The 233,361-nt window shown below is 44.0% G+C and overlaps 5 protein-coding genes, 3 non-coding genes and 1 pseudogene across 16 annotated transcripts; 4 read left to right on the forward strand and 5 right to left on the reverse strand.

Moving 5' to 3' along the window:
* The first annotated feature begins 30,419 nt into the window (after positions 1 to 30,419).
* On the forward strand, positions 30,420 to 95,701 carry VKORC1L1 (vitamin K epoxide reductase complex subunit 1 like 1). 4 transcript variants are annotated; one of them, XM_054714801.1, is made up of 4 exons: positions 30,420 to 30,814; positions 87,076 to 87,185; positions 91,649 to 91,753; positions 91,955 to 92,001. In XM_054714801.1, the coding sequence occupies exons 1-3, from the start codon at positions 30,459 to 30,461 to the stop codon at positions 91,744 to 91,746; spliced, it is 564 nt and encodes a 187-aa protein (XP_054570776.1). In that variant the 5' UTR covers positions 30,420 to 30,458; the 3' UTR covers positions 91,747 to 91,753; positions 91,955 to 92,001. The 4 variants fall into 4 exon arrangements, 3 of the variants coding, with proteins under 3 accessions (XP_054570776.1, XP_054570775.1, XP_008139739.2); XR_003617510.2 differs by lacking the exon at positions 91,649 to 91,753 and adding an exon at positions 93,918 to 95,701 and having other exon boundaries at positions 30,445 to 30,814; positions 91,955 to 93,042; XM_008141517.3 differs by lacking the exon at positions 91,649 to 91,753 and having other exon boundaries at positions 30,445 to 30,814; positions 91,955 to 95,701.
* On the reverse strand, positions 51,508 to 51,771 carry LOC103286065 (immediate early response 3-interacting protein 1-like). Its single transcript, XM_054714802.1, has one exon. The coding sequence runs from the start codon at positions 51,769 to 51,771 to the stop codon at positions 51,523 to 51,525; it is 249 nt and encodes an 82-aa protein (XP_054570777.1). The 3' UTR covers positions 51,508 to 51,522.
* A 468-nt stretch (positions 95,702 to 96,169) lies between the features above and the next one.
* Positions 96,170 to 113,715, reverse strand: GUSB (glucuronidase beta). Of its 2 annotated transcripts, XM_008141741.3 has the most exons (12): positions 113,471 to 113,715; positions 111,805 to 111,990; positions 111,317 to 111,498; positions 111,050 to 111,192; positions 110,413 to 110,600; positions 109,446 to 109,598; positions 109,046 to 109,224; positions 108,821 to 108,967; positions 103,986 to 104,070; positions 102,220 to 102,396; positions 99,578 to 99,713; positions 96,170 to 97,948 (listed from the first exon to the last, which is right to left on the reverse strand). In XM_008141741.3, the coding sequence occupies exons 1-12, from the start codon at positions 113,678 to 113,680 to the stop codon at positions 97,779 to 97,781; spliced, it is 1,956 nt and encodes a 651-aa protein (XP_008139963.3). In that variant the 5' UTR covers positions 113,681 to 113,715; the 3' UTR covers positions 96,170 to 97,778. The 2 variants fall into 2 exon arrangements, with proteins under 2 accessions (XP_008139963.3, XP_028001196.2); XM_028145395.2 differs by lacking the exons at positions 111,050 to 111,192; positions 111,317 to 111,498; positions 113,471 to 113,715 and having other exon boundaries at positions 97,581 to 97,948; positions 111,805 to 111,871.
* A 3,740-nt stretch (positions 113,716 to 117,455) lies between these two features.
* LOC114231637 (U4atac minor spliceosomal RNA) lies at positions 117,456 to 117,580 on the forward strand. Its single transcript, XR_003617619.2, has one exon. It is a non-coding gene; the product is annotated as a U4atac minor spliceosomal RNA (small nuclear RNA).
* Positions 117,581 to 119,647: 2,067 nt separating this feature from the next.
* Positions 119,648 to 120,261, reverse strand: LOC129148673 (60S ribosomal protein L37-like; annotated as a pseudogene).
* An 8,528-nt stretch (positions 120,262 to 128,789) lies between these two features.
* ASL (argininosuccinate lyase) lies at positions 128,790 to 137,693 on the reverse strand. Its single transcript, XM_008141514.3, has 17 exons — positions 137,605 to 137,693; positions 137,347 to 137,401; positions 134,366 to 134,560; positions 133,887 to 133,970; positions 133,541 to 133,597; positions 133,304 to 133,401; positions 132,183 to 132,260; positions 132,022 to 132,099; positions 131,559 to 131,611; positions 131,163 to 131,225; positions 130,866 to 130,980; positions 130,659 to 130,743; positions 130,490 to 130,549; positions 130,140 to 130,223; positions 129,294 to 129,374; positions 129,062 to 129,168; positions 128,790 to 128,973 (listed from the first exon to the last, which is right to left on the reverse strand). The coding sequence occupies exons 2-17, from the start codon at positions 137,356 to 137,358 to the stop codon at positions 128,829 to 128,831; spliced, it is 1,395 nt and encodes a 464-aa protein (XP_008139736.1). The 5' UTR covers positions 137,359 to 137,401; positions 137,605 to 137,693; the 3' UTR covers positions 128,790 to 128,828.
* CRCP (CGRP receptor component) lies at positions 136,854 to 187,463 on the forward strand. 5 transcript variants are annotated; one of them, XM_054714803.1, is made up of 9 exons: positions 136,854 to 137,087; positions 137,951 to 138,034; positions 138,572 to 138,734; positions 140,471 to 140,615; positions 163,322 to 163,358; positions 165,966 to 166,064; positions 170,563 to 170,657; positions 179,765 to 179,822; positions 184,690 to 187,463. In XM_054714803.1, the coding sequence occupies exons 4-9, from the start codon at positions 140,581 to 140,583 to the stop codon at positions 184,834 to 184,836; spliced, it is 471 nt and encodes a 156-aa protein (XP_054570778.1). In that variant the 5' UTR covers positions 136,854 to 137,087; positions 137,951 to 138,034; positions 138,572 to 138,734; positions 140,471 to 140,580; the 3' UTR covers positions 184,837 to 187,463. The 5 variants fall into 5 exon arrangements, with proteins under 5 accessions (XP_054570778.1, XP_054570779.1, XP_054570780.1 ...); XM_054714804.1 differs by lacking the exons at positions 137,951 to 138,034; positions 138,572 to 138,734; XM_054714805.1 differs by lacking the exons at positions 136,854 to 137,087; positions 137,951 to 138,034; positions 138,572 to 138,734 and adding an exon at positions 137,845 to 137,950.
* LOC114231625 (small nucleolar RNA SNORA65) lies at positions 179,099 to 179,228 on the forward strand. The gene has a single exon (XR_003617609.1). It is a non-coding gene; the product is annotated as a small nucleolar RNA SNORA65 (small nucleolar RNA).
* Positions 187,464 to 203,560: 16,097 nt separating the features above from the next.
* On the reverse strand, positions 203,561 to 203,724 carry LOC129148894 (U1 spliceosomal RNA). The gene has a single exon (XR_008555927.1). It is a non-coding gene; the product is annotated as a U1 spliceosomal RNA (small nuclear RNA).
* Positions 203,725 to 233,361: the final 29,637 nt, after the last annotated feature.

The following is a 233,361-nucleotide window of genomic DNA, read 5'->3' on the forward strand; positions in this document are numbered from 1 at the left end:
GCCAGTCATTCTATATTAATATTTTCAGGTATATAGTGTTCCCTTTGACTGCTGATTACATTCTTCTATATCTCTGTATACTTTTCCTGTTTCATTTCTTAGGTTCTCTGCCTCAGGGTCACCAGTTGACAACCTGGAGTTGGATCATCTCTTTTTAATTTCCATAATTATTTAATTTTTAGGTGATTTAATATAATTTTTAATCCTCTGACTTCACTATGATTATCTCAAGCATTTCCTCTGTTAATAATTTTAATTTTGATCATGGTAGTTCTCTTCCTTGTTTGTAATTGATTAGATTATAATGGTGGTGTTTTGGTCCTCTCTTTGCTTCCTTACTTCTATAATCTCCTTTTTCATCTCATTGGTGTCATTTTCTTGCTTTCGTGCTCTTATTTCCTGATTCATCTATAGTGCAAAGCACTTGTTAGGGACATTTTCTAGTTTTGGGCTACATTTTCTTACAAATATGGTTCTAATTGTTGTGGCATATCTAGGATTAGTCCTCTTCTCTGTCTACATCCTCTGGCTAGGTGATCTCTTATATCCTTTGAGTGCCAAGTATATGCTACTGACGGGGATATTCATACCTTTAACCCACACCTATCTTTTGGACTCAAATTAAATTTCTACTGATTCCTTGATATTTCCATTTATATATCTAATATGTATCTCAAAATCTAAATGTTCTATAGGAAACTCTGAGTTTTTATCTGTCACCTCCCAGTCACCTGTTCCTCTATCAGAGTAAGTGGCCCCAAGACAAAGGCCTCAGAATCATCCTTCTCCTCATGCCTTAAATATAATCCACTACCAAGTCCTGATATTTCTACCTTCCAAATGTCTTCTATAATTGTGCATGTCTTTCATCTCCACTCCACTGTCATTTCTTGCCTGGACACTGCACTGACTCCTAGCTGGCCTCCCCTCTAACACTGTTGCCCCCTATAACTTATTCTCTACTCAGAAAGCAGGATGTGGTGGTTTAAAACATGTCTGCAAATTCTTCAATACTTCTGTCATCAAGAGATGGAATCCAGTTCTCCTTCCTTTGAATATGGACTTAGTCACATGCTTCTAAGAATAGAATGCTTATGACTTCCAGGGCTAGGACATAAAAGCGATTGGCTTCCACCTGCTCTCTTTCCTGGGAGGGTTGTTCTTGGAACCCATTTGCCATTCCTTAAGAGAGCTCGGATCATGTGGAGAGGTTGCATGTAAGTGTTCCACCTGACATTCCCATCTCAGGTTCCAGTAGACAGTCCATAATAACCAGATATTTGAGAAAACCTTGAGATGACTCCAGTCCCAATCACTGTTTAAAGGCTATAGTTTAAAGCATAAGAGACCTTGAGCAAGAACCACCTAGTTGAGTGCAGTCAGCCTCCAGAACTGTGAGAATACGAGTGCTGTTATTTTACACCACTAAGCTTAGGGTGGTTTGTTACACAGCAATAATTGATACACAGAGTGATTTTCAAACATAAACTGTACTATGTCACCCCCTCATTGACAACATTTAATGTTTAGTATTAAGATTAAAATAACATAAAAACCAAATCCTAGCTAGAAGATGAACTTGCCTGGCATCTTCTAGCCTTTCCCTCTTGTTCATTGTACTCCAGACACAGGGACTTCTTTTTCTGCTTTGCACATGCTCTTCCCTGCATGAAATGGACTTCCCATTCCTCTTGCCATCGCTGGATCTTTCTCATCTTTTCGGCCTCAGCTCAAGCATTACCTCTGCAGAAGATTTCAGTCTCATTCAATCTAAAGGAAAAACTTATTCTCCTTCCCATGTCATTACCCTGCTTAGTTTCCCCAGAGAAGATACCACACTAAAAAATTAGCTTGTTATTTATGTTTAAAAATTGTTTTCTTCTCTCCAAATTGGAACATAAGCTTCATATGGCAGGAGTCTCATCTTGTTCATTCTCAGAACCTAGTATAGTGGTTGGTACAAAGTAGGTACGCAATAAATGTCTTTAGAATGAATGGGCATCAAGGAAGGCAGATTTTTTGATTTGCCATCTTTATATGGAAATCTTACCTAACATTGAAATGTTCTATCTGATGGCATCCCATATTATTGAATTTGAACTAATCAAGGTGAATAACCTTTTGTTGGTTATTACTCTTTATTCATTTATTTATTCACTCTTCAAGTACAAGATTTCTTCTAGATTGGTGAGGTAAACAAACAATAAACATTAAAGATATAATGTAATATTGGGGTGTCATAAATCTATGAAGAAAAATAAAGGACAGGGGATAGAGTGACAGGAGCACTAGCCAGTTTGGCTCATTGGATAGAGCATCGGCCCTGAGACTGAAGGGTCCTGGGTTCCATTCTGGTCAAGGGCATGTACCTCGGTTGTAGGCTCAATCCCTGGCCCTTGTTGGGGCATGTGCAGGAGGCAACCAATTGATATGTCTCTCTCACATTGATGTCTCTCTCTCTCTCCTCTCTCTCTCTCTCTCTCTCTCTCTTCCTCTCCCATTCCCTCCCTTTCACTGTCTCTAAAAAATCAATGCAAAAAAATCCTCTGGTGAAGATTAACAAAAAATAAAACAAACAAAAAAGAAACTAGACATGAAGGGGTAAGAGAGGGAAGAGGACAACTAGTAAGCAGCTATGACATCAACTTATTTTGATCACTGCAGGCCAAGTTTTGGGCAAATACAGCCCAGCCCCATTCTTTCATCCTCACGTTTAGGGCCTGTGGAGACTCAGTGGGGTTGGGTTATGGAGGCTTCTTGGAAATTGTTGGCTCCTCAAGATCAACATCTTGATTCATTCCTTTGATATTGGAGACAATGGTCTGTCTGTCCTCCTATGTGTGCTCCATTTGATTGCAAATGGAATGGAGTGTGTGTTGCTCAAGCATCATCTCAGGTTCCCAGTTTTAGTTGTGACTCAAAACAGCCCTTCAGCAGCAGTGGGCTTCTAAATAATGAAAATTCCCCAAACACCTTTCTCAAGTTTGAAAATGAAACCCACACTTAGAAAGGGAGAAAAAAAATGGGGAAGAGAGAAGGCCAAGAAACCAACCAGAGTTGCCTATGAAAACACAAAGTCCCTTAAAATTGGTTTTATTTCTACTAATACCTCTGACTGAGCTTTTTTATTTTTAGTTTCTTTGAATTTATGTACATTTTTTTACAGTTCTCAAATGGTATTTGTTTTCCTTCCCAGTAAATTTAAACATTGAGGGTTTGTTCTATCATTGAATGAAGCAAATACTTTATTCTTGTGAAACCATTTATTTATGACTGGATTATAGAAAGGAATGAACAAGACTGTTGGCACACAGTAGGCAGAAGAGGATGTCACCATGGCGATGTCCCTGTGACTTGCCCAACTCCTCAGTCCCCTCCTTTCCCAGGACTGCTCTCCCAGCCTGTTTGGTAAGTGGCACAATGTGTAGAAGGAGGGATTACCAAATGGAATATCCAAAAGGCATTAATTCTTGGCTTCATGGAGTTCACTTTTATCTAATTGCTTACTTATACAGTTCATTCAATTGTGCATTGTCTGAGGACCTTTGAATAGCTACATCAACTGTTAAACACAATGATGTTATTGGATTCTTAAAACAACTTCATTTTGTGATTGTTATGACAGGCAGTCAGGATGGGTGATTGCCTGATGGCCCACAATCAGGAAGTGGGCTGGAAGCACTGGCCCTCTGCTGACACTTGGAGAGTGTGTGTTGACTGGCTGCATGGCAGCATGCATTCATTCCTCCCCCTTCATCTACCAGCTCAATGACTCTCACGCCATGCGCCATACCTGGGGACTGGGGAGCCTTCTTTGGTTCACCCTTGCTACCACATCTGCTTGCTCTCCAAGTTCTATTTGGTTGTATCTTGGAACCATTTATCCTTTCTGCCTTCTCCCCTTCATTCCCACTGTCATTGTTTCCTTCTAGCTGTGATCATTTCCGGTCTAGAGCACTGCCATAGCTGTTAGTTGTAGTCTTTTAAACTCACTATTTGAATCAAAGATAGAGCTATCTTCAAAACAGCTAAATTTAAACACGTGCTAGTATTATCACACTGCCCTTCAAATGACCCAGGTAGCATTCTTATGTGTCTAAAATGTGTAAGCATTTGAGGAGAGAAACCAAGATGACAACATAGGTAAACACCTGAACTGCTGCCTCGCACAACAACTTCAAAACTACAACTAAAAGACAAAATGGACATCATCCAGAACCACAGGAAGGCTGGCTGAGTGGAAATTCTACAACTAGAAGGAAAGAGAAAAGCACACTGAGACGCAGAGGAGCTGTGGAAGTAAAGGCAGAGGTATGGAGGTGCACGCGTGCTAAGAGGGCTGGCAACTGAGTACGCAGCTGTCTTTTCCAAGTGGGAGGGAGACAAAAGTTCCCGACTGCTCTGAACTCCAGTTCCGTTCAAGACTCTGGGGACCCAGACTCATACAGGGAGAAACTGAACTGTCTGGTAGCGGGCAGAACTTGAGGGTGGCTTTCTCTCAGAGGTGCTTGCTGTGATTACCAAGGGACACTGAGATCCGGGGGCCTCTTAGGGCAGGGCTGATGGGAAGCCATTGCTGTTTGCTCCACCCTGAGACTCCGCCCCACCCCAGCTGTGTGCAGAGGCTTTTGCATATGAATGACCTGGTCCTTTGAAATCTAAACTTACCTAACAAACTGCAGCTGAGTCAGTGAGACCCAGAACATCCAAAAGAAGGCCTAAGGCCCTGCAGCAGCTTACATTGCTTCACAGCTGGGCCTCATCTGGGCACCTCCAAAACCCAAACAAAGAAGAGGAATCTGCAGATCTCTCTGTAGCTCCTGCTGGGTGGCCTCAGGCAGAGGCTAAATTAGTACCTCCTTGGAGATCCAAGAGCCAGTGTACCCAGGGGTCAGAGTAGGACCATCCAGATTACAACTCCTCAGATCCCTAAGGGACACACTCAGGGGGCAGACTCGGTGAGCACCAAAGCCCCACTGAAGCAAGTCTTGCCTCATAAGGGTGTCGCCAGCACACAAGTTCTGCCATTGTAGACACAGCTGACCCTCACAGCCAATTGGCCTGGAGGTCAGTTCCTCCCAGTGATAGCAATAACAATCAAGGCTTAACTACAACAAGACTATGCACACACCCCACAAAGAGGTGAACCAAGAGTGTCCACCTCGGGTAACTGGGGAGGCTGAGCCACTGGGCCCTATAGGACACCTAGCACACAAAGCTACCCTACCAACTCAGGGAAGCAGCGAAAGTGCGGAGACAAAGAAACAGGTCACAAATGAAAGAAATGGAGGAAAGCAAACTACTGGATATAGAATTCAAAACCACGGTTATAAGGTTTTTCAAGAATTTTCTAGAAAAGCCTGATAAATTTAGTGAAACCCTCGAGGATATGAAAAAGGATCAACTAGAAATTAAGCATACACTGACTGAAATAAAAAATACTATACAGAGATCCAACAGCAGACTAGAGGATCACAAGAATCAAGTCAAATATTTGAAATACAAAGAAGCAAAAAACACCCAACCAGAAAAGCAAAAAGCAAAAAGAATCCAAAAATATGAAGATAGTGTAAGGAGCCTCTGGGACAACTTCAAGTGTACCAACATCCGAATTATGGGGGTGCCAGAAGAAGAGAGAGAGCAAGATATTGAAAACTTATTTGAAGAAATAATGACAGAAAAATTTCCCCACCTGGTGAAAGAAACAGACTTACAAGTCCAGGAAGTGCAGAGAACCCCAAACAAAAGAATCCAAAGAGGACCAAACCAAGACACATCATAATTAAAATGCCAAGGGCAAAAGACAAAGAGAGAATCTTACAAGCAGCAAGAGAAAAACAGTTAATTACCTACCAGGGAGCACCCATACTATTGTCAGCTGATTTCTCAACAGAAACTATACAGGCCAGACGGGAGTGGCAAGAAAGTGATGAATAGTAAGAACCTACAACCAAGATTACTCTACTCAGCAAAGCTATCATTCAGAATTGAAGGGCAGATAAAGAGCTTCACAGATAAGAAAAAGCTAAAGGAGTTCATCACTGCCAAACCAGTATTATATGAAATTCTGAAAGGTATTCTTTAAGAAGAGGAGGAAGAAGAAAAAGGTAAAGATAAAAATTATGAACAACAAATACATATCTATCAACAAGTGAATCTAAAAATCAAGTGAATTAAAAATCTGATGAACAGAATAAATTGATGAATATAATAGAATCTGGGGCATAGAAAGGGAGTGGCCTGACAATTCTTCGGGGGGCGGGTAAGGGCAGAGGGTGGGGTGGGAACCGGGTGGAGGGGAGCTATGGGGGGAAAAAAGAGGAACAATTGTAATAATCTGAACAATAAAGATTTATTTAAAAAATAAAATAAAATAAAATATGTAAGCATTTAATTACCATATGATCCAAAAAGGACACAATTTTATCCAAAATGTATTGCATATTAAATGTATACAGTTTTTATCTGTCAGTCATGCTTTAAGAAAGTGGAGGAGAGGAGGACACAACTTAAAAAACAAAACAAAATAGGTAGGTACCTTTTTCATTACCTTTAATCATTATTCACGTACTTCAAGCATGATTTCACTAGACCGTAATGAAAATGATCCCTTGTTATTTACTGGATTTTCTTAGAGCCAAAGCTATTGCTAATACATTTGACTATATCTAGAAGTGGAAAATTATTTTTCATTTCCACTTTGCTTAAGTTGCTCCCTGGCACATCTAGTTAAGCCTTGTTCTGGTTCATCAGAACAAAGTCATCCTTGGCTGCCCTGGAGTGAATGTTTGCATTGTCTGACTTCATTGTGTTTATTCCCACAGGGAAAATTCCAGAAGTGATGGGGGAGCAGATTGTATTAGCTCACAGCCTTCCTCTCTAATTAATTACATGAGGAACAGGCATGGATTTAGAAATATGAGAGAGAGCCAAAATAGGGCTTGGAATCCTTTCTTATGCAAATTGGAATTGGAGGGGGAAACAGTGAAGCAAGGGCTTGCCCTGCCCTTAACTTTCATGGTGATTTCCCGTTTTTTGCTCAAATCCTCCTCCTTTTTCTCTCTCCTCCCCCTGTCTTTTTCTCCCCTCCTTTTTTGGTATTCTGGGAACCACAGGGAATAAATAGTGATCTTGTTTCCAGGGGTAATATTTTAATGGAGTAGAGGCCAATAAACACCATTTCTGAAAGAAATACCTGATCAACTCTCCAAATGTCTTCTCCACCCTCCACTTTTCCCTTTCCTTGTCTCTTAGTGTTGAATTTCATTGAATGCCTCTGGATACAACTTTCCTCCTTGTCACTCTTCGGTGTTTTCAATATGCTATCTTGCATTTCCATGTTTTTTATTTTATATCTGGGACTGAAAGTCAAGTTTCGTTTGGGCTGAAGGAAAATATACAGAAAAGCAGACAACTTGTTTCAATCTCTACTAGCACTAACATCAAATATGTTTTTGGGTTTATCCCCTGCCATTTGACCAGTTGTGAAGTGTTATACAGAATGTAATCAGGCAACGTTTTCCTCAAGTTTAAATGCCTTTATTTTTCTTTCTCCTTCCTTCCTTCCTTCCTCTTTCCTTCCCTCCTTCCTTCCTTCCTTCCTTCCTTCCTTCCTTCCTTCCTTCCTTCCTTCCTTCCTTCCTTCCTTCCCTCCCTCCCTCCCTCCCCTCCCTCCCTCCTTCCCTCCTTCCTTCCCTCCTTCCTTCCTTCCTTCCTTCCTTCCTTCCTTCCTTCCTTCCTTCCTTCCTTCCTTCCTTTCCTTCCTTCCTTCCTTCCTTCCTTCCTTCCTTCCTTCCTTCCTTCCTTCCTTCCTTCCTTCCTTCCTTCCTTCCTTCCCCTTCCTTCCTTCCTTCCTTCCTTCCTTCCTTCCTTCCTTCCTTCCTTCCTTCCTTCCTTCTTTTACTTCAAGAGTAAAGTAACTTTTACTCCTACTTGATGAGCCTGGTCTCTTCTCAACTAAAAAAAAAAAAAAAAAGAGGTCTTTTTTGTCACCTTAGGCATCTGGGAAAGTAGGGCCAAATCATCCCAGCCTTTGCCCTCAATTGCAAACAGTGGAGTGTCTCTTAGTTCAGGAGTTTGTGCTGCTCAAGAGTTTGCACAAACACAGAGTTAAGAAATACTGCTTACTGGAGCAGATGCAAAAGCAAAGGACGAACTGGTTCTTTCCCGAGGTAGAGACATTACTGTGTCGGCTTTAGCTGTTCCATATTGGATCCCTTGTGGGAATGCCTGACCTAAGAGTTGCACTTCTCTACTTGGTAAGTTATTAGCTCCTTTGGAACCCAGTTTCCTCATTTTTTTTTTTTTGAAAGAATGGTGATACTTTTTTAAAATATATTTTTTTATTGATTTCAGAGAGGAAGGGAGAGGGAGAGAGAGTTAGAAACATCAATGATGAGAGAGAATCATTGATTGGCTGCCTCCTGCATGCCCCCACTGGGAACCGAGCCCGAATCCTGGGCATGTGCCATTGACTGGAATCGAACCCGGGACCTTTCAGTATGAGGCTGACGCTCTATCCACTGAACCAAACCAGCTAGGCGAGTTTCCTTATTTTTAAAATTAGGGGTAAGAATACATGTTCCCTAAGATCCTTTCATCTTGGCTGTTATATGAGTTAAGATTCGTTTCCAAAAAAGCACACAACCAAAATAGTGCTGTAGTCCTCAAGGTAGACCTTACATATATTTCTATAGTCTTGTAATCACCCTATATGAGGGAGTATTTGAGGAATGGAGGGTCTTCCTTTCTTTTTCCCTCTTCCTTCCTTTCTACCTACCGTCATTGCTTTTTTATGACCTAAATTACCTTCTACAATCTTTGAGGGTAGCGTTGACTTTTATAAAAACAGCCATTTGAGCCAGGCCTGGTGAATAAGTGGGTGATCAAGCATGATACCACAGCTTTGATGCCAACAGTTTCCCAGAGAGTGTGCTGTGAACTCTAAAATGCTGGCTGCCAGTCACTGGGCCACAGTTCACACTTCTTGCCAAATTCAGAATTGCATATGAAAAACATCCTAATATTAAAGGAGTAAAGCACTAGGGCCTTCCCTTTCTTTTAAATTGTTTTTCTTAGTTCTGGAATTTTTAACTGCTGAACTTTTAAGTGATCTCGGGTTTTGGTTATACTAAACACTCCTACTCTTTCCTTTAGAACTTGCTGATTTGTCCAGCTCTTTAGGGAGATCATTGGTGTTTTATGTCAAAATATGTGGATGACTAATTGCAGAAACATTCTACATGTTCCAGGTTACTTTAAAAATTAGACCAATTTTTTATTTATAATTCGCTTTTCAGTTTTCATCAAAGCAGTTAACCATTATTTAAAGAGAATGGAATCTTCTGACTTTTTCACCATTTTCATAGGTCATAGGGTGCCTGCATGGGCATGGGTGAATGTTACAGGCTGATGTTTTCTAGCCCAGTATAACTAGGGTAACATTTATAACCATGTCATTGTGCAGATAGAATGAAAATCTCTTGGGAGGGGGCTATTTCAAGAACTCGGGCCTCATGTGGGTGGCTAGATTTACAGGGCCTTTTCAACCAGAAAATCCTACAATTTTATGATTCTGACCCTTTCCCTACCTTCTGCACACCATCTGTGATAAGCAACTGGTTGACATGGCTCCCAATAACCCTGCCTTCTGGTATTCACTCTCTTGTATAACACATTCCTCTTAAGTGTGGGTTGGACCTGGTGACTTGCTTCTAAGGAATAAAATACAGCCATATGTCCCTTAGCAACAGAAGTGCATCATTAGGTGATTTTTTTCATTGTGTGAACATCATGGAGTGTCTTTACACAAACCTAGACAGTATGGTCTACTACACACCTAGGCTATGTGGTACAGACTATTGCTCCTAAGCTACAAGCATGTACAGCATGTTACTGTAAAGACAACACACGAGAAGATGATGTAATCAAGAAATGAGGTAAACATGAGATGTATGAGGCTGTTGCTGGCATACTATTTTGTAGAAATCTTTTTTTTTTTAATCCTCACCCAAAGACATGCTTATATGGATTCTAAAGAGAGAAAGAGGAAGGGGGGGAGGGGGCAGAAACATCAATGTGAGAGAAAAACATGGATCGATTGCTTCTTGCACATGCCTGATTGGGGATTGCATTGCAACCTGGGCACCTGTCCTGATTGGGAATCAAACCCAAGACCCCTTGATGTACGGGAAGACACTCCAACCAAGTGAGCCACATCTGCCAGGGTAAACTTTTTTTTTTTTAACAAGTGGAAAGAGTACACTCTAAAATAATGATAAAGGCCTGGCCAGTGACTGCAGTTGATGGCACAAGACTGACTGGCTGGTTGTGCAGTGGGCTGCTGATGTAAGCAGACTCAGGGGCAGAGTGTGCAGCTGTGACCCCTACAAGCTCCCCAGCACCTCCACCCTCTGCCATTCTGGGTGAGCTCTGATTCAAATACAGTTTGTTCTTATTGTGGGACCTATCATGGAGCATTATTAAACTCCCATTCTGGGGTTACTTTTTTAAAAATTGATTTCAGAGAGGAAGGGAGAGGAAGAGAGAGAGATAGAAACATCAATGATGAGAGGGAACCATTGATTGGCTGCCTCCCGTACATTGGACCGAGCCCCCAACCCAGGCATGTGCCCTTGACCGGAATCAAACCTGGGACCCTTGGGTCTGCAGGCCGACACTCTATCCACTGAGCAAAACCAGTCAGGGCTGGGGTTACTTTCTTGTTTCTTTTTCAAGAACATTTGAATTTATGGTAAATAAATTCCATTTTTCTTTCAAGGGCATTGAGGCAAAGACAAGTTAAGTGGCCCACCCATGGCCAGACTCTGGACTTCTCCCTCGATATGCCAGGACATCCCTAACCTTGAAGTACCTTCACTGAGAAATGAACTTTAGGCCTCCCTTCGAATGGTGATGATGCTACCAGCACACGCCGAATCCCCTGACTTGGACATTTCATACTGCTGCTGAAATTCTTTAGAGCTGTATGAAAGTGAGACTGTCAGCTTTAAATGTTTTCTGTCTTTGTTTTTCTTTCTATTTTCCCTACTTTCTGTCCCTTCCTCTCTTCTTACCACCTTCTTATATCACCTGCTATAAGTAAGGGCATTAAAAGAGCTTCTTAAAAAAAGATTGATAGCCCTAACCGGTTTGGCTCAGTGGATAGAGTGTCAGCCTGCAGACTGAAAGGTCCCAGGTTCGATTCCGGTCAAGGGCATGTACCTTGGTTGTGGGCATATCCCCAGTAGGAGGTGTGCAGGAGGCAGCTAATTGATGTTTCTCTCTCATTGATGTTTCTAACTCTCTATCCTTCTCCCTTCCTCTCTATAAAAAATCAATAAAATATATTAAAAAAAGATTGATAGTCCTTAATTAAAAATTCAAACTACAAATTCCAGAATTCTTTCTCTCTCAGCTCCTGGCATTCTAGATACTGGTGTTCCTGCTGAAGGCACTGTGCTCTGAAGTTTCTGGAGTTAAAAAATGCTTCATGTCAGTATTAGTAAAGGTCCTATGGGCAAGCATCACAATCAACTCTGGCTAATTTAAAAAGAAGAAAAAAGTATTAAAAGGATATTGGATAGCCTTAGCTACTTTGGCTCAATCGATAGATCGTCGGCCTGCGGACTGAAGGGTCCCGGGTTCAATTCCGGCCAAGGGCACATGCCTGGGTTGCGGGCTCGATCCCCAGTAGAGGGCGTGCAGGAGGCAGCCAATCAATGATTCTCTCTCATTGATGTTTCTATTTCGCTCTCCCTCCCTCTTCCTTCCTCTCTAAAATCAATAAAATATATATTTTAAAAAAGGGTTATTGGAGCCCTGACCGGTTTGGCTCAGTGGATAGAGCGTCGGCCTTTGGACTGAAGGGTCCCAGGTTCGATTCCAGTCAAGGGCATGTACCTTGGTTGCGGGCACATCCCCAGTAGGGGGTGTGCAAGAGGCAGCTGATTGATGTTTCTCTCTCATTGATGTTTCTAACTCTCTATCCCTCTCCCTTCCTCTCTGTAAAAAATCAATAAAATATATATTTTTTAAAAAATGGTTATTGGATAGTCCTGGCTGAGTAGCTCAGTTGGTTAGAGCATTGACCTGACACACCAAATATGCCAAGGTTGTGGGTTCCATCCCTGGTCAGGGCACATATAAGAATCAACTAATGAATGCATAAATAAGTGGAACAACAAATCTCTCTCTCTCAAAATCAATTTAAAATATTTTTTAAAAAAGATATTGGATAGTTTGTAAAATTCCTAGATGGTCAGGGAAAAGATGGGAAGCTCTGTAGACAGCAATCAAGGCCCAGATCCCATCTGGAAGCTGCTCTGGTTGACACCTCCCCCTAATCCCCTGGTAGGACACCCGGCCTTCCCCCACAGGCACTGTCACCTTCAGAAACCAGACATAGATCCTGCCCTCCCTAACACAAGGCCTGTGGGTCTCCCCACATTCTACCTCCAGCATTGCTGGGAAAAGCAAGTGTCTGGTGTTTCCAGCTCTTTCAGTGGGAGGTGGGCTCTGCTCCTTAGGTAGAGATAAATCTACTGTAGGAGAGAACCAGATGTCCACTGCAGTGGGGCTGGATCTCCTGATGCCGTCCATACTCTGAGTCCCCACTCCCCTCTAAACCACACTGACACAATCAGCACGCATGGTGTGGGCCCCAGAGCCCACAGAAGTACTTGTGACATTGCTCCTTCAGCCTCCAGCTGTGGCCCCTCCTTCCCCAGGGCCGAATCTAACTCTGGGTGAGCTAGCTTTTCATGCCCCTCCTCACCTCCTTCAAAACACCTACTGAAATCTGTTCCTGGTGGGGCCATCTTATCCGTCCAGGGTAACAGTTCTCCCACCACATCAGAAGTCAAGGAAATCATGAAAACTCTCTCCCAAATACATGGCCACCTCCTGAACAGGGAAGTGATTACGGGGGTTCTGGTAGGGATAACAAGGTATCCTGGCAGGCAGGAGCTGGGACTTAAATGCATTCAGTGTCTGCGCCAAAATGGCTCCCTTTATCTTAAGTACCCATCAGCATCTACTGATCTAAATGGGGACTCTGGGGAGAAAACCAACTTCAACCCTGCCCACCATTTAGAACTATATGAATATGTAGGAAGGACTTGTTGGGACCCAGTGGAAACAGACTGTGGAATCTATCACATTCCTAATGGCACCTGCTGTGCTAGCCAGATATTCAACCAGGGCCAGGGCCAGGGCCAGGGCCAGGGCGAAGAGAGAGGAGTAGGAGTACAGAGGGAAAGGCACAGTTCTGATGTCAGAACCCATCTGGAAGTGTCTTTGCTTCAGAAGAGAGACAGTTGAGAAAATGATTTTACTACACAATTCTTTATTTTGGGGCCCAGACAACAGCCTCCACAACTGAGCATAATGCTGAGGGAGGGAGTTGTTTGCTTGTTTGCTTGTTTTACCTGCTTTTCATAGACATTCATGGTTGGGGGAACCAGCAGGACCTTTGCCCCTCAGGGGTGAGGTAACAGCAGGATATGGGGGGAGGTCAGTTCAGAGGTGGCTCCTCTGTGGAAATGTTAGCTTGCCTGCCAGAGTTTGGACTTGGTAGCAATAATTATGCTGAGGCAAATGGCAGCAGGGGATTGCAAATAGTCAGTGTGGGATTTACTCACTGGCATCTCAGAGGGGGACAAACAGCTGCAGCGTCTTGGCTCAGTCAGCAGGGACACCAACGATGGTAGATTTATAGACAGTGACTGTGATTCAGGGAAATAGAGGTCAGAGACAGTGGTGTACTTCAGCTCAGAGAGACATTTCTAAGGCCCTGTGGAGGCCGTGACTGCACAATCTTGGTTAAGTGAGCAATGAAAATATTGATGATGATAATCTATATATATAAAACCCTAATATGCAAATAGATTGAACTAGAGAACAACCGGTCACTATGACGTGCGCTAATCACGGGGGGGGGGGGGGGGGGGGGAGGGGCACGCGGAATATGGCAGGCATCAGCAGCAAGTGGCAGAGCATGGAACATAGCGGGCGTTGGCCACGGTGGGATGGTGGAGCAGGTGAGAGGGGGTGCCAGACCAAGGTGGGGTGCCAGTCGCTGTCATCGGGGCGAGCCTCTAGTGGTTACTGAAAATTCTTTGCTCCTGTGCACAGCAGTCCCACCCTGGTGCTCTCACAAGCTGCCAGCGCTGGCCGCGCTCACACCCACTGCTGGAGCCAGAGCTGCCGCTCACAGCCGTTGCCAGCGCACTCAGCGCTGGCCCTGATTGCTTGGCACCGTCAGTGGGTGTGAGCAGCGGCTGCCGGCCATGATTGCCCCTCAGGGCTTCTCCACCTCCTCCTGCTCCTGAGGGGCGATCGGGGCAGCAGCTGCCGCTCACACCTACTGATGTTGCTGGCCCCACTCATACCTGCTGCTGGCACCGGCCCCAATCACTCTGCACTGAGTGCCAGTGGGGTCAGCGCCATCAGCGCGTGGGAGTGGTGGTGGCAGTGGTAGTGGGGCTGCCAGCAGACAGGAGACTTGGGGCCATGGTGGGAGGGGCCAGACAGTGGCTCGGAGGATGGGCTGAGATCCACCCCTGTGCCCACCACAGCCTCGTGGCCCATAGTTCCTTTCAAGGTGCACAAATTCATGCACTGGGCCCCTAGTGGTGATAATAATAGCTAGTATTTATGGAGCATGCCAGGTACTATTCTAAGTGCTTTCCATGTATTTATTCACTTAGTTCTCACTATAACTCTATTAGGTAGATATTACTAACCACCTTTCACAGATGAGAAACTTAGGTTTGGATAAGTTGTTATGTGGCAGATTGCATTTTCCAGAGATGGCTGACATATCACTTAACGGTTAGGTCCTAACCCACATGGTATTCTGCACTGTAACCTTGATTCTTCTACCACTGAGAAATGGGTCTATTCCTTCCCATTTGAATCTGTGCAAGCTTCTGGCTCTTTTGTAACTTATAGAATGCACCATAAATAAGGCAGTATGACTTCCAAGGTAGGCCAGAAAAGGAAATTCACTCTTCACCTGTTTACTGGAATACTTATCCTGGAGCCCTGAGCTGCCATGGAAGAAGTCTGACTGCCCTGAGGCGGCCATGCTGTGAGGAAGCTCAAACTAACCCACATGGAGTGACCACACAGGGAGGTTCTGAAACTACATGAAGAGGGAGAAAGAGATGCCCAGCCAGCTCAGCTGCTCCCATTCCCATGTTCTTGTTCTAACCGCTGTCTGATTTCAGCCACATGAGAGATACTGAACCAGCCAAGCACTTCCAAAACTCCCAACCCACAGAAACCATGAGAAATAATAAAGTGACTTTTGCTGTTTTAAGCCACCAAGTTTTAGAATAATTTGTAATGCAGCAATAGATAAGTAACAGGTAACTTGCCCATAGCTTGTCCATGGAAGAGCTGAGATTTTAACCATCAGTCTAGTGAACCAAAAGACAAATACATGCACACATGAAGACACTTTTTTGTTGTTGTTGAGATCTCCAGATATACCTGGGGAGGGGAACTAAATTCTTGTATAATCATCTGGTGTTTAAAATTCTCAAGATTCAGTTATAACTTGAATGCGATCTTGCTTGTACCTATAAGTTGGTGTGGTCTACATTTTAAAATTAGTTGATAAATGTTCTTCTAATGTGTTTCATGGAGTTATTAGAATATAGATCCAAAATTAAATTTTGGATAGCATTTACTCAATATGATCATTTTAGTTTTCAAATAGCACTTACTGAAGCAGAGGGAGGTTAAGTACCTTCGTAGGCAAATGCATCTAGTGAAGAGGTAGAGCTGCTTTCCAACCCATGTTCTAAACCCACACAATACTCCTCTCTGCCCTTAGTCCAGACCAGTTCCTCTGATACCTTCATGTAATATGTTTTTGTGAAATGCGTTTCTTATATAAAAGATTAGGCTTAGCTTGTGCTGTGTACAACTCATGGCCAAGACGTTGCTAGATGATTCCTAACACACAGAAGCCTCTTCAACAAGATATTTTCTATGCCAGCAAGGCATAGAAATGGTTACTACTAAATTATGAAGGAAGGCAAAGCCTTTTGTTAATTATTTTTGAATAATTTATTCTTGGGTTTCCCGTGACTTGTTGAGGAGTTCATAGAGAGTCTTGGGAAGTCTCTAAGAAGTTTTAAAATAAAGAAAATGATACATTCATAGGAGTTATATTTGAAGACAACTGTTTTTAACACATAATCCCACTAGGAATTCAGCATTTTGGCAGGGGTTTATTTATTATATGTTTTTACTTTAAACAGAAAGCATGAACATTGATTAGCTCAAAAGCGTTCTTGTCTTACATAGTAAAGAAAATGCATGCAAGAAAATCAAGTGTGGCCCTGGTCGGGTATCTCAGTTGGTTAGAGCATCATCCTGATACACCAAGGTTGTAAATTTGATCCCCAGTCAGGGTACATACAAGAGTCAACTGATGGGTGGAGGAGCGGGTCGGTGTTTTTTTCTCTCTCACTCTCATTAATAAATTTAAAAATAACTAAGAAAGGAAAGTGTGATGTGCAGAGAAAGCAAGCATAGCTGGTATTTGGCCTCACTGCTTGCTGGAGTGTAAACTGTGAGCAAATTAACTCACCTCTTTATAGGTGACATATGAGCCTCTGCAGAGAATCTCAGAAATCATTAGGGAGTGAACCCCATAAAGTCAGGACTTGCTGCAGTCACATCAACTGAGTATTTAAAGTGATAGAATGCAGGAGATACAGAGACATTTAGGTTTACCCAAGCATGATGAAAAATAGTCTGGAAATAGCCGTGAAGAGCAGGGAGATGCCCTGGCCTGTCTCCTGTTGGGATATGCAGAAAACATTGATTAAGGCACAGCTGGCTTCCAGAGAGAGACTAGGTTTGGTGAGTAAGAAAACTAGAGAGCACCTTAGCCATTTTGGCTCAGTGGATAGAGTGTCGGCCTGCGGACCGAAGGGTCCTGGATTCAATTCCGGTCGAGGGCATATACCTCGGTTGCAAGCTCCTCCCAGGCCTGGGCCACATGCAGGAGGCAACCAATTAATTTGTTTTTCTCACATCGATATTTCTCTCTAAAAATCAATGGAAAAATACCCTGATAGCTAATATTCATATAGTAATAATAATAATAATAATAATAATGATAATGATAATAAATCCTCGGGTCCTAACTGGTTTGGCTCAGTGAATAGAGCGTCGGCCTGCGGACTGAATGGTCCCAGGTTTGATTCCGGTCAAGGGCATGTACTTTGGTTGCGGGCACATCCCCAGAAGGAGGAGTGCAGGAGGCAGCTGATCGATGTTTCTCTCTCATTGATGTTTCTAACTCTCTATCCCTCTCTGTAAAAAAAATCAATAAAATATATTTAAAAATAAAAAAAATCCTCGGGTGAGGATTAAAACAAAACAAAAAAACACAACTAGAGAACTAGAAGGAAAAAAGGGTATTTTAGTTACTCTTGCTGCATAATGTATAACCCCAAAATTTTAGAGGCTTAAAACAACAATCTATTTTTCCTCCCATGATTCTGGGAGTCGACTGGATTCAGCTAGGTGGTTTTCACCCAGGTCTCTCGTGCTGTTGCCAAGGCCGGGGCTGGAGTTACCTCAAAGGCTTCTTCAGTCCTATGACTGGCAACTGTTGTTGGCTGTCAGCTAAGACCTGGGGCTGTTGGCTGGAAGAGCTATATGCAGCCTCTCTGTGTGGTATGGGCTTCCTAGCAGCATGGCAGCTGGTTTCAAAGAGCAAGCATCCCAAGAAGACAACTTTCCAACCCATGTTCTAAACCCACACAATACTCCTCTCTGCCCTTAGACACAGAGAAGTGATATTATCTTTTATGATACAGTCTTGGAAAGTAGAGAGCATCATTTTTGCCACAGTCACAGACCCTTGTGGATTCAAGGGGAAGGAACATTGACCTGACCTCTACATACGAGCAGAGGCCAGCTTCACAATGCAGAAGCGCAGGTAGCTTGGGAGAGCTTGTTGGCAGCCACCTTGGAAAATGCAATCTTCCATAGAGGGTAAGTACAAAGAGCAGAAGATTAGAGTTTAAGATTTCAGAAATATGGCTCTTTAAAGAGGATCACAAGGGCCATTCCTGTGGGCAGCTTACGTGGAATGGAAGCAAAGGTCATCAGAGTTGAGGAAGATATGGGATGATGAGTCAGGGGAATTGCATGGCCATCGTATGGACACTGACATCCTCAGGAAAGCAGAAGACTTGAGAGGGGTGTAGTGAAGGTAGAGACGGCAACTGCTATTGTAAAACCTTTCTGAGTTTTTTGCTTTTTGTTCTGGGATGATGAAAAAACTAATCTCTGTGAGGACGACTTATCTTTTATTTGGGAAAAGATTTTGTTGTGGGCTTATTGTTTGTGTAAAGGTACTAATAGTTAACATTTTTTTTTAGTGCTCATTCATTAATTCACTTAAACTGTACTTACTGGATACTTACTCTGTGGTCAAGTCCTATTCTAAATGATGATATAGTAGTTAACAAAGCAGACAAAGATATCTGCCCTTGTGATGCTTATCTTCTGTGGGAAAGACAAACATAGATGTTTTTTTAAAAGTACTATAGCCGAAACCGGTTTGGCTCAGTGGATAGAGCGTTGGCCTGTGTACTCAAGGGTCCCAGGTTCGATTCCGGTCAAGGGCATGTACCTTGGTTGCGGGCATATCCCCAGTGGGGGGTGTGCAGGAGGCAGCTGATCGATGTTTCTCTCTCATCGATGTTTCTAACTCTCTGTCCCTCTCTCTTCCTCTGTAAAAAAAATCAATAAAATATATTTTTAAAAAAATAAAATAAAAGTACTATAATACATACTGTGTTTTTTGTTTTTTAAAAAATATATATCCTCAGGAAAAAAATATATATCCTCAGGAAATGCATTTTATTTTATTTTATTTTTTCAAATGGGAACTTTTTTTATTTCAAGAAAAATGATTTTAAATATAATAATGTTACATGCAATAAACATTAATATTTTAAGAAAAGCTATCTTAAATATAATAATACATGCAATAAACATTAATATCTCAAGAAAAACAATTTTAAATATAATAATGTTACATGCAGTAAACATCAATTATTTAAGAAAAACGATCTTAAATTTAATAGTATTACATGCAATAAACATTAATATTTTAAGAAAAAAAGGATTTTAAGTATAATAATATTACCAAAACTGTAACAACATAGTATGATATCGTAAAAGTTGTAGGAAATATTAAAAATCTGCAAATAACAGGATTACTTCTATTATATTCTAAAATATTATTTTTTCCCTCTGGCTCTATTATTGTTCCTCAGTTTATGTTATTCATTATATTCCACAAATGAGTGAGATCATGTGATATTTATCTTTCTCCAACTGGCTGATTTCACTGAGCATAATGCTCTCCAGGTCCATCCATGCTGTTGGAAATGGTATGAGTTCATTCCTTTTTACAGCAGCATAGTATTCCATTGTATAGATATACCACTGTTTTTAATCCACTCATCTGCTGATGGGCATTTAGGCTGTTTCCAAATCTTAGCTATGGTAAATTGTGCTGCTATGAACATAGGGGTGCATATGTCCTTTCTGATTGGTGTTTCTGATTTCTTTGGATATATTCCTAGAAGTGGGATTATTGGGTCAAATGGGAGTTCCATTTTTAGTTTTTTGAGGAAACTCCATACTGTTCTCCACAGTGGTTGCACCAGTCTGCATTGCCACCAGCAGTGCAAGAGGGTTCCTTTTTCTCTGCATCCTCACCAACACTTGTCGTTTGTTGATTTGTTGATGATAGCCATTCTGACAGGTGTGAGATGGTACCTCATTGTCGTTTTGATTTGCATCTCTCAGATGATTAGTGACTTTGAGCATGTTTTCATATATCTCTTGGCCTTCTTTATGTCCTCTTTTGAAAAGTGTCTATTTAGGTCCTATGCCCACTTTTGATTGGATTGTTTATCTTCCTTTTGTTAAATTGTATGAGTTCCCTGTAAATTTTGGAGATTAAACCCTTATCGGAGATAACATTGGCAAATATGTTCTCCCATGCAGTGGGCTTTCTTGTTGTTTTGTTGATGGTTTCTTTTGTTGTGCAGAAGCTTTTTATTTTGATGTAGTCCCATTTGTTTATTTTCTCTTTAGTTTCTATTGCCCTAGGACCGTGGTCAGCTAACTGCGGCTCGCGAGCCACATGCGGCTCTTTGGTCCCTTGAGTGTGGCTCTTCCACAAAATACCACAGCCTGGGCAAGTCTATTTTGAAGAAGTGGTGTTAGAAGAAGTTTAAGTTTAAAAAATTTGGCTCTCAAAAGAAATTTCAATCGTTGTACTGTTGATATTTGGCTCTGTTGACTAATGAGTTTGCCGACCACTGCCTTAGGAGCTGTATCGGTAAAGATATTGCTATGACATATGTCTGATATTTTGCTGCCTATGACTTCATCTAAGATTTTCATGGTTTCCCATCTTATGTTTAAATCCTTTATCCATTTTTAGTTTATTTTTGTGTATGGTGTAAGTTGGTGATCTAGTTTCATTTTTTTGTATGTATCTGTCCAATTTTCCCAACATCATTTATTGAAGTGACTGTCTTGTCTCCATCATATGTTCTTGCCTCCTTTGTCAAATATTAACTCAGCATAATGGCTTGGGTCAATTTCCAGGTTCTCTGTTGGTTCCATTGGTCTATATGTTTATTCTTGTGCCAGTACCAAGCAGTTTTGAGAACAGTGGCTTTGTAATATAGCTTGATATCTGGTATTGTGATCCCTCCAACTTTATTCTTGTTTATCAGGATTGCTGCAGCTATTCCAGGTCTTTTTTTATTCCAGATGAATTTTTGGAGAGTTTGTTCTAGGTCTGTGAAATATTCCTTTGGTATCTTAATTGGGATTGCACTGAATCTATAGATTGCTTTGGGTAGTACGGACATTTTAATGATTCTACCCATCCATGAACATGAGCTTTACTTCTTCTTTCCCAATTTGGATGCCTCTTATTTCTTCTTCTTGTCTGATCACTATGGCTAGCACTTCCAGTATTATGACGAACAGGAGTAGTGAAAGTGGGCATTCCTGTCTTGTTCCTGTTCTTAGGGGAAATGGTTTTAGTTTTTGCCCATTGAGTATGATGTTGGCTATAGGTTTGTCATAAATGACCTTTATCATGTTGGGATATGCTCCCTCTATTCCAACTTTGCTGAGAGTTTTTACCAAAAATGGGTGTTGGATTTTGTCGAATGCTTTTTCTGTGTCTATTGATATGATCATGGGATTTTTGTCTTGCAATTTGTTTATGTGATGTATCACATTTATTGATTTGCGAATATTGTACCAGCCTTGCATCCCTGGAATATATCCCACTTGATCACGGTATATGACCTTTTTAATATATTGCTGGATGCAATTTGCTAATATTTTATTGAGGATTTTAGCATCCATATTCATCAGGGATTTGGCCTGTAATTCTCTTTCTTTGTAGTGTCTTTATCTGGTTTTGGAATTAGGATAATGTCGGCCTCATAAAAAGAGTTTGGAATTGTTCATTCCTCTTGGATTTTCTGAAATAGTTTGAGGAGTATAGGTGTTAGTTCTCCTTTGAATGTTTGGAAAAACACCCCTGTGAAGCCGTCCAGACCTAGGTTTTTGTTTGGGGGGAGTTTTTTTAAATTACTGCTTCTATTTCATCAGTGGTTATTGGCCTATTCGGGTTTTTTTATTCTTCCTGATTCAGTTTTGGGAGATTGTATTTTTCTAGGAATTTGTCTATTTCATCCACATTGTCCAGCTTGTTGGCATATAGTTGTTCATAGTATTTTCTTACAATCCTTTGTATTTCGGTGGTGACAGTTGTTACTTCTCTGCTTTTGTTTCAGATTTTATTTATTTGGGTCTTCTCTCTTTGTTTCTTGATGAGTCTGGCTAATGGTTTATCAATTTTGTTTATCCTTTCAAAGAACCAGCTCTTGGTTTCATTGATTTATATATATATATTTATATTTTTTTTTTAGTCTCTTTGTTATTTGTTTCTGCTCTCATCTTTATTATTTCCTTCTTCTACTTACCCTGGGCTTTTCTTGTTGTTCTCTTCTAGTTCTTTAAGTTGTAGGGTTAAATAGTTTATTGCTGATTTTTCTTGTTTTTTTGAGGTATACCTGTAGTGCTATGAACTTCCCTCTCAGGACTGCTTTTGCTGTATCCCAGAGATTTTGGGTTGTTGTGTGTTCATTTTCATTTGTTTCCAGGAGTTTTTGATTTCTTTCTTGATCTCTTTGGTAACCCATTCATTGTTTAATAACATGCTACTTAGCCTCCATGTGTTTGAATGTTTTTGCTGTAGTTGATTTTTAATTTCATTCCATTGTGATCTAAGAAGATGCTTGATATGATTTCAATCTTCTTGAACTTGTAGAGACTTGTTTTGTGTCCTAACATGTGGTCTATCTTTGTGAATGATCCTTGTGCACTTGAGAAGAATGTATATTCTGCTGCATTGGGGTGAAATGTTCTATAAATCTCTATTAAATCCATCTGATCCAATGTGTCCTTTAGAGTCTCTGTTTCCTTGTTAAGTTTTTGCCTGGAAGATTTTTCCAGTGAAGTCAGAGGCATGTTAAAAGTCTTCTACTATGACTGTATTGTTGTCAATCTCTTCGTTAACCTTTTGCACTCGGATGTGAAGTGTGACTCGACATGGTTAACATCGGTAGCAGCTCGTATGTCGAATTGTATTGAATGTATCAATAATTTGAAATATAAAAAAATCCAAATAAATAAGTTTGTATGAAAAGAAACTCCAGTTTTTTATTCTACTGCCGTGCTTTGTAAAATCTGGGGTATTTAAAAAATTAAATCCCGAGTAGAATAAAGGAATCGAGAAAAAAGCAATCGAGTGCAAAGGGTTAAAGTCCTCTAGAAGTTTTTTTAAAATATATATATTTAGGTGCACTTATATTGGGTGCATATATGTTTACCAGGGTTAGATCCTCTTGTTGGATTGATCCCTTTAATATTATGTGGTGACCTTTGTCGTCTCTTGTGATGGCCTTCATTTTAAAGTCTATTTTGTCGGATATGAGTATTGCTACTCCAGCTTTTATTTCTTTTACATTTGCATGGAAAATTTTTTTCCATCTCTTCACTCTCATCCTGTGTGTGTATTTTGTTTTGAGGTGGGTATCTTATAGACAACATATAGTTGGGTCATGTTTTTGTATCCATTCAACTACCCTACACCTTTTGATTGGAGCCTTTAATCCATTTACATTTAGGGCTATTATTGAGAGGTACTTATTGATAGTCATTTTAATTCTGTATGGCTAGGTTTCTCTTTCTGTTTCTTCTTCTCAGCAATCCATTACAGCAGTCCCTTTAGCATTTCTTGTAATGCTGGCTTGGGGGTGGTGAACTCCTTTAGCCTTTTTTTTTTTTTTTTTTTTTTTTGTCTGGGAAGCTCTTTATTTGGCTGTCTATTTTTAATGATAGCCTTGCTGGATATAGTAATCCTGGTCTCAGATCCTTGCTTTCCATTACCCTGAGTACTTCATGCCATTCCTTTCTGGCCTGTAGAGTTTCTGATGAGAAATCAGATGTCAGACTTATGGGAACTCCTTTGTAGGTAACAGGTTTTTTTCTCTTGCTGCTTTTAAGATTCTCTCTTTGTCTTTAATTTTTGACATTTTAATTATGATGTGTCTGGGTGTGGGTCTGTTTGGGTTCTTCTTGTTTGGGGTTCTCTGTGCCTCCTGAACTTGTGTGATTTTTTTCCTTTACCAGGTTAGGAAAGTTTTCTGCCATTATTTCTTCAAACACCTTCTCTATTCCTTTCTCCCTTTCTGCCTTTTCTGGCACACCTGCTATTTGAATATTGTTATGTTTCATGTTGTCCCACAGCTCCCTTAAGCTGTCCTCCTGTTTTTTAATTGTATTTTCTTTTTGGTTCTCTGATTGATATTTTCAACTCTGTCTTCTAATTCATTGATTTGATCCTCAGCGTCCCATAATCTGCTGTGTATTCCTTCCAATATGTTCTTTATTTGTGTTATATCATTCTTTATCTCAGAGTGTTCTTTTTTCATAGTTACTATATCTTTTTTTCATACTGTTGAGCATTTTTACCATTATTACTCTGAACTCTGTTTCAGTTAAATTTCTTATCTCTGCTTCATTTATCTCTTCTTCTGAAAAATTTCTAGTTCTTTCATTTTGGGGTTGTTTCTTTGTCTCCTCATTTTGGTTGTCTGTTTGGGTTTGTGACTATGTTTTACGTAGATCCTCTACACCTCTCAATCTCTAGTGCAGGGCAGTGTTAAAGGCTGTTTCTGACAAATTGGATCAGGCAAAGACTCAAAGCCTCCAGAGACTGCCTCTGTCTACAGACTAATAGGATGCTGACTTGAATTGCCCCAGGTAATTGTCCTCAGATGTGGTGAGAGTTTTTTCAACAGGGTGGGATGATTGCTTCTGCCTAGAGGCTAATTGTTACTTTTAATCTTTTAAGTGGCCTCAGGGCAAGGTGTTTTCCAATAGGATGTGTCAACTGTCTTCCCCCCAGGCAAGGCAAATGTCTATGTGGGAAAGGTGTCCTCCGCTGCATGAGAGAATGACTCAGCCCAGGAAACTTGGGGTGTGTGACTTCTGAGCTTTATCCCCTCAGTCCCCAGACCTGGGTTCTCTCACAGCTCCAGTCCACTTTACCCTCCCCCTGCCAGAGTACAAGGTGAGTGGCTCCACAGGAAATTTTTGTGCATTAGCCCTTCAAGAGGGTGCCCAAACTTTCAGCTGCCACTCCCTCACTGCTTTTCACAGCTAGATGTTATGTGGGTACCCTTCTCAGGTTTGGTGCTCTCTGCTGGGGAGACCAGCTTGGGGATTAGATCCCAGAAATCTCAGTGACACCCCTCGCCCCCCAGCTGAGATATCTCTCTGGGGCTTCAGTTGCTGTCTGTGGGTGCCCAGCCAGCCCTTTCATGACTCCGCCTCTCCTACCAGTCTCTATGCTGTCTCCACCTTAGGTCCTCTGGTATCAGGATTCTCTCCTGTGAGTTTTCCATTGTTATTCAGGAAGCCTTTCCATATTTCAGTTGTAATTCCTGCTTGTTCCTGGGAGCATGTCCGTGCCCATATTATGTTTTATGGGGATAAATGCTAGGGGGAAAATCCACATTTCCTGTGCCTTTTATTTATTTTTGTTGTTGTTAATCCTCACCAGAGGATATTTTTCCATTGACTCTTTTTTTTTTTTTTTTTTTTTAGAGAAAGTGGAAGGGAGGGGGAGAGACACAGAACATTGACATTACATGAGAGGGACATATCCATTGGTTGACTTCTGCATGCGCCTCAATCAGGGCTGTGGGTTGAGCCTGCAACTGAGGTATTTGCCCTTGACTGGGATTGAACTTGGGACCTTTCAGTCCCCAGGCTGATACTCTGTCCACTGAGGAAAATGGCTAGGGCTTTTTCTTCTTCTTAAAGAAAGCTCTTTAGCCTGACCAGTTTGGCTCAGTGGTTGAGCATCGATCTATGAACCAGGAGATCATGGTTCAATTTCCAGTCAGGGCGCATGCCTGGATTGTGGACTTGATCTCCAGTGGGGGCATGCAGGAAGCAGCCAATCAGTGGTGCTTCTATCTCTTTCTTCCTCTCCCTTCCTCTCTGAAATCAATAAAAATATGTTTAAAAAAATAAAGAAAACTCTTTAACATTTCTTATAATACTGGTTTGATGGTGATGAACTCCTTTATTTTTTTTCTTGTGTGGGAAGCTATTTATCTGTCCTTCGATTCTAAATGATAGTCTTGCTGGGTAGAGTAATCTTGATTGTAGGTCCTTGCATTTCATTACTTTGAATACATATTTCTTGCCAATCCCTCTGGCCTGCAAAGTTTCTGTTGAGAAGTCAGCTGCCAGTCTTATAGGAACTCCATTGTAGGTAACCAATTGCTTTTCTTTTGCTGCTTATAAGATTCTTTATCTTTAATCTTTGGCATTTTAATTACAATATGTCTTGGTGTGGACCTCTTGGGATTCATCTTATTTGGTACCCTCTGTGCTTCTTGAATTTATATGTCTTTTTCTTTCACTAGGTTAGGAAAGCTTTCAGTCATTATTTGTTTAAATAGGTTTTTGAATCCCTTGCTCTCTCTCCTTTTGGTACCTCTATAATGTGGATGTTGTTACAGTTGATGTCCTATAGGTCCCTTAAACTATCCTCATTTTTAAAACTTCTCTTTCCTTTATGCTGCTCTGATTGGGCTTCTAGCTTGTCATCCATATTACCAATTCTATACTCTGCTTCATCTAATCTGATGTTGATTCTTTCAAGTGTATCCTTCGTTTATGACTGTTTTTTTTTTTTAATGGTTTCTATATAATTTTATATCCTGTTGAAATTCTTAGTAGGTAGATTGTCCTTATGTATTAGGTGTTCTGTAGGGCCCAGTGGTGCAGCCTCACTGGTCACCTGAGCCAGGTAGGCTGTGTGCATCTTCCTATTGTAGTTGAGCCTGGATTGCTGTTGGCAAGTCATCGGGAGTGATAAACAACAAGGACTGGCTGTCACTATAGCAAAGGAGCTGCTGTGTGGGCCAACACCACACAGCAGGACTCCCTTCAGCAGGGCTCTGGTGCCCCCTGTATCTTCCCCTGAGTGTGTCGCTCATGAAGGTTGTTGGGTGGTACTCCAGGCATGATCTGAAGCTGGCTAAAGGGTGGGCTGGCTCTGGGGCCTCCCAGGAGGTCAGTGGCCACCTATGACCTCCTCAGGGCCACACAGTATGAGCTACAAAGTTATCTGCAGATGGCTGTTAACTTGTGCTGGGTTTGGAGGTGCCCTGGAAAGGCCACACTGCAAACTGAGTCTGGAAGCCACTAGTGCCTGGCCTAGGGCCATTTTGAAAGAAGTATGGGGCATGCTCAGGCCAGATGCTGCTTATTTGTAGTTTGAGAACCTTTGAGAGAATTTAGGAAAGTCCACAGCATGGGCCAAGATAGGGATTTATTTGGAAAAGTTACTGGAAGGGATATGGCCCAAATGTTGGATGGGGTGGGGTCTCAGGGAAACATAAAGGCAGGTTGATGGAAACTCAGATATAGCACCTGCTCACTCTGTGGGAGGAGGGCTCAGCATAGGAACAATGGCTTCTGCCAGCACAGCTGTCTGGGAGAAAGCTGCCCCTTCAGCTCTCACCCCAAAGCCAGACAATTCGGTTCTTCTCCATATGTCCATGGTGACATTTGAGCTGGTGCCCCAGCACTGGAGCTCACAGTGAGTCAGTCCATCAGTGATTAAGTCTGTGCTTGGGCCCTTTAAGAGAACACCTGGGACTCCAGCAGCCCTTCATCTCACTCAGCCATGATCCCTGCTGGTTTTCACAGATAGAAATTATGGTGACTTCTCTTCCTGGCACTGGAACCCTGGGCTGGCAGGGTGTGTGTGTGTGGCTTGTGTGTGGCTGAGACTCTTTGCTCCTCAGTGGGTACCTCCCGATTTTTAACCACCAGATGTGGGTGTGAGACCAGCCTGTTTGTTACTCTTACCAGTCTCAAAGTGGCTTCTGTGTATCCATAGTTATAGGACTTCTGCTCAGCTAGATTTCAGGCAGTTCTCAGTGATGGTTGTTCTGTAGTTTGACTGTAATTTTAATGTGGTTGTGGGAGGATGCCAGCACTGCATTTATTTACTCTGTCATCTTGACCATAATTCTAATTCTATGTGCATTTTAGCTCATATCACAGGAGTTAAGAGCATGGATCTGGGAACCAGACTGCTGGAGCTTGGATCCCAGTTCTGCAACTTATTAGTTACTAGAGGCCCAGTGCATGAAATTTGTGCACTTGAGGGGGGGCGTGCTCCCTCAGCCCAGCCTGTGCCCTTTCACAGTCCAGGAGCCCTCAGGGAGTGGGCCTAAGCCAGCAGTCCGGACATCCTTAGCACTGCTGCGGAGGTGGGAGAGGCTCCCGCCACCGCCACTGCTCTTGCCAGCCGTGAGCCTGGCTTTTGGCTGAGCGTCATTCCCCCTGTGGCAGCACACTGACCACCAAGGGGCAGCTCTTGCGTTGAGTGTCTTCCCCCTGGTGGTCAGTGTGCATCATAGCAACCGGTTGTTCCGCTGTTTGGTCGATTTGCATATTAGCCTTTTATTATATAGGATGTGATTTTTGGCAAGTTACTTAGCCTCTCTGAACCTCAGTTTCCTCACCTGTAAAACATAGACAATAATGGCTCCTACAGCAAAAGTTATCAGGTTTAAATGAGTTAATACAGGTAAAGAAGTTAGGACTTGAGGCCTCGTGGGGGAAGGCATGGGCTTCAGGGTTCCTACTGGAGCTTTGGGACTAAGCTTAGTTTGGTGAGTAATTTATTCATTACGTTCTGGGAACAAATAGAACATCCATGTCAAATTGAGGGGAGGTTTCTCAGAGGGAAGCTACATAGGCTGGGGTAAATAGGAGTCACACTTGAATAGCACAGGCCTGGATAGTAAATGAAGCTCTACTTCTTATGGTAATTGGGCAAGTTACTTAATCCTCTGAGACTTACTTTTTTTCTCATGAAAACTGGGGGTAATGATACCTATCTTGTACAGATCTTATAAAATTTAAATATAACATATCAAGAGGCTGACAGTGTCTAGTATGTACATAGATGCTCATTGAAACACCTTTTTAGTGGGTAAGTCAGCAGCTCATCTCTGTACATAGAATGTTTACTGGTCCACTCCTCATGCAGTGTTTAAAAATGAGCATTTCCTCTGTACTCACAATAATGAAATAATATCAGAATCCATTATCCATTGAATGAGAAAATGAGACATCCATCCCCTCTTGATAAGACATTCACTTTGAGTGGTGTTTTCCTGAAGGGCCTTGGGAGGCCTGGGCTTTCACAGATTCTGCTATAGAAAAATTTCTGGCCAGCTACTGCCATACCTCAAGGATACTGCTGTATCTTGCTGTGACCTTTTCTAAAACTTTGGCAGAAAAATGTAGAGTACAGCATTCTAAGCAGGAAAGCAAGTCTAGGGTAATGAATGAGCTCATAGAAATCTTTTGTGTATGTTTCTGGCATAGTGGATTGAGCCAACACAGAAAATACAAATATAGAAATACCAGGTAAAATATTCTAAGGAAAAAAGCTTAAACACATAGTTGAGCTTGGCTGGAAGAAAGGCTATGTGAGTGAGCTTAGAAAAGGATTCTCCAATCTTGAAATGCCTTCAGGCTTGCCAACACCTTGACTGTAGTCTTGTGAGAGATCCTGAGCCAGAGCTACAGGGCACTCAAATTTCTGACCCACAGGAACTGTGAGAAAATAAGGGGTTTTGTTTTGTTTTGTTTTGTTTTGTGTTAAGATGCTAATATGGGGTAATCTGTTACCCAACAATAGATAATCAAAGGACCGTGATTACTCAAAATCACTATATAAAGCTTCTGAAATATCTTTGAGAGCTGTGACCAGGAAAAAACTAACCATCTCCAAGAATGGTTTATTTCTTCTTAGAGACAGTGAGAATAACATACATATGTTTTCCTTTTAGTTTTTGCCACCAGGACGCTCAGAGCCAAATTTATGGCTCAGTTGTAATAATCAAGCAAGACCTTATGGCCTATTTATGTGTCTTTTCTTTTATTCTGACTTGCTTAGTTCTTCATCCCAATTTGTTTTATTATTATTTTTAATCCTGATTTTTTAGTTCATTTTTATATCTACACTAATAAAAGAGAAATATGTACATTGACCATACCTCTACAATGCCCACCAGCCAATCAGGAGTGCGCTGGGTACCTGCATATGCAAGTTAACCTGACATTTTTTGTTGGGTTAATTTGCATACTCACTCCTGATTGGCTGGTGGGCATTGCCGAGGTACAATTTGCATATTTGTCTTTTATTAGTGTAGATGTTAAGCCACCTCAAATTCAGTTTACAGAGATGCAAGACATTCAAAAATACTTTTTAAAAAATAGTTAAGTTCACACCTGTTGAACAGGAGGTGTCTGGAGGCAGTGGTGGGGAAGACCAGGTAATGCAAGCGTGGCTCAAGAATGGGCAGGGTTAATTTGGATTGGGTCAGAAAATCGCAAGTGATTATGAAAAAAAAAAAAAGCATGGCAATTGATCACCACTCCCAGGGGCGGGGCCAAGGTTTTACCAAGTCACACAAGGTAATATCTTTGAAATTTATTAATTGCCCTGGGTCCCCAAGGCCCTCCTACGACACCCGCCCGTCCTCCCCTCCCGGGGCCCCGCCCCTCCCTTCCTCTGGCCCCTCCTCCGCCCTCGGCCCGCTCGCTGCGCGCGCGCCTTCAATCTCCGCCTGGTGGCCAGGCCTGCGGGACGGTTGCGCGCTCCGCTCCTCCCTCCGCCCGCGCGCGCCTTACCGCCTCGCTAGGCTCCCTCCTTTCGGGGCAGTTGGGCCGCGCGCCCGTGGGGGCGGGGCCTGGAGGAGTCGGTCGAGCCAATGGGGCGCGGCGGCGGTGGCGGTGGTGGCGGCGGCCGCGGAGGCGGTGGCGGTAGTGGCGGTGGCTGGGTCGGGCCCCGACGGGCGGCGGCTGCTGAGGTGGAGGCGGAGGGAGGCGGCGGCGGCGGCGAAGGAGGCGGCGGCGGCGGCGGAGGGGGGAAGATGGCGGCGCCCGTCCTGCTGAGAGTGTCTGTGCCGCGGTGGGAGCGGGCGGCCCGGTATGCAGTGTGCGCCGCCGGGATCCTGCTTTCCATCTACGCCTACCACGTGGAGCGGGAGAAGGAGCGGGACCCTGAGCACCGGGCCCTCTGCGACCTAGGGCCCTGGGTGAAGTGCTCCGCCGCCCTTGCCTCCAGGTAGCCTGGCTGAGGGGAGCGAGCCGGGAACGGCCGAGTGGGGTGAGGGCGGGGGCTGGGGGTGGGGAGCGCGTGGCGGGAGCTCGGGCCTGGGGGTTGGTGGGGTTGGGCCGCGGAGGAACCCACGGCGGGCCGGGGTGTGGGTGGGGGGCGGCGGCCTGGGGCTCCGGTCCTGGGGCGGCCCAAGAGCAGGCCGCCGGGGCGGAGGTGGCGGGGCCGCGAGACCGGCGGGGAGGGATGAGGTGGCAGAGTGCAGCCGGGAGGCCGGCGCGGACCGGGAGCAGTTGGGCAGGCGGGGGCCGGCTGGGAAGGAGCGAGAGGGGCTCGCGGAGAGTGGGTCCGGCCGGCTTGACAGATTTCCTCGTAGGCGCCGGGAGGCGGGTCGGGGGTGTAGGACCCTGCCGGGGGCGCCGTGAAGTCAGCCCACCGGGTGGGGGTCTGGGATCGCTGCAGTCCGAGGCTGTGCTGCAGGCACGGGCTCAGGGCTTGCATTTCCCACTGCCTTCCCGGTGCTAGGACAGGTGTTTCCGTGGTCAGGCCTCTTTGTACTCTGTAGCGCTAGTGAGAATTTGCACTTACTGAGCCGGTGACATTTGCGGGCAAACACGAATTTGACCCTACTCTGGAAGAAGATACCAGCACTTAACTTCCCTGATTTTTTGGATTCCCCCTCGTATATTTCAGTGTTCCAGGGATGGGGAAATGGTCCGAGTTTGGGTCTAGTTTAAGCTTAATTTGAGTGAAATATGAGCATGTCATGTGTAGTGATGTTTTGGGCACTGGGGTGACTTTTTAAGCCTTGTTGATTAGTATAATGGTTCACCACAGAAGATGAAAAGTACATGCATTGCCAAACTGGAGGTATTGGTCAGTTAATTGGTTTGTTTTTAAAAAATGATGCAGTTGATTTACCTATTACATTTTATTTTCTGCATTAGACTTACCTACACAGATTACTTAATAAAAGAGGAATTTATATCTTAAAAGTGGTTGGTTGCTTTTTTTTTTTTTTTTTAGGAAGATTCGTTTTAAAAAGCAGCAAAAGTGGAAAGAAATGATTTCAAAGTTGATAGGTTACAATTTTATTAGAGACATACTATGTCTAATATTTTGAATTTGTTAACTGTAGTCACCTTTGAACAGTTTCTTCCCCTCCTGTAAATTGCTAGGTAGACAATTGTATAAGCTTACCTGTTTTACTTTGACATACATATTAGTGATTACAGGGACAAGCTAGCATTGCAGCTTGTCTGGTCACTATTTACAAACTTCATCTATTTAATGGAGATACAGAAATTTGTAAATTAAAGTAATTCTTTTGGAATTACGTAGAATAAACATCATTAAAAGTTTTTATTTTGCTAAAGTAAAGAAGGCTTTAAGTAAAAGCAGGTTATTGGAGACTGAAAGTAGTTTTTAAAATTCTACTTAAGTATTGATTGCCATTTAGCAGAAGTAGTTAAAAACATGACTATTTTAGGAAAAGTAAGTTCGAGCTGAGGTTTGAATGAGTAGAACTGAATATAAAGGATGAGAAAAATTAACTGATGAAAGGAATCCAGCGTTAATTCATGTGACTTGTTGAAACTCATGTTATTCTCATTTCTGAATTAAGTGTCCTAATTTAAATAGAATGAAGTAGAGATTGATGAGAATCATGAGTGTCTGTGTGTGAGTGTGTATGTATGTGTGTGTGTGTGTGTGTGTGTGTGTGTGTAAAGTCCTGTAGTATTTTGGGAAGCAACACTAAGAGAATAGTTCCCAAACTTTTTGGATTTCAAAAGAAATATTTCCCCCCAAAATTGGGACACTGTAATAGAGTTGACAGTTTTTTGTCCTGCCAGGTATAGCCAATAAAAACAGCAATAATAACCCACACCAGTATTTACTTCCACCATAATTTCATTTAAAAAAAGGATATTTTGCCTGGACAGCGTGACTTAGTGGTTGAGCGTCGACTTAGGTCACAAATTCTGGTCAGGGCACATGCCTAGGGTGTAGGCTCGATCCCCAGTGTAGGGCATACTGGAGGCAGCCGATCAATCATCGTTGATGTTTCTATCTCATCATTGATGTTTCTATCTCTCTTTCCCTCTCCTTTCCTCTCTGAAATCAATAAAAAAAAATATTTTTTAAAAAAAATAAATAAAGGATATTTTAACTCAATTTGAAAGAATAGTATCTCAGAATAAAAGCCCTTTAAATAGAATCATTTAACTTTATTACAAAGTTTACTTTTCTTTATTTGTCCTCATTTTAATATAAATTAGTAAAAACTGTGGCAAACCTGCACCAGCCTGCCAGCTGAAATTAAGTAACTCCTGATGCGGTCTCAAGCTAGTCACTTATCTTCCTACAGCCTCCTTGTTTCATGTGTTAAATGGGAATATTAAAATTTGCTTTACCAGATGAATGGTAGGATTAAAGATGATACATGGTATCAGAACCTGGAATAAAGTATGTACTCAGTTATAGCTGCTAACTAGATTGGAGGTGTTTTTTTAGTGTCTGGTAATAAACACCTTTAAGTAGTGTAAGTTCTTGTTTAAGGTTTAGTCATTTATGTATTTTAAATGTCAATTGTTTTAGTGTTTATTGCTCATTCCATGGCAGACTATAAACACTTAAAATCTATTTAAAACTATTTTAAAAGTGTGGCAATAGACACAAAATAATGTGCAGACTATTATAGGTATTTCCTTTAAGTTACATTAGACCCATTCTAAGAAAGGTTTCTATGTAAAAATAGTACAGATGTCATCAAAAGATTAATAGACTTGACCATTCTACAGTTTTAAAAGATTTTTTTTCCAATATATTTTATTGATTTTTTACAGAGAGGAAGAGAGAGGGATAGAGAGTTAGAAACATCGATGACAGAGAAACATCGATCAGCTGCCTCTTGCACAACCCCAACTGGGGATGTGCCCGCAACCAAGGTACATGCCCTTGACCGGAATTGAACCTGGGACCCTTCAGTCCGCAGGCCGACGCTCTATCCACTGAGCCAAACCGGTCTCAGCCATTCTACAGTTTTAAAAATATATATATTTTATTGACTTTTTATAGAGAGGAAGGGAGAGGGACAGAGAATTAGAAACATCGATGAGAGAGAAACATCGATCAGCTGCCTCCTGCACACCCCCCACTGCGGATGTGCCCACAACCAAGGTACATGCCCCTGACCAGGATTGATCCTGGGACCTCTCAGTCCGCAAGCTGACGCTTTATCTGAGTCAAACCGCTTAGGGCTCTACAGTTTTTTTAAAAAAATATGGTTTTGTTGATTTCAGAGAGGAAGGGACAGGGAGAGAGAAAAACATCAGTAATGAGAGAGAATCATTGATTGGCTGCCTCCTGCACACCCCTCCACTAGTGGGGGAGCCATCAACCGGGCATGTGTCCTGACTGGGAATTGAACTGTGACCTCCTGGTTCATAAGTCGATGTTCAACCACTGAGCCACACTTGCTGGGCCATACTACAGTTTGTAAGTGGTAATAATAGTATTTGTCCTGCCTGGTTTGATTCAGTGGCTAGAGCGTTGTCCTGTGACCTGAAGGGTCGAGGGTTCTATTCCCGGTCAAGGGCACCTATATACCTTGGTTGCAGGTTCCTTCGATCCCTGGCCCTTCTGTGGGAGGCAACAAGTGTCTCTCTCACATTGCTGTTTGTTTTTTTTTCTCTCTTCCCCCTCCTCCCTCCTTTCTACTTGCTATAAAAGTCAATGGGAAAAATATCCTTGGGTGAGGGTTAAACATACACACACACACACACACACACACACAAACTCCCAACATTTAAATGTTAATAGTATTTGAAAACCATCAAGTCCTCAAAAAGCTGCCTTATTTTGAAAAATGTTGGATTAGTACCTCTCACCTGTCTTTTAAAAAAAATTAGTACCATATATTTACTATATTCCCTTCCCATTGAGATCATACATTTTTAGAATTTGTCCAGTTGCCCAAGGTAACACAGTTAATGCCAGATGGGGTCTAGAAGTCTGGCTTCCAGAGTCTTGTTTAGGGACTCCCCCTGCCTGCATTTTTTTCAGTTAAATTCTTGTATAAATAATACATTCATTGCTTCCAATTAAAAAAGATACTATACTGTATATAGGGAACAGACTCCTTCATACCCATTCTCCAAAAAATACAGTTCTCCCTCTTCATAAGCAACCATGAAACTTTCCAGAGCTGTTTTATGCCTATACAAGTATAAATATGGTCATATTCTCCCTATTTTATAAACATGAAATTATATATTCTGATCTGTACTTTATTTTTGCTAGCATTTCCATCACCACCATATTATTATTTTTCATATATTTCTATTGATTTCAGAGAGGAAAGGGAGAGGGAGAGAGAGATAGAAACATCAGTGATGAGAGAATTATTGATTGGCTGCCTCCTGCACGCCCCTGCACTGGGGATGGAGCCTGCAACCCCCCCGGCATGTGCCCTTGACCAGAATCGAACCCTGGACCCTTCAGTCCATAGGCCAATGCTCTATCCGCTGAGCCAACTGTCTAGGGCACCACCATATTATTAAGGGCTTATTACCTTCATATTTGGTGGAATGTTAAAAACTGCTAGTATGTAAAAGAAATTTTTTTCTAGTAGGCTTTTTGTTGTTGTTGTTAATCCTCACCTGAGGATGTTTTTCCATTGATTTTTAAAGTGGAAGGAAAAGGGAGAGACAGAGAGAAACATCGATGCGAGAGACACATTGATTGGTTGCCTCCCACATGCGCCCCAACCGGAGCTGGGGATTCAGCCTGCAACTGAGGTACATGCCCTTGACCAGGATCAAACCTGGGACCCTTTAGTCTGTGGGCTGATGCTCTATCCACTGAGCCAAACCATCTAGGGCTGTTCTAATAGTTTTTTAAATAAATTTTTAAAAAATTATAGTTGACCTGCAATATTATATTACTTTCAGGTATACAACATAGTTATTAGACATTTATATAACTTATGACCTGGTCACCCCATTAAGTCTAGTACTCATCTGACACCATGCATCTATATATATAAAAGCCTAAGCAACCAAATGACCAGAGTGACCAGTCGCTCTGACGTGCACTGACCACCAGGGGGCAGGCACTCAACGCAGGAGCTGCCCCCTGGTGGTCAGTGCTCTCCCACACAGCAGGAGTGCTGGTCAGCTGACCGATCGATCCTTCCTGGCAGCTCACCAGCCTGGCGGCAGCCACTCCCTCCCTCAGTAGTCCTGCAGGTCCAATCTCTGGGGAATGGGCCAGGCACCAACGGACCGCCGCCAGCATCACCGGCCTCTTAGAACTTGGCCTTGGCACCGCGATTGCTTCCCTTCCCTAGACACTCCGCAAGGAAGAAACAATATAAAAGCGGCTGCCTGGTGGCTACCGACAACCAGCGAGAATGTAAGCGGGACGGATCTGGATCCTGGGCCAGCCAGGGCATTTCACTGCCCCACCGATTGCATCCCGCCCCACCCCAGCCCACCCCACCCCACCCCACCCCACCCCACCCCCGGGATCCCACCTGTGCACGAATTTGTGCACCAGGCCTCTAGTAGCTATTATAATATTGTTGACTGACTATATTTTTATGCTGTACTTTACATCCCCATGTTTTTTTTGTAACTGGCAATTTGTACTTCTTAATCACTACCCTTTTTTCACTCAACCCTTCAATCCCCCTCCCTTCTGGCAACCATCAGCTTGTTCTCTGTATCTATGAGTCTGTTTCTGTTCTGCTTGTTCATTTCTTTTGTTTTTTAGACTCCACATATAAGTGAAATCATATGGTATTTGTCCTTCTCTGTCTGACATTTCACTAAGCCTAATTCCCTCTAGGTCCATTCATGTTGCAGATGGCAAGATTTCATTCTTTTTTATGGTTGAGTTATATTCCATTATACATACAAAGTGGGGCAAAAGGAGGTTTACAGTTGTTAGTATGCGAAACACAGTTTATTCTTTTATTATTACTTATTGATTATTGTATTATTTTCTATTTGAACAACTGTAAACCTCCTTTTGCCCCACCCTGTATATACCACATCTTTACCCATTTGTTTCTTAGTGGACACTTAGTTGCTTTCATATCTTGGCTATTGTAAATAATGTTATAGTGAACACAGGGAGTGGACACATCATTTTGGATTCGTGCTTTGGATTTCTTCAGATAAATACCCAGAAGGGGAATTTCTGGGTCATATGGTAGTTCAGTTTCTAATTTTTTTTTAAAGCTTTTTAAATAATATTTTTTTCACTAATTTCAGAGAGGAAAGGAGAGGGAGAGAGAGATGGAAACATCAATGATGTGAGAGAATCATTGATTGGCTACCTCCTGCACGCCCCCTACTGGGGATTGAGCCTGCAACCCAGGCATGTGCCCTTGACCGGAATCAAACCCAGGACTCTTCAGTCTGCAGGCTGATGCTCTAGCCACTGAGCCAAACCAGCTAGGGCTGTTGCTAATTTTTTGAGGAACTTTCATACTGCTTTCCATGGGGGTCACACCAGTTTACAATCCTACTAACAGTGCACAAGGGTTTCCTTTTCTCCACATCCTTGCCAACACTTTTTAAATTTATTTATTGACTAGAGGCTCGATGCACGAAATTCATGCAAGAGTTGGCCTTTCTTCCCCTGACTGCCAACACCGGTTTCCCTCTGGCACCTGGGACCCAGGCTTCCCTTGCAGCCCTGGTTTCGTCCGGAAGGGCATATTACGCTTTTATTATTATAGATGATAGCCATTCTGACAAGTGTGAGGTAATATCTCACTGTGGTTTTAATCTGCATTTTGATAATCTTTTCACATGTCTACTGGCTATCTGTACGTCGTCTTGGGAAAAATGTCTATTAAGGTTCTCTGCCCATTTTTAAATTGGATTATTTATTTATTTATTTTGGTGTTAAGTTGTATGAGTTGGCCCTGGCTGGTGTGGCTCAGTTGTTTGGGCATCATCCCAAACACCAAAAAGTTTTGGGTTCGCCCTAGCCAGTTTGGCTCAGTGGATAGAGCGTCAGCCTGCAGACTGAAGGGTCCCAGGTTCGATTCTGGTCAAGGGCATGTACCTTGGTTGCGGGCACATCCCCAGTAGGGGGTGTGCAGAAGGCAGCTGATCGATGTTTCTCTCTCATCGATGTTTCTGACTCTATATCCCTCTCCCTTTCCTCTCTGTAAAAAGATCAATAAAACATATTTTAAAAAAAAGTTTTGGGTTCGATTCCCAATCAGAGCATATGCTCGGGTTGCGGGTTTGGTCCCTGGTTGGTCAGGGTGTATACGGGAGGCAAGCAGTCGATGTTTCTCTCTCACATTGATGTTTCTCTCTCCCTCTCCCTCTCCCTCTCTCACTCTCCCTTCTTCTCTCTAAAATTAAAAAAAAAAAAAACAATTAAAAAAATTGTATGAGTTGCCTGTATGTTTGGAATATTAGCCCCATTATCAGATATATCATTGGCAAATGTCTTCTTCCATTCAGTAGGTTTTCTTTTTTGTTGGTGATGTTAATGCTTACTCGAGGATATTTTTCCACTGATTTCTAGAGAGAGTGGAAGGGAGGGGGAGGGACAGAGAGAGAGAAACATAAATTGGTTGCCTCCCACATGAATCCCAACCAGGGTGGGGGATCGAGCCTGCAACCGAGGTATGTACCCTTAACTGGAATTGAACCTGGGACCCTGCAGTCCACAGGCTGACACTCAATCCACTGAACCAAACCAGCTAGGGCAGTAGAATGTCTTCATTTTGTTGATGGTTTCCTTCACTGTGCAAAAACCCTTTAGTTAGATATAGTCCCATTTGTTTATATTTTCTTTTGTTTCCCATGCCTGAGGAAACATTCACAAAAATATTACTAAGGGTGATGTCAGAGAGTTCTGGTAGTTAGTTTTGACTAAGATGAATTGAATAAATAAAGTATGGATTCTTACGTTATCACTAGAGGCCCATTGCACAAAGATTCGTGCAATAGGCCTTCCTTCCCCTGGCTGCTGTCACCGGTTTTCCTCCGGCACCTGAGACCCAGGCCTTCTCTCCAGCCGCAGTGGAGAAGCCAAGCCTCTTCAGTCTTCAGTTGTCCTTAGTCTTCTTTCCACGTCTGCGAATGCAAATTAACCTGCCATGTTTGTTGGGTTAATTTGCATACTCAATCCTGATGGGCTGGTGGGTGTTGTGGAGGTACAGTCAATTTGCATATTTCTCTTTTATTAGTGTAGATTATTTCTTGGTATGGAAATTTCAGAAGCAGTATGAACTCAAAGAGTTCAGGAGGAATAGAGATCACAAAGAGGTGAATCTGGGCTGCCAGGTATTAAAGATAACAATTTTTAAATAATGCTTACTGTGTTCTAAATTCTTTACATATATTATTTTCCCCACAATGGTCCTTTTTATAACCATTTTACAGATGACAAAACAGAGTAACACAGAATGTAAATGAAATATACATTAGATAATATGTATAGGTAATCTGGCTTAAGGGTCCAAGCTCTATAAATTCTATTTAGGTCAAATATTGATACAGTGATACCCAAAATTTTAAAAATATACAAACACTGCCCTAGCTGGTGTTGCTGATGGTTAGAGCATAGGCTTGCTCACCGAAGGGTTGTGGGTTTGATTCCCTAAGGCAGATTCCTGGGTTGTAGGTTCGATCCCTGACCCTGGTCTGGGAGTCTGCGGGAGGCAACCAACCGATGTGTCTCACATCAATGCTGCTCCCTCCCTCCCTTCTTTCCACTCTCTAAAACTCAATGGAAAAAATATACCCTGATGAGGATTAACAAAAAATAAAATAAAAAATGCAAACATTGGTGCCATTTATTATTTTTGACCTCTGTTTGCCAAAACACCTAGTTTGTATTATAGTTTTTATGTTTTTAGAGCAATTTTATTTAATTTATATTTTTTAAAATGTATTTTTTATTGATTTCAGAGAAAGGGAGAGGTAGAGAAAGAGAAACATCCTATATAATAAAGAGGTAATATGCAAATTGACCATCACGCCAACACACAAGATGGCCACCACCATGTGGTCAAAGATGGCTGCCACAAGATGGCCAGCAAGGGAGGGCAGTTGGGAGGGACCAGGCCTGAAGGGGAGGGCAGTTGGGGGCAATCAGGCCTGTAGAGGAGGGCAGTTGGGAGGGACAAGGCGTACAGAAGAGGGCATTTGGGGGGGGATCAGGCCAGCAGGGGAGGGCAGTTGGGAGGGGCAAGGCCTACAGGAGAGGGCAGGTGGGGGGGGACCAGGCCAGCAGGGGAGAGAAGTTGGGGGTGACCAGGCCTATAGGGGAGGGCAGTTGGGGGGGACCAGGCCTGCAGGAGAGGGTAGTTAGGGGCGACCAGGCTGGCAAAGGGAGGACAGTGAGGGGCAATCGTGCCAGCAGGGGAGGGCAGTTGGGGGCGATCAGGCTGGCAAGGGAGGGAAGTTAGGGGTGACTGGGCCAGCAGGAGAGGGCAGTTGGGGGTGACCAGGCCTGCAGGGAAGGACAGTTAGGGGCAATTGGGCCAGCAGGGGAGCAGTTAGGTGTCGATCAGGCTGGCAGGGGAGTCGTTAGGGGGTGATCAGACTGGCAGGCAGAAGCGGTTAGGGGCAGTCAGGCAGGCAGGCAGATGAGTGATTGGGAGCCAGCAGTTCCTGATTGTGAGATGGTGCAGGCTGGGCTGAGGGACAAACCCCCCTCCCCATGCACGAATTTCGTGCACCGGGTCTCTAGTCAATGATGAAAGAGAATCACTGATCAGCTGCCTCCTGCATGCCCCACACCGAGGATCGAGCCTGCAACCCGGGCATGTGCCCTATCCGGAATTCGAATTGTGACCTCCTGGTTCTTAGGTTAATGCTCAAGCACCGAGCCACCCTAGCTGGGCTTTAGAGTGATTTTAAGGCAAGGACATTATTGTGAAGGCATGGTGTTCAGGAAGTAAGTTCCTGGAGTGTTTACCTTCTAAACCTTAACTTTGGGAGATATGGTATTTGTAACACCTAGTTAGAGAACAGATATGTAGTGGGGTGAGTTATCAGGAAGACTTAACAGAAAAGGCAAGGGAAGAAAAATAAAGTAGATCTAGGAATATGGAATAGAGGGGGAGGAAAAAATGAGTTAGTTTGAATTTGTAGTAGGGTGGGGTAGCCCTTTCTGAGAGAGGTGTTGAGTCATATGGATCTACTGCACCGAGATAGGAGAATTAGGCCTAGGGTGTGGTGCTGGCTACACATTATTCAGAACTAGGAATTTATGTGTAGTAAATTCATTTCCTTGATCATTCAGAAGAACTCAAGGGAACAACATGAGGAAAAGCAGAAAACAGTGGCCATTTGGGGGAATATGGTGGTCATATTTGAATGTAACAGATCCACCTGGTTGGGAAAGGACTGGAATCTATAGTTTGCCCAGAAAAATGCAGAACCAGCTATTTTTACAAATCACATGTTCTTTAAAACACAGGTGAGAGTTATAAGCTGAGCCTTGGGTTTCTCTTCTATATAGTATTTGTACTAGATTACACTAGACTTGTACTAAGTTACCAGTTTTTAAGGTTTGTTCCCCAAAGTTTTAGCTCTGTGGTGGTACAACAGGGATTTCATAAGCATTTGATTCACATTTTAACATTTTATTTTATTTATTTTTAAAGATATATTTTTATTGATTTCAGAGAGGAAGGGTGGCGAGAGAGAGAAACATCAGTGATGAGAGAGAATCACTGATTGGCTGCCTCCCGCACACCTCACACGGGACCGAGCCTGCAACTCAAGCATGTGCCCTGACAGAACTGAACCGTGACCTCCTGGTTCATAGGTCAACACTCAACCACTGAACCACGCTGGCCAGATGTGATTTACATTTTTAACATTTTAAACTTAAAACACTATAAGCACAGATTAGTAGTCACCAGGAGTTAGGAATGGGGGAAGAGGGAATGTGGTTATGGAGATAGTATGAGGAAACCTTGTGGGGAGGGAATAGTTGTGGTTACTCGAGGCTACAAAGATTTTGTAGAACTACATACATGCGCACATGGATGCACGAACACACACACATACATAGTGCATGTAAAATTGGTGAAATCTGAGTAAACTCTGGATTGTACACAGTCAGTTTTCTGGTTATGATATTATTGTACTAGACTTATGCAAGATGTTACCATTGGGGAAGGTTAGGTGAACGGTGCTTAGGTAATTATTTTACTTATTTATTTACATGTATATATTTTTTGTTAATCCTCACACGAGGATATTTTTCCATTGATTTTTAGAGAGTGAAAGGGAGAGGGAGAGATAGAGGGAAACATTGATGTGAGAGAGACATTGATTGGTTGCCTCCTGCTTGCTCCCTGACCAGGGCCCAGGCTGGGGAGGAGCTTGCAACCGAGATATGTGCCCTTGACTGAGATTGAACCCAGAACCCTTTGGTCTGCAGTTTGATGCTCTATCCACTGAGCCAAACCAACTAGGGCTGTGATTATTTTAAAGTAAAAAGGCAAAAGAAGACAAAACAAAACACAATGTAGTTAGAATATTGGAGGGAAATTGAACAAAACTAAAAGTTAAAATTATCCATAATGCCAACACCCAGGATGACAATCCTAATAGAGTTTCTTACTTCTTTTGTGCATGTACTTGAATTTTAAACAATTCTATTGATTAGAAAGATTGTAGCTTTATATTAGTACTAGAGGCCCAGTGCATGATTAAATCATGCACGTGTAGGGTCCCCTAGGCCTAACCTGCCATCCAGGCCATATCCACTGCCCCGCAAAGCCTAGCATGCTCCGCGGACACCTCTAGCAGCCTGCTCCCCGCTTTTGATGGCAGGGGGTCCACTGGTGCTGGAGCGGACACACAGCTCCCCGCTTTCAATCGCGGGGGAGCTGGCTGTCTGTCCGCTGGTGCACCAGGCCTTTCGAAAGCCTCTGGCGGGGCGGAGGCTTTCGAAAGGCCTGGTGCCGGAGCGGATAGACAGCTCCCCCGCTTTCACTCCCCGCTTTTGATGGTCCGCAGCAGGATATGGGCTCGCTGCCCCAGAGGCCCCTTCTGTGCCACAGCACAGCCATGGTGCAGACGCTGAGCTCGCACCGCCGCTGGTGATGCAAGCTCAGCGTTCTGCCGGCCCAATCGGCCAACCCGAGTCCCACCCCCTGTGCCTCCCGCTGGCCCAATCATGGGCGTAGTGGAGTGATAGTAATTTACATATTACCCTTTTATTATGTAGGATTTTAAAAATTCAGGTCAGTACTTGTTTGCCAATGTAAAAGTATATAAGCAAATTCACTGCTATAGAGCACACACTACATTAAGTAATAACATGTGATTGCCTTATGCATAATATCCTGATGTCATAGTGTCTTTAAGATTTTTATTATTATTAAAAAATATATTGTTATTTATTTCAGAGAGCAAGGGAGAGAGAGGGAGAGAGAGAGACAGAAACATCAGTGATGAGAGAGAATCATCTATTGGCTACCTCCTACATGCCCCCTAACTAGGAATCAAGCCCACAACCCAGACATGTGTCCTGATCAGGAATTGAACTGATGACCTCCTGGTTCATAAGTCAATACTCAATCACTGAGCCACACCGACTGGTCATGATTTTTCATTCTTTTCCAAAATATTTGTGTATTATCAAATACTCTCATTTCTTAATTTTATTAGAGATTTAACTTAGAATTGTTCTACTTTATTACACCTTGAGAGGTATAATAAAATTATTATCATTAATATACTACTTAAAAACAAAGAAACAAAAAACCCTCTTATTTGCAACTGCTAATATCTGTGAATCAGGTTTTTCTTGATATTGTGCAATCAAGATAAAACTAATTTGACTGCCCCAGTCTTCCATGATTTAAAGTTTGTGTTCATCAGAAGAGCTTCATTGTAAATGTTATGAATTTGAACTTTTAAAATACATTGATAGAATAAAATACTGCTTTAATCTGTTTCTCATATTGCAGATTTACATAAAGTTTCATTTAGAAAAATGTTCTTTTGCTAAAAAGTATTTTAAGCCATGTATTATGATCTATAACGTTTCTTTTGTTATAGAAATTCTTAATTTCCAATGCTGTCGTTTGACTATTGACCTGCGAGTTCCCCACGTTGGGCTGCCAGTTGCACGTGTACTTCCCCTCCCCTCCCCCCGCAATGTCCCTGGATGGGCGCCAGTTGCTAGTGTCCCATGTTGGGCTGCCAGTTGCGAGTGTAAACCCCCCACCCACGTCCCGCGTGGTTCAGGGTTCAGGTTCAGGGTTCGGGCTCTGAAGGAGGCTGCACACAAATGAAAGAGACTAGATAAGAGAATATTAATTTGGGAATTGGGGGCCAGGCGGAAGCCCAGGAGAGGACTCCGCTTTGCTCTGGCCTTGCCATCCCTTTTATTCAGGTTTGGGATCTACCCATAGCCCTTAGGCAGGCAATTCCAGTAATAGCTCGATGATAGCCCATCAGCAAGGATTTACATGAGACTAAAAGGTGGAAGTTGCTTCAGCTACCATTGTCTCAACTAAACAATGGGTGTATGGCTCTGACCCTTGCCAGAGCCTCAAGGTTGACCAGCCTTCCAGGTTCCTTGTCCACCTCTTTCTGCTAGTGAAGTCAATGGGCAGCTTCCAACAGACCTTTTTAAAAACAATCATTGTATTTGAGAAGTAAAATAATGGAAGATCCATTACAAAGTAGAAATTAATGAAGTTGAGTATATTCAACTCCACACTGTGTTTTAAGAGTTTTATTTATTTCTTCCTGTGCATTGTGCTAAGAGTTAAGATCTTGGCTCTATGACTTGATCTCTTTTGTTTCAGTTTGCTCCATAAAATGAGGAAAATAATAGTGTCTAACTTAGGATTACTGTGAATATAAAGTGCACCATTGTACCAGTTCCTGTAAACAATTTAGCACAGTGCCTGTCACAAAAGTAAGTGCTCATAAAACTTATTATTTTAAAACAAGGCTGAGCCCAGCTGTAGTGGCTTAATTGGTTGAGTGTTGTCCTGTGCACAGAAAGGGTGCCAGTAGGATTCTTGGTCAGGGCACGTATCTGGGTTGCGTGTTTGATCTTCAGTTGGAGTGCGTAAGGAAGGCAACCAATCAGTGTTTCTCACATCGATGTTTTTCTCTCTCCCTTCCTCTCTCTAAGCATGTTGTTCGTGAGGATTAAAACAAACAAACAATGGTTTAGATTATATCTTTTCCCCTCATCCTACCTAATAATGAACAAATATGCAAATTGACCGCACTTCGCTAAGCCCAAGCCACGCCCACCTACCAAGCCACACCCACCTACCAATCAGGAAGAGTATGCAAATTACCCCAACAACGATGGCGGCTAATTTGCATATCAAGACAGTGTAGAAAGAAGCCAAGAGCTGCAGAAGGGAGCAAAGCTGCGGAGAAGCAAGCAAGCCGGCGGGAGGAAAAGGAGGAGCGGAGGTGGGGCCGGGGGAGAAGGGAGAAAAGCAGGCTGGCTGGCGGAGAAGGCGGGGTGGGGGAGAAGGAAGGAGTGGAGGCGGGGCCGGGGGAGAAGGGAGGAGCGGAGGGGGGCCAGGGAAGAAGGCGGAGCGGGGGACAAGGGAGGAGAGCAGGCAGGGTGGGGTAGAGTGCAGCAGGAAACACTGTTGCAGGATTTTTTCTGCAACGGGAACGCTAGTTTAACATGTCACAACTGCCCAGGTGGCGTGGCTCAGTGATTGAGCGTTGACCTATGAAACAGGAGATCATGGTTCAATTCCTGGTCAGAGTACATGCCCAGGTGGCATGCCCAGTAGGGGGCTTGCAGGAGGCAGCTGATCAATGATTCTCATCATAGAAGTTTCTATCCCTCTCCCTCTTCCTTCCTCTCTGAAATCAATAAAAATATCTTAAAAAACACGTTAACTATTTTCTCATGTCATAACTCTACTATTAATGTAACAATGTCAAGTGTCCTGTGTCTTTGCCACTATTGGGCATGCTCTTTGTTTTAGACCTTTATCAATTTGATACATGAAAATGTCATCTCATTATTTTGTTTTGCATTTCCCCCCAACCATAAGCAAGGTATAATGGTTTTCACATTTTTAACTGTTTGCATTTCTTCTCTTGAGTTTTGCCTGTATATATCTTAGAGTTTTTTATGTTGATATAGACAAATGCTTTATATCTTTAAAGAATAGGAATATCTCCTTATACTTGATGCTAATATTTTTGCAATTTTAGTTCTGTTTTATTGATTTTTGTAGTGAATACATTTTTTAAGTGTATAAAAATTTATTTTCTTTGTAATTTTAAAATATGTTTTAAGTTTACAAGGGCATTTCTCATTCTGATATCAGATGAATGTGTATTTCTAATTTCTTTTTAGTTTTGAAAAAAATTCCTTAATCGTCTAGAATGTAGTGTATCTCTACATTAGATGAGTCTGTAACCTAATTTTTGTACAGATCTATGTTAATGAACATTTGTATTCTTTCTGGATATTACCTGCTTATACCTTCATGTTTTCTGCCTTCTGGGTTGTCTTTTTGTACCTTATTGGTAAGCAGGAGGATTTTATTTTATTTCAAAATCTTTATTGTTGAGAGTATTACAGATGTATAGTAAAGCAGCTTGGGTGGGGCAGGGTCTCAGAGACTCACTAGGGCCAGGCGAACAGTGTGAGCCAGGTTGATGGAAACTCAGATATGGCATCTATCAGTTGTTTTTTTTGGCGGGGAAGGTCTTTTGTCTGGAAAAAATCTGCCCTATCCCATACCCCAGTTCTTGTCCTGATTCTTTCTTCCTCCCATTGCACCCCTCCACACGGATCCTGCCCAACCCCAGACCTTCACCATTCTATTGTCTGTTTCCATGGGTTATGCATATATGCATATAAATTCTTTGGTTAATCTTCCTGCTCCCCCTACCCCCTTCCCTCTGAGATTCGTCGGTCTGCTCCATGTTTCCATGCCTCTGGTTTTATTTTTATTCAACAGTTTATTTTGTTCATTAGATTTGTTCATTTATTTTGATTTTTAGATTAAATTGTTGATAGATACGTATTGATTGCATTTTATTGTTTGGTCTTCTTACTTCTTAAAGAAGACCCTTTAACATTTCATGTATTACTAGTTTGGTGATAATGAACTCCTTTAGCTTTTGCTTGTCTGTGAAGCTCTTTATCTGACCTTCATTTCTAAATGATAGCTTTGCTGAGTAGAGCAATGTTGGTTGTAGGTCCTGCCTTTTCATCACTTTGAATATTTCTTGCCATCTTCTTTTTTGGCCTGCAAAGTTTCTGTTGAGAAATAAGTCGACAGTCCTATGGATGCCCTCCTGTAGGTAACTAACTGCTTTTCTCTTGCTACTTATAAGAGTCTCTCTTTGCTTTTAACCTTTTGCATTTTAATTATATGTTTTGGTGTGGGCCTCTTTGGGTTTCTCTTGTTTGGGACTCTCTGTGCTTCCTGGACTTGTATGTCTATTTCTTCCACCAGGTGAGGGAAGTTTTCTGTCATTATTTCTTCAAATAGGTTTTCAATTTCTTGCTCCCTGACTACTTCTTCTGGCACCCCTATGATGCAAATGTTGGTATGCTTGATGTTGTCCCAGAGGTTCCTTACACTATCTTTATATTTTTGGATTCTTTTTGCTGTTTGGGTGTTTTTTTTTGCTTCCTCATATTCCAAATCTTCATGTCCTCTACTCTACTGTTGATTCCCTGTAAATTACTCTTCATTTCAGATAGTGCCTACTTCATTTCTGACTGGTCCTTTTTTATGTCGTTGATGTTCTCTCTAAGTTCCTTGATGTTGTCACTAAGTTCCTTGAAAATGTTATTCCTTGAAGATCTCATCAAGTTTCTTGAGCATCCTTATAACTATTGTTTTAATCTCTGTATCTGGTAGTTTGCTTGTTTCCATTTCACATAGTTCTTTTTCTGGAGATTTCTTCTGTTTTTTCATTTGCCACATTTTTCTTTGTCTCCACATTTTGGCTGTTCCCTGTGTTTATTTCTATGTATTAGGTAGAGCTTCTATGTCTCCTGGAATTGGTAGTGTGGCCTGGTGTAATAGGTGTCCTGTAGGGCTTCCCAGTGGCTCAGCCTCCCCAGTCACCTGAGTTGGGCACTATAGGTGCACTCCTGTGTGGGCTATGTGTACTCTCCCATTGCAGTTGACCCTTGCTTGCTGTTGGCCTCACTGGAAGGGATTGACCCCCAGGCCAGTGGGCAGTGCGGACCAGCAGCTACTACAGTGGGAGAGTTGCTGTGCAGGAGACACCCCTATGGAGCAGGACTTGCTTCAATGGGGCTTTGGTGCTCTGCAAACCTGCCTCTTGAATGTGTGTTGGTAGTGGATGTGGTAGGGTTGTAATCAGGCATGGTCTGAAGTTGACTGAGGTGCACTGGCTTTGGGGCCTCCTGGAGGGTGCAAAGTCAGCTATTGCCTGAGCCCTGCCTGGGGCCACCTGGCATGTGGTACAGAGTGATCTGCAGATGGCTGCTACTTGTGTGGGGCTTGGAGGTGCCCAGGAGAGGCCAAGCTGTGAACCAAGGCAGGCTTCTGCTAGTGCTGGGCCTGGGCCTCTTATTGAGAGTTCTAGGACATGCTGAGGCCAGCTGCTAATTGTTTGAGAGGTTTTAGAAAAGTCTGAAGCCTGAGCCAGGACAAGCTATTCATATGGAAAGACCACTGCAAACAGCTTGGGTGGGGTGAGGTCTCAGGGAGTCACGAGGGCCAGGCGAACAGTGTGAGACAGGTTGATAGAAACTCAGATGTGGCACCTGTCAATCGGTTCTTTGTCAGGGGAGGTCTCAGCATAGGACAGTGACGTTTGCCAGCACTTTAGTCTAGGAGAAAGCTGCCCCTGAGTTCTTATTTTGATGCCAGACAAGGTGGTTACTCCCCCTGTGTCCCTGGATCCTTTCAAGCTGCTGCCTTAGCACTGGAGTTCGGAGGGAGTGGGTCTGAGGAAGTCCATGCACCAGCCCTTTAAGAGGAACACCTTGGACTCCCACAGCCTCTGTGTCCACTCAGCCACAATTCCTGCTGGTTTTTACAGCCTGAACCTAGGGAGAGCTCTCTTCCTGACACTGGCACCCTGGGCTGGTGGTTTTAGTGTGGGGCTGGGACCACACTTGCTCTTCACAGGAGGCGTACTCAGCCAAGGTGTCCTTCCCTTAAAAAAAACACCACATGTGGGTTTTGGACCAGCCTGTTCCGTGCCTCCACCCCTCCTACCATTCTCAATGTGGTTTCTTCTTGAATTCTCTAGTTGTAGGGCTTCCATTCAGCCAGATTTCAGACAGTTTTGAATGATGGTTGTTCTGTGGTTAGTTGTATTTTTTAATGTGGTTGTGGGAGGATGTTAGTGCCATGTTTAACTATGCCCCCATCTTGATTGAGTAGGAGGATTTTAGATACATTAGTTAATCCTTTGTTATATGTATTATACATATTTTCTCCTAGTATCTCACTTTTCTTTTAATTTTGTTTATCTTTATTCATATAGGTTAAACTTAAAAAAAACGTTTAAAATCCTTTTTTTAATTTTTCAATTACAGTTGACATACAATAAATAGTATATTAGTTTCATGTGTATACAACAGTGATTAGACATTGTATATCTTACTAAGTGATCATCCCGATAAACCTTGTACCCACCTGATAACATACATAGTTATGAGAATAGCATTCACTGTGTTGCCTGTGCTGTACTTTATATCCCTGTGATTATTCTGTAACAACAGTTTGTACTTCTTAATCCTTTTACCTTTTCCACCCATTCCCTCAAACCCCCACCCATCTGGCAACTGTCAAAATGTTCTCTGCATCCATGAGTCTGTTTCTGTTCTGCTTCCTCCTTTTTTTGTTGTTTTTTAGATTGAATTGTTGATAGGTATGCATTATAGATATGCATTTATTGCCATTTTATTCATATTTTTCATCTTTTTTTTCCTTCTTTTTAAAGAAGACCCTTTAACATTTCATGTAATACTTGTTTGGTGGTGATGAACTCCTTTAGCTTTTTCTTGTGTGGGAAGCTCTTTTTTTTTTTTACTTGGAAATTTTACTTTATTCACAAACGTTGTGCTATAAACAAAGATGCAATTCTACCCCTTTAAAATATTATAATCCATAATTTCCAGAAAAAAACACTTACATAGTTTTAATCTTTCTGCATAAAACTGTATTATGGGATGAGTAAAATACAGAATGGTTGAACAACAAATACATATCTATCAACAAGTGAATCTAAAAATCAAGTGAATAAAAAATCTGATGAACAGAATAAACTGGTGAATATAATAGAATCAGGGGCATAGTAAGGGAGTGGACTGACAATTCTCGGGGGGAAAGGGGTGTGGGGAGTGCGGGAAGAGACTGGACAAAAATCGTATACCTATGGATGAGGACAGTGGGGGGCGGTTAGGGCAGAGAGTGGGGTGGGAACTGGGTGGAGGGGAGCTATGGGGGGAAAAAAGAGGAACAATTGTAATAATCTGAACAATAAAGATTTATTTAAAAAAAATACAGAATGGTCTAAGACAGTGATGGCGAACCTATGACACGCGTGTCAGCACTGACACACGTAGCCATTTCTGATGACACGCGGCCCCTGAGGTGGCCGCATGCCGAGGATGAAACATTTGCTGCTCCTGAGGATGAAACATTTGCGAAATAATGTTTTTTCCTCAAAGTGACACACTACCCGAGTTATGCTCAGGTTTTTGGCGAAGTTTGACACACCAAGCTCAAAAGGTTGCCCATCACTGGTGTAAGACATAAAAACAAAACTTACTCATCATGAATGCCCTAGTGACAAATGGAAATAAAAATTGAGACTCACACTCCTTAATGTAATAATCCAAGAAATGGAAACATGGATAATTTTGGACAGGTAAATGCTTCACAATAAAGTCTTACATAGATAAGTCTTATTACATAGTATAGTTTATAATTGTGATTGTTTAGGATTGCTCTTAGAGGCTAATGTTTATGCTGATTTCAAAAAATAAGTCATCGTAAAAAGTCTTTAGACTTTTTTACCAATGAAAATGTGTAGATACTGATCTGGTCTTATCATTCAGACCAATTACTAAAATAGTAAATGCATGAAAATAATTTAAAATAAAAACACAATTGCCATGTGACTATCTGACTTACAAAATTATAATTCTCCCTAAAGTCAGACTGTATTGCTCCTCGATAGTTACTTTAAATTTGAGTTTTTCATAGCCAAGACAATATAGACAAAATATTTAACCAAAGAGTTCAAAATAAAATCATGCCAATTATCTATCACTTTATATGTAGTAATTACTTTTTTAAATCCTTTAAGTTTTATCTAGGAGGATAATCACTCTGCAAGCATCATAACTAAGTCACAAGGAACTTCAAAAGTTAAAAAAAATCCCTGAGAAGTGAGAAAAAATGTTCTAAAAAAAACAGAAGTGACAGTCCTGCACCCTTTGAATAATCTTTAACATAGCACAAGCTTTTATTAACAGTCAGCAATCAAATGTATTCCAATCCTGGATAATTGCTGCCTCTGATGATCTGATCTTTTTATAATGAAACTATAAGTGCAATATCTTTGAGAATCAGATAAATAGGGTCTCTGGTTTTATTATCATATTTACATTTTGTCAAGTCCAGGGACAGCCAGCTAAGATATGTATATTCCAATAAAGACCAAAGTAATAGCTGCCAGCAGAAGAAGAGTCTCCATTTCCTCCACTGATCTTCACCCAAATAGTAAAAGCAATACAGTTGCAACTGAGTTTACTATTATCAATGGCACTCTCATTACGGTTCTTACAGATTGAATAAGGTTTATTAGCTGAGATTTAATTCTTGGCTCCTCTCCAAATCTGCCAATTCCCTGGTCTGTTCCCCAGCCAGTGTTCTTGAGGAAACGCTCCTCGTGCCGCACGGCAATGGTGTTGACGCAGAGCAGGACCACCTGCAGCAGTGAGTACAGGGTGAATGCCATGGTCACCGGGAGCCACCCCAAGGCGTAGCAGACTCCTCTGCAGCCACCTCAGGGATCGTGGCGGTGTGTGGGAAGCTCTTTATCTGTCCTTCGATTCTAAATGATAGCTTTGCTGGGTAGAGCAGTGGTCAGCAAACTGTGGCTCGCGAGCCACATGCGGCTCTTTGGCCCCTTACGTGTGGCTCTTCCACAAAATACCATGTGCGGATGCGCATGTACAGTGCGATTGAAACTTCGTGGCCCATGCCCAGAAGTCGGTTTTCGGCCTGGGCGAGTCTATTTTGAAGAAGTGGCATTAGAACACTCAAGGGACCAAAGAGCCGCATGTGGCTCGTGAGCCGCGGTTTGCCGCCCACTGGGGTAGAGTAATATTGGTTGTAAGTCCTTGCTTTTCATCACTTTAAATAGTTTCTTTAAAATACATTTTTATTGATTTCAAAGAGGAAGGGGGAGAGAGAGAGAGAGAAACACCAGTGATGAGAGATAATCACTGATTGGCTGCCTTCACCCAATGGGGTTCAAGCCTGAAACCGGGGTGTGTGCCCTGACCGGAAACCGAAACCTGGTTCATAGGTCGATGCTCAATCACTGAGCCATTCTGATCGTATTCATCACTTTGAATATTTCTTTTTTTTTTTTTAATATATTTTATTGATTTTTCACAGAGAGGAAGAGAGAGGGACAGAGAGTTAGAAACATCGATGATAGAGAAACATCGATCAGCTGCCTCTTGCACACCCCCTACTGGGGATGTGCACATGCCCCTGACCGGAATCGAACCTGGGACCCTGCAGTCCGCAGGCCGATGCTCTATCCACTGAGCCAAACCGGTTTCGGCACTTTGAATATTTCTTGCCACACGCTTCTGGCCTGCAAAGTTTCTGTTGAGAAATCAGCTGACAGTCTTATGGGAGTTTCCTTGTAGGTAACTTTTTTTTCTCTTGCTACTTATAAGAGTCTCTCTTTGTCTTTAACCTTTTGCATTTTAATTACGATGGGCCTCTTTGTGTTTCTCTTGTTTGGGACGCTCTGTACTTTCTGGGCTTATATGTCTATTTTTTTCACCAGGTGAGGGAAGTTTTCTGTCATTATTTCTTCAAATAGATTTTTAGTTTTTTTCTTTCTCTCTTCTCCTTCTTGTACCCACATGATGCGAACATTGTATGCTTGAAGTTGTCCCAGAGGCTCCTTACACTGTCTTCATATTTTGGATACTTTTTTCTTTTTGCAGTTCTGATTGGGTGTTTTTTGCTTCCTTATATTCCAAATCACCAATTCGATTCTTAGCTTCATCTACTCTACTGTAAATTATTACAGTAATTTATTAATGTAAATTATTAATTTCTGTAATTTATTAAATTATTAATTTCCTGTAAATTATTAATTTCAATTAGTGTAACCTTCATTCTGACTGATTTTTTATGCTGTTGAAGTTCTCACTAAGTTCCTTGAGCATCCTTATAGCAATTGTTTTGAATTCTGTATCTGGTAGTTTGTGTGCTTCCATTTCATTTAGTTCTTTTCCTGGAAATTTCTCCTGTTCTTTCCTTTGAGACCTGTTTCTTTGTCTCCACATTTTCTGTGCTTCTATGTATTAGGTAGTGCTGCTGTGTTTCCCAGACGAGGTAGAGTGGCCTTGTGTAATAGGTCTCTTGTATGGCCCAGTGGTACAGTCTCCCCAGGCACCTAAGCTGGGCACTCCTGGTATACTCCTGTGTGGGCTGTGTGCCATGTCCTGTTGTAGTTAAGCTTTGATTGCTGTTGGTGTCACTGTGAGGGATTGTCCCCCAGGCCAGTTGGTTGCGAGAACCTGCTTCGACTACAGCAAAGGAGTTGCTGTACAGGGACTGACCCTACAGAGTAGGACTTGCTTCAGTGGGGCTTTGGTGCTCACCGAGCCCACCCCTTGAGTGTGTTGCTCTTATAGGTATTAGGGTTGTAATCAAGAATGGTCTGAAGCTGTGCTGGCTCTGGGGCCTCCTGGGAATTGCAAGGTCAGCCACCACTTGTGTCTCACCTGGGGCTACTGGGCATGAGCTACAGAGGTATCTGCAGATGGCTACTCCTTGTGCTGGGTTTGGAGGTGCCCAGGAGAGGCCATGCTACTAACCAAGTCTGGCTGCTGCTAGTGTCAGGCCTGGAGCCATTTAGCAAGAGGTACAGGGTATAAACAGAGATTTTAGGAAAGTTCAAGGCATGAGTAAAGAGAGGTCATTTGTATGGAAAAGTCACTGGAAACAGCTAGGGTGGGCCCCCAAGTTGGAGGGGCAGTTTCAGGGAATCACCAGGGTGGTGTGAACAGTGTGAGTCAGGTTGATGGAGACTCAGATATGGAGCCTGTCTGCCAGGGGGGATGGGGTCTCAGGAAAGGAATAATGGCCTCTGCCAGCACTTTTGTGTGGCTTAAAGCTGTGCCCCCAGCTCTCCAATGCCAGAAAATTCAGTTTCTTCCCATATGTTTCTGGTTCCTTTCAAGCTGCTGAGCCAGCGCTGGAGCTCCAAGGGAGAGAGTCTTAAGTACGTGCATGGGCTCTTTAAGAGGAACTGACTGGGACTCCAGGAGCCCTCAGGCTCAGCCAGAATTGCTGCGGGTTTTTGTAGTCAGAAGTTATGGGGACTTCTCTTACTGGTTCTAGAACTCCAGGCTGGGAGGCCTGGTATGGAGCTGGGAACTCTTGCTTCTCAGGAGGGACCTCCACAGCCGAGATATCTCTCCCAATTTTAAACTGCCACACGTGGGTGTGGGACCAGCTGGTTTCTATCTCAGACTATACCAGTCTTGATGTGGCTTCTTTAAATCCCTAGTTGTAGGACTTCCATTCAGTTAGATTTCAGGTGGTTCTGAATAATGGTTCTGTAGGTGTAATTTTGATGTGGTTGTGAGAAGACTCGAGTACCATACTTATCTACACCACCATTTTGACCCCATATAGTTTAAACATTATGTGGTTCTTTGATTTATTTGTAGCTTTTGGAAGTTTTTTTTTAATCTTGTGCAAAATCTACCATTCCAAATATTGTTTTAAAGATACTGAAATTTGTTTTCATATCTCTTTTAATTTGTGTGGAATTTACTTTTGTACCTATTGTGAGGTAGGGATCTTGTCTTTTTTTTCTTTTCTCTAAATTGATAGTTTTTTTGCCAATTTCCATTTGTTAAGTATTTCCTTATATACCTAAGGCCTCTTGCTGGATTCTCAGTTCTGTTCCACTGATAATTTGTTTATGTTTCCATACAATTCCATGACCACCGTCCCCTTCTCCCCTGTGGCTTTATATAATAAGTTTGATACCTGATAGGGCAAATATTCTCATTTTCAAAAACTTCCTGGCTGTTTTCATGTATTTACTGTTTCAGGAGAATTTTAAAATTCATTTTAATGAGTTCTGAAAAAACCCCATGAGATTTTCATTAGAATTGTACTGGATTTATAAATGAATTTTGGAAGGAGTTATTCTTCACTTAAATCTTCCCATTAAAGAACAAAAATATTGTATATTTCTATTTCTTTTGGAGTTGCTAATCTGATGTGATTTTAATCTATATGCCCATTGTGGTTTTATTTTGTATGTGATTTATGTAGTGCTAAAAGTTGAGAAATTTTATGATAGTATTTCAGTTGGGGATCCGAGGACTATTAGAATTCTCTTCAGTCAACAGCCACATATTTTCAATTCTGTAGGGTCCCTGAGAGAGATTTGTATTTAATATTGTACCGACAAATGAAAAACCCCAATACTTTGCATTTTATTCTTAATTAGGTCTTGGGTACCAAACTCTTTTAAGACGAAGGCTAGAATGAGCCCAGTTGCTCATGTGGAGATGCTCTTTTTAAAATGTAGTAAAGTAACAGGCTATGAGATGTAACCTCTACTCCTCCCCAATTCTCAAACAGCTAGATCTTTCCTTGTGATGTGAATAATGCCTGCTCTAATTAATTTCTATCAGTGCTCAGGGCCATGTAACCAGAGAGAACCCATTTGCTCTGGCTGACTGCTGATCTGACCTTGGCCACCTGCCTCAGGCCTTTTCTGCCCAAGTAGTAGGTTTGGCCCTCGCTCTCACTTGGAGAGGGAAAAGCCCTCTCTTAAAGGCTTCTCATACCACTTCAGTCACAGAAAGAAGCAGAAAAGTGAGCCTAGGCCTGTGTGCTAACCTTTTAGTGGTGATTCTACCCAGTAGCACACAGGTCCAATAAGTACTCTGAAATTTGTCCTCTTCTGGAGTTTTGATTGCTCACTTCTCAAGACTACAAAAAGTTTCAGCCATTCTCAGAAGCATTCTCTCTTGGGTTGTTGCTTGTCTCAAATTAACCAGAAAGAGGTGGAGTAAAAACTGGCTTGTTGAGTATTGCACATAACCCATATTTTTTTCTTAACTATGCATAACCCTGAAGTGAATAACTTATTACTTGTGAGACAATTCTTCCCTTGCTTAATGGTTCATGACAAGTTCTTAATTTTCCTCCTATCACTTTGTTCCTTCTCAGTTTTCTTTACTGGCTTATCCTCCAGTACCTGCCCATTAAATGTTGATGTACCCGGAATCAGCCGTACACTCTTGGCAGTCTTCTTTCCTAGTCACATCCATGTTGATGGATTCACTTATGGATGAATTAAAAATTTATATTCAAGCCTGGATGTCTTTTAGCTCTAGTTCTTTATTTTTTTCCGGTCCCAGCCCACAACTGCCCGCCTTAGCTCTAGTTCTGTATATTTAATTGCCACCTGGACATTTCTACTTGGGTGTCTCAGAAGTACTATAAATTTAACATATCCAAGATGTTTTCTATCTCAAGTGAAAAGCATAATCATCCAAGCAATTGTGCAAGTCAGACACTTGGGAGTTGTCCTTGGAAGTTTCTTAACCCTCCCCTACCTCACCAGTTCCAATGGATTTTTTTTAACCTTTTTTTGTTCTGATTTGTAACACACATACAGAAAAGTCATTGAGCTTTGTATATGTGTGCGTGTGTGTGTGTGTGTGTGTGTGTGTACACGTTTTTAAAAAAACTTTTGCTGAAATAATTACAAAGCATAACCCTTGCAACCGACATTCAGGTCATCAAACAGGTGATTGTCAGGACTCCAGAAAGCCCTCCTCAAATTCCCTTCTTTTGAAGAGTAACCTGTGTCTTGATTTTATGATAATTACTTTCTTATTTTTCTACCTAAGGTTGCATTCAAACTTGTTAATTTAATTTTGCCTACTTTTTCAACTTTATATAAATGGAACCATATAGTTTATTTATTTATTTTTGGAACCATATAGTTTATATCCTTTACTCTGGCTCCTTTCACTCAACATTATTTTGTGAAATTTATTGTTGTTTTATGGAGCTGTAGTTTGTCATTGCTGAATATTCTGTTATATGAGTATATCAATTCATTTATTCTTTTTTTGGGGATGGACATTTAAATTATTTTCACTTTGCAGCAATTATGAATACTACTGTGAACATTTTTGTGTATTTTCAATTTTTGTTGGTAATGCCAGACTGTTTTCCAAAGTGGTTGCACTAGTTTAGATTCCTGCTAATAATATACTATAAGAATTCCTGTTTTTCTGCCTCATTGCCAAGCATTAGAATTATCAATCTGTCAAATTTTCTTAATCTCCTGATATATATGTAATGGATTTTTATGTGTAATTGAGGTATATTTTTATAATACAGTACAGTGCAAAAATCTTAAAATATTGATGACTTTTTTACATATACATTACTGTTACCCAGATGAAGATAGAGAACATTTCCATCACCCCAGAAAGTTCACTCATGCTCCTTTCCAATCAGAAACTGTTATTCTGTCGTATTCTTTTGTTGTTGTTAATCCTCACCTGAGGATATTTTTTTCCATTGATTATTTATTTATTTATTTATTTAGAGTGGAAGGGAGGGAGGGAGGGGGAGAGAGAAAAACATCAATGTGAGATAGAGATATCAATTGTTTGCCTCCACACATGCCCGAGTGCCCCAGGAATGAACCTGCAACTCCGGTGTGCCTTGACTGGGAATCAAACCTGCAATCCTTTGGTGTGAGGGTCAATGATGTACCAACTGAGCCACACCAGTCAGGGCTTGACATACTGTTTTGACTTCTACCTCTATAAATTTGTTTTGCCTTTTCTTGGACTTCATGAAAATGGGTTCATAAGAACATGTGCTCTTTTGTGTTTGGCTTTTTTTGCTCAGCATACTGGTTTTGTTTGTTTTTGCAGTGCATCCAGGTTGTTGGTTTTATCAGTTATTCTTTTATTTATTTTTAAAAATTCGTGCAAAGGGGTCCCTCAGCCCAGCCTGCACCCTCTCCAATCTGGGAGCCCTCGGGGGATCTCTGAGTGCTGGATCGGGCCTAAACCGGCAGTGGGACATCCCTCTCACAATCCGGGACTGCTGGCTCCTAACCACTCGCCTGCCTGCCAGCCTGATCGCCCCCTAACTACTCCACTGCCAGCCTTATTAAATCCTAACTGCTCCTCTGCTGGCCTGATTGCCCCCAACGGCACTCCCCTGCCGGCCTGGTCGCCCAACTACCCTCCACTGCTGGCCTGTTCGCCCAAACTGCCCTCCCCTACCATCCATCTTGTGGCGACGTGAGGGTGTCGCGAAAGGGCGCGAGGGCCATCTAGGCTTTTATTAGTATAGATGTGGCGACGTGAGGGTGTCGCAAAAGGGCGCGAGGGCCATCTAGGCTTTTATTAGTATAGATTGCTTAGTTCCATTATGTGGTTGTCATTTTCTTTTGACTATTTCTAGGTTTTGGCTATTATGATTTAAGCTGCTATAAATAGTGTCATACAAATATGTGTGTGAATGTATATATACATATATGTGTGTGTGTGTATACTCGGTTCTCTTGTGTATATATTGAGGAGTGGATTTTTAGGTCATAGGGTAGGTGTTTAATTTTATTTGTAACTATAGAACAATTTCCCAAAAATGGTTTGGTTTTAATTTGCATTTCCTGTTTACTGGTGATGTTGAGCTGCATGTCATATATTTATTAGCCTTTGAAAGGTTTATTAAAGTCTCATGAAAGTCTTTTGCCCATTTTTCTACCTGGTGTTCTGTCTTGGTCTTATTCATTTGTATTATAGACATCCTTTTCCACTGTGGCTTGCCTTGCCTTTCATTTTCTTGAATGTATCTTTTGGTTAACAGAAATTCTTAATTTTAATGAAGGAAAATATGTCAAATTGTTTTCTTTATAATTAGAACATTTTGTATCCTGGTGATAAATATATATTCTATGTGGAATTTTAATGGTGTGAGACAGGGGTCAATTTAATTCTTTTCCTATAAGACTATCCAGTTATTTTAGCACCACCACTTATTGAAAAGACCATTCTCCCTTTTTCTGTAGAGTCACTTTAGTTATATATCGGCTGATTGTATATATACAAGGATTTGTCTGGGCTCCCTGTTCCATTCTTCTGTTTGACCATCCATGTGCTAATGTACCACTGTCTTAAATTCTCTATTCCAATAGTTCTCCGGAGACCCTTTTAGAGGGTCTTCGAGGTCAAAACTATTTTCATAATAGTAATAAGATGTTATTTGTCATACTTACTCTCATTCTTTCATGCACGTGCAATAGGTTTTCCAGAGGCTGCATGATATGTGATACTGAAACAGATTGACTCCAGAAGCAAATATGAGAATCCAGCTATCTATTATTAAGCCAGATCTTAAAAAGATTTACAAAAATGTAAAATAGTTCCTCTCTTCTAACTGCATTTTTTGTTTTGAAAAAGTTTTTTATAAGAAACTAGTGGCCCGGTGCATTAAATTCATGCACAGGGCGGGGGGTGACCTCAGCCCGCCTGCACCCTCTCCAATCTGGGACCCCTCAGGGCAGTTGGACATGCCCCTCACAATCTGGGACCGTTGGCTCCTAACCACTCACCTGCCTGCCTGCCTAATCACCCCCAACTGCCTCCCTTCTGGCCTGATCACCCCTAACTGCCCTCTCTTTCCAGCCTGGTCGCCCCTAACTGCCCTCCCCTTCCGGCCTGGTCACCCCCAACTGCCCTCCCTTGCAGGCCTGGTCCCCCGCAACTGCCCTCCCCTGCAGGCCTGGTCCCCTCCAATTGCCCTCCCCTGCAGGCCTGATCTGCCCTCCCCTGCCAGCCATCTTGTGGTGGCCATCTTGTGTCTACATGGGGGCAGCCATCTTTGACCACATGGGGGTGGCCATATTGTGTGTTGGAGTGATGGTCAATTTGCATATTACCTCTATTATATAGGATATCCACAAAGTATCTACCACATAGGTCATAGATATAGATTATCTCCATCACCCCCAAATTCCTCCTATCCTCTTCCCAGTGAATACCTTCTTCTCCAATGGTAACCACTTTTCTGATCTCTATGGATGAGTTTTAACTGTTTTTTTGTTTTTTAATCCTTGCCCAAATGATATTTTTTTCCATTGATTTTAACCCTTTGCACTCGCTTGCTTTTTTTCTCTATTCCTTTATTCTAATGCTAACCGTGTCGAGTCACACTTGACATCCGAGTGCAAAAGGTTAAGAGAGTGGAAGGGGAGAGAGGTGGGAAGGGAGAGAGAGAAGCTGAGAGACAGAGAGGGCAAGAGAGAGACATCAACATCGATGGACATGAAAGAGACACTCTAATTGGTTGCTGCAACTGAGGTACATGCCCCTGACCTGAATTGAACCTGAGACCCTTTGGTCCACTGGCCAATGCTCTAACCCTGAGCTGTATGTTACATCCCTGCAACTTTTTATAACTGGCAATTTGAACATCTTAATACCTTCCCCTTTCCCACCTGCCCAACTCCCTTCTCTTTGACAACCATCGAAATGTTTTCTAGCCCTAGCCAGTTTGGCTCAGTGGTTAGAGTGTTGGCCTGCAGACCAAAGGGTCCCAGGTTCAATTCCAGTCAAGGGCTTGTACCTTGAATGCAGGCTCCTCCCTGGCCCGGGCCCTGGTCGGGCTTGTGCAAGAGGCAACCAATTGATGTGTTTCTCTTACATGGATGTTTCTCTTTGTCTTTTCCTCTTCCACTTTCCCTAAAAATCAATGGAAAAATATACTTGGGTGAGGATTAACAACCAAAAATAAATAAATAAAAATAAATGTTTTCTGTATCTATGAGTTTGTTCTTGTTTTATTTGTTCATTTATTTTGTTTTTAGAATTTACATATAAGTGAAATCACTTGGCATTTGTTTTTCTCTGACCCATTTCACTTAGCATAATACCCTCTGGATCCATCTATGTTGCAGAAGGCAAGATATCATTCTTTTTTATGGTCGATTAATATCCCATTACATATATGTACCACATCTTTTTTATTCATTTGTCCATCATTGGATACTTAGGTTGCTTTCATATCTTGGCCATTGTAAATAATGCTGAAATGAACATAGGGATGCATATGTATTTTTGATTTAGTGTTTTGGGTTTCTTCAGATAAATACCCAGAAGTGGAATTGCTGGGTACTTCATTTTCTCTTTAAGTTATAGTCTTTGTTTTAAAGTCTGTTTTGTTTGATATAAGTATTGCTACTCCAGCTATTTTGTTTGTTTCCATTTTCCTGAAATATCTTTTTCCATCCCTTTACTTTAAATCTATTTGTTTCTGTTATCTGAAGTGGGTCTCTCGTAGGCAGCAGCATATGGATGAGTCTTGTTTTTTTATTCCTTCAGTTACCCTGTGTATTAGGATTGGAGTATTCATTTAAAGTAATTATTGATAGGTATGTAGTTATTACCATTTTACTTACACTTTTGGCCTTTTTCTTTTTAAAGAAGTCCCTTCAACATTTATTGTAATACTGGTTTGATGGTAATGAACTCCTTTAGCATTTTCTTGTGTGGGAAGCTCTTGGTTTGTCCTTCGATTCTAAATGATAGCTTTGCTGGTAGAGTAATCTTGGTTATAGGTGCTTTTTTTTTTTTTTTTATCACTTTGAATGTTTCATGCCAATCTCTTCTGGCCTGCAAAGTTTCTGTTGAGAAATCAGCTGATAGTTTTATGGGAACTCTCTTGTAGATAACTAATTGCTTTCCTCTTGCTGCTTATAAGATTCTCTCTTTGTCTTTAACCTTTTGCATTTTAATTATGATGTGTCTTGATGTGAGCCTCTTTGGGTTCATCTTGTTTGGGATTCTCTGTGCTTCCTGGGCTTGTATGTTTATTTTCTTTGCCAGATTAGGGTTAGGGTTAGTTTTTAGTCATTTTTTAGTAGGTTTTCAAATCCTTACTCTCTCTCTTCTCCTTCTGGTACCCCTATGATCCACATGTTGGTATGCTTGATGTTGTCCCAGAGGCCCTTTAAACTATCCTTTTTTTTTTCTTTTTTCTTTTTGCTGTTCTGATTGGGTGTTTTCAACCCTCTTGTCCAGGCGTCCTCAAACTACAGCCCGCGGGCCACATGCAGGTGTTTTTGTCATTTTGTTTTTTTACTTCAAAATAAGATATGTGCAGTGTGCATAGGAATTGGTTCATATATTTTTTTTAAACTATAGTCCGGCCCTCCAACGTCTGAGGGACAGTGAACTGGCCCCCTGTTTAAAAAGTTTGAGGACCCCTGCGTCTTTCAAATCAGTGATTTGATCCTCTGCCTTGTAGAAACTACTGTTAATTCCCTGCATTGTATTCTTCATTTCAGTTATTGTATTCTTCACTTTTTATTGGTTCTTTTTTTATGTTTTCTATCTCCATTTTTCTGTTATTTTCTGTCTCTGTATTTCTCACTGGGTTGATCTACTCTTCCCCTAAGTTCATTGAACATCCTTATGGTATAACCAGTGTTTTGAACTCTGCATCTGATAGATTGCTTGTCTCCATTTTGCTTAAATATTTTTCTGGAGTTTCGTTCTGTTCTTTTATTTGGGACATATTTCTTTATCTCTGCACGATGTCTGCCTCTCTGTTTTTGTTTGTTTGTTTGTTTGTTTGTTTTTAATATTAGGTAGAGCTGCTATGTCGCCAGTCTTAGTAGAGTGGCCTTATATAAGTTGTCCTGTCGGGCCCAGTGGCACTGTCTTCTTGGTGACCTGATCCAGGTTCTCCAGGTGTGTCCCTTGTGTATGTTCTGTGAGCCCTCCTGTTGTAGTTGAGCCTTAATTGCTATTGGGGCATCAATGGGAGGGATTGACTCTCAGGCTGATTGGCTTTGATTACAGCCAAAATGCTGTTGTGCAGGGGCTGACCCAGGAACAGGATTTGCTGAAGCAGGGCTCTGGTGCCTGCTGAGTCTGCCCTATGGATGTGTCATTTGTGGAGTTGGTTGGGTAGTGTTTGGTGTAATCTGAAGCTGACCTTTGGGTGTGTTGGTTCTGGGGCTTCTTGGCAGGAGTTCTGGTGTAAGTCAGGGTCAGCTGCTGTTTGTGCCCTGCCAAGGGCCAACTGTTAATGAGCTACAAAGGGATTTGCAGATGGTTGCCTTTTCTGCTGGGGTTGGGTGTGCCTGATAGAGGGCTGAACTGTAAACCAAGGCTGGCTGCCCCTGGTGCTGGGCTTGGGGCTGCTTATGAAGAGGTACGGGCACGCCAAGGGTAGGCGCTGCTCTTTTGGGGTTTGTGGACCTTTGAGAGATATTAGTAAAGTCTGCAGCATGAGCCAAGACAGGCCATTTATATGAAAAAGCCCCTGGAAGTGGCTTGGGTGAGCCAGCAAGTTGGTTGGGATAGGTCCTCAGAATCACTAGAGCTAGGGGAATGGTGTTAGACAAGTTGATGAAGACTCAGACCTGATACCTGCCTGTGCCTGCAGGCTAGGTAGGGGGAGGAGCAATGGCTTCTGCCAGTCTGGGAGAAAGCTGCCCCTCTAACCCTCGCCCTAAAGCCAGACAGTTCAGTTCCTCCCTATGTGTCCCAGCTGTGCTTCCCCAGGACTGGAGCTTAGAGCAAGTGAGTCTATTAGTGAGGAAGTCCATGTGTTGGTCCTCTAACAGGAATGCCTGGGTCCCCAGAAGCCCCCCCATCTCACTCAGCCACAATTTTCACTAGTTTTGACAGCCAGAAGTTATGGGGATTTCTCTTTTGGGCCTGGAGCCCTGGGCTGGGGAGCCTGGTGAAGGTCTGGGACCCCTCGTTCCTCAGGGGTCCCCTGCGGCGGAGATATCCCTCCCAATTTTTAACCACCATACATGGGTGAGGTATCAGCCTGTTTCATGTCTCCGCCCCTCCTACCAGCACTGATTACTGTCTTGAAAAAGAGTGACTTAGAATTGCTTTCACATTCCAAAATTACCCACAGTAGACCTCTCAGAGTTGTGTTTTGATTGGTAATATATGCTACTGTGAATATGGCTTTGTTTTGTTATTTTTTTAGCCATGGAATAAAGATCTAATATTTCATTGATATTAGCTAGGCTAATCTCTGAGCCATGTGTTTAGTAACTTTTCAAGTTTAAATTTACTTGAACATCAGTAAGTCTGAGGTTGTAATCAGAACTTTTTGATATTCCAAAGATAATATTTTTGTTCAGTTTGTTAATCGAAAGCTAGATAGCTTTTTAAAATTTATTGTTGACAGTATTACAGATGTCCCCCATTTTTCCCCTGTTTGCCCCCACCAAACAGCCTCTGCCCCACCTCAGGCCTTCACCATACTATTGTCTGTGTCATTGGAGTATGCATATATTCTTTGGTTAATCCTTTCATATACCCTCCACTCTCCCTCCCTTCTCCCTCCCTTCTGAGATCTGTCATTTGTTCCATGCATCCATGCCTCTGGAGCTAATTTGTTCATGACTTTATTTTCATCAGATTCCACATACAGGTGAGATCATGTGATATTCATCTTTCTCTAACTGACTTATTTTGCTTAGAATAATAATTTTCAGGTCCATACTTGTTGCAAAGGGTAAGAGCTCCTTTTTTACAGGCATATAGTATTCCATTATGTAAATGTACCACAGCTTTTTTTATTCACTTACCTTCTGATGGGCACTTGGGCTGTTTCCACAACTTAGCTATTATAGTAACACTGCTGTGAACGTAGGGGTGCATATATTCTTTCTGATGGGTGTTTCAGGATTCTTCAGATATATTCCCAGAAGTGGGATTGTTGGGTGAAATGGCAGTCATGTTTTTAATTTTTTGAGGACTCCATACTGTATTCCACAATGGCTGCACCAATCTGCAGTGTGCTAGGGTTCCCTTTTCTCTATATCCTTGCCAGCACTTGTTGTTTGTTGATTTATAGATGGTAGCCATTTTGGCAGGTGTGAGGTGGTACCTCATTATAGTTTTAATTTGAATCTCTCTGATGATAAGTGACATTGAGCATGTTTTCATGTCTATTGGCCATCTGTATGTCCTCTTTGGAGAACTATCTATTTAGGTCCTCTGTTTATTTTTTTAATTGGATTGTTTGGTGTGGGGTTTTTTTATGTTAAGTTGTATGACTTTTTATAAAATTTGGATAGTAACCTCTTATCAGATGTACCATTAGCGAATATCTCCCCTTGAGGAGGATTGTCTTTTCATTTTGTTGATTTCCTTTGCTATGCAAAAACTTTTCAGTTTGATGTAGTCCCATTTGTTTATTTTTTTTCTTTTGTTTCTCTTGCCTGAAGAGGTATATAAAAATATATATAACTTTTATTTGTTATAAAATAAAAGCAATGTCAGAGAGTTCACTGCCTATGTTTTTTCCTAGGAGTCTTATGGTCTTGGGCTTTCATTTAAGTCTTCAATCTATTTTTAGTTTTTTCTTGTATCCTAGAGACCTGGTGCATGGATATGTGCACCGGTAGGGTCCCTTGGCCTGGTCTGTGCCCTCTCACAATCTGGGAACCCTTGGGGGATGTTGGACTGCTGGTTTCGCCCAATCCCCACAGGCCAGGCCAAGGGACCCCACTGGAGCATGAATCCGTGCACTGGGCCTCTAGTATGCATATAAGATCTTTGGTTAATCACTTCCTGCCCTTCCCTTCCTTTCCCCTCCCTGTAAGATTCATCAGTCTGTTCCATGTTTCCATGCCTGTGCATTGAGCATCTGCCCCCTGGTGGTCAGTGCGCATCATAGCTACTGGTTGAATGGTTGCTTAGGCTTTTATATATACAGATATACAGGTTGTGTGTGTGTGTATGTATGTGTGTGTGTGTATATATATATATATATATATATATATATATATATGGTGTAAGAAGGTGGTCTAGTTTCATTATTTTTGCATGTATATGTTCAGTTTTCCCAGCACCATTTATTGAATAGACTCTTTTTACCCCATTGTATATTCTTGCCTCCTTCATCATATATATATTTTTTTGTTTTTGTTTTTTTTAATTTCTTTATTGATTAAGGTGTCACATATTTGTCCTCATCCCCCCATTCCCATCCCACACCCTCTCCCCATGGATGCCCCAACCCCCTGTTGAACTTAACCGTTGGATAGGCTCATATGCATGCAAACAAGTCCTTTGGTTGATCTCTCCCCCCTCCCCCAATCCTCCCCTATCCTCCCTCTGAGGCCCGATAGTCCGATCGATGCCTCCTTGTTTCTGGTTCTGTTCTTGTTCATCAGTCTATGTTGTTCATCATTTCCCCTAGATGAGCGAGATCATGTGTCACTAGAGATATACTTATAAGAACTGAATGTGAGACGAGCAATAATAGTTATGCTGACAGGCAAATGAATCAGTCTGTAGTGAGTTTCTTTCTGGACCAACAGTTCTTTAGAGACCCAATTTCAATGTCCACCAGTTCCTTATGTGTACATGTCAGCACTGACCCCTCAGCTCTGGATGGTGGACAAATGGTGGTAACGGAGGTCCGACTCCCTCTGGTTTGGTCTCGGCCAGACCCAGGGGCACGGCTTCACCCGGACTCAGGGGCACGTGGCCTCACCCAGACCCAGGGGCGCGTGGCCTCTCCCAGACCCAGGGGCGCGTGGCCTCACCCGGACCTAGGTGCGCGAGACCTCACCCGGATCCAGGGACACATGGCCTCACCCGGACCCGGGGGCGCGTGGCCTCTCCCAGACCCAGGGGCGCGTGGCCTCACCCGGACTTAGGTGCGCGAGGCCTAGGGACACATGGCCTCTCCCAGACCCAGGGGCGTGTGGCCTCACCCGGACCCGGGACCCAGCCTCACCCGGATCCAGGGACACATGGCCTCATCTGGACCCGGGGGCGTGTGGCCTCTCTCAGACCCAGGGGCGCGTGGCCTCACCCGGACCTAGGTGCGCGAGGCCTCACCCGGATCCAGGGACACATGGCCTCACCCGGACCCAGGGGCGCGTGGCCTCTCCCAGACCCAGGGGCGCGTGGCCTCACCCGGACCCGGGACCCAGCCCCTTCATCATGTATTAATTGGCCATATAGACAAAGGTTTACTTCTGGGCTCTCTATTCTTTTTCATTGACCTATATGTCTGTTTTTATGCTAATATCATGCCGCTTTGATTACTAGACCCTTGTAGTATAGTTTTATATCTGGTAGCCTGAAACCTCTTTGTTCTTTTTTAAGATTGATGTCACTATTCAGGGTCTTTTGTGGTTCTATATACATTTTAGGATTATTTATTCTAGTTCTGTGAAATACACCATTGGTATTTTGAGAGAGATTGTTTTGGGTAGTATGGACATTTTAATGATGTTAAATTCTTCCTATTCATGAGCACCATATATGCTTCTATATATTTGTATCTTCAGTTTCTTTTTTTAGTATCATATAATTTTCCAAGTACAGTGTTTTACCTCTTTGGCTAAATTTCTTTACTTATAATTTTTTATGCAATTGTAAATAGGATTGTTTCCTTAATTTTTCTTTCTGATAATTCATTAGTATAAAAAAATCCAACTCACTTCTGAATATTTATTTTGTATCCTGCTACTTTACTGAATTCATTTATCAGTTCTAGCAGTTTTTTGGTGAAATCTTTAGGGTTCTTTATATATCATATCATGTCATCTGTAAATAATGGACAGTTTTACTTATATATTTCCAATTTGGATGCCTTTTATTTCTTCTTGTCCTGTTGTTGTGGCTAGAATTTCCAATACAATGTTGAATAAAAGCGGTGAAAGTGTACATCTCTGTCCTGTTCCTGATCTTAAGGGAAATGCTTTAGTTTTTCCCAATGAGTATGATGTTAATTTGGGTTTCTTAGATATTGCCTTTATTTTATTGACATATGTTTCCTCTATTCCCACGTTGCTGAGAGTTTTTATTGTAAACTAGAGGCCCAATGCACGAAGATTTGTGCAAGAATGGGCCTTCCTTCCCCTGGCTGTGGCACCGCCTTTGCTCTGGCTGGAGCCGCCTTTCTGCTCCGGCCTAGGGCCACCTTTCAGCCTTCCTACACTGCCCAGAGGCCCAGAGCGGCTGGGGTGTTGCGGAACACCTGTGTTGTCGCCAGGGTAATGATGCAAACATCCCACCCAGCCCCTGGCCGCTCAGCACCTGCATATGCAAATTAACCCGCCATGTTTGGTGGATTAATTTGCATGCTCACTCCTGATTGGCTGGTGGGTGTCACGAAGGTACGGTCAATTAGCATGTTACTCTTTTATTAGATCAGTGATGGGCAACCTTTTGAGCTTGGTGTGTCAAATTTCGCCAAAAAACTGAGCATAACTTGGGTAGTGTGTCACTTTGAGGAAAAAAACATTATTTCGCAAATGTTTCATCCTCAGCATGTGGCCACCTCAGCGGCCGCGTGTCATCAGAAATGGCTACGCGTGTCAGTGCTGACACGCGTGTCATAGGTTCGCCATCACTGTATTAGATGGATGTATGATTTTTTGAAGTGCTTTTTTTCACATTGATGTGAAAATCTATTGATACGATCATATGATTTTTATCCTTGATTTTGTTTAAGTGATGTATCATATTAATTGATTTCTGGATATTGCACCAATCTTGCATACCAGGAATAATTTCCATTTGGTCATGGTATATGATGTTTTTAAAGTATTGCTGAATGTGGTTTGCCGATGTTTTGTGTGTGTGTGTGTGTGTGTGTGTGTGTGTGTGTGTGCGTGTGTGTGTGTGTGAGAAGAGAGAGAGAGAGAGAGAGAGAGAGAGAGAGAGAGAGAGAGAAAGGTTTATTTGCATGAAATTATATCCCTTGGTTTCCAAAGACCCATTTCCTGGAAATCAATCCTGGAAAATGTGCAGCTGGGGCTTCAGCAGAACTAAAAGCAAAGCCAGTGTCCAGAGTTTCCATTCTATGGTGGAATTGAGTACAGCAGAGCATCAGGCTAATGGTAGATTTTGCTGATATTTTGTTGAGAATTTTTGTATCTCTGTTCATCAGGGATATCGGTCTATAATTTTCTTTCTTTGTAGTGTCTTTATCTGCTTTTGGAATTAGGATAAAGTTGGTCTCATAAGATGAGTTTGGGAGTCTTCCCTTCTTTTGAGTTTTGTGGAGTAGTTTGAGAAGCATAGGTGTTAATTTTTCTTTGAATGTTTGGTAAAATTGACCTGTGAAGTCATCTTGTCTAGGACTTGTTTGTTGGGAGTTTTTTTATTTGCTGCTTCGATTTTGTTCATTTGTAATCAGTATGTTCAGATTTTGTTTCTTCTTGATTCAGTTTTAAAAGATTGTATGTTTCCAGGAATTTATCCATTTCTTCTAGGTTGTCCAATTTGTTGGCATATACAGGCAGTCCTCGGGTTACGTCGAACTCGACATATGTCATTTCGTGGTTACGTTGCCATCTCCCACTTATTTACATAAAAAAAAGTTCCATCATATCAACGTATGTATGTATGTTCTTTATGTTTTTTATTATTTATTTACCACAAGTAAAGGCCAGGAATTGTTATCTTTTAAATTTTTTTTACCATTTCCCTTCATTACTGCTGTGTATGTGCTCCATGCGAGTCACGTAGGTGCTTATGTAGGCGAGTTCCGACTTACAGCGAAAATCGCGGTATGTTGTGCCATAGGAACGGATCTCTGACGTAACCTGAGGACCTTCTGTAGTTATTTGTAATATTTTATTGTAACCCTTTGTATTTCTATGGTATCAGTTATTTCTCCTTTTTCACATCTTATTTATTTTGAGTCCTCTCTCTCTTTATGAGTCGGTTAAATGTTTATCAATCCTGTTTATCTTTTTAAAGAACCAACTCTTGGTTTCATTGATCTTTTGTTTTGTTATTTTATTTTATTACTAGAGGCCCAGTACATGAAGTTTGTGCACTGCGGGGGAAAGGGTCCCACAGCCTGGCCGTTGCCCTCTCACAATCTGGGATCCCTTACTCCTTACTGCCCGCCTGCTCGCTTCTTACCGCTCGGCTCGCTGCTCCTTAGGGGCAGGCTCCTTACCCCTCAGTTTGCTTGCTGTTCCTTAGCACTGCCACAGAGGTGGGGGAGGTTCCTGCCACCGCCGCTGCACTCAACAGCCGTGAGCCCAGCTTCTAGCTGAGCGGCGCTCCCCCTGTGGGAGCGCATTGATTACCATGGGGCAGCTCCTGAGTTGAACGTCTGTCCAGGTGGTCAGTGTGCATCATAGCGACAGACGGGTTGTTCTGGTCATTCCGCCATAACGGTTGCTTAGGCTTTTATTATATAGATTTTTTAAAATTGATTTCAGAGAGGAAGGGAGAGGGAGAGGGGGGTGGGAACATCAATGAGGAGAGAGAATCATTGATCAGCTGCCTCCTGCACACCCCCTACTGGGGATCAAGCCCACAACCCAGGCATGTGCCCTGGACCGGAATCCAACTAGGGACCCTTCAGTCTGCAGGTAGACACTCTATCCACTGAGCAAAACTGACTAAGGCTTTTTTTTTTTAAGACTCTATTTTGTTTAGTTCCACTCTGATCTTTATTTCCTTCCTTCTACGGTAAAACCTTGATATAACAGACTAATTCGGGTGAGAGGTTGTCCGTTAAAGCCAAAAGTCCATTATAGAATAAAGTAGATTTTCTGAATGTCTATGTTAAAAATTTGATAAATTAGTTAACCTGTTTTTGTAGACACACTTGTGTAATTAAAATTAAGTATATATGAAAAGTTTAATTTCACAGAAATGTTTTCTATATGTATTACTGTAGTTTTTAATTCATACTGAATAGATCGAAATGTGTGCCTTCACCAGTCACCATGAGTAAACAAATGCACACGGGTGGAGCGTGACTTAGCACTCATTGAAACATCAGCCACTACAGAGCCCTGGCTGGTTTGGGCAGGGGTCCTCAAACTTTTTAAACAGGGGGCCAGTTCACTGTCCCTCAGAGAGAAGGAGTGGAGTCGGAGAGTGCGGCGCACATTCCACACATGCGCACTGCGGGCCCAGGACATGTCGGCTGCTAAGCAGGACAGGCAGCGGCGGCAAAAACACCCGGCTGGATAAATGTCCTCGGCAGGCCGTAGTTTGAGGACCCCTGGCTTAGGGTGTTGGCCTGTGGACTGAAGGGTCTCAGTTTTGTTCCTGTCAAAGGCGGTTGCAGGCTCCATCCTGAGCCCCGGTGGTCAGCATGTATGTGGGAGGCAACCAATTCATGTGTCTCTCTCACATCGATCTTCCTCTCTCTCTGTCTCTTCCCCTCTCTTCCACTCTCTCTAAAAGAACAAAACAAAACAGCAACAACAACAAAAAAATTGCTGCAGAAAGTTACATCATGGGACAACAGAACTAATTACCACGCATGATACAGTGTGATCACATGATAATCATTCGCCAAACATTATTTATGAACAGCGACTCTTGGATTTAATTATGTAGACTGTAGTTGTAGATTTGTAATATTTATTTATGTCGACGAAACAACTACAGTGTTTTTTCCAGCATATAGCTTATTTGCTAAAGTTTAAAATTAAAATAACAGTGAATCAATACCAAAAAATAACCTGTTCATTTAATTGTAAACAAATCTTGGTTAAAATCATTTAAAAATTAACTGGGTGTTATTTTTCACATATGACATACAGACTAGAAATTTTGTCCATTAAATCTGAAATCTGTTAAATCAGGGTATGTAAAATCTAGGATTTACTGTACTCACTTTGGTCTTTGTTCTTTTTCTCATTACTTTAAGTGTAAGGTTAAATTGTTTATTTGAGATTTTTCTTGTTTCTTAAGGTAGGCCTGTAAGGCTATGAATTTTCCTCTTAGGACTACTTTTGTTATGTCCCATAGACTTTCTGTTGTGTTTTTATTAAAGTTTTGAGATTTTATAGCTCAATGCTAGACCATGGTAAGTGCACCAAGCTAAAATTGGGGGCGGGTATGTGGCTTGGGGCTTAGTCTTTATCCTCTGTTAATCTGGACACTCTGTCTTTATATCCTGTAACTGCATACTCTTTATCAATAGTGTTGTTGTTCTGGTCAGATACAGGGGTTGGCTGACTTTTTCTTAAAGGACCAGATACCAAATATTTTCGTTTTGCAGGCCATATGATCTCTGTCCCAACTAACTTGGCAATACTATTATAGTATGGCAGCAGCCAGAAACAATATGAATGAGAGTGGCCATGCTCCAATTAAACTTTATTTATAGAAACAGACAGTGAGTGGAATTTGGCTCATGGATTGTAGTTTACCAACCTCTGGACAAATAAAACCTCCAGAGTATTTTTCACTGGAATTGCCAGACTTTCACAGTGTTCTTCATAGTAAATTTTTGGTATGCCACATAATCTTCACATTTTGTGTAAATCTGTCTAGGAATTTTTTCAAATGTTATAACAGACAAATATTCAGATGTTTAGTTTTATTTATATGAATTTTGTAGGTGGTTAATGACAGCTATGCCTACCTATTCTTTTAAGTCATAGTTTATTGCTAGCATAATTGCCAAATTTAGGAAGTACTTTTTACTCTGTATTTTAGTAACCTATTCCTTAGGATTTGATATTGAATATTGTCTTTTTCCTTAAATTCTCTTCATGTCTTCCTATTATTATACTCTCTCCTAGTTCTCCTACTGCTCTAGGTCATTTTTTAGTCACTTCATGGAATCCTTTTCTATAATCATTTTTCAGAATACTTGCCCTGAATTTTTATTCATGACCATAGTTTTTAGAACCATACTTCTAAATTCACATTATAGACCCATTTATAAACCTTCAGATTTTAATTTTTGGCTGCTTATTAAACTCTAGAGGCCTGGTGCACGAAATTCATGCATGGGGGGAGGGGGTCCCCTCAGCCCAGCCTGCACCCTCTCCAATCCGGGATCCCTCTCACAATCCTGGACCACTGGCTCTTAATCACTCACCTGCCTGCCTGCCTGATCACCCCTAACTGCCCCCTCTGCCAGCCTAATCACCCCTCACTGCCTCTGCGTGCTGGCCTGATCTCCCCTAACTGCCCACCCCCTGCCGGCCTGGTTGTCCCCAACTGTCTCCCTTCCCACCCCCTGCCGCTGGCCTAGTCACCCCTCACTGCCCTCACTGCCCTCACTGCCAACCTAATCGCCCCCAACTGCCCCCCTGCTGGCCTGGTTGCCCTCAACTGCACCCCCCCCCCCGCCGGCCTGGTCGCCCCTAACTGCCCCCCTGCCATCCTGGTCACTCCCAACTTCCCCGCCTGCTGGTCTGGTCACCCCCAACTGCCCCCCCTGCCGGCCTGGTCACCCCTCATGGCCCCCCTGCCAGCCTGGTTGCCCCACGCAGCCTGCTTCAGTTGTTTGGTCATCCCTCACTAACCCCCCTGCCGTCCTGGTTGTAGGGAGCCATCTTGTGAGGGTGTGAGTGTTAATTTGCATATAACCTCTTTATTATGTAGGATAATTACCTGGGTCTCTTGGCAATGAAATGGGGCACCTGTCATTTAATAAGGCTTGCTACCATGTCTGTTGCATTATAGGATTCAAACAACATGAGCAATTCCCTGGGAATAGACTCACCCCAGTCCCCAAACCCCAGCAACCTCATCCTGGCAGTCTGAAAAGGAGCTGGGTCTGATGGTGATCAAAGAGGTCCCTGTGAATGAGGCACCTGCAGTGGCTTCCCACAGCCCAGTCTTCCTTCCAGTCATGTTCCCACAACAAACTTGGGGTCCAACGAAACCTCACACTTAGAGCAGGAGCCGCTAAGCTGTGTATGGGCTGAAGGTTGTCTCTTCCAGGCCTAAGAATGTCATCCCTCAGAGCCCTTTCCTTGATCTCTTATGGACTGCAGATAGCAGAGGGTGGCCTCCTGGTAGGTAGAGATGACCTGTCCCTCCTGCCCTCCTCCCTGCCCTAGTAACAGACTGGCCCCTGACATTTACACTTCCCTGAGCCTCTCTTAGCCTCCCAGAGGTTTTGCTCAGGGGTCTCAGCTTTTTCAGAGGGAACTTGGCTACTCAGCTCTCATGAGTCTTTTATGGATCCTAAGGACGTCTCTTCAAGATTAAGGTCATGGCCCTAACTGGTTTGGCTCAGTGGAGAGAGCATCGGCCTGTGGACTGAAGAGTCCCAGGTTCAATTCCAGTCAAGAGCATGTACCTTGGTTGAGGACACGTCCCCAGTAGAAGGTGTGCAGGAGGCAGCTGATCGATGATTCTCTCTCATCGATGTTTCTGGCTCTCTATCCCTCTCTGTAAAAAAAAAAAATATATATATATATATATATATATATATTTTTAAAGATGAAAAAGAATTTCTTTTGTATAATCACTTCATTGATGTTTCTATACTGAAGCAAAATGAACATCTGTATAAATGTCAATAATTTTAAGAAAACATTTCTTTTTGCTCAATTGGTTAATTAATATAAATGGGACAAGAAGAAAATGGTTAGGAACTAAGATAAAGCCAGGAATAAAGGTAACACATAAAATCTATAATAATAAAAGCGTAATATGCTAATTAGACCGGACGTCCTTCCATATGACCTTCTGGACAAAGCGGGGCTGCCAGGGCCGAGGCAAGCCACCACGGTTGTGAGGGCCAAGCCCCTTCCATGAATTTCATGCATCGGGCCTCTAGTATATTTCATATAGTTCCATATAGATTTTAGAAACGAGAGAAAACTACAGTGTTTTCAAATGTTCCAGTGTGGAAAAAAATTTACTGAAATGTTTTTAAACTAGAGGCTGGGTGCACAAATTCATGAGCAGGTCGGGTCCGGCTGGCCCGCCCAGATTGGGGCTGATTGGCCGGGCCGGCCAGCGGGGAAGGGTCGTGGGGGGGCCAATTGGGGGCGGGGCCTGGAGAAGACCCACTGAGCTGGAGCTAAGCATGGGCCCCAGGCTTCCCAGAGAGGATGACCTCAGCAAGGATACAGAAACCACCAGAAGGCTCTGCAAACAGGCCCTGAGCTCCCTTTGGCCAGGCCGACTCAGCTGGTGTCTGTGTGTACATTAGACACAGCCCGGCACTTGCCTTTGTCTGTTGGTCAAATCCATTGCATCGAAAAATGTGTTCCCCTTCTTCTCTTTGGACCCTTACAACAAAGACCGGCCAATTGGAAGATGCGGGCCCTAGTTGCAGAATCAGGATACACAATTTAGGCCTAAGACAACTGGGTAGCAACCTCCACGGAACAGAACACACTGTTTTAGAGTCTTAATTCTCCCCTAAAACGTGCCTAGTGCTCCTCTTTAGCTGGGAGAGACTGAACTAAGGAACCAAAGACCAAGTTTTCTTTGAGGTGGAATCCACTGGAAGCTGGCTGATGGCAAGACCCCTCACAGGAGGCTGCCTTCCCCCCAAGCTCAGTGTGCTCTGAGCTGGTCCATTTCTGGCGGTGCCAGGTCCGGGGCTGCTAGTTGGGCAGCAGGTCCACAGGGTTCCTCTCCACTGTCTTCCTGGAATCCCGAGCAGTATGCTCCGGCCCTGCGTGCCAGGTGGCTGTTGCTAGAGCTTGGTCTCGGAGAGTGAAGGAGCTGGCCTGCGCCAAGAGGGACACGCAGGTGGCCAGGCCACGCCCCCCCACCCCGCTTCTCAGTCTTGCTCGTGTGGATCAGGCCAAAGCCCGCTGCCCGAGACTGGCGCCATGTGGGGAGGGTCGCAGCAGGGAGAGAGATTTCCTGACCTGCCAGCCTTGGTAACGGTGATCTTGGTGCCCAGCTGATTGAATTCGTCCCACAGAACCTTCATCTCAAGCTGCATGCTCACGCTGGCCACTTTCGCATTTTTTACCAGTGCCTTGGTGGCAGTGGCCCCCCTGCAACTGGTCCTTGGGCCCTTGGCTCAGCAGCGGCACTGGTGGCGGCCCCTACGGCCAGAGTGTCCACTGTAATGGTTGCTGGGCTTTTATTATATAGACTAGAGGCCCGATGCACGAAATTCGTGCACGGAGGGGGGTTGTCCCTCCAGCCCAGCCTGTACCCTCTCCAATCTGGGACCCCTGGAGGGATGTCTGACTGCCCGTTTAGGATCAGGCCTAAACGGGCAGTCGGACATCCCTCTTACAATCCAGGACTGCTGGCTCCCAACTGCTTGCCTGCCTGCCTCCCTTATTGCCCCTAACCGCTTCTGCCTGCCAGCCTGATCACCCCCTAACCACTCTGCTGCCAGCCTGTTTGCCCCCAACTTCCCTCCTCTGCCGGCCTGGTCACCCCTAACTGTCCTCTTCTGCAGGGTTGATCACCTCCAACTGCCCTCCCTTGCAGGCCTGGTCCCTCTCAACTGCCCTCCCTTGCAGGCCGGGTGCCTCCCAACTGCCCTCTCGTGCTGGCCATCTTGTGGTGGCCATCTTGTGTCCACATGGGGGCAGGATCTTTGACCACATGGGGGCAGCTATATTGTGTGTTGCAGTGATGATCAATCTGCATAGTACTCTTTTATTAGATAGGATAGAGGCCTGGTACAGGGGTGGGGGCCAGCTGGGTTGCCCTGAAGGGTGTCCCTGATCAGGGTGGGGTTCCCTTGGGGCGTGGGACGGCCTGAGCGAGGGGCCTGCAGTGGTTTGCAGGCCGGCCACGCCCCCTGGCAACGCAAGCGGAGGCCCTGGTATCTGGAATTTATTTTCCTTCTACAATTGAAACTTTGTAGCCTGGAGTGGAGCCAAACCTGCGGCTCCCACCGCGGCCGGTAGCCATTTCTGTTGGGGTTATAATTGAAACTTTGTAGCCTTAAGCGGAGGCCTGGGCCCGGCCAGGGTGTGCGGAAAGCTTTGCTTCCCCTGTTGCCTGGGACAACCCTGGCCTGCTCTTTCAAGCTCCATTCTGCTGCCATTTCTGTTTGAATTTGTTTACCTTCTGTAATTGAAACTTTATAGCTTGAGTGGAGGCTTACGCCTGGCAAGGGCAGGCAGAAAGCTTGGCTTCCTCTGTTACCTAGGAAACCTTACTCTCTGTGGCTGTAGCCATCTTGGTTGAGTTAATTTGCATACTTGCTCTGATTGGATGGTGGGCGTGGCTTGTTGGTGTGTCGGAGGTATGGTCAATTTGCATATTTGTCTATTATTAGGTAGGATTGGCAGCCCAGTACACGAAAATTCGTGCTCTGAAGGGGGTCCCTCAGCCCAGCCTGTCCCCTTTCACAGTCTGCGAACCTTCAGGGGATGTCCTACTGACAGCTTAGGCCCGCTCCCCGGGGAGCAGGCCTAAGCCACAGTCTGGCCTCCCTCTGCGGGAGGTGACCGGGCCAATCGGGAAGGTGCCACCCACATCACCCTGCCGCTGCTGCTGCTGCCTCTGGCCTCCCTCTGTGGGAGGCAACTGGGCCCATTAGGGGAAGGCGCTGTCCCCATCACCCCGCTGCTCCTGCTGCCACTGCCAGCCCTTGCAGCCACCCCTCCTTGGCCCTCGCAGCCGCTACAGCTTTGTTCAGGAGAATGTCTGGAAGATGTCCGGTCTGTCCGTCTAATTAGCATATTACCCTTTTATTAGTATAGATTACCCCATCCTTAGCAATTTTAACCCTTTGCACTCGCTTGCTTTTTTCTCAATTCCTTTATTCTGATGCTAACCATGTCGAGTCACACTCGACATCCGAATGCAAAAGGTTAAAGTACAGTGCTATATTTGAAAATCTGCTTATTCACCTTTCCAAGGAAAATAATCTTGTATGTGTAATACCAGTTCACTTTACTTGTGAATTGACTTGCTAAAACTTATTACATCAACTTTATCAAAGTTTATTAGACTTTTAATACTTCATTATATTTATCAAGAATTAAGTGATTATTCTGATGGTTGAAAATGCTAGAATTTGCATTTTATAACTTAATGTGACATAAAGGAAAGAGTGTAGCACTGCCACCCAGGAGACCAGAGAGATCTAGCTTTGGTTCTGGGGCTGGATTCCTACAGGCTTGGCCAGCCACGCACTTCTTGCTCCTGGGTGGAGAGGAGTGTGGACTGGTGAGAAGTGATTAACAGAATTTAACTTGAGAGATAGAAGCACTCTAATCTGGTGTTGGAGTGGGTTCGTTTGTGAAAGGTACTTAAATTCTACTTTCACACTGTTGGTAAGTATTCCAGAATTAGTATATCTAGATCATAATTACTATATCTACTTTTATTGCGCTTCACAGATAATGCTTGTTTTTAATAAATTGAAGGTTTGTGGCAATCCAGCTTCGAGTAAGTCAGCGCCATTTTTCCAACAGATGATGGTTAGCATCTTTTTAGCAATTAAGTAGTTTTAAATTAAGGTATGTACATTGCTTTTTTTTAGACAATGCTGTGCATACTTAATAGACTACATAGTGAAATCACTTACATGTACTAGAAAACCAAAAATTTTGTGTGCTTCACTTTATTGCGATATTTGTTTTATTTTGGTAGACCGGAATCAGACCTACAGTGGCTCCAAGGTATGCCTGTATTAGGATTACTCAGGTATTCCAGTTGTCAAAAAATATATGGTTAAGATTTGTGCATTAAATGTATGTACATTTTACCTTAGAAAATAAAAATAATTGAGTGGTGAGTGGACAGAGGTGGAGATGAAACAAGAAAGGCATAGTTTTTTCAGCTAAGTAATAGGTACATAAGATTATTAACATTGTTCAAAACAGTACCATACTGTTTTTAAAATTTATTTTTATTTTTATTGATTTCAGAGAGGAAGAGGAAGAGAGAGAGAGAGAGAGAGAGAGAGAGAGAGAGAGAGAAGAGAGAGAAACATCAATGATTGGCTGCTTCCTGCATGTCCCACACTGGGGATTGAGCCTGCAACCCAGGCATGTGCTCTTACTGGAATCGAACCGTGACCTCCTGGTTTATAGGTTGATGCTCAACCACTGAGCCACATCAACTGGGCAGTACCATACTGTTTTGATTGTTACAGCTTTGTAGTATAGTTTGAAATCAGGGCATGTGATACCTCCAACTTCATATATGTACATTTGAAGCCTTCCATAATAAAATGTGGTGTGTTGTTTTTTTTAAAGTAACATTCTGGTCTACCATATTAGAGAGACAAAATGTAATATTTAGAAATAATAAATCAATAACTAGCAATGCAAGCGTATTTAGAAATGAAGTAAGTAGGAGGCAAATACAGTGTGCCTCTGGCGATTAGAGCTGTGTGGAGTAGGGATATCTGTTTTGTTTTATAAGGCTTTCAGTGTTACTTGATTTTTAAACGTTATGCATGTATTTCTTTGATAAATGATGTATTCATTCTGTGGATCACTGCATTGTTTTCAAGGAAAATATCCACATGATCCTATGTGAATAATTAGTCATAGACCAGTGCTTGGAATATGTAAATATTCTGTTTATCCATGATAATTTTGGCAGTATGCCAAGTTATATTTTCATTATCAAAGGTGGTGATTTACATTTGAATTCCTACTTCAGATGATTAAGGCTAAGCAGTTTGATTTCATAATTTCATTCTGTCTGTAACCTTGCCCTTGTGCAGTTTGTTCTTTACACAGTAGTCAAGAGTGATCATAGATTAGCTTATATTACTCTCCTATTTAAAAGCCACTTAATCTCTTCCCATTACAATTAGAATAAATTTCTAACTCTTCATCATGGCCTACAAATAAGGCCATAAATAATGTAAATAATTGGGCTCCTGCCCAGTCTTTTGAAACTGTCTCCTCATCATTGTGGTAGCCTTAATGGTCTTCTTTTGCACACTCATAGTTCAATGCTGCCTCAACTTGCCATTCCTCCTGAGACTGGCTGCTTTTCATCATTTAGGACTTAATTCCTTTAAAAGTCCTTACCTGACCACCTCGCTAGAGTAGCCCCCTCCACTCCTTCTCCATCCAGAGCAGTAGTGCTGCAAGTGGTCCTCAGGCCAGAAGCATGTGCATCACCTGGGAGCATTTTGCATATCTGCTAATAGACTCCTCGGTTACCGAGTCATTTGTTTACCTGTTTATTCTCCCTAAATGAAACAAGCTCTGCAGGAGCACCATCTTGTCTGACTTGTACACTCCTAGACCCCAGCACCTGACTCTATCTGCACCTAGAACATGCTCAATAACTATTCGATGTGCAAAAGAATATCCAAATATGGTGGAGATACTCTGTGTTACTTGAAATGTATGACTCTGTACAATAAAAATATTCACGGCTCTCACTTGCTTATAAAATTGAGTTTATTCTGATCTCTCAATATCATATTTATGAAGAGGTATCACTCTATTTCTTGGATACAGAGTACTATTAAAATAGTGTGACTGCCGAAACCGGTTTGGCTCAGTGGATAGAGCGTCAGCCTGCAGGACTGAAGGGTCCCAGGTTCGATTCCGGTCAAGGGCATGTACTTTGGTTGCGGGCACATCCCCAGTGGGGGGTGTCAGGAGGCAGCTGATTGATGTTTCTCTCTCATCGATGTTTCTAACTCTCTATCTCTCTCCCTTCCTCTCTGTAAAAAATCAATAAAATATATTTTTTAAAAAATAGTGTGACTAATAATCATTTATCCTTGTTCTTAGATAGTTTATCTTCAGAAGCAAAGTTTGGGTTTTATTGAGTGCTTTGTAATGGACTTAAAACTATGACTGGTTTTCTTTTGATTATTTTAAAGAGCACACTCATTCAGCTGGCCAGCATGGCTCAGTGGTTGAGCATCTGCAACCTAGTGCAGCTACTATGGAAAACAATATGGAGATTCCTCCAAAAATTAAAAATAGGTTCTATACATCACTAATTATCAGGGAAATGCAAATCACAAACACAATGAGATACCACCCACACCAGTTAGAATGGCTATTATCAAAATGTCAACAAATAACATGTATAGCATCTTTTCATATGTTCGTTGTTCAACTGTATGTCTTCTGCTTATTTTTTATAGGATTCTTTATATATTTTTTGTTATTCTCTTAAATGAGTTTCTTATGTATTTGGATATCAACTCCTTATTGGATATATCATTTGCAAATATAGTCTCCCATTCAGTAGATTTTTGTTTTGTTTTCTTGAAGCTTCCCTTTATCGTATTCCCTTTTTAATTTGATGAAGTTCTATTTGTTTAATTTTGCTTTTGTTTCCCTTGCTCAAGGGGACATATTCACAAAGGTGTTACTCAGACTTATTACCTATGTTTTCTTCTAGGAGTTTTATGGTTTTAATTTTTACATTTAAATATTTAATCCATTTTGAGTTTATTATTGTATGTGATATAAGAAAGTGCTCCAATTTCATTTTTTGACATGTGTTTGTTTAATTTTCCCAGCACCACTTGTTGAAGAGACTGGCATTTCTCTTTTGTATATTGGTCACGTTTGTCATCAATTGATTGATTCTATAAACAAGGTTTTATTTCAGAGTTCTCTATTCTGTTTCATTGATCTATGTATATGTGCCACTGCCATACTGTTTTGATTGTCATAGCTTTGTAGTATAGTTTGAAATCAGGGAGTGTGATGCCTCTAACTTTGTTTTTACCCCCTCAAGATTGTTTTAGCTATTTGTGGACTTTTGTGATTTCATAAATTTTAGGATTATTTTGTTCTAGTTCTGAGAAGAATGCCATTGGTATTTTAATAAAGACTGCATTAAGTTTATAGATAGCTTTGGATATTATGGTCATTTTAACAATGTTAATCCTTCCAGTCCTCCCATTTATTTGTATTCTCTTCTAGTTTTTTTTTTTTTTTTTTTTGTCAATGTCTCTTAGTTTTCAGAGTACAGGTCTTTTTACCTATTTTGTTCAATTTAATCCTAATTGTTTTCTTCTTGATGCAATTATAAATTGGATTATTTTCTTATTTCTCTTTCTGATCATTGTTAGTGTATAGAAACACGGTGGATTTCTGTATATTTTGTGTTCTGCAACTTTACTGAATTCATTTATTCTATTAAATTTTTAATGTATTCTTCAGGGGGTTTTATATAGCGTATCATGTTATCTGCACATAGTGACAGTTTTGCTTCTTCCTTTCGTAGTGGATGCCTTTTATTTCTTTATTGAATAATTGTTGTTATTGAATAATTGTCATTAGTATGGACAGCTTGGCTTGTTCCTACTCTTAGAGTGTGAGTATGACGCTGTCATATATAGCCTTTATTATGTTGAGGTAAGTACCTTCTACCCACTTTATTGAGAGTTTTTATCATAAATGGATGTTGAATTGTATGATTTTTTATCCTTGGTTTTGTGGATGAGATAACATTAATTATTTTGTGGATGTTGAACCATCCTTGTATATCTGGTATAAATCACACTTGATCGTGTTATGTAATCCTTTTCATGCATTGTTGAATTCAGTTTAATAGTATTTTATTGAGAAATTTTGCCTCTATGTTCATCAGGAATATTGGCCTGTAATTCTCCTTTTTTGTAGTGTCTTTGATTTTAGTGTTAGATAATGCTGACATTGTAAAGTGAGTTTAGAAGCATTCCTTTCTCTTCAGTTTTTTTGAATAGTTTGAGAAGGATAAAGTATTAATTTTTAAAATATTTCATAGAATTTACCCGTGAAGCCATCTGGGCTTTTGACTGCTGGGAGTTTTTTGTTTTTTAAATATATTTTTATTGATTTCAGAGAGGAAGGGGGAGAGAGAGAGAGAGAGAGAGAAACATTAATGATGAGAGAGAATCACTGATTACTGCCTCCTGCACACCCCCACCGGGGATTGAGCCCGTATCCCTTACTTTTTATTTGTCTGGGAAACTCTATCTTTCCTTCAATTCTGAATGATAAACTGTGGGATATAGTATTCTAGGTTTTAGGTTCCTCTCTCTCAACACTTTATTTCCTGCTACTTCCTTCTGGCTTATAGAGTTGCTGCTGAGAAATCAGTTAATAGCCTATGGGGTTTCCATTGTATGTGTCTTGTTCACTTTTGCTGCCTTTAAGATTGACTCTTTATCCTTAACTTTTACCATTTTAATTATAATGTGTTTTGGTGTGGGCCTCCTTGGCTTCATCTTGTTTGGAACTCTGCTTCCTGGACCAGGATGTCTATTTCCTTCCTCAGATTAGGAAAGTTTTTCAGCCATTATTTCTTCAAATATACTTTCTGCCTCTTTCTGACTCTTCTCCTGGGATTGCTGTAATGTGAACTTTAGACTGTTTGATATATGTTATCACAGAGGTCCCTTATACTCTAATTTAAAAAATTATATTTTTTCACTTTGCTGTTGTATTTGGGTAATTTCCACTATTCTGTCTTCCAGGTCCCAAATCTTTTCATTTGTATTAACCATATTGCTGTTGATTCCTTCTAATGTATTATTTATTTCAGTTATTCCTTCTAATGTATTATTTTATTCTTTGTCTCTAATTATACTTTGTTACATTTTCTAACTTTTTGAAAAGCTCTCTAGTTCCTCTAGTCTATTCTCAAGATTTTTTTTTAATATGATAAATCTTTATTGTTCAGATTATTACAATAGTTTCTCCTTTTTCCCCCCATAGCTCCCCTCTACCCGGTTCCCACCCCATCCTCTGCCCTTATTTCCCCCCTACTGTCCTCATCCATAGGTGTACAATTTTTGTCCATTCTCTTCCTGCACCCTCCCATACCCCTTTCCCCCTGAGAATTATCAGTCCACTCCCTTTCTATGCCACTGATTCTATTACATTCACCAGTTTATTCTGTTCCTCAGATTTTTAATTCACTTGATTTTTGGGTTCACTTGTTGATAGATATGTATTTATTGTTCATAATTTTTATCTTTACTTTTTTCTTCTTCCTGTTCTTAAAGAATACCTTTCAGCATTTCATATAATACTGGTTTGGTGGTGATGAACTCCTTTAGCTTTTTCTTATCTGTGAAGCTCTTTATCTGACCTTCCATTATGAATGATAACTTTGCTGGGTAGAGTAATCTTGGTTGTAGGTTCTTGCTATTCATCACTTTGAATATTTCTTGCCACTCCCTTCTGACTTGCATAGTTTCTGTTGAGAAAACAGCTGACCATCGTATGGGTGCTCCCTTATAGGTAACTAACTGTTTTTCTCTTGCTGCTTTTAATATTCTCTCTTTGTCTTTTGCTCTTGGCATTGTAATTATGATGTGTCTTGGTGTGGTCCTCTTTAGATTCCTTTTGTTTGGGGTTCTGTGTGCTTCCTGGACTTATAAGTCTATTTCTTTCACCAGGTGGGAGAAGTTTTCAGTCATTATTTCTTCAAATAGGTTTTCAGTATCTTGCTCTATCTCTTCTTCTGGCACCCCCAAAATTCTGATGTTGGTACACTTGAAGTTGTCCCAGAGGCTTCTTACACTATCTTCAACTTTTTTGATTCTTTTTTCTTTTTTCTTTTCCGGTTGAGTGTTTTTTGCTTCTTTGTATTTCAAATCTTTGACTTGATTCTTGCGCTCCTCTAGTCTGCTGTTGGGTCTCTGTATAATATTTTTTATTTCAGTCAGTGTATGTTTAATTTTTAGTTGGTCCTTTTTCATATCCTCGAGGGTCTCGTTAAATATATCGGCTTTTTCTAGGAAATTCTTGAAAAGCCTTATAACCGTGGTTTTGAACTCTATATCCAGTCGTTTGTTTTCCTCCCATTTCTTTCGTTTGTGATCTGTTACTTTGTCTCTGCATTTTCGCTGCTTCCCTGAGTTGGTAGGGTAGCTTTGTGTGCTAGATTTCCTATATGGCCCAGTGGGTCAGCCTCCCCAGTTATCTGAGGTGGACACTCTTGGTGCACCCCTTTGTGGTATGTGTGTACAGCCTTGTTGTAGTTAAGTCTTGATTGTTGTTGGTATCACTGGGAGGAATTGACCTCCAGGCCAATTGGCTATGTGTATCAGCTGTGTTGACTCTGGGAGACCTGTGCTGGAGACAGCCTTTAGGACCAGACTTGCAAAATTGCAAAAGCCTCTGTGCTCAGCTTGGATGGGGCGGAGTCTCCGGGCTGAGCAGACAGTCTTGGCTTTCCGTCAGCCCTGCCCTTGCGCGCGCGCCTCCAGACTTCTGCCTTCCACAGCTCCCCTGAGTTTCCGCCTGACAGTCCAGATTCCCCCAAGCTCGCCTGGAACTGGAGTTCAGTGGTCGGAACTGGGGTTCAGTGCAGTCAGGAGCTTCCAACTCCCTTCCACTAGGGAGAGCTAGTGGCAACCTCAGCAGTCAGTCTTCTCTGCGCACACTCGCAAGCGCGCACGCCTCCAGACCCCTCCCCGCTGCGGCTTCCCTGAGTCTCCTAGTGCCTTGCTCTCTACCCGACAGTCCAGACTCCCCTCGTATGAGCCTGATTCCACAGTGTTTTGCCCGGAACTGGGGTTCAGTGCAGTCGGAACTGGGCTTCACTGCAGTCGTGGGCTTCCTTCCCTCTCCCGCCAGAGAATGCCAGCCAGGCACTCGGCCGCCCTTCCTCTCTGCGTGTGTGTCTCCGTCCCTCAATCCTTTGCAGCTCCTTTGATTCTCCGTGTGCTTTCCCCTTTCCTTCTAGTTGTAGGATTTCCACTCAGCCAGCTTTCCTGTGGTTCTGGTTGATGTCTGTTCTGTCTTTTAGTTGTAGTTTTGAAATTGTTGTGCGTGGCAGCAGTTTAGGTATTTACCTATGCCGCCATCTTGGTTTCTCTCTATTCTCCAGATTGTTGAGCATTCTTGTGACCATTTCTTTCAATTCTATATCAGGCAAATTACTTATCTCTGTTTCATTAGTGTTTTGTTAAATGGGTTTTTTCCCTGTTCATTCGGGGCATGTTCTACGTCTCCCCGTTTATTTTACTTTCTGTGCGTATTCCTATGAATTAGATAAAATAGCTTTCTCTCTCAATCTTGAAACGTAGCCTTTGTGTAGACTGCATACCAGATGGTTTTGGCAGGCTGGTTGTAGTGTGTGTGTGTGGTGCCTCATGTGCTGCCTGACCAGGAGTGGGTTTAGGGCGGGCTGCCTGGTATATGGGCCTGTATCCTGTTGTTTCTTCTATAGCCCGATGAGGTCTGGGCAGGGCTGCTCTGAGTGAGTGCATCACATTGTCCTTCACATTTCTCTGGATGGAGCAGTGCCACTCGTACCATAACGCTTTGCTAACTCCACACTTTCTCCCAGTGGGGCAGCTCCATATGCATGAGCAGCAGCACCCCACTGTCTCTGCAGTTTCTTTGGACAGGCAGCAGGTACCACAGCATTTTGCTAGCTCTGCACTCTTTCTGCCATACCCACTGGCTCAGTCTGGGTGGAGGGGCCCCTTGTATGAATGCTCTGTTGCCTTCCTGTTGTGCTGGAGCTAGCTCTTGGGAGAGTTGGCTGGGTACATGCCAAGGCAGCACTGCAGGTTGGCCAGAGAACCTGGATAGAGTTCCTCCTTCTGTCCAAGTGCAAGGGAAAGCAAACAATGGCTCTCACGGCTCCTCTGTTCCTGGACGGTTCCCGCAACTTCTGGAGAGCTCTTGTGTTTCCCCAACCTTCTCCATGTGGTCTCTCTCTATTGTTTGTTGTGCAGAAGCTGTTCAGTTGTCTCTCAGGAGGAATTGCTCTAAATATAAGTGTACATTGGATGTGTTCTTGGGAGGGGCAAGCTCAGCATCCTCCTGTGCCATTTTGGATCTGCCTCTCTGTCTGCATACTTTGAATGAACAAATAGGACAACTTACGTTAATGGCTTTCAGTTGGGGGTGTTTTTGCTCCAGAGGACATTTGGCCATGGTTGCTAAGCACCCTGTGATGCACTGAACTGCCTCTACCACAAAGAATTAGCCCAAAATGTCAATGGTGTCACTGCTAAGAAACCCTAGCTGAAATTCAGAGAGCTGGGCCCTGGCCAAGTAGCTCAGTTGGTTAGAGTGTCGTCCCGAAATGCCAAGGTTGTGGGGTTCCATCCCTGCTCATGACACATACAAGAATCAACCAATGTGCATAAATAAGTGAACATCAAATCAATGTGTTGCTCTCTCTCAAATCAATAAATAAAAACAATTTTTTGAGAGAGTCCTTCTGTAAATACATTAGTAGCCATCAGAAAAAGAATACTTTGTCCTACCTTTTAGAAAAGAGGCTATATAGAAATTGGCAATTTAGAGATACGGATGGGTATATTGGCATAACATTCTCAGATAATTTTACATTTTTCAAAATAGGAAAACTCAAATATAGGGTTACTAGTTTTCCTTATTTTACAGATGGGGCCGAGGATTTGGTCTTTTGGGTTCCATTTTTGGAAAGGATGGTGCATTAAACCAGCCAAACAGTGTCTTTGGACTTATATTTTATATACTACAGTTATTACTTGGTAAGTATTATACAGCAATACAAAAATAAGTTTTTTGTTATATTCCACTTAGTACTTTGTGTCTTTGCTCTGATGCGTGTCTCTTTATCTTAAATAAAAGCATATGTTAATGATAGAACCAATAGTTTGTTTTACATTTTGTGTTGTGAGACTTGGTTCACTTTGATTTTGATGAAGGTAATGCTGAACTTGGTATCTGTTGGTATTTAGTCAGGGATAGTGGCATCCCATGATGTCTATAAAAACCAGTCCTATTTAGAGAAATTATTACTCCAGTCTTCCCTATAAACCTTTCTCCTTACTATTTTATATACTTGTTAGCTATTTTTAAATATATGCTTTGGGAAAACATTGATGGTTAATGATATTCATAATTCCACCACCTTTACCTTACCCACTATTTTCCATTGTCTTCTGAATTTTTTCACTTCTTTTTATACAAACTCTTATATTTTCTACCCTCTTAAATGTTTTGTTATTGTTAACATCAGGTTTCAAAGTTTTTTATGTCTAGATAATACAGATCAACTTTAAGTCCCGTCCCCGGCCCCTCCCCTCCCCCCCCACACACACACAACCTTCCTTCTTTGAATTATTTCCATGGAATAAATTTCCAAATGTGGGATGAATGAGACAAAAACAAGATTTTTAAATGGAGTTTAATAGGTATTAACAAACTGCTTTTCCCTCAATTGTCAGGTTTCCCAGAAGCTCCATCATCTTCATTTTAAGGAACTGTTTTCTGTAAAATACCTAATATAAGTTACATATTAGTAGCTTTTATTTTTATTTTACTATATTTTAACTTTCTTTTATTTTCAATTTAGTTATGGGATCCCGATTATAGTCCATTTTCATATTTTTTACAAACATTTAACCTGTTCTTTATCCTTTTATTATGTTAGTTTTGTGGATTTTGAATGTATAAAAGTTTTCATACTTTTAAAGTTAAATTCATTTATTTTTGCCCTTGCATTTCAATTGTTATTATTTCATCCTATTATCTGCCAGCTCTTCTGTGCTCTTCTAACTGAAGTTGATTTGTTATGAGGCAAATTGTGAATCTAAAGTTTTCTCAATGTCCTAGTAAGTTTTTCAATTCCATACTTATATATCCTGTAGAAATAGAAAAACATGCACAAGATTATTCATTGCAGTATAGTTTAAAATAGCAAAGAATTAGAAGCAGCTTAGCAAAACATAATGGTTGAATAAATTAAGTTACATCCATACGAGAAAACAGTGTAACCATTAAAGGAGAAAGTAGGTGAAAAGATAAAGGCATAGTTTAGTGAAAAAAGCAAATTGTGGTATAATGTTTATATATATATATATATATATATATATATATGTGTGTGTGTGTGTGTGTGTGTGTGTGTTATATATATGTGCATGTAAATGTATAAGGGTGTGGTGGTTGGGGGTCAGGGGCGAGACTCTCACTTTTTATTCCATTTATTGGTTTTGTTTGGATTTCTAAGCCCAAATTAAAATAGCCTAAGAAATGTTTTTTGGAGATAGAAGTGGTACACATTTCTATTTATTATATTTAATATCATTATGTATAGATATTTCAAATCATGTATTATATGTATTTTTTCTATTCATATTTTACTAGTAGCCCATTTGCAGGAAGAATCCTGCAAGCGGCCGCTGCGGCTGCTGCGACCGTGTGCACTGCTGCTGCGGCCGCCGCGACTGCACCCGCGTGCCGCTGCCGCCCACCCAGCTCCGTCCCGCCTGGGCTTTCCCTCTGGCAGCCACCTCACCTTGCTTTCCGCTTTTCCTCCCTCTTCCTTCTAAGTTGTCTTCAGTCTTCACTCCTCCCTCCCTCCGCGTATGCAAATTAACCGCCATCTTTGTTGGGTGATTTGCATACTCGCCCTGATTGGCTGGTGGGTGTGGCTTGGGCGTAGCGAAGGTGCGGTCAATTTGCATATTACTATTTTATTAGGTAGGGGGATGCTTGTTTGTATAATCCTCACCCAAGGATATTTTTCCCATTGATTTTTAGAGAGAGTGGAAGAGGAGGGATGGAGGGGGAGGAGGGAAAGATAGGGGAAGGGAGGGAGACATCGATGTAAAAGACATATTGATTTGTTGCCTCTCGCACACACCCCAACCAGGGCCTGGGAACAAACCTGTAACACAGGTAAATGCCCTTGACCAGGAATCAAACCTGCCACACTTCGGTGCTGGGCTGACACTCTAACCATTTAGCACCACTGGCCAGGACAACATTTTATGCATTTTTAATGTCAGGGTCTTTACCATTGAAGGCACATTTGAACTCATCTACAGTTTTCAGAGCACATCATCTTCACTTCTAAGTTATTTGAGATACAGCATTTTAAATTTAATTTATTCATTGGTACTTCACATGGTTCAAAAGTTTTTTTTTAAATGTATAAAATTCTACACAGTGAAAAGTCTGTCCCACCCTTGTCCCCCTCTGCCCACTTCCCACTGCCTCTCATCCCTGACTGGTAGCTTCTTGTTGCGGTTGTTAGGGAATTTCTTTAGGCATATAGTACAAGAAAATACAGACACATAATCTTAATTTTCTTTTTTTTTAAAAAAGCAAATGCTATACACACTGTTTTACATCCTTTTTGTTTTGCTTGACTGACATATCATGGTGATCTTTCCATAGCAGAACATTAAGTCTTCATTCTTTTTCACAGCTACAGAATATTCCATTGCTTGATTGTACAATCCTCTATTTAGAGTTACAGCACATTTTAATTCCACTGGGAGTTTATCCCAAACCACCATTACATTACATTACATTACATTACATTACATTACATTACATTAGAACAAGTTTGGTACAATAGTATTTAACTAATAGCTAGTGTTTATAAAGCATTCTAAGTATCTATACCTATTAGCTCTTTTAATCTGCACAATGGTGTTAGGATGTAGTCATGATTATTATCCCTCTCCCTTCCTTTCTCTAAAATAAATAAAAACATTAAAAAATAATTGAGGCTTTGCTAACTGTCATAACTACTCAACTCAGCCACTGTAGTGTGAAAGCAGCAATAGACATTACATAAGTCAATTAGTATAGTTGGGTTCCAGTAAATCTTTATTTACAAAATCAAGTGGCCAGTCAGATTTGCTAGTCCCTGGCATAAATAATCCAACAGCATCTTAGTTCTGAAAGCTTCCCTTATTTTATTTTATAAAAATATATTTTTATTGATTTCAGAGAGGAAAGGAGAGGGAGAGAGAGCGAGCGAGCGAAACATCAATGATGAGAGGGAATCATTGATTGGCTGTCTCCTGCACACCCGAGCATGTGCCCTTGACCAGAATCGAACTGGGGACTCTTCAGTCTGCAGGCCGACACTCTATCCACTGAGCCAAACCAGCAAGGGCAAGCTTCCCTTTTTAAAAAAATGCTTACCCAAGGATTGTTGATTTTAGAGAGAAACAAACATTGAACTGTTGCCTCCCATACATGCTCTGACCAGAGATTGAACTCACAACCTTTTTGGTATATGGGACGATGCTCCAAGACTTTTTTTTTGCCATTAAAAAATATATATATAATTGATTTTAGAGAAACATTGATTGGCTGCTTCTCGTGTCCCCACCACTTCCGGGGATTGAGCTTGCAACCTGGGCATGTACCCTGACCAGGAATCTACTCGGCGACCTTTCAGTGCACAGGACAATGCTCAACCAACTGAGCCACCCCAGCTAGGGCTTGAAGAGCCTTCTTAAAGCATCATACTTTAGTACTGACAGGTGGCATGGGCAAGTCAGGCCCCTGTGGCTGGGCTGTGTTCCACAGGCCACTTCTCTTTAACAGGCAGCATGGATTTTAGCTCCTTAACTAACTTCTTCAAACCTACCACCACTTTTTTTATTTTTTCTGTTTCTGTTATTCTGACTTACTAGTTGTTGGGTAAGAGGGTAGCTTAATATTCTGTGCTATTTCTTTAAAAATAAATGCACGTGTTCTCAGTACTGCTGGATACAGGAAATTACAAAACAGTACATGTAAAGATGTCTGATGGCATCAAGAATTCAGGCAAGGTTTTGTCAGGAGGGCCCAGCCTAGCACATGTAACTGCCTTTTTTCTTGATCTGGTTTGACCCACATGTGGTCAACTGGTCAAATGTGGTTTCCTTATCCTCCAGGGTGAGCCTTTCTGCATGTTTTTTTTTTTCTTCCTTCTTCAGCATGCTGGTGTAATCATCTCCCATTATGGATTTTTTATAAATTTGGTCTAAACATGGGAAAGCAAATTTTATTTCCCACATATGAGGAGCCTGTCATGAGAAGGACAGGGAAAATGTGTCCTGCTAGGAAGAAAGGTTACTTTATTCATTAAGAAAGGTGGCACTGTAGTTTCACAGATCAGCTTCATTGCATGTGATTGCAAGATTGCATATTTTCTTTGTGTGCCAAAGCTAAGGCTAGTTTATGAAATAAGTAACATGTCATCTAGAACAGCAGTCACCATCCGGCGGTCCGCTTGTAGTCCGTGAGGTCCAAAAGGTTGGCAACCGCTGGTTTAAGGAAACCTTTGGTCGACCGCTGATCTAGAATATTGGTAAGTCAAAAACATTGCCTTGTTATGCAAAGTCAACCTGCATAATCTTAACAAAATATGTTGGTAGTGTTCTCAAATTTCATAGTGTTTTTCTGTAAGATCAATATTTTCAACAGTAGCAAATCACAAAAGGTTACCTTTGAACTCAGAAACTTTCCATTGTCAAGGTCTGACTGAGCCAAGTGTCTCTTTCTCTTGCAGGCATGACAGCAAGTGCAGTTGCAGCTTTAATCCTCATGACATCCTCCATCGTGTCTGTAGTAGGATCTTTGTACCTGGCCTACATTCTGTACTTTGTGCTGAAGGAGTTTTGCATCATCTGTGTCATCACATACGTGCTGAACTTCATTCTTCTTATCATCAACTACAAACGACTAGTTTACTTGAACGAGGCCTGGAAACGGCAACTGCAGCCCAAGCAGGACTGACAGCCCGATGAACTCTTACCTGACAGTCCCAAGTCCCTTTTTCCATTAAGTTAATTTCGCATTTTTTTTATTCTTCACAACAGACACTTTCCCTAAGAATCTTAAACTGATTTTTTAAAATCTTGTAAATTAGAAGGGTATTTTTTGTGTCAATCTTCATTTTAAATATGGATACAAAAAAAAAAAAGCATACGCCGAGCCAATCAAAGACAAGCTTTAACTTTACTTTGAAGATGTTTCTGAAATAATTAAATGTAGCCCTCCGTTGTAAAGTGAGCAACCATTGCTAATAACTCTCCAATATGTATAAATTCAATTTCAGGTATAACAAATGTGATCATGACATGAAAATATTTTAGAATAGATACTGTATTAAGTATTGCCATGTTTACAATATGTAATATGTTTTTAGCCAATGGATTTAAACATGTAGATTCAACTAGAATTCATTTCTGTGATATTTGTAAATAAAGGTAGAAATATTGGATCCATCCCTGCAGAACTTGCTGTACAGTTGAGTTGAAGTGTAGCAATGAAGAATTGTCAGCTCAACACTGACTGAAGAAAAAGTGAAAATAGTTAAGTGCATAGAGAGTCTTGTGAAAAGTACTGACAGCGGTGGGTCCAGCATTGACAGCAAAAATAATAGGGTAGTTGGTTCCCTTTCATCTCCTTCCTCCGCAAGGAAGAAACTCTTTGGACATTCAAGTCAAACTTATGTCTAGTCATAAAACTGGATCAGTTCTACCTTACAGAGTGAGTCATGTGACCAAACCACCAAGTCCAAGGCCTTCAGGACACTAAAGATGGGGAAATGGGTACATTTCTTTGGAGAAAAGCTGGAAATATATGAATTTTAAGGTAAAGTCTCTTACAACAGTTGAATTTTATTTAGATACTTTTCCTTAACATTGGTGCCAACCAAACAGTATTATGGCTTTGAAATAATCAGTATAAGCCCAGTCGCTCCAGAGTAGGATTGCTCTTGGATAGCTCTGTGTTTCCCGTTTCTTTCTGCACTAACTAATCAGATTTCTAACTTAATTGTTTTAGAGTAAAATATTGGCTATGTAAACTTTAGGGCTGATATGCTGCTCAGTTAGCTTAATCTGGAGTACTTTAGGTAGAAATACCTGAAGGTGAAATACTAATGTTGTCACTATTTCTATAACTATACAAGTGCAGAATTTTTTAAAGTGATTTGAATTAACCCAAATAAAATTGTGACAGTATGCTTCTAAGGTTAACATATCAAAATGTTAAAAGTGCCTTCTGTCTTAAATCTCAAACCAAATATTTTCTGTTGAACTTGGGCAGAAGTGTCCTTCCTTCCTTTCTTAGCATGAAGTAGATAACTTGCATTCTATATAAAGGTTCTGTGTAATCATTTTATTCCTTAGATTGAGAAGTAGTAGCAATAACTTTGCTTTCAATTTGATTAATCATTATATTAAAAATAGACCGGTAATTTAAGTGCGTATTTGCCTTTTTGAAGGAGGGGACAGGCTCTGCTCTGTAAACGTATATGTAGAGTCAGCAACTAACTGTCATAATTGATGCAATGTATTATTCTGGTCCAAGGCAGTATAAAATCTGAATTGTAATGAACTATTGAGTTTAAACCAGTTTTGTAAAAAGAGAGCTTAATTCAGATTTCATCCAGCCTGATGTTTTCCCATGAATGTGAATATTTCAATGCCTGTTTTATTATGTATGTATTGTTCTTATTTCTATAGTTAAAGAACTCTAGAAAGCATTGATTAGATGCCTCGTGTGGATGGAGAAACGAGTCCTGATATTGAAGTGAACTGTACAATGAGGTCACGTCGCCGTGCTTCCAGTCCTACGAGCCGTTTACTGCTTCTCTTTTCCCAGCTACAGTGGCAACGGCTCAACGGTTAAGACTTCTGTGGTATATGTAACACTGGTCGTGCTAAAGTTCCTCGTGTCCCAATTTAAAATGTGGTGTTTTGTGGTTTTGTTTTTGTTTTTTATCATATTTTGTATCAATCAGCAGAGTATAGTTAAAGCTTGTCTTGATATTGCCCTCTTGAAAATATTTGTCTTCAGCTCAAAGAGAAAATGTAAAAATGTTCAGCCAGACCCTTCAAGTTTTTCCTTTGTTTTCCTAAGCCTGGGGGGAAACACCACTGTTTCAGTTGTATTAAAAAATGGCCACATTCCTATGATCCAGAACTACTAATCACCTTTTTCTCACTGAGCGATGAACATGTGCTGCCTGCACTGCAGCTCGTAATGCCGACGTCTCAGTAAGCAACAGGGCCCTGCTGGGTGCTATTGGGTACTTGTGCCCTGGAAGAGTGTGGGCTCCCTCTACATCCTCTACGTCACCCCGGAAGAGGGGGAAGAAAGATACCATGTTTTAAAATTCCAGTATTGTTAGGACTATTTTAAAATTACTAGCCACTGACATTGAAGAACAGATTAGGGAAAAAACTGAATTTCTGTTTTTGGCAGTAATTCCATGCTTCTTGATTTTTGAAATGATTTGTAAATGAAGTCTCTTATTAACTTGACAGTCACATCATTTGAAGAAATAAGAGAAGTTGTGGTTATATGATAGGGAAGCTAGGTGGTTTGGAGAACCTCATTGTTGTTTCATTACAGCTAGTTGCTGTCAGTAAGGGTAAACTAAGTGAAATTACTCAGGTTTAACTAGCTGTGTGCCAGGAATTACTTTTACTTGATGTAAGTAGCCTCTCCTTAAACCCATCACTTTTAAAGAGGTGAAAGCAGTGACTATTTGCATTCTAAGCGACAAAGATCTTTTGGTACAAGAGATCTTTGGACCAACAAGGTAGGATAGAGGACCAAGACTATAGTGAAATTAAAATGATTTGTTGCCTTTAGTTTTCTTATATTTCCTTTTAAGACGATCAGCAAAAGTGCAAGGTTACCTTCAACAATTACTTCGTAACTTAGATTGGTATCTCTGCCTGACACCAGGGAATGCTGACAGATCTTGAAAATCAGTATTAAACAGATGCCAACAAGAAACCCACTACCTTTTTTGGTAACCTATTTGGGAAGGAGCACCTAATATGCAAACACTGGGAAAATCTCTCGCTACTCAGACATGTTAGGCAGCACTTAGGACTCCTCATGTATGAGAACTACCCTTCAGTAAAACAAAAGGGGTGTAGTGTGGTGAGAGCCCAGGCCAATTGGTTAAACATGTTTTTAACGAATTATCCCAGAAAAGATAAAATGTTTTCTTATAGAACTATTAAGCATGGCCGAAGTATGAGGTATATGATCTGTATAGTATGCCCCATCAAAAATATTACTAGTGCTTTAAACTCCAGAGTAAACATTCATTTAAAATGGAGTTCACTGGGCAGATATCCCCTTTAATATTAGATAGGAATATTCTTTATCAGAGATTTAGGACACAGTTTTGTTAACTGGTAAAAAAAAAACAAATGTAAATATGTAAGAATGTTTATTTGTTGCACATAACTTTTTTGGTATAAAATAAATGTAGAAGTTACCTGTGGAAGTTGTGCTGCCATCATTCTTATACTGCAGTATTACAGGTCAAAAAGAAGAGGAAACAAATCCACTCAAACTATTCTTAAAGTAACCTCATAACTGGAACCTCACATCTACAGGTATACTGAGTTGGTTTTTTTCTCTTAAATCATATGTAACTTACAGAATACACAAGCAGAATTCTCAGAGATTCTCGTTCCTGGAATTTCTGTAGGTTTATAATTTATGTGGTTAAGAATGAAAAAGGTGTTACAGCCAAGTGGTAGTTCTTACTTTACCAAGTAAACGGGCTCTTTCCCAGATACTGTGGCTTCTCAGCTGGCGAGTGGTACCCTGACTCATTGGCAAGTTCCAAAAGCACAAAGAATGTATGAACCAACTTTTTTTCCACTGCTCTACTTTAGCTCACCTTGAATACTCCATTTTTACAGGTTTATAAAAGTCACATCTGCAAGAAAGATGAATCAATTTGGAATACAGTTTAGCCATATTTTATTGACTAGAACAAATGTGTTCTGTGCTAGACCCTTAGGACTTAAGAAATGGGCCTGACAGACACATCATTTGTGTTGATCATTGAAATGTTCTTTGTGAGGATACGTTCCCTCTACATGAAAGGCAGTGTGTGAATTATAGTCTGAAAACCAGAACCATCTTTTCAAAACTTACCCGTTTCCTTTGATCCAATTTGGATATTCATTTCAGAAAACAGAAAATAAAGGATGACTAAAAGCCTCAAATGAGCCTTAAAACTGATTAGAAGTGATGGGGATAAGGCATCAAAAGTGAATGGGACACCTAGATTGGGAAAGATAAAAATACTTTGGTCCAAGAATTGAAGTATATTAAGAATTTACCTAAATGTAATGATTTGCCTGCAGGAAAACAAAAAATGGCATACCCTATCTGTAATTTGGAGGCATCCCTCGAATGAAAATAATGTTCTACCAGGTGTATGAGAAAGTGGACAATCTAAACAATAGGAATAACATGGGGAGAATTTGCAGTGAATGGCAGTGCTAAAGAGCAAAAGTAAAAGGGTAATGGTCTGCTTTGGCTTTTAGAAAACAAAAAGACTTGAAGATTAATTCATTATTTTGCCTTCATTTTTGTTAAGGACAGAAAAATCCCTGATAGGCAACAAATACCAGGTTTGCAATTTTATTCCTTTGGTACAAGAAGTGGAATACCAGGCTAGCAAAGCAGCCAGGCGTTCATTTATGATTAAACGATTTTTACTGAGAAGGCACTGTGCTGGGTACCATAACCCTACCATAACTAGGTGGGTATTTCTTCCACTGTAAATGATTGGGGAATTGGTACAAAGCTGTTTTATGTGTTAGCCTCTTGCCCCCATCTGAGCAGTCCTGGGGGAGGTCACCCCTGAAATTCCAGAGCCATATTTTCCACAGGGTGTTATATTTTGGGGGAAGAAAGATGGAGATCAAAGTTAGCTACCTTGCTAGTGTTCTTAAAAATAAAGCTACGACAGGATGGAGCAATGTCCTGGAAGAGCTGGTTTACCTCTGAGCTCCCTTCCAATTCTGACATTCCTCAACTCTAACCTGTGGCAACTAGTATGAGTTTCATTATTTTAGCATATCACTTTCTGTAAATGTGTGAGGATTGCAGCTCATCTGTGGAGTTTTACAGGCTGGCCTGGTTTGGTACGTGAGCAGGGCGGCCCTAAGGCAGGGGAGCTACTCCTACGAAGCAGTCTGTAACCAGCAACTCTGAACTTGTGAGTGTTGAAGCAAAAGTTTCTAAAAGTCTATACCCAGTTAAGGCTATGTAAACAGCTTGACACAAAAATAACTTCAGATGCTTTTCAGTGGTACAGATCATCATTCAATTTATGGAATGGTCACTTATGAGCCAACTCTTAATTCCCATACTACAAAATCCTTTATTTTCACTTCTAATGTTCCCTTCTAGCAAATGACTACAAAATCCAGATCAGAAACTCCTTTCTGCCACACATAGGCCAGGAAGGAGGCACTTTCTCTGTCGGCTGTAGCCACAGCCCTCACCTGGGAAGGAGGGAGGGGCTGACAGCTGGTGTCAGCCAAGAGGTAGTTCTTGCTTTACCAAGTAAAGGGGCTCTTTCCCAGATACTGTGGCTTCTCAGCTGTCGGGTGGTACCCAGTCTCGTTGGCAAGTTTCCAGTATCTCTCTCGTAACAGGAACGCTGCACCTTTTGGTTGTCTCTGGCGAGTGAAGATCCCCTTTTTATTTCCTAGTACTCTCACCGGTGCTGAAAACAAGCGAGAGATGTTTCAGATGACTCCAGTGGGCCAAGCTGGAGCCCAGCTGGGCACTAAGAAATAGCCTTATAGTTTAGGGTTTGGTCTGATGTGGCCACTTAATGGGTTAAAGACTTACTACTGTTCCCCCAAAATACCTTAGCTCCCTGGTGTCAATTTTTCATCCGTTAGGGGAAACTATCCAAAATGGTTTATCTTTTACTTGCAAACTAAGGTCTAAAACATTAAGGTACCCAGATGCCTGGTAACTGCAGGGAGCGAGATGAAAAGTGGGAGCCAGAGTCCTGACCAGCCTAAGTGCCTAGGTGGGACCTCCTAGCAGATGTCCACGTCCTCCCGGCGCCTTCCAGTGGGGCTGCCCCTCCTGGTGGCTGGTCTGCCAGAGCTGAAGCTGGGTAGGGAGCGGAGCTGGCTACAGCCAGTCGGGGCTGCGCTCTCAGCGCACCTCCTCTCCACCCCTTGTGAAACCTCAGTTTCCATAAAACCAAAGTAGATCTTTCCCACCAAGAAGTTCAGACAACAGGGATTTCTTCCACAGTAAGCAAATGGCAGGCACTGTACCAAGTACTTCATCAAATGAATCTCTACATCAACCTGCAAGGTGGTGGACTCTGTCCCACTGTACAGGTTCATGAAACTAGGTAACTTGTCCAAGGTCACAAAGCTAACTCGCACCACACAAGGCCGGGGCACCTGCTCAGGAAACCAGACTGCCATGCAGGGTATTTCCAGAAGCCGTTCTTCTCATTAGCCAAGCAGAGTAGAGGCTCACGTTCTCATTCTTCTGTTTAACTCTTTCCATTCTAACTTTTAATTAAACTTTAACCTTCCAAAGACTTGTTTTTCCCCTTAAGTAATGCACTGTTAATTCCTACTACTACTAAATCCTTCCCCACCCCCCCAAATTGCCATCCTAAGTTTATGGTCTAGAGTAGCCCTAGCTATCCCACTTGAGAAAGGAATATGTATTCTCCTGGAAGACGTTTGAACACTCCCACACTCAAAATGCTTGGACATGCCCAGCCAGCATGGCTCAATGGTTGAGCATTGACCTATGAACCAGGAGGTCACAGTTCAATTCCCAGTCAGGGCACATGCCAGTTGTGGGCTCAATCCCAGAGTGGGGTGTGCAGGAGGCAGCTGACTGATGATTCACTTTTATCATTGATGTTCCTATCCCTCTCTCTCTCCCTTCCTCTCTGAAATCAATAAAAATACATATTTTTTAAAAATGCGTGGACCCTTCCCTGTGTTTGGCAAACCTGCCTCGTATAAGTGAGTATCTTACATTTCTCAGGCTTTGTACCGCACTCCGGAATAATGAGTGTATTCCACAATGCCCACTTTTTCCTCAGACTGTTATGAAACAGACATGGCAAGTTAGCCATTCTGCCTCAAGAGAGGAGGCTCTCCCATGTGCTTTTTCACTGTAAAATGGGGAAGCAAGCAAGCGATTATTGCTTGCTAAAGGCAACTTCCTTTTCCCACGAGACCTACATTGATTGGATCCACTTTCCCCCTCTCCTTCTCAGTGCTCCTACCACCAAAAGGCCTGAACTGAGAGGCAGACCAGGAAAAATTCAGAATCAGTACATTCCATAAACCAAGTTATCACTTACATTGGTCAGTCATAAAATCGGCAAAATTCCAGATGAGCTCTCCAACCACATATTCTTTGCGTTTTTGATCCAGAACCAAATGATACTGCTGGAGCAGACTTTTCTGGTACTCCTCGCTGAACATCAGAGGTGGATCCTGGAATTCAAGGCAAAGAGAGAACTTAAGAATCAGAACTGGCAGAATTGTAAATGTCAGATAAAAATAAAGATCCATGTGATAAGGACCAAAATATCTGTCCTCAGGGTGGGCCGCTGGCAGTGTAGACAGCCAGGGTATGACAAGCCCAGAGTAAAAAAAGATTAAAAAAAAACACCTTAATCAGTAATCACTTTATTTATCAATATGATTTGATACTTGCTTTATCTTTTCTATCTCTATTCACCAGCTGAACTACACTGGAAGTAAAAATGTCTGACTAATTTAAAGCTCAAGTCTTCAGCAGCTGCCACTGTATAACTAGTGTGACTCAGATTTACTCACCTCAGACTCACCTTTATCTGGTCTGAGTAAGTAGTTGCTGTTTAGCACATTCATCCATTCAACAAATAATCATTTAGTATGTGCTTATATGGCAGGTGTTGGAGATGAAGTGATAAGCAAGAAAGATAAGTGGCCCCGCCCTCACAGGCTTTCCAATCCAGCAAGAAAGACACAGGGAAATGTAACCAGGTGAGCAGGGAGAGCAAAGGAGCCGGGGATGTTCGGCTGAAGGAGCTAAAGGACTCAGGGGCCACAGAAAACTCCCCTGAGGAACATTAAGCCAGACCTGCCAGGTGAGTAGGCCACGTCACCAACCCATCCAACCTTGGTGAAGAGCTGTGTGTCCTGTACTAAGACAGATCTTTCAGATGTTCCTGGGTCTAAGCTTTCATCTCATGGGAACCTGGGGCGGTGGGGGGTCAGGGAAGGGCTCTAGCGTTAGATGCTGAGGGATGCGGAATCCAGTCATTTGTGAGAGAACAAAGCCCTGTCGGCTTTGCTTTTCTTTTCCAGTGAGAAGGATTAAAATGCTGTATAAGCAGCACTGAAAATACAACTGTACAATTGAGGCACAGTTTTGTGTCAGGTCTGAAGTTGAATTTGAGGGCAGGGCAAGATGTAGATTTTCTTACTTTGCTTTAATGGAAATAACCTTGCATTGTCTACTACTAGTCACACGTGGCTATTTAAATTTAAAACTAAATTAAACCAAATCAACTCGGGCAAACTAGTCACATTTCAGGTCCTCAAAGGCCAGGTGTGGCTATGGCTGCCCTTGGGGGCAGTGCAGATACAGAACACTTCCATCGCTGCGAAGGTTCTAGCAGACAGTGCTAACCTAGGCTTTCTCAGAGTTTCCTAAAAATTCAGAGTTGGCACCTTTTCAGAGAGGGAGAACAAATATGCATAGACACTGTCTTCATGAGCTACTTCCCTCCTTTGCCAGTTTGCAGAAGTGGCATTCTGTGTAAGCAAGATGAATTTAAGAGTGTGAACAGAATAATACAGTTCATATGGGTAGCTGTTTGACATACCAAGAATCAGCCTACTAAGGATTGTGTGGCAACGAAGAATCCCAATAGCTGTGATGGGAGTGTGAGGTGGGTGGAGAGGAAGGGTTGGCTGTGGTTCAAGAATCCCCATGAAAAAAAGTCCCCACAAGATGCCAGAAGCCAATTCCAGCATGTCAGCAGGGCTCAATCATCTGGGAATGGCTAAAGGCATTTCCCCAAACCTAAAAAGGATACATAAATTGATTGCTTGCTACCAGACAACTCAGGGCATCTTAATCTGCATGTTATTGCCTCCTCCTGGCCAAACACCTGAACAGCCAAAGGCAATTCCCCAAGCTGACAATGGATTCTGTACCTAACCCTACCCTTTGATGTGTATATCTCCACCTTGCCTTAGGACAAATTGTGTTAACAAATAGCAAGGGGTCCTGAGACAAGGAGAACTAAGACTCATCTGGCACACCAAATGCCTTCCAAAATTGTGTTTCATCTCTGTACTCTAATTTATGCACAGCGCCTTCTCCAGATTACAGAACCCTTCTAGATGCTGGATCAAGACCACTGGCAACAAGACAAAGCAGCATATCTCTGGTGAGGAAATGGACAAAACAATGAGAAAAGAGCTAGTGATTAAAACTTGCTCCAAGATTTCATGCATTCCCTTAACAAACATTGTTTAGCACCCATGGTGTGCTGACCACTGCTTAGTGCTGGCAAAGCAACAATTAATAGGGTTCAGTCTCCCTCCTAGAACTCACAGTCTGGTCAAGGCAGAGCCAGAGAAATAATGATAGTGCACAGTGAGAGACAGCAAGATGGAAACCAGAGGGGAGTTTCCTCTGCCTGGCAGATGGGGTAAAGGTCACCAAAGAGGGACCACTGGTTGATGATTGTGATGCTAACAAGGGCATTCCAGGCAGGAGGAGGCCAATAGCTTTAAAGAGGCTTCCTCTGAGGACCAAGTAAGGGGAGGCCTTCATGATAGGCAGCGTGCATGTGGAGGGGCAGGCTGGGTGAAACTGAAGAACTGTAGGAAGGTTGTCAGGACAGGTGAGGGCGGGGAAGGAGGTAAATTTCTAACCTGGGGTAATGAGTGACATCACTGCCCAAGATAGAGAAGAAGGAACAGAATGTTGTGCATTACTTACGTGGTGAAACCCTGTGATGGCGTCCGCCCCATACTCGCTCTGAATAATCGGCTTCTGATAGGTATCGTACCAGTTCTCAAACTGGGTGGCCAGCTGCAGCTGAATCACCTCCAGGTGCCCGAAGTCATGATACCAGGAGAAGTAGCTGTTCACACAGATGACATCCACGTATGGTGCCTAGGACAAGAGCATGAAAGCTTGTCCCCGCACCAGAAGATGGTGGAAGTCAGGACTCTTCTACTCAGGGGCCATTTTGACAGAGCAGGTAAAAAGGGGACACGGAAAATGATCTAGATGGTTACAGGTGTAGTCAAGGAGTGACCCGAATGGACAAGTCTACACTCCTGGACGGACGCTCTTGACCTGGCTAAGGTTCTGGTGAGGGCTGAGGCTGAGGGAGGTGCCCTCAGTGGAAGCCCAGGGCCCACCCAACCAGATTCTGTTCCTCTCTAGCTAGTGAACTGGATTCTGTTCCTCTCTAGCTATGCTCCTGTCACTAGTCCTCCCCCATCTGGCCCTGGAGAAATATTCCCAACTGAGATGCAGTTTTCCCCATACTGTTTCTGAGCTTGTACTGTGGGCCCTAAAGTGGTTGGAAGATTCCCTCCTAGCAGGGTAGCCAAGATGATGGAGCGAAACAGCCTGGAGTCTAACCAACATAGAGCTCAGGAGTTGGCAGCAAAGACTAGACAGCCCAACGTTGAGTCTCTAATGCCAGGCTCACCTCCAGACCCTGCACCGGGACTGGTATGGCCTGTCTTTCCCAAGTGACCACAGCCTCTTTCCAAACTGTGGTGGGAAATGCAGAGGAAGATGAAGTTGGGGGCACCTCTGGGTGGACACGTGTACATGATCACACATCCTGCCAGGTGAGTCTGGCAGCCTGAGGAGGCCCTGCTGGTGCTTCACCAGCTTTATGCTTCTCTGAAGGGGGTTGTCTCGACAGATGGCAGAGGAGCGCCAGGGCTACGAGCTTCTTTCCATTTGGTGATCACAATTTATGTTTCTATAGTGTTTTCTCATCCATTCTTTCTTTAGACGATTTCTCTTTCTGTGGCACTTCCCTCCTAAGTACTGCCTTCAGTTCTCCAGGGGAGCATTTCTTTGTGCCCCTGTTTTTCAGCTTCCAGTGCAATTGAATGCATTGTTTCTGAGGGGCTGCTGTGCCCGGGCACGGGAGGGGGGCCCAGTGAGGGAGGCTGTTGGGCCAGCCAGCTTTGGGATCCTGCACTTCGATCCTCAATCTCAATGGTTCCCAAAGCTGGCTGATGACCGGAGTCACTGCAGAGCTTTTTACAACTCAGATTCCCACCCTGGACTGACTCAATCAGAATCTCAACATCCAGACACCTTAGTGGTTCTGATGATCAGCCAGGTTTGAGAAACAATGGACAATGATGACTTTAGGCTCCCTTAAAACTTTGTCATTGTATGAGCACAGTAAACTGAGGTGCATAGAATTAAACTGAGGCACCTAGAATCTGAAATGAGAACAAATTAAATCTCCGTGTGCCCAGCCTCTTTGGACTTAGGAAGCCACACTGCCCAGTGAATGGCAGGTGGTTATCTTTGACCTACAGCCCGTCTATGAAAATGCTGGACTGGCGGTTCATGGTTCTTCCCCTCACGTGGCCCAGGAGCCCCTTTCCCATCTCGAGGATTCTGCTGTACAAGGTGTTCCCCTAATGACCTGGGCCCACATCAGGAGGAAGGACTAGAGCACAGGACAGAAGAAATGAGAGGTGTGGGGAACCCCCCAGGCTCACCCCGAGGTCTGCGTCATACTTGGAGTTGGTCACAAAGGTCACGGGCCGGGAGGGGTCCAAGGCTTTGGTGTGAGCAATCAGTGTCCTGTCGTGGAGGGCAGAAGACAGGGCTGCTGTCAACTGGGAAGGGCTGTCAGCCACCTCTCAACCCCTTCCTCTCATTCCCTCCCCCACCCCCACCCCCCCACAAATCCACTGCTCCCCTCCTTCCTCTAAGTGTATTTTAGGTATGCAAACATGTTCCTCTAGTCCGAGATCATGTTCCCTGACATCATTCCTTCTCCCTCCCCAAATCCGAGCTTCCCCTCCTCCAAAGAGGCCACCTTGCAGGCAGAGTTGGGTCCTTGGGCTGGGCACTGCCAAAAACTTGGTTCTGAATCTCTGAAAAAGCTCTTGACAAGAGGATTGAATGGGGTGTTGATTACAATGGCTGTTAATTTAACAAATAATTAGGGAGTGGTGCTAGGTAGCAGGGTGTGTGCTGTGTGCAGGGCACTCACTACACACTTCACAGCTGTGCCATAGCTTTGTGGAGCAGCGGGAGCAGAGGCACTTGCAGGTGTGAGAAATTGCAACGACAAGTGGTAAGAGGGTTCTAGGAGACGATCCCAGGGCACATAACTGACAGGGGGAGTCAGTGTGGGCCTCTCTGACTCCTGAAGAAATGGCATCAATGCTGAATCGCATTAACCGAGGAGGGATGGCAAGAAGAGGCTTCCCAACAGAGGAACCTGTCAGAGGTCTCCCAGCGCAGGTCACCTGCACTCACTGTTTAAGCCTGTGTTCCTCTGCTCCTTCCTCACAGCTTTTCTTTCCTTTACACCCTCTCCCCATAATTGCTTTTCTCATTCGAAGGCTGTGGTTTCCACAGGCCAGAACTGTACCCCTTACCCTCAAGCCTCTGATCCACACTCTGAAAAGGCCTGTTTGTCACCTGGAAAGGTTCAAAGCCTAGCTGAGCTCCTCCAGCCCAGGCAGCTCTACCCATACCCTGCCCCATCCTTCATCCTCCAAAAATCATGCATCTCCCTCTTCTCACCTCCCAAAAAAGCCCATCTGGAACTTCAGGCACCCGTTCCTGGGAGCCTATCTTTTCACCCTCACAAGAAAAATTCTGTCCACCAGCCCTGGCTCCACACACTACAGGACCCCATGCACTCTGGGGCTGTGTATTCAGAGCTGTGGGTCATTTTGCCCAGGTGGGTCACTCCTCAGAGCCTTTTACAGATGTGGCTCAGCTGAGAGCACTCCAGGAAACTGGCATGCAGTGTGCCTCAGGGAGTGTTTTGCTAGCCTCTTGCAGCAAGTGAAATGATTTTCCTCTGCAGGCAAAGTTATAACGGGCAGGACTGTAAGAAAGAGAAGGAACCCAAGTCCCGGCACTAGCACCAGCCTGCCTTGCTTCACAGCTGGGCCTTGCCTAGGCACTTCACAAGCCCAATATAAGTAGCAACCATCTACAGATCTCTTTGTAGCTCCTGCCAGGTGGCCCCAGGCAGTGGCTGACTTTGCACCTCCTGGGAGACTCCAGAGCCAGTACACCAGGTGAACAGCTTCAGGTTATACCAGATTACAATTCTACACATCCACAAGTGACACACTCAAGGGGCAGACTCAGTGAGCACCAAAGCCCCACTGAAGCAAGTCCTGCTTCATAGGGAAATCTGCACAGCTGCTCTTCCACTGTAGTCATAGCTGGTCTTCACAGCCAATTGGGCTGGAGGTCAAGTCCTCCCAGTGATACCAATAGCAATCAGGGCACACCCAGAGTGCCCAGCTCAGGTGACCCTACAGGACACCTACTACACAAGGCCACCCTACAAATTCCAGGAGACATACCAGCTCTACCTAATATATAGAAACAAACACAGGGAAGCAGCCAAATAAACATGTCACAAATGAAAGAAATGGAAGCAAGCAAACTACTGGATAGAGAGTTCAAAACCATGGTTTTAAGGTTACTCAAGGATCTTAATGAGATCTTCAAGGGACTTAGTGAGACTTTTAAGTACCTTAGTGAGAACGTTGAAGATATGAAAAAGGACCGGTCAGAAGTTAAGCCTACACTACTGAAGGGATTCAACAGTAGAGGATTCTGAGAATCAAATCAATGATTTGGAATATGAGGAAGCAAAAAACATCCAATCAAAGGAACAGAAGAAAAAAATCCAAAAATATAAAAATAGTGTAAGGAGCCTCTGGGATGATGTCAAGCATACCAACATTTGCATTATGGGAGGGCCAGGAGAAGAGAGAGAGGAAGATATTGAAAACCTATTTGAAGAAATAAGGACAAAACGTTCCCCCACCTGGTGAAAGAAATAGACTTACAAGTCCAGGAAGCACAGAGAACCCCAAATAAGAGCAACCCAGAGGCCCACACCAAGACACATCATAATTAAAATGCTAAAGACAAAGAGAGAACCTTAAAAGCAGCAAGAGAAAAGCAGTTACCTACCTACAAGGGAGCACCCATACAAATGTCAACTGATTTCTCAACAGAAACTTTGCAGGCCAGAAGGGAGTGGCAAGAAATATTCAAAGCGATGAATAGCTACAACCAAGTGATGAATAGCAAGGAGCTACTCTATACAGCAAAGCTATCCTATATAATAAAAGCCTAATATGCTAAGTGTCCAGTCATCCATCCGTCCAACCAATCAAAGTGTAATATGCTAATGATATGCTAAGGCTGCTCAACCGCTCACTATGATCTGCACTGACCACCAGGGGGCAGACACTCGGACTGGTAGGTTAGCTTGCTGCTGGGGTCCAGCTGATAGAGACTGAGCGAGACAGGTCGGACATGCCCTGGAGCCCTCCCGTGGTCCCTCCCCTGCTGGCCAACTTCCTGTGTCCCTCCTCGGCTTTGATCGTGCACCGGTGGGGGTCCCTCGGCCCGGCCTGCACTCTCTTGCAATCTGGGACTCCTTGGGGGATGTCGGAGAGCCAGTTTCGGCCTGATCCCGCAGGCCAGGCCAAGGGACCCCCTGGTGCACAAATTCATGCACCAGGACTCTAGTCATTTAGAACTGAAGGTCAGATAAAGAGCTTCACATACAAGAAAAAGGTAAATGAGTTCATCATCCACCAAACCAGTTTTACGTGAAATGTTGAAGGGTATTCTTTATGAAAAGGAAGAAGAGATAAAAAATATGAACAATCAAATGGCAATAAATACATAATCTATCAACAATTTAATCTAAAAGTAAAAATAAATGAACAAGAAATCTAATGAACAAAATAAACTGGTGAATAAAACAGAATCAGAGGCATGGAAACATGGAACAAACTGACAAGTCTCAGAGGGAAGCTGGGGGGACACGGGAGAGGAAATTAGCCAAAGATCTTACTTTACCTATGGACACGGGACAATAGGGCGGTGAAGGTCTGGGGTGGGGTGGGAACCGGGTGGAAGGTGACAATGGGAAAAACGGGGGACATCTATAATACCCTCAACAATAAAGATTAAAAAAAAGAGAGACAGAACCAAGGATCACAGGGAAAGGGGGATCCCTCCTACTGTGGAAACACTGCCCCCAAGTGGTGTTTCTTTCCACTGCAATGCAGGGAGAGGGGAGCAGGGAGGGAAGAGCTACTGGAACCATGAACTTTAGATGGCCTGGTCCTATCCAAATGTAACTTTAGAATACTTAGACGTTGAAAAGCCTGTTTATAATTATGTGGGCAGATAAGCTGGTTTTATGAAGCCTAGTTCCACTTTACAGATGAACCCAAGCATCACAAAGTTTTTTTATGGAGTTTTTTTTTAAATATATTTTTATTGATTTTTTACAGAGAGGAAGGGAGATAAGAGTTAGAAACATTGATGAGAAACATTGATCAGCTGCCTTTTGCACGCCCCCCACTGGGGATGTGCCCGCAACCAAGGTACGTGCCCTTGACCGGAATCGAACCTGGGACCTTTCAGTTCACAGGCTGATGCTCTATCCACTGAGCCAAACCAGTTTCAGCTTTTTTTGGAGTTTTAACACATACTAAGATTCCCAGGAATGGACACACCATTAAAGGTGAGGGTACATTAGCCCTAGCCTCTTTGGCTCAGTGGACAGCATTGGCCTGTGAACTGAAGGGTCCGCGGTTCGATTCCGGTCAAGGTCACATGCCCGGGGTTGCGGGCTCGATCCCCAGTGTGGGGCGTGCAGGAGGCAGCCAATCAGTGATTCTCTCTCATCATTGATGTTTCTATTTCTCCCTTCCTCTCAGAAATCAATAAAAATATATATATTTTTTTAAAGTGAGAGAAGATTATACTTGGTTTCGTGTGGAACTTTACCTAGAGTGGTTCACCATTTTGGAAATGCATGGCACTGAGGGAACTGCTCGGGGTACCAGTGCCAACATGGCACCACTGCTGTGAGCTTTTGGAGTTTGCTTGCAGGGGATTCTGCATCTAGGAGTAAGCATCTGACCCCTTCACTGGTCTTCTGGGGAGTCAGTTCCAGGTATTCATGTATTGTTTTATAAATGACTCTCCTTGATATCACAGTTAGCCATGCCACTATTTTTTTATTTTAACTTAGAGTTATATGTATAAGTAGGTGAAGTTACCTCTGGATTTCATTTCAGGTGTGAAAAGCAGACTCTGAGTCTCACTGGGTTGAAATTACAACAGGTGGGTAGGGATCTGGTCCCCTGAACTGAGCAAGTCTAGATGCACTCAAGTCTGGGCTGGGAGCTGGATGCTGGCTCCCCTACAGCACACACCCACCTCAGGGAGACCTCAGCTCTCCAATGGCCGGCGGCCAAGGCTGAGCGGGGCCGAAGGCAGGGTCACTGCCCTGACCCAGGCCAGGGCAGAAGAGGGCACTCACTTGAAGTAGTAACCTGCAGGTTCCAGGGAGGAAGCGGGCTCGTTGGCCACAGACCACATCACGACCGCTGGGTGATTCTTGTCCCTGCGCACCAGCTCCTCCATCACCTCAAGGTGGTGCTGCAGAGACTGGTTGTTGTAGCTCTGGCTACGGGTGGGGAGAAAAGGGAGTGTGTCATCACCTGCCACGGTGGCAGGCTGGGCAGCATGGGCAGTGGGCACTCACCTCAGCACGATGCCCACGCCAGGGCTCTCATCAATGACCACGATCCCATACTGGTCACAGAGCTGCATCACCTCCTCTGCATAGGGGTAGTGGCTGGTACGGAAGGCGTTGGCACCAAGCCAGAGAAGCAAGTTGAAGTCCTTCATCAGCAGTGGCCAGTCGAAGCCCTTCCCTCGGATCTAGAGGACAGCAACCTAGAGTGACCCCTGCCTCCTGTCCCTGATGCACTTCCTTCTAGAGCTGGACCCATCAGCCCTCCACCCAGCCAAGCACGGACCCCATCAGGCAGCAGTTTTGAGCAGTTTGCTTAACTGCTCTGAGCTGCCCTCAACCACTGCGGGGGCATGGGGAAGGTAAAGATGAGGAACAGCCCCACAGGGACCCAGGAGCCCCAACTCACGTCTGCATCCTCATGCTTGTTGACCCCATGGAAATAGAAAGGTTTCCCGTTAATGAGGAACTGGTTCTTTGTGACAGCCACAGTGCGAATCCCCACGGGGAGCGAGTAGAAGTCAGACATGTACCCAGCTGCCGTCTGTACAGTCAGCCTCACCTGTGAAAGCCAAGCACTGGAGTGAGGCATCCTTAATGGCCTGAGTCCCACACAGCCGCCCAGCAGAACGGCCCCGTGAAAACCACAGCAGCCCACCTCTGGGACACAAGCAGAGAGATTGAGAAATTACAGGCTTCTGCCATTAGCAAGGAAGAACCATTCCCCACCCTTCCTGCCGGAAGCCAATTCCAGCATGTCAGCAGGGCTGAATCATCTGGAGATGGCTGAGGGCATTTCCCCAAACCTGAAAAGGATGACTGCTTGCTGCCAGACAGCTCAGGGCACCTTAATCTACATATTATTGCCCCCTACTGGCCAAACACCTGAACAACCGGAGGTAGGAGATAGTTTCACCAATCTGACAATGAATTCTGCGAACTAAAACCCTGGCCTTTGATGTGTATATCTACCTTGCCTTAGGACAAATTGTGTTAATAAATAGCAAGGGGTCCTGAGACAAAGAGAACTTGGTTTCTTTAGCTGAGCTCCTCTGACTCCTCATGATGCCTTTCAAAATTATGTTTTGTCTCTGAACTCTTATTTAATTTACGCACAGCACCTTCTCCAGATTTCTGAACCCTTCTAGATTCTGGATCAAGACCACCGGCACCTGCCCCTCGAGCCTGCTCTTCAAATCTGGGCTGTCCCACCAAGGGTTGAAAAAACTCGGGCTGAGAATGCTTCAGTCCAATTGACTAGGAATCTCAGAGGCCCATGCCTGCCTGTTCATCTATCCAATCACCTGCTAAAGCCAGGTAAGGTTGCTGAAAGGGGGCAAAAGGCCTCCCACAGCCCCAGTCTTAACCACCATTACCTCCAATGAGTACAGGTAGGCAGGGTGCTCATGCATCAGGTATGGCCACCAGAGGTGGGCATTGGGCACCTGCAGCTGGCCGTGGCCTCCAGTCCCCCGGGCCACAATATTGCCTTCCTCATCCTGAAGATATACTTCCAGCTGGAAGTGGTCACTGCCCTGGATGGAAATCTGATAATGCACCAGCCCTGTGGGAGACAAGAGATCAGAAAAGAGAGAAGGAAGGATGTGACCTGGGTCACACAGATGAGAGGACCCTGAGGCCACCACTGAGGAGTCCACCAAGGCCCTGAGACCCCAGCCAACAATTGTTTATTTTTTGAGCTTGACCTGCAGTGAGGAGACTGAGGGCAGCACAGTGGGGAAGGGACATGGGATCCCCATGTAGCCTGAGTGATGTGATTTTAGGCAAGCCCATGTCTCACTGCGCTTTATTTCCTCATAAAATGAGGTCAGGCCAGATGGTATTTCAGAAGCCCTTCCCGGCTTACACAGGCTGGATTTTAGCTCCTTAGGTAAACGGGGCCCTGTGAGTGTTAAGAAATGCTGGAAGAGCCTTTCTCCTGCAGCATCTTTCAACACTGGGAACAGAGCCACTTTGGGCCTGGGGGAGGGAAGATCCTGCCGGAGCCCTCACCAGTGCTTTGGTCCACGCTGGTGGTGACGTCGATGTCATCAATGTAGATGGTGGGCGTGGTATAGAGGATCACAGGCCGGTGCAGTCCCGCGTAGTTGAAGAAGTCAAAGTTTGTGTTCTGGACAAAGTAACTGTTGGGGTACCTAGAGAGGGAGGACAGTGGCCAACTGGGGTCTTGCCCTGAGGCCTTCACCTCACTTCTGCTAAGGCAGGTGGGAAGACCATGGGCAGGGTGGGGACCAGAATGGGGGAGCAGGTTCTGCTCACTTGGAGGTATCCGTCTTGTAGACGATGGTCCCTGGCGGCAGGGTGTGGGGGGTGAGTGTGTTGTTGATGGCGATGGTAATGCGGCAGGAGGACAGGGGCCCACTCTGGACCAGCTTGCTGATGTCAACCTCGAACGGAAGATGGCCCCCCTCATGCTCTGCCACATGGACCCCATTCACCCACTGCAGACACAGGAAAATACGGGGAGGGGGCCAGAGCATGAGGAAGGGCCACTGCCACCTCAGGTACCCCCTCACACAGAGGTGCCCTGCCAGCTTCTACCCGCCTCACCCGCCTGATGGGAGGAATGGAGTTCCAATGGAGATTGAGACAATCCTCCCTAGTGTAGGGCATGAGCATTTCCCCCAACCCACCCCAGAAGGCAGGCTGTCGGGCGACAGCTGGGAGCCAGGCACCCCAAGGAAGACCCATGCGTGCTCAGCAGCCGCACCTGCCCACCCGCCCTGCCTGCTGCTCGCTGTACTGACCACAATGGCATAGTAGTGGGCGCTGCCAATTCTCAGCACCACTCTTGTGTTCAGGTCCTGGGTCCATCGCTGGGGCAGCGTTGCCTCTCGTTCATACCACACCCAGCCGACAAAGCCACGCAGCTGCCCATCCTGGCCCACATCATTGAAGCTGGAGGGAACAGGCATGTCCAGGGTGGGACCCGACTGGGGAAAGAAGGGCCAGGATCAGGTCCAGACCACCTGGAATGGCGATGGTAATGCGGCAGAAGGACAGGGGCCCACTCTGGACTAAGACCAAGTCCCAAGCAGGCCCCTTCCCTAGAGGCCAGGTTCCCCTGAAACCTTGTCTTCAGGAAGGCTTCGCCAGACCCTGGAAGTCTAGGCCACCTCGCCATTGTGATTCTTTGCCAGCAACTGACCAATGTCTTTTATGGAGCTCATTTAATTCTCACAACTCCATGATGTAGACACGAGTCACTCACTCACTCAAAGGACAGTGTAGGGAACACCTGCAATATTGTTCTGGGCACCAGGAATAAAACGGTGAGCAGGCCTCTGCCGGCAGGTGGTCAGCTCTATGAAGAGCATGCTGGCAGGGGCAGGGGACTATCTTAGGAGTCAGAGAAGGCCTTTTGGGGCCAGGGCCAAGGGATACTGCCTCAGGACAACCTGGCAGAATTGGGTGAGCCTGAGCCCGCCCAGCAGGGAATCCTGTGAACACCTCGGGTCCAAGGCAAGGCAGGAGTGAGGCAGAGAGCTCAGTGAGCCCGGACACAGCCTGGCTTTCCTAAGGACAGCTTGAATGTGGGAGGTGGGACCTCTAAGGAGGGGATTTCCTCAGTCCTTCACAGCTCTATCCCCAGGGTTTGACACAAGCTCTGGAACCGGATAAATCCTGGCTGCATGGATGGATAACTGGCAGATGAGGGATCGCCTGCTAGGATGGTTTATGTCCAAGGACTGCGGGGGCCAGTTCTTTCTCAAGGCAACCAGCACCAGGGTCTCCAGCACCAGGGGAAGAGGTGGCCCCGGACCACAACGCGGCCTGAATGAAAGGAGGATCGGCAGAGCCCAGGGACTAAGAGGAAGATAATCGACTGGCGGCCCCAGGAGGAAGGCTGGACATGCAGAGGCTGCTTTGCTGGGGAAACTGTGAGTGGGGCACATGCCTGGCACCCAGCACCCCTCCACCGCCACTTCCTTTTTTCCTCTCCTGCTGAATGCTGGGCAGCAACCCCCCAAATAGGATCTGGGAGAGGCTAGCGGTGCATGGCACACAGGCCCGTCCCAGACCAGTGGTGGCCGACCCGACTCCAGGCAGAGGGGAGACCTGGGTGGGGTCCCTGGCTGGACGTCTACCTGAACCTGGGACCCACGGTCCTGCCTGCCAGGGCAGAGCTGGTCCCGAGGTGTCCAACGCCCGCCCTCCTCGGCCCACCCCTCTGACCGGGCTCGACCGGGGCCCTTCCCCCGCCCCGGGAGGGTGGGCGCCCGCCCCACAGACTTTCGGTTCCGGTCCGCCCTCCGCTGGTCAGCTCCTTCCGCGACCGCAGAGCCCCCCCCACCCCCCGACGCCTCCAAGCCGGTTACACTGAACCCCTCCGGGCCCGCACCCAGGCCCCCACCGGGCGCCCAGGGACCCCCCGCCCAGCCCCAGCCCGCCCCCCCCCCCCCGGTCCCGCACCTCCCGCAGCGGCGTCCGGTACCACTGCTGCTCGAAGCCCTGGCGCCGATTTTCGGAGAAGTCGGCGCGGAACTTCCAGAGGCCGCCGAGCTCCTTGCGCTCCCGCGACGCGCTCTCCCGGGGGTACAGCATCCCGCCCCGCAGCGCCAGCGCGCAGCCCCAGAGCAGCGGCCCGAGCACGGCCCAGGCCCCCGCCGCCCGCCGCGCCATGGCTTCCGCGCGCCCGCCAGCCGCTCTCTGGTCGCTGGGGGGCCGCCGCGTGGGAGGCGGGACCGGGCGGGGGCGGGGCCGGGGCCGGGGGCGGGACCGGGGCGGGACCGGGGCCACGGGTCCCGCCTGAAGCCTCCGGTGCGATTTTGGCTTCAGGCGGTGCCCGGCCGGGAGGAGACCGGCTCGGCGGGCCGCTGCGGTGGACACGCCCCGTCTGCCCGAGGGCTGCGGGGACCCCGAGGCTGGACTACAGGGAAGAGGGACCCCGAGCTTCCAACCCCGAAGGGTGCCCGCCCTGCACCCCCCAGCCCTCCCCACCTTCCCGGGGACACTGCCTGCTCCCCGCCCTCCCGGACTGCTCCGCCCCGGGGGGCCGGTCCAGGGCCGCAAGCCAGAGTGATACCCCCCCCCCCCAAAAAGGCCGAGTTGCCCCAACTCCCACCCGGACCTGTTTCTTCAGAGGCCGCCCTGAGACTCCATTGCTTTTGCCTGCCAGACCCCAGGGAGCCCAGACGAGGTCCTCACTGTGCCCGGTGGGGTCCCTCCGCGGGGACACCAGACCCAGGAGCTAGGCCATAGCCTTGACCCTCGGCCGCCGGGACCCCAAACCCCTGCCCTGGGGGCCGAGAATGCCAGGATAGGGGACTATGGCCCCAGTAACCCAGTCTGGATATCATTGTTCGTACAATACCTGACTTTTAAAAAAATTATTTTTCATTTTTGCTCTGGTTTCATGCTTACCTAAGCAAGTTTCTGATAGTGGCCCTTGATACTAGAAATGGAATCCCAGGGAAGTAAAAATAAAATATAGTCTAGGAATTGCCAAGATTTAAAGGCTTTCCCCCAAATGCTTACAATATAAAAATAAGAGAAAGTAGGATGCAAAAGTATATCCAGCATGATCCCCACACAAATACAGATGTAAAGTGTTATTATCTGTTATTATTTTTTAAAATATATTTTATTGATTTTTCACAGAGAGGAAGAGAGAGGGATAGAGAGTTAGAAACATCGATCAGCTGCCTCCTGCACACCCCCCACTGGGGATGTGCCTGCAACCGAGGCACATGCCCTTGACCGGAATCGAACCTGGGACTCTTAAGTCCGCAGGCTGACGCTCTATCCACTGAGCCAAACCGAACTCAAAAAGAGTTATTATTGAAGTTGTATAGGTTATTTCCATGTTGTTCTTCATACTTTCCTGATTTCTTAAAATCTGTAATGAACATGCATCACCATCATCATCATTGATTTCAGAGAAAGGAAGGAAGAGAGGGAGAGAGGGACAGAAACATCAATGATGACAGAATCATTGGCTGCTTCCTGCATGCACCACACTGGGGTTCGAGCCCGCAACCTGGGCATGTGCCCTGACTGGGAATCGAACCCTGACCTCCTGGTTCATAGGTCGATGCTCAACCACTGAGCCCTGCCAGCTGGGCTATTATTATTTTGAGAGAACGTTTATTAAAGCTGAGGACAGTGAAACAAGGAAGGGCGTAGGACAGGAGAAGCAACAGGAGCGAGCCTGGGGGCTGCTTTGGCTCACTGAGAGCCGCCACAGTGAAAGAAGTGAGCCTAGGCTGGGCTGCTGTCAGCTCCCTGGAAAGCCAGAGAAAAGGGGGCCTTGAAGACAGGTTCAGGGGGTTAGTCCTGGAGAGCTGCCACTTCCCATTGCTCCCCTGGTGGCAAGTCTCGTGGGGTCCCTTGGAGTTTAGGGGATCCACGCCTGTGGGGGAAGAGAAGCTGGGAGGGAAAAGTGAGGGCATGCTCCCAGGAGGGAGAGTGCGCCTGAACACGCATTATTTTTATAATCAGAATCAAGCCAATAGGTCTTTAAAAACCACAAATAGACAAAATAAAGAAATCAATAAAGGTCAATCAGTCCCTATATATGAATAAATTAATTTTTCATTTACCCACAAGCCTTTATAGATTTAGTTTGTACAACCTGATTTTCTTTCGTTGTTGTTGATCTTTTAGAGAGAGTAGAAGGGAGGGGGAGAAACAGAGAGAGAGAGAGAGAAGCATAGATTGGTTGCATCCTGCACACACCTCAACTGGGGCCAGGGAAAGAGCCTGCAACTGAGGTACATGCCCTTGATCAGAATAGAACCCGGGACGACCCTCCAGTCCGCGGGCCAGCACTCCACCCACTCAGCCAAACCAGCTAGGGCTGTACAAGATGATTTTCTACTGAGGCAAGATTGAAGAAACAAAATGGAGTCATTCTAGTCAAGCTGCTAAAAATTACTAAAATTAAGTAGGTTGAGGCGTGAGGAAATTATTCTATTCTTGCTTTAACTAGCCTGGGAACTTAAACTTTTGAACTTTCCAGTCCTGTCAATGCCTGGATGTACAGAAGACCTCCAGGTAAGTCTCTGATTACCCCCTGGACTAAGGAACGAATATTCACATATGCAGACCACCTGATACCCAGGATCCAGACCAATCCGGAGGCTAAGAATGCAGGACTGATTCTTCTCAAGAATGTACTTTTTATTGTAAGAACGCTTGACTTTTCTTCTTCAAAGCACTCTGGGTATTGACAAATCGTTATCATTTATTTCAAGCCAAAGCCTCCAGACTCTTTTTGAGTTCCTTCCACACTCCTGCCTAATGGGGAGGAGGAGAACAGAGCACTGATATAATAGTTTCCAAAATTATGAACCCGAAAACCAGACCCTGGTGGGTAAAGTCCAACAGCCAGTTCCCTTCCCGCCCTGAGTCTGCAGCTGTGCACGAATACGTGAGTCTGGAGATGTGATTGTGGGAGGTGTCAGCATTGAGAATGGATGAAAGAAGGAAGGCAAGTAGAGGACGGATGAAAATGTCACCGGCGAAGGGGTTCTCACTCCTCCTCAAGATAGAAATCAAGAGAGGAGGTGAAACAGATTCAAAAGAAGAGGTTTCCTGAAAACAAGGTGGAGAGAAAGGTGAAAGGGAGGGAGCGTGCTGCATCAAGAGAGCACACATTAACGAGGAATGTGGCTCCCGGACTCTGCCAGGGCCGGCTAGCTGGGCTGGGCTCTTCACGCAGGCGCAGAGCGGAGCTCTGCTTTCCAGGTCCCACCGGGACAGGGACAGAGGAGCTCTTCGGGGAGTGCCTGAAGAGAAACTTGAAACTTATGTAGGAGAGGCATTAAAAATAACTGGAGAGCATCTCCATCTGTTTGAGAGGCTCAGCCTGCCTCAGAAAGATATCTCTGAGACACCCCAACACTGTGAGTGCAGGATGGAGAGGAGGCATGAGCAGTCAGTCCTCTTCTTGAGGATAGAGCCACACTCCCAGCACGCATGGTTTGTCCTGATCTGACGCCCGCCACCTGCATGCCTTTGTGCCTTTTCCTCCCCTGGAAGCCCTTCCTCCTTGGCTAGTTCACTCTTCCTCAAGACTCTCATTCTTCAAACTCAGCTCAGACATCTCTGTCTTCCCCTTCCTAGGCCTCCAGGGCACTGCCAACACACACACACACACACACACACACACACACACACACGCACACACACACGCACATGCACTCTAAGTTCACTGAGGAATTTGGCACTTGGCTCAGGCCCCTTCTCCATCCCACTTCATGGCCTGTGAGTGGCCTTCCCATACTGAGTCTTGACCTCTGCGACCTCCTTGACCTTAGTCCTTTCCCTTCCTCTGTTTGCTCATTTCCTGGGCCACACTGTAGACTTTCATTTTCTGAACCCCCACTACTTCTGAGATTTCTCCCAGCTACAATCCTCTTTTCACCATCCCCATTTACCCTAAACTTGCTCCTTAACGATCCTTTCCTTGGGGCTGCATTACTGTCCGATGAGCGTGTAGTGAGGACAGTGCTGCTGACGCCTAAACAACACACGTGGCTCCCTGGCTCTCTGCTTTCCCGGGGTGCAATATTTGGAAAAAATCAACAATAAACTTGCTCCTTTACCAGACGGAGCTGCATTTCTCCCCTCCCTATTTTTTTCTGAACAGAGCTGTCCTCTCCTGGTTTTTCAGCCTGGAAGCCACTCTTCCACCCATGCCCTGCAGCTCCCTGGGTCACCCGCCTCCCCATAGCTTTTCTTCCGGAGCAAGTCCACCTCTGCCTCCCCTTTTCTCTTCCCCACTGGCCAGCACCCGCCTATCCTGGGGAATCTTCTCCTCCCCGGCCCCAAGCCTGCCCTGGGAATGAGATCGATGTCCTCTTTGTTGCTCCCAAATACAGGTACACAAACTCTGTCTCTTCTCAGGGCTCACCTGCCAGTAACCCTGCGGGAGAAAAGGAAACCAGGCTAACAGATATGGGGAAGTTACAAAGTTCCGACTCTCACAGGCACTGGCCTATAGCTCGGCCTTTATTTTGAGCCTTTCCTCCAAGTATCTGTCAGGGGCCTTGCCTGAGCTAGCCCCTACCACCTCCAGTGAACAGTTTGAAAATCTGAGGTGGCCTGGGGGGACTAATTCCTCCCTGACCTGGGATAAGCCCCCCAGGGCATTTCCTCCTGTCTGCATAGTGCGAACTCCAGCCTTTTTCATCTTTATTTTAGTTTATCTCACTGAGGCAATTGACACAGGATCTCTTAAAACTCAGCAACATCCCAGTAAAGCCCATGAGGAGACCTATGCTTCCTGACTGCCCTGCACCCCACCCGTGGGATTCCCGAGGGCTGGGAAGAGGACCACGCAGGAAGTACCTGAGAGAGACCCTGAGACTCCATCCAGAGTGGCAGGCAGGGGACTAGGGGAGGAGAGCAAACTCTTGTGTGTAGAGCTGACTTGAGTGAAGCATTCTTCCTCAATCATTCCCTCCAGGACCAATGTGAGTTCCCTGCAGAGGTAGATTAAGCCTAAAGCTAAAAGTTTAAGCGTTAAGGGCCCCTCACTCACCAGAGCTTCTTCTAAGGCCCTAGGAGAGGTGCCAGGAAATGTTCACATGGTGTCGTGGGTACCTCTGGCGTCCTACGCCCCACGTCCCCAGCAACCTCTGATTTCAGCCAGAGCTGAGCTCCCTGGAAGCTCAGGCTCAGCCCCTGCTAACAGCATCCCATCCCAGCAGGCTCTAAATGGCTAAATCCCGCTTCTCCAGTGGAGGTGAGAAGTGGGGGGTGAAATGGGTACTAATAACCTGGATATACCTCATCCAAAGGGACACAGGAACCATCAGAGGAATGGCAACTCTGGGAAGACATGTACGGTCAAGGTGTGACCTTGATAATGCACTTTGATATTGGCTATTCCTTCTCCGTTTTACTCTTCCTGCTACCATACTCCTGGGATCACTTCCTGTGTCTAGAGGGTCTTTGTCTTAGGCTCTGCATTCGGGAGAACCCAACTGGAAGCATCTCTAGAAAGTCACCCCTCAGAATGAGATTCTGGAACTAGTCGACCTTCCAGTTAGTCACCAACAAGGACCTGATTGTCGGGTTAGTAAGTACATGTATGGGGTGATGGTTCCTGGGGTGCTGTCGAATTATAATTACTAAGACTGCTTATTACCTGTTGTGAATTGAGATAAGATACAGGTGCAAGGGGAAACACTAGGTTGTGCAATATAACTTGAATGGAATGCGGGTAAAGGTAATTATAAGGAATTTGGAGTTAGCCAATTTTGCTATGTGCCCAGAGAACCTTGAAGAAAAAGAATCACAGGCTCCATTCAGCCAACTAACAATATCAGGCACAGTGTCAAAGCCAGAAGCCTCTTTGGAACTGGTGTTGTTTTCTGTCTTTTTTTAAAAATAGATTTTTATTGATTTCAGAGAGGAAGAGAGAGGGAGAGAGATAGAAACATCAATGATGAGAGAGAATTATTCATTGGCCTGGGGATTGAGCCCGCAACCCTGGGCATATGCCCTTGACCGGAATCGAACCTGGGACCCTTCTGTCTGCAGGCTGATGCTCTATCCACTGAGCCAAACCGGCCAGGGCTTTCTGTTTTTTTTTTTTTTTTAAAAAAAGGACATTTATTGCATGACTAGTCATTGAAATCGTTAAGATGAACTGGGTGCTGCAACAGCTGCCCCTGGGTTTAGGTGTTGTTGCTGTGGGGAATCCATGCCCGAATCTGCGGTGTACAATTTTTAGGTGCCTCATTTGACCAGTCCCGGTGGCATTTCATCTCTAGCCTTGGCACTCATAAGGTAGTAGGAAAATCAAAAGCCTAGGGGAGTGTTGAAATGAACAACCAAATCAAAGGTTATACTTTCTCTTCTGCTTGGCAGCGTAGCCACTTTGGCCCAGGGAGCCTTCTGAAGGGGGTAGGTCTCAGAGCCACAGCAGCGGGACAGCACAGGTGTCTTATTGCGATGCTTTCTGAATGGGGATGTTCCCTATCTTCTCTCACTTCTGCGGCCAAAACCAGAGCTCCTTGGCGCTGTTTAAAGAGATTCATATCCTGCAGTTGCAGGAGGACATGTTGAAAATTGGGCCAAGTACTTAACCATAAGGGGCCAGCGCCGCTGGAGTTGGGGATCTGGGAACTGGGATGTGGACATTTGGATGGTTCTACCTGAAAATTTTGAACTCCCAGATTTACCTGAATCCTCTGATCTGCTAAAGAAGCTCTGCCTCCTTGGAAGTAGCCTCCTTTTGACAGAAACCACATGTCACCTGAGGGGCTGACTCACAAAGATGTCCTCCTCCAGATCCAAACTCGCCTCCTCAACTCTCCTCCAGATTAAAACTCTCCTCCTCGTCTCCTCCAGGACTCAGCAGGGCATGCACAGGGAACTGCAGGACCCCCTCTGAGGAAAGAGCTCACTCGACGAAAGAACTGCAGGGTCTGGACAGCCTGCACTGACAGAAAGGGGAAAACATGTGAAGGAGCGGATTGAGTGTGTCAGACCAGGCTGGGGAACAGAGAAGGGGGTAAGATGTTCATTGTCACGGGGTGGGGTAACCTAAATGTCCTGGGAAGGATATTTATAATCAATCATATTACACACCTAGAAGTTTCCTCAACTCTCTTTTTTTAAAATGTTCAATTACAGTTGACATACATTACTATATTAGTTTCAGGTGTACACCCACTGATTAGACATTGTAATACTAAGTGATCATCCTGATAAATCTCACACCCATTTGATGCCATACATAGTTATTAGAATCGTATTGACTATATTCCCCCTGCTGTACTTTACATCCCCCTGACTATTCTGTGACAACCAATTTGTACTTCTTAATCCCTTCACTTTTTACATCCATCTCCCAATACCCCCTCCCATCTGGCAGCCATCAAAATATTCTCCATAACTATGAGTCTGTTTCTGTTCTGCTTGTTCTTTTATTTTGATTTTTAGATTCAATTGTTGATAGATATGTATTTATTGTCATTTTATTGTTAATATTTCTTATCTCTTCTTTTTTTAACCATTTTTGCTTTTATTTATTTATTTTTAGAGAAAATAGAAGGGGAAGAGAGGGAGAGAGAAAGAGAGAGAGAGAGAGAGAGAGGAAGAGAGAGGAAACATTAATTTGTTTTCTCACCTATCCATGCATTCATTGGTTGATTCCTGCTGTCCCCAGATCAGGGATCAAACCCACAACTTTGGTCTATCAGATCGGCACTCCAACCAACTGAACTACCTGGCCAGGGCCTTCTTCTTCTTCTTCTTCTTCTAAAAACGACACTTTAGCATTCCATATAATACTGGTTTGATGGTGATGAACTCCTTTGGCTTATTCATTATTTATTTATTTATTTATTTGGTCTGGGAAGCTCTTTATCTGTCCTTTGATTCTAATGGTAGTTTTGCTGGATAGAGTAATCTTGGTTGTTGGTCCTGTCTTTTCATCACTTTGAATATTTATTACCAATCCCTTTTGGCCTGTAATGTTTCTGTTGAGAAATCAGCTGACAGTCTTAAGGACACTCCCTTGTAGGTAACTATCTGCTTTTCTCTTGCTTGGTGAATATATACACTTAAGTACCTACCACTATTACCAAAATACTACAGAATTTTCCCAATATTTTGGGCAATTCCCTCCTGACCCTTACCAGTCAATCCTACCCTCACTCCTGACCCCAGGCAACCACTGTTCTACTTTGTGTCGCTATAGATTAGATTTGGCTTGTCTGGAGTTTCCTGAATAGAATGATACAGGACACTTTTTTGTGCCCAGTTTCTTTCTTTCTTTCTTTAAAATATTTTTTATTGATTTCAGAGAGGAAGGGAAAGGGAGAGAGAGATAGAAACATCAATGATGAGAGAAAATCATTGATCGGCTGCTTCCTGCACACCCTCCACCAGGGATCAAGCCTGCAACCCCGGCTTGTGCCCTTGACTGAATTGAACCTGGGACGCTTCACAGATATTTGGTTGAAGTGTAAAATGTTTCCACCTGGCTATAAAGCAAGTCGTATTCCTGGGCTGAAGAAACACCAAGGAGGTAGTCGCTAGGGAGAGGAAGCCAGGCGTTACTACATGATGTCATTACCCAGCATCCACAGCCACTGTTCTGGGCTGGACTGGGCTGTGGGCCACATTTTGCACCATGGGGTCTCTGCAGCGTCGGCTACAATTTGGTGGCGGGGTCTGTGTCCCACTGGGGAGAAGCTGAGTGTTACTTTGTGGTTGCCAGATCTGCGGTGCCATTTCACTGTAAATGGCCAGTGCCCGTCATGGCAGCTCCTGTGTTGAGCATCTGCCCCCCTGGTGGTCAGTGTGCATCATAGCAGATGGTCAGACTGTCGGACACTTAGAATATTAGCCTTTTATATATAGAGATTTGAAGGATGGAGTCACTATGCTGCTTTTTGACTCTAAATAAGTGTGTGTGGAAACCAGGTTCTATGGGAAGTAACCTCACAAAGTGATCTGACCATAAATTCCTAACTAACTAGGTCATGGTGGGTAGTCACACCCCAGCCATGTAACTTTTAATAAAAGGTTCATCTTTGCCTTAAGCAAGCCCTGTCCATTGTTTTTGTGCATGTAGGTTAACACACCTTTGAAATAAGTATAACCACCCTCAAGAGAGCACATAATTGTTAATTATCCTGTCATCCAATCCCCTTCTTGCCTTCTCCCACCTTCATATAATTTTCCTTACATTCCAGCCTTAATTTCAAATGCATAGAAGAAACTGGAAAACTGTCATTCTCTGGAGCTTTTGGGATCTTGCTTCTGGGCAATTGTCATCCATTTTGGTTCAAATTCTCTACAGGTTTGGACATTCTTAATGTCAGTATAAGTCTGTCTTAAGCTATTTTTCTGTATACCTTCCCCATCCCTCAGGGGGGTTCTAACTGGTGCACCTGCTCCTCTGGCCCAGAAGTACTTTCCCAGGCTTGTCTAGGAGGCTGCCATGCTTTCTCCCGTTCTCTGAGCCATCTTTCTAAGCTTAGTTCAGATGCCAACTCTTTTGTTTCCTCAGTCAGAAGGAACCTCTACCTTCTCCATCCTCCTGGTTCAGCAGCTGCTACTACATTTGTAGCAGGGGCCTGAGCTGGAGTCCTGGCTGCCTGGCCTGAGCCAAACTGTAACTGTCTGGCATCAGTTCCACCACCTTGTTCTCTAACCACAATGACATGGGCCCTCACCCCACAGGGTATCACTTGGGTAAAGGTGATCTGGGGCATGTGGGTGCACCAACTGGATTTCTACTGCTTGATGACGGTAATAACAGTAGCCCACATTAGCTGGCATCTACAGCTCCAAAAGACTATACAAATGGAGTTATTCTTTCTCTACTACAGATGAGGAAACTTAGGGAGGTGGAGTGACTTGCCCAGGGTAACACATGCAAAACTACATTTACTATTGTTGATGGCACATGACTTCTTCCCCCAGATTGCCCTGCATTGAAAGGACCTTCTGATGTCTAGGACAGGAAATAATAGACTATGCTCCCCCTGCTGGAGGGATGCAGCAACACACAATGTCCCTGCAAAGATGGGAGGGTTACTGCCTTGAGCAACACAAGCAAGTCACAGGACGCTCAGCTGATTGGAAGACGAGTTTAGACTTCCTTTTACACTTTTCCCCAATAGATAAATGTTACTGCGTTTTTAAAATATGACAAGTAGGTTTTGAGAGTCATGTAGCATCTTCTTTGTAGCTAGACAACTCTTAGATCTTATACATGGGCTCACTGATTGGTTTCTTTCTTTTTTTTTTTTTAAAATATATTTTATTGATTTTTTTACAGAGAGGAAGAGAGAGGGATAGAGAGCTAGAAACATCGATGATAGAGAAACATCGATCAGCTGCCTCTTGCACAACCCCTACTGGGGATGTGCCCGCAACCAAGGTACATGCCCTTGACCGGAATCGAACCTGGGACCTTTCAGTCCGCAGGCCGACGCTCTATCCACTGAGCCAAACCGGTTTCGGCTGATTGGTTTCTTCTTCAGAGACATAGATAAAACATCTAACATTTTTCTGATATCCTTGGTGTTTAACTGCTGTGGCTTGCTGAATCTAAGCAGCTGAATTTGATACAAGTTCAATGTCACTAACTTTCTGGGCGGGAGATATTGAACGAGCAATGCTTGGCCCCATATGAACACTACAGGTAGATTACCCCCCCAACCCTCCCCCGATAGATTTTTTTTTATACAAAAATTATCAGATTTCAACAAAAGCCCCACTCTCCTGAACAGAGACGTTGATAGGGAAGTGAGCATTTACTGGGCCTCCATGACTTCATCCTGTCATGGAGGCCCAGTGGAGCACCCTCAACCATGTGCCTTGACTACAGACTGTGTGAACTATGGCCAGTTTCTTTCTCTTCCCTAGTTTGTCAACTCGGGGCCTCTTCCTGTTATTTCCAATGAGGCTGAGTCCCTTGCAGAATGACCTCATCAAGAAACTCTGTACCCACCCAAGCCGGTGCTCAGTGGTAGGAGCACCAACCCTTGGAGGGCTGAGGGTTTGATTCCCAGTCAAGGGCATGTACATACCTCATACCTCGGTTGCAGGTTCAATCCCAGGTCCTGGTCAGGGCACAAGTGGGAGGTAACCAATGATGTTTCTCTCTCTCTCTCCCTTTCACTCTACAAAAATCAATGAAAAAAATATTCTCACTCCTCAATAAGGATTAAAAAAACAACCCTGTACCTATTAGCTATCTATCTTTCTATCCCTCACACCCAGCCCTAAGCAACCACTAATCTTTTTTTAAAAAAATATATTTTATTGATTTTTTACAGAGAGGAAGGGAGAGGGATAGAGAGCTAGAAACATCGATGAGAGAGAAACATTGATCAGCTGCCTCCTGCACACCCCCCACTGGGGATGTGCCCGCAACCAAGGTACATGCCCTTGGCTGGAATCGAACCTGGGACCTTTCAGTCCACTGAGCCAAACCGGTTTCGGTCACTAATCTTTTTGTCTACATAAATTTGCCATTATGGATGTTTCATATAAATAAATTATATGTGGTCTCTTACCTCTTACATATTTTGAAATTAAGTGTGTTTATATTGTAATTTTGCTTTGTACCACAATTAGTTGGAATCGGTGTTTTTAGCCTTGTGATTTTATACGTTTTTGAAGATTAGCAGAACATTACAGCAAACCCAGAGTTAAATTTTATCCTCCCTTCCCCAGAGAGAAGCCCAGAAGCTCTATTTCTCAAGGAAACAAAATGAAAAGGAGTACAAATAACCACGGAGGGAGTTAGGACATTTTGAACTTTTATTTAAGTTTTTACCATCTAGGCCCCTGATCTCCAGGTCCTGCCTGCCCTGGGGTCTGAGCTCACCTTTGAGATGCAAAAGGCTGGGCCATGGATAGGTCAGGGCTATCTCCTGCCCCATTTCCAGACTGCAGGGCTGCCCTGTCTGTAGGAAAGATGCCTGAGGACACCCAGAGGTTACTCAAAGGGGCAAGAGTGAAGGAAAGAGAGGACTATCCCATCTGCTAGACTCTAGGGAGGAGCAATCTGCAAAGCAAACAGCTGGTTAAGAGGCGCTCTCTCCCTGGGCGGGTGCTCAGTTGGTTGGAGCATCGTCCCCATATACCAAGGTTTGTGGGCTCAATTCCTGGTCAGGGCACCTACAAGAAGCAACCAATCCTATATAATAAAAGCCTAATATGCTAAGTGTCCGGTCAACCAATCAAAGCACAATATGCTAATGTATGCTAAGGCCACTCAACTGCTCACTATGATGTGCACTGACCACCAGGGGGCAGACAGTCGACCAGTCGCTATGAGCTAGAGGAAGCAGCAGTTATCGGAGCAAGGACTAAAGATGAGGCATTTGCCTGGCTGGCGTGGCTCAGTGGTTGAGCATCGACCTATGAACCAAGTCATGGTTTGATTCCCTGTCAGGGCACTTGCCCAGGTTGTGGGCTCAATCCCCAGTGTGGGGCACGCAGGAGGCAACCAATTAATGATTCTCTCATTATTGATGTTTCTATCTCTCTCTCTCCTTCCTCTCTGAAATCAATGTATACACACACACACACACACACACACACACACACACACACACTAGAGGCCCGGTGCACGAAATTCGTGCACGGGGAGGGGGGTGTCCCTCAGCCCAGCCTGCACCCTCTCCAATCTGGGACATCCCTCTCACAATACAGGACGGCTGGCTCTCAACTGCTCACCTGCCTGCCTTCCTGATTGCCCCTAACCGTTTCTGCCTGCCAGCCTGATCACCCCCTAACCATTCCCCTGCCAGCCTGATTGATGCCTAACTGCTCCCTTGCCAGCCTGTTTGCCCCTAACTGCCCTCCCCTGCAGGCCTGCTCCCCCCCAACTGCCCTCCCCTGCAGGCCTGGTCCCCCCAACTGCCCTCCCCTGCTAGCCTGATCGCCCACAACTGCCCTCCCTTGCAGGCCTGGTCCCTCCCAACTGCCCTCACCTGCTGGCCATCTTGTGGTGGCCATCTTATGTCCACATGGGGGCAGGCATCTTTGTGTGTTGGAGTGATGGTCAATCTGCATATTACTCTTTTATTAGATAGGATAGAGGCCTGGTGCATGGATGGGGACCAGCTGGTTTAACCTGAAAGGTGTCCCAGATCAGGGTGGGGGTTCCCTTGAGGCATGGGGCGGCCTGGGCAAGGGGCCTGTGGTGGTTTGCAGGCTGGCCACACCCCCTGGCGACCCAAGTGTAGGTCCTGGTATCTGGGGTTTATTTATCTTCTACAATTGAAACTTTGTAGCCTGGAGCGGAGCCAAGCCTTCTGCTTGCTCTGTGGTGGCAGCCATTTCTGTTGGGATTTATGTATCTTCTATAATTGAAACTTTGTAGCCTTAAGCAGAGGTCTGGGCCTGCCAGGGTGTGTGGAAAGCTTGGCTTCCTCCATTGCCGGGGGCAACCCTAGCCTCCTGCTCTTTCCAGCTCTGTGTGCTGCTGCCATTTCTGTTTGGATTTAAGTATCTTCTATCATTGAAACTTTGTAGCCTTGAGTGGAGGCCTAGGCCAGTAAGGGCAGGCGGAAAGCTTGGCTTCCTCCATTGCCGGGGAAATCCAAGCCTCCCTCCTGCTCTCTGTGGCCGTAGCCATCTTGGTGGGGTTTATTTGCATATTTGCTCCTGATTGGCTGGTGGGCGTGGCTTGTGGATGTAGCAGAGTGATGGTTAATTTGCATATTACTCTTTTATTAGGTGAGAGAGAGATGAGGCACTTGCCAACAGGCCAGGTCACCTCTTGAGGCTGCCTAGGGAGCCACAGGTACTTCATGTGGGGATATTCTGCAAGGTCAGCCACAGGACAGGCATCTGCTAAGGTGGTATGTGGAAGTTCTGCTTTGTCAACTCGGAGCCTCTTCCTCCTTGTCAAGGAGGAAGCTTGTCAAACTGACCCACTCCTGAGTTCACATCTAGAGGTCAACCACTCTCCCAGTAGTCCCTATCCCCAGCAAAAATCCTTTGTCTCAAATATTGGGTGGGACTCATACAACTCTAGGACGTGACCGAGTGAGCAGCGGTTGTAGTGTCAATTGCAGAGTTAACCAAATAGATGCTCTAAGTTAGAGGATGGCTCTGGAAACCTCCAAATTCTCCTTGGACAATTTTAAGTGAGTTCAGAGGGTGGGGAGGACGTGCTCTGGCTGAGCGGGAGCAGGAAACAAGGTCCGGTGCCAAATGGAGACCTGGCTTAGAGTAAGAGAGCAGGAGAGGAAAAACACAAAAAGGAACTAAAATGATAAGAGTTTCTGAAGTTGGGTTTGAGATAAGGACACAGTGAGGAGCTGCCTGTAGCTTGTTTTAATCCCATCTCATCTGTCCGGGAGCATGCTCTTCAGATTAGAAATGGAAGGGAAAATGCTGGTAAAGGAATTGGAAAGCACAGCGTAGTGCGTGGAATGGTGTCCCCTCCAAATTCAGTTCACCCCTTATCAGATGTATCGTTGGCGAATATGTTCTCCCACTCAGTAGGTTGTCCTTTTGTTTTGTTGATGGTTCCCTTTGCTATGCAAAAACTTTTTAGTTTGATGCAGTCCCATTTGTTTATTTTTGTTGTTGTTCTCCTTAACCAAGGAGATAGATCAGAAAAAATATTAATAAGAGCAATGTGAGAGTTTACCGCCTATGTTTTCTTCTAGAAGTTTCATGGTTTCAGGTCTTACATTTACATCTTTAATCCATTTTGAGTTTATTCTTGCATATGCTGTAAGAAGGTGCTTTAATGACTTTTTTTTTTTTGCATGTATCTGTCCAATTGTCCCAACACCATTTATTGACTAGAGTATCTTTGCCCATTGGAGGAGGTGCCTTCTTAACCTGTGTATGAAGCTTACCTAGTGCCAGGCATCGCACACCAACTATCCCTCAGGACAACGATACCCTGCAACTGTGCCTGATGGCCCAGGGAAGGTGGGTTAAGCGGGGAGAACGGGAGTGGGGAGCCTCAGGGACACCAGAAGGAAGGAGATAGACAGGGACTGACTGGTGACTGAAGCCCATCAGGTCCCAACAGGGCTCCAGAGAGGCCAGTCCTGCCAAGACACCCTGGGCAGGAGGTCACTGTGATGTCCCCCCCCCCCGCCCCGCGCCCAGTGAAGGGAACAGGGGGCCGAGCAGGGCAGAGGCTCTGATGAGATGCAATGCCCACTGTGACTCGCCATCCTTGTCCAGTTTCTTCACCTCCTTGATGACCTCCACTGCCTCCCAACAGACCCCAGAAAGCCCCGGGGAGGGAGTCAGGCTCGGCAGGAGACAGGCAGCAGACTCCTCGAGGCGCACTTTATTTGGGAGCGGGGTGGGGGACCTAGGCCTGCTGTGCCCGAAGCAGCGCTCGCACCTGGCTGATCTGCCAGTCGACACTGGAGCGGGCGGTGCCACCCAGGGCAGCATACTGCTCCACGCTGTGCCCGTAGTCCCACACCTGGCTCACGTCGCCGGAGAACAGGGGGCTGGGGAAGGAAGGAGATGGGCTAGCACAGCCCAGCCACGCAGCCTCAGGGGCCTGGGAGGCAGCGGAGGGAGGGGAGGGGGCCGCACCTGATGGTCTGTAGCTCCTTCAGCGACAGCTGGTTCAGGGCGACCCCCTTGGTCTCTGCCATGAACACTGCTTTCCCAGAGGCCTCGTGGGCCTGGCGGAATGGCATCTGCAGGTGCCGAGCGGAGGGCAGCACTGAAGCAGGCTTCCTGGCTCCCTGCCCTGCTGTGGGTACCTGTGCCTCCCTGACCACCCCTACCCCCGGCCCCTCCAGTCCAGCCGCCCCACACTCACCCCTTTGCGGACCAGGTAGTAGGCGAGGTCAGTGGCCAGCATGTCAGGGCTAAGAGCCTGCACCATGTTCTCACGGTGAATCTGGGGATGTGGGTGGGGAAGTGGTGAGTCTTGGGGCCCTGGGGACCCCGGGCCTGAAGCTGCCAGCTCCAAGCCTGCCCCTCAGCCAGTATGTCTCCTGCCCTGGGCAGACCCACTCTTTCCCCCCCTGTTTGCTCTCTCCGGCTCGAGCCGTCTTTTCATAATTATTGGTAATTTTTAGGGGTGCTACAGGGGTTGCCGTTACGTTTCCAGAGTCCTTCTCTTTAGTGCACATCAGAATCACCTGCAGGATTTATTACAAATACAGACCGCCGGGCCCATCCCCGGAGTCGGATCCAGTGTTACTGGAATGAGGCCCAGAATTGCACTCTCTCAAGTTCCCAGGTGATGCTGACGCTGCTGGTCCCAGAACCACTGCTTTAGACACATCCCGAACTAGTTAGGATTGAAATGATACGCAGATGGGGATCTGGTTCAAATAAGGGGGTGGGGCCAAGATAGCTGCCAAATCAAGAACGGCCATGAGGTGGTTATTGTACACAGGGGTTCATCACACACGTTCTCAACTGTTGCATAATGGAATTTCCCATAATAAAAAGAAATCTGGTCAGGCCAGGTGATGGGACTCCTTGAGACTAACTACTTCCATAGTTTTGTCCCTTCACTGTCCCTCAAAGGCAGGTCCAAGCACATGCCGCCTCCCCCTGCCCCAGGGCTTCTGGACCACCCACCCGGGCCTCCTCTCATGATCTCTCTCTGCCCATCCCAGAGTTTAGGGACCGGGAGAGAAGATGCATGTCTTACCTGCAACGTAGAGATGACGCCAGTGGCCACCTGGAGGACGGCACCCATGGTGTCTGACACTTCAAACACGGCTTCCTTGTCCTCCTGAGAGGGAGGCACGTGGCAGGAGGTGAGGGCTCAGCAGCCTCGTCTCTCACGGAGGCATCCCCACTGCTTTCCACTGGGAGCACTCAGCACCCCCACACCCCACACCCCACACCGAGGGAGAGGAGAGAGCGCTCAGGGTGGTCAGGGTCGGGATGGAACGTGGCAACTCCGTGGGGCCCCTGCCTGGAAGTGCCGGGGCCCTGAGAACTGGTACGTGGCGTATATGCAGAGGGGTCCCTCCTCCCACCGCCGCCGCCTCACACCTGTAAGTCCTTGTTGTAGGTGCTCGGAAGTCCCTTGAGGGTCATCAGGAGCCCAGCACACTGAGGGCAGAGTGAGGGTCAGGAGGCTGGACCTTGGAGCCCGCCCTGGAAGCTTCCCAGGACCCTCTGGGTCAGCCAGAGGCCTTGCCCAGCTCCCTGCCCGTCTCACCCGTCCAAACACTCGGCCCGCCTTGCTCCGGATCAGCTCCAGGCTGTCTGGGTTTTTCTTCTGGGGCATCAGGCTGCTTCCGGTGCTAGGGACAGAGATGCTGGGGCTGAAGGGGCTCCTCTGGCCCTGGCTGCTCTGCTGGCTGGGGCGGAGAGGAAGGAAGCCCTGTGGGGGCGCAGAGCCGGGCAGGCCAGCGGGCGGCCTTACCTGTAGGCATCGGAGAGCTGCACAAAGCTGAACTCCTTGGTGCCGTAGAGGATGAGATCCTCAGCCATCCTGCTGAGATGGGTCATGCACAGCGAGGCCCAGAACAGGAACTCGGCTTGTGGGGGGAGGGGCGGAGGGAAAGCAGGCTCTCGGGTCACCAGGCCTCTCTTGCTCTTCACCCACCTGGAGAGCTCCAGGCGCACAAATGGGAGTGGGAGGGGCTGGAGAGGACTGGGACTTGGGGACAGAGGCGGGGCGCTGTGCAGGGGGATGAGTGGGCTGGCCCTCAGGACTCACCCACAAAGTCTCGCTCACTGGTAGCATCCATGCTGTTGAGAGTGATGGCTCCAAATTTGAGTTCTGGACAAGGGGGAGAAGGGGAAGGCAATAGGGCTGAGCTGTGGACAAGGATGGGCCTCCTCCACCCTGAACCTGGCTGCCCAGCCACCGCCCCGTGGCCCCTTTCAGGGAGGAGTAGGGAAGGGCGGGGAGTGAGGAGGGCCTCTTGTACAGTCCCAGAGGGAGGCAGCAGCCCTGAGTGTACCCAGGGCCATGCACCCCTGCACAGGCCTTCCCCTGCCTCTCTAACTTCAGCATCCATAGGTAACGGGATTCACCCAGACCCCTGCCCTCTCTCTGCAAGACCCCGGCAGAAGCTGATGGTGATCTCCCGAGGGTGGGCGGAGGGCTTACCTGTTCGGAGCAGCTCCCGGTCCACACCCAGAGGATTGCCTGCAATGGCCCCACTGCAGGGGCAGGGGATTCTGAGTGACCAGGGCTCCTGGCAAGCAGGCCCTGGCACATACACACCCAGAGCAGCGCCCTGGCTGCCAGGGCTACGTACGGCCAGTCAGCTTGGCGCCTGACACTTGTCCCCGTGCAGGGAACGGCCGGCTGTGGGTGACTGGCTGGCTCTCAGGGGCTTCTCCGGGGAGCTCTGGCCCTGCTCTGACACACTTTCTAGCTTGGCTGTCCACACCTCAGAGAGAACTGGGTGTCCCTGCAAGATCCCGCCTGCCTATGTAGGAAGAACGCTGGATGGGAAGGCCAGGCCCCTCGGTCCTTGCTGGCTCCTCTCCTGTCAATCCCCAAGGGCCATGCTCACTATGTGGCAGCAGCCCTGTCCCCACCCTCGGAGCACGGGGACCTCACTCACCTGCCCAGGGGCAGGACGTTGATCCGCTTCTGCACCTCCAGCAGCCTCTCGGAGTCTCTGGTCAGTGCCACGGCGTGGCTGTGGGAAGCCAGGCCAGGGAAGGTCAGGGCAGCCAGGGGGCCTCCCCTCCATCATGGCCCCTCCATCACCGTCCCGCTCACCTCAGGATCCAGTGGCTCCAGCGGATGGGCTGAGCCCTCTGCAGGTGTGTGTACCCTGGGAAGAGGATGTCACGTTCCCTGTGGGGGAAGAGCAGGGGCAGGGTGCCTGAGGGCCTGCAGGCCTGGCCCCTCCAGAAGACAGCAGGGCAGGTCTACCAGGATCTACCTGCAAGGGGGGTCGAGTGATCTCCCGGGGATAAATCATTGTAAGGGCACAGACCCAAGACCAAGCGTGGATTAGACCCTCAGCTCGGGTCTTTGCAACTCACAGCACAGCGGGTACCACCTGGCAGCGGGAGCCATGACTGCGAGCGAGAGGCTCCCCAGGAGCCCGAGAGCCAGGGGCACTTCCGAGTGGGCGGGGCAGGGGCAGAGTGCTGTGGGTGGTGGTTCTGGTTTGGTTTTTTAGTAAACATTTCTGAGGGGATGATTCACATACAATTCTCTCATTTGAAGTGTACAACCATCACCACATCAATTTTAGAACCTCTCACTACCCCAAAAGAGAAGGCCAGCACTCCTCAGCAGTCCCTCTTTAACCCTCCGGCCCCCAAGCGTGATGGTGCTTGTGCCCTGGACTGCCCCCAGGTGATGTGGTCTGTGAAACAGGGGTCACAGGGAGTTGGAGAAAAGGAGGGGTCAACCCTGTCCCTGACACCAAATAGGGACTTCTCAGTAGTCAAGGCACAGAAGCCAAAGCTGGGGATGAGGCAGGTGGGAGGCAGCCTCTGGCTTTGTCCTTTGCCAGTGTGTTGGGCAGAAATGGGGACGAGGGGCACAGGTGGCTGGGGAGCAGCTCTGTCTGCCCCAGGCACGACCAGCCCCCTTCCTCGGGCTTCGGGGCATCTGCCCAGTGCTTTAGCTTCCTGCTCGTGAATCCTCACAGCGTGAGCTTGCCCCGCCTGCCGTGGGGTAAGGCATACTGCAAGAAACGCCCCACTCCTGTTGCTCTGCTCACTCAGTCCAGGAGCTCTGGGACCCCCTGCACCCAAGGCCTGGCTCCCCTACCCTCTTCACCTGTGCCTCCTAGGGCTGGCATTCAAGCTGCCTGTCTCAGGGGAGAAGAGACCTGGCTGCCCTCGTGCCCCTCTCTGCCACCTGGGTGTCCCCAGGGGACTCACGCCTCTGCCCGGTCCACCATGGTTCTGATGAGCTCCCGGAGGAGGGCAGAGAGCATGGAGCAGTTCTGCCGCATCCACAGCCTGAGATCTGTGACCACCTGTGGAGGGGAGGCGGCACTCAGGGAGACTGATGTGTGACTCCCCTGAAGGAGCCAGGACAGCTGCTGAGCCCCAACTCGGCTGTCTGAGCTCCCCCAGGTTGGGAAGCACAGGGTGGGGGTGGAGGGCTGGCGGCACCTGGTCGTTCCGACTTCGTCCTGTGTGCAGCTTCCCTGCGGTTTCACCAATGAGCTCCTAGGGGTGGAGGAGGCATGGGTCAGGGTCTGCTCAAGCCCATTGGGGTTCGCCCATGTGGTCATGCTTCCTCCCTGCCCTGGAGTCCTCCCTCCCTGTCCCAGGGGCCCCAGGTCCTGCCCAAGTCTCTGCCCTTTGCCGAGGCCTCCTGTTCTGAAGTCCCGCCCAAACTGTGCCAATGACGAAGTGAACAGAAACTTGGTGCTTAAGCTCCAAGAGGCCCAGGGCAAGTGGAGAGGGAAGGCGGGGGCAGGGGGTGGGAGGGAGAGGAGGGAGGATGGGGTCATACCTTGAGACGCCGCTCGTTGGCTGTGTGGATGTCCTCATCGTTGGGATTTAGTTTGAAGGTGCCCTGGGCCCACTCCTCAGCCACCTGTAGTGGATGGCCGCCACCCAGGGGTCAGGCTGGCAGGCACGGGCAGCCACGAGGGCCAAGCCCTGTTCCCACCCTCACCCTGATCACTGACTGCCCCTGGATTGGAGCTGAGTCCTGGCAGTGCTCCCCAGGGGGCGCCTGTGCAGCCCCCACCCAAGGGAGCATCTCAGGCCCCATGCACCTTTGCCCCTGAGCCACGGGGCCGCGGGGCATTCCGGATGAAGAGAGACAGGGAGCTCTGTACAGGGGTAAAGGGCACCTCTCTAGGTGTATAATCACCGCAAAGGGATGTGAGAGGCTTAGGGTGACACTGCAGCCTGTGCGCGGGGATTTCTGGGAGCCCGAGGCCACAGGGAGGGGCCCTCGGAAGGACCTTGGGGCATGAGCAGTACCTTGTCCAGGCCGTGGAGTATCTTGTCCATCTCGGCCTTGGTGAGGAGGCCGGCCTTCTCCAGGCCCCGGCTATAGGCCTTGCTGCCTTGCACATCCACTTCCCACAGCTGCCGGTCGTAGGCGATGGACGCGTTGAACTTCTCCATGATGGGGTCCACTGCGCCCACAAACCGGCCGCCCCATAGCTTCCCGCTCTGGGTAGGAGAGCAGGAGCAATTAATCTCCCCGCCCTCCCCCAACCTCAAGGGCAGCGCCCCTCACAAAGGGCCCTCAGGAGGGTTGTCAATGTGATGGCAGTGGCAGCCAGCGGGCAGGATTATTCTCACTGGACAGATAAGGAAACTGAGGCTCAGAGAGAGGCAGGTACTTGCCCAAGGCGTGAGTGTGGGACGGTGGCTGGACAGTGAAGTGAGGGCTCTTTCCCACCACCTGACACTGCTCCAGGGTACAAGGACCCCTGAGGCCACAGCGGAACTTCTGGGGCCTCTCCTGCCACTGACCAAGGTGGAATCCAGAGTCTGAATCAGCTCTGAGGTACCAGTGATGATGGTAATAATCCCGGTAACACAGTTTACCAGGCACTGTCCTGGCAGCGACCCTCTGAAGTGGGCACCAATCCATCCGGTACAGAGAGGGGGAAACGGAAGCACAGAGCAGTTATGTATCTTTTGCCCTCGCCAGGGCTGGCAGAGCCAGGGCTGCAGTCCGGCAGTGTGAGGCCAGCCCGCGCACACTCTGCACCCTCGTTCCGCCAGGACCTCTGCTGGCTCTGCTGTTCTGAACTTCTGCTTCAAGGGCAGGCAAGGAGGCACCGAGGGGCCCATCAGGCTCAAGTTACCTGCATCTCCCTCCCAGAGCTTGGGGCAGGACCTCAGGTCCCATCCCCAAAACTTCTTTGGAGAGCACCTCCGACACACCTGTGACCACTGGCCTTCTAGGAGGTCACGAGCTGCCCCTCTGCCCCCAGGAGCCAAGGGCAGAGAGACGGGATGGAGACATCTCTGTTTTGAAAGAGGGCATAGGCCAGGGCATGGGACAGATGGGGGAGGGGTGCAGAACACCTCTGAAGCAGTCTGAGCACCCAGAGTGCCAAGGATGAGGAAGAGAGTGTGCCAAGGTGGAGGTGTGCATGGTACTTCTCTGGCATCTTTCCCCTGGAGTGGGGTTTAAATGGCTCCTGGGGACATGCCCTCCCCTGTCCCTCTGCAATGTCTCGAACCTCCGAGAGCCACCTGACCGTGGGCATGTTATATAACCTCTCCAAGCCTCAGGATTGCCCCTCTATCGATTTGATAAAATTTGCCAAGTGCGTACATAGCACCGTGCCTGCCACTCAGTAAAGTCTAGGGTGTTACTAAGGGAGCAGCCGAGGGCTGCGTGGGCCAGGGTGTGCCTTAGCTTGGTTCCTGTGTGCACCATGGGCCTCCGCCACGCTCAGGCCCAGGCTGTGAGCTGACCCCTCAGTGCCCAGCAGCCCTGGCCCCTTGCAGAAGCTGCCTCCTCCCCCCGCAGCCTTTTGAACTGGGCCCGCCCCTTACCCTCTGCTGCCCCAGCAAACCTTGATCCCCAATCAAAACATGGGTTCCCAGTCCTAACTATTGGGGCCAGAGGGCCAGGGCCAGCCAGTAAGGATGGGGAGCCAGCCTGGCCCTCAGCCGGAGGCCTGGCACCACCTCTCCCAGCAGGTCCCTGACTCCCAGCCTGGGTTGTTAGTAATAACAACTACTTAACAAGTGGGGCTGCGGCCAAACCAATTAGTCCAAACCCACAGGACGGCCTGGGGCAAGCAGAGGTCACCTGGCACCTGGGTCTCCTGAAAGCAGCCTGTTCTATTCTGCTTTGGGGCCAAGCTCCCCCCCCGCCCCCCCCCCCATACACACACACACTGGCAGGCTTAAAAGGACCCCAGGAAAATGTCGGAGTGAGGTGCCACAGCCTGGGCACCGGGAAAGCCCAATGTGGTGGGAGAGGGAACTGCTAAGGCAGCAAACATCTGGGCCAGAATTACCCTGTTAGGGCAAGGGGCAGGGGCACTGGGTTGGGCTGTTACTGGGAGTATAGTCTGCCATCACTTATTGAGCACCTCCTGTTACCTGGCCCTGTCTAGGCATGCCTTATGTGCTGTCACACCCTCCTACCAGGTGGGCACTGTCACTCCTATTTTATAAAGGAGAAAAGAGGTTCAGGGAGGTCGAGTGACTGTTCAGACACCAAGTCTGTTGGGCTCCAAAGTCCAGGCCCTGCCCCCGCAGCCCTCCACCGGGACCTGGAAGCTGGCAGGGCAGGCGTTCTTATCCTATTTATTCAGATGCACAAACAGGCCCAGAGGAGGAAGTGATTTGCCAGCTAATGAGGGCCCGGAGGGGCTGAACCCCACACCTCCTGCTTCCCAGGTCCAATGACATCAAGCAAACAGTCCCTTTTACCTGAAGGGTTCCAGGCAATGACCTCACAATCTAGCACCTTACAGAGGGAGGCAGACAACTATCATCCCCCCATTTGCCAGATAAATCAACTGGGGCACAGAAAAGGAGCCTGTGCCTCAGACTCCTGCCACCCTGGTCAGGAAGACAACCCAGGAGTCCTCTGGCCCTAGGGCAGGGAGGAAGCTCCGGGCCACTGGGGCCACTGGGGCCTCAGGGCAAGGTCCCCCACCTCCTGGCTCTTGCCACAGCCAGTCATGCGGATTCTGCTACTCGGGGACAGATGCTTCGGCAGCAGGTCGGGTCAGGGCCGCCTTCCTGAGCAGTGTGCGTTGGTGGGTTTGCCACACAGACTCTGGGAAGGGGCGCAGGTCTCTGCCAGGCCCTGGCAGGTGCCCGCTGCCTGGAGCCAGTGAGGACCCTTACCAGGAGGGCGGCCAGGGCAGGTGTGGCACCAGGAGACCCCGCGCGCAGGTCGCGGCTGCGGCTGGCCCCCAGGGCGCCCCTCCCCCTCGTCTGGAGTCTTGCAGGACCCGCGTCCCCGAGGTCCCGCTCACCTCCGATGCCATGTTGGGCGGTTCCTCGTCGTCCGGGAGCCTCGATCCTCCGGGTCTGGAAGACAAGACGGGGCCGACGACCTCCTCAGCCCCGAGGCGGGGTCCCGAGGGAGGAGCTGCCCTGGGCTCCCGCACGGCGCTTGGCGGAGCGCAGCACGTGGGGCGGCGGACGCGAGCCGCGCCTCGGTCCTCGGCGTCCCCGGCTCCCGCCCGCCCGCCCCGCCCGCCCCGCCCCACCTCCGGCCGCCACGCACTCACCGCCGCCTGGCCGCGCCGTCTGTCCCCCGCCTGCCAGCCCGCGGGGCTTTTCTGGCGGAGGCGGCGTCAGCAGCAGCCGGGACCTGTCCCCGCCTCCCGGCGGCGGTGGCACCAATCCCCGAAGGGCCGACTGTGGGCGGGGCGGCCCCAGGGTGTGCGGAGGGGACGGTGCCTGCGCCGGGGCGCTCCAGGCAGCCAGCGCTCCGGGCACTGGAGACCCGAGCTGGGGATGGAGGCGAAGACGCGGGCGGGGCCTGGTGGGCCCACAAGACCCGTGTGATGTGAAATGGCATGCCGATCATTTATTCATTCAACAAACACGTACTGGGACCGTCCTGTGTGACAGGTACATAGTCAGACACGGAAGAAAGAGCAAAGAGCCTAAGAAATGACGCCTGCCTCCAGAAGCTTGAAGAAAGCATGGGCAAAGGTGTGCGGAGGGTGGGGGCGTGTCAACAAGCCACAGGGGATATTTCCTTGGCCTGATTAACTAATGATTCAACAAAAATAACGGGCTGGTTTCTGAGGGGTAGCCCCGGACTCCTACTGGAAGGGCTTCTAGGGGAGATGGCTCCTGAGTTGGGTTTTGGAAGAGGAGAGGGAGTTAGCTCAGTGGAGATTAGCACATTCCCTGCAGAGGGAGCAGCCTGGGCAAAGGCCTGGAGGCCAGAATGGCCGGTGTGGAGAACGGGAAACCATCAGAGTGGCTATAATATAGGGTCGGGGTTTGAGGATGGGGGTGGGGAGGAGAGATGGGCAGTAAGGTGGGGCAAGATTGTGAAGGGCTTTGAACTCCAGGGAGTTTGGTCTTGGATGCCTTGTGGATGGATTGAAGGTTTTTAGCCCTCACCCAGGAGTGGACTTCCAGTTATGTGTCGGGCTTTTTCAAGCCTTCTTAAATGCTCTTCCCTATGCCTGGATGCCCTTCCCTCACTGTCTGTCTTGCTACCTCCCATTCGCCCATCAGTGTTCTAGCCAGGCATCATCAATGTCGGGGAGACTCTCAGCTGATCCAGGTGGATGCAGGATCCAGGTGCTCCCGAGGGACCCTGAGCATAGGAGCATCTGGCCGTCTTTCCCTGAACTGGGAGCGCTGTAGTTGTGGCTTCTGGGTCTTCTCCCCCACGCAGGTGTGAGCTCCTTGGAAGCAAGGCCTCACCCATCTTACCTCTCTGACCCCAGCAGGCCACTAGGTGGACAGGAAAGGCCCTGAGAAAGCCACGTGGTCCCGAAAACTGAGAGAGCAGGTGGCAAGTCCCTAGGATCTACCTGCTAGTGCCTGAGGCCTGACATCCCTTCCTGGGAGGCCAAATGTGAAAGCCAGTGGCACTCTGCAAAATGAGGTCACATTCCTGAGTATCCAGCAACATACAGGAGCCAAACCCCTTGGCAAATGAATTGAGGCTGGAAGGGGAGTTGGGAAAAAAGTTTGAGGGCAGGGCCGTGACCACAATACCTAACGTGGGTAACTCATCAGGTTCCAGATTCTGTACTAAAGACTTCACATGATTTCCCTAACTGGTTTGGCTCAGTGGATAGAGCGTCAGCCTGCGGACTCAAGAGTCCCAGGTTCGATTCCAGTCAAGGGCACGATCATTTATTGGTTGCGGGCACATCTCCAGTGAGGGGTGTGCAGGAGGCAGCTGATTGATGTTTCTCTCTCATCGATGTTTCTAACTCTTTCTCCCTCTCCCTTCCTCTCTGTAAAATACATTAAAAAAAAAGACGACTTCACATGATTAATCTCATTTCATTTTCACAACAGTCCTGTTAACAGGTGAATGAACTAAAGCTGCAAGGGCTTAGGGCTTATAGGATGTGCCCATGGGCACCCAGTTAGAGGGGGACACTCTGGCTGCCCACACTGCACCACATGACAGAAGAGAGGCCGCCATCCTAGGTTTGCCTGCTGCACATAGCAAGCGTGGCCTGTGTGGAGCCACTGCAGGGTTGGGAAGAGGAACTCAGGAGAGAAAGACAAGGAGGCAGCATAAAGGCTGTGGATAAATACCCAATCAAAGGAGTCTGCAGCTAAGGCCCTGGCAGTAGACACTAAACTGGACATGACCTTAATCTTAAAAAAAAAAATTGATTTTTTTTTACAGAGAGGAGGGGAGACGGATAGAGATGAGAGAGAAACATTGATCAGCTGCCTCCTGCACACCCCCCACTGGAGATGTGCCCGCAACCAAGGTACATGCCCTTGACCGGAATCGAACCTGGGACCCTTCAGTCCACAGGCCGACGCTCTATCCACTGAGCCAAACCAGTTAGGGCCATGACCTTAATCTTGAAGAGTGGTCCTTAGCATCCATAAAAGACTCATGAGAGCTGAGTAGCCAAGTTCCCTCTGAAAAAGCTGAGACCCCTGAGCAAAACCTCTGGGAGGCTAAGAGAGGCTCAGGGAAGTGTAAATGTCAGGGGCCAGTCTGTTACGAGGGCAGGAGGGACAGGTCATCTCTAACCACCAGGAGGCCACCCTCTGCTATCTGCAGTCCATAAGAGATCAAGGAAAGGGCTCTGAGGGATGACATTCTTAGGCCTGGAAGAGACAACCTTCAGCCCATACACAGCCTAGCGGCTCCTGCTCTAAGTGTGAGGTTTCGTTGGACCCCAAGTTTGTTGTGGGAACATGACTGGAAGGAAGACTGGGCTGTGGGAAGCCACTGCAGGTGCCTCATTCGCAGGGACCTCTTTGATCACCATCAGACCCAGCTCCTCTTCAGACTGCCAGGATGAGGTTGCTGGGGTTTGGGGACTGGGGTGAGTCTATTCCCAGGGACTTGCCCGTGTTGTTTGAATCCTACAATGCAACAGACATGGTAGCAAGCCTTATTAAATGACAGGTGCCCCATTTCATTGCCAGGAGACCCAGACTTTAAGAAATGCTAAGGAAGTTTTTCAAGCTGAAGGGAAATGACATCAAGTGGAAGCTTGGGTCCACAGAAGGAATAAAGAGCACCAGACAAGGCAACTATGCATAGAAGACTTCTAAAAATCCTTCCAAAAACGTAAATACAAATAACTATTTAAAAATAATAATATATTGTTAGTTTTATAACAAGTGGAGAGGGATGCCAATGGAATTATACTGTTGTAAGGTTCTTACATTATACTAGTACATGAAGAGGTATAATTTTAATTCAGGGAACATTGGGATAAGTTAGGGATTCATATTGTAATTCTTAGAGCAACCACCAAAAAATGTGGATATAAAAACCCAATAGAGGAGATAAAATGGGCTTTTAAAATATCCTCAATCCAGAAGAAGTCAGAAATAAATGACACAAGTACAGATAGGAAAAAATAACCGGATGATAGACAAACAACTACAGTTGACCTTTGAACAATGTGGAGATTAGGGGCGCCGAACCCCACACAGTTGAAAATCCATGTATAGCTTTTGACTCCCCAAAACTTAAACTACTGTTGACTGGGAGCCTTACTGATAACATAAACAGTCAATCAACACATATTTTGCATGTTATATGTCATAATATTTAGAGAACATGCCACCCAACAACTGCAAAATAAATTATTGTTGCCCTTTGCAAGAAGCAGATAATGATAATCATTTTGTATTTTAAAATGACCCATAAAAATAAATTACAGTATAAGTATATACCATGGAATATAACTCAGCAGTAAAAAAAAAAAATGAACAGTTTATACATGCCACAACTTGGCTGAATCTCTAGGAAATTTTATGCTTTGTAAAAAAAAAAAAAAAGCCGATCCCAAAGGAATACATCAGTATTGATTCTACTAATATGACATTTTTGAAATGACAACATTTTAGAGATGGAGGACAGAATAGTGGTTGCCAGGGATTAGGGATGGGGGGCAGTTATTATAAATAAACATGCATGCCCAAGTCTTTCTATGGACATATGCTTTCCTTTCTCTTGGGTAAATACCTAGGAGTGGAATGGTTAGATCATATGTTTAACTTTTTATGACATTAACAAATAGTATTACAAAGTGGTACAATTTTACTTTTCCCACCAGAAGTATATGAGTTCCAGTTCTGTCCATCCTTGTCAACACTTAGACTGCTCAGTCTTTTTAACTTATTCACTCTTATGGGTGCATAATGGCATCTCATTATCATTTTAATTTTCATTTCCCTAGTGACCAATGCTGAGCATTTTTCCATGTGGTTATTTGCCATTCGGATGCCTTTTTTAGTGAAGTTTCTGTTCAAACTTGTTGCCCTTTTAAAGTTGGGTTGTTTGCTTATTGTTGTGTTTTAAGAGTTCTTTTTTTTAAATATATTTTTATTGATTTCAGAGAGAAAGGGAGAGGGAGAGAGAGAGATAGAACATCAAAGATGAGAGAGAATCATCCATCGTCCACCTCCCGCATGCTCCCACTGGGGATCAAGCTCGAAACCCGGGCATGTGCCCTACCCGGGAATCCAACTGTGACCTCCTGGTACATAGGTCGATGCTCAACCACTGAGTCACGCCAGCCGGGCATGGTTGCTTCTTGTATGTGCCCTGATAGGGATGGAACCTGCAACCTTGGCATATCCAGACAATGCTCTAACCAACTAAGTTCTGTGGCCAGGTCTCACTTGTACCATTTTATTTATTTACTAGCGGCCCGGTGCACTAAATTTGTGCAAGGTCCTTGGCCCCGGCCCCTCCCGCTGCTGCGGCAGGCGGCCTCTGCTGCCTCTGCCTCAGCCCGGCCAGCTCCCTGTGGCTTTGTCTAGAACAGTGGTTCTGAACCTTTCTAATGCCGCGACCCTTTAATACAGTTCCTCATGTTGTGGTGACCCCCAACCATAAAATTATTTTCGTTGCTACTTCATAAATGTAATTTTGCTACTGTTATGAATCGTAATGTAAATATCTGTGTTTTCCGATGGTCTTAGGCGACCCTGCTAGCGGTTCTCAACCTGTGGGTCGTGATCCACAGGTTGAGAACTGCTGCTGTAGAGCCTAAGACCATCGGAAAACACAGATATTTACATTACGATTCATTAGACTCTAGAAGGATGTCCAGTCTAATTAGCATAATACGCTTTTATTATTATAGATTTATCCATTGAGTTTTAGAGAGAGAGTGGAAGAGAGGGAGGAATGGGGCATAAAGAGGAAGAGAAACACCCTAGGATATTTTTCCATTGAGAGTGGTAAGGAGGTGGGGAGGGGAGAGAGAGAGGAGAAAGAGAGAAACATTGATCTGAGAGAGACACATTAATTGGTTGCCTCCCATTTGTGCCTGGATACAGGGTGGGGATCAAACCTGTAACCCAGGTAGTGCCCTTGACTGCTAATCGAACCTGAGGCCTTATATGAGGGCCTATGCTGTAACCACTGAGCCGTGCTGGCCAGGGCTGTCTGTTTTATTTTTTAATGTCTTCCAAATAATGAGAACACTGAAATAATACAATAAGTATTTATTAAATGAAAAAAAATGAATCAATGAGCAAAAATACCTAGCTTGCATGATTTGTCCTGAGAATTTGAGTTAATAATGCATATATAAAATTTCAAGATGGTCTGGCAGCTACATAATCAGCCTCATTAAGTGTCCTGCCATTGCCATTATTGATCATAACAAATGTGGTCTCAGGAAAAGGGGGAGACAGGGAGGAAAGGAAGAGGCTCTCACCTGATTATACCTCCTGAGCACCATCCTGGGAAATCCCAAGCGCCTGCCTGAGGAAAGGAGAAAAAGTTAAGGAAGACTTTTAGAGGTAGGCTGAGGTGTTTTCTCTATATCAATAGGACAATACATAAAATGACAATGATAGCTATTCACAATTTCTTTTTAAAAATATATTTTTTATTGATTTCAGAGAGGAAGGGAGAAGGAGAGAGAGATAGAAACATCAATGATGAGAGAGAATCATTGATCAGCTGCCTCCTGCATGCCCCCTACTGGGGATCGAGCCTGAAACCTGGACATGTGCCCTTGGCCGGAATGGAACGTGGGACCCTTCTGTCCGCAGGCCGATGCTCTATCCACTGAGCCAAACCGCCTAGGGCGCTATTAACAATTTCAACAACAATTTCTTGAGCTCTAACTGTGCCAGGCACTATATCAAACATCTTATATACAAGGTGATTATCTCCTTAAATCCTCACAACCCCTTGTGGTGAATACTATAATTGCTCCCATTCTACTGATGAGAATACTGAGTCTGGGAGAGATTAAGTGACTTGCCCAACAACACCCAGCTAGAAAGTGACCAAACTGGGAATTTAACCCCAGCAATCTGGCCACAAAACCATCATTCTGTGCAGAGCAGCAATCGCGTCCATGTTGGGAGCATGCCAAGAGGTTGATTTATCAGAAATTAATTACCTGAGGGTTCAAGTTAAGAACAACTGGCCAATATGATCCTTACTGACTCTCACATGACAATCAACTGTCCTTCCAGTCGTTGTGGTGAAAACAAAAGTTGGACAATGAATCTTGAGGCCTGTGGGCTGCCGTACTCTTCAAATGCTGAATTAGGATCGCCCCTACATGGTGTTGAGAGTGCAGAACCTGAATGAATGCCGCAGAGGATGGCGAGAGCCCCGTCCAGTGCGTGGTTGATGGAGACAGTTGGTGACCCAGCGTGGGCAGTGGTCTCACCATGCGCAGCACTTTGGAAGGCCTCAAGCGGCAGTGACCATACTAGAGTGCGTTTCACGACAGGCTCTGAGAGTCAGAGGAGCCAGGGGTTGAATCTCAGCCACATCACTCTGTGGATGTGATCTCAGGTAAGTGACTTAACCTTTTGGGGGTTCATTAAAAAGAGGATAATGAGCCGAAACCGGTTTGGCTCAGTGGATAGAGCGTCGGCCTGCGGATTCAAAGGTCCCGGGTTCGATTCCGGTCAAGGGCATGTACCTTGGTTGCGGGCACATCCCCAGTAGGGGGTGTGCAAGAGGCAGCTGATTGATGTATCTCTCTCATCGATGTTTCTAACTCTCTATCCCTCTCTCTTCCTCTCTGTAAAGAATCAATTAAAAATAAATAAATTAATTTAAAAAAAAAGAGGATAATGATAACTGTGTACTGGGCAATGAGGGAAGAAGAAGTTGTATATGTACTATGTCTGATTTATACTAAGTAGTCAATAAATGGTCGTTGCTATTATTAATAAATGAAACCCTAGTGGATTAGGATATGCTGGTTTGAAATAATTAGGACTAGTATTTATTCAGTGCTTTTAATTTGGGATGGGTCACTCTGGGGGTGAACGGGTTCAGCTAAGAGGTTCTGGCATAAGGTTTGTCGTGCAGTTGTAGTTAGACACTGGCGAGGGCTGGGTCATTTCAAAGACTGCCTTTGTCACATGTCTGAGCGGCTGAGCAGGAGTACAGTCTGCATGAAACAAAGGATTTGCATGGGAGTGTATCTGTTTCCTCTTGCTGCTGTAACAAATTATAACACAGAACCCCACAAAATTATTATCTCACAATTCTCTAGTAGTCCTACACGGCTTTTTTTTTATTTTTAAGTTTCTCTCCTTTTTTTAAATATATTTTATTGATTTTTTACAGGGAGGAAGGGAGAGGGATAGGGAGTTAGAAACATCGATCAGCTGCCTCTTGCACACTCCCCACTGGGTGTGTGCCTGCAACCAAGGTACATGCCCTTGACCAGAATCGAACCTGGGACCCTTAAGTCCGCAGGCCGACGCTCTATCCACTGAGCCAAACCGGTTAGGGCTCCTACACGGCTTTTACTGGGATCAAATCAAGGTGTTGGCAGGGCTGCAGTCCTTTCTGGAGGTTCCAGTGGAGAATTCATTTCTTTGCCTTTTCTGGTTTCTGGAGGCCACCGACATCCCATGGCTCATGGCCCCCTTCCTCCATCTTTAGAACTGGCGACGTAGTATCTTTCTGAGCATTCTTCCACAGTCACACATGACTGAAATCAGCGGGGAAAGATTTTCCTCTGGTAAGGACCCATGTGACGAGATTGGGCCCGTCCAAATGACACAGGATAATCTCCCCATCTCAAGGTTCATACCCTTAATCACATCTGCAGAATTTAGGGTGTGGACATCTTTGAGGAACCATTATTCTGCTTATCATGTGGAGAGACTCCAGGAAAATGCTCCTGAATGGGGCTGACCACTTGTTCACCCCCAACCCCCCTCCCCCGAGCCTGCACTACCAGGTAACACATTTTCTTACTCATTGGAAGCCTCTAAATTAACTCATGTCAACTGTTCTGAGGTAAGGGTGGGTAATGAAGGACTCCATGATTTTCCCAAGAAGATGGACAGTATATCTGCAATGAGAACTAGATTATATGCACATATCACCTTATACTTAGAGCTTTCTTTATTAAAAATCTTTTTTCCTTGCTTTGGATACGTAGGAGAATAATAGTTAACATTTTCCCCCTCCATGTTTCCCACTTGCCGAGTGCGATTCTAAGCACAACAACTCTATATTGTTTTATAGATGAATTAACCAAGACACAGAAAGGTTGTTAAGAAACTTGCCTGAGGCCACTCAGGTGTCTGGCTACAGAAACCACACCTATAATCACAACACTAGGCTGCCTCATTCCTGTGTGTCCCAGGAATATAACCCATAAGTAGATGCCATCAAAGGTCTACAATTCCTGCTCCTGGGGTGTAAAAAAGGGATCACAACTCCCTTCTTCTCTGCTGGTGTCTCCTTCCAGGCCTTGATCACAGGCACACTTTCTGTGTCCATCCTCATTTTCAGCTTGGGGGTCCAGGACTGTTCAACAATGGATGATGCCTATTCTCAGCTGAGGGCTGAGTGCTGTCCAGGATTTATCTGCCTAAGAAGTGTGAAAGCTTTGCCTGGCCTCTCTCCTCTGAAATTTCCACCTTGGTACATCAAAATAATTGAGGAAGGGTGTAGTACAAAAAAAGGAGGTACCCCTAATGTTGGCAGGCCCTAAAACTGAGAGAGGAAAAGTTGGGGTGGTGCTGGTGCACATGGGTGTTGGAGTTGGCCAGAGAAGAGTGAGAACCCTGGCTCTGCCGCTTCCCAATTCCTCTCTGAGCTGCACTGCTTCCTCTCTGCCACTTCCCAATTCCTCCCTGTGAAATGGGCTGATCATAGTACTTCTTAAAATATATATATATTTATTGATTTCAGAGGGGAAGGGAGAGGGAGAGAGAGATAGGGACATCAATGATGAGAGATTGAGCCTGCAACCCGTGCATGTGCCCTAGACTGGAATTGAACCCAGGACCCTTCAGTCCGTAGGACAACGCTCTATCCACTGAGCCAAACTGGCTAGGTCTGATCATAGTTCTTTTTTTTTTTTCACACTTTTTTTTATTAAGGTATTATATGTGTACATATCTTACCATTGCCCCCCCAACCCCACACCCATACATGCCCTCACCCCCCAGAGTTTTGTGTCCATTGGTTATGCTTATATGCATGCATTCAAGTCCTTCGGTTGATCTCTTATTTCCCCCACCTCTCCCTAACCTTCCCCCTTGATCATAGTTCTTTTAACTTCAAGAACTCCTGAGAGAAATAAATGAGACTGCTAGTGCCGTGAGGGAACTTTGTGAGGATTAAATGAGTACACACATGTGAAAAGCTAACCACCAAATAAGTCTTATTCTTCTTGACTCTTCCTGGGTGACTTAACTTTAAGAACTTGATTTCTACTTCAAAAGCTCTGTCTGCTGATTTTCTTCTGAGCCCTAGACCTAATGGCTTCAATGTTCAACAGGACTTTCCACTTGGAAGACTTAGAAGGTTTGCTCATGTTCTGGACCTTTGTGGATATTTGATAGCTCTGCGTGAAAAGCCAGCTGTTATGAAAAAAAAAAAAAAAGAAAAAAAAAAACACACCACCTTTTACTTGGTTTGTGTGCTTTGGGTGGCAAAGAATAGAGACCCATTAGGCAGCCTCAAGTTAGAAAAGCTGCAGGAGGCCCTGAATGGCGCCAGGCCAGGCTGGAGTTTCAGCCCTCGACTAGCCCAGCTTTGTTGGCTGGGTTCTCTCGTCCTGCAGCCTCTTGGGCAGCCTTCCCCTGGGAGCGGGCCTCACTCCTGACTGCTCAGCTGCCCCTAGGGGATAAGTTGGGTGACTGCCTATGGCCCCAAGGTCTTAGGGTGGCTTCCCTAGGAGCACCTGGAGCTCAGCCATTTTATGGTGGGGCCCTCAGCGGCACTAGCCTCCCTCCCGTGGAAGCTCATTCCGGAAGCTTTGGCTTTGTGTGCTCCTCCCCGCACCAGCTCAAACACCCTGGGCTTTGCGACGCCTCTCCACCTCATTAGTCATTTCCCTTTTGCTCCATCGCGTCTAAACACAACATATTGTAGTTGTTGGTGTCCAGAGCTGGTTCTCCAACTCGGCTGTCCGCTAGCCAGGCAGGGAGTGTGTATTATTCACATTCGTATCACCACCACCGAATGAGCCATCACTACGGTTGCTGAGTGAATGGCACAGGAGCATCTTCAGCACTTCTTTGTGGGGGTCATTCTCCTCAAGGGAGGTACAGGGGACTCTCCACATGGTCCTCTCTCATGGATGTTTCTATCTCTCTATCCCCTCTCCCTTACTCTCTAAAATCAATAAAAATATTTTAAAAAGTAAATAAATAATATTTTTAATAATTAAAAATAACATGGGCATTGGAAAACATTTTTAAAATTCTGAATGTGAAGAGTTAAATGTTAAAAATTCCGCTCAGCCGAAACCGGTTTGGCTCAGTGGATAGAGTGTCAGCCTGCAGACTGAAGAGTCCCAGGTTTGATTCTGGTCAAGGGCATGTACCTTGGTTGCGGGCACATCCTCAGTAGGAGGTGTGCAGGAGGCAGCTGATGGATGTTTTTCTCTCATTGATGTTTCTAACTCTCTATCTCTCTCCTTTCATCTCTGTAAAAAATCAATAAAATATATTTTTTAAAAAATTCCGCTCACTTCTTTTCCAATCCAATACACATAGGCAAACACCAGTAAAAATGTTTAAATTCCTTTATTGATATATAATTCAGATACCATACAATTCACCCATTTAAAGTGTACAGTTCAGTGTTTTTCAGTATATTCCTAGGGATATGCAACCATTACTACAACCTAATTTTAGGACATTTTTGTTTCCCCAAAAGAAACTCTTATCAACTGTCACTTCCCATCACCATCTCTCCCAACCCTAAGCAACCACTGATTATCTTCCTGTCTCTAGAGATTTGCCTATTATTTGACATTTCATATAAGTTAATCATATAATATGTGGTCTTTTGTGTCTGGCTTCTTTCACTTAGCATGTTTTTGAGGGTCATCCATGTTGTAGAATGTATCAGTACTCCATTCCTTTTTATTGATAAACTAGAGGCCTGGTTCACGGATTCGTGCACTGGTAAGGGGCATGGCCTGCAGGGATTGGCCTGCTGTGGGAGTGCCACTCATCCTGGTCAGCCAAGTGGCGCTCCCACTGTGGGAGCACACTGACCACCAGGGGGCAGCTCCTGCATTGAGCATCTGCCCCCTGGTGGTCAGTGTGTATCATAGCGACTGGTCAACCAGTCATTCTGGTTGTTCCGCCGTTGGGTCGCTAGGCTTTTATATCTATAGATAGTATTCCACTGTATTAATATAGCACATTTAAAAAATCCAATCACCTGTCACTATTAACAGTTTAATACAACTCATGTATTTTTTCAGATTGGGTTTGAATCCCTGCTGAACAAGTTCCTAGATGAGTGACCTTAGGTAAATCATAATCTTTAAAAATATATATATATTTTTATTGATTTCAGAGAGGAAGGGAGAAGAAGAGAGAGAGAAACATCAATGATGAGAAAATCATTGATTGGCTGCCTCCTGCACACTGCCTACTGGAGATTGTGCCCGCAACCCAGGCATATGCCCTTGGCTGGAATTGAACCTGGGACCCTTCAATCCGCAGGCCAATGCTGTATCCACTTAGCCAAACCAGCTAGGGCAAAAATCATAACCTTTCTAAGCCTGCCTCTGTTTCCTCAATAGTAAATTTTGAATAACAATGGAACTTACCTCATATAATGTCATTGTTGTATTGTCATAGTAATTAATATTTGTTGAGCACTTAACTATATATACTAGGCATGTTATAAGGATTACCTTATAGCTCTTTGATTTTCAGATTAGGGAATTGAGATTAGGAGAAGTTAAGCAATCTCGCCAAATCAAACAGCCCCTATGAAAATGATGGCGGTAAACAGACTCACAGGCTGACCAACTGCATAGCCTCCACAATATTCTGGAATAACGAAGTGCTTAGCAAGAACCTTGCAAAGAGAATGAGTTTAGTAAATAATAATGGATAGAACTATAACAAAGGAGAAATAATTAGCAATTAACTCATCTAAAGACACCCACCACTTAATATTTTGACACATTTCCTTCCAGTTTTGTTTTTTTTTAAAACAGGCACTAGTCTTATTTTTTTAAAAATATATTTTTATTGATTTCAGAGAGGAAGGGAGAGGGCGGTAGAAACATCATTGATGAAAGAGAATCATTGATCAGCTGCATCCTGCATACCCCACACTGGGGATCGAGCCCACAACCTGGGCATGTGCCCTTGACCAGAATCGAACCCATGACCCTTCAGTCCCCAGGTTGACACTTTATCCACTGAGCCAAACCAGCTAGGGCTTCCTTCCAGTCTTTAGGGAATATTTAAAACACACCAAAAAAAAAAAAAAATCCAGAAGATAACAGATATCAAACTTCCACCCCTGCTTTTTAAAAATACATAAAATGTTGATTAGGTAGCTCTACCTCCCAAACCCTTAGGTATTTTATTAACTACGTGTTATTTTTCTTTACACAATTAGGGTCACGCCACATCATTTTCTATCTTTAAAAATCTTATCTTGAGCATTTCCTCAATATACCAAGTATGCCACATGACTTTTCATGGCCGCATATTATATTGTATGACTGAAACATTATTAATTCCCTACTGTTGGGCATTTGGGCTATTTCCGAGCAAAAACGTATCACTACACGTCATCTTTCAAAGCACCTGATAATCCCCTTTGGATAAATTCCTAGAAAGGCCAGAAGGTCAGAGACTGCCTGATGTTAAAGCTCTTTATGCCTATTTTTTTTATTTTTATTTTTTATTTTCCATGTAGCGCTCAAGGAAGAATGGGAACAGGGAGAAGGTAGGTTAAGATTATTTTTTACCTTTTAAAACGTTTTATTAAATTATAACACACACACACACACACATAAAAGTGGACATGTGTACAGCTCACTGAATTTGCAGCGTGAACACACCGAGTACCCAGCACTCAGATCATGAAATAGAACATTTCCAGCAGCCCTGAGCCGCCTCACTTCCAGGGCATCACTGCTCTCAGAGGGGTTGGGCTTTCACGTCGCAAAGGACTATTAAGGAGATGACGTCTTTGGAACCTTCGTTTATTAATAATTTGGTATAACCTAGCCCACGGAAACATAGGCTAAGTCCTGCCGGCAAACGCTAGTCAAGCTCAAGTCCGGCTGGGCAAAGAGCAAGCGCAGGGCACAGACGGTGAGGGGGGCGGAGCACCACCGCGATCCCGCGGGGTCCTCCAGACTCCCGGCGTGCAGCGCGGCGATCCCGGCGTGCACCGCGGCGCCCGGAGGCGGCGGCACGGTGTGTGGCGCGGACGGCGGGAGCGAGGCTCTTGGCGTGCTGACGGCCGGAGGCGGCGAGGCGGGGTCGGCATGGAAGTGTAAGTCACCCGGTGCGCGTTCCGGCTGTCCGCCGAGCCTCCCAGCGGGGGACGGCTGTGTGCTGGGGGCTGAGTGGCGTGGGCTGGGCGACCTCGCGTTCGGCGGGAGGGGAGGGCCACGAGCCGGGAGGCGGGGCAGCAGGAGACTCGCTCGGCCCCTCTGAACCGCCGCCCGCACGCCCATCCGGTGCCCGGTGCCCGGTGCCCGGGCCGCGTGCCTTTCAGTGTGCCTGCTGCCCCCTCATTCATCTGCCAGCGTTCCGAGGTCGCACTGGTGACCTCGGCCCGTATCCGGGCCTTGGGCCTGGAGGTTCCTGGGGAGAAGGATACGCTTTGCCGGGGCAGTGGGCTCCTGGGGAGCCCTGACTGAGGAGGTGCTCTCCGAGTGTGAGGAGGAGCAGTGAGCTCTCTAAGGGAAGGGGCGGGTTTTCTGGGAAGAAGACCGTGCTTGAGCCCGGATTGTGACCGCAGAAACGGAGGCTGAGTGTGTGCAGGGGGAGTAACAGTCGTTCCAACAGTTGAACTCCACATGGTTTTTCCGTGTTTGCTCGTCGTACCGCATGCAAATGGAAGTTTTCACATGGCTGATAGGAATTCATAGGCATAACCGATATTGTGTTTGTCTTTGGCACTGATAATGGAATACTCATATTTTATGTTCTTTTGCCTCATCCTTAATGGTTATATGTACTACTGTTTTTTCACACTTAAAAAAATACACATACAAGACGTATATGTGCCTGAAGTGAAAGCTTCAGGAAACAATGCTTACTGAACACTCTGATGCTATCGTGTCAAACCTACTCAAAAAGAGGAGGCTTTGGCTAGAAAGAAATGACAACGATTTACTTAAGGTTGTTAGAGGTTGCTAACTGGAAAACCTAGAAGTGTTCCCAAGAAGAAAGAAAAGTTGAATTTTTATAGTAAAAGTCATATCCTTGAGAATAATCAAGTCCTGCATTCTTAGCCCTGGGATTGGTCCTGCACTGTTATCCAGATGTCACGTGGTCCGAGAATGGTTGCCAGGAGGTCTGGTCCTGAGTCCTGGGGGTAGACAGAGGGTTATCTGCTGATTTGATATATGTTCAAAAAACTGATGTCTATAAAAGTATTGATGCAAGACTGGAAAGTTCCCAAGTTTAAGTTCTCAGTCTAGTTAAGACAAAAAAGAATCTTGTCTTCTTTTAAGACAAAAAAGAATCTTGTCTTCTTTTTTTAGCGGGCCCCCACACCCTAATTAGGGGTAGGGTCAGCCAGCAAACTGCTTGCAGTTCCTTGCCCTGGCCGGCCCCGCCCCCCCGTGGGCACCCCCACTCCTATTGGGGGCAGGGCTGGCCGGCAAACTGCCCGAGGCTCCTCCCTCCATGACGTTTCTTCATGCGTCAACCTTCATAATGCTAATAATTTAGAGATTGGTTAAAATTACGTCATTTTACTTTTTCCCTCCACTGTTTCCTCAGTCTCTTCTCATTTATTTATTTAAACTCACTGAATGTTGACCCACTAAATTGATTTTGCAATCCTCTGATGGAATTTAATCTGCCACTTGAAAAATATTCATATTACTCTAGCCCAAGCCATTGTGATCAGTTTTCCCTCTTTTTTTGTTTTGTTTGTTTGTTTATTGTTGTTGTTAATCCTCACCAGAGGGTATTTTTCCATTGATTTTTTTTTTTTTAGAGAGAGTAGAAAAGTGAGGGAAAGACAGAGAAACATCAATATGAGAGAAACACATCGATTGGTTGCCTCCTGCACATGCCCTGGTTGGGGCCTAGGGTGGGGAGGAGCCTGTAACCAAGGTACGTGCCCTTGACCAGAACTGAACCTGGGACCCTTTGGTCCGCAGGCGGACGTTCTGTTCACAGAGCCAAACTGGCTAGGGCAGTTTCCCCCTCTTGACTAAAGCATTTCCTGTCAGCATACAAACCTGCTTTAATTTATCGATATTAAAAACTTCCTTGTCCCCGCATTCCTGTCCACCTACTGCTTCATTTCTGCTTCCTATGACAACAAAACTTCTTAGAAATGTTGTTTATCCCCTCATTCCCTCAGTCATTCTGTTGGGCTTTCATCCTCACTAATCTACAGAAAGGGGTCTGGAAGATTCCCTGAGCGCTCCATCTTGTCACTGAGACTACTTCTCAGTCTCCTTTCCTAGATCCTCTTCCTTTCTTTGCTTCTAAATATTGATGTCTTTTGGGCTCAGTACTGGGACTCCTTTTCTCCACATTCTCATTACCTATCTCTATGCTGGTGATTCCTTTTTCTTTCCTTATTACATCCACTTGCGTGTACTAAAAATCTAGCCTTCTTTCCTCACCCCTAAAGCCAGTCCATCAGCCAGTCCTGTCATTTCCACCTTCAGAATATTTTTGAAATGCAGTTACTTTTCACCATCTCCACTGTTAAATTTTCTAGTCCACCATCTCTGGTCTGGATTAAGCAATAGCCTTTAGCTTTCACTCTTGCCCATCCCAATTTATTCTGTTCTCCACACAGCAGCCAGAGTGATCCTGTATAAGCTCTCATACTCACTAACCATATCTCTTGCCACTGTCCTTACCCCCCAAACACACACACCTTCCATTGGCAATCACGTAGTTTCTGTAACCTTCCAAGCCCTTTCCTACCTCAGGACCTTTACATTGCTGTTTCCTTGGCCTGGTGTACTTTCCCCCTTGTCCAGCTTTCTTCTTATCCCTTTGATAGCTGACGTTGAATGACCCTTTTTGATGTTGTGTTTCCTTTCATTCAATCCAAAATAATCCTCTTTTTTGTCTCTCATACCACTTTGGTTTACTTTTCCCTTAAATAGTCACCAGTTATAATCCTATATAATAAAAAAATATGCAAATAGACTGAACAGCAGAATGACCGGAATGCCTGTGGCCCCTTTCCCCGGCTGGCCCAGCCCCCCAGCGGGCCCCCACACCCTAATTAGGGGTAGGGTCAGCCAGCAAACTGCTTGCAGTTCCTTGCCCTGGCCGGCCCCGCCCCCCCGTGGGCACCCCCACTCCTATTGGGGGCAGGGCTGGCCGGCAAACTGCCCGAGGCTCCTCCCTCCATCTAGCCCCACCCTCACCCCCGATCGGCCCTCTGCCCCTCCGCCCCAACCAGCCTGTCCCCAATGGCCCTCATTGGGGCGGGGCAGCTGGACCCCAGCAGTGCATGAATTCGTGCACCGGGCCTCTAGTCTATATAATAAGAGCCAGGGTCATAACAACCATTACGACTGAAGGCTCAACCAGACTGGAACTCACTGCTGGGTTACCATGGGGACCCAGCACTGACTGGGGCCACTGCCAGTGCCCCGACCCAGCACTGACTGCCTAGGGGGCTGCTGATGAGGCCGGGAGAGAGGTCTGCAGAGAGAGAGGCAGGGTCTGATCCATAGCCTCTGTGGCAGCTGTTGATCAGAACTTGCCTCTCTTTCTCTCCTGGCCTGGCCAACAGCTGCGCCTCCATTTCTCTCCAGGCCTCCACCGGGGCTGCTGATCAGCCCCACCTTTCTGATCAGGCCCCAATGATAGGCCCAGAGATGCTGACTGGCATAGAAACTGACCAATCAGAACCAAATCTGGGTGAATGTAAGGAGCCAATGGCTGCCTAGGAGGTGGAGCTTTTGACACTGACTGGCAGAGAAACTGACAAATCAGAACCAAATCTGGGTCAACTGTGAGGAGCCAATGGCTGCCTAGGAGGCAGAGTTTTTGATGCTGACTGGCATAGAAACTGACCAATCAGAACGAAATTGGCTGGCAGAGGAGGTCAGTTGGGGCAAGATCAGGCTGGCAAAGGAGGGCAGTTAGGGGTGATCAGGCAGGCAGAGGCAGTTAGGGGCAATCAGGCCAGCAGGAGAGGGCCGTTGGGGGCGAGATTAGGCCGGCAGGGGAAGGCAATTGGGGCAACCAGGCTGGCAAGGGAGGGCAGTTGGGGGCAAGATGTGGATGGCAGGGGAGGGCAGTTGGGAGCGAGATCAGGCCAGCAAGGGAGGGCAGTTAGGGGTGATCAGGCAGGCAGGCAGAGGCAGTTAGGGGCGATCAGGCAGGCAGGCAGAGAGGTTAGGGGCGATCAGGCAGGCAGGCAGAGAGGTTAGGGCGATCAGGCAGGCAGGTAGAGGGGTTAGGGGCAATCAGGCAGGCAGACAGGTGAGTGGTTAGGAGCCAGTGGTTCCAGATTGTGAGAGAGGTGTCGGATCTGTGGGATTGGGCCTAAACTGGCAGTCGGACATCCCCCAAGTGGTCCCTGATTGGAGTGGGTGCAGGCTGGGCTGAGGGAATCCTCCTCCATGCATGAATTTTGTGCACCAGGCCTCTAGTCCAATCTAATAAAAGAGTAATATGCAAATTGACCATCACACCAAGACACAAGATGACCGCCCCCATTTGGTCAAAGATGGCTGCCCCCATGAGGACACAAGATGGCCGCCACAAGATGACTGCTACAAGATGGCCTGCAGGGGAAGGCAGTTGTGGGAAGTTAGGGGTGACCAGGCCAGCAGAGAGGGCAGTTGGGGGAGACCAGGCAAGCAAGGGAGGGCAGTTGGGGGGACCCAGGCCTGCAGGGGAGGGCAGTTGGTGGGGAACCAGGCCTACAGGGGAGGGCAGTTGGGGGAGACCAGGCAAGCAAAGGAGGGCAGTTGGGGGGAACCAGGCCTGCAGGGGAGGGCAGTTGGTGGGGGCCAGGCCTACAGGGAAGAGCAGTTGGGGGTGGACCAGGTCTGCAGGGGCGGACAGTTGGGGGGATCCAGGCCAGCAGGGGAGGGCAGTTGTGGGGGGACCAGGCCTGCAGGGGAGGGCAGTTAGGAGCCAGCAGTCCCAGTGGGATCGGGCCTAAACGGGCGGTTGGACATCCCTCAAGGGGTCCCAGATTGGAGAGGGTGCAGGCTGGGCTGAGGGACACCTCCCCCTCCCATGCACGAATTTCGGGCCTCTAGTCTATATATATAAAAGCCTAATATGCAAAGTGTCTCTTCGGGAGTTTGACTGACTGGGAGTTCTATCTCTTGCTATGATGTGCGCTGCGTGGAATGAAGAAGGTCCTGGCTGGCAGCCTGCAGCCACTAGGGACCCTACTTGTGCACGAATTTTGTGTACTGGGCCTCTAGTAGTTGTATGTTTGTTGACTTGTTTAATGCTGTGTCTCCCTCATGAGAGTGCAAGTCTATGAAGGCAGGGGCCAATATCTATTCACTTAATGCATAGCATGGCATCTGGCACAGAGTAGTCATTCAGCAAATTCTAGTTGACTGAAGTAATATAATACTTCATTAATTTAATAAGTATAAATTAATTAGCTAGATTTCTAATTGCTAGCATATCAATTTTCTTTTTCTAAGTGAAATTGTTTGATTCAAGGGTTTTTTCTCTTCTAAGCATCTGCTCTTCCCAAGGAGTCTTTGACTTATGAGGCTAATCAAGAATTTTGAAGCTAGCAGTTTATGGGAAAGCTGAGTTTTTCTGAGGTAGACATGTGATTTGGGAACAAAAGGGTCCATGAAATGGAAAGGTCTAAGGGCCTAACTTCTAGTTGCTGTCTGGCCTCCAGCATGAGGTATGACTTCTGGCAGTGTGGTCCTTGGGATCTTCAGTAGAACCCTAAGTCTCTGAGAGGGCAAACATACTATACTTCTAGGATCTGGAGCAAGAAGACACAAATGGAAAACTCCCCTGAGTTATTACTACTATTTTTTTCCTTCAGTCACTGAGTAAATACCTACTGAGTGAATAATACATAATAGACATACACTAAAAATTTTTTAAAGGTGAGGAATATTTATGCTTTTATTTGGTTGAATGACAGATTTTTTTTCATTGTTAGAGAATTTAATATCCCTCTCATACTTGATAGAATTAATAGACAAAAATACAGATTTGTTACAGTGTAAATCATTTGACCTGGTTAAGGTCTATGGGATACTATATCCAGTTACTACACTATACACATTCTTTTTAGTGCACACGGAATAGTCACAAAGATCTACAATTTTCTGGAACATCAAATAATTCCCAGTACATTTCAAAGAATTGAAATAATATACATTATGTTCTCTGATCACAAAGAAATTAAATAAGACATCAGAAACAATTAAATATCCGTAAAATTGCTAACTACTTTTTTTTTTATTGAGTTTATTGGGGTGATATTGGTTAATAAAATTATATAGGTTTCAGGTGTACAATTCTATAATACATCATTTGTGCATTGTGTTCACCATCCCAAGTCAAGTCTCCTTCCATCACCATTTTGAATGATATAATTTAAAAATAAAAACTTGAGCATCATTTGGAAACTTATTTTCCTCAGGTAAAAGGATACAGAAATTTCATAGCAAAATAAGTATTTATATACTATATATAAGGTATTTGCTTGGCCTTGGGGTTATTTATGTATCTGGAAAGCTTTGTGTTCACTCTTTTATTATTGAATTTATTATACATAGTTACGAAAATGGACGGTATTTATTTCTGTACCACCTTAAAGAGATAGTGTCAGAATTTCCTTCATTTTATAGCTGGAAATAAGAGGTTTAAAGAAGTTAGCTAATAATGTAGGTCCTATAACACTTCAGTAACAGGACTGGAAAGAGGATATTTGTTTGTTAGCTCCCAAGAGAATGCTACAGGTGAAACTCTTCATGGACTGCCACCCAGTTTTCTTGTACCAGACTTTAGTTTTCCAGAACATGACTTACATTGATAACATAGGTTAAACGTAAGAGAATTTGAGCAGTTCCATTAGTCACTGCTTTCATAAGAGTTAACTATGTGGCAATCAGTAGCACTGTTTGCATGGGCTTTTTGTGTGTGTTTCTAAGGAAAGTCTGCTAATAGATCATTTTGTTCTGTTTTTCAGAATTTGGTTTTACAAAGTAGTTGTTTACATCCATTAAATTGACTCAGCAAGTTAAGCAAATTGTACAGGTTAAATTTCAAACAGCAAGTCAACTTCAGTCAGTTAATTAATTACTTAAGGAAATTAAGTGACTGCCTGCCTGTAAGTATAGATTTAGACAGTCTTTAAAATTCACTTGGAATATTTGCTTTAAACACCTGTAAATAAATTCAGTAATATTCTAAATCTGATAAGAGAATATGAAATTTTGTGTAGATGGGCAGTTTCTAGAAGTCTGTATGCTTGTGAACATATTACATAATACTGAAATGTTAGCTATGGAGTAGACAATTCCTGCTCAGTAGAGATCAACAGCTTGTAAATATGATTGACAGGTATACCAATTGATGGATTCTAGTTACCCTAAAAAACATTGGGGCAAAATGCATTTTATACCCTCAGTTATAAGTTATATTAATGTCTTTTTTTAACCACATGGAATTCTTTAGTTTTACATTTCCACTTTTCTCAACATGTTAACTTGAAAAATTTCAAACCCATAGAACAGTTGCAAAAAGAGCACCAGTCACTTTTATATTCTTTTTTTTTTTTTTAATATATTTTATTGATTTTTTACAGAGAGGAAGGGAGAGGGATAGAGAGCCAGAAACATCGATGAGAGAGAAACATCGATCAGCTGCCTCCTGCACACCCCCCACTGAGGACGTGCCCGCAACCAAGGTACATGCCCTTGACCGGAATCGAACCTGGGACCCTTGAGTCCGAAGGCCGACGCTCTATCCACTGAGCCAAACCGGTTTCGGCACTTTTATATTCTTTACATAGTCATCATTTTTAACATTTTGATACATTTACCTTATCTCTGTATGTGATCACTAGAGGCCCGGTGCATGAAATTTGTGCACTAGGGAAGGGATTGTGGTGTGGTTCCTTAGCCTGGCCTGCATTCTCTTGCAGTCCGGGACCACTGGCTCCTCACTGCCTGCCTCCTCATTGCTCCTTACCGCTCGGCTCGCTGCTCTTTAGCACTGCCGTGGAGGCGGGAGAGGCTCCTGCCACCGCTGCCAGCTGTGAGCCCGGCTTCTGGCTGAGTGGCACTTCCCCTATGGGAGCGCACTGACTACCAGGGGGCAGCTCCTGTGTTGAGTGTCTGCCTCCTGGTGGTCAATGTGCATCATAGCAACAGGTTGTTTTGCTGTTCAGTAGATTTGCATATTAGGCTTTTATTATATAGGATTTATTATATAGGATGCTTTCTCTTTCCCTCACTCTCTCCCTCATTCTCTTATGTAAATATAATACCATTATCATACGCAGGGAATTGAGCACTGATATAATTACTATTAAAATACAACCTATATGCCTGGCTGCAGTGATTCAGTGGTTCAGTGTTGACCTATGAACCGGGAAGTCACGGTTCGATTCCCAGTCAGGGCACATGCCTGGGTTGTGGGTTCGATCCCCAGTGTGGGGTGTGTAGGAGGCAACCAATCAATGATTCTTCTTAATGATGTTTCTATCTCTTTCTCTCCCTTTCTCTCTGCAATAAAAATATATTTTAAAAAATACAGTCTCTATTCACATTTCTCTAGTTGTCCCAATAATGTTTGTTTTAGCTGTATTTTTTAAAAAAATCAAACCTGGGACCCTTCAGTCCGCAGGCCGATGCTCTATCCACTAAGCCAAACCAGCTAGGGCTAGCTGTTTTTTTAAAAACTAATTAAGTATCCAGTCAAGAATCACACATTGTGTTTTGTTGTCATGTTTCTTTAATCTTATTTACTCTAAAAATAGTTTTCTAGCCTTTTTTTGGTGTGATATTAGCATTGTGACAAATGACATTGATATTTGAAACTTTTAGAAATATATATATATATTTTTATTGATTTCAGAGAGGAAGGGAGAGAGATAGAAACATCAATGATGAGAGAGAATTATTAATCATTGATCAACCACTGAGCCACACCGGCCTATTGTTTTGAAGTCTATTTTTCAGTTTGGATTTGTTTAAATATATCTTCATGGCTAGATTCAACTTAAACAATTTTTAAAAATATATATTTTATTGATTTATTTACAGAGAGGAAGGGAAAGGGAGAGAGAGTTAGAAACATTGATGAGAGAAACATCAATCAGCTGCCTCCTGCACACCCCCTACTGGGGATGTGCCCGCAACTAAGGTACATGCCCTTGACTGGAATCGAACCTGGGACCCTTGAGTTCGCAGGCCCACGCTCTATCCACTGAGCCAAACTGGTTAGGGCTCAACTTAAACAATTTTTGACAGGATTGCTATAGGGATGTGTCTTAGTGTATCACGTCATCATTGGTGCTGTTAAATAGGACAGCTTGGTAAGTTAATGTTTGTTAAATCTCACTATATCCTCTTTCCTACAACCTGCCACTTAGTGGTGGTTACAATAACTTCTTCAGAAAAAAAAAAAAGCCTTACAAATTTTTCTCGGTAAATAGTTCATTTAGGACTTCATAAAAGGTAGATATTATACACTCATTGACAATTTATTGAATAAAGGAGTGCTTAACATATATTAGCATTTACTCTATTAGCTGAGTTTAAAAACATTATCTTACTATTAAAGAATTAATGAGTAAATCAGCTTCTGCCAGCCAGAGTCTGCAGGATAAAGTATCTGTTTACACATCCATTGTGCTACTGGTACCACCAAAACCAGAGGTTCATTAAAAAAACATGAGAGAGGGTTTCTATCCTTTGGATATTGGTTCTAGAATAGGCTGATGATGTTTTTTGGATTCTTGCATTACAATATTGACTTGGGCAATGAGGCAGTAACTTGGAAGAGCCAGGAACAGATTTCCAAGGGCATGGACTATTTTGCATAACAGGAGGGGCCATGATTTGGAAATGAAGTTGTAACAGTGGCACCTGGGATGGATCCATTACCCTTGAGGAAAATAACAGTTGTATTTTTCCCCAGTCTGGTTTGTTCCAGGCAGTGATATCATAGTTGCTGTGTATTTTAGGGCACACAGGGAGTAGTAATTCAATTTCAAGCAAAGATAGGGCTGACTTCCTGACTAAGTAGGCAATGATGACATATGATTTGATTTGTCATTTTCAATTTTAAAAGAACTATATCACATATATTGATTATGCATTGTCCTTCCCTGTGTTCCCATTTCTTTTAAATATGATATTTGTGACCTCATTGCAGTAGTGGTCATTTGGGCCAAACAGCACTTTTGTGAAATCTCAGCTATTTGTTGAATGACTAGTAGCATTTGGTAAGCTTCACATGCTTATTTGATTACAGTGCTGACATCATTGTGCTGATGACCAAGCCCTAAGTCAGATCCTTGTGTTAACTGCCTCCTAGTTTTGCTTTACTTATTGACTGGGGAAATCACCCATATGTTTGACCCATGTTTTTGAAATTTGTATCATCATTTTCATTATATGGCCTTACTCCTGGTTTAAGAACATACAGTAGTCTTTGTTGCACATTATGTCAAGCCCAAACTCCTTCCTGAAATTTTAGGATTCTGCATTACTGGTTTCCATTTGTACAGTCCAGTCTTACTTTTCACATTCCATAATTATTGTCCACTTCAGTTAAGCTTACTACTGTGTGACCTTAAGCAAGTTTTAAAATCTTTGAGCCTCAATTGAATCTATAAAGAAGAAATAATAGCTCCTGTATCACAGGGTTTTTAATGAGAATTAAGTGAAATAACATTTGTATTTTTAAAATAATAGCTTCCATTTAGGGAGATCTTAATAAGTATCTGAAGTATGCTATACTTCTAAAATTTGTTGTCTCTGCATCCTTATCATAGCTTTATGGGGTAGGATGAAGTTGTGGTGGTGGTAGTAGCACAGGTAGCGGTGATAATAGATGGCATAAAGTACCTCTGTTCCAGGTACTTTACATATTTCTATTTAGTCCTGTTAAACAATCTTATGAGATTGATACTATAATTGCTATTTTATAGATGAGGAAATTTAAGCACAGAGAGGCTCAATAACTTGCCTAAGTTTATAATGTACATAGTGAATGTACAATGGAGCTGCAGTTTTAGGTACCAGTTTGTCACCATTTTTTTTTTTTTTGTCTATTTGTTTTAGATGAGAAAGCTTAGAGGGGTTGATTAACTCACTAAAACTCATATACCTGATAAGTAGCTGGGCCATAATGTGAACCCAGATTTGTCTGATTTAAAAACTGTGTTTATAATTATTATACTAGACTTTCTTTAGATTATCAAAAACAATAAATACTTTCTGTTGTTGTATCATAGAATGGATCAATTTAATGCAAGTCACATTGCTGTGCTCATTCATAAATGAAAGATGACATTTTGCCTTGACTCTTACACAGGGGTGCCAGGCTTTTGACCTCTGCTTGACACATGAACTGCACCTGTTGACCTGATATAGAAGATGAACATCTTTGTTGTAGTTTTGTTGATATCTGTCAAGATTTCTGACATTGCTGGAATTCCCAGTGGTGATGCTAGTGTTAAGGATCCCATTTCTGGCGATTCAGCAGGAGGACTTGGGTCAATAGCTGATGGAAGATGTCAATAGCTAATGGAAGGAGGATGGTACTGGGAAGAGGCCATGGCTGTGGGATGAGAAGCACATAGACTAGGAATAAGTAGAGTATTTTAATCACCTACCTGGTGATGGATGTGTGATATACAATGGCTGTAAAAAGGAAGGTATGCTCTAAAATTGTCCATCATCAGTTAAACCAGTGGGACTTAGGGCATTTCTCCTAAAAGTTGTAGTCCCTAAATTCCTGAACTGGACTACTGAATTTTTTAAAAATTAATTTTTTTAAATCCTCACCCTAGGATATTTTTTCCATTGATTTTTTTTTTTAAGAGTGAAAGGGAGGAGGGAATGGGGGGAAAGGGGAGAGAGAGAGAGAGAAAAGAGAAAGAGAGAGAACATCAGTGTGAGAGAGATACATATACTGGTTGTCTCCCACACCCAACTGAGGCTGGGGATCAAACCTGCAACCGAGGTACATGCCCTTGACTGGGAATTAAACCTGCGACCCTTTGGTCCTTGGGCCAGTGCTCTAATCATTGAGTCATACCCGTCAGGGCTGGACTACTGAATTTTGGCAGAGGAATTATTACATAGATATTTAATTCACACAAAATGATTTGAACCCAGACTATGATAATTTACTTTTCTTTTGCAGGAAGGATGCCAATTCTGCGCTGCTCAGTAACTATGAGGTAAATAGCTTTGAAGTATTTTCCTCTTTGGTAGTTTTGTTCTTTGCTTTTGAAGATTATTGAATTAACTGTAGTTAGAAATGACTGAATTAATTTGGATTTTCCGCTTTAAAATATGACAGATGGCACTATTTGGTGGACCTTGTGATATCCTAAGCTTGGTAAATTACATTAATTCAGGAAAACTGGGAAGACTTTAGTGTACAGTAGGCAATCTTCCCCATATCTGAAAATTTTAGATCTTTATATGGAAGGCTTCATGAAGAGTGGAAGCATTTATTTTGGAACTCTTATCAGCCAAAGTTTCTATCAAAATATGTATGCTTTTTCTTAATTACCACTCTTTACTTATAAAATACTTCTATGTCATTATTTTGATCCTCATAATAGTCTCATAAATATTAAAATCTTCATTTTGAAAATGAGAGCTTAGTTGACTCACCATTATCAATACTTTAGAAAGAACTAAGAGATTGGGGATTTGGGGGCTGAAGGGTTCGATTGTTGGGGAAAGGGAGGAAAGAAAGAAAGAGGTTGTTGAGAGGGGGGATATAACATTATTTTGCCTACCTTCCATATTGCCTGGATCTTGTTTGGTACTAGTAAAATCATCTGATAGGTTAATTCCCGGTGTAGAAAGAGCCATTCATACGTACATTCATTATCTATTTTTCATATGTCAGAGTCTAAACTCATAAAGACTTGTAGGAGAATTGGGTCTCCACTGTGTGATATATTAGCCTTTTGCACTCGGATGTCGAGTGTGACTCAACACAGTTAGCATCGGTAGCAGCTCGTATGTCGAATTGTATTGAATGTATCAATAATTTGAACTATTAAAAAATCCAAATAAATAAGTTTGTATGAAAAGAAACTCCAGTTTTTTATTCTACTGCCGCGCTTTGTAAAATCTTGGGCATTTAAAAAATTAAATCCCGAGTAGAATAAAGGAATCAAGAAAAAAGCAAGCGAGTGCAAAGGTTTAGTATATAGAAGGTAGTTGAGTTAACACAGTTGGCCATATTCCTCTCTTTCCAAAGATTCCTCTTAAATGTTGCTGCTCGTAACAGGAAGAAATGGTTGTTGATTAAGCCATTGGCTTTTAGGAATTTCCTTTTCCAGTTTGGACTCTGCTATGTGTTTGGGTGTTTTATCCATTGGAGAAATATTGATTGCCTTAATTGGGTCTCATGCCACTATTTCTGAAAATGACAGGCAGGCAAGGAGTTGCATTGTATCTAGTAATGGTCTATGAATCTGTGAACCTATAATACTTCCCTGAATTTTCTGTATAATCTCTAAAACAGGAGAGAGATATACTTCCCACACCCTTCTTAACACTAATACACATGTTTTCCCCTTGTGGGGAAAGTTTAATTATTAAGTTCTATAGCATTTCTCATCCCCCCCCCCCCCCCCCCGCTTTTTTTGTTAATCCTCATCTGAGGATATTTTTCCCATTGATTTTTACAGAGAGTGGAATGGGAGGGAGGGAGGGAGGAAGGGAGGAAGAGAGGAAGAGAGACAGAAACTGGGAGGGAGAGGAGAGAGTTAGAGCGAGGGAGAGAGAAAAAGGAAGGGAAAGAGGAAGACGGAGGGAGGGAGGGAAGGAGAAGAGAAAAACAGTGACGTGAGAGAGAGACATCAATTTGGTTGCCTCCCGTGTGGGGCCAGGGATCAAATCTGTAACCCAGGCACGTGCCCTTGACCAGAAATAGAACCTAAGACCCTTCAGTGTGCAGGCTTACACTGTAACCACCAAGCAACACCAGCCAGGGCCCCCCTCCCCTCCTTTTTGTAAACTGTATTTTGGCACTTGCCCAAAATAAAGTATACTAGATTTTCATATTAGAGAAGTAGAATCCATGTATTTTTTATTTTTAAAAAAATTGATTTTAGAGAGGAAGCAAGAGATAGAAACATCAGTGATAAGAGAGAATCATTGATTGGCTGCCTCCTGCATATCCCACACTGGGGATCAAGCCCACAACCCGGGCATGTGCCCTGACTGGGAATTGAGCCATGACCTCCTGGTTCATAGGTTGACGCTCAACCACTGAGCCATGCCGGCTGGGCTAGAATCTGTTTTTTTAAAAAATTATTTATTTTAGCAAAATTTACTTTTAAATACTCAAAATATTTTTGAGATCAGAAGTATGGTATATATTGGTAGGAAACATTTGAGATATTTTAAGTAAACTAATGAATTTGAATTATTTGACTTAGATAAAAATATTTTTAAAAGGTCACATATTTCTTGGATTCATATTTGCTCTAATGCAAGAGTTGGGGTGTACTATTTTGTTTATCTTCAAAATCAATGACCTTGGAATAGATTTATTTTTCAAAGTTCTCTAATTTAAAATTTTTTTGTAGCCGAAACCGGTTTGGCTCAGTCAGCCTGTGGACTGAAAGGTCCCAGGTTCGATTCCGGTCAAAGGCATGTACCTTGGTTGTGGGCACATCCCCAGTGGTGGGTGTGCAGGAGGCAGCTGACCGATGTTTCTCTCTCATTGATGTTTCTAGCTCTCTATCCCTTTTCCTTCCTCTCTGTAAAAAATCAATAAAATATATTAAAAAAAAAATCTTTTGTATATTTCTTCCTAGGTGTTCCAGTTACTAACTGATCTGAAAGAACAGCGTAAAGAGAGTGGAAAGAATAAACACAGTACTGGACAACAGAACTTGAATACTATCACCTATGAAGTAAGCCTAGGCTTCTGGAGTGTCTACCTGAACTATCTTTGAGGAGGGTTTGTTTATTCTTCTGATGACTAGCCACCAAATCAAGAATGCCTATTATCTGATTTGAATAGTTGTACTATAATCCTGTTATTCTGTTTATAAAAGTGCAGAGTTTGGCCAGTTGCCAGGGTTAGCCAACTATAAAATTAGAGGAATCCTACCTAATAGTAGACAAATATGCAAATTGACCTTACCTTCGCTATGCCCGCGATTGGCCAGGAGGCGCGGGAGGGCGGGACTTGGGGTGGCTGGGGTGGCCGATTGGGCGGGCGGGACGCTGAACTCGCGTCACCAGCGGCGGCTCGAGCTCAGCGTCTGCTCCATGGCTGTGCTGCGGCACAGAAGGGGCCTCTGGGGCAGCGAGCTCACGTTCCGCCGCTGACCATCAAAAGCGGGGAGCTGGGTGTCTGTCCGCTCAGGCACCAGGCCTTTCAGAAGCCTCTGCCACGCTGAAGGCTTCTGAAAGGCCTGGTGCACCAGCGGACAGGCACCCAGCTCCCCTGTGATCGAAAGTGAAAGCGTGTAGGGGACCCTATACGTGCATGATTCAATCATGCACTGGGCCTCTAGTAGTCTATAAGACCGCACTCACTTCTAATACCAGTTTTTTTTTTGTTTTTTTTTTTAATATTTTATTGATTTTTTACAGAGAGGAAGAGAGAGGGATAGAGAGTTAGAAACATCGATGAGAGAGAAACATCGATCAGCTGCCTCTTGCACACCCCCTACTGGGGATGCGCCCGCAACCAAGGTACATGCCCTTGACCGGAATCGAACCTGGAACCCTTGAGTCCGCAGGCCGACGCTCTATCCACTGAGCCAAACCGGTTTCGGCTAATACCAGTTTTAATTCAGGGATCCAAGACCACCCTCAGATTCAGTAATTGTCTAGAAGTATTCACAACTCATTGAACGCTGTCATATTCTAGGTTACTGTTTATGACAGGGAAAGGGTGCAGAGTAAAATTGGTCAAGGGAAGAAGCAAATAAGGCAGATTCCAAGAGAAATATTTAATCCAGAATGTTGTTCTCTTAATGTGGTTGTGTGTGATAATATGCACAGAATATTGTACCAGTAAACCAGGGGAGCTCAGCTGAGCTACAGTGTCTGAAGATTTTATTGGGGCTCTATTACATAGGCATGATTGAATAATTAATTGCCCATGTAGCTCATCTCAGCCTCCAGGCTGAATGATACTGTATGACACAAAGCTATCCTAAGTCGCATTGTTGAGACTATCCAATATGATCTAAGGCCCGAGACAAAGATACTGCTATCATACATAATAAAATGGTAATATGCAAATTACCATCACTCCGCTACGCCCACGATTGGGCCGTTGGGAGGCTGGGGGCGGGACTCGGGGTGGCCGATTGGGCTGATTCACAAATCCCCGCCCCCCGTTCCTCCTGCCGGTCCCAACGGTTGGCACTGCAGGAGGACCCATGGGGCCAGCGGAAGGCGCTGGTGGCGGAACTTGGGGTGGCTGATTGCGTGGCTGCCCGCACCAGTTTTCCGCCAGCACCAGTTTTCCTCTGGCCACCTGCCGATTGGAGTGCCTCCTGCCAGCGCGATCGGCCACCCAGAGTTTCTCCACCGCCGCGCTGGAGGAACTCAGGGTGGCCGATCTGGGAGGCGCTTCGATCGGCGGGTGGCCAGAGGAAACGGCGCTCTGATCAGTGGGTGGCCAGAGGAAAACTGGTGCTGGCGGAGAACTGGTGCCAGCAGCCAGGTGAAGGAAGGTCTTTTGCACGAAACTTCATGCAACGGGTTTCTAGTTAGCTATAACATTCCAAAGAGTCTGGAGATGACCTCCCAGAAGCTGAGGTCAAAGGCCAGATTTGGGCAATGTCACATTCTTTATTATAAACAAAGTAATACTATTCTAGAAAATTTAGAATGTACCAAAAAGCATAAAGAAGACAGAAAAACTAATTCATAATCTCGATCTAGTGGACATTTTGCTACATTCTATCCCGGCCTTATGCTTTGTCTTTAAAAAAGAAAGTTTAAGCCATTGTATTTTTTTATAGGTGATGTTTGATTTTTTTTTTTTTTTAATCCTCACCTGAGGATATTTTTCCATTGATTTTTAGAGAGTGGAAGAGAGGGAAAGATAGAGAGAAACATCGATGTGAGAGAAACACATTGATTGGTTGCCTCCTGTACAAATGCCAACCACTGCCCAGGCTGGGGAGGAACATGCAGTCAAGGTACATGCCCTTGACTGGAATCGAATCTGGGACCCTTCAGTCCACAGGCCAATGCTCTATCCACTGAGCCAAACCGGCTAGGGCGGTGATGTTTGATTTTGTATCTGTCACTTTAATTTGTTTCCTTGCTATTTCCTTCCAGTTCTGATTTTGTCGATAAAGGATTTGGTTTTAATTTCTTTAATTTTTCTTTTCAAAGATATTAAATTTGAATTAAGCTTATCATAATTCCTTTTAAGGAAAATAAGGAGTTTAGCACTTTTGTCACTATTCCTCCTCATTCACTTTTGTTCATTTAATCATGTATTTAAAATCCTATCATTCATTCATGTTCTTGTACATTATCTAGTTCATACCTTTCAAAGAAGAAAAAAAATACTTGTTGGCAATTTGTTTTATAAACTAATTAAAAAAAAAACTAAGTACTTTTTTTTTTTAATCCACCCGTCTTCGTGGATATTTTTCCATTGATTTTGAGAGAGAGTGGAAGAGAGAGGGAAAGACAGAAACATCGATGTGAGAGAAACACATGGATAGGTTGCCTCCTGCACACACCCTGACCAGGGCCCGGGCCAGGGAGGAGCCTGCAACTGAGGTACGTGCCCTTGGCCAGAATGGAACCTGGGACCCTTGGTCTGCAGGCCGACGCTCTATCCACTGAGCAAAACTGGCAAGGGCAACTACTATGTACTTTTAACTACACATTTAAGCAGTTTAAGCTCATTGCCACTCCTTAAGTTCTTGTTTTTAATACCTGATGCCTTAAGAAAACTTTTTGTGGGACTAAATGTTTTGAGACTTTTTATACCTGAGAATATATTTCTAGTGTGTTTTTTAAAAAATATTTATTTATTTTGAGAGTATGTTTATTAAAACTGGGAATAGTGAAACGCAGGAAGGGCTCAGGATAGAAGAAGCAACAGGAGAAAGCCTACGTGGGGGGCTCCTTTGGCTCACTGAAAATTCATAGAAAAAGAGGCCTTGGAAACAGAGTCAGCGAGTTAGCCCAGGACAGCTGCCCTCCCCATTGCTCCACTGGTTGCAAATCTCATGGGGGCTCTTAGAGTTTTGCCTGAGAGGGAAGAAAGGCATGGATGGGTTGTGCTCTCAGGAGGGAGTTCTTAATGTGAATGACAACTCATTTGAATATGGAGCTCTTGGGTTCAACTATTATTTTGTAGGTCTCTATACAGATTACTTGATCTATTAGTATTTGTTGTTATGCAGGAGTGTGTGACTAATCTGATGTTTGCACTTTTTGTTGTTAATCCTCACTTGATGATATTTTTTCCATTGGTTTTTAGAGAGAGTGGAAGGGAAGGAGGGAGGGGGAGAGAGAGAAACATCGATGTGAGAGAGACGTGTTGATTGGTTGCCTCCTGCAATCCCAACAGGGGCCAGGGATTGAACCTGCAACCCAGGTATGTACCCTTGACCAGGCATCGAACCTGAGACCCTTTGGTGCATAGACTGACACACTAACCATTGAGCGACATGGGCCAGGGCTCTCCTTAATCTTTCGCCTATTAATTTTAGCATTCATTGGTGGGACTTCACTGCAGTAATTATTACTATTGGAGCTGTCTAATAGTGATTTGTTTCCTTTATTTCTTTTTCTTTTTTTTTTTTTTTTAATATATTTTATTGATTTTTTACAGAGAGGAAGGGAGAGGGATAGAGAGTTAGGAACATCGGTGAGAGAGAAACACTGATCAGCTGCCTCCTGCACACCCCCCACCAGGGATGTGCCCGCAACCAATGTACATGCCCCTGACCGGAATCGAACCTGGGACCCCTCAGTCCACAGACCGACGCTCTGTCCATTGAGCCAAACCGGTTTTGGCTCCTTTATTTCTTTTATGTTTAATGGTTAGAATTCTTCTATAAGAAATGGTTGATACTTCTCATCAATTTATTTATTTAGTCATTTATATCCATATGGATTATTGGCTATTTATTTTATTCTTTGAGTTTCCTGTATTTAAAAATTGTCTGAAATATGATAATGCAATTGACAGATTAAATTTTTTCTTCCGGCTTTTTAAGATCAGAAAAGTTTTCTTCTGAAATTTTATTATTCTTTCTGTTCTAACTACTGGTTTACTTTTTGAGGAATTCCTATTATATGAAGATGGACTCTTCTGAAGGCATTTGTTTTACAGAAGGTTTTTGAAACAAAATTGTAGAATACTAAATTATTTCTCATTCGGATTTGTTTTTCCTTTTTTTTTTTTTTTTTTTGTAGACATTAAAATACATATCAAAAACACCATGCAGTCACCAGAGTCCTGAGATTGTCAGGGAATTTCTCACAGCAATGAAAAGTCACAAGTTGACCAAGTAAGTAAAAATTATCTTAAGGAGGAAGAATGATTCACAATGAAAATAACTTACAAAAGCCCCCTCAGAAACTATTTATATTTAGTTGGGTCTTGAATTCTAATTAACACTCAGTGTGTTCTTTTTATTTTATTTTTTATATATTTTATTGATATTTTACAGAGAGGAAGGGAGAGAGATAGAGAGTTAGAAACATCGATCAGCTGCCTCCGGCACACCCCCTACTGGGGATGTGCCCGAAACCAAGGTACATGCCCTTGACTGGAATCGAACCTGGGACCCTTGAGTCCTCAGGCCGATGCTCTATCCACTGAGCCAAACCAGTCACGGCAGTGTGTTCTTTTTTTAAAAAAATTGATTTGAGAGAAAGAGAAACATTGATTTATTATACCACTTATTTATGCGTTCATTGGTTGATTGTTTGTGTGTGTGTGTGTGTGTGTGTGTGTGTGTGTGTGTGTTAATCCTCACCTGAGGATATTTTTCCATTGCTTTTAGAGAGGGTAGAAGGGAGGGAGACAGAGAGAAACATCAATGTTAGATACATTAATTGGTTGCCTCTTGCACATGCCCTGACTGGGGCTGGGTTTCAAGCAACTTGATAGGGCTCATTGGTTGATTCTTACATGTGCCCTGACCAGAGATCAAAACTGCAACCTTAGCATATCGGGATGACATCCTAACCAACTGAGCTACCCAGTCAGGGCCTCAATATGCTCTTTTAAAGTAGTATTATGGTATTGGAGATGAGACAACTGAGAATTCAATATAGGGATCCTTCTAGAGCCATCAATAGAACATAGTGGGGTTTTTTAATCTCAAAAAAATTTTTTTGGAGTCCTAGTTCTATGATCTGTACCATTACCCCTGTCAGTATTCAGACCAAATTGATTAAAAAATGGGGTTCACAAATTAAACTGCTTTTTATAAAGGTTATCAATTAAGGCATTTGACATTTGTTTTTTGGCTTGGGGCAAAAATGGCTTAATAATATTCAGTCTGCTCTTCTAGTGCCCAGTTATTTTTCTTGATGGCTTTCTTGAATAAGATAGGTTTATAGGACTTAAAAACAATAATTAGGCCCTAGCTGGTTTGGCTCAGTGGATAGAGCGTTGGCCTATGGACTAAAGAGTCCCAGAGTCCCAGGTTCCATCCCGGTCAAGGGCACATGCCTAGGTTGGGGGCTCAATTCCCAGTAGGGGGCGTGCAGGAGGCAGCCGATCAATGATTCTCTCTCATCATTGATGTTTCTCTCTCTCTCTCTCCCTCGTCCTTCCTCTCTGAAATCAATAGAAATATATTTAAAAAGTAATAATAATTAGATCAAGCCCAACTGTTGTTGCTCAGTGGTTGAGCATCGAACTATGAACTAGGAGGTCATGGCTCAATTACCAATTGGGGCACATGCCCGGCTTGTGGGCTTGATCCCTAGTTGGGGGTGTGTAGGAGGCAGCCAATCGATGATGTTTCTCTCTCTCTCTCCCTCTCCTTACCTCTCTGAAATCAATAAAAATATATTTTAAAAAAATTAAAAAGGAATTAGATAAAGATTTTACATGAGAAGAAAACTACCCTTAGTCTTTTAGAATTAATATCAGAGCTGATACATTCCTAAAGTGTTTGTTATTTCACTTAGGATAATAAAAAATTTTCTTTTGGAGGAACCATTTGGCTCACAGTTGATAAACTATCAGTAAACTAAGAGCACTTTTCCCTTTGCCTCTCTTTTCCAAATGAACTCCGAAGACAAATATATTTCAAATGTGTGTGTGTATATATATATATATATATATATATATATATATGTGTGTGTGTGTGTGTGTGTGTGTGTATGAATGTGTGTGTGTATAGTTTGTTTTGTTTTCAGTTGTAAAATACATAGAATATTAAATTTATCATCTCGGCCCTAGCTGGGTAGCTCATACATTGAAATAGTATTTAGCGGTGTTTTAACATTTACATTCTATAATTTTATATATTTCAAAGAATTTAAGAGTACAAAAATATTTATTCCTGAAGTTTCATGTTTACTTTTTACTACGTACTTCATTCAGCCTGAAGAGCTTCCTTTAGCACTTCTTTTAGAACATGGCTGCAAATTTTCTTTCAACAGAGAATGTTGTTATTTTCTTTAATTGCTGAAGGATAATTTCAGTGTGTTGAGGGTCTTTCTTTCAGTGTTTTAATGATGTTATAAAGTGGCTTCAGACTGCCATGGTTTCTGATGAGTAATCTGTAATCATGCAAATATGTAATGTGTTGTTTTCCTCGGACTGCTTTTAATATTTTTTCTTGTCTTTGGTCTTCTGAAATTTATTTTTTTTAAAAATTTTATTTTTGCTGAACTTCTTAAGTATATAAGTTTCTATTTCTTACCAAATTGTGAAGTCTGGGTCCATTATTTCTTTCTTTCTTTTTTTTAAAATATATTTTATTGATTTTTTACAGAGAGGAAGGGAGAGGGATAGAGAGTTAGAAACATCGATCAGCTGCCTCCTGCACACCCCCCACTGGAGATGTGCCCGCAACCAAGGTACATGCCCTTGACCGGAATTGAACCTGGGACCTTTCAGTCTGTAGGCCGACGCTCTATCCACTGAGCCAAACCGGTTTCGGCTGGGTCCATTATTTTTTGAAATATTTGTTCTGCTTTAATCTCATTCTCCTTTCTTTCCAAGCTCCAAAGGTACAACTGTTAGAACTTTGATAATTGTTCTAAAGGTCCCCAAGGCTCTGTTCACTCTCTTTCTTTCTTTTTTTTTTTTTAATATATATATTTTATTGATTGTTTACAGAGAGGAAGGGCGAGGGATAGAGAGAAACATCGATGAGAGGGAAACATCGATCAGCTGCCTCTTGTACACCCTCTACTGGGGAATTGCCTGCAACCAAGGTACATGCCCTTGACCGGAATTGAACCTGGGACCCTTCAGTCCGCAGGCCGATGCTCTATTCACTGAGCCAAACCAGTCAGGGCTCTCTTTCTTTAAATATATATTTTTATTGATTTCAGAGAGGAGAAGAGAGGGAGAGAGATAGAAACATCAATGATGAGAGTGAACCATTGATTGGCTTTCTTCTGCACATCCCATACTGGGGATCGAGCCTGCAACCTGGGCATGTGCCCCGACTGGAATTGAACCAGTGACCTCCTGGTTCCTGGGTCGACACTCAACTGCTGAGCCACACCCAACTGGGCTCTCTCTTTCTTTTTTATAGACAAGGAAACTTTTTATTAACGTTTTCCAAACAATCTATATGCTTACCATTCTCATTTCTTAGTTGGAGCATGTGCGACCACATTGACACAAAAAGCTTTGGATAATAGAAACACAAGGCGGGGATCAGAACTTGGGGAAGGAGCAGGAAGGAAGAAAATGATGCATCACCTTTCTTCTAGATTTACTTTGTCACAAAGATAGAGATCTCAGACTACAGAGGTTGTATGTAGTTTCAGCTGGACTGCATTTTCTCATGTGACAGTATTTTCTTTCAATCTGCAGTTCTTCTGTAGACTATCAATAGAGACTGCAGAGCAGTCCTATCCAGTAGAACTTTCTGTGATAATGGCAATATTTCTCTGCTCTATCCTACACAGTAGCTTCTAGCCACTTGTAACTGTTGATCATTTTATTTTTATTTTTTAAAAATATGTTTTTGTTTGTTTTTTTTAGAGAGGAAGGGAGAGAGATGAAGAGATAGAAACATCGATGAGAAAAGCATCATTGATTGGCTGCCTCCTGCATGTCCCCTTCTGGGGATTGAGCCTGCAAACCCTGCATGTGCCCTGACTTGGAATCCAACCAGGATCTCTTGGTTCCTGGGTGGATGCTCAACCACTAAGCCACACTGGCTCAGTCATTTTAAATGTGGCTATAGAGGAATTGTATTTTTAGTTTTATTTAATTTTAATAAAAATTTTTATTGATTTCAGAGAGAAAGGGAGAGGGAGAGAGAGATAGAAAGGAACATCAATGATGATGGAGAATCATTGATCAGCTGCATCTTGCATGGCCCCCACTGGGTCTTGAGCCTGAAACCCAGGCATGTGCCCTGACCGGGAATTAAAACGTGACCTCCTTGCTCATAGGTCGCCACTCAACCACTGTGCCACACCGGCTGGGCAAATTTAAGTATTAATAGCCATATATAATCAGTTGCTGACATGTTGAACAGTGCCATTTATAATACCTCATTTTGATTGACTTCATCTCACAGCCATATGCAGAATTCAAGCCTCCTGCACACCCCCTCCTGGGGATGTGCCCACAACCTTTACAAATCCTTTGCTGAATGATTCTAAAGTTTTATGGCAGCCCTTGCCCCAAAACCAGACAATTCAATTCCTTCCTCTATGTTCATGCTGCCTTTTGAGTTGGTGCCCTGGAGCTCAGAGCAAGTGAGTCTCTGTGGGCCCTTTAAGAGGAACCCCTGGAACTCCAGTAGCTCTCTGTTTTACTCAGCCATAATCCCTGCTTGTTTTCATAGCCAGAAGTTATGGGGACTTCTCTTTCTGGCTCTGAAATCCTGGGCTGGAGGGCATGGTTTGGAGCTGGGATTCCTTATTCTTCAAAGGGGACCTCCACAGCTGAGATGCCCTTCCCCATTTTTAACTGCAACAGGAAGGTGTGGAACCAGCTTGTTTGTTCCATGTCTCTGCCCTTCCTACCAGTCTTTGCATAGCTGTTTTTTTTTATATCCTTAGTTATAGGACTTCTGGTCAGCTAGACTTCAGGTGGTTCTCAATGATGGTTGTTCTGTAGTTTAATTGTAATTTTGATGTGATCATGGGAGAAGGCAAGTACAGCAGTTATCTACTCTGCAGTCTTGTCCAGAAGCCTTTCCTAATTTTTCCATTGCTGCCCTTCCAAGTTTCAACCTTCTCTTGATTGCATGGCTGTAGTCTCCATTGGGAAGGCAGCTATGCTCACCACTATACCACCAACGCTGTAGACTCCATTTGAATTGATGACTGAACCAAAGTAATCAAAGTCTTTAACAGTTTCATGTCTACTTTTATTTAAATAGTTGATTCCTGGATCAGATTATCATGTATATAAGTTATTCATGACTGTCAGAAGCAAAAGCTACAGGCATTTTCTAAAACCAACCACTAGAGGGGACAGGCAGGCTTCTTTCACTGTGGCTGGGGCCTGGCTCCTCTAGGAGGTAGCCAACCATTGCAGTCCATTGGAATTAATTGGCCTCAGTGCCTGGTGATCCAGGTGGCTGCTTGCCATATATCATCAAGACCAGACCATCTTTTTATTTTTTTAATATATTTTATTGATTTTTTTACAGAGAGGAAGGGAGAGGGAGAGAGTTAGAAACATCGATGAGAGGGAAACATCGATCAGCTGCCTCCTGCACACCCCCTCCTGGGGATGTGCCCACAACCAAAGTACATGCCTTTGACTGGAATCGAACCTGGGACTCTTCAGTCTGCAGGCCGACGCTCTATCCATTGAGCCAAACTGGTCAGGACCTGAACCATCTTTTGCTAGCTAGTGCAGTTCAAGGCAGGAATCACATTTATAACGGAAACTGTTGAAGTGCTCTTTAATTCTTATATCTGAACTAGAGACCCGGTGCACAAAATTTGTGCACTGGAGGGGGTGTCCCTCAGCCCAGCCTGCACCATCTCCAATCTGGGACTCCTTGGGGATGTCCGACTGCCGGGCCTAAACCGGCAGTCGGGCATCCCTCTCACAATCCGGGACTGCTGGCTCCTAATCGCTCGGCTATCTGCCTGCCTGGTTGCCCCTAACTGCTTCTGCCTGCCAGCCTGATCATTCCCTAACAACTCACCTGCTGGCCTGATCAACGCCTAACTGCTCCCCTGCCGGCCCAATCGCCCCCAACTGCCCTCCCTTGCTGGCCCAATCGCCCCCAACTGCCCTCCCTTGCTGGCTCAATCACCCCAAACTGCTCTCCCCTGCTGGTCCGATTACCCCTAACTGCCCTCCCCTGCCGGCCTGGTCGCCCTTAACTGCCCTCCCCTGCCGGCCTGGTCGCCCCCAACTGCCCTTCCCTGCAGGCCTGGTTGCCCCCAACTGCCCTCCCCTGCAGGCGTGGTCCCCCCCAACTGCCCTCTCCTGCTGGCCTGATCACCCACAACTGCCCTTCCCTGCTGGCCATGTTGTGGTGGCCATCTTGTGACCACATGGGGGCGGCCATCTTGTGCAAGGGCGTGACGGTCAATTTACATATTATCTTTTTATTATATAGAATAGGATATCTCAATAGAGTTTTTCTCTACCATTCTTTCATGGAAAGGAAATGAAAGATACTAGCCCTTAACTGGTCCAGATCTAGTAGTGCAAACTGGAGTTTCATTAATTTGGTTAAGTACTCCCATTACTAGAGTCCCTGAGGGTATTGTAGGAATTATTCTTTATTTCACATCACAACTTTATTCAGCAAAATGGTAGTGTTGAGACTCAACTTGAACTCATTTTGACACTATGTCCCATGTCATATTTTCTTTAGCATGTTAATTCTTCAAAGCATTTGGTTCTTTAATCATTTTAATTTTTTGCTTAAGGCATTTAATTCTCAAAAACTACACTCTGGCTTATAGCCCAGGTCTCTTCCTTAGGTTTCTCTAAGATGTACAGCTATGACTACCAGGCATAGAGGAAGGACTTGCCTTCAAGATCCAGCCTAGGCAGGTCTGTGAATAACTTTGGGTCCCTAAAAGGGACTCTTCTGTGCACAGATTACTCTTGGGATTTGCCACCATATTTGGGACATGACCTCTGGGGCCAGCAAAGCTCAGAGTGGTTGTCAGGTTTCCCTAGGATCTGGAGTGTGGTTACCGTGACGGCTTTCAGAGTATGGAATCCTGATTCATGCCTCCCCAGTGTTCAATAGCTGTCTCTCCCTTGAACTTCTTCTGTAAGTCAGTGCTACCCTAGCCTTTTTAAAAATTTATCCTTATACTAGAGGCCCGGTGTATGAAATTCAAGCACTGGGGTGGGAGGGTGGTCCCTCAGCCTGGCCTGCACTCTCTCACAGTCCAGGACCCCTCGCTCCTTACCGCCCGCCTGCTCACTGCTCCTTACCGCTTGGCTCGCTGCTCCTTAGCGCTACCATGGAGGCGGGAGAGGCTCAATCAGTCAGTCAATAAAAGTACCACAAACTTAAATTTTAGTTAACATGTTTTCCAAACAGGCTAAAAACATGACAATAAACTTTAACTCTTCCCTTGCCATCCCCCAGCCTCACCAAACTTAGGCAGTTGTCAGGTCTGTTGACTGATATACCTTGGGGTGACCAAGAGCATTTCACATGTCCAGACTCTTTGCCATCCCTGCTGCTGCTGCTGCTGCTGCTGCCCAAGTTCACGACTTTGTTTTCTCTCACCTGGGAGTATTAGAGTGTCTTTGCCTCCATTTTCTCAGATCTTCCAGAATTGCTTCAGTATCAGCTTGAGCATGTTAGTCCTTTCCTTGGTTGCTCTCCGTGAGTACAGAGTAACATCCAGCCTCTTGGTAGTCGGGACCCTTAGCAGTCTTGTCCCAGAAGACCCTTGCACTGGACTCTGCAGGACTTTCTAAGCAGAAAGGATAAACAGAACGGGCAGTCAAGGCAGGAACACACAAGTAAATGCCCAGAAGTACAAACATTCATGGAGCTTTAGGAAATGCCTCCTTGAGTGGTTGTAGGACACAAGGTTCAGAGAGTCTCCTGCAGAGTCCAGTGCAAAGGTCTTCTCTGTGAAGTCGTCTTCAAGTTTAGAGTCAATGTTTGGGGGGTTATGAGGAATAGAACTGTACTACAACTTTAATAGCAATGACTATTTAAGGAGAAATTACTGTGTGACAGTCACCATTATGAACTCTGTGAACACTAAAAGCAGATGATTAAGAACATGAGCTTTGGTGGTAGAGTCCCAGCTCTGCTTTTTACTAGCTGTGTAACCTTGGACAAGTTATTTACAATCTCAGCATCAGTTAAGTCTGACAGTTAAATGTGCTTCTCTTAATGGAAAGTAAGAAATAAATGGTTGTTGCTGCCACCATAAATGGTAAGGTTTCCATCCCTCCTCACCCCTTGTGAGATAGTAAATATATCATCATGCATGTTTTACAAATGATGAAACTGAGGCTTAGGGAGTCTGGGTAACTTGTACTGCTTCCCCAAACACATGACTGTGGGATTTGTGGCTTACTCATCTTTTTATTTTATAGTATCTTTAAACTCAGTAAGTATTTATTGAATTTAAAGATGTATCTGGAGCTCCAGGGTCAGATTGATAGAAAAATTTAGAAATTGTTACCTGCACAGAGTGGTAATTTTAAGTGGTTCTCTTAAGTCCTATTGAGAGTCCACACATTTCAACCACCACTTCAGCAGTGAGCTACATAGTGCCATGTGACAGATGGCAGTGATCTTCAACTGTTACTTAAATCTTTTTAAAAATTTGTATTTGATAGCCACCCGCCACTGCACCTGACCACTTCCCTGTTGGCTGGTGCATTCCAGTGGTGAGCTAAAACTAAACCCCAGCTTAGGAAACAGGGTTATTCTTCATGTGGATGACTCTGTGCCGAAAGCATGGGAACAACGAAAAAAAAATAAATAAATAAAAATAAAAATTTGTATTTGTCTTCTTTCCCCAACTGGTTGATAAGCTCTTTGAGAGCAGAAGACCGTACTGGGTACTACTATGTATATTAACTCTTGCTCCTTTAAAGTCGTTTTGTTTACTAAAATAATAGGTCAAACTTGAGTAAGAGTTAATTTTAATCTCAAGAAGGAATTCTCAAGAAGTGACCAACCAAGATTATTTTGTTAATCTTTACTTTCTATTATCTGAATTAAGAAAACTTCTTTTACATTTTCCAAATAAAATTTATTAAACTTTCATCTCTAATATTTGTTACATTTATTACAGACTAAACTTCTATGACCTGTAGGATTCTAATACACATTTGTACGCTTGAGTTTCATTTTACAGTTGAGGAAGCTGAAGGCCATGTTCCAAGTGGTTCTCCCACTTGTTTTGCAAACTGTTCTGTAAACAACTTGGTAAAGAATCAAGATCCTTAGGGGTATGAGAGTTTTAAATGCTTTGTAATTTATTTTTATTTATTTTTTGACAGAGCTGAAAAACTTCAGCTGCTGAATCACAGGCCTATGACTGCTGTTGAGATCCAGCTGGTGAGTGAAGGAGGCTGGTGTGTGTGTTGGGAATGGGGGTGGGTGGGTTGATTTATGGGTATGAGATGTAGGAAGGGTGATATAAAGGCTGACAATAGACAAGTCAGGAACTGACATAACTTGAAAAGACTGTCAGGCCACTTCATTTTATAAGTGAAATTTGATCCTAGTTAGTATGGACTTAGGTAAAGTAGAAGAAATTTAATTTCTTCTACAGGGTTTAGGACTATGATTTGGTAGCTCTTTGTCTCACCTGATGTCCTACATGATTCTGGCCATTGCTCCCTGTAGGGTTATTGCCAACCCAGATGTTGCATACAAACATTAGACTCGACATGATGCTGGAATTCATTTCCCCCACTCCTACCCTTTGACCTGCTCTTCCTGAATTTCTTTTCTTGGTTAATGGAGCATATGTGCACTTTCCCACATATTCTCTTTCTTACCCTCCTGGCCCAGTCTCCTAAGCCAGAAACCTGGAAGTCATTCTCTTCTTTTTATCACATTCAGTTAGTCCTCAGGTTCTATCGCTTCTATCTCTTATTCTTCCTTTCCCTGCTGCACTGCATTACTCTCTGTCATCATATCTCAACTCGGCTTTTGCAGTTATCCCCTCACCATTCTCCCTGTTCCAGTTTGGCCCCTTCAGTCTATCTTCCACAGCACTATATAGTTCATTTTCTAAAACCATAAATTTGATAATCTGACTTCCCTGCATAAAACCATTCAGAGGAGGCTCATCACGTGGAAAGTCTAAATTGCAGTCACAGCGGAAAGCTTCGGAATTGTGGGAGGCAGCTGGAGAAGAAAGCTGAGGTGGTATAAGGAGAATGTGAAAATGAGGTCCAGTGATACAGATGAGTGGTTGCTGTATTGGCGTGCTATTTCCTTCAGTTGTACAGAGCAAAGAGCATCGTTAAGCTACAAATATTAGGCAGGCCATTCAACTGCCAGTGAAAAACTTTGGCTGGAGAATTAACAAAATGAGAATAAAACTGTTTCCAAAGTCAGTTTTAGAAGTATTTAACACTTTGTCAAATTTCCTTCAGAAAAGTGTGGAAGAAATAGGCCAATAATACCTATGATCTCTCGAATTGTTTTAAAAAAAACAAAACAAAAATACTCTTTCCTTAAAGGGTCATGGGGTATTTAATTTTTGACTAAAACTTATTGTCTTTGTAGTGTTGCTTCTGCCCTTCAGAATGTATTCAAAATTTAGAAAAGTTCCTTCCACAAAGGGTGCCTTTCTGGGTAACTGGTGTTAAGGATACACAAAGATTCCATTTTAAACCCTCATTATTCTTATGCTTTCGACTGTGTGTATGTTGGAGATTCAACTTGGAAAAGAGAAAAAACAAACAAAACAGCAAGAAACTAATTCCTTTCCCTCTGGGTTAAAGATCACATGTCATGTCTCCTCCAACTTTAATCAACAACATATGTTATTCATGGCTTAAGAACAGATGGAGAAGAGACGAGGATTAGTGTGACCTCATCCCAGAGCCTGTAGAAAGCTCTATCATTACTTGTAAAATTAGCTGCTAGTAAGAATACCTATTGTATGCCAGACATGGTGCTAGGGGCTTTGTAAATGTCACCTTTAATGCCTCCACCATAATCTTGGCTAGTGAGTGGCTGATTCGGGTCTAATTCACAGGTCTTACTGTGTTCCTCCAAGCCATGTACTTTTGGATCCCCTCAGACTGTTCGTTCTCTTCTCCTTTCCTTGGTGAAAATTATGTGTGTTGTTTCCCAGTAGTTGGGCCATTTTATATCCAGAGTTTTCCCAGCCTGGGATTTGGCTGTAAAAGATAGCAAATCATTTACCAAGGCTTGTAGCAGTATCTCTTCTCACCAGAGTGGAATAAGAAGTTGGGTTTTCACAGAGAGTGGAAACTGCAGAGGACTTGAGACTTTCCTCATTTAAAGCTTACAACCATTTAGACGTAATTCCCCCCCCCCCCCCAAAAAAAAAAAAAAAATAGAAGTAATCCCAGCATCTAACATTTGTTAGTATTCAGGTTTAGGAGCTGAAGCTTCTCTTTTTCAATTGCACCTCAGCCATGATTTGTTGCAGCCCTCAGATCTGTCTGAGGAAGCCACCCAGCTTCTGGGACTCTGCCTCCCCTTTGAGCCCTCTGATCTGAAGATAGGACAGTGAATCCATGACCTCACCGGCCATGGCCCTGAACAGCACTGCCATCTATGCCCGTTATAATGTAGTGACTATAAAATGTCTTGAATTATATAGAGTTTTATGGCTTACAAAAGACTATAGTATTTGTTCTTGTTTGGTCCTGACTATACACATTACTTTCATTTTATAATAGAGAAAATTGAAATTTACAGAGGTTGGGTGAACTGTTCCTGGGTCAAATAGCTAAAAGTGTCAGTGACTATTAGATTTTGAGATGTTTGAGGCAAGTAGGAGGTTAGGCCTGGCAGCTTAAAATGAGAAACAGTTCATCAGCTCAATTTGACAGCTCCTGGCCATTAATTTAATCTTTGTATATGATTAAAGACATTGGTCATTTATGTTGACCCATCTGCAAATATATTGGATTTTAAAATTTCATTTGCCTTTATATTCTGAATAACTTGAAACCTTTGATATCAGAATGTTGAGATGATGCTTTGCACTTCTTTATTTGGGCCTGAGAATCTTGGGTTGAAAAGAAAACTTCCTGACTGTAATTATCCCTGAGTATCATTTGCGAATCAAAGCTGCTTCTGGCAAATTTGGCTAAATGGAAAGCTCATCAGCCCTTTTGCCAAGAACACACCTCCCTGACACCTGATCTTAGTGTTGCATCTACCACACCCAGAGATTGGGATGCAAGAAGGTGGCCTATTGAGGTTCTCTTTGTTTGGTTTTCTGAAAGGGAAGGCCTCTTAGAGGTCACATAACCAAACTCTTAACCAGTGGACTCTATAGTAGTCTGCCGTACAGCATAGCATCTCTGAGAGAGGAAATGATAGAACCTCCTAGTGCAAGGCATGGTGTTCTAGAAAGAGCGGGGATGCAAAGTCAAAAACCTTGCCCTCACTTTCTTTGAGACCCAGGTCAAGTTTCCTTGTAACGCTGAGCATCCACTTACCTTTAAATTTGTCCTGCCTTGTTGTGCAGTGTTCTTGAGAAGCTCTGGGGGCAGTGATTCTGTGACAGCCCCTCACAATCTGTGGGGCCCTGCACAGATACTAGTGGAGGCTGTCACTCTTTTAACAGTAGTTCAGAGCTCCTTCATCCTCTCACCTGAGGTAGGAAGTAGTTCACCATCAACTGCATATGCCAGTTATTTATAAACTTGGAGACATTCTTCTCAAATGTAGATCATCTTTTCTTTTTCTTTTTCTTTTTTTTTTTTTTTTTGAGATCATCTTTTCTTAGGATTAAATCAGATTGGATATATCCCTCCTTCCTCTTCCTTCATTCTTTGGAGGCAGTCTATGTTAGTCCTTTCATAGACCCCAGTTTTGCATGTCTGATTTTAAAAATGGGCTTTGGGGATTGTTCCGTGTTCATTTTATTGAGCCTTTGAATCATTAGACAATGGACATTTTATTTCACAGTGTGATGGGAATTAACTTCATTGGTTCACTTGGTATCTTCCCCACCCTAGACCACCCGAGATTATTCTCTAGTTGTGGAAACATTTTTGGACTAAGATGAATGAAGAGACTAATGTTTTGTCAGGAGTTTGCAGTATGATCTTGGATGTGTCACTGGACTTCTTTTGTTTCTATATTGTTATTTGTAAAGTGAGGCAGTGGACTGATTTCAGGATTGTAAATCTAGCTTGCCATCTTTACTTTAATCTGCCGGCTTTCTTTCTAGAATTCCTTTTGGTCTTACTTGCCAGATGTCAGAGATTGGGAAATGCCATAGAAAGGACCCTGGACACCTTTAGCTGAAAAAGTTGTTTGCAATAGACAGCTAATGCCACCAAGTGAATGTGCTTCAACAATGTGACTACCTGCATACTTTTAAAAGGGGGCTGACTATACATTATGTTTGTATTCGATAACATATTGAGAACCAGAGGTGAGGCTTAGAAACTGGCTCATGATTATGGGTGTCCGCTGTGTGTTCAGATTTCCAGGACTGTGTCGGAAGCCAGGCTTTAGGTAGACCTGTGATGAGGCAGTGTGGGGTTGTTTTCCAGCGTCACTCATCAGACCCCTGTTTTGCATTCTCAGGAGGCCCAGTGGTGTGTGTTCGAGTTGGATAGGCCTGGCGTGGATTTCTAGTTTGCCCCTTGCCAGGATTGTTGTGAGGGTTAAAAGAAATAATGGATATAAAGTCTAAGGTGCAGCACCAGGCACATAGCTCCCTAAAGAGCTGTTCTTAGGTGGTGGGGTTAAAAATGAGGATTAGAAAAAATATATAAACCATTTGGCACCATTGATGAGGCAGTATGGGATTGTTTTCCAGTGACACTCATTAGACTCCTGCTGAGTCATCAGATGAGTTGTTGCTACAGTTTGTAAGTTACAGATGAACTTGTGAAATATAAAAACATATAAAGTACCATGCACTCCCCAGAGGTGAGTTTTTCTTTGCATATACAACATATTCACATGTGTATATAGGGATAAAACTGTTAGGGTTTTCTTTTTCTTTAAAGAAAAATACTAATCTGCAATTCTCCTTTTTCACTGACCCATTTTGAGCACTAGCACTGGCTTACCCTGAAATTTGAGCTAGCTTCTTCCTCCTGTGGAGCAAAGGTGGAGCGGACCCAGAGACCTGAGGTGGCTCTGGACTGGCCCTGAGCTCTGTGCTAAGAGGCTGGGCTGGGACTGGGAATGACATGGGGTGGCCCAGCCTAGCAGGCTCATTTGTAACCCTGGAGGTTTTCTTCTGCAGATGGTGGAAGAGAGTGAAGAACGGCTCACAGAGGAGCAGATCGAAGCGCTCCTCCACACGGTCACAAGCATTCTGCCTGCAGGGCCAGAGGCTGAGCAGAAGAAAACTGGCCATGACGTGACAATGGATGAAGAGGACCCGGCATAGAAGAGCACACCTGGGCCAAGCATCGCATGAACTTGGAAGGCCAGCAGCTGTTTTTCAGACATAGAGGACTGTTTAGTTTTACCCTCTGTCCCAACAGACCTGATTTCATGGTTAGCTGGGTAAATCACAAAAATAATCCTTTCTCAAAAATAAGCTGAAGAGAGAAATAACTTTGCATTCGGGAGAAGAAACATGGTGAAGACAGGCTGAGGTTGTCAGGGCAGAGAGCTAAAGAAAGGAGGGCCTAGTCAAAGAGGACAATGACTGGGGAACCCTCTGTGGGAAAAATATTTCTTTTGTGGCCTTTGCCACAATTGTGGGAAAGTGCTTTATACGCCGCTAGTACAATACTGTGTTGCCTTTGATGGACTGTCCTAATTAGCTTCATCTACTTCCTTAGGGACTTCCCAAGCGGGGGCACAGAGTGCTGTTGGGATGAGAACCGAGTTAGCAGAATCCAGTCAGATGGCTAATCACTCCTAGAGCAGCTCTAGGTTAAAGTGAGCCGCTGAACTTGGCTCACCTTAGGGGAATCTTTTCCTCGAGAACAGCAGAGCTAAGAAAAGAACAGGTCTGCCAACCCTTCATCGGGTCTAAAGGCCCTTTTCCTCTGTGGCATGGGCTTTGTTTACCGGCCCACTAGTTAGTCTTCAATGTTCAGGCACAGCTCATTCCCACTGAAAAGGCACTTCAAACTGAATGACTGGCAACAGAAATGCAGTGTTGGTTGCCTTTCTGACTGCCCTGGGCAGGTGCCTCCTTGGAGACCGGGTGAGCTTCATTTGTACAACAGGCAAATTATTTGCATCTTTAAAAAGGGTACAATTATGCACTCTTTTAATAGAATATGTAAGTAATAGAGGTTGATTAATGAGAATTTGAATTTATTGGCTATTGCAAGGTTTCAGTTTTTAATTTTTAAAAAAAATATATTTTATTGATTTTTTACAGAGAGGAAGGGAGAGGGATAGAGAGCTAGAAACATCGATGAGAGAGAAACATCGACCAGCTGCCTCCTGCACACCCCCCTACTGGGGATGTGCCCACAACCAATGCACATGCCCTTGACTGGAATCGAACCTGGGACCCTCCAGTCCGCAGACCGACGCTCTATCCACTGAGCCAAACCGGTTCTGGCAGTTTTTAAATTTTTAAAATATTTTGATAATTATGTGAAGAGCTTGTAAATATTCAAGCATTAGAGAGTTTAGTAGCTCCCAGATATGTGGTTGCCTTTGGTCCTAGGAATATTGAAAGTAAACCTAATTTCCCACATTCATTCTTCTCCCTATTTGGGGAAGAAAATGCCCATAGACATTAATTTTCCAAATTGGCACTCATTTGTTGTAAGATTACATATTTTCAATGCTGCTGTTATTTGGATTACTTCTTATTCCCTGTGATTTCTAGGTTTTTATTTTCTCTACCTCCTTCCCTCTCCCAGTTGTAATTGTTTCAGTCTTAACCTTATCGTCTAAAGATCAGGGAGATTTGCTTACAGGCAACATTAAATGAACAGGACATTTATTTTTAAATCTTTCTTGAGTATTGGGAATTTTACCAGGGGCTGTTTTTGTTAGTAAAGGCATACATGTGCTTATGTATTGTTTCATCTTAACCATGAGTGTGTTAGATTCTTTTGCTTGATGGATTTAGGGCTTAATCCATTTAATAATAAATTGTTTCCAGGTGACTGCCAACTTCTATTTTTTTTAATATATATTTTTATTGATTTCAGAGAGGGAGAGAGAATTATTGATTGGCTACCTCCTGCATGCCCCCCACTGGGGATCGAGCCCGCAACCTGGGCGTGTACCTCTGACCAGAATCGAACCTGAGATCCTTCTGTCCGCAGAGCAATGCTCTGTCCACTGAGCCAAACCGGCTAGGGTCAACTTGTGTTATTTTTATAGATCTTGAAGAATTTGTTTCGCCATGGATAGAAAGAAATCAAGTGAAATCTGACTTAGAGTTTAAAATGTGTGATTAAGAAAACAATTGAATCTACTTAGATCTAACTTCTGTGTTGGATTTCAGAAAATTTTTAGTTTCTACCTTTGGGATCTGAATGTAGCCTCAGTTTCTGATTAAACCACACAGACTCTGGAATACTTATCTTTCATCAGAACCATATTCTGTGTAATATTCCTGTCACATTAATAATGAACATTTTAGAAAGAAAAAGTCATAATTTACACAAGAAACATCTGGGAAGGGAACTGGGGAGTCTAGGAGAATCACTTCATTTTATATTCAATATGATTTTAGTTTTTGACCATGTGACCAGTTTTATTCTTTAAAAAGGAAGAAGTATGTCCATTTGCATGTAAAAGTTGTTGAGTGTGTAGTTGACAGTTAAATCTTATCCCAAACATGGAGGCAGAAGCCCAGCTCGGTCACTAGGAGAGATGGCACTCAGGAAAGCTGGTACAGGCCCTGTAGCCTGGCAAGAGAAACATTCTGAAATGTCCTGATTAATTGCAGCAGGCCAGAGAATGGGCGAGAGAGCAGGGAGGCTAATCATTTAACAGAGCCGAGGGCCAAAGCCAACAAATGTCTGTTCATATTCCTGAATGTATGTTGAAATTTTTTTAAATTAATTTAATAAATCTTTATTGTTCAGATTATTACAGTTGTTCCTCTTTTTTCCCCCATAGCTCCCCTCCACCAGGTTCCTACCCCACCCTCTGCCCTTACCTCCCTGCCACTGTCCTCATCCATAGGTGTACACTTTTTGTTCAGTCTCTTCCCGCACCCCCCACTCCCCTTTTCCCCGAGAATTGTCAGTCCACTCCCTTTCTATGCCCTTGATTCTATTATATTCACCAGTTAATACTGTTCATCAGATTTTTTATTCCCTTGGTTTTTAGATTCATTTATTGATAGATACGTATTTGTTGTTCATAATTTTTATCTTTATCTTTTTCATCTTCTTCCTCTTCTTAAAGAATACCTTTCAGCATTTCATATAATTCTGGTTTGGCGTTGATGAACTCCTTTAGCTTTTTCTTATCTGTGAAGCTCTTTATCTGACCTTCAGTTCTGAATGATAGCTTTGCTGGGTAGAGTAATCTTGGTTGTAGTTTCTTGCTGTTCATCACTTTGAATATTTCTTGCCATTCCCATCTGGCCTGCATAGTTTCTGTTGAGAAAACAGGTGACAATCATATGGGTGCTCCCTTGTAGATAACTGTTTTTCTCTTGCTGCTTGTAAGATTCTCTCTTTGTCTTTTGCTCTTGTCATTTTAATTATGATGTGTCTTGGTGTGGTCCTCTTTGGATTCCTTTTGTTTGGGGTTCTGTGCGCTTCCTGGACTTGTAAGTCTATTTCTTTCACCAGGTGGAGGAAGTTTTCTGTCACTATATCTTCAAATAGGTTTTCAGTATCTTGTTCTATCTCTTCTTCTGGCACCCCCATAATTCGGATATTGGTATGCTTGAAGTTGTCCCAGAGGTTTCTTACACTATCTTCAACTTTTTGGATTTTTTTTTGCTTTTTGCTTTTCCGGAGGAGTGTTTTTTGCTTCTTGGTATTCCAAATCTTTGACTTGATTCTTGCGATCCTCTAGTCTGCTTTTGTCTCTGTATAATATTTTTTATTTCAGTCAGTGTATGCTTAATTTCTAGTTGATCCTTTTTCATATCCTTGAGGGTCTCGTTAAATTTATCCGCCTTTTCTAGGAAATTCTTGAAAAATCTTATAACTGTGGTTTTGACCTCTATATCCAGTCTTTTGGGTTCCTCCATTTCCTTCATTTGTGGCCTGCCTCTTTGTCTCCGCATTTCAGTTGCTGCCCTGCATTGATGGAGTTGCTTTGTGTGCTAGGTGTCTAGCAGGGCCCAGTAGCTCAGCCTCCCCAGTTACCTGAGGTGGACACTCTTGGTGCACCCCTTTGTGGGCTGTGTGTGCAGTCTTGTTGTAGTTAAGCCTTGATTGTTGTTGGTATCACTGGGGGGACTTGACCTCCAGGCCAATTGGCTGTGAGAATCAGCAGTGTCTCTGCTGGGAGGGCTTCTGTGCTCAGCTTGGATGGGGCGGAGTCTCAGGGTGGAGCAGACAGCCTTGGTTTCCCGTCAGCCCCGCCCTATGAGGCCCCTGTGTCTCAGTGTCCTGCGGCACTGGCTGCACACACCTCTGAAAATAGGCTGCTCTCGAGTTTCGCCCGCTGCCAGACAGTCCAGTTTCTCCCCGAATGAGTCTGGTACCCAAAGTCTCACCCGGAGCTGGATTTCAGTGCAGTTGGGAGGTTTTGTTTTCCTCCCGAACGAGAAAGCTAGCCGTGCGTTTGCTGCCCGCCCTCTCTGCGCGTAAGCCAGCCGCATTCAGCCGCCCGCCCTTTCCACACGCACGGGTCTCCGCACCTCCACAGCTCCTCTGAGTCTGTGTCCTTTTCTCTTTCCTTCTGGTTGTATAATTTCCACTCAGCCAGCTTTCCAGTGGTTCTGGATGATGTCCGCTCTGTCTTCCAGTTGCAATTTTAAAATTCTTGTGCGAGGCATCAGTATAGGTGTTTACCTTATGCCACCATCTTGGTTTTTCTCTATGTTGAAATTTTGAATCAACTTCCAGGCTGCACTTTGTACTTTTATCTAGAGAGAATAGACAACCACCATATGCCACTACATCTTGTTTCTGGGCTGTTGCCCACAACCAATCCAAAAGTAGCAAGTACTTCTTTTTAAGGACTATGCACCTATTCCAGAACTTCTCTGGTTTACCTCCCAATCCCTTTATAGCCATGTGAATTCTTTCAAAACAACCTAAGTCTTTCTTCCCCAAACTTTCCGTGTAAAGGAGCACTGTCAGCTCCAGGATGATGGACATGCTTGTCTCCATCTACCCCTGCTGCTTGTGGTTTAGGCTACACCAGTGATGGCGAACCTATGACACGCGTGTCAGCACTGACACGCGTAGCCATTTCTGATGACATGCAGCCGCTGAGGCGGCCGCATGCCGAGGATGAATCATCCCCTATTAGACACTGTGCCTATTAGACACTCTGTGCTGGAGGTCTGTAGGCCAAAACAACAGAAGTCCGGCACAGAGTGTCTAGTTCTGGGACTTCCGGTTAAGCTGGGATCTTTGCCCTCACTTCCGCCGGCAGAGCAGGGAGCAGCGGAACGCAGCAGGGGACGCATCTCTGGGGGCCCTGCCATTCCCAGTCACCAAATAACAGTTAACCACAGCAACCATTATCTACTATTCTGGGGTGTCATGGATTTCTAATCCATCATTACTGAGATAAGTGAGGGGGAGGCTGGGAGAGGCGAGGGTTTGTGGCGTGCTTGGGGTGCCGTTTCCCGCCATTAGAAATAGCGTCAGCCATTTTAATTCACATAAGGAACACCATCTTGCTCCATAGTGCAGACTTTATTTCACCACTATTACTGTTGTGCATCCTTATTAACCCCTATTTCTGCTTATTAACCCTGCCCTTTCCTAAAGGACAGTTATATGCACCATTTTGTGGTTAGTTAGGCTAGTTAACCCCTAATTGCCTGCAGGCCTAATAAGCTATCTATAATTCTATCTTCTGTCACTGTCCCCCTGATGGAGAACCCAAAAAATAAAAAACTAAGGTTAAGTAAAGGAAGTGGTAGTAGCAGTGGCCGACCCTTTCAAGAGACATGGACCGAGATGTACGGCTTAATAGAAAAAAATGGCAGATCATTTTGCATTCTATGTACTGAAACGGTAGTAAGCAGAACGTGGAATATAAATAGACATTTTGAAACTAATCATTCCCAGCTTTTGGAAAAAAGTGAGGATGAAAGGAAGGAATACATTTCCAAGCAGCTACACCTTTATAAGAGCCAATCTAATTCCATCCTTAAATTTATGAAAGGCTCTACAAATTTAACATCTGCAAATTTGAGCATTGCTCATTCTATAGCTCAGCATGGAAAAGCGCTCAGTGAGGGAGAATTTATTAAAGAAACTCTAAGATGTGCACCAGTTCTATTTCACGATATGCAGAATAAAGATGCAATTATTAAGAGAATATCTGAGTTACCACTCAGTAGAAATATCATAAAAGACCGAATAATGAGACTGAACACAAACGTACAACATCAATTAAAGAGAGACCTAAGGAAGTGTAAATATTTTTCGATCTCTCTTGATGAAACTACTGATATCACATCACATGCTCAGTTGGCCATTATTGGTCAATATTCTGATGGTCTCACAATGAGAGAAGAGTTGATAAAGTTAGTATCAGAGTCAACAAGTAAATCAGGAAGCGAAATATGTAACATTGTTATACAAACATTTCGTGACCTAAGCATTGATATCTCTAAAGTTGTGTCAGTGACGACAGATGGGGCACCAAATATGGTGGGGAAAAAAGTTGGATTTGTCAAATTGTTTACAGAAGCTATTGGACATCCGATTGTGCCTTTTCATTGTATTATCCATCAGGAGGCTTTATGTGCCAAGGCAGGATTCACCGACTTAAACGACTTAATGTCAGTTGTTACAAAAATAGTTGATTTAATAGCTGCTCGCCCCCTTCATAAGCGAGAATTTTCGGCACTTTTACTGGAGGTTGATTCCACCTACAGTGGACTGCTGATATACAATAATGTAAGATGGCTGAGCCGAGGCAAAGTTCTTGAACGCTTTGTGGAGTGCTTTGAAGAAATTAAGGTATTTCTTGATGATAAGGATCTGGGAAACTTTCCTCAGCTTAATGATGATAAGTGGGTCAACACCCTGATGTTTTTTTTTAAATATATTTTATTGATTTTTCACAGAGAGGAAGGGAGAGGAATAGAGAGTTAGAAACATCGATGAGAGAGAAACATCGATCAGCTGCCTCTTGCACACCCCCCACTGGGGATGTGCCCGCAACCAAGATACATGCCCTTGACCGGAATCGAACCCGGGACCTTTCAGTCCGCAGGCCGACGCTCTATCCACTGAGCCAAACCGGCTTCGGCACCCTGATGTTTTTTACAGATCTCTCTGTTCATATTAATGAACTGAACTTAAAGTTACAAGGTTTTGGCAAAAGTATTGACGTTATGTTTGGATACATAAAAGCTTTTGAAAGTAAAGTTAAAATTTTCAAGCGAGATGTAGAAACTAAAACTTATAAGTATTTTCCTCAAGTAACAAAGTATTTTGAGAAGGCCAGTGCAGCTGTACAAAATGAAATGGAACTCCTGCATATGAAGTACCAGCATGTTTTATACTCATTACTTGACCAGTTTAGTGATAGATTTAGTCAATTTAGAAGTCTAGAACAGACCATGAAAATAATTAAGTATCCTGATGTAGTAGTCTACAGTAGTTTGGAATTAAATGGTTTCCAAAGGATGCAAATTGATGATTTGGAGATGCAACTTGCACAATTTCAAGACAGTATCTGGGCTCAGGTGTTTGTCGACTTGAGGTCAAAGCTTGAGAATCTGGAAAGGTGCCGCTTGGAGAATCAAGAGGAGTGCCACTACGAACAGGAAATTTGGAGTGCCTGGAACCGACTACCAGACACTTTTAGCACCCTGAAAAATATAGCAATGGCTTTACTCACAATTTTTCCCTCTACATACTTTTGTGAGGCCTTATTCTCAGCATTAAATAATATCAAAACCAACAAAAGAAACAGATTGACAGATGAAGTTAGTAGCGCTTGCTTGGGCCTGAAGTGTACAAAATACCAACCTTCAATTGAAGATTTAGCCAATGAAATTCAGCAACAAAAAAGTCACTAATAGGCAGGTTAATTAAAGAATTCCCCCTCCCCCTCACTTATCTTAGTTCACGACACCCCACACAAGCTAAATAATATCAAGACCAACAAAAGAAACCGACTGACGGATGAACAAAGAAGTCACTAAGCAGGTAAGTTAAATATTTAGTTTTTGGCTTATTAAGGACAATTATATATAACAATTATACATTTATGTTATTTAAACTATAAATATCGCGAAATAATGTTTTTTCCTCAAAGTGACACAGTACCCAAGTTAGGCTCAGTTTTTTGGCGAAGTTTGACAACCAAGCTCAAAAGGTTGCCCATCACTGGGCTACACACACCAGGAACTGGTGCTAGCATTTGGCTCAGTAAACCCTTTCAGGAAAACTTTCGGCTTCAAAGGTTACTGTGTAACAAGCATATGAAGAAGGTAAGGTTTTTGAGAACTAATGCCAGCCTCTGGCCCAATGACTAGATTTTTAGGTCTACCAGCCTTTGTTATTTGACTTTTGTAGGCTCTCAAAATTTTTTTTCTTAAACAGATGTCCTTTTTTGTTTGTTTTAAAAAAATTGATTTTAGAGAAGAAGGGAGAGAGAGAGAAAAAAAGCCACTGATCTGTTGTTCCACTTATTTATACATTCATTGGTTGATTCTTGTATGTGTCCTGACTAGGATTGAATTAGAAACCTTGGTGTATCTGGATGATGCTCTAACCAACTGAGCTACCCAGCCAGGGCTCTATTTTTCTTTTAGGGTAAAGTTCTGGTTTTTAACATGGAGAAATTTTTTAGTTATCTGTCAGGAGGGTGCTACTGAGCTATTTAAAAATTAAGTTGACTCCCAGTTAGATTTTACCCAAATATTTAACTTGTCTCTTTGCTTAAGTTACAGTATGACCCACTGCCACCTCAGATGACTTCCCATTTATTCAGGGCTCGTTTATAAAATAATGGGTACCATTTCCCAAATCAATCATTATGTAACCATTCCAGCTCTCAAGAGCTTGTACCCTTGTCAGAGTTGAATAAATTTATGCTCCAGTATATTCTTTGCTAAATCATTTTCTCCCCTGAAACCAAATTAACACTGTGTAAATTGATTATTTCTCAGTAAACTATAAACTGGATCACATACCCTGAAAAGAATCAGCAACCTTATTTAATTACACAGTGGACAAAGGAGATAAAAGGAAGCAAAACTGCCTGGAGATCCTTTTATATCTTTTTAAAATTAAGATATATTTCATATACCTACCATAATATTTACCCTTTTAAAATGTACCATTCAGTGCTTTTGAGTATACACATAAGGTTGTACAACCATCACCATTACCTAATTCCAGAATGTTTCCAATCAATCCCAAAATGTAAGAGCTTAAACTGTAAAATGGGAAAGCTGCATGACATTGGATTTGACAATGATTTCCTGGATGTGCACAGGCAACAAAAGAAAAAATAGGTAAATTGGCCATCATCAAAATTTAACACTTTTCATGCACCAAAAGACACTGAATGAAAAGGAACCAACAGAATGGGAGAAAATACTTGCAAATTATACTAGTACATCTGATAAGTAATTATTTTTTCTTTTTTTAGAGCTTCTACAATGATCTATAATAATAGAATAATATGCTAATTAGACCAGATGTCTTCTGGACATCCTTCCTGACGAAGCCAGGGCAGAGGGAAGCCAGCCCGGGTCCTGGGTGAGGGAAGCCGGTGCTGGCAGCCTGGGGAAAGAAGGCCTACTCTTGCATGAATTTTTGTGCATTGGGCCTCTAGTTTTATTATACTAGTAAGTATGTGGTTTTTTTTTTTTAATAAACAAGTTTTGTATCAAGACTATCTTCAAACTTAATCTAAAGTAATAAAAGGAAAAATTGAACCAGGAACCATTTTTTTTTACCTCAGTTTACCTTTTTATTTAGAGGGACATGAGCAATCCCCAAATTACCCTGACTTATTTCCATAGTCATGGGCAGTGATACAGGGGCAAGTATCCTGTCATGGGGCGTATGTATGTGAATGGTGGGATATATGTATGTGTTGGGATGGTGAGAAGTAATAGAACATGAGACTGGAAAAGGAAACTAGGAATAGATAGCTCTTTGGTAAAGGAATGTGCTTGTATCATACATGAGATCACTGTAATTGCAATATGAAGCCTGCATTGGCGGGAGGGGCCACAAGGCAGGCAGTAAGGTCAGCTCCCCATTTACTGAACCAATCTTGGAGTGAAATTACTAGTTTATGAACCAAGACAATGGAAGAGTGAACTCTAGGAGTTCTTTAACCATTAAGAACACCTACAACTCAAGAAGAAAAAAACCTACATAATTACCATTTTACTTTCCCACAAGCAATGCATAAGGATTCTAATTTCTCCAAGTTCTAAGCAACACTTGTTACTTTCTGTTTTATAATAGCCATCCTAATGGGTGTGGATTTTAATGGTTTTGATTTGCATTTCCCTAATGACTAGTGTGGTTCAGCATCCTTTCACAAGCATATGGAACATTGGAATATCTTCTTTGAAGAAATGTTGATTCAAAGTCCTTGGAGAGAAATGGGGAGTTACTACTTCATGGGTACAGAATTTCAGTTTGGGAAGATGAAAACGTTCTGGAGATGATGGTAGCGATGGTTGCACAACGGTGTGAATGTACTTATTGCCACTGAACTGTACACTTAAAAATGGTTAAAATGGTAAATTATGCATACTTTACCCTAATAAAAAGTTTTTGAAAACTGTGGAATGGAAGGCAGAGGGAGTAGATACAGTAACCCAGATTATTGGTGTAGTTAAAACTCAGCACCACTTTGGCTCTGACCCTCCTAGAACAGAAGAGTTACTCTTAACACAATGCCAAGAATGTGTTGATTGGTTCTAATAGTTTTTTTTAAAAAATATATTTTATTGATTTTTTACAGAGAGGAAGAGAGAGGGATAGAGAGTTAGAAACATCGATGAGAGAGAAACATCGATCAGCTGCCTCTTGCACACCCCCTACTGGGGATGTGCCACAACCAAGGTACATGCCCTTGACTGGAATCGAACCTGGGACCCTTGAGTCCGCAGGCCGACGCTCTATCCACTGAGCCAAACCGGTTTCGGCTGGTTCTAATAGTTTAATGGAAACTATTGCATTGGTTTAAATTGCGGCAGCTGAAATTCTGAATTGTATACATATAATATTAGATCATGACAGTAGAAAGTTAAGTATAGAATACAAAGATACATAGACTAAAATTCAGAGATTATGATTTGTTTGGTTTATAGAGCAAACAAGGATTTTTAGAAAGCAATATACATGGGTTCCGACTTACTCGCGTAATGTCGCGCCGTAGGAATGGATCTCCGACGTAACCCGAGGACCTACTGTATATTTAATGTCTTTACTTTCTGTGCTACAGATTAGGAATTTTTGCAGTTCATTCTATTCAACCTTTAAACTACTAAGAGAGAACTTGAGAAGCCTACTCCTGGGTCTCAAGAGCAGGAAAAGGGGTAGGGCTACAGGCACCCATTCCAATAGTCAATCCAATTATGCTAGACTTTCTTTGATTGTGGGATCATGTATTTGAAAACCACTTACCATACATAGAATATACCTTTGAATTAAGAATTGGAATCTTGCCCTAGCCGGTTTTGCTCAGTGGATAGAGCATCAGCCTGCAGACGGGGTTGGGGTGTGTGTGTCTCAGGTTTGATTCCGGTCAGGGGCACATGCCCGGGTTGCGGGCTCGAATCCCCAGTAGGGGGCATGCAGGAGGCAGCCAATCAATGATTCTCTCCCATTGATGTTTCTATCTCCCCCTCTCCCTTCTTCTCTGAAAAAAAAAAAAAAGAATTGGAATCTTATTACTTAAGAATATGAAGTTCAATATTCTGATTAATTTGTTTTTATTTTATTTTTAAAAATATTTTTATTGATTTCAGAGAGAAAGGGAGAGGAAGAGAGAAATAGAAACATCATTGATGAGAGAGAATCATTGATCAGCTGCCTCCTGCACGCCTCCTACTGGGGATCCACTCTGCAACCCGGGCATATGCCCTTGACCTGAACCAAACTTGGGGCCCTTCAGTCTGCAGGCCAACACTGTATCCACTGAGCCAAACCGGCTAGGGCTGATTAATTTGTTTTTAGAATATAAGCTGTACTATTTGCCTAAGCAATATTCAAAAGTAAAGTAATTTAAAAAATTAAAAAGTAAAAGATTTGTATGTTTATTTAATATGAAATATATTTATTTGAAAAATATTAAAGGTATTTTATTTTGCTATTGTGACCAAGGTAAATTAAGATTTTAAAAAGTATAAATTGTTGTATATTTTATTTTAAAAGTGGTTCTAGGCATATGGAATACAAAGATAATGCAGAGTAGCTCTGCTTTTAAAGGCACTTATGAGTCCTCTTAGAGACAATATGCAGTTCCTTATTAATACTGCTAAATAAATACCAAGAGAGAGGGAAGCAAACATATTGTGCAAACACATTTGGAGGGGCATGAAACAAGGAGACTGCTCAGGAAGAAAAGAGGGAGTTTCACAGAAATCTATGTTAAGTAAATAAAACCTCTGAATGTTAAATGTTGAGTGTGAATTAGCCATGCTTTATGAATTGACTTGTTTCCTCCAGAAAAAAAGATGTATTGGAGTTCTAACCCCCAGTACCTCAGAATGTGGCCTTATTTTGGACATAGTATTCTTTTTACAGAGAAAACAAAGTAAAAATGGGGCCAGGGGGGTGCAGGATGGAGGGGGTCAATGGAAAAAAAAAAAGGGACACCTGTAATACTTTCAACAATAAAGATATAAAAAATGGGGTTGTTTGGGTGGGCCCTAATCAATATGACTGGTGTCCTGATAAAAAGGGGACATTTGGCTCTGGCCAGCTTTGCTCAGTGGTTATAGTGTAGGCCTGTGGACAGAAGGATCTCAGGTTCAATTCCTGATCAAGGGCATGTACCTGGATTGCAGGTTCAATCCCTGGCCCTGGTTGGAGTGCGTGCGGGAGGCAACCAATTGATGTGTTTCTCTAACATCAATGTTTCCCTCTCTCTCCCCCTCCTTCCCTTCCACTCATTCTGGAAATCAATGGAAAAGATATCCTCTGGTGAAGATTAACAAAAAAAAAAAGGGGTGAGGGATGTTTGGACACAGATACAGAGGGAAGACAATGTGAAGAGACACATGCAGGAGATGGCCATGGACAGCCAAGGAGAGAGACCTGAAAAAAGCTCTCGGAAGGAACCAACTCTGTTGACAACTGTAATTGGTGAATATAATTGATTTTGGACTTCTAGCCTCTAGAACTGTGAGATAATATATTTATGTTGTTCAAGTTAAAAAAGAAAACAATGAAAATCTAAGTATTCTAGGACCGTCATTCACAGTCTGGCCACCTGTAAAATTTCCAACTTTATTAGTCTTGCACAACCCTCCATTCCAGCCAAATGGGTTCCCTCATTCATTAATCAACAAATTTTTATTCAGTGTCTATCATGCAAAGCCAAGGGCTGGGCAGTAGGGATAAGATATGACTGTCATCCGGTGTTCCTGCTTTCAGGAAGCTTTATATTCTAGGGGTAGAGATGCTAAATGACCAGTTTCATAGTTCATTATTTAATTACAACTACAGTTAGAGTTAGAAATGAGAATGAGCTAAGAGAGTACTAGTCTTATATAATAAAAGGGTAATATGCAAATAGACTGAACGCTGGAATGACCGGTCGCTACGACGTGCACAGACCACCAGGGGGAAGACACTCAAAACAGGAGCAGCCCCCTAGTGGTCAGTGTGCTCCCACAGAGGGAGCACCACTCAGCCAGAAGCCCAGAAGCTGGCCTCATGGCTGGGGAGCACAGCGGTGGTGGCGGGAGCCTCTCCCACCTCTGCAGCAGCACTAAGGATGTCCGAATGACGGCTTAGGCCTGCTCCCCAGGGGTTCCCAGGCTGCAAAAGGGTGCAGGCCTGGCTGAGGGACCCCCCTGAGTACACGAATCTCGTGTACCGGGCCTCTAGTCCTACATAATAATAGACAAATATGCAAATTGACCGTACCTTCGCTATGCCCATGATTGGCCAGGAGGCGCGGGGAGGGGGCGGGACTCGGGGTGGCCAGGGTGGCCGATTGGGCCGGCGGGACACTGAGCTCGCGTTGCGAGCGGCGGTGCGAGCTCAGCGTCTGCACCATGGCTGTGCTGCAGTACAGAAGGGGCCTCTCGGGGAGCGAGCTCACGTCCCGCTGCGGATAATCAAAAGCGGGGGAGCTGGGTGCCTGTCCGCTCAGGCACCAGGCCTTTCAGAAGCCTTCGCCGCGCCGGAGGCTTCTGAAAGGCCTGGTGCACCAGCGGACAGGCACCCAACTCCCCCGTGATCGAAAGCGAAAGCATGTAGGGGACCCTACACGTGCATGATTTAATCGTGCACTGGGCCTCTAGTATATAAATAAAAAACCTGACCTAGTCTGGGAGAATGAGTAGAAGGATGAGGAGAAGTTAGTGAATGAAAGAATATTCCTTGAAGATATTTTTGTGTTTTCCCATCTCTGTGCTTTTGTGTATACTGTGCCATCTGTTTGTACTGCATGCCTTTTTCAAGTATCCAAATTTTAACTCAAGATTTGGCTCATATCCCACCTTCTTTAGAAAGCCCTTCCTAGTAATCTTCTGCTGAAGTATTCTCTCCTCACTATAAACTAGACACATTTGTTGGTTTTTAGCTGCCATCTATGCATGGACTTACGATATTTTTGCAATCCTCACCTTGCCCTGTTACATAAATCTAGAAGTCACCCTTATCTCCAACCTCCATCTAATCCATTAGCAAGTCACATCTCTTTTAGTTCCATGCAGAATTTTTTGAGAAAGCAATGATTAAAGGACTAAATAATCTTAACCTTTTTACCTTTTTAAAATTGTAAAATAAAACAGATATAAAAAACTCTCACATCAAACATAAATTACAGGAGCTGGTTTGTAAAGAGAATTTATATTATGATTCATAGCTTAATGAGTTACAAGGAGAATATCCTTAAAACTCAGGTCAAGAAATAGAACTACCCAGCAATACCACTTCTGGGTATTCAAAGAAACCAAATTGGAGAATTATTTACCATAGCCAAGATATGGAAGCAACCTAGGTGTTCATTGATATACTAATGGATAAATTTTAAAAATATCCTATATAATAAAAGGGTAATATGCAAATTGACCCTAACAGCAGAACAACCAGAATGACTGCTGGACCAGTCACTATGAGGCGCACTGACCACCTCTTGGTTTCTTTCCCCGGCCGGCAGGCTCCAATCACCCGATGGTGAATGGGGAACCAGGGGTGGGTGGCGGGGCACATGGGCGGCTCTAGGTCAAGGCCCCTGCCCCGCTGGATGCGCCACACACAGAGGGCGACCTGTGGCAGGGGGCGGGGCTGGCCGCAGGCAGCTGGGGAAGATGGCCTTGATCGCAGGCCAGGCCTAGGGACCATACTCGCACAAGAATTTTGTGCGCCAGGCCTCTAGTCCTATCTAATAAAAGAGTAATATGCAAATTGACCATCACTCCAATACACAAGATGGCTGCCCCCATGTGGTCAAAGATGGCTGCCCCCATGTGGACACAAGATGGCTGCCACAAGATGGCCAACAAGGGAGGGCAGTTGAGAGGGATCAGGCCAGCAGGGGAGGGGAGTTGGGAGGGACCAGGCCTGCAGGGGAGGGCAGTTAGGGGCAATCAGGCTGGCAGGGGAGCAGTTAGGCATCAATCAGGCTGGCAGGGGAGTGGTTAGGGGGTGATCAGGCTGGCAGGCAGAAGTGGTTAGGGGCAATCAGGAAGGCAGTTGGGAGCCAGCAATCCTGGATTTTGAGAAGGATGTCCAACTGCCCGTTTAGGCCCGATCCTACTGGGATTGGGCCTAAACGGGCAGTTGGACATCCCTCAAGGGGTCCCAGATTGGAGAGGGTGCAGGCCGGGCTGAGGGACCCCCCCCCACACACAGTGCATGAATTTTGTGCACTGGGCCTCTAGTATATAAATAATGGAATATTACTCAGCAATAAAAATGAATGAAATCTTGCCATTTGGGACAATATGGATGGACCTAGAGGGTATTATGCCAAGTGAAATAAGTCAGAGAAAGACAAATGCCATATGATTTCATTTATATGTGGAATTTGAACAACAAAACAAATGAACAAACAGAAAAAGACCCATAGATAAAGAGAATCCACTGATGGTTGCCAAAGGGGAGGAAGGGGAGTGGGTAAAAGGGAAAATAATAAATTAGAAAAGAAAAAAAAATTTTTAGATGAAAATATGCTCCAAGGTATAAGTATTGAGTCACAAATTTATATTTCTAACACTTTAAATAGCTGTAAGATTTTTATTAGATCATAGTGTGGAAACTTATACACTGGAAATTATTATTGAGTATTCAGAACTGTATATTAATACAGAAATGTTCTCTAATTAGGTAAGGTCTAGGCTGATTTCATTCCTATTAAGTCCTAGTCCAATGGTAGTTTTTTTGAAATGAAAGTGTGTAGTTAGCATTTATCATGTCATTCTAATTAATTACAGTGTAACTTTGTTTCTCGAACGTCTCCCATCTCGAACAATTCGCTTCTTAACCTGACAACCCTTTCATGCTGATACCTGTATGATCAGTTATGCATCTCTCAGGTGACAAAGGTACCACTGTTAAAATCTCAGGCTATTGTGCTGTGAATATTTTTTTGTGTGTGTGGCTTTTTTTTTTGCTTTTGTTCCTGATTTTAATTGTTACATTTTCATTTTTTACTGTACATTTCCTTTTTGTTAAATTTTCATTTACATTTCATGTCCTGTTTGTTTTTAAAGTGTTTGTTTATAGACTAAACAGTATAATAGACATGTACTGTATATAAGAAAGGTTAAAACGGAATCATTTGGGGGTCTGGAACAGATTAATTCAATTTACATTATTTCTAATGGGAAAAAATGATTCGGTTTTCAAATGGCCTTCCGGAATGAATTAAGTTTGAGAAACAAGGTTCCACTGTATTGTGAAATAGTTTAGAATTTATAGCACAGTATAAGTACTGTTGCTAAAGAAAAAGGAAAAAGAAATAGAACTTTGCCAGCCACTCCAGAAACTCTCCTTTTGCCCATTCCCAGATATAGTCACATTCCTTCCACTTAAAATATCCTTAATTGTGACTTTTATGGTAACCACTTCTTTGGGTTTCTTATGGTTTTATTAAGTGTGCGTCCCTTACAACAATAGTTCACATTTCAAGGAGGTGGCTCGTAGGCCTTAGGAAAGACATTTCTGGCATGAAAAACTGGCAAGAAGTCAATTTAACTTTTTAACAGATTTACATACATCTCAAAGAGACAGAAAGTATTTGTAATTTCAAGTTTCCTAAAGGAAAGCCTGGGCAGAAGGAATGGGGGTGGAAAACTAATAGTTCTCCAGAGGTGACCAATAAATTTTGTTTGTTTGTTTTAAATACCATTATTAACTCTGGTACTTAACCCATTATAGATGAGCTTCACTCTATGCAGTTATCCTTAATGCAGTTCAAATTGTCCACTGGCCAGTGGGAGCCTCTTCAAAGTTGGCTCCTGTGTCCTTTTGACTCACTGTAGAGGGCTTTGAGAGCTACTTTGTGGTCTGGTATGAGAAGAGGTACAGGCCATCTTGTACCTTTCCTACCCTGAAATCATCCATTTTTTCAAAAAGCCCTGGTTTCAGGACCACATCTGCATTGCTACTGATGGACCATTGTTTCTAGGCCTTTTCAGTCAACCGAGTTCATATATATAAATTCCTATCTCTAGTTTGGGTTATGTTATGTTCTTATCTCTCAATTTGGTTACCTGTAACTTGTTATTTAGTATTTTTAAAAATACATATTTTTATTAATTTCAGAGAGAAAGGGAGAGGGAGAGAGAGAGACATGTCAATAATGAGAGAGAATCATTGATCGGCTGCTTTCCACATGCCCCACACTGGAGATTGAGCCCGAAATCTGGGCATATGCCCTGACCAGGAATTGAACCATGACCTCCCAGGTAATAGGTTGATGCTCAATCACTGAGCCACGCCGGCCGGGCTATTATTTAGTATTTTTCAGTAAGAGCTCATGGGAGGAATATTCTCTGAGCTCTTGCATATTGATAATAGTATGTGCTCTTTATACTTGAAAGTCAGTTTTGCTGGATATACAGTTCTTTTCCTTGAATATCTTACATATATTACTGTAATTTCTTCTAGCATCAAGCATCGCTGTTAAAAAGTCTGGTGATATCCTCATTTTATTTTCTCTTATAAGCCACTTGCTCTTTTTGGCCTAGGATACCCAAAGGATTTCTCTTCTGATAGTCTACTAAACTTACTAGACTATGTCTTGGTAGTAGTTGTTTGGGTCCAGTATTCTTGGGCACATGGTGTGTATGTAGTTTCAAATATTTTTTTTCCTAAATTCAGGAACATATTCTTGAATTGTTTATTTTACATATTTTCTTGATATATTACATACTTTATATTAAGATATACACATTGATTTAAAATATACTTTCTTGATTTTTATGTTTATTCTGTTTACTTGCTTCAGAGATTTGTATATTCTGTATTGGCTCTTCTTTGCTTGTCTTCCATATTTGTCATTTTCATTCAAATCCTTTTGTTCTCTTTAAAGACATCTGTACCATTAATTTTTTCCCTTCCTCCCATTTCCCTGAAGACATTTTATTATGTGTCTTCTAATGTAGTCCTTGTTTTTTTCCCTTTTATTTCTAATTCTTCACTTATTTCTGAGTTTTTCTAATATCATTTACTGTGCATCTTTCATGTTTTGAATTATTTTTAGCTGATTTTACGAATAGTAATTTGAGCTGTTTTGTGGGCATATATTTCTGGCATGCTATCTTTTAGAACTATTATTCTGCTCTTTTTTTTCCTAATAACTTTATATAGAATTTGACCTCAATACTTTTCTAGTGTTTATTTTTATTTATTTATTTATTTTTTAATTTTTTTCAGGGGAGAGTGCGAACGCAGTCCCCCACTACCACAAATTATGCAGTCGAATTTCCCACATTTGGGGAAATCGCAGGGGTCAGCACATCCGGAGTGCAATGGATAAGCCTCGCCCTGGGAAAACCACCTTCGTGATCATGGTATCTCCCCTGCCAGGTAAGTATCTAGTGTTTATTTTTATATGAAATTAGTTTTCTGGAACTTTTAGGAGTTTTGTAGTTAAGGTTGGTTTCTCTAACTTCACAGAGCTTCCTTTTTTGTTGTTTTCATGTAATGTCAAAAAATATGGTGACTTAAGGACTCTGGTCCCCTTCCATACTTTTATTTAGACCAAGAATTAGACCAATGGCTGCCTGTTTTTATAAATAAAGTTTTACTGGAACACAGCATTGCCCATTCATTTACATATTACTTATAGTTTCTTTTGGGCCAAATCAGCAAGTTGAGAAATTGCAACATATTTAGCAACATGTGTAGCCCTTTAAGATTCCTGATTTAGACCTTTTTTCCTTTGCCTGTATTCTTTTTTTTTTTTTTTTAAATATTGACTATTTTATTTTATTTTTTTAACATATTTTATTGATTTTTCACAGAGAGGAAGGGAGAAGGATAGAGAGTTAGGAACATCGATGAGAGAGAAACATCGACCAGCTGCCTCCTGCACCCGCCCCCACTGGGGATGTGCCTGCAACCAAGGTACATGCCCTTGATCAGAATCGAACCTGGTACCCTTCAGTCCGCAGGCCGACGCTCTATCCATTGAGCCAAACCAGTTAGGGCTATCTGTATTCTTGTCTTTGTCTCTATTTTCTATTCTGCTCAATTGTGATTTTACTCCTAGCAGTGTCTTTTCAGTGGGGGACACTATTGTATAAGTGAACCCGCACCAGTGAGTTTGGAAAGTTCACAAGGAGTCATACTGTTTCAGACCTTAGCACCCCTTGCTCATATTTTAAAAATTGTAGTAAAATATACATAACCTAAACTTTATCATTTCAAGCATTTCAAAATCAACAATTCAGTGGCATTAAGAATATTCAGAATGTTGTATAATCATCATCAGTATATATATCCAGAACTTTAAAAATATCTCAAGCTGGAACTTGTACTCATTAAACAATTACTCCCTGTTTTCCCCCTCTCCCATAACCCCTCCTCTACTTTCTGTCTCTATGAATTTGCCTATTCTAGGACCTCACGTAAGTGGAATCACAGTACTTGTCCTTCAGTGTCTGCCTTATTTCACTAAACATGTTTTCAAGATCATCCATGCTGTAGCATTATCAGAATTTCATTCCTTTTTATGGCAGAATAATATTCCACTGTATGTATATACCACATTTTGCTGATCCATTTATCTGTTGATGAACACTTGGGTTATTTCCATGTTTTGGCTACTTAATAATGCTGCTAAGAACATTGGGATACAAATATCTGTTTGAGTCTCTGCTTTCAATTATTTTGAGTATATATCTCAGTGTGGAATTACTGGATTATATGGTAATTTTATTTTTAACTTTTTGAGGAACTGCTACAATGGCTTTTCCATTTTTCCACAATGGCTGTTCTATTCTGTATTCGCATCAGCAGTGCATGTGGGTTCCAATTTCTCCACACCCTTGCCAACGTTTAAAAAAATTGTTTTTAATTGAATTCAGAGAGGAAGGGAGAAGGAGAGAGATAGAAACGTCAACGATGAGAGAGAATTATTGATTGGCTGCCTCCTGCATGCCCCACACTGGGGATTGAGCCTGAAACCTGGGCATGTGCCCTGACCAGAATTGAACCAGTGACCTCTTGATTGATAGATCCATGCTCAACCACTCACCCACACTAGCTGGGCTGTTTTTTTGTTTTATTTTCATAATAGCTGACATAATGGGTGTGTGGTGGTATCTCTTTGTGGTTTTGATTTGCATCTCCCTAATGATTAATGATTAATAATGAGCATCCTTTCATGTGCCTATTGAGCATTTGTATGTCTTCTTTGGAGAAATGTCTATTCAGTTACTTTGAATTGCATTGTTTTTGTTGTTTAGTTGCAGAAAGTCAGTTCTTTTTATATTTTGTATATGAATTCCTTATCAGATATACAATTTGAAAATATTTACTCCCATTTGTGGGTTGTGTTTTCACTCACTAGAGGGTACCCTTTGGTTATTCCCTCTCTCCCAATTAATTAGCAATTTATAGGGAGATCATAAAAATAATCTTTAAGGTTATATAAATATCCTCTTCCCCATCAAATTTTCACTTACTAGTTTAAGCATTTATTGATGATTCTTTCTCAAATCAACAGCTACTATTTTTGATCACCAACCATGTTCCAGGTACTGCTTAACATGTATCATTTCTATGTCACAGATCAGGAGACTGAAGCTGAAGAGGTGAAACAATGGCACAAGGGACTCAAGTAGCAAGCGTGGAAATGGGGATAGACTCCAGGACCATCTGCTCCAAACTCACATGTGACAAGTTGGGAAGCAAGTGTTAGCTGGAAACTTGGGACTCCAAGCATCAGGTCTATGGAGCAAGCCTGTTTCTGATGTTCCTCCCTTGTGCTTCCCATACACTCCCTGACTTAGAGCGGGTAGGGCAGGTGGACTTCTGGGCTGTGGGCTATAACTTGCTGGGTGTGTTCTGCAGTCGGTAGGCAGTTCCCCAAATAGAGCCATTCAGACTGACCCCCAGTTTGCAGCCTCATGTGTCACTGTATCTACAGGGCCCTGCAGGCATGGCTGGGTTCACAGAACCAGAAGCCCCAAGCTGTCCTTTCATAGGACACGGGATGGCAGGTCCTGGTAACCTGGCAGGTTTTGGGTTAAACATCCCCATTCTTCCCTCTTGTGGGGCCTTAGCTGAGAGGACCAGAACATAGGCAGGGTGGGTCCTAGGGCTGGGAGCCAGAGCCCTGAGTCATAGGGAGACCAAAGAGTCAGGGCCAGGGCAAGACATGCTGAGCCAGAAAACCTGGAGTAATGCCATGGTTTGAATGCTGGGAGGAGGGAGAAGTCACCAGATGCAGGCAAGATCACAGGAGGGGACTGAGTCAGAACCGGAGCCAGGAACAAGCTCCAGCAGGTCAGGGTCACTCAGGGCTGCTATAGGAGATCCTGACCCTGTGCCCGGAGATCTCCAGTGCTGGAGGCGGCTCTCCACGGCTGACAGTGGCCTAAGTCTGGTAGACTGGCCCCGGCTGGGGAGGTATAAAGCCAGGAGTATGCACTAGTTGTGATGCCCTCCTGGATCAGGCTTCATGGTAGACATCCACCTCTTCAGTTACAATAGAACATCTCTAACGGGCCCCTCAGGCCTAGACCCACCTCTGCTACCTGGGGTGCAGCTCTGTGTCCTAACAGCTGGAGTCACCCAGCTCCGTGCCTCATCTGCTGTGATTACTCAGTCAGGCCTCCACCCTCTCTTTGGATGAAAACTGCATTCTTCAAGAGCTTTACTCTCAGAGACTTTCCGTATAGTGGCTCTTTAGTCTTTAAACTATCTGGAAATAATTTAAAACGTTTAAAAGTTGCAAAAATAAAAGCAGCACAATATAAAAATACTCATTTCCCTCCTGAACCATCTTAAGGTGAGTTAAGTACATCTTGGCCCTTTCTTTAACCTTTAGTACTTCACTGTATAATTACTGCTGTTTTTTCTCTTCTTTGCAACTAATAAGCAGTGTGGGGAGACCATGCAAATATCATGTTCTTTATCAAAATTGCCTCCTAGATTGAGCATCCACTGATGATTCTTGTCTATGCCAGTCCTTACCACGATGGTTGCAAAATAGTGATTTGCTAACTCCAACAATCCTTCCATGCTTTCCATTCTGCCCTCAGCATTCTCCTGTGAACGAGAGATGTTCTCCCATTCATGTATTGATGGACTCATGGTATGGACTCATGAATTCAAATTTTTTCCATAGTCTACAATTTAATTCTTAATTATTTTGGCATTCAAATTGTCCCTGATTTGCTAGTGGGAACTCCTTTGACTCTTCTTCTTCCTCTTCTTCCTCTTCCTCTTCTCCCTCTTCCTCTTCCTCCTCCTAATCTTCCTCCTCTTCCTCCTCCACCTCCTTCTCCTTTCCGTTCCTCTTCCTCCTCCTATTCTTATTCTGATTCTGATTATTCTTATTCTCATTTTCATTTTGTTAATCCTCACCCAAGGACATTTTTCCCATTGATTTTTAGAGAGAGTGGAAGCGTGGGGGAGAGACAGAGAGAGAGACATTGATGTGAGAAAGACACATCAATTGGTTGCCTCTCGCATGAGCCGGGGATTGAGCCTGCAACCAAGGTATGTGCCCTTGACCAGAATCAAACCTAGGACCCTTCAGTCCGCAGGCTGACGCTCTATCCACTGAGCCAAACTGGCTAGGGCATTATCATTATTTTTAGCACTTCCTTACTTTCTGGTATAACAAGGGATTCCAAGCATATCTTGCACCAGCCCTGGACTCAGTCATTCCTCTAAGGAGCCTGCTTCCTTTTAGTGGTGAAGGATAGAGATCAAGTTCTCTGGTGAAATTATCACAAGGCCAAAATTAAGATGTTGGCTGAGCTCTTACCTGGAGGCTCTGGAAAGAATTCACTTCCAAGGAAATTCAGTGGCAGAATCCAGTCCCTAGGACTGAGGTCCCCATTTTGTTGTGGGCTCTCAACTTCTAGTAGCTGCCCCCTATTCCTTGCTACATGGCCCCCTCCATCTTCAAAACAGCCATAGTGGGTGAAATCATTCTCGCTTGGCATCTCTCCAACGTCTGTCAAAGATAAACAGAGGTGGGCACTAGTTGAAGTGTTAAGGACAGAGTTTAATCATTAACAACTATTGCAATAGGGAAAAGAGTCCAACGTGAACTGAACTCAACTTCGATTTGTACAGAGTTGACTGGGTTTTTAAAGGGAGAATGAGGTGGAGTGATGGGAGGGGAGGGAGTAAGCGGGGTTCAAGTAGAGTCAGGGAAGTGACAAATTGTAAAGGGCCAGTTAATGTAAATGCAATTAGGCCAACTCTGTTTGCTAGCCAGCAATTATTGAAGTTAAGATTCTATCCTCCCCCGAAAGACTGGGAGAAAGAGGCCCTTCTCTCTGGTATTGACAGGAACAAATAGTTAATTCTTTGGCACTCTTGAGCTTTCTTGGGCAGGTACTTTTAGGGGGCTAGGGTAATCCTACAAATGTGGCCTTGAGCAGTTAGAAATTATGTTAGTGTTTGTTCAAGTCTTTACAGGCCAAGATTAATGCCCACTTAATAAGAGGCTCAGAGGAGTGTGGCTAGACCCACCTGGATAATTTCCCTTTTGCCATATAACATAGCATCATCATGGGAGTAACACCAGGGGACTAAGGTTATAGGGGCCATCTTAAAAGTCCCAGCCCTCCTAGCAATTGTCCTGGCCAGCCCAGGATAAGCAGTCTGAACTGTCTGGGGCTCTGAGCAATGCCAAGGCTAACTCAGTCTCTGGCCACCATGAATGGAGGAGCCTTAGGGTCCCAACAGGAACTTTCCTGGCACTCATAGTGTGGGAACAGTGATGGAGGCTACATATCATACGTCTTAGAGAATGAAGGGTAGCAGCACCCCCATGAGTTAACTTGAGTAAAGAACAACTGCAATAGGGCTGTTCCGTGTGGCCGAATCCTGTCTGTGCTTTTGTGCAAGAACATACACTCACCTCACATGCTTGCTCTGGTTTCAGCCTCATTTGATTGACTTGGCCCTTGCTTTTGGAAGCCACGCCAGTGCTAGTGGTTGATAGGAGCACAAGCTTTAGGTCAGATGAGTCCAGGCTCTGCCATTTATAGCCTGTGGGACCTTGAAATTACTTCTTTGTGTCTTGAATTATTTCTTCGTTTACAAAATGTGAATAATAGTAGCAACCTCCCGGGATAGCTGGGGGGATCAAATGAAATCATGTTCACAGAGTGCTGATGCTTTCCCAGCACACAGTAAGTGTCCAACAAATGTTAGCTGTTGGAAGGTATCACTTTGTCTTGCTCATTTCTGGCTCTGCACCCCAAGTTCTTCTTGGCTTTATGGTGGTCCTTAGTGTTAGTCTCTGGATTTTCTCAGCGCAATGGCTCTTGGTTCCCAAGTGCCCTGTCCTGGAGCTTGCCCTCCTCTTACACCTGCTAAGGGTAGAAGCCTAAGAAGAATGTGCCCTGCATATCAGACATCTGCCTCAAGACACCCAAACAGGAAACAACCTTCTACCCCTCAGGAGCCTTGCATGACACTGTCTTTCTGCTTAAATTCGGTTCAATATGCAAGTCTCAAGAAAAGGCATCTCTTCTGTTTATCTAGTATCATGCAACAAAGTACTTCAAAACTTGGTGGCTTAAAATAAGCATTTTATTTTAATCATGCTTTTGTGAGGCAGGAGAGGGCTTGGCTGGGTGGTGCATCCCCAACCCATACTGGGGCAGCTGGGGCTGGGGGATCCACCTGCAAGATAGCTTCTTCACTCCCCGGGAGAGCACCTCTGTGGGCTGTCTCATCCTTCTGGGCCTTCAGGATGCTGGGGCTTCTCACAGCATGGCTGTCAGACTTCTCACATGGTAACTGGCTTCCTCCAGAGTGAGCATTCCGAGAGGCCCAGGTTGAAGCTGCAAGGCTTCTTATGGACTATGCTCAAAGTTGGAGAACATCATTTCTGCATCCTTTAAAAAAATAAAAAAAATAAATAAATAAATAAATAATATATATATATCAATGATGAGAGAGAATCATTGATTGGCTGCCTCCTGCATGTCCCCTACTGGGGGTTGAGCCCATAACCCGGGCATGTGACATGACTGGGAATCAAACAATGACCTCCTGGTTCATAGGTCGATGCTCAACCACTGAGCCATACCAGCCACACCTGTGTGAGTGGCTGGTTGGAGCACAAGCTCTAGGTCAGATGAGTCCAGCTCTGCCATTTATAGGTGGTGGGACCTTGAAATTACTTAAATTCAATTACTTGCAAAGCCAGATCGATTTCTAGGGGAGGGAATTAGATTCCACCATTCAATGGGAGGAGCAGCAAAGAATGTGTTCAATCTTTAATCAACAACAGCATCTGATGAGTGGAAGCAAAATCCCACCTGGAACCTCAATACAATGAGGTCTGGGAAATGTAGTTTTAGGTTTTTAGTCTCTGCAGCAATAAGGAGGATGGGACACTGGAAGGAGGGTGAGGCAGTCAACCTGCTGTATGCACCATGGGCTCTCAGCATGCAGTCATGTCTTAGTGATTAGGTTCTATAACCAGCTTCCCTTCATCCTTAGCGCCAGCATCCTTGAGTCCAAGAGGGAACTGAGAGCAGTCATCTCCTCATCTAGCCTGTCCTCTAGATCAAGGTTTAAAAAATGTTTTTTACTGAAACTCATAGCAAAAACTACAGTTGATATCAGTATGGAATATATAAGTAATTGAAGCAAAAGTTTCATGAAACGGTCCTTATCTTTACCATGTGCAATGCTTTTAAAAATATATTTTTTAATTGATTTCAGAGAGGAAGAGAGAGGGAGAGAGAGAGATAGAAACATCAATGATGAGAGAGTATCATTGATTGACTGCCTCCTGCACACTCCACACTAGGCATTGAATCTGCAACCAGGGCACGTGCCCTGACCGGGAATCGAACCATGACCTCCTGGTTCATAGGTCGACACTCAACCACTGAGCTATGCTGGCTGGGCTTATAATTTTCTCTTCTATTGTATTCTATTTTATTGTATTCTGTTTCTTTTCAACAAAAATTTAGTGGTTGTATCTCCACTAAATTAATTTCATGACTCACTAATAAGTTACCACCCATATTTGAAAAGTACTGCTGAAGACTGTGTCTCTACATTTAAATAGGGAATCAAAGACTGAAAAGAAAAAAGTGAGTCAATAAGAACAAATTATATAAGAGCAAAGAAATATTTTCTCAAATAAATTTACTTAATTCAACGAAAGTGTAGTCAAGTATATCATTGTTTTACAATTACTCATTCCCTTCCCTATACACTGGTTACACATACCCTGTCACTAAGTCTTCCCTTGTGAGGCGTGGCTATGTGACTTCTTTGGCCTCTAGCATGTGAACAGGCATGGCCCAATCAGGTCAGAGCAGAAAGCTTAAATGCAATGATATGGTTTGGCCTGATCTCTAGAAATGCTGCCCTCTACCAGTGCTCCAAACAGGACTGGTCCTTGGGCCTGCGTCTCAGAGTGAGAAAATACATGAGCCAAAATGCAGCTTACCCTCAGCCCTCAGGTACCATGAGAAACAAGTATTTGTTGTTATGAGGCACTGAGATTTGGGCTTGTTTGTTACTGCACCAAAAGCTGACTAATTTAAGAGGCAACTTAATGAAAAAAACAAACAAAATGGTCAAATACTCTTTCGAACATTTAATCAGTACAGAAGTATATAAAGCAAAACATAACCTTCCCCCTGAGCAACTGCCTGCTCCCCAGGAGTCATTATCATTGATAACATTTTGGTGCATAATCTTTCAGGGACGGAAATTGCCGAAAGGACTGTTTTCTAATTTTAATGTAATAAAATTCGTACATAATTTTCCATAAACGCAGCTTTATTGAAACACAGGCAGGCCTAGTGTGTACTTACTGTTGACGGATGCTGTCACACTAACACAGCGGGGTTGAGTATTGCAACAGAGACTGTACTGCTTACTGTATTTACTGTCTGGCTCAAGAGTTTGCTGACCCTGGATGGAGGACTCTAAATGCTAACATTTGGAGATTTTGTAATATAAAATTATACGTAGGTGATATTGTGTTCTGATTATCAGGAGGCTCGTGAGGTCACTTTGCCCAATTATTTGTGATGTTTTCTCACTTGTTTTTGTGGTCTCTGCCATATTTTGTTTTATTTCCCTCTCTTTTATGTATGGCTTTTTTCTATACTATTTCAAATAAAATATAGACATCATGACACTTTTATCTCTCTATATAGGGTGTCCCAAAAAATGTATACACACACTTTGAATAATTATAAAGGCAGTGTTTAGTAAAATACATATCATTTTCAAAATTGAGCTATCATCTGTTAAAGTGTGTATACATTTTTTGGGGGGGACACCTTATATTTCAGCATGTATTGCCTAAGAATGTGTACTCTTCTTCATAAATCACATTATAATGATCACACCCAAAGCATTTAACATTAATACAATTCCATTAACTAAAGATCAAATTTCCCCCAAATTGTTCTGAAAATGTCCTTTATAGCCTTTCCCCTCTCAATTCGTATGTAATTAAAGCTTTAAATGTATTTAGTTATCATGTCTCTTCAGTTGCCTTTCATTTAAAACAGTTCTTTGTCTTTCTAGACTCTCTTGAAAAAACATTTTTGAAGAGTCCAGAGCAACCTTTCAGTTTGGATTTGTCTGTGTTTTGTCCTTCAGTATTAGATTCAGATTAATCATTTTGGGCAAAAATTATACATAGGTGATATTGTATTCTGATTATCAGGAGGCTCATGATGTCACTTTGCCCAATTATTTGCAATGTTTTCTCATTTGTTTATGTGGTCTCTGCCAAATTTCTCTTTTGTAATACATAAGTGATCTGCAGGGAAATTCTGAGGTTTTAGGCTCCATTAATGATTCTTTTCTGAATCAATTGTTGTCATGGAGGATGTAAATGAACATCAATATTTTTTTTAATGGTCCCCAAGTGATTTTAAAGTACAGCCAGGGTTGGGAATAACTAGACCAGTGCTTCTCAATTTGTTTACACATCCCCTGGGGATCTTGGTAAAATGCAATTTGGATTCAGCAGAACTGGGGTGAAGCTGAGATTAAGCATTTCTAACAAGTTCCCAGCTGCTGCAGGTCTGCATGGGTCACACTGGATCAAGGGTCAGTCTAGACTCCAGACAACACCTACAATTCATTCTAGATACAATACCCATCTTCCCCAAATTTGGGTTTGCCTGGTTACAAACATCAGGACACACTCTAGCAATTCTGCACTGGAAAGGCAGATGTGCCCTGACTGGAAATCTAACTGGCAACCTTTCAGTGCACAGGACGATACCCAACCAGGGCCCCAATGAAATATTCTTATATTAGGTTTTATATAAACTTGTATGTAAGTCAGCTTTTGCCGTGTAACTAACCACTCCAAATGTAGTGAGTTAAGCAATAAGCACTTATTTCCCTTGTTCTGTGTGTCTGGATGTTTTGTGGCTGGGTGTAGATAGTCCAGGATGGCCTCCCTCACATGTCTAGTGATTGCCATTAATTTAATCAAACATTTTCTTGGAATATCAGGAAATATGAAGAATAGAGAAATGTATTAAATGTCATCATAAGGATACATTCAACCAAACCCAGTTTATGGGAAAATTGTAGGAGCAATAAATTAAGACATATGTCAACCAAAACCTACTTTGAATCCTGATTTGAACAGATCAGTATAATTTCAGACAATCAGAGAAAATTGATATGGACTAAATGGTGGCAGTCATGAATGTATTATTGTTAATGCTGTTAGGTGTAATAGTGAAATTGTGCTTATGTTGTTTTTTAATCTTAATCAGTTAGAAATACATACTAAAAATGTCTGGGTTAAATAATAGATTAAAATACTTCAGGAAGAAAGGGGGGTGGGGAATAGATACAGGAAATAAGAATGGCAAAATATGATAATTGTTGAGGTGGGGTGCTGGTACATAGGATGCATTCCACTCTTCTCTTAGATGTTTTGTTTGTTTAAGTTTTTATATTAAGAAGCTAAATAAAATTAGCTTGGACTCTGTAATTCTACTCCCAAGGGTGCATTCTTAGAAAATAATCTAACATATAGAAAAATCTTTAGGCATAAAGATTCCAGCAATATTATGAGTGCCAAAATTAAGAACTATATCATAGGGGAACAATTTTGTAAACTATATTCCTCATAGGATTATAACGTGACTGTTAAACACAAATGTTTATGAGGAGTTGTAATCATATGACAAAGTGCTTATGTTAAAATATCAAGTGCCAGAAAATAGGCCACAGGATTTTATATAAATTTGTATATAAGTCAGCTTTTGCCGTGTAACTAACCACTCCAAATGTAGTGAGTTAAGCAGTAAGCACTTATTATTTTCCTTGTTCTGTGTGTCTGGGTGTTTTGTGTCTGGGTGTAGCTAGTCCAGGATGGCCTCCCTCACAAGTCTGGTGTTTGCCAGGCTAATTGGGATAAGGGGGCCTCATTGGGGAAAGTCCATTTCTGTTTCCTGTGAACTCACATCTTCAAAAAGGCTAGCCCAGGCTTCTCATAGCAATTTCATGGTTCCAAAGAGCAGCAAAAGCAAGCATCAAGGTGCAAGCACTTGTCAAGCTCATGCTTGTCTCAATTTACTAATATCCCGTTGGCCAAAGCAAGTCAGGCAGACCAAGCCCAGAGTCAGTAAGGGAGGGCATTGGACAGTAGGCTGGCTAGAGCAGCTATTTTCTTTATTTTTTAAAAAAATTAATTAATTTTTAATATATTTTTATTGATTTCAGAGAGGAAGGGAGAGGGAGAGAGAGATAGAAACATCAATGATGAGAGAGAATCATTGATTGGCTGCCTCCTGCACGCCCCCCACTGGGAATTGAGCCCACAACCTGGGCATGTGCCCTTGGCCGGAATCACACCTGGGACCCTTTAGTTCGCAGGCCCACACTTTATCCACTGAGCCAAACCGGCAAGGGCTAGAGCGGCTATTTTCAACCTTTTTCATCTCATGGCACATGTAAGCTATTACTAAAATTTTGTGGCACACCAAAAAATATATTTTTTTGCTGATCTGACCAAAATATAGCTATAATTTTGATTTATTCACACTGGATGGATATTGTGTTGGCTGTTGTCATTTTTTTTTTTTAGTTTGACAATCTAAGGGAAAAAAGGTCAGAGCCTCTGACTAAATAGTCAGGTATTGATGTTTTAAAAATTCTTGTGGCACACCAAGAATTGCTGAGATAGAGGGAAGCATGAATAAACCAGAGGTCTCTACTGCAAGAATCTACCTCAAAAATGTTCTTATTTATGGTTTTAAAAAACTACATTATTAAACCAAAAGGAATTATCAAAATGTTTTTTAATGAATTTATTTATTTTAAATTACAGTTTACTTTCAATATTATTTTGTATTGGTTTCAGGTGTATGGCCTAGTGGTTACAAAGTGTTCCCCTTAATATTTCCAGTACCCACCTGGTACCACATAGTTACTGCAATATTATTGACCGTATTTTCTATGCTGTACTTTACATTCCCATGATTATGTATTTTCTAACTACCAATTTGTACTTCTTAATCCCTTCACTGCTTTCACGCACTCCCCAAACTCTCCTCCCCTCCGGCAACCATCAATCTGTTCTCTGTGTCTATGAGTCTGTTTCAAGGTTGCCTGTTCATTTATTTTGTCCTTTAGATTCCACATAATAAGTGAAATCAAAATGTTAATAATCGTGACCATCTTTGAGGTGTTTTTCATTTTAATACTTTGCTGTGTATTCTAAACTGCTCATGGTAAATATATATATTTATCATTGGAAAAATAAAGTTAGAAGGAAAGAGGAGAGGGAAAGAGAAAGGGAGAGAGAGGTGGGGAGAGAGAGAAAGGGAGGGAGGGACGGAAGAAAGGAAGAACTGAAACTGATTTACAGCTGGAAGGCTGGTTGCTTTCCAGGGGCTGAATTTTCCAGAAGAGTGAAGCTGGGAAGTGCAATAAAATCTAAGTGGCCTCTTTCTCTCGTCTTCCTCAGCTCTCCTGGGTTGTGGGATGTGCAGAGGGCCACAAATAGCATCCAGTCCAGCTCTTGTCTTCAGCATCCACTTGAAGAGACTTCTGCTCAAAGCTTCTATGTGATGGGGCTTTGGCTTCCCCCGGAGCTTTGGATGGACTGTTTCAACCCAAGCTCCGAGGCTCAGGAACGGTGCTGATAAAACAACCTTTTGGAATGGAGCTGGGCGTGGCGAATGCACATCTCCTATAAAGTTCTCTCCCAAAACGTATCTCCTTCACGCCCTCTGGGAGTAACCAGTTGAAAATCAAGTAATTACTTTTCAGAAAACTTATAAATTCTGCATTTGGTCTAAGTTCAGGGTTTCTCAACCCCAGGGCCTCATTTTGGACTGGATAATTCTTTGTTGTGGGGGCTGTCTTGTGCATTGTAGGATGTTTAGTAGATTTCTGGCCTCTACTGGCTATATGGTTAAACCTATCCCGTCCCCATTTGACAACCAAATGTGTTCCCAAACATTTCCCATTGCCAAATGTTTCCTCCGGGTGATGGTTAAGAGTCACTGACCTAGCCCCCTTGCTATTCCAAGTATGGATCATGGACAGGCAGCACATGGGAACAAGTTAGAAATGTAAATTGTCAGTCCCCACTCCAGACCCACTGAATCAAAATCTGCATTTTCTCAAGATGTGATTTGTATGCTCATTAAGATGAGAGGCCTGGCCTAGCACGCCCTGTAGAAGATAGCCTCTAATGTATTTTGGTGACTCAGGCGAAACTGACATTTTTAACACAATAAGAAAAAATATCAAGGCCATGGTCTGGCCTTATCGACACCATGTTCTTTCCCACTGTCCCTTAACTCAGGGCTTGCACTAGAGTCTCCATGAACTTTCTCAACCCTGCAGGAGTCTAGGCCTCAGACTTTCTGATTCTATGGGTCCAGAATGGGGGACTAGGTCTATGAATTTTGAACGGTCTCTCCAGGTGATGTACTCTCAGTTGAGAACCCTTGATCTCACAGTACTGGGTACTTTGCTGCCTCACATCAGATCAATTATTCAAATTGTAGAATCTCCTGATAGAGTCATTGGATAAGAAGTGAGCCCTGGCCCTATTTCAGAAGCACAGGGGAAATGGGTCATATTTGGATTTTGGCGGCGGATTCTATTCTGTGGCCTCCAAACCTGGAAGAGTGTGGCCTCTGGGAGTAGCCAGTTGCTGAATCCCCTCTCTTGCCTGGAGCTGCTCTCTCTCTCTCATCACACCCTGCATTGCACATACCCCACCAAGCTCAGGCACAGCTTTCCTTTCAAGAATACCCAAGCGTGCTTATTTTCCTCAGGCCTCAAACAAGAATGGCTGGAAAAAGTGACAGGGCAGGGTTTCTTGGAAAGCAATCTGGCCTGCATCAGCATTAATGATTAAAATGTGTCCTCATGTGCCTATTCCCCAATGGACAGCACATTCCTAAGCTGTTCTAACTCAATATTCAGAAATTCTAGAGTTCCTTTACTCAGTTCTCAAGATTTAAATCCTTTCCCCCCTGAAGAATCAGACCCAGATGCCACTGTTTAAAGGATTCTATAAGTCCTATAAAATATCTATCTATCTATCTATCTATCTATCTATCTATCTATCTATATTTCTATCTATCATCTCTCTCATTTATCTATCTATCTATCATCATCATCATCATCTCTCTATCATCATCTGGATATAGATAGTTATAGAGATATTTATATTACAAAGAAATATAACCTTGATCTAGAAAGTTTGAAACATAATAAAGCTTTTACAATCCTGTTAAAGTTTAGTGGCTCGGACATCTTGAAGTTGTCAGGGTAACATAGAAAAGGCCAAGAACAGACTGCCTTGTGGAATCTTAGGAAACTTGACTGGCTCTCTTATGCTCTCAGGGTCATGGAGGCAGGCCATAAGACATTTCAGGTCCAGTCCAAAGGAATGCATTTTCGTAGAATGGACAGGGGCCTCCATTGTACTACATAAGTTGATTTTTCCCCCTTCACAAGTAACTACAAAATTAGTTTCAATATGATGAGAATTTAACTTAAAGGTGAAGATTCACCAATTTGAGCGCAGCTAATCATTCCCATGTATGCGCCAACTTTGTTAAGTTTATGAGACCTTTGTTTCTTATCACTGATCCGTACCTTCATTGCATATATCCTATTAAATATTTACATAATGACATCAATTGCTATACTGATAATGATGACAATTGATGATTACTGAAGTAGGACTGTTGGCAGCTACACAGCACCCCCATGAGCCTAAATCATCTGGAGTCTGCTAAGGGTTAAAAGTTAAAATTCAGCCTTTGAAAAATGCATTGGGAAAGTGGAGGGATGAAAAAGGATATTTCATGCTAATGGAAACCAAAACAAAAGCTGGGGTAGCAATACTTATATCAGACAAAATAGACTTTTTTTAAGATTTATTTTTAAATTGATTTTAGAAAGAGGAAGGGAAAGAGAAACATCCATTGGTTGTCTCCCACACTCACCCCAACCTAGGATCAAACCCAACACTTGTATATGCGCCCTGACTGCCATTTGGGCCCACCAATTTTTGGTGTATGGGATGATGCCCCAACCAACGGAGCCACACTGGCCAGGGCCAGGCAAAATAGACTTTAAAACAAAGACTATAATAAGAGACAAAGAAGGGCATCACATAATGATAAAGGGATTAGTCCAACAAGAGGATGTAACCCTTGTAAATATTTACACACCCAACGTAGGAGCACCTAAAATATATAAAGCAAATATTGGCTGACATAAAGGGAGATATCAACAGTGATACAGTTATAGTAGGGGACTTTAACAGCTCTTTGACATCAATGAATAGATCATCCAGACAGAAAATCAGCAAGGAAAGAGTGGCCTTAAATGACACTTTAGACTAGATGGATTTAGTTGATATTTTTAGAACATTTCACTCAAAAGCAACAGAATATACATGCTTTTCAAGTACACATTAAATATTTTTCACGATAGACCACATGTTAGGGCCCAAAACAAGTCTCAGTAAATGTAAAAAGACTGAAATCATATCAAGCATCTTCTCTTATCACAATGGTATGAAACTAGAAATCAATTACGAGAAGAAAACTAAAAAACACACAAACACAAGATTTTATGTCTTCAAAAATCTTCTATTCTCCTCAAAATTCAGAACATTACCCTCCTATCACTATACCACTCCCTGCTTCATGGTATTTATAAAGAGAAGCAGAAGTGGTGGAGATTTTTAGTATTTCTCTTGAAGTACCATCTTGTGCTTACATCTTATTTCGAGGAGCTCTTGACATGGGTAGCACTTGCCAGTGAGGCCTCTAACAGCCTTAGAATGATCATTTGGGCAATTTTAATGACAAATATGGTAATTAAATTCTAACAAAAGGTTTGAATCCAAACATAAAAATAAGACAAGTATTTACATTAGATAAAGCCTGCATTTTAAAAAGGACAAGGGCGACCACTTCACATTCTGTATCCCAAGCAGATAAAATTCCTGCAGAGAAAGGGAACGAAGATTATCTGCCAGCTGCTGGCCTGTGTTAGGGCAGGCTCTGTCTAAGGGCACCAAAGGGAGTATAATCCAAACTGTGAGCCAGGTAAAGCCAGGTGTCCAGGCTGGTTCACCTGAAATCTATTTGAGAATACTGGTTTTAAAGCTACTCAACTGCGGACTCTTGGTTGCAAATGAGAGAAATCTAACTCAAACTAGTTTAAGTCTAAACATGGATTTATTATAAAAAACAGTGGACTCTTGGAACCCATGTATCTCTTGGATCATGGGTCTCTTGGAACGCAGGAACAAGAATATTAGTTGGGCCTCAGAAATTACATGGAGTCAGAGACTCAAATACCACCAGCCTCTCTCTCTGTCTTGTCTCTGTGCCTCTCTGAGCTTAACCCCCTTTTCTCAGCAATGCGTCTTCTTCCAATCTTCCAGTCCACATGATTTGAAACATGGTTGTAGAGAGCTCCTATATTTTATATGTTTAACAAATTCAGGTACCAAAGAGAGACTGTTACAACTCTTTTTCAGTCTCTGGTCCAAAAATCAATGAGAAGCTCTCATTGGATCAGCTTGGGGGCCTTCCCTTAAATCAATTAACTGTGGGCGGGGCCAAGGTCACATGATAACCTGGCAGCTTGGAGGCAGGGAGCAAGGTACAGGAGCAGCAACTAGAAGGTGAGTAGTGCCAGCCAGTCATTCTTGTGGCTGTCCATGGATCCAGCAATCCCATCCTTTTATTTTTTAAAAAATATATTTTATTGATTTATTACAGAGAGGAAGGGAGAGGGATAGAGAGTTAGAAACATCGATGAGAGAGAAACATTGGTCAGCTGCCTCCTGCACACCCCCTACTGGGGATGTGCCCGAAACCAAGGTACATGTCCTTGACTGGAATCGAACCTGGGACCCTTCAGTCCGCAGGCCGACGCTCTATCCACTGAGCCAAACCAGTCAAGGCAATCCCACCTTTTTAATGCCTTCTTTTTCATTCATTAATCTATGTATGAGCCTGGAGAAATATGCATTGCTCATGGATTGGAAAACTCTTTATTATAAAGATTAATTCTCCCCAAATTGATTTATAGGTTACACATAATTCTAATTAAAATCTCAACAAGTTTCTTAATAGATCTTGACAAGCGGATTCTAAATTTATATGAAAGTGCAAAGGGCCAAGAATAGCCAAGATACTGGTCTATACTGGAAACTCTGGTCTATGAGATGATCCACTTCTCACTCAAGATGTAATTTTTTAAAAGTTAGAAAGAGCTCTGGTAAGTGTGGCTTAGTTGGTTGGCATCAACCTGTACATCAAAATGTTGCTGGTTAGATTCTCAGAGAGGCACAGAGACATGTTGGGTTTTGGGCTTGATCCCTGGTAGGGGACGTGCAGGAGGCAGCTGATCAATGCTTTACTCTCTCTTCCTCTCCATTCCTCTCTCTCTAAAAATTAATTTAAAATATTAAAAAACAAATAATATTGTTTTGTGATCAGTGTTTCATGATTAAACTTCTATCTTGTGTATTGTACCAAGTTGATTATTTTAAGATAATAGTTAATTTTCATTACATTAATTTGCTAATAATTTATCATCTATAATAATAAAAGTATAATATGCTAATTAGACCGGATGTCCGGAAGGACGTCCTTCCGGATGACGCTGCGGCGGTGGGGCCCGAGGCAGAGGAGGCAGAGGTGGCAGAGGCCCCTGGCAGCCGCAGTGGCGGCGGTAGCGGCAGGGGCCGAGCCCCTTGCACAAATTTCGTGCATTGGGCCTCTAGTGTAAATATAATGCATAATTACTGCTGGTATTTTATTTGATGTTTTGTAATGTAATTACAAATTCTGTATTTGAAATGTATTTATGTAGTTTGATTTTTAAAAACTGATTTCCTAATTGCTTGTAAAATACTAGTTGTATTAGTCATAGTTCAGCCTCTCTCTAAAAATATATATATATATTTTAAAATAATATATTTTTAAGGGATTGTCTTGTGCAATGGTGGGGGGGTGACTAAACAGTCCACAGAAGGGCAGGGACTCAGGCTCAAAGGTCACACGCAGACGGGAGCCCCACAAGCACAGGCGGAAGCTTGTTCACAGGCACTCAGGAAGGGAGACCAGAGGGATGAGAGAACAATTGCATGAATCGCTGGCAGGAGCTGTGCTATGCTACAAAATGCTGCTGCCCTCCTCACATATTCTGACTCGACAACTTGTTTCCTAAGCTCATTTCTTCTACAAATTACTTCTTCTACCTCTGTGGTTTTCTAAATAAATGTTCTCTTACAGTGTGAGTCTTGGCTTTGAATTCTTTCCTAGCCAGAACTCAAGTACTGAGGTTGCAGAACTCAAGTCTGACCCCACCACTCTAACGCCTGGTGCCATTCCTTTCCCCGCCAACAGAATCAAACTAGAAAGGAAGTTCTGGGGTCTATAGTCTAGCCAGGTTACCACATCACACACCTAGCTCACTAGTGTGAATGCCAGTTTTGGTAGATAATACCATGATATTATATGGTGGGCACTCAATAAATATGTGTTGGATGAATGAATACATGCACATTTCTGTAGTGTGTAGATGTATTTTGTGTGTGTATGGCAGGGGCAGACAAAAATATTTGGGTAGGGACAAACAGCCTTCATGAACGACTTTAATAACATCAAACCATCATATAGAATTCATTCAGAGAAACACGTGAAAAACTAACCTTTGTGCAGAATGGAAGAGAGCATATGGATACCTTCTGTAGTGGGTCGAATGGTGGTCTCCCAAAAGATATGTACTAATCCCCAGAATTTGTGAATATAATTTTATTTGGGAAAAGGGTCTTTGTAGATGTAATTAAGTTCAGGAGCTCACTATGAGGTCATCCTGGCTAGTCTGGGTGTCCCCAAGATCCTTATAAGTTTCCTTATAAGAGGAAGGAGGAGGCAATGTGACCACAGTGTCAGAAATTGAAGCGTGCTGCCAGTGAATTCCGTAGCCACCAAAATCTGGTGAGAAAGAGGTGAGAAAGGATTCTCCCTAGAGCCTGCAGAAGGAACACAGCCCTGCTGACACCTTGATTTCAGACTCTGGCCTCCAGAACTGTCAGAGAATAAGTTCATGTTATTTTAAGCCACCCAGTTTGCGGTCATTTGTTATGGCAGCCACAGGAACCTAATACACCTGTTCCAGGCATTCAAGAACTCATGGCCAATTTGCCCAGGGCTATGTGTCCTGTGGGCATGCACCTTCTACATTCCACCTTGACTGCCATCCCAGGGTTGTGTCCAACAACACAGGAAATATTTGCAAAGAGCAGAGCAAACAGGTAGGAGGTGTGTGGGGGAGCCTGGCTAGAAGGGCTAGGCCAGGCCCCAAGGTCTGGAACCCTTCAGATTCTCTGGGCCCCTAAAAATATTCTGAAAAAAAAAAATCCCTCTGGAACATTGCCCCATTCCCACCACTGCCCTTCCCCCTCTCATCATCAGGGGCAACCAGGGAATAAGGAGAAAAGGAAAGTCCTCCTATTTCCTGCAACTGGTTCTACTCCAGAGCATGATCCTACGGAAGGGCCAGCCCTCCTGGGCAGCCCTGAGGGGCCTGGTGGCACTGAAGGGGCGTGGGGTTCCTGTCACCCACAGCTCAGCTATAGCTCAGCTCCCAGCGTGGCATTCAGACGGACTTCCCTGCTCTCTGCAGCTGCTTTTTCTTCTCTGTCCAACCTGGCTCTGTGATCTCCAACGCCTCAGCCCCCAGACACAGGCCAGCTCCACTTTCCTGGCATGACTGGCAAGCACAGCAGGGCCAGGCAGGAATCATCATCAGACAGGGAAGAGGATATTTCCAGTCTTACAAGTGATCTGCTGGAAATACTAAGTAATTTCAGCAAATCACTTAAAAGTTACAAAGGGAAAAATGGTAAATTCACCGTGGAGAAAACTGGTAGACACCACTCTAACTAGATAATCAGAATTATCATCTCGGTGATGAGTGGAACTGACCTGTGTGCCTCCTGCTGTGAGGTACTGAGAAAGGCAAACAACACTTTGGGGACATGACTGCCTCCCAAATGCATAAACTGAGACAGCAAACTCAAGTTGAAGGCCATTTTACAAATAAGTGTGCCTCAAGAATGAAAGACTGAGGAAGTATTCCAGATTAAAGGAGACTAAAGTGATATGATATGATATGATATGATATATGATATGATATGATATGATAACTAAATGTAAATATAGTTTTAAAGGAAAAAAATGGTATAAAGAACAATTGAGACAATTGGGGATATTTGAGTATGGACTGTATCTATCTATCTATCTATCTATCTATCTATCTATCTATCTATCTATCTAAAAGCCTAATATGCAAATTGTCCCCTCGGGAGTTTGACCGGGAGACCTGGAGTTTGATCACTCACTATGACATGCACTGACCACCAGGGGGCAGTGCAGAATGAAGGAAGGTCCTGGCCCACAGCTGGCAGTTGGGGAAGGGAGGCCCTGGCTGGCAGCTGGAAGGCCCCGATCGGCCCTGATTATTGGCAAGGCCTAGGGACCCTACCTGTGCATGAATTTTGTGCATCAGGCCTCTAGTATTAGATAATCTATATATATAAAAGCCAAGCAACTGGAACGCCGGAATGACCAGAATGATCGGAATGATGGAAATAACTGGTCACTATGACGTGCACTGTGGCAACCAACCAGCCTGATTGGGGCCCCAATCTCCCCCACAACCTTCTGCAGCTCCTCTCTCCAGTCAGCTGGGCCCCTGATCAGCCCCCTACCACCCTGATCGGGGCCGGGGCCGGCAGACCTCCCTCAGCCCCTCCCTGCTGCCGACCCAGCCCTGAGAAGCCCCCATCGGGGCCAGGCTGGCCGGACTCCACCGGTGCACGAATTCATGCACCAGGCCTCTAGTAGTATCATATCAATGTTAAATTGCCTTCATTGAATCATAATATAAAACAGTGTACTTGTAGCCTGGTGGTGTGGCTCAGTTGGTTAAGCGTGGTCCCATGCACCAGGAGGTTGCCAGTTTGATTCCTGGTCAGGGCACATGCCCTGGGTTGTGGGCTCCATCCCCAGTAGGCAGCGTGCAGGAGGCAGCCAATAGATGTTTCTCCCTCCTTGATGTTTCTATCTTTCTTTCCCTCTCCTTTCCTCTCTCTGAAATATGTATTTATATATATGTAGTATCCTTGTTTTTAGGAGAAACCAATGAAATATTTAGGGGTCAAGGGACAAAAGACACAGGGTCTGTAATTTATTCTCAAATGGTTCAATAACAACAATGATAATTCTATCAGATTAAGCAAATGTTAACGATTGTTGAATCAATGGTTGGACACTGGTGACAGGTAGATATATTGAAGTTAATTGTACTATTCTCACCAGTTTTTTTTTCTATGTTTAAAATATTTCAAAATAAAAAATTTAGAAACCCATAGGGCTTTTGCTTTCTGTGGATTACAGAGATGTAGAACAAAATGAATTGATGATTTTTTCCCCCATCATTCAAATTAATCCATCTGTACAAACATTCAAAAGCCTCTTATGGGCCCAGCTTAGTGTTGGGTGCTGCAGGGAGTAAAATGCCCCTCCCCACCTAAGCAAGGGGGGCGTGCAGGGGCCTGGTGGCACTGAAGGGGCATGGGTTCCTGCCACCCACAACTCAGCTATAGCTCAGCTCCCAGCATGGCATTCAGACGGAAAAAAGCTGGGGCACAACACAGGCCATAAGCGTCACAGAGGTGAGGCCCTTCTGAGTGGACCTGGCATTTGCAGTGTGATGTGAACTTTGGTAGGTGGAAAGCTTAGAGGAACAGAAGTGGGAACCTGGGCACTCTGAGTGTGAGCAAGTCTTATTGCCTCGAGCGGTTTTGTTAAGTACAGGTAGGAAAGGCAAAACCTGTCTTCTACCCTTAGATTCAGTGGCCGGGGCCTGAGAAATAGACAAACAACAGATTCACAGACAAAGGCTTACTGTCCAGGCACACAGGAAGGAGCCAACAAAGGAAGTAGCTGGCTCCTACTTAAGGTTAGAGTTAAAGGTTTATATTCCTGACTTAATAAGAGAAAGGGAGGGGAAGGTTTTGGGCTTCTAGGAGTGGTAAATTAAATATATGTGGGCAACTAATGGAAGATAAAGGTTATTTGGTAAGGTTTTGTAGATATAAGAAACATCCAAACCTGCAGAGAATTTCTGAGTTTATTTTAGTCAAATTGATGACAATTGCCAGGAAGCAAAATCTCAATGGATTCAGAAAATGCTCTGGAAAAAAATGGCATTTTTTTGCCACTTATTTTATACATGAGAATCAAAGGGCAAGATGTAAGCCAGTTACATAAAATCCATTGGTGATAGATTAGGGAGGCGGGAGAAAGCAAAACTGGGGAAATCTCTGAGATTAGATAGAAAAATGGATAGACACTTACTGCTTTTGTATTGGCGGGTATAGAATAGTTAACAACATACACAGCACATAGAGATGGTATTTGGAAGAACAAGATAACAATGAGGGATTCACGGTCTCATTCTGGTGGGAGATAGTGCTCTGAGGGATCTGGAAAAAAAGGAATTACTCTGACATTCCAAAAAGACAATAAACAGGCTCAATTAAGGTAAAGATTGATTTTTGTCAGGGAAGAGTCTAGCCTAGGTCGACTAGCTTTTCGTTAAGAAGTTTTAATTTCAGACCATCCTATGTGGTTACTGTAGGTCTCTGAGTCGGTCGGGCTCACCATGCAGGCCTCCCATAAGCTTGTTGGGTTCAGTATGTGGTCCCTTTTTCGTCCACAGTGTGTTATGAAGACTCAAGTCATAATAAGCTGGTCAGAGTTCTCTCCAAGTTGTCCTCCTCTTTCTGGTGTAGGTGGGGGGCACCTTTGTGCTACCTGCCATTGAGGTAACTCCTGGTGAGTCTATGATTGATGTCCACAATGTCCTGTCCTCAACAGCCCTGCTCAGCTCCTGTAGACTCACGCCTATGGCTCCTTCTATGGAGTCAATCCTCATATTTGGTCTTCCTCTTTTCCTGCTACCTTCTATTTTCCCAGCATTATTGTCTTTTCCAAAGAACCCTGCCTTCTTATGATGGGCCTCAAGTACAATAACATCAGTTTTGTCATTTTTTTGCCTGCAGTGGCGTTTCAGGCTTAATTGGCTCTAGGACTCACTTGTCTTTCTGCTGGTCCAGGGTATCCATAGAGCTCCCTTCCAACACCATATTTCCAATGAATCTTTTATTTTTTCTTATCAGTTCTCTTCAATTTTGCATCTGTTCATAGTAAACTGGGACTATGAGGATGTGGGTGATCTCAGCATCTAAGGACACATCTTTGCTCTTGGCGATCTTTTTCAATTCTTCGGAATCTCAGACTTCTCTTGATTTCTTGGCTGCAGTCTCCATTTGAATGGACTGAGCCAAGGTAAGGAAAATGTTCAACAATGTCAGTGTCTTCACTGTCTATGTTGAAGTTGTGTATTTCTCCTGTAGTCATGAGTTTTGTTTTCTTGGTGTTCAAATGCAGTCCTGCTTTGACACTTGCTTCTTTCACGTTCATCAGAAGTTGTTTCAAATCATGGCTACTTTCTGCCAGGCAGATGGTGTCATCTGCATATCTAAGTGACTGGTATTTCTTTCACCAATTTTCAAATGGAAACATGTCTTTTACAAAAGAGAAATTTATGCCTTGCTTCAGGCAGAAAAAAAGGACAAAGAACTCCTGTGTTTTCTGTTTCTTAATTTGCCTTCAGCTCAAAAGAATCACTATGCCGAAGTGGCGTATTTTTGAGGTGGGGAATTCTAATCTCCTTCAGGTGTAATCGGATGTCAGGCTCCACATGAAGCTGTAAACTCCTCAGTGCAGCAGGGACTGACTTGTTCACTGATGCATCCTTAGTGCCTAGAACAGCGCCTGGTACAGGACGTTGGGAAATCTCAGGTGCTGGAGTCACACAGGTCCTGCTGGGAGTAGCATAGAAGCTGCATAGAACCCAGAAGCGTGGCTAGAATTTGGTTTCCCTCTTTAACCAGGGAGGGAAACCAAGCCACAGGAGGAAATCGCCTTTTTGAATCAGGTAACACGGGGCCTGAATTAGCTCTGTCCATGAGGTACAGGACAAGTCACAGGCTTGGCGGCTGTTTTTGGTCTACACTGGTCACTGGTCAGCATCTGCGGGCAGAGAAGGGCTCCCTGGAGCACCTCCCTTCCCAATCCTTCCCCTCCCTGGACCTTTTCCCCTTGTCGGCCAGCCACTTGCCCGGGAAGGGAGGCAAACACCGGTGGCAACTCCAGCCCATGCTCAAAGCACCCAGCATCGCTTGTGTAATCCACGGCTCTCACCCTGGACCTCTGACTCAGTGGTTCTAAAGCACAGCAGGGGAGCAGAATTCACCCGGGGGATATATATATATATATATATATATATATATATATATATATATATATATTTAAGTAAAGTATAACAAACACAGAAAAGTGCACCTGGGTAAACAGTGTGATGAATTCTCACAAAGTGAACAAACCAGGTAACTCCCAGGCCAGGACGCAGAATACCACCAACTGGCCTCTCAGGAGTCCCTTTCATGCCTCCTCCCTGTCCCCCCCCCTCCCCCACCGCCGAGCTTCTGCTTCATACAACTGACCAGAGGCCTGGTGCTTTTACAGAGCTGCACAGGTGGTTGACACGCATAGCGAGGCTTGGAAACCACTCCCCGCCGTCATATGATCTCCTTCGTCAGAAGTGGAACTAGAGGATGCTTTGGACTCAGCACCAGTAGCCGCCTGGCTGTGTTTACCCACCGAGCAGTGGGCATTTCCTGTAACTGGGGTCTGCAGAGCATGTGCGCGCAGCTCCTGGGCTCCGGAAGCCAGTGGGTTAGTTCCAGCCTGGGCATGTGGCCCTCTCTCTCTGGCAGGAGTTGCATGAAGAGGTATTTTTGGAAGGTGCAGGAATTCCGTAGCCATTTGGAAAACGCCTGCTCATAGGCTCGGCTGGATTCTCGTTTTAAAATGCTGATGTGGCTGAGGGGCCTGCCCTAGCCAGCTCTCCTGGATCTAGAGGTGGGGAAAGTGAGGAAGCATGCTCCCTTTCCCCTTTTCTTTGAATTGTATCCCCGTTTTATTTTTGTCTCAACTCCCTCTGTCCCACAAGCTTCAAGAGAATTGTGAGGTGTCTCCTGCAGCTCGTTGGCTCTTTGCTGCTGTCTGCAGGTAAGTGTTTAACTTGTCCCAAGTAAGCCAGGGCTTTGGGGTCATTTTAAGTCAAGCGAACGTTTACCCTCAGTTCCCCACCAAGGATCTTTGGCCCTGAAGCCCTTACCTGGAGTCTGTCTCCCTCCCTTCCAGGTAGGACCCTGAGCTCCCTCTTATTCTCGTTCCTGTGTCCCCCTCTGCTTTGCTCTGGTGGCCTTCACTGATAACCACAGCGTTTGCTAACCATCTATCCATTCATTCATTCATTTAGTGCCACACCCTATGCAGGGGACAGCGTGGAGGCTGGGGCAGACAAATCACCTTCTGTCCTCCTCATATCTGCCCTTACCCTAAGAACTTCCTTTATCCCCACTTTTCCACTTCCTCCCACAGCCATGTCTGTGCTCTCTGAGAGATCTCTGCTCCTGCCCTTGCTTCAAAGGTAGCCTGTCCTCTCCTTTTTCTGTGTTCAAACCCTTTGTTTCTTAACCTTCATTTCTAGCTCCTTGGGTCTGGGATAGAGAATAAAAAAGTAGGACTTGGCATGGTTCTCTTCCCCAATTTTCTTTTTCTGAGGTCGCCCCTATCCCCCTCCACCTCCCATCTCCGCACCAGCCTCTCTCCAGGCCAGATCCGGGAATGGAAATGCCACGAAGCGAGATGTGCTACATGTCTGTCCTTCCAAAAACCAAAGCACAGCCAACCACCCTCAAAACGAAAGTGTGGAGGGCTGTGCTGCCTCTTTAGTTCTCCTCAAAGCCTGAACATTTCCAGGTGTGTTGCACAGACTTTCCCTCCAGGAGGTGAGGTTACTGCCGCGAGGGGTCCCCCGCTTACCCTTGGCTGGGCCTTTGTCCTGGGGGATGAATCCCCGAGGCAGAAGCCATGCAAAGGCTGGGGGGAGGGCAGCGGCTTCTGGGCTCTCACTAGGGTGTCAGCATGTGTCCACTTCCTCTCTGTCCTTGGCCCTCCTGGGGCTGCCCGGGCTGTTTGGGAGAAACAAGCTCTGAGCCCTTAGAATGGCCTATTGGTCAGCGGGTACAGTGTCTGTGCCCTCATGTGAGGTTATCCGAATCTGAGCTCTATCACCTGGAGGAGGTAAGCCTGGGAGGAAAAACAGATACAGAGTGTTCAGAATATGTGTATTCGATATGAGGCGCATTAAATTACACAGAAACATAGAAATGTCACGTGAACCAGATGTTCATATGTGCTGAGACAGTGAGTTATCCTGGAGAGAGTTCTTTTTCCTAAAAAGTTACAAATTTATTCATTTTGAATAGGTAATCCAAGCACCTGCCACAAAATTTCACAACATAGAGTGAAAAATAAGTTTCTTTCCCAGTCTTTGCCCAAGTCCCTCCATTTTCCTCCCAGACACAGCACTGTTGCTAGTTTACTGTGCATCCTTCTGGAGATTGTCTACGAAAATCACAAAAACACAATGGCCCTAACCGGTTTGGCTCAGTGGATAGAGCATCGGCCTGTGGACTCAAGGGTCCCAGGTTCGATTCCGGTCAAGGGCATGTACCTTGGTTTCGGGCACATCCCCAGTAGGGGGGTGTGCAGGAGGCAGCTGATCGATGTTTCTAACTCTCTATCCCTCTCCCTTCCTCTCTGTAAAAAAGTCAATAAAATATATTTTAAAAAAACACACAAAACGCAATGGGCATATTATATATGCTGTTTTTAACTTTGTTCTTTTCATTAAGAGTACATTTTGGAGTCTATTTTAAAAATCTTTAAAATTGATTTTTAGAGAGTGAGGGAAAGGGGGAGAGAGAGAAACATTGATGTGAAAGCAAAACATCCATTGGCTGCCTCCTGCACGCCCCCTACCAGGATGGAGCTTGCAACCCGGGCACCAAGTGCACAGGAGGACACCCAACCAACGGAGCCACACTGTCCAGGGCTGGAGTCTTTTTTTCTTATTAGTTCTGCGAGGGAGACATGAGACAGATTAACAAGAGAAAACAGTCAAATTTAATTATGTATGTGCATACGAGGGCTTCCATAAGAACATAGGGCCCGAGGGCAAACTGGGCAGTTGAGGCTAATTTGCCATCTTGCGCTAGCTGATGGTGGTGATGGGGGTGTGGTTTTGGGACTTCGAAGGGGAAGAAGGCAATTCAAATGTTTGGTAAACACATGTTTGCTGGGCCATCTTTACACTGTGGCACACAGCGAGGACTTTGAGCAAAGCTCCCTCCCTGTCCATTACACACCAGTTCATATTGCTCTATAGTTATCGATGACTGCTCTTTTTCTGGAGTTATCTAAATTCTTTTAGGCAGTTGGGGGGAAGGTCCAAGTCCTTCCCGAGTCTTTGCTTCTTAAAAATAGCCAGCTTAAAATAATCAATATCCCCCCAAAAGGCATGTTTTGTGGCAGAACTCGGCTCCCCTCAGTGCCTATCCTACATGAGTCGGGGGTAGAGTTAGAAAGCAGAGAAAGCTTGTTTCCATGTGACCCTGGGCTTTGCTTCCAAAGGAGCTTCCGGCTGCTTGCCACGGACAGTGTGGCCCTGGGGCCACCTGAAGCTGTCTTGTTCAGGCAGACAACCCTCCATGTGACAGACAGGGAGCCAACCTCTCTGCCAGATGTCACTGAAGGGATGTGTCCCCTTCTTGCCCTTGCCTGGAATTTGTTCTCAGAGTTTAATATGTGAGATACAAGTGCTAGCGCTCCCCCCACCCCCAAACCTGGCTACTCGGTTCTTTTCTGCGGTCAGGTCGGTCAGGTCGTGTAGGTGGTGAAGAATTTTCTGAGCAGCGCCGCGTTCACCTACGTTCACCTCAGAGCTGCGTTTCTGATTTGTGGAGAGAGCCTGGCAGGGGCTGTGTTGAAGGGATGGATGTCCAGTGGTGCTGGCCGTGGCTTCAGCTTACGCAGGTCATGGTGAGCTCTTTTCTGGGAGGGGTCTGGAATACAGGAGGTGGAATGGGGCATAGCCCTTGATGTGTAAAGCTGGTTGAATGACTTTGGGTCTATCCACAATTACCTTATAGAGTGCTACCTCCTTCCTTCCCTTTCTTTCCCTTGCTCTCTGCCTGCTGACCTCGCTCGTATTCTTTTGATGAGCTTGTAATCCCCAAAACAGCTTGTATCAAATCATCTTCATTTGATTTAGGTGTTCCAAAGAAAAGTATCATGGTGGTATTTCTTTAAATTTCCTCAGATCAAATTGCTTACAAGATTTTCCAATTGAAAGAGAAGAAGACCAAGTTAGATATCTTGAACCCTTGTTCTTAGGGAGGCACGAAAGGCAGGGGCTTTCAGCGGTTTGTTATCTCATCTGATATTTTTTTAATTATAGCTTTATTGAGATATAATTCACATACCATATAACTCACCTACTTAAAGTACACAATTCAGTGGTTTGAGTATATTAATACAATTGTGTAGCCATCACCACAATCAGTTTTAGAACATTTTCATCAATCACCCCACAGAAACCCCATACCCATTAGCAGTCACTTTCCATTTCTCTCCAATCCCCTCAGGCGCCTAAGGCATCCACTAATCTACTTTCTGTCTGTATGGATTTGCCTATTTTGGATATTTCACATAAATGGACTCATATAACATGTGGTCTTTTGTGACTAGCTTATTTCACTTCGCTTAATATTTTCAAGATTCATCCACATTGTAGCATGTATCAAAACTTTATTCCTTTTTATGGCTAAGTAATATTTCGTTGTATGGGTATAAGACATTTTGTTTATCCACTAATCAGTTGATGGACATCTGGTTTGTTTCCATTTTATTGGTTATTATGAAGAATGCTGCTATGAACATTTCTGCACAAGTCTTTGAATGGACCTCATTGGATCTTTACAGTAACTCTCTAAGGTACATATTCTATAGACCTCATTCTATAGATAACAGAACTTCCAGGATGGTAGACAGGAAGTTTGAACACAGCTTTCTCCAATCTATGTTCATGGAGTTGAAATAATTGCTTTGACAGAACCTGGTATGGATATGCCTGTAGGAGGTGTCAACCTTAAAAATAAAAATGTTATTTTACCCGCAAAATGGGTTTATTCAGGAAAAGTAGAGGAATTGCAATTCAGGACATGCAAGCTATGGCAAACCACAGGCGAGAGAACGAAGGAGATAACCCTTATAAAGAAAAGGAAGCTACGAGAGAATGCTGTGAAGGGAAGTCCATCAGAAGAGAGCCAGAGTTCAGGGTGATGGCTGTTCAATGGCTGGGTTGTTGCTGGGCAAGGGGAAAATCTTCCTCCCGCTGGTTGCAGTAGTAAAGTGTGCTTCTTCCTTGTGAGAACCATTAGCTCCTTCCTCTGGGAGTCTGCAAGGTGCACTGAGTAAGCA

Source organism: Eptesicus fuscus, chromosome 4, assembly GCF_027574615.1.
Source record: "Eptesicus fuscus isolate TK198812 chromosome 4, DD_ASM_mEF_20220401, whole genome shotgun sequence".
Lineage (NCBI taxonomy): Eukaryota > Metazoa > Chordata > Mammalia > Chiroptera > Vespertilionidae > Eptesicus > Eptesicus fuscus.

Coding starts and splice junctions, on each gene's coding strand:
- CRCP (XM_054714803.1), top strand. CDS start 140,581: ATGCATAGAAGACTTCTAAAAATCCTTCCAAAAAC. Junction 163,359..165,965: donor CGCTGCTCAGTAACTATGAG/GTAAATAGCTTT, acceptor ATTTCTTCCTAG/GTGTTCCAGTTACTAACTGA. Junction 166,065..170,562: donor TGAATACTATCACCTATGAA/GTAAGCCTAGGC, acceptor TTTTTTTTGTAG/ACATTAAAATACATATCAAA.
- ASL (XM_008141514.3), bottom strand. Junction 133,598..133,886: donor CCAACGAGCGGCGTCTCAAG/GTATGACCCCAT, acceptor CTCCACCCCTAG/GAGCTCATTGGTGAAACCGC. Junction 129,169..129,293: donor ACTACCTGGTCCGCAAAGGG/GTGAGTGTGGGG, acceptor CGGCACCTGCAG/ATGCCATTCCGCCAGGCCCA.
- VKORC1L1 (XM_008141517.3), top strand. CDS start 30,459: ATGGGGCGCGGCGGCGGTGGCGGTGGTGGCGGCGGCCGCGGAGGCGGT. Junction 30,815..87,075: donor TCCGCCGCCCTTGCCTCCAG/GTAGCCTGGCTG, acceptor CTTATTTTACAG/ATGGGGCCGAGGATTTGGTC. Junction 87,186..91,954: donor TATACTACAGTTATTACTTG/GTAAGTATTATA, acceptor TTTCTCTTGCAG/GCATGACAGCAAGTGCAGTT.
- GUSB (XM_008141741.3), bottom strand. CDS start 113,680: ATGGCGCGGCGGGCGGCGGGGGCCTGGGCCGTGCTCGGGCCGCTGCTC. Junction 110,601..111,049: donor CAGCGTGGACCAAAGCACTG/GTGAGGGCTCCG, acceptor TGTCTCCCACAG/GGCTGGTGCATTATCAGATT. Junction 99,714..102,219: donor CCATCACAGGGTTTCACCAC/GTAAGTAATGCA, acceptor CTTGAATTCCAG/GATCCACCTCTGATGTTCAG.
- LOC103286065 (XM_054714802.1), bottom strand. CDS start 51,771: ATGGCATTCACCCTGTACTCACTGCTGCAGGTGGTCCTGCTCTGCGTC.